Source organism: Falco peregrinus, chromosome 13 (genome assembly GCF_023634155.1).
Source record: "Falco peregrinus isolate bFalPer1 chromosome 13, bFalPer1.pri, whole genome shotgun sequence".
NCBI classification, from domain to species: Eukaryota; Metazoa; Chordata; class Aves; order Falconiformes; family Falconidae; genus Falco; species Falco peregrinus.
In genome coordinates this window covers 3,494,739-3,781,211 of record NC_073733.1, presented here as the reverse complement: position 1 = coordinate 3,781,211, position 286,473 = coordinate 3,494,739, and the positions used below count along the sequence as shown (strand labels likewise).

The 286,473-nt window shown below is 44.9% G+C and overlaps 4 protein-coding genes and 1 long non-coding RNA gene across 6 annotated transcripts in view; 3 read left to right on the top strand and 2 right to left on the bottom strand.

Annotated features, from left to right (window-relative positions):
* Positions 1-1,086: 1,086 nt before the first annotated feature.
* On the bottom strand, positions 1,087-18,354 carry LOC101912605 (uracil phosphoribosyltransferase homolog). The gene is made up of 7 exons (XM_055818365.1): positions 18,009-18,354; positions 12,454-12,496; positions 6,370-6,439; positions 4,146-4,208; positions 3,228-3,389; positions 2,363-2,461; positions 1,087-1,514 (listed from the first exon to the last, which is right to left on the bottom strand). The coding sequence occupies exons 1-7, from the start codon at positions 18,281-18,283 to the stop codon at positions 1,408-1,410; spliced, it is 819 nt and encodes a 272-aa protein (XP_055674340.1). The 5' UTR covers positions 18,284-18,354; the 3' UTR covers positions 1,087-1,407.
* Positions 18,355-22,461: 4,107 nt separating this feature from the next.
* LOC129785606 (uncharacterized) lies at positions 22,462-24,916 on the bottom strand. The gene is made up of 2 exons (XR_008749742.1): positions 24,748-24,916; positions 22,462-22,801 (listed from the first exon to the last, which is right to left on the bottom strand). It is a non-coding gene; the product is annotated as an uncharacterized LOC129785606 (long non-coding RNA).
* Positions 24,917-33,077: 8,161 nt separating this feature from the next.
* ABCB7 (ATP binding cassette subfamily B member 7) lies at positions 33,078-75,235 on the top strand. Of its 2 annotated transcripts, XM_055818064.1 has the most exons (16): positions 33,080-33,260; positions 40,892-40,969; positions 42,494-42,580; positions 49,026-49,145; positions 57,295-57,427; positions 57,866-58,134; positions 59,351-59,439; positions 59,523-59,610; positions 60,699-60,873; positions 62,312-62,469; positions 63,039-63,202; positions 63,370-63,499; positions 64,054-64,225; positions 69,566-69,669; positions 71,274-71,381; positions 74,166-75,235. In XM_055818064.1, exons 1-16 carry the CDS (start codon positions 33,102-33,104, stop codon positions 74,382-74,384), a joined length of 2,253 nt encoding a protein of 750 aa, XP_055674039.1. In that variant the 5' UTR covers positions 33,080-33,101; the 3' UTR covers positions 74,385-75,235. The 2 variants fall into 2 exon arrangements, with proteins under 2 accessions (XP_055674040.1, XP_055674039.1); XM_055818065.1 differs by lacking the exons at positions 69,566-69,669; positions 71,274-71,381; positions 74,166-75,235 and adding an exon at positions 66,212-66,384 and having other exon boundaries at positions 33,078-33,260.
* Positions 75,236-95,113: 19,878 nt separating this feature from the next.
* On the top strand, positions 95,114-268,239 carry NEXMIF (neurite extension and migration factor). Its single transcript, XM_055818247.1, has 5 exons — positions 95,114-95,240; positions 209,751-209,885; positions 252,014-252,138; positions 255,907-260,203; positions 260,933-268,239. The coding sequence occupies exons 3-5, from the start codon at positions 252,063-252,065 to the stop codon at positions 261,162-261,164; spliced, it is 4,605 nt and encodes a 1,534-aa protein (XP_055674222.1). The 5' UTR covers positions 95,114-95,240; positions 209,751-209,885; positions 252,014-252,062; the 3' UTR covers positions 261,165-268,239.
* Positions 268,240-283,073: 14,834 nt separating this feature from the next.
* The window catches only part of LOC129785613 (uracil phosphoribosyltransferase homolog), a 7,097-nt gene continuing 3,697 nt past the window's right edge, over positions 283,074-286,473 (top strand). Inside the window, exons 1-2 of the mRNA XM_055818407.1 lie at positions 283,074-283,329; positions 286,053-286,100. Of these exons, the coding sequence (XP_055674382.1) occupies positions 283,212-283,329; positions 286,053-286,100 (166 nt within the window). The 5' untranslated portion in view covers positions 283,074-283,211. The remainder of the gene's footprint in view (positions 283,330-286,052; positions 286,101-286,473) is intronic.

Here is a 286,473-nt window from a genome sequence, read left to right as displayed (position 1 = left end):
GTACGTTCTGCTTTGTCATTTTCTATTACGGTTTATACTAGGAAGCCTGCACGGTTTATACTGTACCGCAGGCAAGGACTGCATTAAAACCATTTTTGGCTAATTTGTTATACTTGTGAATGGTTATTTCCTGACTTAGCCTATGCTCAGGCTAAACATTCTCCCTCTGGAAGACTTACACAACTGCAATTAATTGAAATTACTGCTTGGAGTGGGGAAGGTGCTTTATCTGTGTCAGAAAAGGATTCACTAAACACTGCCCCTTCTCTTACACGGTACCGGCTGGGCAGCCCCAGCCTTTGCGTTCCATTCACGCGACAAGAGGCATGAGCCACTCTAGTTGTGACGACATGCAGTAATTCGGCCCTTTTTAGAATATAGATGTATTTAAAAAATTGTAAGACGATGTTATTTTCATATATATTTTCCCGAAGTTACAGTAAGGTAAGGAACTAGCTAGTTTAAGTATTGGATATTCCATACTCGGTGCCAGGGGGTTTAAAGCCAAAGAAAGAATTTGGCTGCAGATTTGTGTTTCATGTGATCGATGCAATTACTGCACTGAGTGTTTGAAAGGGTGCTAAGCCTCGAGGGCTGTATTTGTCTTTTGACTTTAAACCCCCTTGCTCTGCAAACAAAGCCAGAAACGGAGTTCCAACTTTTTGCCACAGCTTCCCTTTCTTTAAAGGGCTAGCGATACAGTTTCAGCCACACAAGGTTTAAGAGACAGACCTCGGGTACGCTGCGTGTACAATTCTGTAGACGGCGCTGCTCCCACCCTCGCTGCCCGCCAGCTTGCCAGGCAAGGCGCACGGCAGTAGGAACCTGCTTTATTCAGTACCACCGAGCAAGGCATCTGTGGACATTTTACTATTTGAAAATGATCCATACAGAGCAAAATTCAGAGAGCTGTATCTTTAATTCTTGGCCACCATCCAAAGACTGAGAATTCTGCCAGAAATTCAGTGTGGCTGCTAAGAATGACATCAAATTCCAAGTGCACCCACGTTTTGGAAGCATTAGGAGTGGCTGTACCAGCTGGCCTGGAGTGACACAAACATTACCACTAGAAATTAAGTACACACCTTTGTGATTTAGTTGTTTTATTTTGCTCTTGCAAGCAGCCACAGGACAGGCTATAGAAGAATAAATAAATTAAAGCAGAATGTGTAGCAATTTATACAACCCCAACATTGAGATGCCTGACTTCGTCATGACAGAGTGCTTTCTTACTGTACCTGAGCCAGTGTCCAGGCAGTAACTGACCAGGACCGATCTAAGTCAGGTATTTACCCCTTTGGCCAAAAAAATTTTTAAACATGCCCTCAACCAACTTGACAAAAATAAAACGTAGAAAAAAAACCCTCTTGTGACATCATACAGTCAAATTCATTTGTTCCGAGTCTGTCAGTCTGTTCCAAAATACTTCTGTCCAAAGTGTGTTGGTGCAACAGGATGAACTTCTGTAGTTAAAATGGTGATCTCTGGGAATTCCTGGATGATGGATTTGGCACCTTTAGAGAGAGGGCAGAGGCAATAATGACAACAGCACTGCAGCTGTATTTCAGCACATGTTAAATCACGATTAGCAGAACACAGCAGGTAAGTCAGGCTCGCTTCTTCCATCTCCGCTTCATCTTTCTGCCTTGGCTGACTGTCTATGAGGAGAAAACCTCCTGAATTTAGCGGACTGCTTTTTTGGATTTTTTTACTTGGATTTTTCTTTCCTTTACCATACACGTGTACTCCCATCGCCACAGTGTTACAGACTGCCCGTCCAGTTGACTTTTTTGATAGATTTCTGCCATGGCCAATTTTAAAAACAACACGCAAGACCTGTTCTACTTCACAGAAACAGATGTTCCTCCTTTGGATCCCCATCACAAGTCAAGGTCCTGAACACGCAGACAGGGCAGTCCTGTAGCTTCGTGTACCTCGCTCCTTACAGAACTGCTGCTCTGGGTGGGCGCCAAGCCAATACCACTCGCAGGCTGCTACAGTCCAGAGCAGCAGCAGGACTGCCATTGCTTGGTGAGCTGCCAAAGCATTTTGTGTACCTGGCAGTGGTGAAAATTCCTGCTTCTAGGAATACGTAACCACTTATAGTTTTGCCGTTAGCTGTAACAGGCCTTTTCCTTTCTGCTAGCCCGCTGCCTGTGCTGAACGTGTTGCTGTTCGCTCTCTTACAATTCAGCCAAAAATAAAAGAAGAAAAAACCTCCTCTGAGCAAAGTGCTGCTGCTGTCCGTATCTGCAAAGGAACAGCTCTTCACCGCTGTCTGAAGCGTGTGACTAACGTCTCCCTTCCCCATTAAAGGTACGTGTGCTCGCTCTGCTGCCCTCCTCGCTCCCCTGCAACTTACCGTGAGGTGTGGAGAACAGGCTTAGCAGGATAATGACACTTGGTTGTACGCCATGTTCTACAAGAACTTTGACAGCCTCAATGACAGTATTACCAGTACCTAAAAGGGGAAAAAGCGAGATTTTTATTTCTCTTTTCCCTGGTGGAAGAACTTGTCCTAGGCCATCCAAAAATATCCGTGTTAACACTGGGGTGTGGCCGAATGATGATATTGTCCTTTCCCACTGGAAAACTATCACCTCTGCATGTCTTAATTGTAGAAAACTTTGGTCTCCTGCTGAAGGAACTTCATCTCTACTCTGAAACGGCCAACTCTGCCAGGTTTCAAGCACTGAAGTCGGTGGATTTTATTAAAGCCCTGAGGCAAGAAAGCTCATCTAAAATAGTAAAATAGCAATTAAGAGCTCTATGTGTAGAACCAGAATTAAATCATCGACTGAAAAAGTTACTTCACCCTGACAAACTCCTTACAACATTTACCAGATATTTTTTTTTTTGGTAGTATTAACTAAAGTAATTTACTTCTAGGATTACAGTATTAATCCAAAAATGTCTTTTAATAGCATGAGAAAGATACTGTTTGAGTCTTTTCTCATGGCAAAACTTTAAAAATTAAATGTGTATCATGTCTTAATGTTTCTACCTTTCTCACAAACGCAGGCATGCCCAAATGATTTGCTCCGCATTCGTGCTGGTGCAGGCTGACTAGTATGTATTCTGGCACAGCCCGATAAATTCCCTGCTATGTCACCTAAACCAAGCAGAAAACTTAATCCAAGCCCCCGAAATTTGGAAGTTTGCCTTTACACTGAGCACACTTGCTGTTCGGATGAATCTAGCTGTACATAATGAGGAAAGGCACTTACTTAGTATTGGGTACATAAGAAGAACCTTTCTCCTGTAGATGTCTGGTGGAAACTTAGCGTAGTACACTTTGGCTCTTTGAGTCTCCTCATCGCTCTGTATCAGGATTTTTCCTATGCGGATTGATCTACAGCAGTCTCGTAAACCTTGTTCCATTGCCTCTCCTCAAAATGAGCAGCAAAAAAACCCCCAAGAACAATTGTTACACGCTGAGAAATGGCACAACTGTAACATGCTGCAATTAAATAAGACAGCCCCAATACTGCATTGGTGAAGAGTTCTAAAAAAGGGGATTTTTTTTCTCAGTTCTAAGTGTTAAAAACACCTGAAGTGATTTTCCTTTTTTTCTCTGTTCTGACAGAAAACCGAGTCTCCTTGATGTTACACAGCTCCTGGGCATTGGTGTTTCCACACACCAGTGCTCAGCTCTCAGAGGCAGGAGCTGGAAACGTCAAAACAAACGTCTGGGGTTTGGAGAACGTCTCTGAGCTCTGCCCAGAGACAGGGGGGTGCCAAACGTAGCGCTGGAAGCTGTGGAGCCGCTGGATTTTACATCACAGATACCAAGGTTTGTTCCACAGCACTGGGCAAAACAACAGTGACTCTGCCCCCACCGAGGGCGGCTGGTTTGGAGACCCCTGTGAGCAGAAGTGTTGGCGGCAAACCAGGGGGGGCAGCCGGCCTGGCCTCTGCCCTGCAACGGCCACGTGAAATCTGCTGCGGCTCTTTGTCTCCTCAAAAGTTAATGGAACGTACTACTCGGCATTTGTGGTCAAGGATACCTAAGCAAGAGTAACAACTGGCAGGTTTGGGTAAAGCTCTGCTGCAGAGAACTGTTGTTGCACAGTTTTGTAAGGAAGTTGCTTACAGGTTTCCAAAACGTTTAATTTGTGCCCGTTCAACAACCAGGATCTGCCTACCACTTCTCATTATGCTGACTCCGCAGTTTCCCTTTTCAAATCTGACTCCTTCATACTTGTGTCCTGTGAGAGGAAAGAAACCAAGGCGTCAGTGGCAGTGATTGCTCCCTTCTGCCCCACCTTCATGCCCCTCTGGGGGATGCTGCTCTAAGTGACCTGGGTGTGAATGGACCCCGAATACCCCAGGGACAACAGTGAGCTCCACACCTCGACAGGTGGCATGTACCGGTCTGCACACTGTGTCCTGCAGCCCTCAAACAAGCTGGGGGCTTAGGGCCAAAACTGTAATTGGAAAAGGAGCTGAGCTTCTTCTGCCTTTAGAAATGGTGTCAGACAAGCGGCACAGAAGTGATCCTTTTTTGTAACTCAGGTATTCTGTGGTTATTTTAAACGAAGGACACTATGCAAAGTAACGGTAAATAGTGAGTCCCCTAAGAAGCCAGGTACATGGAGTCCAGTGCTGCAGGTGGAAGAGTTAGAACAAAATAAGATGCTGCAATGCTACTGTCACTGTGTTCTTGGTCACTGAAAAAAAAAAGAAAAGCAGGCAACGGTATGCATATGAGAGAGATTAGTACTGTGAGCTCAGGCCTCTTGTTAATTCAAAGAAAAAGACAGCAAAACAAGAATGTCCCAGTGCCAGTTCTTCAGATCTAACCCCAGAAGCTGGTAACGAGCTTGCCCAGCACCACGGCTGAGAAGAACAGGTGGTGATGTTCCTTACAGGTGTTGCAAGTTCCCCTGCCTGCCTGATAAAAAGTCCAAAGGCTTTCTTAAAGGAGAAAGAATATGGTGTGCCACCGATGTCACAGAGGGGTGTTCTGCTGCTGAGCCCAGAAGAACAGAAATCACCCGTGCTTATGGCATCTTACAAATGCCGGGAGGAAAAGAGCTCAGTATAGGTAAGCAGGAATCCATGCAGAGGCATCCAAGTTCTCCAGGGCACCTGCTACTGGAAAAGCTCAGCTGAGGCCATTTGAGCTCCCGCACTGGGCACAGGTTTTGCTGTGAAAGGCCAAACACGCTGACTGCAGAGCTACAGCACTTTCAGACTAAGGCCATCTACAGCTTGCCTGGGACTAAGGGCAAGAAACGGAGTCCTTTGCTAAGGCGCCGTGTGCTCAGCGAGCAAGGTCTGAGCCTCCCTTTGCCCGCAGCCAGGGCAGTGGCCTACTCCAACTGTAGAGCTTCCAAGTGATGTTACCTGCAGGTGACCTGCCAGTCAAACTGTGTGATGCAGCAAGAAAATGGTCACCAATCTGCCCGTCACCGACTGACCTGGAACAGCCATGACACCACTGCTCACAAAGTAGCTGCTGTTTTATTTAAAAATAAACTCTGTCCCTAAACTCTGTCTGCTTTCAGAATTGAGTGTTCAGTCCAGCTTTTCTCTGACTAAAAGTAAAGACACGTCAATGAGGTACTGCGAGAGGGGACAAGGGTGCAAACATACAAAGCTGCTCTCACCCTGCAAAAACTCAAATGAAGTTCTCGGGGGGAAGAGCACTCACCTGGCCTGTCTTAGTGTGCTGTGGGTTCACTGCGCGTACTTCAGCCGTTCCCAAGAAGCTGCTGATGCACCAAGCAGCCACCTCTCAACACATGCTACCTGACATATCTTTACAGTTAACAGGAGCAAACCAAAATTACTGCAATGGGCTTCCCCTGGTGTCAGCACAGCCACTTTTTCTTTCCCGCTTATCGTCACTCCCAGCTGGCCCCCAGTTGCAAATGGAGATGGATTGAGGCTGGTGTGGCAAAACTGCTTGTGCCAAGTACTTTTTCTGTAATGGGCATGCGTGTTATCAGTTTTAATTCAACATTGCAGCGTGGGGAAGTACACTGATCTTGCACATACACTCAAATTTTCATCACGATTTTGCAAGACCAGTTAAAAACTTTAGGATAATAACAACCCTGACTGTATGTTTTGCTCAATTGTGTTTTACACACCTAGCTTTTTAAGGACTGTTAGGGACCTTAACTTTGTACCCTGAACGTTAAAACTGTTCCAGCCTCAGGCACCAAGCCTGTCAGGGTGCAAAGAGCGCCTGGATGACGCTTAGTCATATGGTTCAGTTTTAGGCAGTCCTGCGAGGAGGAGGGAGTTGGGTTCCTTCCAACTCAAGATCTTCAGTGGTCCTCGTAACAGTTCCATATATTTTTCCATTACTTAAGCTTCCACTTCCAGGCCTGCCTAGGGGAGGAGTGATTTCCCACGTACCTGTTGGAGTGGTCACGGTACATTCTGTGTATGGCAGTTGGTTCAGTCCCTCTTCAACTACAAGTCTGATCTGTAGAACCAGAAAGATCGGTCAGCTTAAAGGGATTTGTTATCTATGGAGATAAGATACTCAGTGTTAGTAGTTACTGCAGGTACTAGGTGAACACCTAACAGCCTGATGGGTCTAAAAGGGTCTCTTTAATAGTAGTTAGGGACTGAATTTAGAGACCTTTTGGGGGTGCTGCCTATGTTTTGTCCACAAAACGAAACTGGGTGCAGGGGGGCGGGTCATTGGCAATCATAAAACTGCCTTTGTTTCGATCTGGCAGGCACAAGCATCACAGACGAATTTTACTTAACAAATGAGTGAAGCACCAATGCAACTTCACCATGCTGACAGAAACCACTAGTGAGAAAAAAGGAATATTCACCCTCTCTCGCTTCCCATCAGCTAGGCTCTGAGGTCTGTTTTCACATCCATATTTCTAAACTCCAGCAAGGCCGCCAGAACAGCCACAGAAGCTGCAGCCATGTACATGCACCACCAAATGCCCAAAGACAAGTCAGTCGATCTAGAAATCTCTTTATCACCTTCTCCTTCTGGCACCTGCCAGCTGTGGTTACTGTGGGATGCTCTGCCAAGCACCTGCGCTTTCACACAGTACAGATGGCCCGTCTCAGCTGGGACCTCTCGGCTGGAGCTGCAGCTGGTCAGCCACGCACCCCTCCAGTGGCCAGCAAACCTCCAGCTCTCCCCTGGTGCTGGCCCTGCACCTGTACTCCAGGCAAGGGTACTGACACGCATTCAGCCGAAGCCAGAATGGTTGCCTATGAAATCATTAGAGATGTAAAATTTCTCTCTGCTAGCAAGCCAAAGATTCACGGGCCAGAACTGCTCAAGCAAAGCTCCTGCCAAGCCACAGATGAAACCTGTTCAGCAAAAGTCACCGTATGATGGCAGAAATGAGGTGATTGCTCCTGGGACTGAGCAAGTCTACTGCTCACTTCAGACATTTCTTAGTTCAGAAACAGGGCAGAACAGACTGGAAGATTTTTTTTCTGTTCTTCCATTCTGCCCTAGTTCCTAACGGTCTCTACTAGGAATTAGAAACAGCCCCTTAAATTGACAATCCCTCTTTGAAGATATTTTTAGAGACTTTAGTATGAGCATTTTTTCCTAGAGTTGGGTTTGTGGCAGCCGTATTTAGAGGTGGTGGTCAGACTAAATCAGGGAAGGGGTCACAGGGTGCAGCTGACATACAACAGGAGCAAAAGACCGAAACAGCAATTCACAGGGTAGTATTTCCACTGTAGCGAAACTGCACATGGGAAACAGGCCCTTCGGAATTGTCGGTCCCCTTTTGCGCTTGACTCGCTGCACGTTTGGTGGCCCCAGGAGCATACATAGAGAAGCCAGCTCTACTACCTTCCTCCTCCTCCTCTTCTTCCTCCTGTCTCTCTGCAAGTAGGGCTTTTGACTCAATCTTTTGGCTCAGTCACTTTAATCCTGAGACTGCAGGCACCAGTGTTCTACTGAAAGACATCTTCTCACATAAACAAGCCAAGAAATCTTTGATTTAATTTTAGGTTTCTGGGACATTCACACAGAAATTTATTTTCTTAAAGCTACTGCATGAAAAAAAGCCAACTTGTGAGCCAGGTTTGGAAGAAACGCTTTTTCTTCTTCCTGCTGTCATGTTGACAGGGTTAGCATCGCTCTACATTATCTGCCACGAGTTTAGAGTAAACCAGTGAAGGTCTATAGTCAAATAATCTCCTTGGTCTTACTACACATACCAACAGTTCATACAGAGGCTGGGAAGGATTCTTCTGTAAACTTGTCAGTGTTGATGCAACATTTATTTTTGCACCACGCTTTCTGCCACCCCCACGCTCAGGGATTATAACTTCCACCTCTTTTCTCTCTGGCCCCGAGAGCCAGCAGCCCTGCTCCTCTCTCACAGAGGTGGTTGCCATGGCTTGGAAGCTAAAACAGGTACTATGGCCCTCACATGAAGCAGGGAAGTAAAGCTTTGGTCCCAAGGTAGAAGAGTTTGACCAGAAATTAGAACCATGAATTAAGGATACCAATAAAAAAATAAAGTCTATTTTTAATCGGGGGAAAGAAAAAAAGCTAAAAGGGATGTTAAATTCTAGCAGGCCTAGTTAAACTGTCAAGGCTTACAGTTATGCTTAAATTTTAGATTAAGCATTTAATGCTGATATCCATAATTATATGTCAGTGTGCTCAATTTATTACAGTTCTATGTTTGAAGATTTACCACAGAGCCTTGGCAGTAAGCAAATCGAAATACTGTTTGCTTCGAACCTTCATTAGTACAAGATCTGTTAGAACTGTTAGCAAAAACAACAGTTAATAGAGGTCCAAGGAGTTTTAGCTAATTACCACATAAACATTTCACGGATATGAAAATGTTAGTGAAATCTACCTTTTCTCAGCCAATTAAGCACATGAATAAAGTCTCCTTACCATGCTCAAATAGCAGGGAAGAAATCAGGTTTGACCAGTTCCTCAGAGTCCATGAACAGAGAAATTTGTACATAGGCAACTACAGAAAGAAGGCTGACAGTACTCTCATTCAGAAGAGGTGCAATCACTAAATAAGGAAACCAGCCTGGGTGCAGTCAGAGGCGGTGGTGCTGTGACCAGACAAAACTGGAAAAACGGGAGCCCTTTTAGAGCCACCCCAAAAGGCATCTGTGATTCTCAGCGGCTGCGTGTTACAACTCTTCCACCTGCCTGCACTTTAAAAAAAGGTGTAGCATTTCCACGCCAAGAAACCAGAATGTAAATAAATTCTGGAGTGACCATTATTATCTTCCCCTGTTTGTGGGAAACCAGTAGTTGTAACTGTATTTTACATGATTGCCACGTGTCACTGAATTTCCAAGACCATAGTAACTCCCAGGGGGATCCCCTAACCCATTCAGTTGTAGCTTTTCTTGGAAGCTGAAGGGAAGGCAGGACAGTGGGGCTGCCAGCCATACTTTGTATCTCTTTGCACCTCAGGATTTCCAACCACTTTTAAAGTATGCATTATCGCCCCCCTGAGAGAGGTAGGTGGGCAGAAAGGTGAAGTGACCTCTTCAGTGTTATGCAGGGAGTTGCTGGTAGGGCTGCAAAAATAATTCCTCAACCTCAGGCCTCCAGGCAAACCACAACATCTACCTTCTGCTGACAAGCACCACTGTACTTGTGAACTGAGGCTGTAGGTCAGTGCTGTGCAAATGACAAACATCTGCCTGACCCCAGCCTGCAAGTCAGGTTTACTTGCTCCTTGCCAAAACTCTAGGCATGGCGTGTCCTCTATGGCTCTGGGAGACAGCTCCTCTTCCTGGTACTCGCCTGGCCTCTTTAGCCCACACCACCACACCACTCAGCTGCTGTGCAGCACCAGCTTAACCTCACAGGGCTGCACCTAGCTTAGTGGGCACCTCCTGCTGAGCAGGCCTTGGGAAAAAAACCAACAGGTGGTCTCAGTAAAAATGCTGTGAGTTTTGTGAGCATCTCACTAGTTCTACAGCAATCCCACAAGGTGACAACAATTAAATGCTTCCACATTGCGTGGGTTCTGCGCAGCACACAGGCAAGGGTTCAGCGCGAGCCTCTTGCACTGACGGGAGTTGTCTGCCGGTGTTTCTCAAATGGGTCTCACTAACGCCGCTCACTACCTGTCCAGCTATCTGCTACCGCAAATTATGATTGATCGTCTTTGGTGTTAGACGCTTACTTCCCACGGCTGCCTCCTTCACAAACACAACACGGGTTGTCTTCATCCTCCTGACTTTAACCCCCACCTTTCAGCACTGGCAGTGGCTTCAACTCCTTGATAACCTTTACCACCTGTCAAGTCCTTTCTCTCACAAGTATCTTTGAATGTTTCTTTTGTGTCATCCCCTTACACATGAAACAAACTGTCAGAAGAAAAAAAACTGTACCACCAGAAATTCATCAGCTTTAGAATCCCTGCCGAAGACCTCTTCCTATGGTGACCTTAGGAGATATTGCCACTGCCAAGCTAGTAGCATGCTTGACTTCGTTCCCATTTTCCTCTCTGCAACAAGATCTATTTTGCTACCCTACAATCCCACGCACGTGTTTCTTCTCTTCACGTACTGCATCTTGCCACCAAGCTCTCTTTGCTAACTGGGTGGGAAACATGGCAAGTCTTAACCATCTTTGCACCCCTCCATGGCTAGTAGAGGCCACGTCCCACACGACATTGTAACTGTTCTTCGCCACACCTAGGAAGAACATACAGAAAATGAGACAGTCCTACATATTGTTCTGCATAAAATTCCTCCTACAAAATGGAAAATGAACTAGCAGGTTCTGCAGCAAACATCCACATGACCAGCAAACAGAGGTGCTTCTGCAAAGAGCTGCTCCCTATCCGTACAAGTGGTGGCCAGCTTGTAGAAGACAGCGGGACAAGGGCCTGAACTCACTGCCTGGAAGCTGCAGTTTTCATTCTAGCAATGAGGAGGGAAAAAAAACATCAGTGCTTCCCTCAGAATGGCACAGGACCTTCAAGTACAGTGAGAAGGTATGTGGGAGAGGTCCTTTGCACTAATTAATGACAGAAAGGTACAGTCAAGACCGCGAAAGGTTTTCCTGTCAGAATAGCCAGTGTTTATCTCTCTTTTGAAAATACCAATTAGGAATAGAGTGCTTCTCTTTAATTCACAGAAGCTGGCAAGAATGAATGCTCCTTAAACAATGCAGCATGATGGGAACCTAATGTAAGGCAAAATGAGAACGTTAAGCCTTTCTGTGAAAGGAGTACTGGTGGGGAAGGGGCCTGTCCCGTGCACTGGCGACCTACACCCTGTAAATGTGTGGCATCACTGGTGTTGACCTTTGTTGGCTTCCTGAATCTTTCTTGCACATTTAAACACGTGAAGAACCTGAAACCACAAAACCCAGGGGGAACGACACACAGTTGAGCTGGTCTTTCACAGGTGGTGGATGTTTCCTGGGCTGTTCTTACTTGTCCGATGAAGTATAAAGGACATGTGTCTATTTAAATGGTATCTGCTGAGAACTGCTGGCACAGAACAAGCTTGGGGCTGTGACTTTCTGCCTGTCCATTATGAAGTACTACTGGCAAAGGCGGCACTCCAGTCACTTGATACACGAGTTATGAGTGATGGGATTGGTTGGCTTGGGCCTTTACTGTTCTTGGTGAATGGCAACGCAAGAAACATCCTCAAGAAGGGAAAAGCAGGGGGGAAAGTGGTAAAGTAACAAAGATTCAAAGTACTGCAGTCACAGTCTTAGGTTGTGGTCCTATCTAAGCCCTGAGCAAGCCTGGATAAGGCACGGATTAAGACTGGGCTCATCGCAGGAAACCTGCCTGCTGGTGCTGGCAACTGAATGGTCTCTGGACTCTGCTAGAGGGGAAAAGACAGACTTTCCTTGCTAATGAATGTGGATTTGCAAACAGCAAACACCCTCATGAATACAAGGAAGTATTATGTGTGGGCGCATTGTGGCTTTCTTTAAGCATGTAATTTAAATGAGATGAATGTTGCATTCCCAACAGTCCTTGTACTGACTTACTAAAATCTGTAAAAAACTTCAAATTGCTTTGTCCCTGCTGGTAACTAACATACAGCTAAAAACAAATTCCCAGTGTGGACGCACCCAGAGCTACTAATCTAATACACAACAAGTGCCAGGAGGCATTTTGTGTACAAGCAATTGTTAACATCTAGACTGTAGAAATTGTGCAGCTCTGTTCACAAGATCAAAAGTACTGTTTCAAAGTAAAACTGAATTATCTGTAGCCTCTATGCATCTGTCTTTAAACAGTTACTCTCTTATTACTACTGCTCTCCATCCTGAAGTAGTTGTGTTTGATAACAACATGGTTTCTGGAACGGTTTGAGATGAAAGCAGCCCGTAACAGAGAACAGAAGTCTCTACACAGAACATTGTCAAACAGCAATTCCCTTTGTATAGAAAAGTTGCTCTCACACCACCATTATTCTGCTATGAAAGACCCGTTTTATGGAAGAGTTACAAAGTACAATACCAAGAAGAAGAAATTCTTTACCTACCAGACGATCAGCAGAAAATACGAAGTCTCCTCTACTGGATTTCCTGAAAAAGGTAATAATTTATATTTTAAATTGGGGAATAATTTTAAGAATATTGATTTAATACAATATTAATTCAAAGACAATATATTCTAAAGGCAGTTCAGAGAAAAGCCTTCTACCATATACAAAATTTAGTCCACAGAGATTCTGCTTCATGGGTTTCCCGCTTGGCAGTGAAGCCTGAGACACAGTGAGCTAACACAGGGGTCTGCCTCTTACTGCTGGCAACATTGCTGCACTGTGCCAGTAGCAATCAAAGCATGAAAAGATAAGGATGATATCCTGTAGGTTTTCCACTGTTCTACCATTCCAGCTGAGTTCCAAAACCCCTCACAAGCTCAGATGTGCACCAGCCTGGTACGCTCCCTACAGCTCTGAGCTCTGCTCTGCCCGTTAAGTCAATCAGAAACCATGGGACAGTGGTAATGCGGTCCCCTAGCCCCGGGACGAATTAACACACCTGGTAAGCAGGATATGTACCCTATCTTATCTGGCATTCACGCACAGGATGACTAGATTGGTGAATTTGAGACTACAGTGAGCAGGGATGCACAAGTATTCCCATGAAAACTCCTCTCTGCCGGCTCAGTACCTTGGGTGCAGCTGTTCGCTCCCGTGGCTGCGTGGCTTTGGGCCCATTCAGGAGACGGAATAAGCTCGCTTCCTTCCGCCACACACTAAGTATGCCACGCTAAAAGCCTGAAATTTAGAAGCAGTTTCTAACACCTCACTTCCCACGTCAAGACCAACTGTCACTACCCAAGAGTAGAACAAACTGCCAGTTAAGGAGCCAACACTTACAGTATGCCAGCCTTAAAAACAGGCAAAGCATCAACCTCATAGGCAGGTACTTTTAAATGAAATGTGCCATTAGTCACAGCAGGCATACGCCCCTCTCGTTTTCAAACCATGATACTCTGGGTTTCTCCTTAAATACCATAAAGAGAGTTTTGCATTTAATCCCCTAGATTCTGCAACATCTCACATGGGTGAAAGTCAGCAGGTTTGTCTGCTTTTTTCCTGGGCAACTGGTAACTTAGCCACGCTAAAAGAAAAGGACTTTTAAAAACAGTGTCAGTCTAATCTAATTTCTTTCTGTGTGCTAATAACCCACTAATAAAAATGGTGTTTGCTTTTATTTCTTCCATCTTTCTGGTAATGACAGGATATTAATAACTTTCTGTGACTCTTGACATTAACCAGAAAGGCGACACTCAAAAATAAAACCCCCAATTTCAAAACCGCAAAAAACAACCCCCAAAACCCTACAATTATACAAACTGGTTTTATTAAGATTTTTGAAGAGATTTGTATTTCCATTGGTGGTGTGTATAAATATTTTTTAAAAAGAGAAGTAGCAAAGTGTGTAGGTGGCACACCTATGTTCTTCCACATTATGGCATGTATGGAAATGTAGCCATTATTTCATGAATGAGTGGTAAGACAAACCCAACAATGCCAGGACTGTGGGTTTGACTGCAGTGACACACGTTTAGAGTGAGTACCATGAGTTATTAATACAGATACTAGATTAATACTAGAATACTAGGTTTTAAATTAACTACTGCACTTGCAGAGAGACATAGATGGTTTTTATGCACAGTTCACTGAACACCCTTAGGCAGTTACGCCTGGTTTTTTGAGGGGAGAACAACAGAAAACAATGGTGCATAAAAATGAAAGACAAATACTAGTAATGCTGAATATGACAGACCTCTTGTACACCAGCAGCGGGAAAGCTGTGACCAGATTTCAAGCCCCACATCATATGAGAACTGCTAGGGGCCAGAAAAAAAGGCTTATGTGAAAACACCATTAACTGTTCACCTTAAATACCAGATAGAACTATCGAAAGTAACGATCAATGGCAGACTAGAAACTTTTTCAGCTGCTCAATCAAGTAACAAGACAGCATCTAACAAACCAAGGTGTTAAAACTTGACTTGTAGCACAACACAAACATGTTAAACAATATAAATGTTTTATTTTGTTTCTGAAAGTATGTGAGTATGGCTGATGTACAGTTAAAAGTCATGTGCATGTCTTAAAGAGATGAGAAGAAATGTTTTTGGGGAATGTACTGTAGTACAAGCTAGCTGCTTTCTTCCTGCTTTAGCACCTGGTAATAGTTACAACCACCGATGTATGGCTGTAGGCTATGTGGGTTGTGGTCTGACCCGCTGTAGTAATTCCTGTTTCTCTCGTTACCTTACAGAAGAACTTCTTGACAGACACCCAGGGCACTGTGAAGCCAAAAAAAAAGCTGCTTCCCTAAACAGAATTTGTAAAAGGCCTTTATAAGAAAGCTTAAGGCACTGGACAAACTGTTGCCATGAAGGGGAAATGATGAGACACAATAACCTTTTAAAATTTACATTTAAATAATCAGGTCTGTTGTTAAATGAGGAGTTAAAATGACACTACCAATGTAAGCTAATGAATTTACTTCTACAGAGACCAGACCTCTACATTACAAATAACTGCAGCACTCATTTAAGCCTCCAGATCCCTGGTTCTAATCTGTGCAGGCCAGAAATTACTTTGAGATCATACGCTCCCTAGAAAGAAGCTGTAACTGTTCGTAAACATGCAATACTTAAATGCATCCCAGTAGAGGACTCAAAATTTATACCCAACATAGAGTGTAAAAGCCAACTACCCGCCCGTTAAGCATTTGCTAGACAGAAAAGTGAACAAGCCAGTGAAAAAATGAGCAAACCCGCACACACTCAAGTTGAGGTGATCTATCCATCTCCCCAATTCTGGCACACAGACGTAGTTCTTGTTAACTTCAATGAAGCAGAAGAAATACCTGGTCATTTCAGTCTACCAGATGGACATTACTGATTCAGCCAGCTGTCTCTGAACCCAACACAGGACAGGATGACCAGCCACATGAAGTCTTCTATTGCAATTTAAAGGCTGCGATTTATTTCTCTGAAGCCTCTCAGAAACAAGAAAAGAGCTTTCTGCTTTCCTGAGCAGCTCACACCGTGGACAAAATGGAGTCCCTGAGGTCTTCTGCACCTGGCCTGACCATCTTTAGTTCCATGCAGCATGCCTGATTCTACCTTGCATTGCACTGGGAGTATCTATCCCTTACTTCACAGTAATATTCCTAAACTGACTGTTTTTTCCTACTTTTGTTCTGTTTCTCTCCCCGTAGTAGCTTGCATTTTAATATCTGCCCTTTTCAGGTGATCACTGTACCTGGAACATCCATTTCCTACAGCATTAAGTAATGCAAATATCCTCGTGTTAAGACAGCTCTTAGCCATTTGTTTGGGTTTTTTTCAATCCAGAAAGATCAAGTACAAGGTATCTAGCTGCCCCACAGATGATACAAGTTCTTCCTCTTCACCACGCAGTGTATGTGAATGCACCCTTTTGTCAGTTTAAGTCAGATTTTTTGACCGATGGCTCCTCTTTGCAGTGCAGCTTCTTATTCACAAATAGGGTACTTCTGAGGAGTCTCTTTTAGCACTTGGTTTAATACTGCAGTGGTCATAAAGTCGTCTTAATGCAGACTGCACCTGCCCAGGGAAAGGTTACTGCAACAGTTTCTAACCAGTGCGGAAGAAATCCTCTCAAACTGACCACATTTTAGCATCATTCTGAATGACAGGCACTAAAATAGGCCAGTCTGAGGCCTGTTTGCTGAGATGCAGCTGACTTCCTGGGACAGAGCATAAAAATAACATTTCCCTACTTTCCTAACATACAAAGCCTACACCTGCCTTTCTGAGCAGACTGTTGTCCCATTTTCCTCGCTGGCTGGGAAGGGAGCTTGCACAGGACAGTTCCATCTCCACTGCCAGGGCAGCGCCATGCTCAGAATCAAGCACGGTTTGCCATCACTGCAGCTGTTATGAGTAATTCATATTTACAAGCCTTAGTCTATACTTCTCCTAACCAAAGTATTGTGCAATGAAGCTGATGCAATTCCGGAAAAAAAAACTCTTTACAGTTAAAATATCAGCTGCTGGCTTCTGGATAAGCTCACTATAACCAGAAATTTATTAGATGTATTTGCAAGAGTTCAAAACCTACTTACAACAAAACAGGAATAAAAACCCTAGCTGGGTGCAGTAACCACATTGCTAGTATTTGCCTAGGTATCAAAACTATATGCTGTTTCCTTTTCACTAACCTCAAAACCTTTTCTAGGCCATCACCAAGCCTAGTTTGTATTTTCTCTCTCTCTCTCTGCTTAGCCAACTTACAACTTCCCTTTCTGCTCTGCAGGAAGGCTGCCAGGTAGATGTTCTCACCTGCAGAGATTTTTTGTGTGGTCTTGCCACAACTGCCCTCCTCATAACGAGACTGCGCTACCTCTGTGTGCTCCCACCTGCAATGAGTTTTTGTTTTTCCACAATGCTTTGAAGACTAAAAACAATATAAATTAGTTTAAGGTAACAAGGCTTATGTCAGCTAATGAAGTTAATGCAAGTATTGGCTTTGAGAGACAGTGATTAGTTTTGCATAATGATGTGTTAGTGTTATTAGCTGCAAAGCACCCAAGAACCAGGAAATACAAAAATGTGGCCTAGGCAGATGGACAGACAGGAAACAAAGGGAAGAACTGTGTCCCCGCCGTGTGTTAGTTGTTGTAGATGTTAGAGTGTGCTGCAGGAAAAAAAGGTTTTGTTCAGAACCTGACCCTTCTATTACTAAACTTGATTTTGCACCTCTGTGTCTGCTGGTGGTTCTTGCACCAAAGCAGGCAAATTTGGCCTTTAATAGATGGCTGCTACCTACGTCTGTCATATGTTGCCTGCTAAATTTAAGGCAGCACAACAGTAATCGTGTCAGCACTAATGTTGTGGGAATCTTGCACACACTTATTTGATGTGGGGCTCGTAAACTGGGCTGTGCCCATGCGGCATGCCCATGGGCATGTGCCACATGCGGCAAGCTCCCTGCCAGCATGGTGGCCACCAGCACCCACAGGAGCGAGAGGGCCACCCCCATCCTGCGCGCACCATCCCTGCAGTGGGAGCAGAGGCAGCTCCTGCCGGGACACTCGGCTACGGCTCCCTCGAGGTTTCGCCGCTCATGCACGGTGTTGATGATGATGATGTGGCAAGCCAGCTCCTGAGATCCGCGAAACCTCCCATCAGGGCGCGTAAAAAGCCCGGTAAGAGCCGCCGACCGCGTGCCTTTGTCCGCACCGGCCCCGAGGCGGAGCTCCGGGGCGGGGCCGGGCCGCTGAGGCGCGGGGCGGGCGGCCCCGCCACCCCTCCCCGGCCCCCCCCCGCCGGCCGCGCGTCAGCAGCAATGGCCGCAGGCGGCGGCGCTGGCGTTCGGCCCGGCTCGGCAGCACCCCGAGCCCCGCGGCCCGCCCGCCGCCCCCGGGCTCCGCGGGGAACACCCGCCCGGCGGGCTGGGCCGTGCCGGCAGGCGGCAGTGCGGCCGGGGCCGCGGCTCCCTGAGAGAGGGGGGCCGGGCCGCCGCTCCCCTCACGCTGCCCGCTGCTCCCCCTCGGGCTGCCCCGCGGCCCGCCCCGCGCTCACTTGTCCCTGATGATGGTCTGCAGCTCCCGCAGCTGGTCGTTCATCGGCAGCAGCTTCAGCTGCGGCCCCAGCGGCGGCGCGGCGCCCTCCCCCGCGGGGATCGCCGCCGCCACCCCGTTGCTGCTGCTACTGCTGCTGTCCGGGCTGGGGCAGCCGCTGTCCTGGCCGGGCTCCGCGAAGCGGATCAGGCGGGAGCCGCCGGGCGCCGTGCCCGCCGCCTGCTCCTCCGGCGGCCGCGGGCCGAGCCGCTGGTTCTGGCAGGGCATCGCCTCCATGCGCCGGGGCGCGCCCCCGCCCGCCGCCGCCACGCGCCGGCCCCGCTGCGCCGCCGCCGGGGGGCGGGCAGCGCGCCGGGCCGCCCTCGCCCGATTGGCCGCCGGTGCCGCCACTCAAAGGCGCGGCGGGAGCGCAAGCGAAGGAGGTGGGCGGGGCGCTCCTGGTGACGTCGCGTCCCCGCCGCCTGCCCGCGCTTCGCGCCTCTTCGCGCGCCGCCTCAGGGGCTCCCGTCAGGGCCGCGCCTTGGCTCTCCCCCGTCGCCTCGGGCTCTCCAGCACGTTTCCCTCAGAGCCGCCCTATCCTGCAGGGCCCTACTCAAACAGGAGCCGAACGCCGCCTCTCCCCACACACTGTATGGCCCAGATGTTCTGCTGTAGGCTTGTTGGCTGTATTTCTTGTTGGGATTTTTGGTTTGTTTTAGGGGGACATTTCAAGGTATGAGGAACTATAATACACATCAGCTTAGCGCAGGTTCACATTCTGAATATGTACTTGTGAATTTCTCCTGGCTATAAATGCTTCGTTGCCACACTTGGGTGTGTGCAGACACATGCATGGCCCAGCCCTGCAGTGCAGGCTCTTGGCCGCGTGATACGTGTCCAGTATTTCCACTGCCTCAAGCTCTCTGGACATGCGCAGCACCGAATACCCTGTGTGTGGGTAAACGAACCCTGAATTGTGGTGTTGCAGTAGTTGACTTGGCTCTAATGCCTCTCTAATGGAGACTGGCAAAATCACTCGGCAAACGTGTACTGCTAAACCTCACGGTACCGCGCTGAGGCAACTGCACCGTTACACTCTTGCCTTCCTTCAACAGGGAGAGAAGAGCAGGTCCCACGCGACCAGCGACAGAACCGCTTACCTACTTCCAGCAAGACCCTAAACCTGAAGACGGAAACACGCATTTGAGCATTCAGGTCATACTGCCTTTAGGACAGAGCCGCGCAATTTTTTTGTCTAATACAGTCTTAAAATTCTGCATCAAGCACCAGCCGCATAAGAAATAAACCCATTCCTCTCATGAAATACAAAGAGCAATGTCTAGTGTTCTGATGGAATATTGAAAATGACGTTCTGTCATTCATCTGGCACTGAGAAACCGTATCAGCGGACGGGTGGAGAGGAGGCGATTAATTTTGAAAAAGGAATTAGAAGTGCTAAATGCTAGCAGCTTAGTCTACAGATAACTGAGGGGTGACAATACCCCGTGCCGTAAACATTTAAGAAGGGCAAGAAATTACTAATGCTGATAGAAGGAAGGAGTACTGGAAGCAATGGGATCAGATGAAGTACAGGAAAGCTACAGATAAATACCTGGCGAATAATTGTCATCATGGCCATGTGAGCGAGAGTAGTATTTGATGGAAAATTTTATAATTAGCAATTTTAATATGCCATTATCATGAACTGAGAAAAAAACCAGCTTTAGAATTTCCATTTTCTGTGCTAATGCATATGGGGTTATTTTTTCCTACACTTTGAAGGCCAAAAAGGTACTTAATATATTTGATACTAGTATTTTCCCTGCACATTTTGCCTTTACCTGCTCTTCCTTCTTCAATAACTCCCTGGTGCTGCTGCGTTTATTTCCTCCCCCTACTATCTCAGTATTTTCTCCAGTTCCCATCTTCTTTCCTTCCCTCTCTCTCTCTCTCCTTTTGATCCCAGTTTATTTACACAGTACCAGATTATTGATACCTGTATGCATCAGTGCACAAACTGCGAGGGAGATGCAGAGAGGGGAAGAGGCCATAGACCTACAGTGGCCAGGAACAGGACTGCCCCTTCTCTCAAAGTGACCTAGCCAGGAGAACAAAGCTCGTGCTATAGACACAGAAAGCTAACAGACGCGTTTTATAAACTTACACTGTTTAAAAAAGTAGTGTGGGACAAAAAAAAGAAAGAAAAACAAAATCTGTTTCTCAGCAGATGTAGCTGTAGAAGAATCTCCTTGGAGACAGACAGAAATCAATGCATGCTTCAGAGCTGGCACTCAGAGAAGATGACAGTAGCAGCTCAGCAGAAGAAGTAGAAGTTCTGGAAATGGGAATAACTCGCCACAGAGGAGAGCTGTGAATAGAATCCTAAAATACATCTAATCTGGACTTTTTCCACACCGTCGTCCAAAGCACCATAAAATACTATGCTGCCAATTCTAAAATACTAAATTATTAAATGCTAAATTATTGTGGCATACTAATATTGTGTTAATCAGAGGGGTGCACGTGGGTATAATTTGTTGTACAGCCACCAGTCCTTGCAGGAGCTGTGTAGTCACCAACTAGGTCTTGCGAAGAAGGTCAGTGTGCTGAAAGATAGCACGTTATGTCCTAACATCTCTCAGTATCCCTGATGGCAAAACAAAGATTAAAAAATGAAGACACCCCTGGCATATGGGGTGTTGGCATGAAGGCTAATTTGCTCATGTTTTCTCAACACTTTGAAAGCATCATCTGCCTAATAAAAGATATTGGATTGGGTACTTAATTTTTTCCTGTAAGAACCATACATTAGGGTGTAGTGTAGAAGCACAGAAATTTTAGTGTGGAGGTATTACATACCTCATAAAATCAAGGCATTTCAGAGGCAATAAACTGGTATTAATTTACTCTATTTACTTCAAAATAGATGAATAGGGGAAAATGTAGTCAGAATGGACAAAAAAAATTACATTTGCAGATGGATGTGAACTGTGAAATATAGGGCAGAATGAAAGTATGAACTGCAATAAACCAAGAGGTTTTATAAAAAGCTATAAAAATTGATTCAAATTATTCCCATAGGCGTATTAATTCAGGCCTTTTGAAGCATCAGTTTTTATCGCAGAATCCTCAAAGCCAAGGTTGATATTGTTCCTTATAAGCCCATTCTTATCCTGAATATGTTTGATTATGATTGCATTTAATCCTAATCAAGAAATAGTAACAAGCCATATACTTATTTATAGTCTGGTAAGAAGTAGAGTTGGCAACTTATGTGCTTACATGAAACCAGCTTCACTGCGTGTCCAAGTGGAGGGAGCATTGCTAACAGGTAGTAGGTATGTTGCTCATAGGTTTGTGAAAGCACCCTGCTGAAGTCCCAGAAGAACTGTTAAGAAATCCCATTTATCACATGGATAGAAGATGGATCGAAGCTAAAAAAAAAATAATCTAAAGATAGGGTTGGAGTACACTCAGCCCTTCAAGGGGAATGTTAAAATGAGGTATGAATTCAGTTACAAATCCCAGGAAATTCTTGGAAGGGAAAGGTCTGAATAAAAAGTTGGGGGCAGCCTGGATATGTGTGTCCTAACTCACGATGATGAAAGGAAAATCAAAATGAGTTTCATTTCTGGATCTTAGCCACAAAACTATGATATGGTCTGTCAGCTGGGGCAGAATAATCTCAGGGCTGACCTAAAGCACAGCTAGGTATAGGCATGTCTTTAATATACTGCTTCATGCCTGCCTCTAAATATAGTAACTGTGTTGTTAACATATGAACTTCCATATGTTGTTTCTCCTGTCATTCGTACCTTCTATCTTGCACGAGGAATGGCTTCAAGGTATTTGGTAGACACTAAGACAGTTCCCTGGTGTGGGCATGGTATGATGGGTACTCAAGGTCTTCCTGCTGTATTTTGCACTGCCTGGTGTGGCTTCCAGTTTTTACAAGCAGCTAAAAAGACCGGGCATATCTCTACTAAGCTTCACCAGACAGTTTTGGAGCTAGTAATAGGTGGTGATATGGAAGAGGTATCTTTCTGTGGTTAAATTAGGTGGAAGCTCATTAGCATTCAGCAAGGCAGTGGAGATAGTGCCTGCATGCTGAGGGGTCCCAGCAAGTTTTTAACAATTGACAGCTAGTGAAACAGCAGAGGGTGTAAATCTTACTTACAAATAGGTTGGTTTAGTATGTGTATATAAGGAATTATTGCACTAAAAATGAGTAAACTTTGTCTGCACTATGCACTTTTTGTACTGTACTAAGAAATGATGTTCAGAGGTAAAAGGCAATACTGAAGAAAATGTTTAGATGCTTTTTTGTTGTTATTTTTGCCTGTAGCACAAATGGATTTGTCTTCCTATCTTTTCTGAACTGTCCCCGTCTCTGTGTTACCTTGCTTACCTTACGATAATATATTTTCTTCTCCTCAGGGGACTAGAAGTATTGACGTAAAATACAAAGCAGAAAGTTAAAAGTCTGACATATTGATGTTTATTACTGGCCATGCAGCATCAGCTAATTAACAGCTTGAACTGTAGAAGTTTCAGCACTTGGTTAAAAACAAGCATCCAGAGAACACAAACCCATTTCTGCAGCTGCTGCAAAGGCTGAGGCAGCTGCTGTCCTGGCCAGGCTCCGGGCAGCAGATGAGCCAGGAGCCACTGCCAGCTGCCCGTCCTGCGACCGTGGGCCTGGCAGAGCATCGCCTCCATGTGTCCCCACCCTGGCCGCCATCTTACAAAGAACGTGACCGCCACAAAGAGAAGGAAAAGGACGTGAAATTTGGAACGTCTGTTAGTCAGCTCACCCTGGAAGGAAAAGCACCACAGAACAAGTGACAGGAGCAAATAAAAGCTGGAAATTCTTTGTTCCTAGAGAGAAGAAAGATATCCTCTAAAAATCCTATCTGGAGTTCTCAAACTGGTATACACAAGAGTCACAGCTCACTATAAAGTGCAAGAAGAGACAAAGAAATGATCGGGTACATTTCCCCTCCAGGAACCCCAGCAGAAAGAGGGGGGTCTCACGACTAGCTTTCTGTGCGTAACAGAGCCAGTACAGTCCCAGCTTCCCACAAGAAACATGCCCACGGGGAAATAAGCAGACGCGCTCTTGAAGCCGTGTTTACGTTCTGCCGAGTTTCCTGTGCATACATTAAACCCTGCACCTCCTGCAGTATAAGTCACGCCCAGAAAACCCAGCCTGCATAGCTACAGCAACCAGGTAGCGTTAGAACTGAGCCAGGTGGTTTGGGAAAGTCTAAAAGCCAAGCGGGACCTTACAAGCAGAAGCAGCCCTTGCTCCTTGCTACAGTAGAAGAGTCAAGTGCCAGAGGTCCTCGTACGCGTACATCTACAGAGAGGCTGTGGGGGCCTCAGAGTAAAATACCACATCTCGGCCTTTGCTCATCCCATATAAGCAGCCACAGAGCTCAAGTCTCTGCACCTTTCTTAGCACAAGCGACAATTCCCACGCGTGCCCCACGAGCATCTCGGGAGGCATTTTAGTGATTAGCCATTAAACCGACAGATCTTTAATAAATTAATGCACAGCAAAGTTAAGTTACTTAAACACAGTCAGAGTCAAGCAGCAGAGGGGACATAAACAAATTAGTGACAAAAGGCCAGCCTCTTACTGGGACTGTCAGTTGGCATTGCTTGCATATGAGTGGTAACCGATAACGGAGTAAGAAGCATCCTTTATTTCAGTCTGCTTTTAAATTGAGAAAGGAGTCATACGAGGATTTGAAAATGAGCAAGGATTTTTGACCTTTTCTTTTTTCTTTTCAGTAAATATGTACAGATCAGTGCCAGGGTGTTACACTTTGATACCAAAGAGAAGAGAGCAGATAATCTTCAAGGAATTGTGATTTTGGAAACCATCAGTTACAGTAAACGTTAGGGTAGCAACCCCAGGGTCTGCAATCTGTGCTTTCTCTTCTTTGCTTGCCCTCCTTAAGTGCGAGAGACCTGATACTTAAGACACCAATACAGATAAACGTGAAAAAAAAGTATGCCTGGGCAGTTCAGGAAGCAACATAAAAGAAAACCACCCACCCACAATTAATGATTTCCTGTAATATGACTGAAATACGTAGGAGGAGTTCTTGGAACCACTTTAAAAGCATCAAATGTTGACAGCTAAGAATGTCTACTTAGAAGACAATTATTTCCATAATCAGTAGAAGATTGGGGTATTTTTTTAAGCACAAAAGAGATAGGGCCAGGCAACAGCAGCTGTATTTGGAGTTGGGAAGATTAACCACATTTACGTCCAAGAGCCTAACCTAACTCAAACGGTGTTTATCCCTTTGTAACACCTCTAGTTTCAGTGGCATGAATCATAATATATCCTAATGTGTATTAAAGAACCACCAGAACATTGTTGTGAACAGCATCCTGAGCTGTCTTTCAGTGAAGTGTGTCTTCCTTTGGATAACATTTGAGTTTTCTAGACTAAGTAACTTCTGGCAGTTTTCCAGAAATTCTGAGATACATACATGCAAGAACAGGGAAAGGATATAACTTCTTTGCTAGAAGCTAACTCTGCAATTTGAAATTCCTGAAGTCGGTTTGCTTCTCGCTTTGTACATTTCAGACATATAAACGGAGTTACACGCAAAATAAGGCACAGGAAAATACCTTACGGAAGAAATGCAGACCCTCCACTGACCAAAAGCAAAAAAAGTAACAAGAGTGACTAAACCCCACGAGACTCACAGGATATGCAGAAGTAACCAGATTTCACAACTTACTGTCCAATACTTAATGAAATACTTGAAGACTGTTGCAGCAATATACAAGCAATACAACAAAGAATAGGCTAAGAACAGTAGAAAGAATTTGTAGTTAGAAAATCCAATGCAGTTATTCACCCTAGAGAACAAAAGCAAAGTTGAAATCAGGATGTGTAAAGCACACGGTTGCAACACAAGGGGTACTAAAATTTGGGGTGGGATGGGGTGTGTGGTTTATTCAGCCCCTTGATTACACAACACAGTTTCATCAATAAATAGCTCCCCTTAGTGGCCCGAATGCAATATGACTACAGCCTCTTTGCTTTTCACTTGAAGACTCCTTGTAAAAGTAAAAGGACAGTTCATAGTTTTGGAATCTGTTTTGAAGTTGGTACCACTGGTAAATTTTTAAAGGATTTAATATTTTTGGAAAATACCAGAAGTAAAGGTCTGGAATTTCTTTTTAAAAAGTCAAAATTATAATTTATTTTAACCTGCCTAGGTTAACCAGTTAATTTACACTAGGTGGCATGCTTTCTAGGAACTGATACACTTCCAAGTGTGGGAACTGGAAACGCTTCAGGGCCCCAAAGAGCAGAAATGTGACTGCTGGTGCTGCCCCATGGGAGCACGCGCCGGTGCCTGCAGCAGGAGCAGAGGTACTTGGGTACCTTCCTGTGTAAAAAGACACGGGAAGGGCCAGCCCCTTCACATCACTTCATGGTGACTCTACTCACTTCAGTGAAGAACTGTCCAGTAACTTACATGGCACAGACGGAACAATGGTGACAGTGATCTGCTGCGACGGAGAGACGGGACACAGCCTGATGCAAGCAAATGTCAATTATTGTATAGATACACAGGTATATATACTTTCAGAAGTCGCGCGTTTAAACAGATTGGTTCTTTTGAGCTAAGCATTGCATACTAAGCAATCCCTGATTGGTGGTTAACTACCATCAATCAACAGCAAGGTGTTATCTTTCCTTGGCGCCATCCGTCCCCCACTCCCCTATGCTCTGTCAGCATGACTCGTCATGTTAATTGGTGTCTAGACAAGCTCGAGCACATTCCCCTCAGCTAAATGATTGCCACACGTGGTCCTAGTTTCCAGCCCGCTCCTGCAGCGATCGGGTTTTATTAGCAGGCATCTATCACAGAATCGAATACCTGAAATGAAAGACACATTAATACCAAAAATTGAAAGGTGTTCTTTTTTCACACGTTAGTTAAGATTCCACTCACTTCCCAACTATTCACGCTCTTTCCTCTATCACTTCAAAAGAGGAGTGCATTTGCAGCTGATTTTTGCTGCCAGGTCACAATCAGATAAGCAAGGCTCATAATTCTTCTGGAGACTCGCAGGTGCGGGGAACAATCCTCACTGCAAAGCACACAACCAGCTTAAAAGCGATAAACCACAAGTGTACACTTCCCTCTGGCCTCCACATTTACTCAGACTTTACAAGCATTCCATGTTGGTAATTGCCTGGACAGCAGGTCTCTCCTTCAGAATGCTCTGGCTTGTCTGACAGACATGAACAGGGCAGAGCCTCCAGTATTAACACCGATTTCTTTCAAGCTTTGAAAGAGGCACCGTACGCATATAATCACCAAACAAGGTCCAGAAATCTTTTCACAGAATTATGCCCTGCATCTCTAAGCTAGATCCATTCTAAGTAGAAACAACTACGGATTTTGTCATTCTATTACTATTAGACAATAGTCATTTGCATATAATATAATATATATAATTTTATATTATGTGCAATTTATTTGCAATTAAGATAAAATATAAAATAAAAAAGCAGACAACATAAGTAGGCTTTTGAACTGCAGATATTGCTTCTCAAAGGCAGCACCTGGCACTCCACTGGAGATGAGCAGAAGTGTTCAAGGTTTTTTGTTTTCCCAAGCATAAAACCCGAGAGAAAAGGCATTGGCATTACTTGTACAAGAGTTACTCCGTGCACGCAGTGGCGTTAGGAATGCCCTGTTGATCGGCAGTATCGTCTGGATTGCCAGCATATGCTACTTTAGCGTGCTTGGTTAGCTTTAGAGGAACAAAGCTCTCTGCTTAGCTGACCTCCATTCCCTGTTCTTGTGTACACCGGCAACTTCCTGGCGATTTCGGCGAGAATTTGCCTCTGTACCTCTGGCCTTTCTTCATTTTTGTGAAGGGTCCCAGAGACGTGGCTGCACTCCTGCATCCTTGAGCCCCAGGTGGGGACACAGTCAGATGGATGAATATGAGATTGAACGGGGAGGTGGGGTTGCCTCCCTGGGTGGAAGGCTCCTGCATTTCTGCACTTTCACTCTTTTAAGCCCCATCTAATTATGCAACTTAACTACTTTGAGAACAACAGTTTTGCTGAATATGCAACAGTCTCGTCATCGATTTTGATGTGGGGAGACAGAAGGAAAAAGCTGTTTTAAAGTTCAAGCGTTTCTACAGGGCTTGACTGATGGAAAAGACAGAGCCCTCTCTGGTCTATCTGAAGTCAAATGCCATTTTCTCATGTGTCTTGGATGTCCCCAAGTCTACTGGAGCAGAAAGGTATAAATCTTGGCTCTTTTCCTACCCATTTTTCTTCAGGACTATAGCTGATTGTTAACTACAAGGTGATTTAAAGAACGTAGTCAAAATTTCTTAGTAACTGAGTATCCTTTATTGACAGCACTGGATGCACGGGGGATCTTTCCGTCTAACATGCATGTCTAAAGTAACTAATTATCTTATATTTATACAATGAATATTCAATTAATGCCTATACATATTCATTACCTAACCCCGCCTACTCTCCCTTCGTATGTTAATCAGCTTATCAGTCCTTTGCCCTTGTGCAAATTCCTCCAAGAATTGTGGGCAGGGGTCTTTGGGACGTGGGCGGTGGTCTCTGGGAGGAAGGCCCGTAGGTCTTCCTCATGGTGTACTTTTCACCTTTTGCCTTGTATGTGATGGTCTTGCAAGTTTGCAGTGTTCTTATCGGTCTGAGCTAATTTATGTCCTTGTCGACCATCTGTTTCTTCTGCTTGTTTCTTTTAGTCGCTCCCTCTAGATAACTTATAAACAGGCCCCTTGTTAGAGAAAGTTAAAGAAAGAGAAACAGACTCCTTCTTTCATCAGTTATTTCATTAATTATTTCTTTCAGACTATGGTTACATGACCTAATTACTGTACCTACAATCTTTGAGTAAATGTAAGTTTTTAGCCTTGGTACAGGGCTGTATGGAGGATTTCATAGCAGCTTTTGTTGTGCAACTACTAGTTACATTAGAATATATTTCTTATATTCATTATAACTACAAGGTTTATTCTATCCTAAAGTGAATTCATACAATATCAAAGGAAGGCAGCTTCATTAACGTGCATTAGCCAATGACTTTCCTATTACCACTGCTGTCTTCAGTCAAAGAATCATTTATGAAAAACAAGGGCAGAGGGAACAACATGCGTTGGCAGCTTTAAGATTATAGGCCCAAAGTTTTATACCCTCTGTCTTACATTTTTACGTTAAAGTATCACGAAATATTACCATGATTTTCATTATTATTTGTGGCACTAAATACTGCGGCACACAGTGCCAGATGGCTGATATTCAGAATGAAAATAATGCAAGGCCAGTCTTAGGAAGACTCAGTAAGAATATAACAGCATGCATTCTACAACCAATACAACACTGGGCAAAACCACAAAATTCCAGGAGAGACCGAGATCAAATAACCAAAATACATAACACATTGCTGGTATTTAAGGTGACTTGTGGCTGTCATGTGAGAGGTTAAACAGCCTTTTTCAGTGGCGCGCATTTTGGTTAGGATTTTAGAGGCATTCTAGTTAGGATTTTAGATAGTTTTATAGCCCTGTGTTACCTGTAATTGAACTAGCTGATATGATACATTTTAAATAATATGTAAAGCAGGTAACAATATGTTCATACAACATTTAACCTGTTTGCCTTAACAAAATATACAACAAGTCTTGTTTAGGGTTAAGGTGGACAAAACCATGCTTTTTAAAGAAGAAAATCAGAATGCCAATTTTGTAACATAATCAAACATTTAAAAAATAGAGCTCAGATGCTATTTAATTGATACAAGGTGTAATTCATACTGCACTTCAAATGTATGTGTAGCTGCTCTGTTCTTAAATGTAAGGTTTGAGTATTAATAGTTCATATTTTTCTAGAAATAAGTACAACAGTCCCCATCTCCAAATGAGTACTGTGCCTTTTGGCACATATTCTACTTGCCCAAACTAATTTTATTTCTCTGAGTGAGGGGTTCTTTTCCACCCCACAGTCTTGTCCTGTCTTCCCATTTTTAATTTCCTTGCATTCATTTCTTCCCATTAATTTTCCCACTTTCTTCATATACTATGGTGAAGCATTTGCCTCCTTGTGCTCATACCCTTCCAGTACTGTTGTTTATAAATTATGATTGCGTATTGCTACTTTTCTTTATCCCCTAGCCTGACTCCCAAATTCATTTTGATTTCAACAGCTCTGGGGGCACTTTCATTTAGTCTGATTCCTGCCACAAATGGAATTGTCAAGGTTTGCCATACAAAATACAGGTTTCAGTCTTGCCTGGCATACTGATTATCTGGCATTCAGTGTTGATGCTTTCCATTTTATAGAAATGTATAATATGTTATATATCTTAGATGTATAAATAGTCTTTTTGAAATTGTACTCTGCTTTTTTACAGCTGGAAGAAGTAAGTATTTGCCACGATGTGTAAAGTTCATTATGAATTTATAATCATATTAAACACCTTTAATGAGAAAGAACTTAAAAACTTTAATAAACTCTAAATAAGGTCTTATTTTGCCTACATGCAGCAGGGCTTATATTTCTTCTGCTGAGCTGCTTACTGTTAAGTTTATCTCATGACCACTTCAGAGCTTGCGTTGATTTCTGTCTGTCTCCCAGCAAATCCTCTGCTTCTACAGCTAAATCTGCTGAGAAACAGATTTTATTTGTTTTTCTTTCTTTTTTTTTTGTCCCACACTACTTTAAACAGTGTAAATTTACAAAACGCATCTGTTAGCTTTCTGTGTCTATAGCATGAGCTTTGTTCTCCTGGCTAGGTCACTTTGAGAGAAGGGGCAGTCCTGTTCCTGGCCACTGTAGGTCTATGGCCTCTTCCTCTCTCTGCATCTCCCTCGCAGTTTGTGCACTGATGCATACAGGTATCAATAATCTGGTACTATGTAAATAAACTGGGATCAAAAGGAGAGAGAGAAAGAGAGAGGGAAGGAAAGAAGATGGGAACTGGAGAAAATACTGAAATAGTAGGGGGAGGAAATAAACGCAGCAGCACCAGGGAGTTATTGAAGAAGGAAGAGCAGGTAAAGGCAAAATGTGCAGGGAAAATACTAGTATCAAATATATTAAGTACCTTTTTGGCCTTCAAAGTGTAGGAAAAAATAACCCCATATGCATTAGCACAGAAAATGGAAATTCTAAAGCTGGTTTTTTTCTCAGTTCATGATAATGGCATATTAAAATTGCTAATTATAAAATTTTCCATCAAATACCACACAGCCACTTGATACTGTGAGCATATGCATATATGTGTAATGGCAGATTCTTCAGTGCAGATCATTTTCTCGTGTCTTAGGCACTCTAGTTGTAAATATCCTGAATGAGGGGATACCAATGTTAGAAACGATAACAATTAAAACAATTTTATTTTGGGTTCAATCAATTCAGGTTGAGAAACAATAAGCAAAAACAGCACCGGGTGCACGGAGAACTCAATTAGTTCCACCACACGCACACCTGAGTCCTAAAAGCAGTGTCTTTTATCCCCGGATCTTGACCAATCTCCTCTCACTGGATGTCCGTCCCGCTCTTTCCCCATTGGGTCGTTAGGGTTCTCCTGTTGGCTCTCCTTTGGCGCGCTTTTTTCAAATCTCAAGGCCTTTGTCTCCTTCCGCGGGCCTTCCCTGCCTGGTTTTGCTTTCCTTATCTCCTTCAGCTTCAGCGGGTTTTTCTAAGCAGCGATTGCCTCAGGGGAAGGGGAAGCCATCACATTGTCTCAAAGGAGAACCACAGGCACCCACTCACCACAACTGCGATACAGGTCCCAGATTTACATAGGGTACAACCATTACACTTATCACAGTACATTCTATTTTTGACATGAATCATGACTGCGTTTATCACACCAACTCTCTCTCACATGGCCATGATGACAATTATTCGCCAGGTATTTATCTGTAGCTTTCCTGTACTTCATCTGATCCCATTGCTTCCAGTACTCCTTCCTTCTATCAGCATTAGTAATTTCTCGCCCTTCTTAAATGTTTACGGCACGGGGTATTGTCACCCCTCAGTTATCTGTAGACTAAGCTGCTAGCATTTAGCACTTCTAATTCCTTTTTCAAAATTAATCGCCTCCTCTCCACCCGTCCGCTGATACGGTTTCTCAGTGCCAGATGAATGACAGAACGTCATTTTCAATATTCCATCAGAACACTAGACATTGCTCTTTGTATTTCATGAGAGGAATGGGTTTATTTCTTATGCGGTTGGTGCTTGATGCAGAATTTTAAGACTGTATTAGACAAAAAAATTGCGCGGCTCTGTCCTAAAGGCAGTATGACCTGAATGCTCAAATGCGTGTTTCCGTCTTCAGGTTTAGGGTCTTGCTGGAAGTAGGTAAGCGGTTCTGTCGCTGGTCGCGTGGGACCTGCTCTTCTCTCCCTGTTGAAGGAAGGCAAGAGTGTAACGGTGCAGTTGCCTCAGCGCGGTACCGTGAGGTTTAGCAGTACACGTTTGCCGAGTGATTTTGCCAGTCTCCATTAGAGAGGCATTAGAGCCAAGTCAACTACTGCAACACCACAATTCAGGGTTCGTTTACCCACACACAGGGTATTCGGTGCTGCGCATGTCCAGAGAGCTTGAGGCAGTGGAAATACTGGACACGTATCACGTGGCCAAGAGCCTGCGCTGCAGGTCAGACCGATCCAGAACACACTGTATCTGCACGTATGGAGGCTCCTCAGCAGTGCATGTGGAAGCATTGCAGAAACATTTTAGATCCCTTGAAAGATGCTGCAGTTCTGGCCAGCCTCTCTGTGCATGCTATCCCAGCCAGTCACAATTACCACATCCTGCCTGGTCAAACTTCCATGTTGACACGGGCGTACCACAGCAGCAGATCTATGGAAGCTGTATGCCTAGAATGTGTGTTTATCTTTCTGAACGATGCCACCGGGCGGCACTGTTCAGACCAAGCTCTGCCAGATGCAATTAGGATGAAGAATTAGATTAGTGACAGAGAAATGTCGCCTCTGTCGTTTAAAGTGAATCCTGGTCAGAAGCAAAGTTGCATATCAAAGTGCAGGGTAGAGAAAACCTGTCTCATTAAAAATCAGCTTTAAGCCAATTGTCCTCTTCCTTTCTGTCTGTCTGTCTGTCTCTCTCCCCAGCAAATGAGCTTACAACTCGCCCTCAAGGCGAGAGCATCAGCAGTCAAGCTCTGGTAGCTTTGAAGAAATCTTTATGTGATTAAAAATGCCACACAGAGTTACAGCTTCCTCTCGGCTCTGCGTTCCAATCAGATGGGAGTATATAGGCCATTATAAATGTAATCCATGGCGTATCTCTATCTTCCTAAACGGGGTTGGTTAATTAGGTACCATACTACTGCTGCGTTACGCTGGTCGTAGAGGAGCCACGGCTGAGCTGAGGGCTGTGCTGGCCGACGGCGGCTCGCAGCCAAGCCCCGGGCAGGGTGCAGAATGCAGCATTAGGTGTGCGGAGCCATGCCCTGTGCCATCTGGGCACAGCTTCGCTCCGGCGCTGCGGGCCGAGGCCTGCGCCCCAGCCCAGGGCACCGGCAGGGACCCGCGCCCGCTCGGGCTCTGCGCCGGCAGCCACCCCGGGGTCCAGCCGCCCGTGGGGAAGGCGAGAGCACTAACGGCACCTTGGGAGAGCGCCCGACTGAGCAACACAGACTGTATGCCGAAGTGCCGCCATGTTCATGGCGCCGCTGCCCTGTGTGAGCGGCGCTGGCAGTTCGTGGTTTGGGATGCGGGCCCCCCTGTTTCACCACCCCGATTTCTCCACATTACCGGTACCGCCGGAGCGAGAACCGCCCCGAGGAGGTGCCGGCTCGGGAGCGCCAGAGGCCGCGGCCTAGCCGTACCGGGAGGCGGCCGCCCCTCAGCGCGGCGGGGCAGGACGGGGGCAGCCCCCGCGCCCTCCCGCCACACCGGGCGGCCCCGGCGGGCGGTGTTGCCATGGCGACGCGCCCCGCCCTCTCCTCCGCGCGGCCGGGCCGGGAGCGCGGTCCCGCCCCGCCGCTCCTCCCAGCGGGTCCGCCGGCGTCCCACAATCCTCTGCTCCGCCCCGCGCAAGATGGCGCTGCTGGGGGCTCCGCGCAGCCTGGCGGCAGCCGGGTCCCTCAAGCGGCGGCTGCTGGCCTTCGCCCTGCTGCGGCCTCCGGCGGCCGCCGCCGCCTGCGCGCACGGCTGGCTGGCGGGGAGCGGGCGGCAGCGGGCCCCGGGAAGCGGCCAGGTGCGTGGGGACGCCGGCCCGGCAAGGGCAGGGCGGCGGAGGGCGCCGGGGGCGGGCGGTGAGGGGCTGAGGAGGGGCGTCGGGCCCCGCTGCTGCCCCTGGAGCCCTGCGGGGCGGCCTGCGCCGTCCGTACCTCGCCCGGCTGTCGGGGCCCGGGGGCTGCCGGGGCCGACCCCGGTGGTCGGGCCGGGCGGGGGAGCCCCCGCAGAGCAGCTGAGGGAGCCCCCGCAGAGCGGCCGGGGGGCCGTGGCGCGGCTCGCCTCATGCAGCCTTCCTGGAGGGACCCCGGGCGGCTGCAGGCCGGAGCTGCCCCCCTTGTGCCGTGTTCGGGGCACCGTCCCTCCGCCTGCGCCGCCTCCGATCAGCTGTCCGTGGGCCAGCGTTACAGAAATGCCTTCGCACGGGCGCTGAACATTGTGTAGAGGATAACTTATGCTGACAGCTAATTTTGCCGTTATGTAGGGAAAAGAAATGGGAATTTGAATTCTTTCTGTCAGCAGTGGAAGGCTGTAACACGTTCCAGTGAATGATTTTTTTGTTACAAGTAAAGAATTGAGTACGTGTCTCAAATTGAGTAAGTCTAGCCTTTGACAATACTTATGCATTTTTCAGAGTGAATGAAGGAAGTGTGTCTCAAAGATTGAGCCGGATGAACTTCCCATAAACTCCCAGATGGTTATTATTACTGTGTGATAATAACCTTTTTTGGTTTCTTCTTTTTTCCCCTCCAGAGTACCACTGTTTGTGACTAGTTTTCATTGTCATCCGCCTTGATTAGTTGCCCCTGACAGACAGAATTCTGTCATAGACTGCGGTCAGGTTCATGTTACTCACTGGGTTAGATGGGATGAGCAGGACTGAAGCAGTCCAGTTTGGGGGTTTTAGTTTTGAAACCTGTGCAAGACAAGAAGCTGGGAGTTGAAGGTGACACAGATAAAGTATTTCTCCCATGTGTTTGGAGACATTGAAATACATCAGGCTACTCAGTATTGTCCGATGTTCCTGGAAACATATTTCAGATGTTAGTGAGTAAGCAACAATGTTATCATGGTGATGTATAGACGTATTAATTATAGTCCTGTTTTCCTTTTGAATGTTTTTATTATCATCCTTGCTGATAAGTTTTAATTGCCACATGTTGCTAAGCACCAGATTTTCTGAACTAGAAAGCTGAGGCGATGTCTGTAGTATATATATGCGCTCGTCTCTTTGGCCTTTTAGTTTCTAGGCACATCTGTGTTAGAAAGTGGACAATTATGCATTTCTTTTTTTACAGTCTGGTGATACAGCTTGATGCAGAAGTGAAGCAAAAATGTATTTGAATGAAAATTAGAATTCATTAAATGCACGAGCAAGATCTTAGGTTTTGTTATATAAAAACTTTGTACCACATTATGACAAATGGGCAACATGTTTTATGTGTGTTGTGCAAATGTCATTTATTATTATCTGGCAGGAGGCTCAAGCTTACTGTTCTGGAGTTTTTGGTTGTAATGTCCTTTAAAATGTTGGGACTAGTTCACATGATATTTTTTTTTTTAACATGTCATTAAATTTGCTGACAGGAAAAATGCACTGTCTGGTGATTTGAGTTTCCGTTTTGCTCCCCCCCCCCCCCCCCTTGATTTTTCAGCTAGGTCAAGAAATATTGTGCCGACATTAACAGAAGTGACTGTCAGCAGTTGGCTAGACACTTCAGCAGGCTGTATTTCAGAGTGACTAGCCACTGATATTTTTTTTTTTTATAAATTAGGCAGTTCAGCATTTAAAAAATCTTTTGGAAGCGGGTATGTGCATCCTGTTTTAGTTTGTTGTTTAGTTATTGTGCTATGTTTATACACTAATGAGGACTCTTAAATATTTTTAGTGGGCTTATTCTGAAAGTTTTTATAGATACTAAAAAATCAAAGAAATACACCTGGGTTTGCATTTAAAACAAATTTGTTTGCTGCAGTCCTAAGCAGTGTGCTTCACAGTCATCTGGGAATAAGGTTTAATGAAAGTAGTGTTTTATAGCACGTGTTCTCGTGAAAGCCTCCAGGCTACTGTGTGATGACACATCTTAGTATATATTCTTTTAGCACATGAAAAAGCTCTTAGGTTACCTTTATATTCTAGGTATCAAATATGGGTTAGATTTTGCACTAGGTTGTTGAATATAAGCAAAGGCAGTAAATGTGAAATAAATACCCATGATCCAGCCTGTTAATCTCACGTGGAATGGGAGACTGGTGGGACCCAAACACTTGTGAAATCCAGATAGTTGGCTTTACTGGCATGTCTTCCCCAAAGTGTTCCTAAATGGTAAGGGCCTCCCTGGGAGGGCGCACCTCAGGTGACATTGTTATACCAGCAGCATGGTGCTTCTTACTGCTGTAGTAAAATTATTTTTGTGAGTAAAATCAACTGTACAAGCACAGTTCAGCTTTTATTGCTGTAACTACGCAAATAGCAGAGGCTTGCGGCAGCGTAGCTGTGTCGTTCAGGAGCTCTGCCTTGTACAGCTCAGGCTGGTAAACACTATAGCCGCAGCTTAACTTGTGGGAAAAAGTGTGATTAAAGGAAGGAAAAGCTCTGGTGAAATACGACCATAACAGCAAAGTTACCAACCATTCTTTTTGAAAAAGGTCATTTCAAACACTTGCCTGTCATCCTTCCACTCTGCTTTGTATCCATGCAGTACTTGATCCCCCTGTCTTCATTGTCTCATGTTGGCTGTAAGTTTTTTTTTTTTAAGCTTGGAATTGTTAAATTGTCTTATAATACAGTGTATGTATTTTCTATGGCAGTTAGTACAATGAGATTCAAATATAGTAGAGTTGTTTAGGTACTGTTGCATTACAGATCTATTTTTTCCCCTCACGCTTACATTTTTCGTTTTTCACTGGTTTTGATTAGAATCTTGCTTTTCTGAGTAACAAGACATGTAACATTTATATCCTGGAAAGGAAAATAGCTAAATTTATGGAGGGGAAAAACAGGTGCCGTAAATATTGCAGAACTGTGATCAGATGCCATTTATTGATATTGAGATCAGTTTGCATTTCCGTAAGTGTCGCTCCTTCAGTTTACCCTCCTGTGGTTGGAGTAGGCAGGGGTTCGTTATGTCAGAACTCATATTTTGAATTTAGGATCTCTGCTGGGTAGTGATAGAAAGAATTGGCAAGTTGGATGTGGCCTGCTTGTTGAACTCTGAAAAGTAACCAAGCAAAGACTATTTTTTTTTTCTAGGAAGCTTAGGGTTTTTTTGTAGAACAGTTTGCCCGCATCCAAAATAAAAGCAATGGCAAATTCTATTCGATCTACAACTTAAATGGAAGGAAAATAGCATTTGACTGAAAAGGTCCAACAGCTTTTAACTAACGATAATTATTTTACTAGGTTCCGTATAAGCTAAGAAATACACTGAGGGGTTTCTTTCAGAGAGGGTGTTGGCAGTGGTAGAAAGCGGGGCTTTGTAAAATGCTGCAAGTGTAATGGTAAAAAATACTTTTTTCTTTTTTCCCCTTGCATTATCTTGCCCTTCCAGCTGCCACATGACGTGATAAAGAGCATGTTCTTCTGCATAATTTAATAATATCCCTTTCTCTGGAAGTGGTTGTAAAAGAAATTTCAGGTATTTTCATTAAATGTATTTCTATTTTGCCTTTCTTTTCTTTTTTACCTGAAGCTTGGACCGTTCTGTGAAATTATACTGATGTTTATTGTCCAAGGCATCATTTCACATGTCTGCGTGCATTGCTAAATTCTCTTCTCTAGATTTTGATGGTGTAGTTGAACAGCTTGATGCATGGGAACTGTTAATCAACAGTCACCGTTAGTCAACAGTCTTCACTGACAGATATATGCTTTGTAACGGAGTATTTGAAATTCCTTGAATTTTCAAAATTCCATTATAGAGGAAGCATTACTGCTGAGCAGATCAGCAGTCCCATGTGTCTGTCTATAAAAATGGACATCTAATAATACTGAAAAATGTTGCAAGGGAGGTTATATAATGAAGTAGAACAGATGGAACTATGGGAATTTGATCTGAAAGTAATTTGGGAAATACAGGGGGGGCACAGGGTAAGCAACACTCCCTGTAGCAGTGGTGCTGTGGTACACTGGGGTGTCTGCTGTGATGCTGTGTGGGTTTTCTCCTCTGCCATTGAGACGTGTTGTACCAAAACAAGCCAAACGTGAGGGTATGTTAGTAAGATGTTACGGGGAAGACTCCTTAAGGTATCTATTTGTTAACCTTCTTGGTTTCATTTGCTCTGTACGCATTCATCTATGTGTACAGAGCAATTGCACATTGGCCGTTGTTATATGTAACTCCAGTGAAGTTTGTATTGTTCATATTGGTGACAGTTTATATTTATAGCAGAATATTTTCACCTTTTCTCTGATCTTCCTCTGCTCTTTCCTATTAATCTTTTCTTGCCTTGCAAACTAAGCAAAATTAACACTGGGACTGGAATACTTCACAGGTACTTGGACCCCACCTTCAGTTATCTTTTCTGTTACGGTTATTTTTTAAAAAAACACAAAATCATCCCCATTAGGTTAGTGCAGTATGTCTGGAATGGTACATAATATATTCCAGAGAGAAGCTTCTAAGTGTGGATTTGACCTTGCGCAAATGTGTTTAATCCCTGTTGTTTGTTTGCATTTATAGTATTTAAACTACCACCAACAGTCATGACACTTTAGCAATATGACTTTTATGTGCAATCAGTACTAGACATCTGTTTCATCCTTTAGAGTATATAGAATCATATCCAAAAATACATTAAAAGAACATAATGGTGCAGAGTCAGGCATTCAGAAGTTTGGAAATGCCAGAATTAAAGTTCCCTGCATAATTTCTTAAACTGAGAAATAAGCAGGACTTGCTCCTGCTCCTTTAAAGCAATAACCTGCTACTTTTATGTGTTGCAGAGAAGGTTCAAGTATGCCTTTCCTTTGTAGTCTTAAATCTCTTGGGAAAGAGTTGTAATGAGGGAAAGTGGAGTCCCAAGTCTGCCCGCAGGAATTGCAGAGAGTGACAGCGTAAGCTTCAGTCGGACTCATTTGGGCATTTTTGTTAATAATACTGTGATGGCTGGAGGATTTATCAGTGAAATAAATTGTTCACCTTGTTTAATTCTTTATTTCTTTGCTGAGACTTGGGTTTTAGCAGGAGCCTAGGAGAGGACTGAAACCTCCAGTCTTCCAGGCTAAAGACTGGAAATAAGAACAGGTTTTCTTATTTTTTATAAGAAAAAATCTTTTCTTATAAAAATCTTTTCTTTTTTATATCTTTTCATCTTTTTGCTGTATTCATCTCTTAACCCTATGACAGTTCATAGCTTCAGTCAAGCAGGTAGTCTAATGCAGCGATTGAGACCGGGTTTGCTGGTGTTTCAATAGAAGTTGTTCTTTTGATGGTGTTTGTCTCCTGTGTCAGGCAGAAGAGAGCTCTGCCAGCTCTGGGGTCAAAGGATATGAATTATTAGTAAAATATTTTTACCATGTCCTATGAGTACATTCTAGAAAAACAGTAACTAGTTTCTTTCTGATAGCTGTTGGAGCATCAGTTGTGTACTCCCATGTGCTAGGAATATACAACAACAACAGCAAAATGCATTCAGAGTTGAATACCTGGATTTCAGTTCTTACAGTACTCAAGATTTTTTTTTTTCTTGCAAGGCCAAGCAGGAGAGAATGGCACTGCTCACGAGAGGTTCCAGCTGTGTTGTCTTAAGAGAAGCCAAAGTATAGTTGTGAGTAGTGGTTCATCAGCTCCTAAACTTCACTTTGGCATGGTGTCTTAACAGTCTTTTATTGGCATGATGTGTTTAAGGAAGTATAAATGCTGGCGTAAATATGCTGAGCGTTTCAATATACTGACTGCACTCTAGGCTGTATGAGACAGGAACTCAATCTCATTGGTATGAATGTAGGACTTGCTGGTATTAAGCCTCTCACCCTGGATCTTGTCTCTGCTATAAATTCTACATTGTCATCATATAATCCCTACTTCTGAATGGCCTGTGACTGGTGAAGCAGGTAGAGTTGTATTGATGTAACTGCCTTTGTGGAATTAAAGAACACTGCTGCCTTTCGTATTGGTGGTACAATTTAATTTGGTGTTGGGTTCTAGACACTTCCCAGGTGCCACGGTAGTAGTTACTGCTAGGAGTGCTTACTCCTCCTCTTGCATGTTGATGTTATCCAAAATAACCATGCCTTTGTAATGATTACATTAATTTACAGTAACCTGGGATGTGCTGAGGCATCTTGAAGTCTTTCTCTTTTTCCCTTGTATTTTCTGTTTATCTCACTGTTTATAAGGAGAGCATATTAGTTTAGACGGAATCCTCTGTGCTGACGTGAAACTGTGAAGTTATGAGTGTATCTACAATGGAGTGCCTTATAAATGGAGCTCTTTAATTTAACCCAGGTCTTGGAAGCATCAGGATAGTTCACCCGGGCCAGTTAGCTTTACAAAGTGCAAAATGTATAATTGTAATGTTTGCTGGTTTCTGTGTGTCATGTCATATAATGGAAATGTTTGCAATAAGCAGGTCCCATGTGGTGACTTGTGGGGGAATGATCTTCATTTTCTTAAAAATGACTAAATCACAACTTGCAGTATGTGTCTTAAGAGCAAAGGAACATTCAAAGCAAGGTATAAAATATACGACAGCATGGCTGTTTGTCAAGGTTTAAAATACCCTTTCTTATGATCAGGTTTGGCTTTTTTTTTCCCTTTTTGGCATTTGTCCTTTGCCGTGGGCTGATGAGCAGTGCTTTCACTAGTTTGCTCTGTGGTAGTGATTTTTATATAATGTGAGGTGTATGGTTAATATTGCAACAGAGCAGTAAAAGATTTAATATTGAATGTGTCAGAGATGATGTGGCACCATTTTTGCTAACCAAAAGGGAGGTCCCTGTTTTGCCACTGGGGAAGCACTGCCAGCTAGTCCATCTAATAAGGAAAATAAATGGTCCTTTGAAACTCTTATGGAAAATTAATTTCTTTCAATGTAACATGTAAAGCATGCTACAGTTGGTGCCTAGCAGTGTATCTATGAAAAGATGCACTGATGGAGATGTGGATAGTGGGTATCTTGTGTCCTGCCTACCTAAAACTTGTAGTCAGCCATGCTCTGATTTCTGATAGTGCCAGTGCTTCCCAGTTGGGACACGTAGCTTTGATTAGCCTCGTGGTCTGTGAGACGAGCATGGCATGAGCTGAGCTAAGAGGAATTGAATACGGCAGAACCTATAAGCATAAGAATAACATTTCCTAATGAAAAATAGAGCGAAAGAATATTTGAAAGAAGTCAGAAGACAACCTGGGAGAAAATTAAATGAGAGAAAAGGGAAAACTTTGGGCTTTCGTGGTACAAGAGAAACAAAGTCTGATGGGAGTGGGGATTCAGGGAGGGGAAAGAGTCACTGTCACTCAGCAGTTTTAATAGTTGAGTGTAATTTATTTTACAGCTGCTCCCCACCAGTTTTTCCGTGGTCAGTTGTTAAAAATCAAAACCTTGTTTTCATGTTATGCTTGTTTACATAAACTAGATGAATATTTGCTGTATGTGAAGTACATGTTCTGCATGACTCCATTTTTACTTCCCCTCCACGTTTTTATTCTGTAGATTCCGCCAGTCTGCAAGCAAAGATCATGGCACAGTCTGCGAGGGGATTATTCAAGGCCGTTTTTAGAGGCTTCAGAGGTAGGTATAAATTTTTTTTCTTCCTACTTGCAGGTCAGAGGAAATTCAAGCCCTTGGAGCATCTTACAGTTTAATCTGCTGTTTAAAAGCTTCAGACTATTGCACACTCCTCAAGAAGTCTTTTTGAATCTCTAGAAATGAATAATAATACAGTAACTTAGAAGAGTTCTTAAAAATGTAGGTTTTGTGTGTTGACACTTAGATTCATGTTGTCAGGCATAGAAGATACCAATGCATAGAAAGCTGTGAGTTTTCCTTGAGTATGTAGGGCTTTATTACTTCAAAATTCTGCTTAGGTTGTGGAATATCAAGAAACAGTGAAAATTTATTCTCATCATTCTGAGTGCCAGGATGTCAGGCGCTTACTCATATGAGGTCTGCTTGCCTTAACACTAATGTAAACATAAGGAAGATGCAATTTATACTGTTCATGGAATAATTATGACACATTTCAAAGTTACACACTTTGCTTGAATGAAGCTAGGAAATGTATTTGTCTTGTTTTTTGAGCGTTTTTGTTATTAGAATCAGAACCAACTTAAGCAGCTAAAATGTTTTGAGAGTCCTTGGAACTTCAAAGCATGAAATCTACTTAGATTGGGGTTTATAATGTTTTTCTTTAATATATGAAAAGTGAAATTCTGCTTTAGGAAACCCTGAGGTGCGCTATCAAACCATATCATAAAACAGGATTCCTAAAGGGCTTTTGCATGGCTTGAACCCAGAAATTGTCAACATGTAGCAAATCTTTTAAACAAAATGCAGACTGTTTTTGAAAAGCTTTAACATGTCCATTGTTTGTGGTAGGCACTTTGAAATTGAACTTGGAGAAACACCTAGTGGTAGTGAGTTACTATTTTTTAGTATATCTGCGTGCATTAATACAGAAATTTTATCTGTATGTATTTAGCAGGGAATCTTGGCCATGTGCTAAGAGAAGTGAGCATTTTTTGTAAAAAAAGCAGGATCTTTTCCTAACTGCACCTGTATATGGATTGCAGCAGGGGCTCTCAAATGGGTTAACTTTTACCTGTTGTACGGTGCCACTAGGCCATTCTCATCCTGATAGGAAAAAGTGTGAAGCGTATTTATCTCTTTATTTTGCCCCCAAGTGAAGTTACTCTTTACATACATGGAAAGAGTATTGCTGATTAAATGTGTTGCACTCTATATATTAATGTGCTTGAGTATGGTTATCCTCCAAAACTTTAATTTCTTTTCTATGTTCTGCAGTCCATTTTTCAGTTCTTAGGTATCCTTTTAACTAAAATATACAAGGCTTTGTTTACCTCCTGGCTACTTGGAACATGCTCTTTACTATACTGCTGGATTTATAGTCCCTTTCTTAATATTGTTTCCTTAAGCAAGGCAAGGTTTTTAGAGAGAGGCAGTATCTTTTATTAAAGCAAGCCAATACAGTTGGAGAATGAGGGAGGGAAAACAGACCAGTAGTTCTTCTTTCTGTTGGCTTTCACATGCTTGTTTCCTGAGGCTCTTGCAAATTGACTTTTCATTTTCACACAGATCCTCCCGAGGTGGCGACTGATAGAAAAGAGAATGTGTTGGCATGGTCATGCAGGTGGAGGGCTTCACACAGATCCAAAGGAAGGGGTAAAAAATTGCTTAATTACTATTGCTTCTATTGCTTTTTAAATAAAAACTGTGAGCAACTTTCCCCACCCCCCAAAAAAACTCCAAAGCTGATGACCCCAAGCAACAACTTGTCAAAAACTGTATTGGTAGGTATGTGAATACTGTAGTGGAGTAGATACTGTTTTAATCACACAATAACAACTGTGCTGAAGTGTTTCAGTTGTTTATTAAAAATGCAGTCTTGGTGTCACACACTCCTTTGAAATTGGCCTGCATTATAGTGGATTTTTTTCATTGAAAGTATGTTCCATTGTAATCTATTGTATTTGTTATTCTTGTTTGTGACTAATATATCCCTGTGACTTGACATTCAGGATATTAGAAAGCAGCTTGTGGATACAAGTTAGTGCATCAGTTGGTAAAATGGCACTTGAAGCAGAGAAGGGGAGAAGTAATTAAACTGCATGTATTTTTAGTTGGATTTAATGTTAATTGATATATTTTTGACTCTATTTATGTTCAGGAAGCACATCTTAAAATAATTATGATAGGTATGTAAGGAGAAGTAGTATCTTTTATTAGACCAAGTGATTACAGTTAGAAGACAAGGGAAGCTTTTGGTTGAAACAACACAGTATAAACTTGCATGATTAAATTTGCAGAATCAGAGCACCTGAGTTTATTAAGTTTAATTTGCTCACTTCCTTTGCAAACTTACTTCTGATGCTTTGTGTATTTGCAGAATGATTGTGTGTGATGGTTATAACTTGTCCAATCTTGGCTGGGGTTTTCCTAAAACTAGTGAAGACCACGTTGATGACAAATTGAAATTTCAGTGCAGAATTCAGGTCTTTCTGGGCTGGTTTGCTCAACTGTTCTGATGAGGTCTTTCCTTACAGCCTCATTTGTCAAGAAACTGAGGCGTTAAAGCTAGGATTTCCTCTTAAATTTTGATCTGAGTTGTCCCTTCCTTGAATCCAAACCTGTTGGTGCTACAGGCAGAAGTCAGGAGACATGCTACCAAAATTTGTGCTTTGGTAGTAAGAGGGAATTTCATAACCTAAAGTACATGCAGCTTGTTTTAACAAACATCTGTGATCTTTTCTGTGTAAGGCACAGGGGGAAATCAGCAGTATTACTGGCTCTGCATGTAGCATTAACTTTAGGCTGATTTTTAAGGCCCTAATTGCAACAGGTATAGGCTCTTTCAAGGATTTCCTAGGCAAAACAGATGTTACAGCTAGCAGACTATCCTTCTTTTGTGTTTAGCCGAATCATATATGTTATGGAATGTAATTATTATGGGTTGTATTTCTCCTGTGAATGAGAGGGTATTATCTCCTGTATTGTCACTTTGGTGATTATGCATCTGTTGGGCTAAAATATTTGTGGGGTTTTTTTCCTGTTAGAATTTCTGTTTGCGTGGGTATGTTGATCAGCTGAATGTTTCCTGCTTGCTGTCCTAACTTCATTTTTCATAACTCCAGGTAAAAGGTTTTTTTGCTTATACATAGTACGAACTCACCCTCATATGATTCAGTTGCAAACCCATGTCACAGACTCAGCTTTACAACTGACCTATCTTCAAAAATACCATGAGGGGCTGTTTATTCTTTCTTTAAAAAGCTATTTCCTGAAATGCAGACATTTTTCAGCTGAAACTTCTTGCATGTCATGGGCAACTTCCAGGGCAAACCTATTTAATCGTTACAGGTATTACATGTTTAAACATCATATTTTCTTTGGAGTTACTACTTTTCAAAGGTCCACAGTTTGGCAACATTCAAAAATCTAAATTTTACAGTTTTCTCCGGTCAGAAAGGAAATGGAATGGAAGGTTCTATTTACCAAAACACTAGTAATGTTAAGGAATGGTGGATGTTCCTTAACATCAAAACTCACTGGGAATATGTTAGCCAGAAATTTTGATGCCAGTGAGTATATTTCAGTCTGCTAGGCAGTGTACATATTCCAGTGGCATTCTCTGTTCACCCAGTACTTGCAGCTATTCCTGTACAAGCCAATCCCCTGACTTTTTTACTCCAAGAAGTGGAGCTATAATGTAGTTAATATAGGACACAGTCAGTTAGGCTGTTGTCTAACTAAACAAATCTCAGCTGTTAGGGGTTATCCAGGAGATAGCAGAAAGAACTAGCTGTAAAAGAGGTGAAATGAGTGAAGAGTGGAAAAAAAAAAGTGTAAAATTGTGTGCAAAAGCCAAGAGGTTCTTAGCAAAAATAGAAGGAAGGAAATAGGATGTTACAAGTGCATTTCTTGTGCTTGTGTGTACATACACTTGTATTTGGTGCATAAAAGTACTGGCACCCAATTTACATGAGAATTCTTTTCCCCTAGGATTGTGCTTTCAGGAAAACTGCAGGTGATATACGTCAGCTATATTACACCTTTCTCTCTTCCAGAATTTTTTTGACAGCCCAGCCTGTTCATTCTGGAAACTGACTTTGGCGCTAACGTTTTAAATTGCCCTGTTTATAGCAGATTCAGGGGATAGAGAACTAAATACTAAGGGTAAACACAGAATATGAAGGGCATGGTTCCTTCATTTCACAAGTAACTAGAAGAGAAGCTTACACAACTGTTTTTTCTACGAAATAATTTTTACTTGCATCAGTGACTGATGTGCTGAATGCTGAAACTGAAAACAGTATTGTTCTTTACCACCTTTGGGTTTTTTGTGTGTGTTAGTCTTTTGTACACAGAATAGACGGAAATAAAAACTGTGGCCCGACTTGTTACTAAGCAGACATATATTACTTCCTTATGGAAAGACCGATAGTCATGATGGAGCCCTGATAATTAGCCTTCTCCTACCACTATTTCACTCAGTTGCTATTTAGTTTGCTAGCCATTGTTTGCCTTCTGTGGAGGGATGGATAGTACAAAGACAGAAGACAAAGTACTTTTTTTTTTTCTCAAAGTTTGGAAGGAAAACTCAGGCCTTCATCTGACATTTATTTAAGCTGATAAGGCAACTGAGAAGAATCCTAACTCCTTCCTCACCTTGGTGTTTTGCTATATGAGGATGTTCAGTTAGTCAGCTAGTGTGAGGTGATCTAGCTGGAAAATAACGTGTCTAACTGGTGGGAGCTCCCCCTCCCTTCCCAAACCACTGCAGCTGCTTCGCTCACAGCAAGCTGTATATTGTGGACTGAAACAGTCTGAATTCCTCATGCTGTAAAAAAAGAAGTAAGTTCTGTTCTCAGCCGTTCTTCATCTCATGCTACTGAATTTGTGGGTTTATCTGACCCTCTTTAGTGAGATGAAACCCTGCAACAAACACTGAAGAGTTTTCTGCCAGTTTCATAAATGGAATCAGTTCATCACGGTGTTTCGTCAGCTCCAGAGGTGCTGTGAGAAATGGGCTGGGACTGTGCAATTGAGTGCTGCAAAGAAGGGAAGAAGCAGGGGAGGAAGCAAGCTGTTAGTGGTTTAGAAAATAACCTCATGCAGATGCAGGACAGCTTGTGCTAGTACAATAAAGAGGATGATACAGCTTTGCGAGTGAGTACACAGGGAGCCAGAACTGGGTCTTTTTTTCTTCATCAGCAATGACAGCTTAAATGCAAGTCAAACTACTGTTTTCTTCCATCAGGCTTCTGATAGCTCATCATCCTGGCACAGGCTTTATCCATAAAGTCACAGGGTCAGCCCAGTGAATGCTTGCCATACTCAATAATCTTGGAGATTGTGGAGAGAAATGATGGCTCTCTTTATTTCCCCTTTTTAGGTATTTTAAAAGGTCCAGAACCTAGATGGGATGGGTGGAGGGGACAGGAAGATGGTCAATGCTCATTCCTTTGCAAATAGTCTTCACTATTTGGTTGTGTGTTTTAAAAACATGCTGCATTCAAATAGAAGAAAATACTTTTCTTGTTGGCTCCCTGGTATATTAGATTTATAATACTCCTTCCATTCCTTCCATTTCTGTAGAAATAGGCCTTGGAAGAAAATATAAAACATTGCTGCCATTTAAAAGGTGGTAAAATAAATGCATCTCTTAACCTTTTTATATACCACAGAGAATCAAAAAAGGCCTGAGTCCGTTAAACAGATGGCTCATTTTAATTCTTAATGTTGCCACTTGCATATTTAAACCATTTTCAACTCGTGTTTCTGTACAACAGTAACATTTATTTCATGGTAAACTTTGATGTAATATGTGTGCATTTTGCATCTCCTTTGATTTTTCTTCTTGTTCCTTTGCAAGGCCTTTGGCAAAGGACTGGCTGCCTTCTGACTTTTTTTCTGAACGGATTTACTTCTGTCACCATTCTAAGCCATGAAGAAAAGGAAATAGATGCCTTGTTTGCAGCCTGTGTATTTCATTCTTTTTAATAGCTTTTCTGTGCGAAGTCTGACTAGCCAATAGCAACATATAATTAGAACTGCTCTGGTTGCACTTTTGTGTTAATGTGATAACTCTTTTTTTCAACTTCCTTTTAACCTGTAAGTGGTGATCAAAGGTATTTTCCAAATGTTTGAACTGCTGTTTATGCATATCCTTGGCCCAAATGGAAAGATTCACGTATATGCTGCAGCAGATACCTCCATCTCCTGAATGGGTAGGACACAATAGATAGTTTTGCATCCTCTCTTCACTTAGAAATATTCCGTATATCCATATTTTAAAAGTTGTTTGAAATCTGCTTATGCAATGTAATGCTCCAATACATATGCAATTGTTGACAAAGTGCAGTATCTCTTACTCTTTGGTTTTCTTTGAAGCTATGACTAGAAACACTGAGATGAATTTTCTGGTTCTTTTAAAAGCTTACATTTATAGGATTGCTTTCCCTGGTTGCCTCAGCAATCTTACCTTTTAACAGAACTTCACTTTCTTGCTCATTCACACTGGACCTTTAACAGAGAATTTCTATTCTAGTTAGTTTTATCCTTGAAGTCGAGGAGGAAGCATTTTAAGTACACAATCTAGTGAGGGAAACATTACAATATACTGTAAAACTCCCTCTTTCTACTGACTTATGTAATGAAGAGTCATCTTTAAAAGGTGTGGACTAACACTTTGTTCATGTCTGCCCCCCGCCCCTACCAAATATCGCCTGAAATGAGGAGATTAGCTGCTACTTGCTGCCCTCCCTTCAGCTTTAGATAACCTTCACATCTTTCAAGTTAACCCCAGGGTAGCCACACAGTAAAATGACTTATTGATACTTGTGCTGTATGTTACTGCGTAACATAACTGCTGATATTCTTGATTGGGTAGAATGGTTTAGACTTCAGACAATGTATTTGGCTTGGGAGTTCAGTGAGTATCTCAAGTCTGTATGTCAAGTGTGATACAGACATCTATCCATCTGGAAAATAACCTGTATTTCTGTAAAATGTACAACAACCAAAACCACCACCACCACCACCAAAAATCCTTCTGTTTCCCAAGAAGACTTGTTAACAGAACTGTGGCCTTATTTAGAGCAGAATTTGAGGTTTGGAGAAGGAGAACCTATTTGAAGAATTCATTAAAAAATGGGTGTATCAGTTAAGCTAATGTGTGGCCATATGCATCTTCTGCCTCATGAAGCCTGATTACCCAACTCTTAAATTCTCTTAAAGGGCCATTCTCTTAAATGACATTGGAAGCTGAGTTAAGGCCACTATAATAGTTTTATTGCTAGTAGTCATAACTTCTTTGGGCACCCACTGAAGGACTAGTCTTTGGATTCCTGAAAACATGCCCTAAAAGTCATGGGCAGTATTTCTTGCTTCCCTGCAAAGTTTGTAAGATGACCAAAATCTGTGAAAGTGATTGTTGGAAATGCTTAAGTTTGTAGTAATGCAACAAAGTCAGCTGAGCTGAAATTTGTATTTGGTTCAATTTATGTATCAGCATGTGTGTTCAGTTTCAGAGTGAGTTGCTATAATTCTAGTGATTTTTTTTTTAAATAGTGTATTCTATTGTCACTCACTGAATGTTCTCCAGACTACTTATGTTTATTGTAGACCTTTCAAATTTCCTCTTTGCCTTATTTTTTGTTACTTCATTTTTGCATTTTCCCTCCCATTGTTTCTGTGCTGTGTTAAAACAGCTTCCAAAGAAGAAATACTAAGCCCTTGCATTTTGTACAGAAATCCTGAGAAGATAAAAAAGAAGGATCCGTTTATTTGTTCTGTGAAGTTTTCAGCTCTGGTGCATTGTGGCTTTCTCTCTGCTCCATTTACAGCAGCTATACTTGCACTGTTGAGTACATGTGGGTTACGAACAAGTCATCTGTTTTTTAACAGCATGTTGTGGATGTAAACCTAAAAACTTATAACTTGAAATTTTAATATGCAGTCCTAGTCTCAAACATTGTGAAGTGTGTGTTGCCTATCAAATAAAATACTGAAGTGATTCAAATGTATAAAAGCCATTCCTATTTATACTGTTATTTTGCTTCCTGGGGTCTTTTCATAATGTGATGCCTTTGTTTGTTCTTTCCAATAGCTGAAAGAGATAGATGCCAAAAAGATTATCAGAGCAATGTTGTCTTATGTGTGGCCCAAAGACAGACCAGACCTGCGAGCCAGAGTAGCCATATCCCTGGGGTTTTTAGCGAGTGCAAAGGTAAGAACAGATTCTTTATTGTACTGTTAGTTACTTTTCATTTGGAGTGCATACAAGTACTAAAGTTCTTTTTTATTATTTAAGGGCTTTATAATCTTAAGATGTCTTTCCTGTATAAGGAGCATATAGCATTAGAAATAATAGCTTGGATTTTTTAATGGGGTATGTATGCATGTGAGATGCATCTGTGTGGTTTGGGAGATGATGGTGACTGCCAGAATTTTTGTTTCCATTGCTCACATTAGTTTAGTCCAGGATTTTCCAATGCCAATTAATCATTTACATCATAAGTTATGGGAAATGTGAGTTAAAGGTTGCTTATGGATCTTCTCTTCTTGTGTGATGCTGCATCTGTCCAACAGGATTTCTTCAAGGCTGTGTGCCCATTGTGAACTCTGAACTTGAGCAGTGTGGTGGTATCTACTCACAGCTCTTGCTGTGCTATGGGAAGGGGGATTTGAACTCCAGTCTTCTCTTAATATTTCTGTGTGAGATGATGGTGTAATTTCTGTTGTTTCAGGGACTCCTCTGGTATCCTAATGTGAAAGAAGCTGTATAACTTATTTTTTTATATCAAACCATGCTTTCATTCAAATGATTTTTCTTTTGGTTATGAAATAGAGGGTTGCTCTTACCTTTACTTCATTATGTGAAAGGATCTCTCATTCTTGCCTGCAACAACATTAGTATTTATTCATTTGAAACAGGCATGCAAAAGCTTTCTGCAGACTTATAGAGGATATAATTCAAATTTAGTGCAAATCTTGTAGAAATAGTTCAGAAGAGCAAATACTAGCTTTGCGCAAAAAGCTTTTGCTTTTGGGAAAAAAAATTGATTGCAAAACATTGGAAGTAAATTTTGTAAATATCATTGACATGTCTCAACTGGTTGCTTCTAAGTATGGCACTTTTTACCAAACATAAAGCTAATATTAGTATCTTGCTGGGATAAGCTAAAGTAGGTACTACTTAGCAGTGAGTTTTAGCACTTAAGCTACTTGTACTAGCAACTTCTTAACATTCAGCAACATTGCCATGTTATGAAAAGAAAAAAGAAACAAATTTCAGCTATGTAGGTGTTAAAAGAAGAGTACTTGGAAAAGTGCTCATTTGTTTGAGCTGAAGAGGAAAGGCCTTTTGGTCTGCAGCTCTTTCTCATGAGCAATCTATCAGGTGCTAGCTGGTCCTGCCTTCAATAGATATTTTGGTTTGCCCTGCTGTTCAGGACTTTGCTGATAGTGCAGGTGACGACATACAGAATATGGCATGTCCGTACAAGTAAACATCCACCCTTGTTGTATGCCTGTGTGAAACAGACAGGAATGCCTTCCATCACACTTTAAAACTATCTGCTCAGAATGCAGATGCATGGAGTGTTTTGCCTTGTATATTGTGCACTTGCTGTCGTAAGAATATTTAGCTGGCTATATAGAATCACAGACTCGTTTAGGTTGGAAAAGACCTTTAAGATCGAGTCCAGCCGTTAACCCAGCACTGCCAAGGCCACCACGAAACAATGTCCCTAAGTGCCACATCAACACGTCTTTTAATGCCTCCAGGGATGATGATTCCACTGTTTCCCTGGGCAGCCTGTCCCAGTGCTTGGCCACCCTTACGGTGAAGACATTTTTCCCAGTATCCCATCTAAACTTTCCCTGGCGCAACTCGAGGCCATTTACTCTTGTCCCATGGCTTGTTCCTTGGGAGAAGAGACCAAGCCCCACCTCACTACACCCCCCTTTCAGGTAGTTTTAGAAAGCTATGCTTGGGTGGTTGAGGTTTGGTGATGTAAATTAAGCAGATGTATATGAAAATTCTTCAACTCACTTTCCTTTTAAAGCCCCTTAGTAGTAGTGCTAATAATCTGAAGGCAATTTTTAAATAAATTTTTTGTATTTTTTGATTTCTCCCTCTGGCTCTTCACTTCCCTAATTTGTAGGGTTATATAAATATGATGGAGAATATGAATCCAGAATCTAATCCTGCATATGGCAGCATTGTACCTTGCTGTTAGGTAATCTGTCAGTGTTTCAGGCAGCTTTCTGGGATGTAGTGAAAACAAAATTGATGTCCAGGATGCCTGACTCTTTTGAAAAAGCTCTGTGTTTGGTATAATACAGAGCTATTATATTTCTACTGGGAGATAGAGATGCTTCCCCTGGCAGAAAAACAGACACTTAATTCCTGTTTGGGGAAGTAACTGGATGTCTCTTAAGTGTTCTCTTAAATTTCCTACTTCAGATTCTGTTCAAGGTGGCCTGGAAGCCCTGATGTCCAAAGCAGATTCCCAAAAGCAGAGCAGAAAACCTGTTGAGCTTTGCCCAACCACAGAATTGTTTTGTGAGAATGCTTGTTTTGGCAAACAAGGATTTAATTGGGAAAACACATAGCAAGTTCTCTACAGAATATATAACTGACTGGAGTGAAAAAAAATTCATGGATGTCTTCTGGCTATCCTTTGCTAATGTTCTTTGCTTTGTTCTGTTTCTGTCGTAACAAAGCTGTGTTAGAGCTCAAACATTTTTGAATAACTGCAATTTAACAGGTTACCCATCGTCACCTGAGCTACGTCTAATCTTCTTTTGTGGGGTAAATTTTCTTAAATTGCTTCATGCTTTGCATGTGCTAAGTATGCATGTAGTTAGTGTGGTGTAACTGACGTGCAATGGTTTGTTATAGAGCTGTAGTAAGTTTGTCAGATCTTTCAGCCCTGAACATCTGCTTTTCTTTCAGAGCAAACTAAAGGTCACTTAGTCCTAGAGAAAATGAAAGACAAATTAGTTTACCTGTAGCTTGCCTGGACCATGTATAATCCTGTGTAGTTCCCTCATTATCCCATTTGGGAGCCCTTTGTTCTGATTGCTTGTGAGGTTAATTACAGTGTACTTGGTAGACCACACAAGCGGTTATTTAAAGTTACTTTGCTATGCAGTTGTGTCAGCACAAGAATGCCAGCCTATCTTTCTCCTCACTGCAGTCCTGGCCTGTTTCCTTTGTTCACTATGAACTTGTCTGCATCTGAAGGATTTACATCCTTATTATGGATTTTGTCTAAAGGCTGCTTATCCTTAGGGGTTTTACCAGAGAACTATGCGATCAGGATGCTTGCTGCTAGTTACCTTTCCCGATAAGAAATACTTTTGTTAGGCTTTTGACCAATTGCTTCAGAGTTTGGTGAGGTTTTATATCACTGTATTTATAAAGCAAAGTTTCCAGTTAGAAGAAAAGATCCAGATGGTGACTCTTTCAGAGTCTGTAGGCTTGCTTCAGTCTTATTGTAAGAAAACTCCAGAGGAATCATAAAGGAGAGGTAGGTTATGAAATCCTCAGCCACAGGAAGAAAATAAGGAGTTCACACCCATTTGTATTGGGCCTCCTTACCCACAAAACACAAAAAAGCTGGAAGTCATACTTCCTTCTCCTGCTGCTTGAGAAATAATTTGCCTCTTTAAATCTTCTGGTTCAGTAAAATTCAATTTCAAAACAAAAACCAGTTTGTGTGCAGCCTGTTTTTGAAGAGCCTGCAGTTACAATCTGTCTTGACTCCTTTTGTGGGGCCCAGTTGCCTGTCATTGAACAAATTATTGTGATTTTTTTGTTCCTTTTTGTCTACACATAACTGCTAGTAGTATTGTTAGCCTTCAAAGTGAGCTGTTTGTATGGCTTTTTATGACTTGGAGCTGACAGGATGGAGTCTGCTCTAGGGCTAGTAAGGTCTTTTTTTCCTTGGAAGATTTGTTGTATTATGACATGCTTTAAATTTTTACCTTAAATATTTATAGCTTATCTAGACGTGTGCGATCTGAAAGATGCAACAGGAAGACAGGTGAGAGGAGTACGCAAGGCATTATCTGTGTTTTCAGACACACAGATTAGCCTGCTCAGGTTCTACATATTTGTTTTTTTTCTTTTTCCACATTCCCTCTCCTATTTTTTTTGTCTTTTCTACCAGGGTACATATAGTAAAAGGCTTCTTTAGTTTTTGGTTTCTTCCTTTTTTCTTCTGTGGCGCAAGAAGAAAAAGTGCTCGGGTTTCTGAGAAGCTGGATTAAACATACGAATATGTCAAAATTGCTTGTCACCTCTGTCAGCCTGTAATGGTTTTTGGCCTCTTGGTCACAGAGCAAGCATGTGTTATTCATGAGCCAGAGAAGTCTTTTTCAGACTATCTGTATTTCCGCTGACTGCTAGTTCTGGTAGTTTCAGGAGAAGAAATTGTTTGGCTAAGGAGGCAAGGCACAAGTGCAAATTTAGTCCACATGCGAAGATAATAATTATCTATCTGATCAGTTAAGTATGAATGTATGACTTTGAGCACTTTTTGTGGGCTTAGATGCAGTTAGATAATGACGATAAACCTTAAGAAACTGTTAGCTTTTTGAGAAGTTTCAGGTGAAAAGTATTTTTAGATATTTTTTTTTATTATTCTTTTTTCTCTTAGTGGAAAAAGTACATTTCAGGTCATCATTAAATTTGAAGAAGGCGTGAAGCCAGTTGCTTCTTCCCTCTTTTGGACCATGTTTCGTACCTCCTTTAGCAGCCTTACCTCCAAAAGGAATGGAGTTTTCTGTTTATATTTCCACAAATGGGGTTGATGTGTACGTTTATATTGGTCCAGAGATGAATTCAGTCATCTTCATGTCAACGTTTCTCATTGAATTATTGACAGAAGAAGAGTTCACTGTAGGCCAGTTTTATCTTGTTGGGGCTCTGCCTGTCACTAATTCATCATCTTTATTAAACAAGAAATACTGGGAAGAGCAAAATGAAAGATAAGACTGTTTGCCTTAAAAGTAGTGGAGTCCCACAGGGGAATAGAGATGATGATGCATTGTCAGCTTTGAACAGTGCAATCATTTAAAAAAATGTTTAAACTCATTTAAGCATGATGCATTACAGTATAACGTGCTGTTAAATGTGGGGAATTGAGTTGGGATGACTTCATGGGGGCTGTATTTGCTTTCCAATCAATTCAGGCAAGGATAAGCTTTTAATTCAAAATTATAAATAGAAAACTAACAAATTCATATTAAAAAGGATCTTTTTAATGGGAATTGTTATCAAGCTTTCAGGTGTTAGGAGAAGGAGGGAAACCCGTATAGATACATTGCATAAGACAAGTTTTTTGTATGGTAGCTTTTCAAAGTGTGCCTAGGTGTGCTTAAAGCTTTTTTTTCTGTGCCAGCAAATCTAGGCTGCGAAAGAGATAGCTGTGAGTTTATGCAGGAGGCTGAAATTTTGTTTCTGTTAATGTGAACGTGATCTCATTGACTTAACAAATTGAGTAGGAAAGGCCTGTTTCTAATAATGGCCTCTCATCTCTCTTGCTATAAACTTTGTAAGATTAACCTTTTTTTTTTTTTTTTTAATTACTGGCAAGCAGACTGTCTTGATTGCTAATGAAATTTAATACCATGCTGCCTTGTCCTTATTCAAGCTTTACCCTCCAGGAGTCAGAACAACTATAACCTGAGACCAGGCTTTAAATTTCATTTAAAACTCTATTGGGTAGAATTATATTGATGTAAAAGAAGACATTTCTGCAAAATTGTAGGCTGTTACCGGTTAAATTAATTGCAAGTGGAGAACTGCAGTTTAAAGAATATCCCTCTTTTCTTTAAATGGACTTTAAAATACATCTGTAGTTCCATTTCGAAACTACCTGTAGTGTAGCATAGTCTACTGAAGAGTAAAATCCCTGCAGAGGGATTTGTGAGAGTCTGCAGCAAATCAAGACAACCTGCGTTACAATACTCTTATTTTCTACTGAGTAGTCTCTCCTAGGAAAACCTACACTTTGTCATGTTGGTCATCACTGAAACACACACGGTAGTATATTCATCTTTATTAAGAACAGAATGCCACCCAAAAATTGAGTTTCAGTAACTCTGAAGGAAAAGTAGGGGTTTTTTTTTGATTATACTGGGGAAGGGAGGGGAGGGATTTGAATTTCAGTATTGTAAAGATTCAAAATCTCTGTTAATGCTTTCTCAGTTCTCTGTGGGGCTTTATGCTTAAGGTTTAAGCATGTAATGGCAGTAACCTGTTCGTCTGCTGTGTATAATTGAAGTTATCAGACGTTATTGTATACTGCTGCTTTGATGGTATTTGTTGGCTTTCTGCAGATAATGCTAACCTGGGGTCTTTTTTTTTTTTAATGGAGACTTCCACAATTCCTGTCTATTAAAAGGGGAGCTGTTGCCCAACGGCTCTCAGGCTTGCTCTAGGCAGATTTCAGAAGAATGTATTTGAAGTAGGACCTCATCTTTCAGCCGTTTTCTTTTTTTCAGTCACAAACTAACTAGTAATAATCTCACTTCGATGCTCTCAGATCTCATCTGTCTCCTCTGAGGAGGTGTCTGTATTATACTGTATTGACAGTTTGGTAGTTGTCTTCCCCCCCCCCCCCCCGCCCCGCTCAGTATATTTCATAGGGGAGACAGGAGGGAAGAGAAGAAGGATTCCTTCCTCATTTGCATTTAAAACTTTTGCCTAAACAATGTTTAAAAGAAATAAACAGAACAGATTCAAAAAATTAACTTAAAACTTTTTCTTTAATCCTACAGTTAAAAGAAATATTTTCAAAACTCTGGTTTCCCCGCTTTGTGGAGCACCTGTCTTCCACTACCTACAGTAATTTGTAACACTGGGAGTGTTTGCTGCTGGAACGGTTACTGCAATTACTAAAAGCCTGTGATCCAGCCTGAATTTGGGCTGAAGTTATGAAAGACTTTACCACTTCTTTTCACTTGAGACCTAGTTTTATCCAGTTAATTTACAGTTTTTCACTGGGTTTTCAGCTTTAACAGATGTCCCTAAATACAATTGAGATCTGAGCGGGTATACAAAACATTTGGTGGAGAGAGCTGAAGTATCTTTGTCAATCTGTTTTGGCTTTTTGTTTCTTCTCATGTAAAATAATTTGTCCTCTACCAACCATTTTTTTTCGGAATATCAAACCCCCCCCCCCCCCCCCCCCCTCAACTTTAAGCAGTCAGTTTGCTGTAAAGTGTTTTAACATCTGCCACGATTATAAGATTGAACTGCTAAAAACTTGCGTAGCTTATTTTCAAATCTTCAGTTAGAAGTGGTTTGAATTAATGAATTCTATTAATTGTGTTAAGTTTGACAGTAGATTTTTTTCTTGTTGGTACAAATGAGTGATATAAAAATGGAACATGCACAAGACTTGAGAATTTTGTTTTCTGTAAGATTTTCAGTATTTTCTCATGCTACAATTGTGCAAATAAAAAATCCTAAAATTGGTCTATCTACATATCTGGCTTTATTGCTTTTCACATGTAATGGAGACACTACTGTTCGAGAAGATGCATTTAGGTTTTGGTGTTCTTACAAAAATACCCAGTGACGTACTATATGTTAGGTTGTGGGTATGACTTCGGTATTTTGTTTGAAAGCACATAGTGTTAAAGTGATTTGTAGTTTCTTGTAGACTGTATGGAAAGTCCTTTGTGCTGCTGTGCCGAATGCTAGGGTTAAGGTTGATACTAAGTTAATGTCTATAGTGATGTTGCAAATAGAAAGCATTATTTAAATACTAAGGCAGTATTAACAGTCAGAAGAGACAAAGGATAGGTTTAACTTTTTTTCTTTGACTTCACTGGAGCTTTAGTATATTTATATATAAATATTTAGTATATTTATATTTAGTTCAATACATCTCTATTGAACTGGCGTTAGCAATATGGGAGTGAGTTGGTCTTTTCTAGTAGTGTTTTTTCATGCTGAATATTGCCAGTATCACAAAGAACAAACAACCTGTAATGACGATATAATTTAGTAGCATTGTGGGTATGCGTCATGCAGTGTCTGCCACTTGATTCATTTCCTAGTCTTGCCATTGCTGTACTGAGTGCTCAGCCTCATTTTAAGTGCCTTTGCAGTGTACAATTTGTTTAGGATAGAAACTGATATTTAAAAGGAGCTCATGAGAGAGACAAACTAACCCTGCAGTCCCAGGAGTAAAGACTTAATAGTATGGTGAATACTGTGCTTGAAATCAAGAGCCATCTCACCTGCTCTAAGTGGTTAAGAACTAAATATAACAGTAGAGCAATTTCAGAAAAAGTAGTCATGCTACATAGATGTTTTAATGCGTATGGACTAATTGGTGTTCTTATGCTTTTAGGCCATGAATATATTGGTTCCTTTCATGTTTAAATATGCAGTAGACAGCCTCAACCAGGTATCTGGAAACATACTCAGCCTCAGTGATGCACCAAATACAGTGGCAACTCTGGCAACTGCTGTTCTCATTGGCTGTAAGTGGTATTCCCAAATCCATTGACAAGCGTTGATGTTCTTCCCTAAGGGAGTAGGATAGCAGCGCTGACCTGTGCGCTGCTGAGTGTCCTGCTTGGTTGTTTCATTGTGACTTCTGTGTTGGTGTCTGTTTCCAATGTTCTGGCACCTTGCTTCTGGTATTCCAATTAAAAAATGAAATAATGCTTACAGCAGCGATTCTTGATTATAAATCCTACCCATTCTTAAAACCAGCTGCAAAAGAAACTTCTATAATGTATGTGCAATGGTTTATAAATGAAAAATAGCATAAAGTTTTGGACCAATTAAGTTTAAATTAGTTTTCAGCTAAAAATGTTGAAAACCATATATATAAAGAATGAGTCTAATTTCATGCATGGAGGGAAGTTGGAAATATAACTATTTTCATTTTGTAAACTTTTTCATCTTTTTTTTAGATGGTATCTCAAGAGCTGGGGCAGCGTTATTTAATGAAGCTAGAAATGCAGTATTTGGGAAAGTAGCTCAAAATTCAATCCGAAGGATAGCAAAGAATGTTTTTCTGCACCTTCATAACCTGGATTTGGCCTTCCATCTAAGCAGGCAAACAGGAGCTCTGTCAAAAACCATCGATAGAGGAACAAGAGGCATCAGTTTTGTTCTTAGTGCTTTAGTATTTAACCTGGGACCTACAATGTTTGAAGTGGCCCTAGTCAGTGGAATTCTGGTAAGTGGTGTTTATTCCTGAGTCGGAGTTGTCTTATTTGGGAATAATACATGGATTTTCTTCTACCAAAGTCTACTGAGTATTAATAATAATAATTGAATTTGCAGGGTGGTTTTGGAAGCAACTACTGTAAAGGAGAAAAATCTGTAATTTTCAAATAATAGTTAAATTGGCTTATTTGAAATTATTTTCACATTTAACGCCTGTCTTCAGCTGGTAGTACTTATGTGGACAGTTTCTAATGGTTTTCTTCAGAATTGTTGAAAAAATAAAATCAGAAAAGTAAACTGCATACAAGTGTCAAATATATCAGGGTAAATACTGAGGAAACAGAATATAAATCTCCAGGAATGTTGTGTCTTGTTGTGTTGAGGGTAGAGGGAGTGATTATTAGCTCTCTTTCTAAATAAATCTAGTCTTTTCTTATCTAGAACTTAAAGATGAAAATTATCTTTTGGAAAATAGGCTTCTCCTTCTTGCAGGTTTTAAGCTGAAAAAGCTCAATTTTAAACTTTTCTTCTAAGAATCACACTTACTGTCTTTGAAATCAGGATCTTGGGATATTTATATGCTAAAATCTAGATCTCCATTATGTAGCTTAGACTGAATTAAAAGCAAGAACCTTGTTTTCTTTACTCCCCTTCTTTTTAGAAGGACTTAATGAAATTTAAGTGTGTCAGTATGAGTTAAAACCCCTGTTGATACTGGGTTAAATTTTATAACTGTTGGAAGTTGCAGATCAGGCTGGCTGTCAGCCAACCTGCCATGATGCTTTAATTTTTCTTAGGACTTTCCTCTTCTGGTGTACCCTGAAGTAGAGAAAATACTTCATAAATTGTTTTGCAAGGCCATTTATTTCTTCTTCCGCAGTCTTCAGCTTTCTTTCAAAATCCACCCAAAAAGCATGTAAACAAATACTTATTTCTGGGAACGGCACAAACATTAGCAGCATTTCTGTTTTATAATGGCAAAAATAACTTTCCATTATTATGTTATACACTAGCTCTTGATAAAAATGCTGGAGGAGATAACCTAGACCCTTCTTACTGCTTTCCTTTTCAGTTTAAGCCTGTATTTAGTTTTAAGCTTTTTCAGAGTAGGGAGTGTGTTGGGAGGGACCTTCAGAGTTCTTATCCTGGGCTAAGCTATCATAATTTTGTGGTGACAGTGAAGTTTTGAAAATTATTGTGACTTTCTTTTCTTTTAAATATTCTAGTATTACAAATGTGGTGCAGAGTTTGCTTTAGTAACTCTGGGGACACTAGGAGCCTATGCAGCATTCACAATAGGAGTTACACAGTGGAGGTAAGGCGTGCCCTCAGATTCATCAGGGTGCTTAGTGTTGCCTCAGCCTGAACTCTTGACTGTATAAAACCTTCATTTTACAGGACTAAGTTTCGAATAGAAATGAACAAAGCAGATAATGATGCGGGTAATGCTGCAATTGACTCGCTACTAAATTATGAGACCGTGAAGGTAAGACCAATCTTTACTACTAGGCTCTTTGTCTTTCTTACATCAGCCTAGGGAAAGTGAGTCATAAGATTCATCTTTTATAGGGCTACATATTTGGAGCAATAGCATATTTTTAAAACATTATTCATTTGACAAGTACATCATGATCCTAATGGAGTAGCATGAAACTTGTTAGCAGGGCTTGGAAAAATGTATTCGCTCATGAAGAGTGAGAAGCTTCATGACTGAATCCCTTTGGCCATCAGTTTCTGCAGCATGTAAACTCAGAGTCTTGAAGAAACTTCTCTTGTTTGCAGAATTGCCTTCTGAATGTCAGCCTGCCCCACGTTGTCTTCTCAAATGACCATGTGTACTGTTTTCATTACCTACCGCTGTTTGTAGCACTCCATTGCAATGTTCACATGAAAGAAAAGGTGTCTATTGGTTCTTCAACTGCTGCTGTTGGAAAAACCCTGTGGACAGCTTTGAAATTGTCCAAGCTTGTGCTTATTTTATGCTGCTTTTAACTGGAGAGCTAGAACTGGAAAGATAAGCAGTGGAGTTATTTGTGAAGAAGCACCCAGAAGTAGACGTTGTGTGGGCAGTACCGTGCTATCTGGGCTGGTGGCCGGTGTCCCTGCCCATGGCGGGGGGTTGGAACTAGGTGGTCTTTAAGGTCCCTTCCAACCCACACCATTCCATGAATCTATGATTCAAAAGAATTTGCCATCACAGTAACAAGGACGTTCTAGTATGTAGAGGATGGTAACTTTTCCTTCTTTTTAGTATCTAGTGGCAGCTGGTGTTTGGTTTTGACGTTAATCGAGCAGAAGTTCTGCAAGACAGACACCTGGTGTTACTAGAATACGAGTATGGTAGGGGTCTCTGTATTATCTCCTTTCCAGTGCAGAATGTCCTGGGGTTTAGCTCATGATTTCTGTCCTCACACACTAGTCTTTTTACGTTCTTTTCTCTTCAGTTGTTAAAAGTGTTGAAGAGGGGTTGTGTGTATCTGTGCATGTAGTATGTTTATACTGAATTTTATAAGGAGTTAAGTATGCAGTCTAGTATGTTTGAGGTCACATTCATTATTTTTGTGTATATCCTAGTATTTCAATAATGAAAAATATGAAGCCCAGCGGTATGACGAATTCTTGAAGATATATGAAAATGCCTCCCTGAAGACTACCTCTACTTTAGCTCTCCTGAATTTTGGACAGAGTGCTATATTTAGCATTGGATTAACGGCCATTATGGTGCTTGCCAGCCAGGGCATTGTTGCAGGTAACTCTTCTGTTTATAAGCTAAAAATTACTGCCTTTTACCTTAATTCATCCATAATAAAGGTGTTCATTTTAATTAACTTAGAGTTGACGTGATAGTTCATTTTGAGTTTTTGCTTGAGAGTTTTGAGTATTGCTACTTCTTGAAGTATTACTAATTCCATCATATATATATATCAGTATCTAGTATGATTGTATTAGAAACATATTAAAAGTTTTGCAGGTAGAAAATGATCCTAAGAAAATGTAACTTCAGGAAGTTTCTGTTGAAGGATTATGAAAGACACATAAAATACAAATACTTCTGTGGACCTTCTACAGAGATCCTTTCTTTTTACCCTTCTTCCTTTTCATGTTGGCAAAATTCAGAACTTTTCCCGAATGTGTATATACCAGTGTGCTTTGTCTCCAGTAGTTTTATTACCACTGTCCTTTACTTTCCATAGATTAAAAAGGGCACGCTATTAAAGGAATAATTTCAATTTGTTAGAATTTTTTGTCTAATTTACTACATAAAGTAAAACCTGCTTGTTTAGGAAGACAGTACAAGTTTCAAATACAGTAGATCAATGCAGTATTGGGATGGGGCTCAGCTAAAGCAGTGTGCTTTTAGGGTAAAAATAATGGTGCTTTAAACACTATTAGCATCCAGATGTGTTTGAAGGGTAGACCTTTATATCATGCTGGCTGTCTTGCATCTGCTCTGCTCTTTTTAGGGGATGCCAGGCTAGGGAAGAGTGAGACTGTGAATGAATAAGTCAGTAGGTGCAGTTTATGGCTGTCCTTAAGAAAAATTAGAATAGCCTTTTAGCAGGCTGGTAGAAATATATCTTTAAATCATCTTTCTGGACCTGTTTCAGCTGAACTGACCTGGCACTTACCTGTAGCTAGAGTGTTCATCCTGAGTTTTCTCTTGATCAGGGTATTTGATATTAAGCTGCCCAGAGGTTCTCACTATGTTTTAGCAGCTCTGTTGTATATAGTATAAAAGTCTTCTCTCTTGTTCGTAACAAATTCTGTCATTTGGATTTGTCTGTAATTTTGCTTAAGATTGTCTTTCCTGATTCTTGTTTTCGTATATTAGCTCCTCCTCTTCTAACTTATTTAGGCCCCTTTATGTTTCTCACTGTGGAGTTTACAGCTTTACAATATGATGTTTTCTGTGAATTTCTTGATATGCTGCTTGTCTTATTTTCCAGGTGCTTTTGTGTCCTTAAGTGAAATCCACACAAACATTGCCATTTGTTTCAGGCACCTTCCTATATAAATTCTGATCTTCTGGGAATGCATTTTGTTTACTATTTAAACATCTGGTTTTAGAAATGGGATAAAAGAAACTAGACTTGATTGACTTGGTTATTTTTTTAAAATCTTTTGGTACTTCCTAACAAGACAACCCTTCAAGTCTCCTTATTCTCTCACATCCATTTTGTCTTAAGGCAGCCTTTCTGTTGGAGATCTAGTAATGGTGAATGGATTGCTGTTCCAGCTTTCTCTTCCCCTAAACTTCCTGGGAACAGTATACAGAGAGACAAGACAAGCACTAATAGATATGAATACCTTGTTTACACTTCTCAGTGTAGATACCAAAATTAAAGTAAGTAGTAGCTTATTTTCCTAAAGTATCTGGGTATTTAATAGGGCTGTTTTCTGGCAATGCCATCATTTCGCCTGTTTATTACCTTCCAGGTTTAATTTCTATTCAAGAAAGAGATGTTGTGTAAGGATGCTGTTCTGCCTCCTCTTTAAGTGCAGTTAGTGCAACAGCAGCTGCTTTTTTCTTGCAGAACATTTTAGTGACAGCGAAAGCTTCGTGGAAGCTGTGTTTGTATTGAGACTTTTTTTATTTTGTATTCATGCCTTGTGGTTGAATTTTTATCTGTAACTAATGATGCAGAATTTATCAGTGCAAAAGAAGTTGTGAAGCAGTGTTTACAGCAGAAGTTCTAACCTCTTTTGGGGAAAAGGAGGAACAAACCACCTCTTTTTGGTGAAAAGAGGGAACAAACCAATTTCACTTGTGTGAAGGTTTATAATTATTTTCAGCATATCCAAGCTGGAGTGTCTGTTCGCCTTTTACTGAGCTGGGAAATGGACTGTTCAGCTTGTTGAACTGCTTGAGATACTTTCTGGGCAGCATATAAAGTGGCACTCTTCTTTTAATAGGACAAAGAGCTGGCACCACCCCTGCAGATCACACCACAGACTGCTGCCATCACCTTTGATAATGTGCATTTTGAATACCTTGAGGGGCAGAAAGTCCTTGCTGGAGTGTCTTTTGAAGTCCCTGCAGGAAAGAAAGTGGCCATTGTAGGAGGTAGTGGGTCAGGGTGGGTAAATGGACTAAATACACCAATCGATGTAGAATTTTGTTTCTTAAATGTGTGTTCTTGTGTTTTGCTTTTTATTATTATTGTTTGTGACATCAGTTCTGTTTTAGCAATTGTAAATAGCAGACCAGCGATGTAACATTACCTTCAATTCTTTTCAATTTCAGGAAAAGCACAATTGTGAGATTATTATTTCGTTTCTATGAACCTCAGAAAGGAAACATTTATGTTGCTGGACAGAACATACAAGACGTCAGTTTGGAAAGTCTGAGAAAGGCAATAGGAGTTGTACCTCAGGTATACAGTGTTTCATTCCCCCCAAATAGTCCATCCTAATAGTAATTCTCAGTATTCTAACACTGTGGTTCAATGAAGGCCAATCCTAATGCAGCAGTATTGACACTGTGGTTCAATGAAGGCCAATCCTAATGCAGTGTTATTGTGTAGCTCCTTTGAAAGTTGCCATGCTGCTGCCTTTTTTTCTTTCTTTTTGTTTTTTTCTTCCCTGGGAAATATTTTTATGTGCATCATCATATAGATCCAATTTCTGAAAAGTGTTTAAGCCTCTTCATGAGAAACTGCCTCCAGCTTTAAGTGATTTAGCTTTATAGTCGATTGCCACCCGTAATGAGTTAGCAAAATGGTAAAAGTATGTGTGACACATATTTAGGACACAAAATGTATTAATCCCATTTTTGGGAAAAGAAATTTCCCCAAATACTTTCACCTTCAGGCTTTATAGAAGAATATAAGCTATTCTGTATTCATTTCTTTCATGGACTGGGGACAGTGACAGTTTTTAAACTATTGTTCGTGGATTCTTGTTTAAAATATTCTTTCTGTAAATGTAGGATGCTGTTCTATTCCATAATACCATCTATTACAATCTGCTCTATGGCAATACCGGTGCAACGCCAGAAGAGGTGTATGCAGTAGCAAAGTTGGCAGGAATCCACGATGCTATTCTTCGAATGCCAAATGGTTACAACACTCAGGTTGGTGAACGAGGACTCAAGCTCTCAGGTAGGATCTTAAGCACACAAGTTTTTTGTATCCCTTTTGCTACCTCAAAGTTCAGTGCATAGTTTATTCCTCAGTCAGACTTGCTTTTAGCTTATTTGCAGTATAACATAATTGTAAGGCTAAATTTTAATACAAAGATCTGTAGTTTATGGCAACTGTAGTCTGCAAGTTATTTAAAGGAATGTATTTTCAGGGGATAGTGTTAAATGAGTTGATAGGTAAGCATGTAGGTGCATCTAAATGAAAATGATCTTTCTCGTAATCTATTTGGGTAGTGTGATGTGTGTGAATAGGATTGGGAACTTCATGTATGTGTGCTTTGCATGTAGGATGTGATAGGCTTATATATATATATGCATAGACCTTCCAAATTTGTGTTCTTAAATCTAAATTTCAAAGAGCCAAAAGTTAGGTTGTGTTTTGGTTTTGCTTTTGATAGTGAGTAAGGCAGCGTATGTTGTAGTATAGTCATTTTGGACCCTGTTTGTAGTGAAAGGGTGTTCAAATCTTACATGTTTCTTAACCGTTAATTGTGTAAGAAACAATGTGAAAATGGTGTCTGCGTATCTGCAAGCTACAGATTTAAATCATACAACCTTGGTACTGAAACAAAAAAAAGCATGAGTTTAGGTTCTCAAAGTCCCTTTGTATTTGAGTATGCACTTTTTAAAATAGCATAACTGTTCTATACTAGAAAGATCATACCATGGCATTAGCCAGGCTTTGCTAGTCATGCTAGCCTTTCGGGCCACTCTTACAAAAAATCACTTTACTCCTTCTCTACAGCTGTCTGTAATACTAAAATTACAAACACTTGTTCCTAGGGAGGATGTTTGAAAGCAAACATTCTTCCTGAGGTGAAGTTATAATGTAAGATGAGAATGTAAATCATATCCCATATCCTTTTTCTGGTTTTTGGGGGGACATAGGATTTTAAAAATACAGGGTTTAAGTATAACTTTTTCGGTAGTAGCTAGATTCCACTGGAATGCTTTCAATCTCAAATCCCTTAGGTTGAAGTTGCTTTGAGACAAAACTAATAGTGATGTCCGTCACATAAATGTAAGACTTAATAAATGTCTGTTGAATGAAACAAAAATGAAATCATTGTTTTGGTTGAAGGGTGTATGATTCTTATTACTAGGTTATTTTATATACAGTTTAAGTAAGTCTTTATCTTCTTATAGCTCTTAATTTTTTAATAGGTATTTGATGCAAGATAAAATGAGATAGTTATTCCATGAGGTTTTCCCCATTTAATTCACTGATGGGTTTGGTTCCCCTCCTTGGTGGATACGATGAGAAGCAGAAGTTGCATTTCCAAAGTTCGTTAAAACAATCTCCTATTGTCTTGTTTTAAAAAAGCAAAACACTATATAGTTTTGCTTAAAATTGCTAGCCCATATGAGCAGTGGTGGGGCACAGTTTTTCATATTGGTTTGGTATCTTTTCCTGATACAATCTTAAGGTGTTTAGGTAAGTGTGAGGTCATTTAAAATGTTTGAAAGGGTTTTGACAAAGTAGACGGCGTAATGCTGAACTGCAGTACATACACAGCTACCGCTCTGCCTGAGGAGAGGCCGTATCACTGTGGTGACATGTAGGATGTGTCTTCTAAACAACTTCTCCTGAATACTGGGCCTTACCGTGTGGCAGAGCTTAATTGTCTTCCCCTCTGACACAGCGTACAAGACACATTTTTGGGTAGACCAAAGAGCAGGTCAGCTGTTTCCATTTGCATGTGGAGTGGTAGAGGGCAGACAGCTCTGCTCTGTTGGGTAGGAGGTATGGCCCTACTGGGGAGAGAGACTTACCTCGGCGAGTTTGGAAACTTCAGGGTTCTGAGGGTGCTGGCGAAAGGTACCGAGATGTGTGACTCATTGGGGGCTGTGGGGGGTCCAGAGGCAGGAGCACAGAAGTGTGGTCGGGCAGAGCTGCTGCCTGTTGCAAAGACAGCAAGCTAACGTGGTGTTTCTTACTATGCAGCTGCTGAAGTCAGGAGTCCTGGTCTCTTTGAAACAGAGGATCAGAGGTTACATTCTGTATCCAGAATGTATGTGCAGGAGAAAGCGTACACGTTTGCAAAAGGGCAATACAGAAAAATTGGAAGAGAAATAAAATATGTGAAGCACAAATCTGGGTGAGTGATAGAAGATATAAAATAGGTACTGGCAGAACTGTAGAGAACCATGATAATGAATAAAGATTTCTCTTGTGCTGCCTGTCTCCCCAAACTAGTAATTTCTAGGAAGAGGGTTTGACTAACAATAGGTTTGAAATGTCTTGGCGTTTATAGAAGCATAGAATGGTTTGGGTTGGAAGGAACCTTCTAAATATCATCTAGACCAACCCCATGCTGTGAACAGGGGCGTCTTTCACAAGATCAGGTTGCTCAAAGCCTTAGCCTTATGTTGAAGTTTAGATTAGATTTTAGGAAAAATTTCTTCACCAAAAGGGTTGTCAAGCACTGGAACAGGCTGCCCAGGGAAGTGGTGGAGTCACCATCCCTGGAAGTACTGAAAATGAGGGATGTGGTTTAGTGGTGCCCTTGGCAGTGCTGGGTTAACAGTTGGACTTGATGATCTTAAAGGTCTTTTCCAACCTAAATGATTCTACGAGTCCACGTCCCATTCTAAATCTGGAAAAGTGTGTGCAGGCATGTTGGAGTTTCCTTCAGACCTCGAGACTCCTTTAATGGAGCCTTTCTGAAAATGGGTTATACCTTTATTCCATCCTTTATTTTGTGCTACCACTGTGATGGTCATAAGCACCCATCTAACCATGTTTGACAGAAGTGGTGTTTAGAAAGCAAAGGGAAGTGTGTCTTTTTCCCGTCTTGTTTGTATTTAAAGTTCTTCTTTTCAACAAATTGGATGAGTATCGGCAAAGAACAGTAATAAACAAGCTTCAGTAATGTTTGCAATCAGGGTACAGGAGTCTTAGGCTAATGCTCTCAGAAATGTCTGCTCATCTTGGGCTTCCTGGGATTGCGCATTGAGTTGATCTTACATGCAGTTGTGTGCTCGGCTGTTGGGGAGCTAGATGCTGTGTGCTTTTGCTTGCCAGTGCCAGTTTGTGGGTTTAGGTTGGAATGTGGAGCTAATGTGTCCGCTGCATCCCGTGTGCTTTTGTTAGATCAATATTTTCATTGGTCATGAGAGTTGTAATGGCCAGAAATGGTTTAGTTGTTTAATGGATTGGAGATGTCAGATGCGTGTCTTTTGAGTTACTTCAGTAGCTCTGTAAAAACAAGGCATCTGTTACTTCGAATCTCTGTAGTTTTCTAAATAGTAGTATGGCTCCCTAAATTGTTTGAAAGGTGTATACTAGATTAATTTCCGAATCTGTTTAATATCTTGTTTGAATAAGTTCATGTCTGAGAAGAAACAAAGTCCTGACTTGTTTTGTCTTTTTCAAATAATATTTTGTGGGAGAAATAGGGGGAGCGAAAACTCTATGCATTTAAGTGGTCCTCTTTGAAATCCACTGGTTATATGTGCGTGGTGGAAAAACAAGGTTTTCAGGACCACTGATGTGGTGGGTGTCTCAGTGAAAGGCACAATGACAACTTAATACGGGTCCCAGATGTGTGAAATGTGGTAGTAATGTGTGGGGCCAGTAAAGGCTGCAGTCTTAATTTGGGGGCATGGTTCTGTGAACAGTTAAATCTGATTGCAACAAATTACTAGTTTAAAAAAGAAAAAGTAAATTGGATTCTGCCTGTATGCAAAAATTTGCTATGTTATGGATTCCTTTCTTCTAGTAAATTAACAGTTTACTACTTTGAGGACTGACATTAGAAAACGGTATGTTAGAAGTGCTGTCTTGATACTTTAAAATTGGTGGATTTTTTTTTTTTTTAATAATTGGCAAGAACCTTAATACACAGAAGACTCTGTAGTGACAGTACGGTAGCATGGATAACAAGCCTCGCTACCTGAGTTTCTCTCCCCTTGTGTGGTGGGAGAATTGAAATGGTGAAGTAAGCATTTAGTGCAGTTCTTACTGGTCTTGGAGACTGATTCATCACGAGTAAATAATGAAAACCAAGTTGTGTTGGCTTTATCAAGTGGAATCCATTTCAGTGTCGATGTGTAGTAAGCAGAGCTGTAACAGCCCGAGCCTCTGACTTTGTGAATGAAACAGTTAACATGCTGCTGCTCTGAATGTGAATGGGGAAGAGCATGAAACAAGTCAATATGCTACAAATGTAAGGAAAGACCTTGGATGTTGTTATTGTAGTATGTCTTTCAAACATGGATATTGTCAAGCTGTGAGTTTTGAACATGCTTTACAGGAGAGAGAGGGAGAGTGCATTAAAATAGACTGAGTAAATTGTACAATTCTAATTGCTACTGAGTTCTGCCAAAGACAGTTTAAATTTTAAACTGCAGCATTATTATCAGCCTTTTAAATGGTTTATTAAAGCATGTTCTCTCCTGATAGGAATGGAACATTAACAAGAATATAATTATATTAAATGGAATGTTTTGAAGCCTTGAATAAAACAAAGGAGGGCAAGTGCACAAATGTGAAATGTTTGCATTGCATACCAAATGTTTAGCAGATTTTAAGTTGTCAAATGCACCTGTTTTCCTGTCTGTAAATGTTGACCAAAGTTATTCTTGAGTAGATATTGGCTATAAGAATTGTGAAGGGAAGAAACTAGTCTGAAACTTGGTTACATCAGAAACCAACATACAGTAGCTTGCATAATGAAGGTGGTATTCAGTACCATATTAATTGTGATCTTTACTGAAATTTGCTGGTTAAGGCTCTTTTGGGTACGGATACTTTTAAGTCTGGGCCATTACAGAATGGAAAGTTAGATGAATTTCAAGGAGGGACTGAAAGAAGAAATATGTGCACAAGGTGCATGAAATCAAATACAGCAGGCGTGGACAGAGCATTGTTTATTTGTGGGAGAAAGCAGGATGTCTGTATGCAAAGTTACTGTACAGGGCATAGCTTAGAGCAGGTAAATGTACTCCAGGGAGCATGAGCTCAGAGTGAGTTACCATACATCATCATTACTTACCTGTAGGAGGCTCTTGCCTTGCAGCATATACAAAATAGTTCTCTGTCCTTTTCTAAAAAGATAATCTTGAATTGCTTTAGATTTACCAGGGAGCAGGAACCTGTGTGATTTTTTTATATAACATGTACAGACCTTTATCAGTAGCAACCATGATGTGTATTTAAAAAAACAAAACAAAACCAACCAACCAAAGCCCCACAACCCCCAAAACAGTTACGTCTGCTGTTTAATTTAGAATATCATGATTGTAATATCATCTTTTTTTTTTTTCCTCCCCCTTCCCCCACCCCCCCCCCATTTAGGAGGAGAAAAGCAAAGAGTCGCAATTGCTAGAGCAATGTTAAAGGAGCCACTTATTTTTCTTTATGATGAAGCCACGTCATCTTTAGATTCAATTACAGAAGAGGTAAATTGGGATAACAAAATATAAAACTTAAGTGGTGTAATGATTTGATTCTGATGTTTTTTCCTTGTTCTTTTCCTCTCGGAAAGAATTCTGAGCTATCGTGGGTTTTCCTGGTATTATTATTATTAAGAGATTCTATGTCTAAGCCCTTTTTCTAAAGGCCAGAGCAGAGCTAGTGAGTCTGTCTGCCTCGAGACATAGTTAAGAATATCAGCTCTGTCTCTGGGCATATTTTCTGTTTTACACTCTGGAGGTCCCATTCACCATTAAACATTCATCTCTTGAAACTGTTGCAAATACCTCATGCGGCCATGAAGTGTGAAGCTTTCCAATCCACTTTAAAAGGTGTTTAGGTGACATCTAGCATTCCTTAAAGATGTCTTATAAATAATTGTGACATAACGCAGAACAGAAAACCTCTTGTTTATTGTGCAGCATCTTTCTGAGATGCAAATCAGGTAGGTGTAACCTGCAGCGCTGGTATTAATTTGTATTCATTTCACAGGAAGGGCTGTGAAACATCAGAGCGTTGTGACATAGATGTCATGACACTACCACAGTCACTGCATCAGGCTTCATAACTACGTCTGTGCTTAAACACAAAACTCTCAGCACCAGCAGTAATTTCACAAACTAATGTCATGAAAAACTAGAGCTCGAGCTATGTTTATGTTCACTTATGCAGATTATTGAGCAAATTTATTGACCTGTAATCACTAAATTACTTTCATTTTCCAGATACAAAGAAATCAGAGTACAAACTGTACATCTATATAGTACAGCATTTAAATATAGTACAGTTTCCCCATTAGACCAGAAATGTTCATAACACACGCAGTTCTACAGGACACTACTTGGATTTTTTCTCTTTTGTTTTGCTGTGTTTATTATCATAAGTATTTATATGTATTTATAATCATAAGGAAAGCTGACAGTTTCAGCAGAACTGCACTTTAAAGACAGCAAATGAAAATGAGTCCTTTCCACAAAAGTATGTGCGGTAATAGAAATGTTTTCTGACAAAGGCAAGTGGTTTTCAAGGAAAATAATCGCAGTGAGAACATAAATTTCCAGTTAGTGCTGCTTGCATCTGAATGCAGTTTGGGAAGGTGGAAGAGTACTCACAAAGGAAACGGTGGATAGATAATTCCCAGGATTGCTTTATGTTCCACGTTGGCATGATGTTGAGGAGGATTTTTTCTTTAACTTTCATTGATTGCAAAGTAGTGTTATTGTGACGATTTATTGTTTTCACGTGCCTTTATTGCTCTTTATGTTGCTTTTGTAGCATGGCTGCATGGGGAACTTTTTCCTGAAATCAAGTAATACTTCTCTTCCTTTGTCCCTTGGGTTATCTGCATTTTTCTGTGAATGCAAGCTTTTTCTTGTAGTTTGAGGACTTTATCAGAGGCACAGGTATTTCATGCTCGGGATTCTTCTGTTTCTTCTGTAGGTACTCGTAGCTCTTTCTTATTGTGATGCTATAGCAGTACTGGAGATGCTTCTCAAAACTTACAGTAAATTGCATATTTCCAGACAGTATTTTATTTCTCTTTGTACCACCTAGGAGTGTGCAAGAGTTTGTCTCTGTTTTAATTTTGCAGAATATTCTCAGTGCCATGAAGGACATGGTGAAACACCGAACATCAGTTTTCATTGCTCACAGGTTGTCAACAGTAGTTGATGCGGATGAAATTATTGTGCTGGATCAGGTGAGATGATCACCCTGTGATGTGTAATTTTCACATAATGTCAGCGTTTGTTTTAGAGAGTCTGTGCGTCCATTTTGAAATATCCTCCCACCGAACTACTGAAAGTTCTTTCTTTGGAAATGAGCCTTGTTAGAAAATTCTGGCCCAAGCTTTGCTTTTTATATATTTCTTATTGCAACTAACAGTTTATCAGCTGCAGAAACTTGCATGTGTGACTCTCTTGTATGTTGTATTTTTACCTCATTTGCATAGTTTATTTAATTGCATGTTCTTTATATGTATTATTGCAAATTTCACTTGATGCTCTGGGACTGGCTTAATGTTGCATGTTTTTAATTTAATTTATTATGTGCTTCTGTCAGGTTAGGTTTCCTAACGTGTTCCCCTAATTTATGCTTCATTACCATTACTCAGTGAATGTCTATTTTTTTCACATACATTCACTGGGGTTTTTTTCTTTCAATGGAAAGAGAGAGGACAGCATGTTCTGTTTCCATGCAGATAAAACTGTTGTAGGATTGTTCAGTCTCGTTATATAATAAATCTGAACACCATTCTCTATTGTACCTGTGGAAGAGTGTGATTCCTTTTCTGTATGCTTCTCTTGTAAGGGGGTTGGGGGGGTGGGGGGGGGGGGGGAAGAAAAAGAAAGAAAGTTTCAGCATTTAATTTACTAATACCACTACTCAGCTGTTTATCTCACATTCAGTCTGTCCTAAGTCCATTTTCTTCTCTATTACACGTATCTGGCTAGAGATACAAAATAAACAAATGTCCTTATTAAACTTTGTAGTTACTCTTTTAACCGATGATGCTGGAAATGTAGTGCTATAATCTGCTGATAATAGATGTTAAATTTATCTCTGCATTCATTTTTTTTCAGTTGCTATTTATATGCTTGTGATCATAGGTGTATTTAGTGACTAAAATATGCATCTCTAAAAGAAAATAAATTACTCCTACAGTACATTAAATGATTTCATGGGGAATTAGAACAAAATCTTAGGGTGATGTTCATGACTGTCTGTGCTATACAAATCTCAGCTTCACATGAATTTCAAAATGAAGTAGTGGAATAAATCACTCATGCTGCTCTGTGGCATTTTTATTTGGTTTTGATCTGCTTGTTTTTTCATCTTTTCCTTGAAAAATCATTTCCTAAGGTGTATCCTTTATGTAACTGCACATTAAAACATCTTGCAAATGTTTTTTAACATGTTACAAGGCAATCTGCGACTTTTTGTTTCTGATGCAAGTTTTCACAGCTTACTAAGAGTGTGTTTTGTGTTACACTGTAGCTGTTAAATTAAAAATAAAAGCACAACCTAAAACTGCAAAACAGCTAGGGTGCTCACTTACATGAATGATGTTAGTGTAATAAAGATTGTGAATGAGTGAGGCAGTGTGGTGCATCACTTTTAGTGCCCGACTGCTTCGTGAGGCATCATTGATGTTTGCTCAGCAAAAAGTTGCCTCTTGTCATCCCAGTTTGATTGATGAGCGCTGTGTTAGCAACCAGATAAATAAGGCTGGTAGTGGAGATGAGACAAGGTGATTGTGACTGGGTTTGCTTAGCAATGGAAATAGGGCATTGCAATTTCAGCACCTTTGCCTGGGTAACGTCAGAATAATTCCTGAGTGAGTAAGCAAACACTGTATTGATGATATTGATCCTAATGCTGTGAAGCTGAACAGAGAAGTTAAGTTTTTGACGATCGTGCGAGAGTTAATAAAAAAAAGGCTGTAATTCAAAAGCACGGTCTTTATAACAATGAACTCGCTAAATTAACCACTTAAAGTTTTTAAGTAAATTCTGCAGTTACGTTGGTCAAGTGTGTGTTCAGATTCCACCAGCATGACTAGTAATAGAAGTGACAAGACCCAATTTTTTTCCCAGCATGTTCATCAGCAGCTGTCACAAGGAGGTAGATTTAATTGTAGATCAGAATTTAGAACTAATACAAAATCCATGTAGTCATCCGTACAATGCTGTCTTTTCCCAAAGGAAAGAATAGCTGGAGAATGAATACATTATTTTGATTTTAAATCAGCGAATGTAAATGTGTATTTCAAAGTAGAAAGATGAGTCTGTTTTTTTGAAGAATAGTGTTGTTTCACTGTCGGTAGGATTTGAGTTCTCCTCTCCAACTCTTCCTTCCCGTTTCCACAATGATAGTCAATAAATCATCTTTGCTCTTGAGAATAGCACAGATGAACTGAACTGCTCACTCGATTTTCATGACGGCAATTGCAGTGACACAAGTTACTGAGTACTCATCTAAAAGCACAATTTACCCTAATTGTTTTTAGGATTTGATTTTAAACGTGTTTGCTTATCTAGCACAAGTCCCTCTCTTTATGCCTTTACTTTTCTGTGTGTGTGTTACCAAGCAAAGACAAATACGTGTTAGTTTTGGTACACTCATGTGACTTTTGCAGTAGTAGTTTAACACCTTGCTGCTCATACAGAGGCCTGTGTTTACTTTAAATAGCTCTTCCAGTTCATGCATGTTTGTGGGCTTTAAGTTTTGTGCACGTGGACAAAAGGCATCCGTGTTCCCATTTACGTAAGCTCGAGGAAAAACCCAGCTCCTTGTTTTCGCCTTGCATCGTGGCAGCAATTCAGTGCGCAGCACACATGCAACCTTTCATTGGCGTCCCAAGCTCCTTCTCATTAATAACTGCTGTGATCTATTCTGTAAAACTGTGCCCCATATCTTGGCAGCATTTATATCCCTAAAATCTAGTGATACCCATTACTGACTTACTCCCCTTCTTTTACAGGGCAAAGTTGTGGAGCGCGGTAGACACGCAGACCTCCTGGCAAGTCCTAACAATCTCTATTATGAAATGTGGCATACACAGAGCAGCAAAGTGCTAAATAGTCATAACGATCCACACTGGGAAGAGAAAAATAATCGGATGTCCAAAGAGGAGGAAAGAAAGAAACTAGAAGAAGAAATTATCAATAGTGTGAAAGGCTGTGGAAACTGTTCATGCTAAGTATGAGCCTGGATTCATCTTGTATAATAGGGTAAAAATGCACAAGATTACAATGAGGTGCAGCTCTTGTTTTTAAGTCAACGTTCAAAAACTTTCCTGGGTTTTTCAGTTTTAGGGTTTTACAGTTTCTCAGAGGGACATAATTTCAACCAAAGGAGTTCTATTTTTACATCTTTAGATATCTCTGATATTCAATGGTACCTGCAAGAGCTGAGCTTTTTCAGAAACTTTAAGAGTGTAACTTACGGCACTTTTTAGGCATTGGTAAATTCTTTGGGTAGTTGCTTGAGGTGGATTATTGAATTGTAAACAGATTTGTCCTGGATTTACAATATGTCTCATAATGGTTGATAAATATGTCATGTTTTAATTGTAATTGGGCTAATTTAAACTCATTTGCTAGTGAGGAAGATGCAATTTAATTTCTTCAGTGGTGTTCTGATTTAAAGTGTTCTTCCTTGCAAAGAATAAGAAAAGCCTCTGCAAAATATTAGAGGCTTGGAGTAGCAAACTAAATATTGGGATTATCCATCTCACCCTTCACAAACACCTTTCACACTGGACTATCAGGAAGTGTATTGGTATTATTCTAAAAGAAAACTAACAGCATTTTTAAGAGCTGGCAAAAATCTGGAATTGGCAAAATAGTGTGACTTCACAGAAGACATACGAAATGTTGTATGTAAATACGAAGAATTGGAAGTTTCCCTTAAATGAAAAACTCTATAGAGTTCAGGATTCTGTGTCCCCAACATCTGCTGCAGTAGTCAAAGCAGAATGCAGTCATTTTTTCTGTTTCAGTCATGGTCTTAGGGAGCAATTAAGATTCAATAAAGACTTCCATAAATTTCTATTATGTCATTAATGCATGAGAAAATGACCTGCATAATGCTGAAAATGTTGCTATAATAATCTCCTCATTTCAGTAGTTAAAATTTCTTCAGTGTCAAGAAACCTCAGTCTTTGCAGGGCAGTGCAGCAGGTGTATTGGGTTTGTGTGACAAGGTTTTGGTAGTGGCGGGGGAGGGAGGGGCTTCTGTGAGAATGGGGAAAGCGGCCAGAAGCTTCCCCCATGTCCGACAGAGCCCACGCCGGCCGGCTCTGCGATGGCCCCGCTGCTGGCCGAGGCCAAGCCCATCAGCGACGGTGGGAGCCTCTGGGGGAACATCTTAAAGAAGGGGGGAAGCCCCTGTGCAACAGCGGCGGAGAGGAGCGAGGCCATGCGAGAGCAGCAGCGCTGCAGCACCCGGGGCAGGGCAGGGCAGGGGGGCTCCAGGCACGGAGCAGAGACCCCCCACAGCCCCTGGGCAGCCCCGGCGGGGCAGGCTGTGCCCCCAGCCCCCGGGGGAGCAGCCCCCCCCCCCCCGCAGCCCGGGAGCCCCCCCGGGGCAGGGGGTGCCCGCAGGGGGCTGTGACCCGCGGGCAGCGGCACTGGGGCAGCTCCTGGCAGGAGGGGGGGGGGGGCAGGGCTGGGGCCGGGCTGGGGACCCCACGGGGACCCCCTGGTGCCGGCTGGGCCTGGGGGGCTGCGCCCGTGGGGGGACCCAGGCTGGGGCAGTGTGGGGAGACCTGCGGCCCCTGGGAAGGAATCGGGTCGGGGCAGTTCGTGGGGGGCTGTCTGCCGTGGGGGGACCCCGGCTGGGGCAGGGCAGGGTGTGAGGAGGAAGCAGCGGCAGAGCCAGCGTGTGATGGACGGACCCCAGCCCCATTCCCCAGCCCCTGCACTGCTGGGGGGAGGAGGGAGGGAAACCGGGAGTGAAGTTGAGCCTGGGAAGAAGGAACAAGTGGGGCAACACATTTAAGATTTGGTCTTATTTCTCATTACCTTACTCTGACTTCTAACTGGCAATCAATTAAATTAATTTCCCTGTATCTAGTCTGTTTTGCCCTGACAGTAACTGGTGCTGCTCTCCCTGCCCTTATCTCCACCCAGGAGCTGTTCGTTACATTTCCTCCCCTGCCCAGCAGTGATGGAGCGGCTGGGTGGGCGCCGGGCACACAGCCAAGGTCAGCCCGCCACTGCAGGGTTGTATTTTTAGGCCTCTTCAGAGAAATTTACCGTTACCTATTTATCACTAGTTACTTTGGAAAATTCTTCATGTTGAATTTAAAAATAAAATTTCTTCTCTTGGATATTGAAAAATAACTTTTTTCCTGGGGAATTACGCCAGTATAATTACACTGATGTAATTACGTTTATAAATCAGATGCAAGTTTTCTCAGTGTGGGCACTAGTGAAGTACTGGATTTGGTGCTTCTGGAAATTTAGTTGCAAGTAGTGTTTGTTTATTTGTGTTATACCTTCCCCTGCAGCTAAATATAGGAACGGTAACTTAAAGGGAGTGAACCTTTGCTGTATTCTCGGCTACTTGCTCATTTTCTCTCTATTAAAATGATGGGTGAAAAAAACCAACCTGGCATCAATCTCCAGTTAAAAATTATTTTAAAAGTATTTCGAATGCAAGGACTTTTATTTTCATCCTTGCAGCGCAGAAGCAAAGTGAAGCTTTGTTAATGTAGTGGCAGTTCAGAATACTAGCTTACAATCTTCCTTTTATTTTCACTAATTGTCTCCTTTTTTAGTTTCTGACAGCAGTAAGGTTGACTATAAAGGTGCAGTTATCTCTGAGCTGCAACAGTTAGAAAAGGTTTATTAAAAAAATCTTTTTATGAGGCATCTCCCTTTGCTGTATCGTGGCTAATAAAAAAACCAAACAATGTGTCATCCCTCCCCACCCTACAAGAGCTGGTGATTGGAATGAAATAATTTGTCTACCGTTGCACCCAGCAGATAATGTGTGAAGGCTGTAAATAGTAATATTTCAATCCTGAAGATTTTTTTTTTTCCTTTGGTACAAGTGTTAGAAATGTCACTGGTCATCTGAAAGATGGAGGAAAAGAGTGCTGGCGTTTTTCCTCAATGAACAGTCCCATTTGTAGGGCTTAGACATCCTCAGAAGCGTCTAAGAGAGCGCAGGAGCTAGCGTTAGCTTTTAAATGGCTGAAACCAAATTTTAATGCCAAACTTGATTGCGTTTTGGAAGGAAAGTTTTCAGATGAACGCTGATGTGTATTGTCACTGGGGATGGGCTTTGCAAGTACTCCAAGAGCTGAGCCTTACGGGTTTGGAATGAGGGCTGTTTTCAGATGGTAAATACCAGAATTGATCGACATTTGTTTAAATCCATCCAGGGTTTGCTATAGGTGTAAAGCCGTTAGGACCCCGCCGTGGGGGTAGGTGCCAGTCAGGGTGCTGAGCTGTGTCCGACCTTAAGGACACGGAATGAGCAAGGGCATTTCCTCCTAAGGGAGCCGGTCATAGAATACTTGGTTTAAAGAATTGCCGTGGGTTTCTGGGGACGGCTGAGAACATGCTGTGCCATGGAGTTGCTAGATCAGCATCCCTGTCTTGTTTGTGGCTTCATTTGAAGGAATTCTCTGTATGCTTGCCTGTCTGCTTCCGAGGCAGGTTACAAAAGTACACTTCACCATCGTAAATTCAGCAGCTACACACAAGAATGCAGACAAGAAAAAAAAAAAAAAAAAGAGGCGGCATCTGTACTAATGAGAGCAAAGAGGTTTTTCTCCCCTCGTTACCTTCCCAAATAAAATGGGAAAAACTTCCTATAAAAGCAGAAAACATAGTTGCATGGCTGAGGAGTTGCAGGCGAGCAGGTTCCCCGGCTGCCACAGCTGCGCACAGCTCCGTCGGAGGCAAGAACAAAATGCTGAACATTACGTTCTGCTTGTGGGTGGGCATCTCGGAGAAGCAGTAGCAATAATTGGTGATTCTGTTGTCTGCCAGAAAGTAAAACTTGGGCACGCTTTGATTATTTTTTTTAAATATTTTTCTTTCTAATTTTTATTCATATGCTCTGACTCTGAAGTGTCACCGTTTGAAGCAAATATTTAAAGTGCTGAATGGGAGAGGCATGGCTTTGGCGAGTCTCCCTGTAGTGCACTGACAATATATATGGCGTCTCTTTAAAAAGCTTTACAGTTTCTTAGAGGAAAAGGAATTTATTTCGGAGCTCTTTCAGAGCCTCTGTGGGTCTTGGTAATTCTGCTCTTCTGTAATCTGGAACATCACTTTTCTAAAGAGCAGCTTTTCATATGCCGGACTTTCAGTTGGTTCTTTTTCAAAATTAAAGTCATTTACTACCATTATAAAATCTTTTTGTCTGCAATTTTGGAGTAGAAAAGGCCGTTTAATTTTTTTCCCCTTTCATTCTCTGTTTTTAAAGGAAATGTGTTTGTGGGAAAAAGATGTTAGAAAGGGGCTCTTCTTGCAGTGCATAGTCATCTATTAACTATAAACTTACAGAATTTAATTATAATCCCCATGTAAAAACCTACTAGGCACAGCGTACAATGACACGAGATGCAAAATTTTGGCTATTCTAGCCTGCAAGTTAGAAAACTTAATTAGTGGTTGGTGGGGGGGTGGTTTTGCTTTTCACAAATGGATATTCGTAATTGCTACTGGCAGATGATCCCTCAGTTTCTCGCAGCAGTTCTGTTCCATGGGTTAGGAGTTACCTACATCTCGTAACGCTGAGATTTTAAATCGTGTTCAAGTTTCTTTTCAGAATGGAAATATAAAATTTACATTGTACAGTAAGGCTGTAGATGTTGAAAAACAACAAAAGAAGCTAGTTTAAGGTCATATTGTGTAAACATTCTGCTGGAAGACTTCTTACCCTGACTCCTGTGCTTTGTCTGTGTATAGATAATTATTATTAAATAAAGGATTTATCTTTGTGAATAGAAATGGGTATCCTGTCAAAATGGCTCTCCCACCTTTGCTGCAATTTCCAGAGGAAACAGTCACTGGTGTGGAATATGAATAGCGGTGGTGTTAATAACAGCGATGGGTGTGTGGCTCTTCCCCTCAGCGAGGGAAGCTTTGAATTGGCCTTTTTAGTAAAAGCAGTTGTTTGCCATGCTTGGTAATGACAGTGAAGCTGATAACAATTGCAGGGGGGGGGATGAGTTAGCATGAGGCAACCAAATTCCAGATGATCGATCGGAAAGGCAAGTTCATATAGTGCACCTGAATTCTGTTCCCACGCAGCTTTTATAGCCCCTTAATTTTTTGGTGTATGGAGCTACAAAAACATGTGAAGAGCACTCATGTTAGATGCGTCATGCTGATGAGAGTGAAAATTCTTGTTAAAAGCTTGGCTGTTTCTTACTTTAAAATGCTGTGGGTTTATAAATGTAAACTCTTAACTTGTGAACAACAGGTTTGTTTTAAGGAATTGCTTGAGCCCTGGATATAACGTTGCGTGTACTTGCTAACTGTGTTTCTTTTTTGTGCAGCTGTAACTCTAGCTCCTCATTATCAAATGAGAAGGCAGGAAATGCGGGAGTTTGGAGTTACAGGTCATTTTGATAGTTCATCTAATGTACTTGCACCATATTGATCTGAGCCGCAATAGCCACTGCTCCTGCCGTCACTGCCTCAGAGTGAACGTCCCTGAGCCCCGCGTGGTCTAGCAGAACGCGCTGTACGTCCGGAACGAATGAATGGCGGATCCCGGTGCAGGCTGGGTGTTTTTCAAGTGTGACTGGATGAACTTCCAGCTGGTGTTTCTAAAGGTTCATTTGCTCTATCTTTAAATCTCGTAACGATGCTGTGCGGGAGTACTCCATCAATGTATACTGACAAAAAAAGTCATTAGTTTTTCAGAGGAAAGAGCCATAATGGGAGTATGTTTGGGGTTTGTCTTCATGTATACATATAACTTGTGTTAGTGCTAATTTGAGTTGCATGTGTACATCAAGGAAAACAGTAATTACAAATCCAGCGTTTTACAATCCTCACATAAATTAGGAATCATTTTGAGGTTACCATGCTTGTTTAACACCCTATCTGTGTACGAACAATGCAGAAGTGACAATTTAGTATTCTATCGATTATCTGCTCCTTCCCATTGAAAAAATTCCAATTGCTTATTTTGGTTAGTTGAGCACCTAAACAGCCATCCCTCTTGTTAGTCCTGGCGGCTGCTGGAAACCGGTAGCACTGGGATGCACAGAGAACGGACCTGGCGGCAGGCAGGTGCTTGCCTGACTGCATGCTGGAGAGTTTATGTTCCTTGGAAGGAGCCAGGGCATTTTTCTAAATGAATAATTTCATTTTTTTTAAAGTGGTGTGATGTGGCAGTACTGTGCTGTATAGCTGTCTTCTTAACGGGACGGTGATGTCATTGATAACATGGCGAGGGAGGTAAATTGGAGACGGAGACGCGCAAGCCTCCTGTAGGACGGGTACTCTAGAATTCAGCTCCTCCATGGCTTTAATGTGTACATCTGGTTTCTTTATAAGAAAATCCTTCAGTGGTTAGTCCCTGAAAAATACCTTTTACATTCTTGCTCCATGACTTTTGATGGGTTTCTGCAGATGATGTGCCCAAACGCAGGGAAAAGACGTGAGCTTTGTGCAGCCTGGAGAACCAGCGAAGCCTTGGGAGACCAGCACTCGGAGCAGGGTCTGCAGGCTGGGCTGGCTCCGTCCCCGGCTCCCTCTGGGTGCTGCCAGGGCCCGGCAGTGGCACCTGCAGTAAGAAACACTCTTCTACATGGCTGGCCACACAGAGCACCGGCCCAGTGCCTAGAGGCGTTGCTGTATGGTGGTGTCTGTGTATATATATATGTATTTATAAAAAAATACGAGGGGAAGTATTGCTGTGTGTTGCCCTGTGGATGCTTCAGAAAAGAGCCTCCAAGGTGCACGGTGCACGCCGCGAGGTGCTCACCTAGCTGCACCCTGGGCCAGCCCCGTTACGGTCCTCTTTATGTGATACCGGCAAGCTGCACGCTAGGCTAACGGTAGCTTCCGAAATAGGCTTTAAGGCATGTGCTGTGAGAGTAAATGATGATTAACTTTCTTTTGAGTCACCAGGCAGTGGTGAAAGTAGAGCTGACAGAATATGGTTTGTGTGCGTAATGAAATCGAGGGGCTGCGATGTCGTCGTGGCCATAGCCACCTCGGTGAGGCTGTGCAGCATCTCTCTCGGGTGAGGAGTGTCAATTGTTCGAAGTTGCACAGTGGATTTATTAATATGAAAAAAAGAGGAAAAATGCATTTTTACTAGTGTTTTAGGGCAGAATTTAAAACAGCATCCCCAAAGCTGAAAGAGTAAACGTGACAGCTCCCCCACATTCCATTTCCAGTTTTCAACGCTTTGTAGCCCTTTATAAATTTGTCAAGTAAAGCATTTATGCCACACCAACTTAAAATGTGTCTTGTAAATCTCTCAGCCTTATCCTGGAGAGGAGAGAGGGGAAGGGAGAAAAGATATTCCCCCTCCCTTATGGAAAGGAAGAAACAGGCTGAAACACAATGTATCAGCTTCTGTTGCACCCTGGAATGCATTGTAAAGTGTTCCCTGCCGATTGCACTGGCCTTGGGCGTACACTGGCAGGTGTTTAGGAAAGTGCAGGTTGAAAAGATGAAAAGTTTCCATTTTACACTAGTTAGAGAAAATGGAATGCAAAGGTCAGTCTGTAATTGGGAGTGAACATTTCAAGTACAGTTGGTGCATGAATTATGAAATGGTCTATGGAGCTTTTAGAAAATAGAAATACGTGTTCATGTATTTTTACACAGCTGTAAAAAAAATATCTTTATTTCTTCAGTGATTTGCAAAACTTCCTGCCTTTTGAAGAACACAGATAAAAGATTGAGCTTATTTACAATTAAAACCAGGGAATGTTTTCTGGGAATAACAGTGTTTGCAGAGTTTGTGAAAGGTGGAGTGACATCGCTTGTTGATGCTGTTACTTGTTATGTGACTCGAGTAATGTAGGAGATGTAGCAGGATACAAGGGAGGGGGAAGAGCACAAGGCAGAAGTGTTTTGGGCTGGAGTTGTTACCTCTGCCTTGTGCAAACTGCATGTTGGTTTGCTTCAAAGGCTGTGTAAGGGTTGTGCTGGTAACGTGTACTGTGTTCATACCTGGGATTGTAAGACCTCACCAAATAAACAGGCACCAGGTGAAGGCTTATGACACTCCTGTGGTCCCTCTTGGAAGGAAGGTCCGAGGAGCAGTGCATTAAACGTTAGGAAGTTAAGTAAATGACTAAAATGCTAAGTAGTAACATACTGCCACAGATACAGGGAAGCCCACGTGTGGAGTAGATCGATGTCGTGTGTTTGCCAGCTTTCCCACAGGTTGTGTTGCACGTATCACAGATACCTCTGGCGTTAACAAAAGAAGGATTTTGGCAGATTCTGGATTCAACCATTAAAATGTCTGCGCCTCCATGCGTATATAAAGTTGGATGTGTGTATCTGGGAATTGTTTAAAGAGGAGACTGGGAAGAATATGAATAACCAGTAACCTGAAAAATTGTGTGGTGGAACCACCTGAAGTTTCTCTTTGAGGAGGGTGTGGAGGGAATCGATGAATGTTCGGTGGTGTGTGATGTGTCTGGACCATGGAGAGACTGTAATGGGTGGTACTGAAAATGTTGTTTGTCTGAGCAGACAGCGTTTCCCGTTTTGGGGATAAAAATCAGTTAAATGGCGTCAAGTTGTGCAACGCAGTGAGTTTGGTGGGTTTTTTAATCAGCATTTTACAGTATTTAAATCTCAGAGGAAGAGAAATTCAGAGAGGTGAACTTGGGTTAGTGGTGGGAAGGAAGATTTTTCTAAATTCAGTCCCTTAACTGCAAACTTTGCACGCTGACCTTGGCCTCGCACAGCAGCGGCTGCTTGCAGTTTCCCTTGCAGCTTTGCCTGCAAGCTGATCACCACTCCTTGAACATCATCTTCCCGTGCTCTGCTGCCTCTTCTTCCTCCCCTGTCCCCATACCTGGGCAATACATATTCTCCCTAAAATAATTGCGGGCCCTTGGCCTGCCTTTGGAGCTCGCCTGTGGCGGCTGCTTTGTGAAGCGCTGCTTGGGGAGCTCTGCCACGGCATCTGCCTCTTCCAGTTTGGGCAGGCGAGTAGCCTGAAATACGAGGCAGCTGATAACAGCCTTCTCCGTTCTGCCTTTTGTCCACTGTGGGTTATGTATTATTCGAGTTCTACAGGCATCTGATTTTCAGCAGCATCTCTGTGTGTGACCATGTTATGTGGCAGCGCCTCCGAAATGGTCAGATAGGGCTTTGCAGAGACTGGTACGTGCACGCAGTTCTCGCAGTGTGGAAAGGATGATTTTGAATGTCATGTCCACTGAAAATTAGTGTTTACCAGAACCCTTTATTTCTGCTTAGTGCTGCTGCAATGAGCACGCCTCTCCGTTGAAATGTCTGCTTGGGTACCGCTGTAATACATGGAGGCAGTTGAACTCAGCCCCCACGAGCCTCATGCTTTCTTATCAGTCCCCTGGAATTGTTAATGTTGGAAATCTCCAGCTGACCACAGAAACCCCCCTTCACCAAATGCAGAACTGCCCAGCTAAAATTCCACCTCCCGAATCCCAGCGTGGGCAGGATGCGGCTGTCGCTAAACGAGCGGTTGGGTGTACGTGCTGGCAGCATGTGGAACGTTGGAATGGATTTTTTGAAAAGCGGTTGCTGGTGCCTGAGCTGTGCTCCCAGCAAAACTGGTGGCTGGAATTTCCACCAGGTATTAGATTCTCAAGTCACATAATAATTTGTACCAAAAAGCGGCTGTAAGTTACTTAAAGAATTCTGAGACTTCCTTCTGTGCATTTTGTGTCATCGCTTTGTCCATTGATCATCGTAATTCCGTCAGCCGTAGCGGGGTACTGCCGTGGTGCCATGGCTCTCGGCCACCATCGGGAAGGTGTTTGTCGGCACAGCAGCCTGGGATGCATGCCCTGTGTACAGCGTGCGCTGGAGGGCTGTGTTTAAAACCCTCTCTGTCTTCTTGTAGGAGATGTGGATGTAATTCACAAGAGAGTAACACGCTCAGCTCCTAATTCATACAGATAAAGCCATCATGCCACACTATCAAGCCCTGAGTACATATATACATACTAAATATAAACACAGAGACCACAGTTAATAAAAGGAGGAACAGAAAACAGCTGAAGGTGGACTGCAATATCGAAAAGATTACCTAGTATAAATAGCATAGGAGTAATTGACAGCAAGCCAAATGCAAATAACGCCGTGAGTCATGGAATCATAGGCTGGTTTGGCTTGGAAGGGACCTTGAAAGATCATCTAGTTCCAGCCCCTCTGCCACCACAGGTTGGAAAACAAAAGGGAAATAGAGAAAACTACTTTTCAGAGTACGAACAGCTCCGGAGGCTACAGAAAGCGTTTTCTGTTGATTATTTTTGTGAGGTTTGTTTTGTTTTAATTTCAGACCCAAAACTTTCTAGCTATTTTTTAATCTACTGGAACGTAGTCAGGTTCTAGCAAATAAATGTTCAAGTGACAAATGCTGCAAAATGGCTATGTTTTTTATACTTGGGTATTAAAGTCTCTGTGGAAATTCATTCGGTGGAAATATAAGCTCATGTCTGATGGCAGTCTTGAATTTAGACCAAAGCTGCTTTACTGACATCTGAGCTGTCCTGTGGAGATCCTGTTCTAACTAGCAAACCGTACAGACTTTCACAGGCCATAAATTCCACGGAGTACATCTCTTAAGTACTTTGCTCAAAGAAATGTTAAGCTCTTTTACTAAATCTGCAAATTATAGCTATTTGACAACTTTGACTTTACAGTCTGACAGCTCACGTCATCAGTCAGAACGTGATGAGCAGAGCAAGAGGCTGCGTTGCTCGCTGGTGACTTGCAGGAATCTTGTAGTAACAATCAGCTCAAAAACGGTGGAAAGCTGTGACAATCTGGAAACTGTAACATCTGTTAAACACACCCGGATTTATTCCTATTGACTGTGGTGAGATGCAAGTGGTATTTTGTGGAAATGGGGTGGCTGCATTCCAAAGTGGGAGCCCAAAGCCTTCCTCGAGGACCCGTGCTGTCCTTTGGGTGAATGTCTATGTAAATGGCCACGGCACACTTGAGCCGGATTACAAAGAAGTTACTCAACAGATTGTTTCTCTCTGACTGCAGGAGGTAATGAAGTGAAAACAGTTAGCCTATGAGCTGTGCAGGGAGCAGGAGGAGGCGAGAGGAGCCCGAGGAAGGCCTTGCTGCTGAGTGCTTTGCCGTGACCAGACCTGCCTGCATGGGAGGCGAGCGTGGACTAATGGCTTCATGGTTCAAAGCAACTCGGTGACAATGTAAAATGAAATGGGCAGGGTTAGAAGAGGTGTAACCTCACAGGTGTGCGTATGTCATCTAAGTGTAGGAGACCTTGAACGTGCAAGGTGTGGAGGTGTGATCAGTCGAGTAGAAGAGCTGTGTCTTTCTACAAGAAGAGATTCCTCGCTAGATTAGTTTGTTAGGCCCTGTGACTGAAGTATATGGTTACTCACAGTGGAGCAAAGTTTCCCCTAGGATATATTGTGCAGGCAACATCTACCTGTTTTAATACACAACTTGCCCTAAAGTTCTCCTTACTGAACCTGCTGTAAGGCCTGTTGGAGTGACGGCCCAGAAACTGAAGACAGCGGCAGTTTACCGGGTCGTGGCAATGTGGCCAACATCTCAGCCAGTTCGCTGCTTTAAAATGGGTGAGAAAAGAACATGGCCATAGCAAAAAAGGTCCTTGCCAGTCACCCAGCTGTTGGCCACACAGTTTTTGAATCGCAGGTGGTACAACAGAGGTGGGCAAAGCTGTGGGTACGGTAAGGATGTGTGAGGGGAAGCCCTTGGCGCTGAGCACCTCTTGCTGTTCAACCAGATGTTTGCCTAGAACTGAAGGAAAGCTGTGATCGCCCTGGTGAAGCTGACGTAGGTTTCTTTACCCATTGAGTAAATCCATAGACAAAGAAAATGAACTAATTATTTTTAAAAAGACCCACCTAGGTGATAAAATTTAACTTCCCATTCTTTCCAAGAGCTGCTCTGGTAGTTTGTCGTTCTTCCCAAGGGCTCCGTGCCTCTTCCCCAGCCTTGGGGCAGGTTGGGGCAGAGCATCTCTGACCCTACCGGTGGGTGACTGTGAAGCTGCTCCCTGGTGCAGACTGGGTCGGTGTGGATGTGGCCATCTGTTCTGAAAGCGTCAGAAGTACTACGGCTCTGTACGGGTGAGCTGAAGCACCTCCGAAGGGTTCTGGAGTGGAGCCCAGTGTGCCGCCGAGGTGTAAGAACGATACAATCTACACAGCAGCTAGGGCTAGTTAGGGAAAAGTTTGATGTGAGCAGAGGGTTACCTAAACCCTGGTGGTTTTGTCCACGGAAAAGTGAGCGTTGCATGCCTGGGAGGTGCGTACGTGAGTCTCTGAACCTTTCTGTGCGCGTTGCCTCAAGTGCAAAGTTGACACCTGTGGTCAAGGCCCATCGGTCATGCACATTGACACTGTCTTTCTGAAGAGAAGCGGGAACAACATAAGAAAATGATCACACAACTGAGAATACATATTTGTCCTATAAAGGAAGCTCTCTCAGACCTTCCAGATGCCTAGGCATCCGTCTAGATTAATGTCTGTGGATCTCAAAATCTTGGACTGTCGTCACAAAAGGCACTATAAAAAGGTTGGGACTGGGAGACCTTACTGTAAGACCTATGGATAATTGCCTGGCTCCCTTATGCCGTATGAAGGAAGGATACTTCACATGGGCACTGCAATTACCTACTACACAAATGGAAAATGAAATTGCAACTTTGTGTGCAATTGTCAAGACGACACCCAAACTACAGGCTATCTAGCAGAACTGCAGCCCTCTTCTCTGGAAGAAAAACTTGCATTATTCTTTCTGGAAACAATAGATTTGAAGACGTTCATCTTTTTAAATGTGGCCTTTCAAGGTGTCCTCTGAAAGACGATGATCTGCTAAGTGTTTGCACCGGTTTCTGCAGCTTTCAATCTGACAGACAGAGAAGTCTCATCACCTGCAGACCTCCCAGGGCTTTAGTGTGAAGCTGAAATTCAGATTGAGTTTAAACAGAGACTGAGCTGACGAGCAGATACAGGGCTTAAATACAGGTGATGCGATGCCTTAGAGAATGAATGGAGTGGTCCTCTGCTCTTAGGATGGACTCTGAACAAGTGGGTTTTTCCCCTTTTTGACTATTCTTAATCAAACTGAGGGCAAGAAGGAGAAAAAGTGAGCACACAGCACTGCACTCCCTGGAGGGGGAGTTTGTAGGTTACGGTGGAGACTGAGGAGGTGGCCCTGTCTTCTTGCAGTTGGAGACAAGAGGAAAAGCGTATCTGTCAATGCATCTTCTGGAAGGTAAAAATAAATAAATAAATCGCAGAGAGATTATGAATTACAAATTAAAAAAAAAAAATAAAATAAAGAAGCACCTCGGTTGTAGTCACTCACCATAAAAAAAGTCCTTTAATTTTAACTTTAGTCTGAATTTTGGGGAAGATGATGACGATGCAAGAAGTATATTTTATCTGTACTTAGAGTCATGTTTCTTTGTGGGTTTGATAGTAAATATTTTGCCTTAAGAAAGCAGCTAAATTGGTTTGCACAGGTGTAAAGCTTTTCTTTTATTAATATTTAAATAAATGGGGCACTGTCACAGAATTGCAATTTAGTATTTTTTTTAATCAGTCTTCGTTGAATTGGAAAGTGTTTATTCCATTAGGAGGCTATAAAAAAAAAGATTTATCCTTAAAATAAATTAATAAAAATCTCTTATGAAAAAGCTGAAATTAAGTGGAATGTTTCCAGAAAAATCATGTGTTATTATGATTTTTTTCTAAAATGTGTGTAAAATAGTCCTGTCTTCCAAAAAGATGCTTGAAGTTGTTTGGATAGAGTTGGCATCTGCCAGAGTAGAGTCACACGTAAGATAACATGATTGACCATTTTTGGCATAGGATGGTCTAAATTGGCTCATCTGTTGGCTGTCAGTCTCTTCTGAATTAGATCCAACTCTTTGTAGGCACGTTTCCATCTGGTTAAGTTTAGGACTCAAGCTGTTTATATATTTAAAAAAAAAAAAAAAAAAAAAGGAAAAGAAAAAACAGTATTTTGTACCAATAACAATCTCTGGAAAAAGATTTTTGCTTATGTTCCTAATGCATTTCAAAACCATTTGGTTTTCTTTACTGGTCAAAATAACCTTTTAAAGAGTGAAAGAAGATGTGCCCATGTATTATGTTAAGACCCTTGAAACATGCAAATAAAATGGAAAGAAATTAAAATTTTTATACATACATATTTAAATATATGTATATATGCATGCATATAATTCTATAATATGCTATTCTTACAAATTGGAAAACCAGATTTTAAGTCTGCTAATATTTTAACCCTGTGCATTAGGAAAGTAGGATGAATGCATGCTATTACATTCTCATTGAGTCTTCCTAAGACTGGCCTTGCATTATTTTTATTCTGAATATCAGCCATCTGGCACTGTGTTCCACAGTATTTAGTGCCACAAATAATAATGAAAAACATGGTAATATTTCATGATACTTTAACGTAAAAATGTAAGACAGAGGGTATAAAGCTTTGGGCCTATAATCTTAAAGCTGCCAAAGCATGTTGTTCCCTCTGCCCTTGTTTTCCATAAATGATTCTTTGATTGGAGACAGCAGTGGTAATAGGAAAGTCATTGGCTAATGCACGTTAATGAAGCTGCCTTCCTTGTAGTTAACGATCAGCTACAGTCCTGAAGAAAAATGGGTAGGAAAAGAGCCAAGATTTATACCTTTCTGCTCCAGTAGACTTGGGGACATCCAAGACACATGAGAAAATGGCATTTGACTTCAGATAGACCGGAGAGGGCTCTGTCTTTTCCATCAGTCAAGCCCTGTAGAAACGCTTGAACTTTAAAACAGCTTTTTCCTTCTGTCTCCCCACATCAAAATCGATGACGAGACTGTTGCATATTCAGCAAAACTGTTGTTCTCAAAGTAGTTAAGTTGCATAATTAGATGGGGCTTAAAGGAGGTGAGGGCTGAACCGCAGTGATTCTGCAGGCTGATGCAGAGGTGAATCTCAAGCTGACTCCTGAACTTAGCAGCGTCCAGTGCTTCAGGAAAATAGTCTAAGGACGTTTAGGTTCAAAGGAAGCGAGCCTTTCCGTCAACACTCATTTCAAAGAACACTTCTGCTGGCAAGATGAATTTACCTTTGCGTATTTCTCGAGGGTTGGATTCATTTCTGAAGAGTGGCCAAGCAGCAACTGGGATGGCAAGACCCACATGGCCATGTTACGCCGCTGCCCTGCCTGCATTAAAACCAACCCTGTTCATCAGCGCTGCTCCCTGTAACCCCTGCTCGCTACTGGAGCGTCCGCTACACTTGAAGCAAGAGCATAGAGCAGAAGGTGCCTGCAGGCACAAGGAGCTTCATGTTTCCTGAGGAAATGCAATAATTTATTAACACCCTGTAAGTAACAGCTCCATCACCAGTAAACAGGACTGGGCTTTCTTCTGTTTTCCTGCTGACCACCCCAAACAGACAGCAGCATAACGTGAAGGATGGCAATGCTAAACCAGCTTTGCATGTCCACCTGTTACCGCGGAGTCCTCACAGCTCCTTTGGCTCTGCTGTCCCCACCCAGGGGTTTAGGTGCCGGCCAGCTTGGGCAGAGGAGCAGCTGGGTTTGGACCGTGGGCTGTCCAGAGCCACCGACTGCATCTCTGCAGTTCCCCAGTCAGTGCCCGCAGCAGAGGTGACTGACCTCATCTGGGTGGTCACTGGATTTACTGCACGTGGGGGGATCAAATCTGTAATGAATCTGCAGGGGGTCTGAGTCTTCCCAGGCGCGTGCTGGACCAAGGGTCAATGCCTGAGCAGTGCATTAGGTGTGCGCAGGCAGCGTGGGGCTCACTGCACCTGTGCTGAAATTCTGTGCAGAAGTGCAGGAGCCTTCCACCCAGGGAGGCAACCCCACCTCCCCATCCAATCTCACATTCATCCATCCGACTGTGTCCCCACCTGGGGCTCAAGGACACGGGAGTGCAGCCGGGGCTCCGGGACCCTGATGCGGAGGCGGTGGGGGGTTCAGCCGGGGAGCAGCTGTGCTGCTGCACTGGGTGCGTGGCCTCCGAAGCTGCCTTCATGATCTCCATCCCTCTTTCCTTCCCCTCAGCTTTCTACTTTGACGTTCCCTGATCCTTTTGCCTTCTCCAGGTTTTGTTCTAACCTGTACTCTGGCACACTGCAAATACACCAGACTGTTCATGGGCCTTTTTTGTTGTTGCTTGGTGTTCCTTTTTTTTTCTTCTTCTTCTTCTTCTTCTTTTTTTTTTTTTGCTCCTCCCCCCTGTTAATCCAGTAGCCTCCCCTGAAGTGGCCAAGGCTGTTAGTCCTGCCAGGGAAATGAGAGAACACAGAGCCTTCTGTCCGCAGAGCATTCCTCTTGGCCGAGGCACAAATGTGTGCTTTTATTTCCTCCTGTTCAGAAGCCACCAATAATGAGGTGTTTGGCCAGGGAAACATGGTGAGACAAATGCACAATTTAAACAAAGATTTACAATTTGAAGTTGAAATGTTGGGAGGAAGGTGGGGGGAAATGGAGAAATAGATCGGGACTGATCTGGGGGATCAGAGCCTGACAGCAGCACAGCTGTAATGTAGTGGGCCATGGGAGCCTCACAGGCTGTGAACCTGCCAGAACATTCTGACTCGGATTTAGCCATGTGAAGGGGTTGCAAGGGAAGGTTGGGTTGTTTTGGGTGGAGGGGCCTAACCGTGGAGCAAGGAGCAGATCAGGGAATGGAGATGCCTGGGAAACTAACCTGGGACCCTCCTCGCCTTCCTTCCTTCCTTCTGTCGCCCTGTCAGGCACACTGGGAATGTGTCTCGCCCAGAGAGGTCACCAGCAGCCTTGAGTTTGTGCTGCATGTTCCAGAACCATCACCGGCAGGGCAAAGGGAAGGTACAGACCAAATGGCCGCACTGTTCCTCCGCTCCCCTTGGAGAGCGCGCGGTGGGGGGGGGATGCAGGACAGGAGTGTTGAGGGAGCCTTTCTGCAGCCACTGGGGTTCCTAACGAACAACAGCTCCGGGTTTCCATGCGGTTTTGACCAGGCTTTAAGGCTTGCCAGGCACGACAGACAGGAAAGGAGAAATTCCGTATGTGACCGTTAGCGATTCCAGCGTTGGTTCTCCTTCAGGAATTGCCTCAGCCTCAGTAAGAATGAATCACTGTTTGCAGGCTCAGCATTATTTCCCGCAGCACACGGTTCTGAATCGCACTTCAGGGCCTGGGGAGGAGGGAGGGAGGAGGCAGGGTGAGTCCCTCGCCCACCTGAACCAGAGCCCCCCGCCACATCGAGTGCCTCCTGCTCTGACCGTTACCCCGGTCTGCTTCAGACGTTGATCCTGAAAGGCGGGCGGACCGGGGCAAGAAATCCTCTCCGGCCCTTTGCGGTAGTGTGGGATAAGGAGGGTGATGTCTCCTGTTGTCCTGGTGCCTTTTGCTTTGGGTTTTTAAGGTTCGTAACATCTGGGCAGCTTTCTGCTTGAACGACTGTTTTCCAGGCTTACTCAAGAGTCTCGGGTCAGAGATCTTTGAAAACCACATTCACGTCGTGCTCGTGCCATGGGCAAACTGGAATCCCCCCACAAACCTCGGCCTTTGTCTCTGGTACTGCTCAGCAGAGGGGCTGCCTGCGTCGGGCTGCACCAGGTGAGGGGTTTAGCCCTTACTGTGTATGCCTCAGCAAGGCTCCCATGTGTCAGGAAAAGAAGGAAGGATCAGGAAATAGGCGCTTGGAGAACTGGAAACCACCGTGGCCTATTGCCATGATCCGGGTTCTGCTATTTCAGACCCTGTTTCCTGCTTCCGAGGCAGACAAGCAGGCATAGGCTCCCGGCGTACGGATGTGTCGAGGCGCACGGATTTTGTGTGAAGACAGCTGGGAGGATGGGACAGATGTAAATGTCTGATCTGCTCCGTCTTACAGGTTGTAGTGAATGATTACGATGCACGTTGCAGCTGCACTGTATTGGGGAGGTCAGGAGGGCAGCGAGGGTGCGCGGCAGGGCAGAGCGAGGTGCTGGCTGGCATCACAATCGCTCCTCGCTCGCGGTTGTGTTGATCTCCTCCTGCCAAAAGGAGTTTTCTTAGCACCTTGTTCTCGCACCTGTGAGTCTCTTTTCTTTGACAGTCTGGAAAATTAATACCCAGCCAAGGTGGGTAGCTGCGCTTCCATCATGTCAATGCACTTTTTGCATCTGTTTGTGGCACTACATAAAAAGATCACAGTGCACAGACTATTAATTTTTAAGATTGCCCAACATGCTGCACAGAATTTTATGCTGCTGATCGATTAGTATTGTGGTAGTTTTGTAACTGAAGTACCTTAAATGAGTAGCGTGTGGGTAAGTGAAACTAAAGGTGCTATATCGTATCATAGCTACAAGGATAATCTTTGAGCCTTATGTTTGTGTTCTCTCTAAAAGATAGCATTTAAATAAATACTTGGGTTGTCGTCTTCTAAACTGGATCCAGGTGCAAGGCTTATTTAATTGAATGTATCTTTTCCTCTCCACGACAGCTCTCCCCATGCTTACGTCTAATCTGATCTGTGTGATTATATTCCGCTGATTGCTGTAGCTGCCAGTCTCCCTGCACACAGCACCGCTGCCGTCTCCTTCCCAAAGGCATCAGGACGAGTTGGGTAGGTCTGACAAACTTGGTGTCAGTGCCCCGGTGCTTCTAGTCGTGTAATTCCCACTCGCCGCGGGGTGTGGCGAGGTCCCTTTGCAGAGGAGCCTCCAGATTTGGTGGTGTGCCTTTGGTGGTGGTTTTGAAAGGAAGAGCCTGTATGGGAGCGTGCTGCGGGCAGAGGGATGGAGGGCAAAACCTCCCCTGAGTTCATGAAATTTTGAAAGCGGTTAACGAACACCATCCAAATGTGTTTATTTTACTGAGCGCTGCCTGGTGCACTATCGCCACCTCACTTGACCCCCAATTAATTACTCATAATACTTGAATCTTTCTGTCAAGAAAACGGTGTGTGTGCACAAACCACAACACAACGTTGTGGTGAAGATCACGAATGCGCAGAGGTCTGGGAACTAAATGGTGTGATTTCCACGGCAAGTGGCGATGGTGGAGAGGACAACCATAGCAGGATAGGACCGGGAGGTGGTACCATTGTGGCAGCGACTCGCTCCGTGGCCTTAGTTGAGTCCCTTAACTGCTTGCCTCTGCTTCTGCAGCGGGGCAGAACACTTCAACGATGTGCCCTGCTGCTGCAGTGAGAATGAATTATTTATTCGCACGTGATGTGTGGCATATCTCGGCTACCACCGTTAACAAAGAACAAATGAGATTAGTTGCTTATTTTGCAATACTGGAAGTTGATGTAGAACGCATTCCGAATGCAGAGCGCGTTACATGAGTTGCCGGACGCAATTCCCGTTTTATTACTGCATATACACATGGGGCTCTCCGGCGCTGGGAGAACAAGGGCTAAAGCGCTCGATACTTTAGAATTTTAGTTACACTATTACCTAACGAACTTTTTAGACTGTGTTGTGTTGGCTAGGATGAGGAACTGATAGGATTTTGTGTAAGCTCAAGTGGTAACGTAAGAGTAGGACCCTCTCTTAGATTTATCACCGTGAATTTAATTAAACCGAAAGGCTATTCCTCATCTTGCTTTCCTTCGGCGCGGTTACACTGCGGGTGCCTGGCGTGCCTTCTGTTTGCTGCACAATTCCGCGGACTCAGGAGCTGCCCCGCTGACACTTCCCGCTGGCCCGCGGGTGCGGGTGCCACGGTGCGGCGGGGCCGCCCTGCCCGGGGTCCTGCGCGCAGCGGAGGGGTGCCCGGCTGCAGCCCGTCCCCCGCCTCGCCCGCTCCCTCGCCCCCTGCTCGGCAGGAGGCAGCGCCGGGTGCGTCCCTGTCTCTCCCCGGTGCCCGGCACCGCGGCGGGCCCTGGGCACCGTGAGGCGAGGCGGGCGAGGCGGCCGCGGCCCCTCACAGACACCTGACGGTAAGGCGCAGCGCTAGTAACGCGCCGTGGAGCCCGCGGGGGGCCGCGGCCCCTGCCCGCGCCCCAGCCCCCGTTCGCTCCTGGCACCGGCCGCGCTTGGCGGGGTTAAGCCGTGCGGCCCGGGAGGCGGTTCCAGCGCGGTGCGCGGGGTGGGGGCCGGCAGCCCCGCCGCCCCATCGCAGCCCGGCCGCCTCGCCCTCCTGCCGGCGCCCATCTTCCCCCGCCCCCGCCCGGGAGAGCTGCCCCGCGGCTGCCCCTCCTCCGGGCCGGGGTGCGGGGCCGGGAGCTGCCCCGGGCCGGCGGCAGGTGAGGCCACCCCGCCCCGCTCCGCCCCGCGGGGTCCGGGCCCGCGGCCGCGCGCCCTTTATGCCCGGTGGCGGCGCGGCGCGCTCCCGCGGCGGGACACACGGACACACACGCACACACGCGCGCGGGCGGGCGCCGGTCCCGCGGCTGAGGGAACAATGGCAGCGGCCCGGCACCTCCTCAGTGGGCACGGCCGGCCGGGGTGGGGGCGGCGGCGGCGGGGAGGGAGCGGCCGCGGCGGCGGCGGCGGCGGCGGCGGCGAGGCGGGAGCCGCCCCCCGCCCCCCAGTCCCTCCGCAGGGAGCGCGGGGCCGGTGCGCGCCGCGGGGGGCCCGGCCGTGAGGCGCCGCGGCTGCGGGCCGGGAGCGCTGGCTCCGCCGGGGGCCCTGCGGCGGCGGGGGAGGGGCGGGGGCCGGCGCGCGCGGGGGGAGGGGCGGGGGCCGGCGCGCGCGGGGCGGGCGGGCGGGCGGGGGGGGGGGGGGGGGCGGGCGCGTCCACCTGCGCGCGCCGGGGCCCCGGGCGCATGGAGCAGCGCTGAGGCGCCGCAGCCGCCGACTCCGCCGGGCGGGCGGGGGGACCCGCCGGCCCCGCGCGGCCGCCTCCCTTCCCTCGCGGGCCCGGCGCTGAGGTGAGTCCCGCCGCGGCGGCGCTTCCCCCCCCGCCCCCGCACACACCGCGGCGGGGGGGGCGCGGCGTGAGGCGATGAGGAGGCTGAGGAGGCCGGGGCGGGGGGTGCTGGCGATGCCGGCCTGCGCGGCGGCGCGGCGGCCTGCGGGGAAGTTGCGCGGCGGCGGAAGGAGCGGAGCGGCCGGTGTGTGTGGTGTGAGGGGGGGGGGGCGGCGGCCTCGGCCCGGCAAGTTGCCGCCTCACCCCCCCGGCCCCCGCTCCGTGTCCCCCCGGGCAGGTGCCGCGCTGGGTGGGGGCGCCGCCCCACCGGGCCCTGGGGGCAGCGCGGCCCCCCCGGCCCCCAGCGGGGCTCCCCCCCCCCCCTCACGGCGGGGTTTATTTACAGCGAGGGGGGCGGGGGGTGCAGGCACTTCAGCCTCGGCCAGAACAAAAAAAAAAAAAAAAGAGGGGGGGGGGATGGGATTTTTTAAAAAAAATATTAAAAAAAATCCCCTACCCTGGAAGTAACTGTCATTCCGCGTATTAAACTAGAAAACTGGCTAATCAAATAAAACTGGCTCATTGTCTGAAACTCTATCCCAGCGAAAAATGCGGCTGTGAATATAATTAACCATCTGTCTGGCGAGCGGCGGCGAATCGGGCTCGTGCGGGTTTTATTCCGGGCTCTTTAATTCCCGCACCGCTCGCGCGGCCGTGCAGCGGCGGCAATGTGTTTTGCTTACTAAGTGTAGGATGTGACCTGTGTGTGTGTGTGTGCGCGGAGGATGCTCAGCCGGGGGGGGGGGGAAGATAATGAAATCCTCGCCTCCGAGATGAACCGTGCTGCTGGCGAGCCGTGCGGCTGGTGATGGATTAACCCAAACAAGCTGATGGGACTGGCGGTGGAAGGGAAGGTGACGTGCTTTCTCTCGGTGATGCTCCCCCGCGTTCCGCCTCCCGCTCGGAACGGGCGCAGGATGGGTGCGTATTTGGGGAATCCATGGGTGGGTGTCATGGGTGGATGCGTGCGGCCGGAGAGCAGCGGCGCGCCTGTGCGAGCCAGGGCCTGAACGAGCCTCTTGCGTGAAAACAAAACGGCTCCGTGGCTCTTAAACCTTCCCGGAGGTTTTTCCTCCGCGTTTGCTCGGCCCTTCGGCCGGGTTCGCCCCAAACCCCCGCGCAACCACCAACATCCTGGTACTCGGCGGTGCCTTCTCGTGCTGGAGGTACCTGCTGTTAGCGCTGAGCAGCCTGGTAATGCAGTAACCACAGTGCCCACACCAAAGGGTCTGCTGGAAAGTGAATTGTGCCTGTGCCTGCACACACGCTCCTGCTTGTTGTTTTTTCTTTTTTATTATTATTATTATTTATTTTATTACTTTAGGTATGGCAAGGATACAGAAACTAAAAAAAAAATAACAGCAGGGCTCAAGCAGGTAGGACGCAATTTAAACTCACTTCAGCTAATACCCCGTGCAAGGCTGGGTTTGTTAAGGTATGTGAACTGTGCATAAGGCAGCAGTCGTTAGTGAATCACTTCTTAAAAACAAATACTTGACAAAAGAACCAGACCTGCTAAATGGATAACAATTATGTAAGCCCATAGTAGGTTTTGATGTATGTCAAGTCTGTTAAATAAATCAACCTGTTCAGTGAATAAATCTGCTATGCACCAATGCTTTTTTTTTTTTTTTTTAAGAGAATAAACCTGGCTGTGTATTTAAGATGTTTCTACTGAGCATGTGAGTGTTGCAGCCAAGCCCCGTAGCTGCCAGTGACACAAGACAAATCCATGGGGAGGGTGGGGTGCAGGAGCATGGGGAGAGAGGGGGCACACCAGATAATAAGACGGATATTAAAAATACACAAAGATGTGCATAAGGATTCCTAGTGATAAAATTCTCGCTGATCCATGTCTTGATGGAGTATTTGCTTTGCAGCGGCAATGGCCCATACAAAGCTACATTGATTTAGCTTTCTCTGTTCACGATGGCAGTTCTGGTGAATAATTATTTTCCCAAAAGCCCTAACCAAGGGAAGAAAGAGAGTCCCTGCTTGGCCTACACAGTAGTACAGTATCTTTGAAAGCGCGTATCCGGCTGCAAATAAAGAGAGCCAGTTCAAGTGTTACTACACTCAGCAGAAATAAAAGAAAGGCAGAAAAGGGGAGCAACCGGCCGGCTTCCCTGTGTGCCTTGTCCCCCTTTCCCTCTCTGCACCTCACCCGGCGCTTTGCTTTGGGGGGTGGGGAGGGGGGATTTTTGTGATTTTGTTTTTCCTTTTCTGTGTTTGCTGTCGCTTTTTGGAGGCGAGGCTCTGGCAGCCCACTTAAACATTGAGTTCTGAACGATGAGGAGCCCCTTTTCGATAAAAAGGGGGGGGAGGGGAAGAAAAGAGGGGAAAAAAAAAAAAGGGAAAAGATTGTGGCCAGTGGGTTTTAACTTCTGTAGCTGGTACAAGGCAGTGTGTCTGCGTGGGGTAGCACTTTGATGGTGTCCTCTTTTGAAGTGGTTACGCCTCGTGGATGTTTTTGTGATCGATCACACGCGTATCTTTTTCCTGCCTCTGGAAAGAAATGTATGAAAAGACTTAAATGTGCTTGCAGGACCAATAAGGGCACAGGTGAGGCTTGGGGAGCAAGTGTTCCCAGACAAAGGCATCTGACTTGGTTGGCATCCCAGGTGTAGGACGCAACCATCATACAAGGCGCAGCAGCACTTCTCGAGACAGTAAGGCTTTTCCTTCGTAGCCACAGCAATAAGAAGCCAACTGTGCTGATTTCCCAAGCACAACAGCAAACCCTCCCCTTAAAGTTTATGCCCTGTCGCAAACAAAAAGCAACATTAGGAAATAATCTTCTCCTTGGGCAGAATCCAGGGAGGAGAGCCGTGGGTGCTCCAGACCTTGCCCTAGCCCTTGTGTGTGGGCTGTGCAGATGCTGCTGTAGTTGTTTGTGTTTGGCCCTGAGAGGGGTGGGTAGTCTGAACGTTAAACACAGCAAAATTGCTATTACTTCTCAGTAATGACAATTTTTGGTCTGTGAGGGGATTTAAAAAAAAATATTTTGAGAATTGGGAGCAAAATAATTTCTATATAATCCACCTGTTATGTTCAAAGTCCTGTATTTTCACCTGGGAGAGGATTGCACTTTTTTATTTTTATGCTAGATCTTTGTGTACTTTTAGCCTCGCTTGAGTTAGCTTTATAATCATTACCTAAGTATACAGTCAGGTGCTTGACGAGCCTGATTTTGTGGAAGCTGCCAGCAGTGAGTAAATGAGCCATGTGGCATAAAACCGAGCGAACCATGTTTTGTTGGTACCTTGCTCTTCACTACGTCCATCTAGTTAGTCATACGCACCTGTGGGTTTACCTGTGTGGGGGTCCGGGCCATTCTGGCAGGGGGACCTGCCTGATTTATTAACCTCTATGTGGTGCGAGAGGCTTGGTGGGATCTCAGCCCTTTGATTTTTGGGCTCCTGGGTGCTGTTACAATGAAATGTTTGCAATAATTACCGTGTGTTACCTTGTTGCGTGGAAAGCCCTGAAGTTATTACAGTTGCTGAAGATGATTAACTCGGTTTAAGCATCCAGGCGTTGGGCGTGGGTTTTGCCTGAAGGGTGCACGAACTGAGGATAAGCTGTCCCACTGCTAGTGCCACAGTATTGGTACCATCGGTTCCCTGATTGTGGACATGAGGAAAAAGTGGGAGTATTTGGTAATGCTCAACTGAGGCGAAGTTTGCAGGAGGAGCTGTTGGTTCTGCAGATCGGTGTTGAACCCAGCTGCATGGCTTATCCTTAGCAAAGTCATCTTACGAACAGCAAGAGAAGGTGGCTTTAGTTCAGTAGTGCTTTGGACAGCAAGGTTGTAGTGCTGGGTAGATTTGTTTGCAGTTCGGGGGAGTAGCATGTAATCTGTGTAATACTGCTTTTGTGTGCCTCTATTGCAAATTGATGTCTGGGAAATGACATGTAGCAAAGGCTCTAGACCAGCAGGTCTCTGATATTTTTGTAGCAATGTCTTTTTATTCAAAGCAGGTGTCATGGAGATCTTTCATCCCAGGATTTCTTTCATCCCTGGCATTTGTTAGCTTGTGTTAAAACTTTAAATCTCGAGAATTTCTTCTGTACAGAAGGTGTTCTTATATTGCTTTTGCATGGGCTGAGCCGGATCATTATGCAGTCTCCAAACAGTGCTACGTATGAGCTGGATCTGTGTCTGCATTGCTACGTCAGCTCTGCAAATAATACAGGGATGTAACCCAGTGCCCTCCGGTCGCAGGAGAGGTCCGTGCTGGCTGTGTTGCTGGACACTGCAGAGAGATCTGGGAGCAGGCAGCTGTGGTAGGTGTTGTCCCTGAGCGAAGTTTTCTTCTGACCCTTAAGTATTCAGAAGGTGACTCATGCCCAGCGAGCATATCTGAGCTCATATTTGTAGTCTTGTTCGGATTTAACAAAGCTCTGGAAATGCTTTTTACTAGAAGATGCCTGATTTGCTTAATTTATCCAAGCTCTTGCCTTGATAGTCTCCCACAATAGAAAAATCTGCTGGCTAATTGTTTCCTTTCACTGATCCTGTATTTCCTTCTTTTGTTTTGTTTGTGCCGTATCTTCAGAATATGGGTGGATGCGTCACTAGAAGTTTCTGATCAATCTTCTTGTCTAGGTGTACTGCTGTTGCCCCTTGGGAGGGTAGGACCATAGTACGCTGGACCGAAAGGGCTGGCATTGCTTCTGCTTGGACCCCACTTGATTCATTTACCAAATCAGTTTTAAACACCTTTCTGAATTGTCGTTATCATTACTGTGATCGTTGTCTCTGCAAATCGCTGTCGTTATCCTCAGGCATGAGACTAAGAGTATCTCTGTCTTAGGAGTCTGGGAGAGCTTGAGGCTGCACTTCAGGATGTCACCTTGCACAGCACAATGCCAGTCTTCAGTGTGTCACTGAAGCTGGCAGGAACAGCAGAGGTTGTGTGTTTGGCCGAGATGCTGATTAGGGTTATTGCCAATTTATCGGCGTTCTCACCTTGCTTATGTAGAGCTTCTGTTGCACAGAATGCTGCCTCGTGCATGGGTTGCCAGTTGGTGTCGTGAAGGTCATCCATACTGCGTTGTGATGTTCACTGCTGTTGTCTGAAGCTGTTACTGAGACAGTTTGAGAGCAGAGTGTCAGTATTTCTGAAATAAATCAAAATAGTTGGTGCAATTTCTACTTCCCCTCTCCCCTGGCGTGAGGAGCTTCTCAAACACTAAAACCCAAGCATTGTCACTGTACTTCTCCTGGCTTGTCAAATGTGGTGAGAAGATACCTGATGCTATGAGGCTGTCGCATTTTTGAGGGCATTCGAGTGGAGGTTATTGGAAAAATTTGCTCCTGTGAACCTTGTAGGATGTGGCTGGGCTTGCAGGAGTGCCAGGACGTGGCTTGGACTGCAGGGCACTGCTCAGCGTGGAGCACTGCCTGGTTGTTCCATTGCCTCCCCGAGAGCCGGGCTGCTCGGAGGGCTAGCGCACAAACTGCCGGCTCCTTTGCAATCCCATTCTGGGTAAGATATCTGCCATGCTCGAGAGTTGCCTTTGGAGCTGCGTGCTTAGGAAAAAAAATCAAATTCCTTTCCTCCCATTTTGAAGGGTTTTGATTGTGAATTACAGCACAGAAGAACCAAATGTAGGAGAGAAAAGCTCTGTGGAAGGATTTTGTTTCCAGTACAATGTCCCAATGAATGACTTGTCTTTGATGGAGAATCTGAAGCCTTATGAGGGGCCTGTTTATTGGCATTAATTATTTTTTATTAGTTACAGCATCCATAGTCCGTTGGCAGTAGAAGAGCCCAAAGTAAGAATATTAAATCTTCAGAAGTTTTTCAAAGCTTGCATTTTTCATAAGAAGCTTGTGAAGCTTCAAATCTAAAGCTTCCAAAGCCTTTTTTTTTAATTCTTCAGAAGTGCCACTGAAGCTCTTTTTTTAATTTTTAGTATTTTAGCTGAAACTCTTAAGTTTTTTACATAAAAAAAATTACATTTTTTTCCCATCCATTGCATTGGCCCCAATTTTCAGGTCTCTCGCTGGGTCAGCTGGATCCTCCGCAAGCATCAACTGTACTCTGTAGACCAGGTGTTGTACCCTTTGCTACCAATGTACCAACATTTTTCCCCTCTGATTAGGGTTTTACTCTGTGGCTGGTGGCAGGCTGAAGCACTTGCCAACATGAAAGGTGCGTTTGTTTGCAACCGGCCAGTTAGGACAATACTTGACCTTCACAGTTGTTGAATAACTTCAGAGAAATACTTAACTGCTTCACAGAAACAAGGGTTGTGGGTGGGAGTTTAACAAGTACAAAGCGAATCAGGTGTCCGTTTGGCCAGCTAGCAGCACTTTTTCCCCTTTTTCCCTGTAGCCTGCGAGGTCATGTTTTAATACTCTGAATATGAATTTAAGGTCCATGGCAGTATTTTGGTGGCATGCTTGGTCTTATTTCATATCGTTTCAGGGAACAGAGCAATTAGTACTCTTGGCCTTCTCTGAACCTTGAGGGTAAAAATGAAAATTGCCTTTTTTCAGGGTGGTTGCTGTTCTCGTTTGTGTGAAGAACACTGTTGGGGAGTGGGATTATTTTAGCTACAAGAAGTTGTGATGCGGTATTTTTTTAAAAATGTTTTGCTTACATGACATGAACAGGTTTACTTCATTGATAGCTGTGCCTTTAATGTGGAGAGATGGGTAGAATTTTCGGGAAGATCAGAAGGGAAAGTCTGCTGCTGACCACAATTTTTCAGCTCATATTAAAGCAAACAAGCAAACCCCTATCTTCTTGACACCGCTGGCTCTGTAGGGAGCAACACACAATAATTTCCCATGGTTTGTTTATGTCTGTATCTAAGGTAATCCACTATATCAAAATCACCTGTCCATGTAGTGGCTTGTCTTAGATGCTTTGTGTATGTGATATATGAATTTTGAAGTACGTGGAGCAGACATTGCCAGCTTGTGCAGAAGTACAGCAGATTGTGGCACAAGCAGGATGGCTAATGTGTAATACTGTAATTCAGGACCATTACTAGCCCACGGTGCCCACGAGTTTATCTGAAGCAGAGGAGCCATGTGGCGTTAACCCAGCCAGGCATGGCAAGTGCGGAGAAACTCGTCAGCTGAAACCTCCTGCAGAAAAAATAATTTGTCCTAACCCAGTAACCTTCACTTACTTAATTGTCTTATTTGTCTGGTTAGCTTATCATCTGATGGAGAGTTTGTACTGCAGTAGAAACAGTCTTGTTTATCGTGCCTGTTTCTTTCTTTAATTCATGCTAATTACTTGCCTGCTTCTTTCTGGGTTTGAACTGGGCCTGTCTTCATGTCAGCTGTTGTAAATCCCAGCCTTGCTGAATGTGAACGGGAGGCTGAGCAATCCACGATATTTCCAAGAAGTCTCTGATCTGAAAGGGTGGAATTTTTGATCAGCTTGATTGTTCAGTCTCAGAATTGATTGCTGTATTAGGCAACACAAAGTTATGATTTGGGGTTTTACCTTCAGGTCATAGTTTGTGTCTGTATACAGAGTTCCCCCTCCTTCTGTAGAGGGTTGTTTGAAGACCTGGCACTTAATGATCAACAGGGTGTAGCGCTTATTTTACCCTTCTGAAGCATTTCTGGTTTTGGAGTAGAGATGGATATTGGTTATGATGCAGAGCTGAACGTAGAGTTAGTTTGTGACTGATGTGTTGGCCATTATATGGTTACTGGTGTATGGAATTACCGATTCTGATTCATGTGTTAAGCAAACCCTGGTATCCCAGTCCCTCTCTCAGTTTTTTTCCCTGTTAACTACATCCTTCTTTCCTCCCTTGTTTATGGCTTTTACCCCTCTATGTGCAACCTGCCAGCACGTGTGCTGGATTCCCTCACTGCAAATACTAGGAGGCATTGAAGACTTCCTAAAGGTCACTTCAGGGTGAATTCAGAAGCTTCTTGGGTTAACTGTTCAGCTGCTTCAGGTAGTCTGTCACTGGTCTGGCGGGGAAGTTCTGCAAAGTGAGCGGCTTGAGACTGTGAGGAAGAACCCAAGTGCAGGCTTCACCTTGGGGCGTTCAATGCCAGCAGAAGAGCCAAGAGTAGGAATGGAGGAAAATGACCCCTAGGAAGGCATAGGTGGTGATGCTGGAGTGACATAGTAAGTGTGACATTTCAGTGTCAACGATGGGGAAAAGAAGAAAATGCTGCTTAAATTGTTCTTCAAAGTTTTTTGCCCATGTGGTTGCTCTTCATCAGCGTTGCGATTGGTATGTTTGTGGAGTCCAAATGTCGTATCAGGAATGGTAAATGATTGTGTGGTGCCTTAAACTTCATGTGAAAGCATAGGGGTTATTCTCCCTGTTACAACTTGCAATGAACATAAAATATATAAAATCTGAGCTGACAGTATCATCTTATGAGTTCTCACCCTGCGTTCTGTGGGCTGATGTTGAAACCAAAGGGGGTTAAGGATACACAGTATCTTATTCTGCTGTTGGGTTAGGCCTGGGTGTTTGCTGATGAGGCCGTGTTAAGTCACACCTATATTTGCAAGTGTCAGTAAATGAAGAGTCAAGGTGAAAACTTGATGTGTAGCTCACTGTTTCATCAGTACTTTCATTATTTTGTCAATACCCTCAGTACCCCTTCCCCATGTGTCTATGGGTAAAGCAATACCCTGTGGTCATGGCTCCTGAACTTGGTCTTTGGCTGTTTGAATAATTTCTTTCTGGGGCAACACAGGCTGCTTAAATAACAAGAGGGTAGTGGAGGGGTTGGAATGAACATTTCCAGACCTGATGGTGGTTATGCAGGGTGCATCTCATAGTCCTTTGCTGTCAAATGCTTTCACACACTTCTCTGTCTCTCCTTGAACAACTTATGTGTGTTGCATGGTAATGGAAGTCAAAAGAATTTGTTTGATGTTATTTATTCAAATCTGGAAAGGATGGTTGTGCAAAGACCAAAGAAAAATGGTTTTAGTCTGACAAATGCCAAGGGTTTTTGTTTTGTTTGTAAAGCCCAAACAAACCCTTTGGGATCCTTGGCTGGGTATATAATAGCATGAAATACACCATTTCTTTCATTCTGCTTCCTAAAAATCTAATTCTTTATGCATTTAAAGTGGGAGTTGAGGCAAACCCAGAGTTTAGCTCTGTTGACCTATATTTATGAAAAGAGAAGTCTTGCTAAGTGTTGCAAGAAAATATATAGTGCTGCTTGTATACTCTGATGAAATGTGCATACATACTAAAAACACTTGGAACTTCTGCATCTTCTTACGGAAGGTTTAAGCCCTTTCCAGCCAGATTCAGTCCATTTGTGCTGTTCATAGCATGTATATTCAGACTTCCCATTAATAGCCATGGAACATCAATGAAGAGGGGCAGCAGAACAGAGTTTAGAATAAGCAAGGAAGAGAGGTAGTACTGAAAACTTCCTGCATCTCAAGGTTTAAAGGTGAACTTTTTTTCCTGTGGGTTTTGGTGGTTGGTTTTTATTTTCAGTTCAGCCCAAGCTTTATAAAGTGCAGTTTAATGGTTATCACGCTCCTTATTGCATAACTGTGGCACAGATGTTATTTTTTGTAATGTTGCCTGACATATTTAAAAGGGAAAGGGAGGAAGGGAATTTATACTCTTTGGAGATGAATACATGGAGCCTATTAGTCTTAAAAAAGTGTGAAGAGCTTGTTAGAGCCAAGCTGGCACATCTCTGAAAGGCTGATCTGTGGAGTGGAGCTCTTCAGATAAAGAATGAATGTTGTATCTCCTGGAGTTTGTTGTATGTGTTACCAGATAGCCTAAAATCAGAACTCGGTGGAGTACTTGTGAGCTTAATGTTTAGGCACATGCTTAAACGTGTTTGTGGAACTGAGACCAAATCCAAACGTATATTTATTATTTTAACGTGTTGTCCAAAGTTAAAGTGTGCAGGTTAATTGGCAATTATGCTTAAAGTTAGGGACATGAAGATGAAATACATCACTCAGCATAGGTAGTACTGAGTGTTTAAGTGTTTATATTACTGAGGCTGAAAACAAAACCTTTACAGTTCCTTTCTGAGGAAGGTTTGGCTGAGGAAATACAGTTAGAAATACACTGGGTTTCAGCAGAAGGAAAAAATTACATGCAGGCCTGGTGGAATAGGCATGAGAACATTAAGTCATCTCCGTTTGGCATTTCTAACAACATTAGAAGTTTTAAAATACTAGAAACACAAATAAGTAGCGATGCAAATGGTAAATGCTATATTTGTATTTATTTATGTATAATAACAAAATGCTTGGTGTTTCAGATCAGCACAGTGTGCCTTGATTCACAAAGTATTTGTTTTATAAATACTGGATAAAATGCACAACCCACCTCTCCCTGCTGTACAGAGGAGCTAACCAGCTCACGGAGAAATTAATGACCTGCTAGAAATGCAGTCGTGAAATGAACCCAAGAATCTTGACTTTCCAGCCCTCGTTTGTGCGTGTGTGCAGGCTAATGGGGTAATTGTGATAAATTGATAAGGGGGGGAAAGGGGGAAATGACACCTACTGTCGTCGAGCGTCTTTTTGAACTCTTGGATTAAAGATAATTCAAATGATTAATTTAAAAAAAAAAAAAAAAAAGGTGAACAGTTATAAAAACAAACAGGAGGAAGCCTGAGAGTGTTTTTCACTTGTTTCTGCCTAGGGCAAAATATTTAGGTTTGATTTTTATTTTGCTTTTGTTCTCCCCTTTGCCCTTTCCACCTGCTGGATTACCTACCACAGGAAATAATGAATTAGGCAAAATAAATCCTAAATTATAGTTGTAGAAGGCAGGAGCTGCTGTGTGAGTGTAGGATTATGCACAAGCTCAGGTGTGAATTTTATGGCATTTCTTGTGCCTGGCATTTTCTTCAGCAAGAAGGTGGGGGGGGCGTGACTTGGTGCCTCAGCTCCCACAGCCAGGCTTTCGAGGTCTTTTATCCTTACAGCTGTGTTGGCACTGGCTGTTGATGTTCCCATCCTGCATGGGAGAGGGCATCTCGCCCACCTGCCTCACTCCAACGAAGGCAAGGCTTCCTTGGCTGGCAGGTGGACAGAGCTCCTCCAGGGTCTGGGAATTTTCTCCCTTTCTAGTGTCCAGTGACACCTGTGCAATGTGTTTAAGCATGTGGTGCTCTGAAAACTTCCTCTTCTGGCTAAAAAAGAAATGGATGGAAAATATTAGTCTAAAGTAGAAGGTTCGTGCTGATGCAAGCTGTGTTTACTTTTGAAAATTCAGTTTATTAAACTCAAGGCTGCAGAACTCCAGGGATCAGTGATGCTGTCTGAACATCACCTTGCGCGCCGCACAAGCAATTTTTCAAAATTACTTTTTTAATTAAAAGTTGTATCGGTTTAATGCGAGTTAAAGGAAAGTTCACAGGCTTAGTGTTGTCTGAAACATGCTGCAGATTTGGGAAAAAACCTTTTCCTGCCTTTTTAAGCTCATCCAAAATAGTGAATATGCATGCAGAGAGAGGGGAATCTCCTTCTGGGCTTTACGTCTGAGGGATTGCAGGGTAAAGGTATTTATTGATTATCAGTCGAGCTCCGCTTCTGTTACCCTTGAAAGGAGCTGCACAGAAGCTGAATCGGAATATGAACATAAGGAAAACAAGGAGGACTTGAGGTACAGCAGAGGAAAGTCAATACAGAGCTTATTTAAATGTCAGCTGCCTGGAAGAGCTCTGCTCAAAAGCTGTAAGGAGAGATTAGGTGTAAGACATAATGCATGAGTGTGTAAGGAAGGGTGGAAAGATTGCTGAGCAAGTCAGGTGCTGTGGGGAATGCGTGCAAAAGGAATATATTAAGGAGGAGGAAGGAAGAAGAAACTGCTGACTGAAAATTACATCTGACAATTAGTTTTGAGCAACTAATTGGAGAAGCACATGGCTTTTGGACATGGGAAGGCTGCGATCGTAGTTGGTGGGCAATCTGATCCATTTTAACAGCATTATTCATCAACATGGTTGACAGGGATAAACGACACTCATTACAAATTCATTTACTACATCTATGTATTGTATTTATTTTCTGAATGTAGGTGCAGAGTAGAGTGTCTCTGTAAGCACAGGACTTCCTGGAATTTGAATCATATTGGCTAAATAAAGTCATTAGTCCAGAGCTGTAATTGCGTGACATTTGTCAATGTAAGTGGATTTACATTCAGGCAGAGTTTAGGCCAAAAAAATCACTGTTGTGTAGATGAATAGCCTTATTCTGAATTTCATGGCCATTTTTATTTTGGAAAGTTAGCCACTAATTATATGTTGAAATAAGTAGTAGTTGTATTACAGTTGTGGCTGAAATAAAATTAGGATAAGCACTCTTGTACAAGAAGCAGTATCAGAGTCAGCCTCCAAAATTTACACCCAAACCAAGTTACACGTAGGCATTGTTGGTGGGGTAAGGAAAACACTGAAGCTGTTTCACTTGTGGAGAGGGCCCGTACCCTTCTGGTCCATGCGGCCCATGGCTAACAGGTGCTTCTGCTTCAGGCATTGGTGCCGAGCTCCATCGTAGCAGTACGTTTGAGTGATGCTTTCTGCTGTCGCTGGGGGGTTAGGAGTCTGATGGTGGCAAGTGATAACCTCATCTTAGTTTTTCAGCCCCCCTTGGCTGCATAACAGCAGTGTGGTACACCACGTCATGAAGTCCTCTGCGTGTAGGCAGGACTGGGGCAAGAAAGATGGGATGCACCCCACTGCGCTGTAGCCCACTGCACCCCAGTCAGGTTTGGTTTTTGTTTTTTGGGGTTTTTTTTTGTCAACTCTTGCCTAATTTTGAATGGAATTCGATGTCTTTATCTTCAGGGAAGTGAGCTCCTTGTGCATATGATAACTAAAAGACCTAACAAGTCTTCCAGATCAAGGCTGTAGCTGGCAGCCTTGCTTCCTTGGCACAGCATAACTTTCTAGTCCTGATCCACTCTGTTGAAAAAACTGTGTCTTGGAACAAGTGCTTGCTCAGGACAGTAGGACCCCAAACATCAGAACAAAGGACAGCTGCAAAACACAAAACCTGCTGGTTTGGGTGTTTCTTTGCCTTTGCCATCTAGCATAAACATGTACCTACATGTATGCTGGTATTTGTATTCTTATCAGTCATATGTTATGGTCTTCTTGTGCCACGCTGACTGCAAACATGTATTTGTTAAAAAACATCACAGCCTTTGCACGTGCTTCTGTCCCGCAGAGGGGATGAGAGAACAAACAACATATGATGAGCATTATTGGCGTTGTTAAATGCTCTTCTGGGCTGAACAACTCATTTACACCAGAAGGTAAAAAACTTTATTGTTTAGGAGGGAAGATGGCCAAGCAGACTGAGCTGGGCAGGCAAGTATTTAACAAGTAGACAGAATATGAACCTATGCTCTGGAGCAGTTGGGCTTACGTTACTGTCTCCCTCTCTAGTGTTAACTTTTATTTTCCAAAACAGATTATGACAGTAGAACAGTTGACAAGGGAAGTAGGTTTACATTTGAAATGCACAGGAGGTATCACTGAGTGGTCTGAGCGCACAAGCTAACTGTGTTCCAGCCCTAGCACCAACATTGACTTCTCTTGGCCATATGAAAGTGCCATCATTTTTCTGTCCTGCTTGCCCCGCTTGTTAAATGGGCAAATTAATATGGATTCCCTGGAGTGTTGTGAAAATTAGTTAAGGTTTGAAAAGTGTGTTGAAGAAGTCTTTCAGTGCTGATCGTTATTACAACTACTGCTTTAAAAACACTTTTCTATTTCTTTTAGCAAAAGTATTTCCTCTTCTGCTGGAGTTTACTGCTCACATTTTTTTGTGTATCTTGTGTGTGGTATCTCTAGGCTCTTTCAGTATACATGCTTTTTTGTAAAACAGTATATTTTATCCTGTGTTTGAGAATTCAGATTTTCAGTATGTATGTTATTACACCAAATGCGAATAGGAGGCAAAAAGCCTTATGCTGATGGAACTTCATGGTTGCTGCTTTCCTGGCTGAGCCGTGTCTGTGGGTCATGTATGCATTGACACATATTTGCAATGATACTCCATCACATCTATTTAAAGAAGGTGTTTAGAGCAGGAGGCATCCTTACAGCTTTTACAATGTCAGCTATATCTTTAGGGAAAGCTGAGAAGCAGACAGGCTAAAAGGAGTATAGGGGGATGGACCTGGAGACGTGAGATGAGATCCTGAGAGAGAAATACAGCCCTTATCTCCAGTGCTGAGACAAGGCGGTGACCGCAGGTGTGTTCCTTAAGGACAAATAGCTCCAATGCAACTGCAGGCTGATCCAAAAGGTTTGACAGCTGTAGGACTCTCCCACATGAAACAGGCCCTGCATGTTTCAAATTGCATATTAAGTGCTGAAAAAATAAGTCAACCTTTCAAAGTTTGGCCTGTAAAACTTTCTTCCCTTTTATATGTCATAGAGGAGCTATCATGCTTAATTAAAAGGTTCGTGAAGATTTCTATTCCAGTAAAAGGTGGAGAGATCTTTCTGCAGATTACTTTTGGCCAGGACTGGTTTCTTGTCAAAAAATTACCTCTTTTAGCCGTTTCTTCAGAAAGCGCCTGGGGAGCCAGTTGAACCTAAACCAAGAGGGGGTAGAGTTAAGAACAACACTTTCTGTAGCGTTTAAACTAGACATTTCTTGGAGGGGATCCTTCCAACTGTTGATCTAGGTTGGCTGTAGGTGGTATTGAAATCCTTGGATGTGACTGGAAGTTGGATTGAAGATGAAGGGAGAGAACAAGGAGATAAGTATTGGGAGGAGACAAAAATTTACTCTTGCAGGGCAAGAGAACACTGTACTTTCTCCCTTACAACACTCATCTAAAATGCCTGTGTTACTTTCCCCTCGTGGACTTCTGTTCTCTTTCACTTGCCTTTCTCTTCAGTACCAAAAGCCGCGTCCCCTGAAGTTTCTCTTGCTTCTGGTGTCTGATTCACACAGAGAATGAGATGAAACAAGGCAAACTTGGTTCTAATAGCTCTCTTCTAATTCTGCTGCATAATGGAGATGAGCAGTACTTACATAACAATATCCTGGGATGTTAATAGATTTAATAACCCAGAAAGGTGGGAAGAAGTTCTGAATTACCTATAAAATGGCATCTAACTAATGAAGTTTACGGGAAGCACATCTCTTTGAAGAAGAGTCAGATGGTAGGTGCAAGACTTCTGCATATGCTCAGAAGAGAAAACAAAATGAAGCTGCCTGTCCTAATCGGAATAAATCTTCCTTTAAAAATAATTTCTAAGGTGCTGTTGGATTATGTCAGGGCTTCCAGATAAACACTTGTAAAAATGTAAACAACACAGACTTCTTCAGATTTAATTTTTTTCTTCCAAGTGTAGATACGTACCAGTCTTGGGGATTATGGCTCTGTATGTGCCCAATGAAAACAATCAGTTCATTAATGCTGTTTTGTTAGACCTTGCCCCCCTCTTGCCATGGTGATAAGGGACCTTAATTAGATCCCAGAACAAATGCTAGAGAGCTTGACAAAAAGGAGAGACATGGGGAGGGGGTGGAGAAATACTAAGATGTTGTTAGCAGATATATGCAGAGTGCTGTATCCTGCAGAGGAGAGACTGTGTTTTATTGAAAACATTGGTTTTCTTTCCCGAGAATAGAGCATGTGCTGGTAGGCTGTAAGCATCTGCAGACAGTATGTAGAATTGGTATTGGCAGCTTTATGTATGTCAGATCATGCTTCTAGGTGTGGGCACCTGTCCATCTGCCAAGGAGACCGAACGGGGAAAGCACTGCCGATGGAGTGGTAGTCACGAATTAGAAATGTATTCTTGAATCTATTCTGGATGCTGGTGATGTTCCCTGATGGGAAGTGGCCAAATCATTGGGTTGATTCATATGTTCATATGTTAAGAAAAAACGTCTGTGTGGGGAGGGCTGGAAAGGGAGGGGAAGGATAAGAATCCTGAGGATTTTCATGAATACCACCGGCAGAGAGCGTGTAAATGAAAGCGGGGGGAATTATGATGCTAAACAATGAAAAGGAAGGTTGGCAAATAATGTTAGCTTGAAAAGGGGAGAGCGGTTTTCTGTAAGGAGCAAATCACCATGTGAATTCAAAAAAGCAAGCATGCAGAAACACAGGCATTAAAAACTATGTTACAGTTTTTAGTAAGAAATGTTAGGTTCTTCTGTTTGTTTTCTGATTACTGGGTGCTCGGGTTACACCTTCAAAACTTCCTGGGCTGTCACCCAAGATAGAACATTAACTTCGGGTTGGAATCTCAGCTTTTTATTGACTGTGTTGTCAGTTTGAATTTGGAAGGCTGTGGCTATCAGCTCTCCTACCTTTGCCTCTGGTCTTAAATCTATGTGCTTCCTGTAATTCCTATGTACTTCATAATTATTCTTCACTTAAAATTATGTTTCAATAAACTAAAATAAGATTATCATCTTGAGTCTCTCATAGGATGGTCAATTTCTAGGTCATAAGATAGTTGTTCTCTGAGCAACTAATTTAATAAATTTACTGGGTTTGAATTTATTTTTTATTTTCGTGTCAGATTTTCTGGATCGTAACCTGCACATCTTGGTGCACAGGTGAAGGTGTTTCAAGTAAAATTGATTGCATTACAAAATGACACATAAGAGGCAACCCTGGGACAGCTGAAAGTCTGGAACTGGATATCTGCCTAACCGAATATTTTAGAAACTTTTAAGAAAGAACAAGGCATAATTCCCATATTTTTAAAAACATGCCTCTGAAGAGCATGCATCAAAACTGCCAACATGCTGGTAAACATATTAAAGAGCAAATCCAGACACCTGTGGACCTACGTATCATTTAAACACATTGTAGTAGGTACTAAAGTAATAGTGTGAGAGGCAACTGTAATCTGTGAGTGAATGCAAAACTGTTCATCAGCCTTGATATGTGAGAGTAGCCTTTGTATAATCTTTGGGTGCTGAACTGAATGCATTTTGGTGAAGCAACAGGAGCAAGACTTTGTCTTATTCATGGTCCAAAGAAAGCATTTGACTGGCTTGGGTAGTGCTGCTTAACAGGCAGACTTGAATTTACACTCATTAGGGGGAAAAAAGAGTATTTGATGTTTGCTAGGTGCATGATTTCTTGTTCTTTCACTATGTCTATGTGTTTCCAATACTCCTATTCTGGATTTTCGTTCAAGGTTAACAAAATCTACATAGTTCTTGCTGTCCTTCAAAGCCCTTGATTTCTTTTCTAATTTACATAGAGAACATGGTGGCCATAGATATATCCAGGACTCTCCCAATATTAGTTGCTGTTTTGCAAGAACAGGAAAAAAGGCTTCTTATTGGAACTGAACGGAAACTGAGGCTGTTCGGTTTTCCGTTTTTTCCTTCGCAGGCTGAGAGTAACTGGTATAAGCTGAAACAAGTCATAATTGAGACAGCAGTAGGGTTATGGAGACAATTTCATGAACACAGTGGAAAGGTGTTTCAGATAAATACATATAAGGTGACTGTAGTTTAAGTAACATTAATAAAATCGATATAAATGAGGGGGAGGATACTTGAATTTTCAAGTGGATGAGTTGGAGTGAGGATGGGTGAGCAGCGGTACCACCGCCTGCCACTTGATGGGAGTTCAGTATAAACCAGCAGCAGGTTTTCCTGCTCCATAAACCCGTGGTCCACAAAATTATTGTCTGATAAAATTACTGCAGAAAAGAAACCATAACCTCATGCTTTTACGGATTATAACATTGTTAGTAGTAAATAATACCATTAAAATCAGCACTTTTCTGACAGATGCTTCAGGAACAGTGAATATGAGTGTCTGCTCATCTTCGGGAGTCTGGTTCCTACAGAATTTAATGGAAGGTCTCAGCGGGTCTGGAGCTGTTGTAGAAGTGACGGCTGGTGAAGTATGAGTGTGATGAAACCAGAACAGCACATTTGGAAGTGGTCTTTATTGTTTTTAAAGCTGCATGGATTGCTTCCATGTAGTACATAGTTGAACATCTTGTCGTTCTGGGGAAAAAAGGCAGGCAGAGGACAAGCCAAGTACATAATTTAATATTAAGTTGAACTCAGTTATGCTCTGTAGTTTGAAAGGAATAAAATGAATGTTTCCATCTTCATTGTTAATCCATTGTAATTTAGTAAAGTTCGTGCATTATAATGTAATATTTTGGTTTTCTTTCCATTTCAGACCTGCTTTATAAATACAAAGGAAACATACAGTGTCAGAAGAAATGCAGAAATGGGGGATGAGTGCACCCTGGAAATACACATTATTCATGTGATTTGTGTATGGTGTACACTTACAGGAGTGACACTCACAGTTGTCAGGGAAAGCTTCACTGTATGCTAAAACCTTCCTTTGAAAAGATCTCTTCTATCATGACTTTTGTTATTTCACAGAATCCAGAGTTCAGCTGCTTTGAAATCACTCGCCCCCTTAGCTGGGCAGTGGGTGGCAGGACCCCCACGGGCAGGCTGGTGGCGTGTGCTGGTGGCTGAACGCATGGGAAGAGGTCATCGAGTCACTGACAGGCTTTAGTTGCAGTTGCTTTTGGACTGCTGGCAGGCTCCCATTGGAGCAGGAAAAGCACATGCAAGGTATTAAATACTGTAATTAGATGATCTAGAGGATTTAGTCCTAAATCATGATTTATTTTTGTTGTTTTTAAGCTGCTGTTCTTACTGGTTGTGTGTGTTTCTTATTCAAGAAGTTTTATGCTTGGCTTTTGCTATGTCGAAATGTTATAGAAGAGTTTTTACAATTACTACTTGAAGCTCAGATTTTGGGTTAAAACTCAAACCTTTGCAGATTCCCACCAGTGGATGTTTTGTTTGTGTGCAGACAAGACATAGAGAACAAACTGGAAATGCCAAAATGAAAAGTGCTCTCCCCCGCGGCAACAGCTTTGCAGACAAGGACCGCAGCAGCACGCGGAAGGTGTAGTGGCTTACTGAAGACACCTTTGGCTGAATGAGTTAAGCTGATGAAACCTCTCATTAATCCTTACTCTGGTTTCCACCTACCTCAGTCGATTATGAAGATGAGATGTTACTGGTGACTTTTATGAAGCTGTGTGTGTAAACAGTATATATTATGAAAACAATAAAGACCTCATTTGTAGGTCTGACTGCAAAGCTGGGAGAGCCCTGCTTGAGCCAGTTCTCTTCTGTGGTTTCCCTGTTACCTCCCACAACAGTGCTCCAGGAGGTAAGTCTCTCCTACATAAAAAGTACCAGTTTTGCAGGGTAACAATATGAGACATTAAGGAGATATGATTTTTTTTTTTTTTTTTTAGCTCAAAGCAGTTGTCAGTTATCTTTTCTGTAGATAGCTGGCTTAGTGTACAAGTTTCGTGGTAGGTAAGTAGTTTGATGAAGGGTGGCTCCTCCTCCACTGCCTTCTGGTTGCCGTGAATAGTGCGGTTTAGTTACAGGGGTGCACTGTTATCTATCGCACAAGAATAGGCTGTGTTTGTGTAGCTGCTGTCAAACCAGTGCAACCGCATCCATGCTGAGCGCTTGGTAGGGTGGTGAGACTGCAAAAGCAGTGTACTAGTGGTGTAGCCACGCCAGTAAAGATGTGTGTGGAGAAAGTCCTTGGTGGCCTGGCACCTGCTCTTACAGTTTCTTCTGAGCTGATTATTAAAGCCTTACATTAAAAAATGAAACCCTAATTAAGGATTAAGTGGGTTGAGCAATGTATTTGCAGCAAGTCTATTCAAGGTCTTGATTTGACACCTCAGGTGCATTCTCTCGAGAGTCTCAAAACGTATCTGAAGTATGTCCAGGAACATGACTGTAAGAGAAGGAATCAAGGGCATATGGAAATGATACACAGCTCATTTAATACTGGATTGGCAATTCTAATCAAGAGTTAGAAGTTGCTTGTTGGATGTATGCATCTGACCCAGAGGGTTGGGGTTTGGGCGCAGGTGCTGGGTTTCTGGTGAGTGCAGCCCTGGGACGTGGGGGCCTGCTGTGAGGTTGCAGCTAATGTTTGTGTCAGGGTGGGAGGAATGACCTGCTCATCTGCAGCTGTACTGCTATTCCTTTCTTCTTTCCATCCCTCCTGGGCAGAAGGATAATCCAGCCAAAAAAAAATTGGGTGATAGGCTGTGCTGGAAGGGAGAGCCGGAGATGCAGGGGGCATCACACCAAGATGTGAACTCCAAGAAATACAGCTCTAGTCTGGGATGCTCTTTGGTGATGGTGATCGTGGTGTAGGTTTAGGCATCTGGCAAGTCAAGTGTTGCACAAGCAGCAGTGCTAACTTTTAAGGAGAAGCGAAGCTAGCGATTGGGATTATCAAAGACTTATTGCAAAGCTTGGTAAGCACAGGTCCAGCTCAGAGGTTTGTCCCATTACCGGAGGAGTGTGGGTATCAGTTCGGAGCTGGATGATCACGCTGGCCTGTAAAGGTCCTGGCAGGAAAGCTTGGGCACTGCCTGTCTGTTTGATTTGTCTCCCTGGCTTCCTCTGCCTGGTATCCTTTGCGTTTCTGGCATGGAGCCTGTCTCTCAAACTGCAGACGGTAACAGGGAGCAGGGATGCATGAGCTGGCGAGGTGCTGGAAGTGACCACGTGCTGGCAGCCACTGGGGCTGAGGAGCCGAGCAAAGTCGTTCACACAGAGCTCTTGCAGGATGGTTTTACTGCTTGCAATACCTTTTTGCAGAATACAGTAGCCTGTAGTGTTGGCGTACCATAAAATTCATTACGGTCTGGCTCTTTCATTATACAACTATCCTGAGTTTGTCATTGGTTTAAGGAAATAGTGCAGTCAAACCAGTAAGTGCACACAAACATTCAAGAAATTACATTAGCAACCCAAAAGTGATGGTATGGAAGGGAGAAGGAGAGAATAAAAAGATAAGGCTTTGTAAAAAGCTTGATTGTAAGCTATTTATAAGCAGATGTTTGGAGATTAAGTTTTTTCTTTGTATTCTCTGGGAAGTTTCTAGTTTACTCTTGCTTCTCAGTTAATGACAAAATAACAATAGAACTTCCAAGTCTGTTACGAACTGTGCACTTTGCTTCATAAAAATTCTTTTTGCAGTATGTAGAAATTTAACATGGAAACATCACATGTCTTTGTAATTGTGCACAAGTGCTAAATACTCTTGGTATCCGTCAATTTTAACCAGTTTCTCTGCAACAGCAGTGGCTGTGGCCCTGTTATGTACTAGCAATGTTCTTTAACAAATCTTTTAATCCTTTTTTCACAGAAGGTAAAACTGAGAGGGGGAAGCTAATGGCCCAGTTGAGTAAAAGTGCTGTAGGTGCTCAGCTCCCAAGGTTGTCAGTGAGGGCAATTAGAATCAGGCTGCAGAGGTTAGTTAATCTAGCAAAAAGACGCTCATGTGCTTGGATCAAGTCATGTAATTCAACCAGGTTCCCTATACAGCTGCTCAGAGATTAACTTGTTCCTTGGAATGAGACCTGGTGGATGTTCATCCATGAATTAACGTTGAGGTGATTCTGTGTATTGTATTTTCTGTGGTCTGGGAAAACCTGAAGCAGTGGTGGCTTTAAGAACCACTGCGAACTGGTTTGTCCGGTCCATTTAAAATTGCATGTATGCTTACAACTTCCTTAACATCTCCTGCAGTTGTGTGCCAGCTTTTGAGCTCACTGATCCGTGCAACTAACGGGGGCTCCTGGTGGCTTTGTAGCTCTCCCATCTGTGGTTGCACTCAATGGGTGTAGGTGATGTAGCCAACCGGCTGAACACCGACATGTCCAGAAAGCACCAAGGAAACCTGGCTGGTGCTTGAGCCGAGGATTGCGGGAGCATCTCAAGAGTAAATGCATTACTCTTGGTCATTAATCAAGGCTGGGTTTCCTCTACGTGATGAAAGCTAATTAGGACTTGCCAAAAAAATATGCATTTTAAACGGCCTAGTTGAACTGTTGAACAGTTTAATTTAGCTGTAACTAAGGTCTAAAGTGTTGATTATTGTTGTCCAAGTGGGAGAAGTTGTTTCTGGTACGTAGTGGTCAGTGGTATTTCTGGGAAATGCATAGTTACTTTGCAGCTCGCCCCATGAGCCAGCAGCATGAAAAAGAATGAGAATCCCGCTTTTGCTAACTTGGATGTAACAGAGATCAATCATCCTTATCCCCAAGTTCACTGGCTGAATTTGACTCAAGCCTTTCCCCTCTTCCTAAACTCCCCATTATCATTTTAAGTATGTGTATTCAGTATTCTTGATGTCTGTCCTAAAGCTGCATAGCATTTCTGTAAAATATAAAATACCTTGTGACACTTGCCATTTCTTTCTGCATGTACGACCTCTGGAATAACTCCAAAGCTCTGCAAAAGAATGAGGTTTTCAGTAATGGCTACAGGCATTAAGGGCACAAATACCATTGAGTATCAGTGGGATTTATGCTCCTAAGTTGCTGTAAGTGCTTTTGAAAGTCACGTCCAAAATGTGTCATTAAGAACAAGATACGCTGCTAATGTTTTTTAAAGCAGATGTGTGGTATAAATGAACAATAAAATGTAAGGTGCTTTATAATGTTATTCTTGTGGAAGAATTGTTAAATACATAATTATTACAAACAGCTGAATTTTGGAGAGCTTTCTTGTCAGGATTGCAGTTTGGTATGTTGATATTCATCCAGCTCTAGAGAGAAACGAAGGGACTGAGATTTCAGGGCAGAACTCCTTTATTCCGTTGTTAATCAAGAAGAAATTTCTATATATTCCTACTGAGACAAGAAAATATCCCCAGTTTCCAAGAAATGTTCTAGTACACTGATTGTTAAATGTAAATGAGACCCTGTCATTAAAATCCATAGATTCACAGTGCTAAATGACAAATTGCAGTTACCACATCGCTTAATACACCATTCTTTTATTTTAATATCTTGAAAGTTTGTTACTGCTCAGCAGTGTCTGTGAAGTTTTCTGCTGGTTTCGGCTAGTGGCTTTCTCTCATCTCCAGTGGCCGTTCGTTTTCCACTGACCCCTGAATCTCCTGAATGTGGGAGACGGGCTGTTACTCTGTGAACAGATTCCTCCTGGTTTTCTTCCTACAGGACCCAAACTCTCTGGGTTTTGATGTGCCACATGTTCTAAAAATGCACCATTTTGCCTGCCTTCCTCTACTGGTGCCTGATTGCATTTCAGTGTTGTATACCTATTAATTAGATTTGAGTTTCTGAATTCTCTTTCTGAAGAGGTGGTTATTCCTTTGGGAATCGACTCCAGCGTTTTGCCTGTGCCCAAGCTGCTAGCCCATCGAATCGCTGCGGCACACCTATTAGCAATTGTAGTTATGTATTTAAACACACTTCACATAAGTAATTTTGTGTCCTGTAGCCAAAGGACTAATTCTGCTTCGTTGAAGCTTCAGAAACATATATGTATTTAGAACTTGGCTAAAACTTCCCTTTAGCTACTCAGTGACGATGCTTCCCTAAGGTCAGGCTGTTCTAAGTGTGCAAATAAAGGCGTTTCAACATAAGAAAATTTCAAACCAAGTTTTCCCATCTGCCTTCGTCCCCCTTTTTTTGAGCCTATCTTTGGTGGCAGCTGCCCCCCGTTCCAGCTGAGGGGGCTTGTTTTGTGTGAACAGGCTGGTTGGGCTCCTTTGCATCCTTGAATGCAAAAGGCCTGTCATAAACAAATTGCTCAGGTCTCTGCTTTTTTTAAAAGTCATCACACAGAGCAAAAGAGTGGGCCGGCTGGCTGCAGTGTCGCTGCAGAGGGAAACATGGACCAGCTCTGGGCTCAGTCAGTGTGCTGGAATGGGTGAATCAAAATGAAGCGGGTGGATTTACAGAGGACGCGGTTTACAGTTGCTGTTTGGTTTTTTTATTTGTAGTGGAGCTGATTACAAGCAGGTAATTGTCAAAAGTAAGGAAAGTCTTTGAAGAATTTTTTCCTTGTGCTGAGCTTTGTGTGGCATTGCTGTGCTTTGCAAGTTCCGTGTCCCCTCTGAAACGCTCATTATTGACCGCTGCAGGGTGTGGAAGGCAAAAAGCCCTTGCCTGGCTTATCCAGCGCGGTTCGGCAGGGCAGCTGAACTGGCTGTGGCCTGGCATTTCTGCCCGGCGTGTGTAACTGTAATTCCATTTTTTGAGCCCCAGCATCCTACCTGACAGCTCGCGCGTCCTCCTGCCATCGTGCTAATTGCTTGGCATTCCCTGGGTTTTAGTGCATGGTGTTCACGTGCAGCGATCTCCCTTTTCACAGGTGGGTTTAACACATACGCCCGGTTGGAGGGGGAATTTTTTATTTATTTGTTTTTCCTAGCCTAAGTTAGGTTTAAAATGTGAAGCCATTAAATGATAAAAGCAACACATGTGCCTGTAGAGGTCAATTTAACTGGTACAACAGCACAAAAATACACAAAGGACCTATGTAACAAAACCTAATCGGCTTTAGCTTGAGGGTTACCAGAACCCACATCTTTCAGATTGCTGCTATCAGTTACATTTCTACAGTTCAGCACTATTTATTTATTGCAATTGAAGCACAATATTTGTACCTATTAGCCTTTGAGTTTATTTTTTAGCTCCCTCCCTATAAAGCAAGATGCAGCATTATTATTTATCTGTTCTTGGGGCTAAACACTGTGAATGTTATTCATGTCCGTGTTTATTAACAAAGAAGGAAGAGGGAGAGGGTTTAGCTTGTTTGGTTTGCTTGACTTGTATCAAAGATAACTTTCTAAGAAAGAGAGAGCTTTCAATAAGTATTTAAAATTGCATAATGAAAAGGTTCTGGAAATAATTATAAAAATCAGACTGAAATCACTTTGAGAATTGTTGAGGGTTTTATTTTTTTACATTTAAATTGGCAATGAAGTGTAATGAAGACAGTCAGAAATAACCCCTGACGCCCACGCAGGGTATATATAGAGATTGTATTTACTCTGCTGTGCAAGCATCTACTGCAAGATGGCACATTAAAATGTGAACAAAACAGCACATCCACGCTCCTGGATGCCGCAGTGCTGTTACAATCTGATAAACAGTTTGAGTGTGGAGTGCATGCTGTGTGCATGTATTATCTCTCTGTTACGTTCTGCGTTCTGGCATTTAGCGTCCACTCTCTTTGTCTCCACGAAACGCTGCAGCCGCTCAGGACTGCGGTTCAGCATGGGGGGGGATGTTCTCAGGCTGTCCTCCTTCCTCTCCGAGGGCAATTTTGCAACTGTTAGCCAAACCCAGCTGGTTTGCTCAGGAATGCTGTAACTTCTAAACTTTCCATGTTTTTGTATTTTACTTTGCCGTGTGTGAACACACGCCGGTTCATAGGTGACAGTTCAAAGGAACCCTGTTGTCAGGCTGATTTGCAGCTGGGTTGATGATCTTTAGGCTGTGATGGGTGTCTGGCAGGGCAGGGCATCTAAAATTAACCTGGCTCTTGCAGGGCATTGGTTCACTCTTCAGCAGCAATACTCCAGTGGCACATTTATTTTCTTTTAGATTTAAGCTTTTTCTTCCCCACTACAAAATTGTTTCCAGTCCTTGTAGATATTTATATGACCTTCAATGTGTAATCTCTTAATTCATTTAGTACTGAATATGCAGCATATTGAGACATGAGCTTTAGAGAGTCATCTCAGAAGCCATGTTAACTCTAAAAATCAAATGCATCAAATGTGGGAAGAAAAGCCCAATTGTAAGTTATCAACCTCTTCTACACCACACCCCCCAGCTCCTTCACCTCAAGAAATGCCATATTGCCTATATTTATATGTGATAATTTAGCATGAAAAGCATTTTGAACACCCTGGAATGAACGTTTTGACATTCAAGTGGATGTTTGCTTTCACGTTTTCCATATTTCTGTATTTCTCTGTGAGAAATGCATTACAGAATTTTTGTATCTGAAGTTATCAAAAAATGTTTTAAATGCTGGCAATTCATTCTCAGCTAATGATTTCAGCATGGGTTACGCTGGCTGAGAAGTACAGCTAGAGAATGAAATTGGAGTTGGAGCTGATTATTTTCTGGTCCGCCTTCCCTTTCCCCCTCCCCATTACTCGCTGATGTTGAGAGAGACCTGGTAGAAGGATTTGGGGGTTGTTCTAGTTGGGTGATTTTGGTTTGGTTTTGGGTGCTGTGGTGGGGTTGGGTTTTGGCTTGGTGGTTGTTTTTTTTTGGTTTTTTTGGGGGGTTTTGGTTGTTTGGTTTTTTTTTTTTTTTGGACAAGGAAAGAATCAGCTTTTTGGTCAGCAAAAATATACCATTTATCTAGTGTGCACGTGGCTTTTAGGATGCAATCCTGTGACCTCCCTTTTCATGTGTTCTTGTGCTAATTAAAAGGCGTGTTCCTTAGAAATGTAGGTATGGTAAAGGGAAAGAAAAAAATGTGTGGCTAGTTGTTGGCAACAGCCACTGTTTGCAAAGGGATGTCATCACCTTCAAAATTTGTTGTTTGTAAGAACGCTTTTTTACCTCCCAGTGTTGCGAGTAGCATTTAAAATAAGCAATACTGAGAAAAGATCATCAGAGTTCTTGTATTTTTCCAGGCTATTTTTGTGAAGATATCGGTACAAGTACATTCAAAGAGTTTTTTCTATTTTGTATAGATTTTTCACATAGCTGCAGTAGAGAACAAACATTCCATACTGGAAAAAAATATTATTTGTAAATTCTTAGGGGGAAACTGGGACAGACAAGCTATGTAAATTAACTTCCAAGTCCTGTAGATAGTAATAGATTTTAAAAGGTGATTGGCCTTTTATTTTATTATCTTGTCCAGATACTGTCAAGCAGTATAAACAATAAAATTAAATTATTATATTCTTTATGTAGTTTTCATTGATAATGAATTCTTGATGTGGAAATTCTTGAAGAGATAAGTTCACAATAGCTCAGGTGTACGCTGTGATGCTATTACATGTTATTTACTAATTCTGATTTGTGCTTTTGTTCTCCTATTATTTTTTTTCTTCAGGATATTTTTGTCTGCATTTATTAGTGCAATAGTGAAATTAGTGCAATAGTGAATTTTCCCTTGCAGAAAAATACAGTGGGCAAGAAGTAATGTTAAGTCTACCACATACCTAGAAACTTGCTTTGTAGCTGTAAAATGAGTCACTTTACGGTGACAGTCCTGTCCTACAGAGTGATGTGGGGACTCTGTCCTGCCTGGGCAGAGTGACATGCTTGCCAGGGTTAGCATGTCATAAGGGACATGCAGATAAGGGAACCCAAGGGATGGCCAGGCACTGTATCTGTAGCAAGTGGAGGTTTGCAACCATAAAGATTTCTAGATTTACCTTGACTTACAAATGTAATAAAAGTGCATCTGCCTTGCCTTCGTTGGCATCTAATCTGGGTTTGGTTGCAACATACTAGATACCATCTGGGGAGTGGGGAACAAACCAGAACAGGACATCCCCAGTGCTATCTTCAGGTCCAGTTTTGCACCCTCTGAGAGTGCTGCAATCTTTCACGCAGGCTGAAGTGTTGTGACTGCCCGTTTCCAGTCGTTCCTCAAAGTTTTTATGGTTCTGTTGCCCTGCCCCCCCTGAGGTGGAGAAACAGAGGCCAGGGGAGGTGACACCAAGGATGATGCAACTCTGGCAGTAAGGTGCTGGGGTGGGTGGCAAAGCCTGGGGAGAGCCCTGGTCCCCCCACCAGCTCCAACTCTCCTCCCCACCTTTGCCTTCCCTCCTGATGGGGCTCAGGTAAAGCTGCTGCGGTGGGGTGAGGTCTGCTGGATTTACACCATATATCTCCATTGGACTCCATTTCTTCAGAGAAGGCAGGGAAATTCAGCAGCCAAGGTGGATTTCAATCCCCGGCTCCCCTCTGTGTTGTTGCAAGCGTTTGCAGAACATATGGTATGTAAGAATCACCCTTTTCTCCGTGAGATCCCAGCAAATTCTCAGCATATCAGGGTGAGATACTTTTAGAGTGTCTATTAACTCTTTAATCGCTGAATTTCCATCCTGGAGCATTGCACGGAAACATATGGTTCACCCCCCACCCGGTGTTGTGGTTGTTTTTTTATGTGGCAGCTTTTTTTTCTGTTTTGTTTTGTGTGTGTGGTTGTGGTTTTTTGTTTGGATTTTTTTTTGTTGTGTTGTTTGGTTTTTAGTTGGTTGGGTGGGTTTGTTTTTTTTTTTTCCCCTGAGCAAGGCAGAAAGAAAATACTTGATACCACCTCTGATTCTTGGTTGTGTGGCCTTTTGGGTATGACATTATTTTATCTTTGCTATACTTTTGCCTACATTTTGAATGACAAGCCCCTCAAATGGTGAATTAAGTGCAGGCCAGACTCTGCCCTTTCTGCATGCATTGGAGGGGTTTTCTAACCCATCACTAATGCTACCTGTCTGATTTTGAACAGTATTTTACTCGCTCGCCTCCACCTTCCCTCTACCTCTCAAAACAAAGTTTCACTTCTGTTTTTTTATTCTTGGAGATATTGCACTGAGCATAAATATTTCATGTTATATTTGCATGTCTTCCTTACCACTGGACTGCTATACTTAATAAATAAACAGATAGAAAAAAAGTTGCTACAGTTGCTTCTTGCACAGAACTCAAATTTTAAGGGCTAATGTAAATGCAGGTCTTTTCAATTTGAATCTGATTTAAAAAAAAAAAATCACCAAGACAGCGTTGATTACATGAAAATGGTGAAATTAAAGCCTGTTCTGAAGAGCATGAAATGGCATATAATCTGCACAATAAATAGGTTTTTTGAAATGTTCCCGTACCTTGAAAATATTCACTAGACATGTTTATGAACACTTGGGGTCTTTCTTATTTGTTTGAAGTCACTTCTTAGAGTGTCTCCCACCCTACAAACACATACGGGATCAGCTATCAACAACTGGAAGGCTTAATCTCATTTTTGTTTTTACATAGGCATTAAGACCTGTGTATTGTTAATATTTTTGTTTGTTTTGGAAGGTCATGTGAAGTAGATCCCAAAGTAGATCTAGGGCTTTGGGTTTCTAATGCTGTGTTTCAGGTTAGAACAGACATCCAAAACAGCAATAAGCAAGTTTGTAATCATATGGAATTATAGTAGTGAGTGTCGTTGAGTATCTTGTTGATGGTACATCTATCACAACAATTAAATGCTGTGGTTTAATTTTGTTTTTGACCTTCCTGCCAAAATAATCTTGGGTCTAGTTTTCAAAAGTTCATGGTCTTCTTGTCATCTTTTTTCAGTTTTGTTTATTTCTGCAAAAGTGTTCTACTGTTTATTATTCCAAGATAATGTTACTATATTCCAAAACTGTTTGAACTGGTGGGATTTGTCACATCTAAACCTGTGGCATGTGCATTGAGTTAAACATGCTGCTGGTACGCATAGGTCCGGTCCTTTTAATTGGAAAGAGGATGGGGCTGGCCTTTGCCAATGAGGATTTTTGCCCCTTTCCTGGTGGTTACAGAACAGGCAGTAGTGCAGCAGGGTGCTCAGGAACTCTTTCTTTTCCAGATTTTTGCCTTGACAGGGCTTTTTGAATAAGGCTATGGTGTTTATGTTAACTCAACATATATAAAAATAGTTTTTGCATCCCATTAGTGGTGGTGGTTCGGTGGTTGTGGGTTTTGGGGTTTTTTTTTCTGAACTACTGAAGAAAAAGATAATGCTGCCAACTGTCGTGGAGATGAGCTAGGTAGATAGTATATTTGTAATGTTCTTTTCCCTCCCCCGGCCTTCCTTTCAAAAGAGCTTTAGCATCGCTGGAGTCTGCAGCTCATTCTTAAGGATAAATTTACCTGAGACTGAGATGCAGTTCCCTCTGAGGTGGATCAAAGTGGTTGTTACAGCTCGACTCAGCACTGAGGCCGAGGAGCGCAACCTGCGGTCGAAATTACGGAAAGCGCTGCAGACATGGATGGGGCGATGCGCCTGCGGGACGGCATTTGGCCAGGTCCCACAAGCATGGCAGGGTGTGTGAGGGGCATCTGCTCTGCCGTCCTTGTGTAACTGCACTTCCAAAACCCTTCCCTTGGCAGACCCACCTGTGCCAGGTTCGTGGCCCTTGGCACAGCATCGCCAACTGAATTTCATCAGGCATGCGAAACTAAAGCTCACTAAAAAACTAAAAATTGCCCTAACTCTGGAGCACCTTGCTAATGCTTCTGAGGCTGCATGAAGTAGTACTTTTTAAAAGCCTGTTTTGTGGGTTTTGGTATAATCTTTGTATGGTGGAGGTGTTTTACACTCTGCAACCTTCCTGCGCCGCAGACTGCGGCTGTGGCTGGAGGAGCCGTGGTCCGGACAGATGGAACGGTGGCCATGCCTGAGCGCGCCTGCCCTTCCTCCCTTACACTGCTCCCAGTGTCAGTGTCGGCATTCAAGTGATAATCTTGCCTCATTTTCACTGACTAATAATGGTGATTAACCTTTTCAATTTTGACATTAGAGATGATAAATCAAGCGTATTGGTATTGCGTCTGCAATGGTAAAAGTTTTTAAAGGATAACAAAATGGGGGCTAAAAATACAGCACGGGCAGTATCTGCTGCCCATCGTCTTGTAAATCAGTGCTAATTACTGTGCAGTTGGGAAAATTTTAAGACGTGTGCTTCCTTGCACTCGCTGCGCGCAAGCCTGGAGTCCATATGCAGAAACAAGAAGTGATTTTGGTAATCTGTTTATAGCGTCGGACCTGTTGCTATTTTCAGATCTCTGCCCCCCTGCTTTCAGTTTGTCGAAGGAACAAATCCTCTGAGGATGGGAGCTCCTACGGGGTAAGGCAGCGAGGGTGGCAGTGGTGATGAGGAGAAGAGAAATCCAGTCTTGTCTCCTCTCCTCCATTGCTGTGCCAGATGGGACTTCCAGACCGGCACATGGTGGCTTTCTATTCCTGGCGCCGTTCGGGGATGACGGTGCAGTGCCTCTCCCGCGGGACACACGAGGCGCCGTTTACATGGTCGTCCCTCTGTATCAGAGAGCAAAGGGCTAATGTGCGCACTTTCTGCTGTTCCTGAAATGTAGATTTGTGAAGATCATCAGCTGGAACTGTGGGGTGTTTAGCATTTTGCTTTCTGGCACTGCCACCGGATCACGAATAGAAATGTGTAGCCATCAAAAGTGGCAGCTAGGAAAACAAGTTGTCACTGCTAGGCCGAATGCAGGCATCTCGTGGTCCCTTTGTGTGCTCTCCTGCTTCCCATCACATCCCTGCTCCTCCCCGAGAACCTGCCCAGATGATAACATGCCGGCTGCTCGACGTGCGACAGGTATCGTTTGCTTGGGTTTAATTTGCCATGGTGCATCGGAGTGCTGGTAGTCACATGATAGCTGGAGACCTAACTGTGGGTTCGTTCTTGGAGATATTGTTAATTAAATTTTTTATGAAGGAGCTGAGGCACACCAGCAGTGATCTCCTTTCAAGCAGAAATGTAGCAGGCAGTTCCCAAAGAGACCTCATCTGCTCTCTTCTCTATGAAAATCAATTAGTGTTATGAATGTGTGATAGCTTCTTAAAAAAATCTGTCATGATGGAGAAGTCTTTACACCTTAGAATAGTAAAGGGAAGGATGTCTTTTTTGCTCCTCCTCCCTTCCCTTTTCCCTCCCCTGCTCTGGCTGCTGAGCCTGGCTGTGGGCGTCCACTTGAACTTTCATTTTGTTCAGATTCTTCAAATTATTTTAGAATTTTTTTTTTAAAGGAAAACCAAGTGCAGCGTTGTTCTGCTTCATAAGGACAGTTTGCAGATTAAGAATTCTGTGCTTTGATACCTATTACTTTATCAACATCCCCACGTATGGTATTTCTCGGGCAAATTCTTGTTTCATGTTTACCAAGTAGCACTTTTTATTTAGTGAGTGACCCAAGGTACAGATGTGATATTATCCGTGATTTTGTAATGGGGCAGCCATTTGTGCTTCTGCTTAAATGTTTTTTTTAATTCTCTCTCTCTTTCTGCAGTGTAAACACCGTCTCATTGTTGACTGTGTGTTTGTTTTTTAAACTTCCTATCCAAGCTTAAATGCCGATTTTATTTTTTCCCCACACCTTGTTTCTGCCTAAGCAGAGCTACACACTAAAGAAGAAAAATATCATACTTATATGCTGAAATGCTTAATAGCTATGTAGCAGTTATAGACAAAAGATCATTTTCTCAGCATGACAGTGTTACTAGAGTAAATTACTTCAACCAATTGAAAAAGGTGATGTTTTCACTATATATTTTTGCCTAAGCCTTTGTTTTCCATTGTTGCTGATACAATATTTGACACCTAGAATATGCTTTCAGGAGATTTTTCTAAACAAAGTGTATTAAAAAAGAAAATTAGGTATTAATCTGTGAAAATATAAAAGTTGCTTTTGAAACCACCTTTCCAAAAACATGCAAATCAGAGAGTAGCAATTTTCCTTTTTACCTGGGATACTGAAATTTTACCACCGCTGTTCTACCTTCTCGTCACTCTTTTGTTCGCTCTGTCACAGAAGTGACTTTCACCCATGCAAAATGTATGATTGCACAGGCTTTGACCTTTACAAAAAACGCACTGTTGTTCCCTTCCAATCAGTCCCTACGAAATCAGCACAAATATTAGCAACCTTGGCTCTCCTGGTTCAGTTCTTAAACACAAGGCCGTTATCACTGAGGGCGAAGGGTAAACCCACCTGCTCCCCACCTCCAGAAGTACTGGCGTCCCAGGTAAACCCCAAATATTCTTAGGCCTGTAGTTGCCTTGCTGAGACCTCTTGTAGAAAGAGAGGACGAGGAAATTAGTTTTGAATTTATCATTTACACAGTTAATCTCCATCACCAGCATCCAGCCCACGGATCTGTGGAGGACTGTTGCTCCGGGGGTGGACAGCTTCCCAAACAAGAGACCGCGAGCCACGGATGTGCGGGCTCTGACAGCGTCCTCGTTTCAGCTGTTAGTGAAGTACCGAGAGTACTCTGGGTGCTTTGGGAATTTGTGGTCCACATGGATTTATAAGGAAAAAGGGTTGTTTTGGGATGCAGGCAAAAAGCAGGTGTTGCTTTGTTCTGGGGCAGCGAGGAGCAGTGCTGGGGAGGAAGAAGCTGGGATCACCGGCTATCCCTCTTACTCTTCTTGTCTTCACTCCAGGTTTGTTCTTCTTTTCCTCTGGCTTGTACCTAGTTTTCTTCATTTTTCTTTCCTAAATCTTTAACTTCCCAGCTATGCCCATCAATAAAATCATAGGACTAGATAGTTGTTTCTGGCCAGCTCACTGGAGGTGCTGTTCTGGTGCTTTTTCACTCCTAATGTCTGTTTAGACTCCAAGCTAATTTGACAAGGACTACAAACTGCTTTTTGCATATAATTTTGCACCGTGGTATCCTGCTATTGTTTGGTCTTTAGGCACTGCCACAGATAAGTGTATAGGAACTCCTGAAGTTTAATCCAGTTTAGATTCTTCCCCCCTCCCTGCCCCCCCCTTAAGAATTTTGGAGGTGCTTGAACACCTTGCTGCAGGTGATTGGGTTCCAAGGAAGGTATTCCTTAGCCTTTCCTTATAGCTTCTCGTCTGCAAAAAAGAGGTAAATAATTCAGGCATAAGTTAAAGAAATATTGTGAGGATAAATTGCTATTTGAAAAATGTTTCTGGGAGCTTTAGCTACATGGGACCTTCCTGTTCACAAAACTCTGGACTCAGGAAAATCATTCTGTATGTATGTATGCATTTTGTGATTTATTTAGCAAACACTTTTAAGCCTGTGCTTCCATGCTGCAGTGAGCCAGAGTCTGGGGCAGCAAGCTGGGGATGACTGTGTTTTATTTCCAGGTGATGGAAAAGATCTCTGCTTCTTTTGTGTTTTCTGCGGTTGAGAATGTGTCACCTTTTAGTGTGAGAGGTGCCATCAGCGTTGCACCAGGCAGAAAAAAGCAGGTATAAGCCACCGAATTTAAAGAGTAGAAGTGAGTTTCCAAAGGAATCTTTTGTGGGAAGTAATAATTTCCTGTTCTTACAATAATCCTTCCCCTCTGAATTTCATTTTGGAGTCTGCCCTGGGCCTGTCAGTCTTCTGGCTTCAGCAAAGGCCTTCTGCTATTTCATTGCTGGTACCTCAGCCTCCCTGATGCTGTTAGCCAGGTGGCACTGCACCGCGCTCTCTGTAGCTGCTGGTGGCAATTTGAAGCATTTCAGATACAACTTTGTACAGTGTACAAACCAAACTGGTGGAGGAGGATCTAATTTTCAGTTCTTGCATAGTTTTTAAACATTACATTGAAGTAGAGTATTAATGATCCAGTGGCTGTTGCACACCAGGTTATAATCCATTTCAAAGTCCTACAGGCTACTGAATTTTGTATGTAGCCAGGTTGAGCAGATCTTTAATTGAGCTCACAGGAAAAAAAGAAGAGCATGGAGCAGCTTTCAGAGGGTAGCTTTATTTGGAGCTTTGTGTCTGTGGAAAATAGAAACCCTGTTAGCACCCTCATCTTTCTGGTGGTATAGTAACTTAACAGGATATGTCTTAGACCAAGCAGTAGGCAAAGAAAGGTGTTTGCAAAACCTGGTGTGATACTTAGTTTTACCTCTTCCTGAGGTTTATCTTTAACTGTATTTATTTTTGTGTGGAGGAAACAGTCAAGTCAAAATATGCAAGAAGTGTTTGTGCTCTGCAGGCTCCTCTGCAGCAGGAGTGCGTATATGGATATGTTACCAAGTTCCTGTGGTTAGCTGCTTGGATGATGATAAAATATATCCTTTCTCTTATGCACAGTTGCATCATTTGAGATTGCTGGAGTTACTACTTGCCTACAGGCTTGGAAATTGTCTTAGGGAGCAGAAGGCAAGGCGGGAGTCTTTCAGTGTGCTGTCAACAGTCCATGCCCTGGAATTCATTTATCACTAGCTCGGACCTGTTGCATTTACCTTGTTCAGAAGAAGTTGACAACAGGACCTTCGCTGTTCAGTCTGTTACGCATCTTACTGATGCCAGACATGTTTCAGGAAATTAGTAATACCTGGCTTTCTTTATCCTTAAAAAACAAACAAAAGCCTTCTTACCCAAAAAGGCCTTCAACACCTGCATTAAAAGAATATATTTTGCAAAGGGGATCTCTCAGAAATCCTTCAGTAGTACAGTTTATATGGTAATGGCTTAAACAACCCAGTATTTTGTTGATTATGTGTGTCCCTTCCCTTTGGGTAGCGTTCAGTAAGTGGTTAGGGGTTTATACCTAGCCACTGAGCTCATCATGAATAATCCAGACCATCGCCTGAACGATCCAGATCCTCCTTGTATTTCTGTCTACTCACTGCACACCAGCCATCTTGTTTACAAAACTCGGGTATTTCAGTAAAAGGAGTGTAAATCCAAATCTGCCCTGCCAACACTGCCGACAGGACTTGTTACCAAATCAGGCAGAGATTGACAAGACTTTTCCCGTTTGTTTTGCATCACTTGCTGCTTCCCATCAAACCAGCGAGCTGAAGGAGGCAGGGGTCCTGGAGGAAAAGAAGTATGTGATCTCTTAAAGACTGAATAGCAGTGTGTGTACACAGGGGACAGCACCGCATTGCACAAGTGGTCTCTGCTTAGATGCTGTCACATGTGGAGTCTTTAAACTTGGACTTTTTTTTCCATGGAATTCTTCAGGGTTTTAGAAAAGGGGGAAAAAAACCTGCTATCTTGTGGAGCTCTGTGCTAGACAGCAAAAAAGACGCTGTGTTTTAATAAGAAGCTGTTCCCTTTCTTCTTTACCTCATAGAGTATGCTCATCTCGTGTTGATTGAGCTGTAACTCTCCTGGGCACCTTTGCAAATACTGTCTTGTTTCATGGGAATTTTTCTGCACTTCCTCTCGTCCCCATCTGCTCACCTTCTACGTGATGTAGGTGTAGGAAATGGTGCCTACCCCAGGGGCCGACCCGCTTGGGCCACAAACTATCTTGTGAGCACAAGGCATGATGTGTCTTCAGAGATACGATCCACAGAGCGAGAGAGGTATTAATGTTCTGTTATTTTGCAAAATCTCAAGGGTAGGACATGCTGTTTTGTATTTTGGAAAACTCAGGCTTTCCAGTGTAAAGGTGTACACCGTGATTTCTGAGATGTAAATGTTCACAAGATAGCTGGCTTTCAAAATGAGCTTGGATCATAACTTCAGGCTAATGAAACCTTTCCATCCCCCTCCCCACCCCAGGCACTTGGGCTCCTTCCAGCCTCCAGAGGAGCTTGGCTGCTCTGCTCTCAGCCCGTCGTGCATTCAGGGCACCTTAGGTGAGGGGGGAGTGATTTGGTGAATACTGCTCTTGTAAATCCCATCGCTAGTCCCTTGCCGAGGTTTGTGGATGCATAGGAGAACGGATTAGGAAATAAAAGAGCGCTGGTGAAAATAGCTGTGGCATGATGGAAGCCGCTCATTTTGCTGACACGCAGGATGCTTAAAAACAAAGGGTAGTCCACCCAAGTTTCAAGCATTGCCATGTAATCTTTTCACCATTGAACTGAATTGCTCCTGTAGTCTCTAATGGGAGTTGTGTGGCTAACTCCCCTGCACTGGGCTTTCATGAGCGAGCAGGGGTTAATATTAAAGCAGAACATGCTGCTTTAGAAATGGGGAAAAGTAGATGCAAATTACTGTGAATGCTAATTGTTTCTATTTGAAAATTCTTGTAGTGTTTTTCTGAAAACACTTCCATTAAGTAAGCATTAGGTGGATAGCTGAACCGTTTGCAGAAAATCTCCTCGGTCATGTGTGGAGGGGCACAGTCATGTAAGATGAAAAATGCATATGGAGCCGTCTGGTCTGTGATATACTCTTCTTCCGGAGCTTGTAGCGCTGTGTGTCACACACAGAGAGATTAGAGTGGGCTTCAGATGTTTGTGTAAAAAGAGGGAACGGTTTCCTAAAAGGATGGGGGGAGTCAGAAATCCTGCTGTGGGGAGATAGCATTGGGGTGTCTGTTGCTCTAGGGCAGAGCACGGGTAGGGAAATAAGTCTCCTGTTTATACGAGACACGGGCAGGTACCCCTACCTGAGGAAGCCTTCCCAGTGACTGCTACTGGCTTTGTAGGCATCACTGAGACTTTCTGTGCAACAAAGGCCTGATCCCACTTTGTTAAGTAAATGAGGATCTCCTCATTGATAGCAAAAAACAAGGGTGCTGGCCCTAAGAAATGAGCCATGGTGCTGCAAGCTCTCAGAATCAGTCATCCAGGTGGGCAGTAGGGTCATCAGCGGTGAAAATAGCTCTGCCAGTCCCCGAATGTTGGGCTGTAATTGGGTCAGAAGTCGGGCCCCATCAAATTAACTGGGAGCTGCCACAGCATCTTCATGCTGCCGGGCCCCCTCTCTTCCCTCCTACGTGTGCTCAGGTGAATCCGGTAATTAGATTGAAAGGGAAGTGGGGTAGATGCTTCTGTGTCATGCTTCAGACTTTTCATCTGGATTGAGCCTTGGCAGCTGTGCTGAACATATGAAAGGTAAGAGGGCAGCTGGCAAGGTTTGCTGTGACAGAGTGGGAGGAATAAAACCATGCCTGCCTTCCCTCCCCGAGCTCTGCTGCCGCCTGCGAGGCGGTGCCCGTGCACGCATGTGTGCACGTACGCGCATGGGTGTGTGCACATATGTGCATGGGTGTGCGCCTCTGCTCACCTGCCAGCACGTGCAAATGCCCCAGCGGTGCTTTTCCTGCCAAACCCCATGTTACCATGTTTGAGAGGCAAGACAAGCGGTGCTGTGCTTTAAAAGGCAGACTTCAGGGGAGCGTCAGGAGCAGAGACATCCAAGGATCAGTCGCTCTTTGCTTTAGCATGCCTCTAATGCGGTGCGGGTTGTTGCAGATTGCAGTTTCAGGGCTTCCTGGTCCTGAGGCTCTGAAGGAGGGTGTTTCAGCTTTGGCCTTGTTCACACAAGTAAAGCTGGCAAAATGAAAGGGGGATTTGAATGCAGCTGTGTGTTTGCCTTCAGCTACATTGTTATTTGGAGATGGCCTGGGGTTTTTTTCCTACTGCTTGAATGTGGCAAAGGGAGAGAAGTTTCCCACCTGGAAGAGGGCGAGGGTGAACAGGAGCTTCAGCGCTGGTGCCCGACTTGTACCTCGGTGGTCGGCTGCTCGATGGCGATGGTGCAGTCTCTTTGGTGTCTGTAGTTAAATTACCTGCTACCGTACATTTCGTACACTGGTTAGCTTAAACCATAAGCAAATATTTTATCTAAAGCAAGAATTTTACAATCAATAACTTTTTATTTGATCCCCGGGTTCTTTAATCTCCCTGCCATAGTCTCAGATTAAATACACGAGAATTGGGTTTCAGGACTGGTGGTTTTGCTCGTATTTATCCTTTTGTTTGTGTTGACAGATAATCCCATTACTGCTCTTCTTAGTAGTTTGTTGACTGTGATTGCTTTTATTACAGATGTCTCGTTTTAAAACTCCTAAGCCTACCTGAGCGCTTGATTATACCTTTGGCGCTGAACACCTACCCACCCTCCCAAGGAGTGGACGCAACAATGATGAATATTCTTGGCTTTAATACTTTTAAAGAAGAAAAAGAAAAAAGCTTGCAGTTATGTGGTTTCAGGGAAATACTTGCTTTGACTTCAGAGGGTTTCAAATCTATTACAAATTGGCTACAAAATGGTCTGAGCTCCTGGCAGCGTGTCCATGTAGTGAACTGTGCCGTGTCCTGGGCATCAAGGGGTGTAACCCAGAGCATAAAATGGTGAAAAAGGGCTCTGGCCTGTTGGGCTGCCTCTCCTTGCCTCTGCAAGGATGAATTTTGGACAAGTCATGTTAGCTCACTGCCTTAGCTTTGCAGTTTGTAAAATGGAGCTAATGATGCCATCCTCCCCAGTCCTGCCGTGTGTCTGGACTGACAGATGAAAAGCACTGGCTGAGGAGCTGGGCATTATTTTTATCAATGAGCTGTGCATGTGAATATGGCTCATGCCGAGTTCAGTAGATGCTGAGATCTCTTGATCTCTGGAAGCAGACCCTTTAACTGAACAACCTTCATGCGGTTCTGGGATTTGACATCATATTAGCCTGAGAAAATAGTAGATCGTATTGCCTGGAGAGGGGTGTATCTCCCAGGTAACTGAGCTGCTCCAGCTTGCCATTTCTGGTTCTTTCTCACCCTGCTCCTCCCTGCCCTCTTTTGCTCTCCTTGGCATCAATCGTGTGTCATTCCCAGACATGTTTTATTTTGGCCGTGGTGGTTTTAATTCTGGACATTGGAAATATGCAAATTGTGTTTGGTCAGCTAATGCTTTGAATTATTCCTGCAAGGGGACCGGTTGTGAAGAAAACCAGTTACTGCAGCCAAACTGGACCCCAGCAGCCTGTGGCCACCACGCTGCAGCGCCGCTTCGCTCCGGGCAGCCGTAGCAGCATGAATTACCCTGGGGATGGCTGCTGGGAGCTGCCACCCATTCCTCCAGGGCAAGGAGGTGGCTGTCCCTCCATCCCTCCCTCCAGTGGGGTTGGGACCCAAGTGCTCAGCTTTGGGTCCTTCAGCAGGACGTGAGTCTGCACCAGTTTTTTGCTCTGCCACAAAGGCTGGGGAGAGATGACGGCTGCCCTGCACAGCTGGCAAGCCGTATTTGGCTTGTGCAGCCGTGATGGTAGGGAACCTCTGTAACGTCAGTGTGAGTATATAAATGTGCCCTGCGGGATTGCAGCAGGCACCTGCCTCTTAATTAAATTAGATTAAAATGAGGAAAAAAATGTTTTCAGTTCAAGTTTGCACATACAGGTCAGTGAAAGGCGAGTTACTAGCTCTATGGCTAAATCCTCACATGACTAAATATCGGGGACTATTGAAATGTGTATCTGAAGAGTTTCCCTCAGCACAAAGTGAACTGGGTGGTGTTTGTGTTGTGTGGATGGGCAGGTGATGAAGCAGTGTGCCTAATCTTGCAAACCTTTCATCCACGTGGCACAACAGAGTTTGAGCTGTAGTACTGTCATACGCTGTGAGCCTATAAAAATAGAGCTTTAAACAGTATAAAAAAATCCAAGATGTTGCTTTTACATGAGTTGTAAAGCTTCCTAAGCTGTAAAAGCCCAAAAGATGGTTTGTCTGCAGATGGATCCATCGACCGTGTGTTGTCCCAGCTTAAACACATCTCCTGTAGGAGGGGAATGGGTCCTGGACAAGCTTTTGCAGAGCTCAACCTGGCTGAGCATGTGCTCCGAGGCCACATGGCTGAGCCAGGTGGGGGAGGGCAGGTGGACCCCAGTGGGCAGAGGTGCCCACTGCCTGCAGAACACCTATTTGTGTGAATCTTTGTCCTTCCCCAATGTTTTCCCACTGTTTGAAACTGTAGAGGTGCTTGAAAGGGTTGGGTAAGTTTGTATGAAGTGTTCAGGTGCTGAAAACCTTTATTTGGCTGGTGCAGTGCCTGGGAGAGCCATGCGGAAGGCGGGCTGTGTTTCACCTACCTTCTGCCCTCCTGAGCTGTGAAGGTGCCCAGAAGCCTTTCGGGACCAGCCATGGTGGTGTGCTATGGGCAGGTTCCTGCTCCAGCGGCCTCTGGGCTCGGGATCTGAGACACGGGATAAGGAAAGGGAGAGAAGGGAAAAGGGAGTGGAGTTACTTAAATGGCTCTTAGCTGACTTGGTTTTCTGATAGGTTAAATTTTATATTTTTTTAATGTAATAATTTGATGTTTTCTTGCTTCATTCCTTTGGATAATTTAACGTAAGGTTTCAGAGATTGGGTTTTCAGGAGGATTTATAAAAAAGAGAAAGTGATGGCAACACAGACCGTTGGCAAGAGGTGTCACCTAAGGAAATATAGCTATTATTTTGCAACAGAAATTAAGCAGCATTTTGTATTGTAGCTCTCACCAGAACACTTTTTGTTCTGTCATTGACACCATTCCTGAGTTTTTCACAGAAACCTTTTTAATGAATTTTTCTATACTGCTTTTATTAAGCATGGAAGAGATGGGATTTTTGTGGAAAGCCTGTTAGCAGACAGGTGAAGATGGTGCTTTGGGGGGCATGGAGTGGGCTGGGATAGATGAGGTATGGTAGGAGGTAATCTTTTTTCTTCGTGAAGAAGAACATGTGCACGTTACGGTATTGGTTTTTTTGACACACAGAGGAACTTGGATTATCAATCTTGTCCAAAGGTGGCCTGTTAACCATTGCCACTGTATTTATTTCTCTATCTACCAGTGTATTTATCTGGAGCTTACCTAACAAAAATGTGACGTTTCAAACACAATTGAGAGTGATTGCTTAAGCAAAAAAAAATCATGGTCCTGTGTTTCATCTTAGCCCCATTTGCAAGTCAGCCCTAGCACAACATAAAGTAGAAAAAGCATTGCTATTATGATGAGCCATAAGCTCTGCTGGAGGAGAGCCCACAAGCCGTACTGCTTCTGCTTGCACCACTGTTGTCAAGAGGTCCTTCTGCACAGGAAGAAACGTTTTGATTTTGTGTTACGTTTTTGTTTGTTTGGGTTTTTTTTCCCCTGACCTGATCCATTGTTGAAAAGCTGGGCAAATTTTTGCAGTGTAGTGTTTGCTCCTTTAGGTGAAGATGCTGGATAACATATTGAGAGAATGTCACCAACTTGTTGATGGTAAAGTCTTCGGCAACTGGCATTTATTACCCTCCCTCGTGCCTGTGTGCTGCAAGGTAGGGATCATTGATTTTATTATGCTCAGAGGCCACCTAACTTTCAGCCATGTGTTGAAGGGCCTGCTGACACCAGCTAAGTCCCAGTGCTACCCGCAGCTGTGGTGGGCTCTGTTGAGCTGGAGCTTGCTTTGCAGCTCATGCCCTTTTCCCTGATCCCGGGGCTGAAGATGTGAGGGGGTATGGCCGATCTGCTGGGCGGTACTGCTAGCCGGGATTCAACCAAAGCTGCTTAAATTGAGACCCCAGCTGTGAGGTGGCTGGGGTGCCAGTTCTGCTCAGGTCTTTGTGAGCATGTGTCACGTCAAAGAAACTCCGTTTATTGTATCTGTGCTACAGCCCCCAGGATGGAGACAGCCAAGCTGGACTGGCTATCCAGCATCCTTGTATAGCCTTGAGCCCAAGGAAGGCATCCTTCCACAGCCTTGCTGTTGTCCAGGACAAGCACGCCCTTTGCTAGCAGGCTTTGTGTCTCTACTCGGGTCTCTGTTGACTGGGAATGACTTCAAGCATGCTAGATAGAGCCTCCAAAATGTATAGTGATCAGGGCTTTGCTCTTGGGAAGAGGCAGACTGCTCTCCACCTGGCAGTTGAGGGGCTGGGGTGGCTGTCTCTGGCAGTCAGACCTCACGCTGCTTTGCGCTTGCGTAAGGGGGTGGAAGAGACATCTTGGAGAAAGTCTTTCCCTTGGGAACTGGGGGCAAGTACGAGTACCTGAAGTCTGATGATATGATTGTGTTAAAAAGCTTGGAAATGCCAATCTTTGGCCTGTCTCTGAGTGGGAGGGCACACATCTCAGTCGGTGTCTTGTGGGTCCGAAACTGCAGCTGAAAAAGACAAAAAAAAGCATTTATATGAATGGGAGGTGAGGATGGGAAGAAAGATGTGCTAGGCTTTTGACTTAGCTTCTCTCAACAAGCATAAACCCACTCAGACATCAAAACTCCTTTCACCTCTCAGGAATGTTATCAGGAGTTGGGGGGCCTTAGGAGATAGTGTAGACAGTGACTTATTTAGATTAAAAAAATAAATAATTCTGATTTTTATTTTTAACCACTGTAACCATTCGTTAACTGCTGCAGTTCCTTAAGGAGGTGAATGTCGCCACGCTGATAGGTTCCCAGTGCCTTGCCAGGGTACCCAGGTTTTTCCTTCTGTTCCTGGAGGGCATTCACATGTAACCATGGGGAAGGTGGGAGAAAAAACTAGATCAAAAAGTGTTTGTGACAGCACAAAAACTTGGCAGGGAGATTTGGGTCAAATGTAGGATCTGAAAAAAATCTTTAAAAAAACTTTAAAAAAACTTTTGGTGGGACATCAGTCACGGACAGATGTCCCCTTCCCTTACACTTCTCCACAGCCTGTGGTGCTCTGTGTGCAGTGCGGGGTGATGCCCTGTGCTGTGCTTTGGCTGCTTCATGCTAGGAACAATGCTCAGCTGGAGGGAATTGCTCCCCAGGTGCAGAGGCCAGCAGTCCCACGCTGGCTCCAAAAGCCTTTCACATGGCTGTTGCTGCCGGGAGCAACCCCAGGAGGAAACTTGCTCCAGGTGGGACCATGCAAGCAGTGCTGGGCAGGAACGCCGCAAGGCAGGCATCCCACCATGGCTGTTGGTGGCTGCAGTTCCCCAGGTGCCTGCAGCCAACCTGTGCCACTGCTCCCCCTCCCCAAAGCACCACATTTTAGCATGGGTGTAGTTCTCCAGTCCTGTGTTGTGCCTTGGCCTGTTTTCCATGTTTCTCGTGTTTGACTACTGTCACATGTTGCTGTGATGATGGTGCAGGTGCTGTAGAGAACACTTCCATATCTGCTTGTTAGAACTGTGGTTTTGGGGTTTTTTTAATGGACTACTGCAGAAAGAGCATATTTATATATTTTTAGTTGATCATATTGCATGTTGCTTCTTTTGAACTAGGCACACTTAACATACTCTTTCTTTAAAATAGGGAGCAGCAATCAGTTTTGCATAATTTCTAAATTCTCTGGACACAAATCACTTAAAAAAACCCAACAAACCCACAACCAGAAAAAAACAAACAACAAAACCACCAAAAGGCCTACTATAAAAGTAAAATGGCAAATTGAGATGCTAGACTAGAAAAGTATTCAGAATAATTGGGGATTATCCTTTAATTTCTTGAATTGAGGAAGAACTAAATCTTTTTCTTTTTGTGCAAACTCTGGATTTCACCCATGATGATGATTGCTAGGACTGGGGATTAGATGCCGAGAATTTATTTTAAAAACTTGACTACGGTACCTGTGGCACCAGTGTACATGGCACTGTATGAAATCACGGAAAGGCCAGCGGGAGCTGCTTTTGATGCTGGTTGGGAAGTCACAAGGAGGGTTCAGATGGTAGAAGTTATCAGGAAGGTTTGGACTCCTTTGGGTGGGAGTTATCATAAACTGGCCTTGGGAAATGCTGTGGAGTAGCAGGTTCTCAGAAATGAATTTAAACTTTTTTTTTTGTTATTATTTTTTTTTCCTGCTGAAATTTTGTGTATTGTGCAAGCACAAGACGGTTTTGAGAAGCCAAGAATGGCCTGTTTGGTGAACAGCCACTGATGAAAACTGAGGTTACTTTTAATTTCTTGTACCATAAGTATTTCGTGTATTTTTCATCCTTAATAGCATTCTGGCTCGTTATAGGAATTAAGCGCTCTGAGTTAAAATAACAAGTCTGCACTATGCTTTGCTGGGTTTTAAATCAAAATGGCATTCTTTTTTCGTGAGCCCATAATCCTTTCTTTTATACAGTTTGATGCTAGCCAGCTCTTGCTTCCTGAGGCAGAACCATTAGATATCAAAAATATAATTGCTCTCTATGTGAGTGCTCCTTTGTAGCCCATCCCTTTCATGTTTTGAGGCTGCAGCACTTTTATTTCTTTAAAAATATTCTATTAAGTTCTTCTGAATTGTGTATCCCAGCCTCTGCAGGTAAGAGGTCAGTGCCTTGTTGGGATACAGCGGAGAAGTGGAGGTTCATGGTTAGGATTTGCTTTCTGGTGTGGCAGTTCAGCTGGAGGTAGCGAAATCCAGAGACAGGCGAGTATAATTATCCCATCAATGCCAGTTGGGAGTTAATTAATCTATAGTTCCCCACCTGGCATCCAAAGTGGAAACTGTTTATGGTGAGGGAGAGAATAGTAATGGCTTATCTTGCACTTGCTCGAGTGTGAGAGGTTTGGAATACACAGATGTTGAAATGTATACGTCACGTTCATTAATGTATTACAGAAGCATTGCTTTGCCTCTTTCTGCACCTAAATATGCGGAGGTGTCTTATTTGTATGGACAGGTGTTTTCAAACCCCAGGGTGTCTTTTTTTTCTTTTTTTCTTCCCCCTCCCCCCCTTGCTTCTTTCCAGTCTGTCTCTGTAATTAAAAGCACTGCAGAGACCTGCAAAGTACACCCCCCCGCCCATTCTTCTGTCCCCTGGGGATCGCGGTGTCGGTGGATGAGGAGAGACAGAAGAGGGAAGGGTGTAGGAAGTTCAGCTGACCTGTTCTGGGGACCAGCAATTGCTCTTCTCTTTCTGCAGGTTAGAATTATAAAAGCCCAAATACATAGACATTTCCTTTAATAATACAAACCCGTTTTCTCTAGTCTGCCAGAATTCAGAGCGTCTGGTGGTTTCCATGGAGAAGTATATTTCTTACAAGGCCCAGCTATTTTTGCAGACTATTTTGTAATGTGTTTGAACTTGCAGTCTTGTGCCATTTCTGTTCTCCTGCTCCCTGAGCAGTGCAGGGAAATACTGCCAAATTCCCGGTAAGCTCTGGGGAAGGAGCAGGCCAGGGACCTGTATCCTGATGGTTTTGAGGGTCAAGACGCTGTCTTTGTGCTGTCCCCCGGTTTTATCATATTCTGAAGGAGAGTCCCTGCACGGGTGGGAGAGGTGAGGCTTCTCCTGCTTTGCACCACCAGAAGGATGCCGCCAAGACCCCATGAAGCGCTGCTTTGGAAAAGGTAATTTTGCTGCTGCTGTAAAGTTGAATGGCTTGTTCTGCGTTTTACATGGGCTGAGTTTAGGCTGTTTTTTAACTGACAGCTAGGCTTTCTCCAATTTTGTAAAAATTTATAAAGTTTTGTCTAACAAATGCCATTTCTTCTTCATTAATTGTCTAATTAGAACTTAAACTGCACTACTGGTGTACAGCTTCTTTACTGCTTTCTTTGCGTGGCTGCAAGAAGAGAAACCTCAGAAAGACGTGACTAGACAACATAGTCTTTTTGGAGCTTGTCTTCTATTGCTTCAGTGTTGTCCACTACAAGTTTAATTACTGCGTGAGAAATACTTTTCTCAAGTGGAGCCAAAATCTAGGATTTAAGCCAAAGTAAATTAACAGTTCTCAGAAAACCTGGAGTCCCAAAGCCAAGAATTTCAAGGCTTTTAGGCATCTCTCTGTTATTGGCAGGCATCTCGTGATGTCATGTGGTAGAACAAATGGACACCAAAAAGCTGAAGTCAATGTTGTGCCAGTTTAGCAGGGAAGATTAAAACCAATTTAATTTTGGGAGGCCAAACTGGAAATAATGATTATACACAGAAACGGTGGGGTTATTTCATAAGCCATATCCATTCTTTTCTATTAGTGGCAGGTTTCCAAGCCTTATTCTTGGTTTCCTAAATTTGCACTCTAGTTTTTCTCTCTTTATTTTGGGGGCAGAGGGACAACTTATTTGTGAAGTTGTATTTGACTAATTGTATTTCCAAATGTGTTAAATGCAGTATTCTCTCTTTTTTTTTTTCCCATAAATTGCCATACTGCTCAGTCCAAACATTGAATTTTGTATAAAATAACTGGCATTCAGGAACTAAGCAGGAAAGTTCTCCTGGTTGAATGAGAAGGGTTGACATGTGTGTTTTCTTTTGAAGAAAATTCATGATGCTTAATGTTACCTTGTGTGTGCAGTCAGGGGGGTTGTGTATGTCTAATTCAGCACGGAGCAGGTAATAAGAATTCCTCTTTGTGTCTGATTCTTGCCGTACACAAAGCCCTCAGAAAGGGGGTTCTGGTGCTGCTCAGGCTGTGACAGTCACTTTCTCTAAGGTGGCCAGATCGGGTCCTGCAGAGCTGCTAACTTGGATGTTGTTGGGTGTTGGGAAAGCAAGAGATCTGGTTTCGACATATTTAGGTGCCCGTGAGAGCCATTGGGAGCTGCATGGGTCTTGTTGCTGTTACGCTGGTAATCTTTGTGAAGGGGCAAGTGCAGCAGCACTGGGAGCTCCCCACTGTTGGCTCCACGGTGGGCTGGCACCCACCTTGACTTGAGCCAACTCCTCCTCACTGGCCACAGCCTCACCTACAGTGCAGCCCAAGGGGTGTGTGGAGCTTCTCTAGCACCGCTGCGCATCCTTTCCTCCTCCCCAGCATCTCCTGTGTCTGATCAGCTGTCACCTGCCACAGCTTTGCTGCCTAATACTTGCATTGTGTTCTGTGCTAAAGATATACTGTGACTAAAAATGCTTCAGAGGTTATACACATCCGCTGTGCCTAGTTGTCATCAGACGGTAGTAGAGGCGCCGAGGCTGGTTAGCGTGTTTCCCTGCAACGGCCCGCGTGCCGGGCAGGGACCCTGCCTATGTTCCATTGGTATTGTGGTGCGAGTCGCACAGCCACTGCACAGCTGGCTGTGCTTCTCCTTCTGTCCTTGCTCTGTGTGGTGATGCGTTCCCGGGGGGTGTGTGTGTGTGTGCATGTGTGGTCTTGTAATAATAGTAATTTAAGAAAAAGGGGAATTCTGTCTCTAAATTTGTTTGTTGAAGTCTCTGTCCAGTTTCAGCGTTCAAGGAAGGAAGTGCTGAAAGCAAAGCGAGTCCTGCTGTGTTGACCTTGTCCCCTGAGCGCAGGGAGGGAGTCACCCAGCACGTGGATGGGATGGTAGTATCCCATACCAGCCCCCTCCCCGGGCTGGCAGAGGCTCCAGGTCTTGCCATCTGGGAAAGGCTGCGGTGCTGTTCAACTCCTCCACCGGCAGCATCCCTGCTGCCATCCCCGACATGTGCATGGACATCAGAGCTGCACAGTTCACTGCAGCTGGTGGGCAAAGGGTGTAGTGTGCCGAAAGTGAGGAGGCACTGTGCAATAATGGAACAAAGAGAGCAGGTGGCTTTGTGCTTGGTCAAGACTAAGAAGGAAAACATTTGCTCTATTATTTTTTTTCTTAAATATTCAATATGTGTACATGTGTTGTCACAAAATGCCTTTGCTCATGTTGAAAAGCAAGATGGACTGAGAAGAGTCCCCATAAAGTGAACATGTGTGCCTGTATATATAGATATACATATACCTGATAACATGAAAGATGCTGCTGAAGGAGTTTTCTGGGTGTAGCTGTGACAGAATCCGCAGAGAAAAGAGAAATTATGTATTACAACCAATGTGACTGACTGAATTCCTTGTTTTGATGTTTACTGTGGGTGTCAAGGATGTATAAATGCAAACAGCACATTCATGAATTATTTTGGGTTGCTAGTAGGTTTCTGAAGAAAATAATTTGTAATGAGCTTTATTTATGCACTAGAAATAAAGATGGGATTAGGAGAATATTGAACTGTAAATGCACTGGTGATTTTTGGCTTTTGTGCATAGCATAGAGAATCTCATCATCTATCTCTGCTCTCATCTTGAATATGCAGAGCTGGCTGTGCCTTTTATGCAGCAGCTATTTTAGTTTGCAGCAGTCTGGCCTTGAGTCTGTAAGGCGTGCTCGTTGCAGAGTAGGCAACATACCTCCCTGGGCCTCTCCCCGTGGTCCTGCCACTGGCTCTGAAGCTTTGCCGTGCTTTGTTAGCATACTGTGACCCAGATAGTTCCTCTTCTGCCTTTGTTGGTGCTCAGCTCTCTAACTAACGTTCTGGTCACATGGCCTGATTTACTTCCTTCTGGGCAGCGGAGGTGGTCGTGCAGTGGTTTTACTCCCCAGCTTCTTCAAGGCTGGAAGAGTTCTTGCAGGTGAGGGCAGCTGGCGGGTGTGAGGGCTGGGCTGCAGGATGTGTCGAGCCAGAAGCTGCTGAGGCAACTCCAACACCAGAAGTCTGTTTTGGCAGGAGGAGGAGATGCTGCACCTGGAGACTTTGCTTCCAGGTCTCCTGCTGAGATTACAGTGCTGTGAAGATCCAGCAGTGACTTGCGAAGGCTACTTTGGGTCTTTTGCTTGCCACGTCGTTTGAAGGATACGGTTTGTAGACAAACTGAAAGGCTCACGTGCGGTGTAAGGGACAGTCTTGACGGATGTAAAGAACACCTCTATCTGAGGTGACTTACCATACGAAAAAAATGAAAATATGCTTTAGTAGCTCTAGACTAGTGTGCATCCACCCATTACGTGTGGCCAGTGTTTGTGCAGGGCGTGGGCTAATTTGCTGAAATTCAGGATGTACACAGGTCCCCATATTGACAATTCCTTGTTTTGCTGTGGAGGAGGGATGCATCAGATCATTTTTGGAGTCGTGTTGGATTAGGAAATTTGCTCTTCGCTGTTGCATTTTCACAGAGCTGCTGAACATCCTTCAGTGATCAATATATTGGTGCCATAGCTTACATAGTGTTGAGAGCACTTACAGCCACAATCTCAATTTCACACAGGTGCAGACAGCAAATATTTTTTCTTAGCAATTTCAAGCTGATACACTTAAAATGAATGCAGGTACATTTTTTTCATCCCCCTGTTTATATGCACCTTGTGTACTGTCTTTGGGAGTGCTGGGGTCAGTGGCAAGCCATGTGTTTTGGGCTGACCCGTTGTATTGCTCGACATGATCTGAAGCAGTTGTGTTCATACAAATCAGGGTCACTGAGGAAGCAGCTTCTTAAATTACCCATACCCTTGACCACTGAGTGTGAGGTGTTTTCAATGAATCTGATTCAGGAGGTTTGGTGTTGGTTTCTCTTGGCTGGAGTTCTTTCTTCCTAGTTCCAGTACTACTGGCGACATTCTTAGAGCAGCATGGATGTTGGTGGTGGTTTGTTTGGGGTTTTTTATGAGCTAATTCTTTAGCCTGAAGGTCTGCTTCATCTTATTTAGCCTTTTAGATTTTGCAAAACAGCCTTGCCCCCTTGTTGGGCTGCCTGGAACTGTACTTTCACTTTAATTTAGTCACCTTGAAAGGGGACTGCCAAAAACAAAGGCAGGATTCAGTGATACGGATCAGCTTACACCAAATCAGCATTGTTGCCTGAGAATATCTCTTGCAGTGAGAGAAGCTTGAAACCTGCAGGGTGTCTTTTTATGAAAAAAGCAAAATATATACTTATTTGTATGCATAGACCACCTAGGGGAGTTTCTTTTGAATTTTGCACTGTTTTAAACACTCATTGATGTGAGTGCTTATTGCAGAAGCAAGGACAAATAAGATGTACAGTAGCTGAAGGGCCATTTTTGTCTGGAGGTGCACAGGAGCGGAGTAAACAAGATTCATTAGAATAAGAGGAAGGAGAAATAACTGCGGGGACATGTCACCTGCCAGCGCAGTGGTCCAGGACCTTGGAAGTCAGAGCAACGTTGCCTTACACCTGTTAATAGATGACAAATCTGCTTCTGTAAAGTGCTTCCTGAGCTACGTAGAATAGAGACTGCATATGGGGGGTAAGTATGAGATGAGTTTATAAATACTTGTGTATTTCTTTATTAGATTAATATCTGATAGTTTCTCTGTCTTCCTTCCACTCATTGATGTCCAGCTCTAGGATGTTACTCGCTAATCCTTTCACAGGCAGCTAATAACAATTTCTTCTAGGCTTGACTAACTTTGCTGTTGGACGGGCAGGGCAGGGCACAGTTGCCTGCGACAGTGTCTCATGGGGTTGACTTGGGGTGGGGGAATTGCTGTTTCTTTGTGATGTTCGCAAGAACACCCAAAACATGATCAGAACTGAGGAAAATATTTAAACTCGGACTGCTGATATGTTTTATTGCAGAGAAAGTATGTACTTTACAGCTTCCGTGCAGAGCTTTGGGTCTCCAATTGCACAGGGTAAGAATATAATTGTTTAACTGAAGTCTCATAAAGAGTTGAATTGGAGCTACAAGAATTTCTGAAGAAGAGGTATGCAGTGTAACTTCAAGAACCAAATGGAAGGTACCTGTGGTCCTTTTAGGACCTACTAGAGCATTGGGCCACTTAATTTTATTTTCTCCGTGCTAGTGCAGTCAAATGTAAAACTTGGGCAGAACTTTTTGTCTCAAAGGCTTGCAGGGCGCTGTAGGATTTCTGTGTCCAGCACACCGAATTAGAGCTGACTCTAGAGCGGATTGTAAGAAGCTTTTAAGACTTGAGCGGTAGCTCAAAAGTCATTTGATATACTCAAAAGCAGCAGGAGGAAATATTAGTTCAGCAAATTATGGCCACTAATGTGGTGTGAAAAGGTCACTCTGTAACCCACCCAAATCTAACAGCACTGCTTAACAGCTTGGCAGGGATACTGCCAAGGTAACCGGAAGGTTTTGGTGAAATTTATGAATAGCCCTTAAAAAAATATTGTAAGAGTTGAGAGTTGCTGTGTGCCTAGATATCCTCCCTAACCATGTGTTTGAACTTAGAGTTTTATTATTTTTCAGCACAGATTTCTGCTACTGAGTTTAAGAGCAGCTGTAAGCTTTACCCGCAGGTGGAAACCCTCCTTCCCTACACCCTCCTCTCTTCACAATTCATTCAGAGCCTCAGATTTGAAACACTTTGTTTCTTCTTAAAGATGATTGAGAGCAGTGCTGCCATGGTGTGGGATGGTTTTGCTTTAACGCTGAGGGGGAGGCTTGTAGGCTGGGTATATCTTTATATCAGCTACCAGTCAGTGTTGGCAGAACTTGCTTCCAAGCATTATTTCAGGCTGTTCTTCACCCCCTTCCTGCCCTTTCTCAGGGTGCCTGTAGGGGTGGTGGCCCAGCAACCATTAACTCAGGCCACTTAGCCAGGGTAGGTCCCGGGTCAGCATTCCTTGCCCTGAAGCTTTCTGGAGAGGAAGGTGAAACCTTGTAGGCAGCAGCTGTTGACTCAGAGTATCTGCGGGCATGTGGGACCACCAGGATGGAGATGTGCTGCAGCAAGGATGAGCTGCTTCTGTGGCTATCAGATGCTTTAGACGATGGTTCTTTGAATTGTTGTGAAAGGTTTGATTGTTTTTGTTGTTTTTTAAATGGCCTCAATCACCGTGGTTTGTAGAATTGATTCCTTGTTGCCTTTTCCCCAGAAGGCACCATTACACGTGAATAGACCTTTCAAATTCAGCTCCATTGAAAATAATGGAATTAGTCTGTGCTGTTGTTCCCATTAAGGAAATCAATCTTGTTTTGAAAACCCCTGTGCTTTTGAGAAGAGCAGAACTTGACAGAAGGATCTACCTTTCTGCTAGGCAGAATTCCCCTGGAGACATCTGCTTGTGGTGGGCATCCCTTGATGTTTGCTTTCCTGTTTGGGGGAGATTTGCTGTGATTTTGAAACTGGCATTTCCTTGAGTAGTTTTAAGCTGCTGCTTGTGTTAGTTTTTAATGTTGATCTCTTTCCACTACTCCTTTATCTTTTATGACATTTATGTCAGGTCATGGACAAATAGTTATGTACTCCATGGTTTTATTTTTGGTACTGCTATCCTCACTGAGCATAACTATCAGGCTGTATTTCAAAATTGTCTCCTGCTTTTCCTCTGCCAGAACTGTTAAATGCTCCTCTCTGTTCATTCAGAAGAGCTTATTACTGCTGTTGGGTCTTTGATGGCCTGTTTCCAGAGCTTCTTAGCCCTTTTAGAGCCAACTCTTTGCTTTCCTTTGTCGGGCACTGAGCTGCTGGGATGCCCTTGGTGATCTGTTGACTGGAGGCTGTGGATCCATGGATTTCTTCTTGACAGTCCTGAGTAATGCAATATTGTGTTGGCGGCTTTGCTTTTCTTATTTCCCTAGCTGTTCTGCTGTATTTTTATATATAAAAAATATACATATATAAAATAAACAAGGAAGTTTCTGCAGAAAATAAATCATTGTTGAGAGAGGGCAAAATGACACTAAATTGGCAGCTTTACAGAAGGTATGATGCCTTTGATTGATTAGTTGTCAAAGAAATGTAATGTACTAAACATGATGAAGATTAAGGATGTTTAAGATGGTTAAAATTCAAGTTGCATAAATGTTTGGTGTTAGGTTTAGAGCCTCTTCCAGAATTTTAATTTTGAAAATGCAAAGTATTTGTTTTGTGCTGTTCCTTAGGAGCCCTCTAGATGTTTTTGAAAATGTGAGTTCTTAAAAACAAAACAAAACAAAACCAAAAAACAAACAAAACCCAGTCTGAAAGTGTTTACTGTTCACAGTTTATGAATTGGGTAGAGAGACATTATTTTTTTTGTGATTAATAGTGAGCTTCTGAGATGCATTAGACACTATTTACAGAAACTGAGCACCAGAAATAATAGTAGCATTATCCCAAACCTCGTCATTACTCTCAGGGTCCGATTTTACATTGTATCTAATGTTCAAGAAATAATAGCAGCGTATTTTTCAGCAAATGATTATTTAGGTATTTAGATAGATACATGTGCAGCACGAGAAAATACTAGTTAAACTAAAAAATGCTTTTTGAGAGGACTAGGAATGATTTATTTTTTTTAACCCTTTTCTGTTCCTTTTGTAACCACACCCTCCTCTGCCACTGTCTCATTCCTCCTTTTCTTCTAGGAGGCAGGAGTTCACAGGAACAAATACCTGGGCTTTGTACAGAACCCTGCCGGAGTCCTCAGAGCTCTGCATAAGTAACATTTCAGAGCCTTTCGTTGTTCTTATTCTCCCTGGGTGGGGTGGAGTGGCGGGTATGCCTGGTTTGGCCTCCATCGCTCCACTTCCCCTCTTTCCAGCTGCTAATAAAACCTAGTTTACTTAACGAAGCAGAGCAGAAGGGAGCCTGCAGCCACCCTGAGAGGTTGCTCGGTTCCCTCTGAGGTCCTGCCCGTTTGCATGCTGCAGGGAGCCCTCAGGTGTACAGCTCCAGGAAAACACAGACTTAATTAAGATATTATTATTAAGCACTCCTTACTTGGCCTGGGTGATGCACACTGCATGAACACAGAGCACCTTCTTGGCCCCTCTCTGCCCTTCCATGAGGCATGACTCGCTCCCCTCCGCTTTTCTGGCCAATTCTCTTCTTGCCAGTTGTCTTCCTAGCAAGAGCCCTCCTTGAGCTGGCACAGTCAGCTTCCATTGCTCCTTTCCTAAATACTAAAATGAACATCTTGCTGTCTCTCCTGGGGAGACTTCTCTCCATATCTGCCCAGATACTGCAGTATCCTTCTTGGTCACCTCCTTTGCTGTGATGCTGAAGAGGCCCCAAACCTGCCAGCTGTTAAGCTGGTGACAAATGACTGTCATATTGACCAGCATAGCCTGCTTGCTTCTATTCCCCTCTCCCCTAAGCCGTGATACAAGGCTGGACTGAGCACTGTTTGAAATCATCTCTCTGTTCTGTGCTTGCACAGCACCCGTAGCTGGGACTTTTGCAGTCATCACCGCCACAAGCTGCACTTCCAGAGAAGACAAAGGAACGTGTTTTCAGTCATGTTGGCAGATGATAGGGGCCTTCAGGCTTGTCTGACCATGGTAATTTGTCAAAACCTGCAACCTCAGCTGAGTCTTTTGAAAGCTGCCCTGTGTTGGTGAAGGTGAGGTAAAAGCCCTTGTTTTCTTTGCAAAGACAAACCGAGAAGTTTTAGGATAGAGTTTTGTTGTTAGGCCCTGTCAATGCAACAGGTTTTTGTGTCATCCATGGGCACTCCTTGCTGTGAAAACGCACAAGGTGAACTTTAAATTTGCATTACTCTAGCTGTATTTTGGTGTTCTCCTCGGAGTGTGAAGGGGACTGAGGCTTTATCTGCAAAACACCCAGCAGCCCCATCTCGGGTACTTCATGTGCTGCAAACCTTACGCACAGGGACTGCATGGAGAAGGTAACCCTGAAGGAGCAGGTTGGCTGGGGGTGGAGGAGCCTGTCCATGGGTCCTGCTCCCAGCAGCGCCTCTGACTGCCCTGAATCCAACTCAGTTTTCTCTGTCCTCTTTTTTCCATATTTTGCCTTTAAAGATTTTTGGATGTTGATAATCTCTTTAGCTTGTGCAGTGGACGCTAGGCGACACCAAAGCCCTGCCACACTACCGCAGCGTGTTCTCCCCATGTGGTCAGCTGTAGCGATGGCCTTTCACCACTGTGCTGGGGCAGAATGAGCGGACTTCTGCATCAGCTGCTGCCTCGGCATGCAGTTCGTAGGCAGTCTTTCCCACTGTGTTGGAAGTGGCATTAGGACAATGAAAAGCTCATAGAATCATGGAATATCTTGAGTAGTAAGGTACCCATAAGGATCATCAAGTCCAACTACCTGCTCCTTGCAGGAATAGCTTACCTCAGAGAGGAAAAATCTGGTTTATCCAGTGCTGTTTCATACTTAGAGGTCATGCTGAACACAAGGCACTTCATGAACAAGACATGCCCCATTCCAACGGTAGATAACTGTGGACCATCTGTATGTCCAAACATTGCCTTTATTCAATATATAATGCTGAAATTTCAGGTCCTTGTGAAGAGGAAGGGGGCTTCATGACTTGCAAGCAGAGCAGACTTGAGATGAAAGTCACCAAACTACGATAAATGGGGAGCTCCAAGGTATTTTTAGAACTGCATTGTAGAGTATGTCAGCTCTTTAAACTGATCTCAGTAATGAATAATTAAAGTATAAAATATAAGAACAGTAAATATTTCATTAAAATACTAAATAGAAACTACAAAATGTGTTGAAGACAAAGCATGTTTTTTTTGTTTTCTTTCTCTCTGCCGCCCCCCCCCCCCCCCCCTTCTTTTCCCTTCTCTTTATCTCCTCCTATGTGGAGAACCTTGGTCTGGGCAGAAAGAAGCAGAGGGATGGTCACCCATCAAACCACTGTCAGAATTAGAAATTCCTCTTTACTTATTAACCACTCTCTTCTGAATCATCCTTCATAGATTAACTTGTGGGTACAGTGATTCAGGTGATACCGCATCTATTCCTTTCCTGGAAATGGTTGCGGACCATTTAAGCACAAGAGGCTGGGAAGCTTCATAGCTCTCCTGTTGAGAAGAAAACATGTGTTCAAGCTCAGTCAGAAGTACTAGGTCAGTAGTAGTTAATCACTGGCTAAAACACATGAATATATGGAATTGCATTGTTTATTTGCAGTTAAAATTAATAAAACCTTCACAGAAATGGCTGATTAAGAAACTGAATGGTAATGGATAGTAAATAAAAAAAATGAAGCAAGTCCGTAGAGTAATTTTTTATTTTTTTTAATGTAAGATTTTTTTTTAAATGTAAGATTATTTAGGATCTCTATAGTTAGAAGTCAAATTAGGTATTGGTTGAGGCTCTGTTTATTAATCAAGACTAGTAATTACAAAGCAGTGTTCATTTCTAAGAGGTATTCAAGCAATCCTTGCTAAAGCCCAGCAAGAATGAATAGATAATATGTATAACCGGTAGACGGAGAATGAGCATTCAAGGTTGATGAAGATCTAATTTCCATTTAAAAATGAAACCAAATCTAATCTGAGGAATTAGAAGCAATAAGAATGATGTGTTAAAGGATATTTATAGGCAGTGCTGATCTTTCTGCACTGAAGTCTCCCAGGCCCCCAGGTCAGGGGGACGTGCTTCATACCTCATCAGATGATGGCAGAAGCAGATCTGAAGTCACTGCTGACACGGACTCTCTGTCCATGACAGCCTCACCTGTGAAGCAGCCTTCTCTGACCACTGATTTTCTTATATCCAGACAAAAGACACTAAGTGATTACATAGCCTTGCTCTGCCATCCCTCCCAAGGATCAGTGTGCGTAGCGCGACCGGGGCCAGGTTTCCACAAGACCAAAATCCTGAGATTGTTTCCAGTATTTTTTCCTCATGATTGTATGGAGTGTTGACCAAAGTAATTGACTGATTATTGCTTGGTTAGTTACCGTGGCTCTGATATCAGAGGTCACTCAGGATTAAATTTAATAAAAGACTTGCTGCTACAGCATCATATTTTTAAGTGCTTAGATCTCTGAATGGGACCCCATAATCTGAGTTTAACACAGAGTGTGTAGAAGAGTTTAACACTGGACAGAGCAATAATAATAATGATGATGATGATAATGATAATGATAATACTACTAATAATAGTGCTGCAATGGAACCAACAGACCTGAATGGGAATGTGAGTCCTGTTGGTCTCTGACTGCTTGGGTCTGAAAGCCATTCTAGGCATTAAGTCCCACTCTATATTCAACCTCTTAACCTGAGCGCTTAAGTTGCTCTTTCAGAGAAGTCACAAGAGAGTTCTGAATATTGGCTGATGCTTGTCAAGCATTTGAAGATTAAATATGCTGTGTGTGAACAAGTTTTTGCTTTTCTTGTATTGAACTTGGATACCAAGGTGATGAGCATGGTATAAGTATCTTGAGAGAGAAATGCTGAGCATAGTCATTTTTACTGATCTCAAGAGCTAAAAGACCTTTCTACAATTTTCTGCTTTTTTTGGTGTCTGATTACTCATTTATGTCCATATAATAGTGCAGTTATCTTTTCAACAGAAGAATTGGGAGGAGGAGATTATCATTTTAATAAAACTGTAATTCCTGGAATAATAGTTAAGTTCTTCCAGTTATCTAGGTTAAGGTGAAAACAATTAATGGATAGCTTTGGGTGGGATGAACACATTGCATATGTTTTGGGCACTTGTTGGCTCTGCAGGAACAGTGGTTTACAGGCTAATTCTTTGTTTTATTTATGATAAGCCTCTGCTTAGAAGACCTTTTACAGTTTTGGGGGTGGTTGTAGTTTTGGTTTTGTTTTTTAAAAGCTGACATTATTAAAAAAACACCACCCAAATGGTTTAAAAATAATGGGCCTTTATCCTTGAGATAAGCTTTTTTGAAATGTGATTTTCCCCCCCTCCCCCCCAAACAACCCCCCCTAATAATAAAGGATTTCAGCTTTCAGATAGCACTGGTATGATTTAATTTACCACTTGCTATCATTATCTGAGTCACTCTTAGGGAAAAAAATACGGAGAGTACTAATGTTAGATACACTGCAGGAAGACTGATACTTCTGTGGCGCTCTATGATAGCGGTATCATGAAGGGTTTGTTCCTGATATGTTAAGAACATATAAGCCGTTTCAATTTATTCAATTTAAGGTATGTGAACAGTCCTATGGTTATTAGTCCTTTTGCTAATTTTTTATTCTCTTTTTCTTAACTGTCACTTTCTCTGAAGTGTGAACCAGTTTTGGAAACGTTTTGAACTGGCCTGATTAAATGGTCTTTCCTTTATGAATTCTTTTGATTAGCTGAAATGCAGTATTACAAAGCTATTCCCACTCTGCCATGAGAAATGGTCAGGATTGGATTGCCTGTGAACAGTTTGGTGATGTGGCCCCACGTGGGATGGAAATACACACTTATTAAGGAGGTTCCCATTAAGCATCTTACAAATACCGATGAGTAGTTTGATGCTACTCATAGAGACACTTTTGTCTTGTGCTGGGCGAGCATTCGTCAAGCAGCTGTGCTCGAATTCCTTTCAACACAGTTGTGTCTCAGCTCTGCCCGAGGCAAGCAGATGATGCTCCACAGCCTGACAAGGCCCTGTCCCAGAGGGATGGACTTGGGTGAGTGAACTGACAGAGGTTCTAGTTCACGAAATGGGCTGGAATTAGTAATTCTGGTAGCAGGAGTGTGAAAAGAGTTATAGTACATGGGGTTACATCAGGCTGGCGGCCAGTCACCAGTGGTGTTCCCCAGGGCTCAATTTTAGGGCCAGTGCTCTTTAACGTTTTTATAAATGATCTGGACACAGGAACTGAATGTACATTGAGTAAGTTTGCCAATGATACTAAAATAGGGGGGGCTGCAGACCCCCTCGAGGGTAGAGGGGCCTACGGGGAGATCTGGATAGACCAGAGAGCTGTGCAATCACCAACCGTATGGAATTTAACAAGAGCAAGTGCCGGATTCTCCACCTGGGATGGGCTGATCCTGGGTACATGGACAAACTGGGGGATGAGAGGCTGGAGAACAGCCCCGCGGAAAGAGGCCTGGGGGTCTGGGCTGGCGGCAAGCTGGCCTGGGGTCAGGCGTGCCCTGGCAGCCCAAAGGGCTGCGGTGCCCTGGGCTGCGTCAGGCGCCGCACAGTAGCCGGCCGGGGGGCGACTGTCCTGCTGCTCCGCGCTGGCGCGGCCCCGCGGCTCTGTGGGCAGCTTTGGGTGCCTCGGTGCGGGGGAACATCCAGCTCCGGGAGTGTGTCCGGAGGGGGCGGCCAGGAGGGTGGACGGGCCTGGGGGCAAGGGGCAGCTGGCTTGTGCAGCTTGGAGAACAGGCCCAGGGGCACCCCCATGGCCCAGCCCCCCCCCCCATGGCCCAGGGGCTCCCTCACGGCCCAGGGGCTCCTCATGGCCCAAGGGTGCCCTTATGGCCCAGGGCCCCCCCAAATGGCCCGGGGATGCCCTCACGGCCCAGGGGCTCCCTCACGGCCCAGGGGCACCCGCATCACAGCCTACACCTTCCTCACAGGAGGCAGCGGGGCGGGAGGTGCTGCTGTCTGGTGACCAGCGATAGGACACGAGGAAATGGAGTGAAGCTGCGCCAGGGAAGTTCAGAGTGGCCATTAGGAAAAGGTTCTTCACTGAGAGGATGGTTGGAGCAGGGAGTTGGACTTGATGGCCCTTACAGCTTGGGCTACTCCGTGGTTCTGTAAATACATTATTCCTTTTTCCTTGGAAAAAGAGGAGGGGCCGCCCTGCTGAGCAAGTGCTTGTCCCTTCAGAGCTGGCTCCAGAAGGAGCAATGCATTTTCAGGGTTTTGTTTTGTTTTGTGGTGGTATTTTTTTTTTTTTGGTATGTGCTCAAAATATTTAAATGTTGCACGTGGGGAAAAAACCCAACCCCCCAAAAAAACACAATTAAAACATTAATTATTAGTGCTGAGAGTATTTTGAGTCATTTTTGTATTCAATAGACTGTAATTAAATACTCAGTGAACACAAAATTAGGTCATATATTATGTAAATAGGATGAGACATCCACTAGCTCTAGCAACAAATGCTTTGGAGTCCTTAAGGGTACAATTCACGATTGGACTCTTGGAGCCTAATTGGTTCTGTCTGACCCTGATTTCCTTCTCTGTCACATGCCCACCTGAGCACAGAGCAAATACCAAGGAGGGCGAGGGGTGAGACCGATGGTAGGTCACCTGCTGCCTCCAGCCGTGGCCAGCGCAGCCTTCCCCTTGCCTGATGTTCTCAGCCAGTTTGAGATGAGTTCTCCATGGGGGAAGACTTTCTCCTTGCCCTGAGTAGTCCTCTCTTCCCTGCTGTGGTCCAGCCATGTGACTTGAGTGCATCTTTAGACGCAAGCAGAATGAATTTAGGTATATTAATAAATAAATAAATAAATAGATGCTTATCCATTGTTCTGAGTAAGGCTTGGAACACTCGGCACTGCCTGGGATCATGCCCTCTATTCTCTTAACATGACACTTGATAACTTCTGGTTTAGCATTCATAATTACAAATGCCAAACCTGATTTTTCTCCCTTTGAGGATAGTGGGAGCAGTAACAGGTCCATTATTATTAGTCAGAACAATTATGTAGCTCTTAGAGAAAGGGGGAGGGGGGGTGGATATCAAGCTGTTGGATTCTGTTTTCTTGTGACAGGGACTTGCCTGCTGCAGGTGCATGATGTGTGAAGCAGCATTTCATGGCAGTCTGAAGTTGCTTCATCTTCATGTCCCCCACTCCTTGTGGTCTTTGTTCCCATCTCCAGAAGTGGCTCTTGAGGAGCACCACCATCCTCCCCCGTTCCTTTCTCCCCAGCTCTCCAAGTTCACCTTTCTAAATCCAGACAGGAGCCTCTGCGTGTACAGGCCCGTGGAGAAGAACAAGAGTGCGTTAGGAGGTGCTGGTGGCTGAACGGGGAAACAAGAAGGAAAAATTGCAGGTAGCTATCTTCCTAACCTTTCCTGGTCCTCCACCACCTGCTTGTTTCCCATTCTACCCTATTTTGTTTCCTAGTGAAAGAGGCTGCAATTCAGGGCTGACTAGGGGATGATGCATCAAATACTCTGAGTCCTTCAGGTATTAGTTTTCTAGAGCGTGTGGTTCGGTGCTGCTTGTATTCTTCATATGATGGAAGAAAAAGATTTTAGTCCATTATATTTTGAGTTTTTAAGAGAGATTATGTCTTCTGTAGCCTCCCTCCTCTTTCTGTGCCCCCTCACGCCAACCAAAGCACCTTTATTTTACAGAATTTCTTTCCTCAGCCCACAACTGATTCCTCATAGATCCCTGACAAAAAGCAGGGTAGGTTTAAATCAATAAGAAGAGATCAGCCTTGTTGTTGGGAGCGAGGGTAATCCATGGGGAGGCATAGTGGGAACTGCGCTGCTCCCTAACCCTAATGTGAGGGATCAGAATTAGTCTGTGAAAGGGAAATCAATGAATGTATTACTGTAAGGGAGATGGTGCGTGGTTTTTATACCTAGGCAGCTTTTTTCCTAATTCACCGTGACATAGGAAGAAACTTGCCTGTGTGAGGTCTGGTCTGTGCATCTTGAAGTGACATGTCTGGAGTCACAGAGGAAGGACTGCAGCGCTGGGGCTCTCGGCCCTGAGCATGCACTGGGAAGCGGGCTTGCAGCATCAGGCACATCTCTCACCTCTCATAGCTCTGAATGGCAAATGATACAGTTGCCTCCCTTGGTTTTCCTTGCCATTATTACCTCTGGAATTGGGACATAACACCTGGCGTGTGCAGTCCAGTATTTAGAAGTGAAAATCTTATTTATCTGGCTCAGCTACATAAGCTTATATGGACCTTTAAGGTTGACTGATGTTTTGCAAAGGTGGGCAACTTCTAGGAGCTGGTGGGTGTGATCCTGGGGATGGGATGTGGTTTCCTGTTTGCTTTCGGTAATAATAACTGCTGGGGAAAAACGAATCAGGCTGGACACACTGAGGACCAGATATTTCACTTTCAAACTTCCTTATAGCTGGGTGGGTCAGGCTTGACTGCTTTCAGCTTCCTACCGTCAGGAGGCATGGATTTGGCTTATCAAGCAGTGCTGGGCTTGCTAAGTGGTTGGCAGACATTATAGAAAAGCGAGATGCTATTCATGCTGCAGTGGATAAGAAGCTGGAAAGCATTGGTTTAAGATTGCAAGAGGCTGAGAGGAAAATTGAAGTCATGGAGATAACGATCATTGGACCTAATGCTACTCTTGCTGAGAATGCCAAAGGCCAGGTTGTAAGGCGCGCACAAGTCCAGTTGATGATCTGGAAAATAAGTGCAGATTGAGTATTATCATCTTGGTGGGAGAATGTTGTGAATATATTGACAGAGAAGCAGAGATTCACACGTTTGTTGCAGGGTGCTGGTCAAGCTGCATAAATGCGAGGTGAAATTTTTGAAGAGATGCTTCAGTATGTTGTAAGGTCATCATGTCACTGAAGTATCAAGCTACCAAGCAGGGACTTCCTGGGGCAATAAAACAGTGAATATTACTAAATGTAACTTTAAACTGGTCCATATGTTGCAAATCCAGAAAGAAAACTTAAAGCTTTTTCGCTGTTGGGGGATCGTTCAGTCTAAAAATCTCAGGAGGTGATTTTAATGCTCTGTGACTTCTGTGTGTCATTTGGATTTCATTTTTTCTCATATATCCCCCCACCAAAAAAAAAGTTTAGATTTGGTCTCACTGAAAAGCATAGAGGATGCTCTGCGTTCTTATTGCCAACAGGTTATCCTTTAATAAAACACTTATATATAGGCAGAGAGAGAAATCTGGACTGTAGTTGGTGCCATGGGCCTACATTTTTTTCTTTCTCTTTTTTGAAGAGAGTGAGATTTTAGGTTAAACGGTTCTTACCAAAGACATTATGCAACAATGGGTAGTGAATAGATAACATCTTCTCAGATGTACGCACAATCAGATTTTGTCCTCCAGCAATGGAGATTTTGTGTGCAGCTGCTGACAGAAGATTTTATTTGCCTGACAAAGGCCTATGTGGACAGAAATTTTTCCCCATTGACAAGAGTGGTCTTCAGCACATTTTTGGACTGCTCTCCTTTGGAATTGTTCCTTCTTGAAGGTCCACTAATTTCCCCCAACCCATTAAACATCCCCTATTAAAAAAAAAAAATAATTATGTTATATATAATATAAAAATTAACATCCTGACCTTTTCTTCCGTGTTTCTGCAGTTCCCTTGAGCCACTTTCCTCTCCCTGGGACACCAGTAATGTGTCCCACTGCCCTGGGCTGGGAGGGACGTGGGAGGACAGGTGTGGTGGTGGGGTGGTGTCCATTTGCGGTTGTATGATTGTTTGGGCAGGGGTATAAAAAGGGGTCAGTGGATTAATCATTCATTTTTCTGCATTATGTTTTTTGTGCCAGATCTGTTGTTTGCCCCGACACTGGTCCTTCCTTGTGGAAGTGTTGTGGATATCGCTGTCTGGCATGTCTGCGCAGGGTTAATTTCTGTGAGAGCAAGGAATTGCTTCCCCTTCTCTTTTTGAGGAGGCAGTTAGGCACAATGAAAGCAGGTGGTGTTAATCGGTCCCGTTGTCACTGATTACTTGGGATTTCAAACTTCGTTTTCCTAATACAAGAATGGTTGGATGCTGGAAGTTTTCCTTTGGCCTGGAGCTTTCCATAGTAAAAGAGAATTTGGAAACCAAGGGTTATACTCTAGCCAAAGGGTAATTTAAGGTAATGCAAAGTCTGACCATTTAGAAGATTTAAACCTTTCCTGATGCAAGCTGCTCTTACTTTTTACTTTTCCCTGAAATTCCCACAAAGTGGATGGAGTTTATTGCTCATGTGGGGGTCTGGTCCCTGCAACACCTCTGTGTCCACAATCTAGGACCAGTTGGGGGGGTGGAGGTCTTGTGTCAGAGTAATGCTTCTCTGTTTACTCCAGCATGGAAAGCAGTCAGCAGTGTCTCTGTGCTGTTATTTATTAATAGTTGTATTGTGGTCATGCTGTGGTACATTAGGCACTGTACAAGTGTGCAGTGAAAGGGGTGCATGGGCGGCTGGACCAACTCCTCTCCTGGCCCAGGAGATGCTTTGGACCACAGAAATGTCAGTGATATTTTTCATGAGCTGGTTGGTGAGACCCTCACTGCTTTTTGTGGACTCAAGCTTGGCCATGTGGGGAACCAGGCAGCCTGGCAAAACAGCCAGGAGATGGGGGAGAACAGAGGAGAACAAGGAAACAGGGCAATTATCTCAGAAAGGACAAAACGTTTGTTGTGCTAAAAATACACAGCCACACTGCTGATACTACGTTCCACGCAATGGCACTGAGCTATTTCAGGATGATGAATGGGAGGGGCACCGATACAGATCTGCTTGGAGACGTATGGTGGCCAAAAGCGTGGTGAGAGTCCGTGGAGAACAGTGGACATGGTGAGCATCTGCAAGGTGGGGTCTCACCTGCGCTCCTTTCCCCCAGGGAGCCAGCCTTGCCTGCCTGGGGTGTGATTTCAGCAGTGGGTAGTCACCCTGGTTTTTGAGGGGCTGGGTGGATGTTGTTCTGCCCGGGAAATGTGAAAAGAGAGTTCAAGGACATGCAGTTCAGAGGTGCACATCATCCTGTATGTGTGGGATGCTGTGAACTCCTTGGCAGGCATCTACCGAGAGCCTATAAATTCAAAAGAGGCGTGTAGCGTGCGAGGGCTGAGCTGGTAGGCTGGTGTCCAGCCTCTGAGTATTTTTTGTTTCTGAGCAGCTGTTTGCAGGACCAAAGGGGAAGCGGGGGGAACGTACCATGTGCTACCCACCTCCTGGCCTGCACTGTATTGTCTGCTTCAAAAGCTTTGCTCGCCAGCAAAATTTCCTATCTTTTGACTACATGTAATTTTTGGTTTAACTCCTGTACTTTTGTGTGCCATACCAACAAGCGCAGGTAGAAATACATTTCTATGTGCTGCTTAAAATGTAGATCTTTTGGATTACCTGTGGCATTGCTTAGGAAATTTCCGTGCTTTGTTGTATTGCACATGCTCCTAATACATTTACAAGCAAGCCACACACTGGGACAAAACTAGGTCACTGGTAGACTCCTTACTGGACAGATGTTTAATTTTTGTAATTCACCCCCTATATTAGCGACATAACTGCGATTTTAAGGGTAGACAAATCTTGCTGACCATAGCGAATTTTTATTGTGCCTCCATCAGAAGGTTGAATTTTGGAGGCACAAAATGAGAGGGTTTTCGTACATGGGAGAAAGCGGGGTATTTTGTCTTTGACTCTCAGTGGGAGGTCACAGCCTTTTGTGCTGGCAGCTCTCAAACCAGCACAAACTGGGGTGATTAGCTCCCTTTTCTAATGAGTACACAAAGCTGATTGTGAATGAGCCAGTGGGTTCATTGTGCAACCTTGGCCTGCGTTTAATCCTTTATGCGAGACCCCCTTTTACACAGGGGCAGCAATTGGAATCCAATTTACACCAGGCTCGCCATTAAATCTCCTTATGCTGGCGATACTACTAATCAATGAAATTGAAATTCAATTGCCGTTAGGAGTCTCTTCCCTTCAGTTGTGCCGCTCTTTCAGCTACGCGGCGCGTTTTAAGAGAGATGAAGCCCTTAAGTGGGAAACACTTTGTCTTCCTAATACAAGAATAAACAATGTCTCGCTTCTTGGCAAAACACATCCGAAGTACTGTGTAACAAGCAGGAGAGATCTTAAAAGTCCATCAAGAGACGTTATGGTAATTTTGCAAGAACGACCACCTTGCTTTTAGTGAGAGTTATCTAAATATGAAGATAAAAGGAAGAAGAAAGGGAGCTTGACGTGTAGAGAGACACATGAAAGGTTTCAGGAGAGGCTTTCTGTGCTGCACAGGGATATTAGCAGTTGAGTTTTCTGGCAAGCACCTTAATAGCAAGAAGAGTTTCTTCCTGTCTGGTTTTCACTTTAACAAGCAGGACTTGTTAAATCAGTTTTGGGGTGCATCAGAGATCAGTAAATGACAAAGAGGAGAATTCATATGTATCACTTGTTTTCTTTTCAAGGAACATTGTGAATGCTGATGAATCAGCCCTTCCCAGCAACCTTGGGAACTGTGAAATTATAGTTGAAGAAACTTCCCCATGTTGCAATTGAGGAACTGAGACACAGAAAGAATTTTTTAGGAGTACCAGTGTTTGGGCACCCACATGTGATGAGGAGGAATGATTTCAGAAGCACTGAATGCCCGTCCTCTGGAAAGCAAGCAAGCTGAAATACCTCACCTGGGGGAGTCATAAATGGGAATGCCACAAGTCATGGCTCACTCTCGGCTTTTGAAAGTCAGCGTGCTTTGTGCCTTGAAACCGCTTGGGTCAGGAGTTGCTCAGTTCTCATCCCCATCTATTACTCTTGCTGCCTGCAACCCCTTGAAATATTCATTCCACCTTTTATTCGTCAGTGCTGTTTAATACCCCAGGCATAACGATGATCTGGAACATTTGTATTCTGTTACAGTCATTGTTGTGGGATTATCTAGAAAGCTGACACTAGGCTGGAAATTAATGAGTATATATTCCCATTGTAACCAGTATGCCAGGTGTATTTATTTTAAAAAATCATGAAGTAGCCTCCCCAAAATCAGGTGATACTTTTTACACAATTAACTGAGTTTGCTTTTTATTTTTCACCTGGTTTCTGACCTGTTGGGATGCACGTTGGTTGATTTTCCAATCTTTCATTTGCAGCTGTCAGAATTGGCAATTTGGCTTGGGGGGATGGGTGGGGAGGGAAGGTATTTTTTTAATACAGCCCAAGGAATTTATGAACAGAAGTGTGAAGATGAATACTACAGAACTCATGGTAAAAATTACAGGTACAACCATGGCTGCTAAACTGAAAGAGTTTAGCCATTGTTTGTACTTGCACAGTGTTCTGCCTTGGTTTTGCTGTGAAAACGTGGCACTACAGAACCATGCAGGTGATCTTACATTTATGGGTCTTCTGTCCTGAGGAACCTGAAACTCAAGCTGAGATGACTTCAAGGCCTCCCAGGACAGTCTGAGGGCTGTTGGGTTAGACAGTGTAGAACCATACATCATTTAGGTTGGAAAAGACCCTTTTAAGATCATCAAGTCCCAGTGTAAACCTAACACTGCCAAATCCAGCACTAAACCGTGTCCCTCGGCACCATGTCTACAGTGTTGGTCGGAAGAGGAGGCATTGGGAAGCACAGAATTACTGAATTTCAATTATTTTTTTAACCTGGCAGTTTCAAATTATGGATGCATCTGAGAATACAGAAACTTTTCCTAGCTAGGTACGGAGGAGACTGCCCATCTTCTGAGCTGAATATGCACTTTTGGAGGGTGGTGCTTTGGGGTTGCCAGACTGGTAGATTGTGTTGGTATGTTTAGGTACCACCTTGGTTTGGTTATATATTAGTGACCTTTTCTCTCTGATCTCATCCTCTGTGCTGTCCAGATTGAGTTGTTGCACAGTTTTCTGAACAAGGCTAAGCTAAAAGGCCAGGGAGAAGTTACAGCTGGTACAAAATGTAGCTGCCTGCCTGTTTGATGGCCATTGCTGCAGGGAATGCATTTGACTTGATCTTCAGTGGTTCACTCCACATAAAAATAATAATAAAAAAAACCCAACCAAACCAAACCCCCACAATTATTACTTTAAGCTGCTGCTCTCATTTCAGAGATGCAGGCTGTTCTTCCATGAGCCACTGAGGAAGATGGGTTTTACCTGTAATGTGATTAATGCAAGGTAATCATTACATAGGTAACAGCCACAAGCTTTAAACCACTGGGCTTTTTCAGTGGGCAAAGTCTTGGCTTTGCAATTGATTCAGTCAGGAAAAGTCTGGTTGACCTTTCAGGCAAAGCTGATCTGCTAGCCTTTAAGGTGAGGGTATTTTAGGTTTGTTTGTTGGTGGTTTTTTTCCTATTTTGTACAAATGCAGCAGTCTCACTTAAGGACAAATGCCCTTAAGTGTGCAACTGAGCCTGTTTAATAAGTTAAACATTTTGGGGCGTTTGGTTTTGTGACCTCCTTTTCTGTGAGCAAGTTGAACTCCCATCATTTTGCAGGGAGCATTAGGACATTGATCTTATTTGGCAGAAAATAAATGGATGTTTGTGTTATGATGCCTATTCAAGTACTTTCTTCTATGTATCTGCAGGATGCTCTGCCCTGAAATCAGATCTCGCCTGACTGATACATTTTAAGCAGGATCATTCTGACTCTTTCACAACTTTCAAGTGTAAATGTGTTAATGTTTTGCCCAGCACATTACTTCTAACAGGCTGAACTTTCATTGTGTTTTCGCAGTTTGGGTTTATGTTAAATTTGAGGCTTTCATAGTTATTTAATTCTTCATAATTTTTGATGCCCTGGAAGGCTCATGAGTGCCCCAAGACTGCAAAGGAAAAGACAAACACCCAGCCTCCCTGGCTTTGTTTTCTAAAGATCTTCCTTTTTTCTCCCCAACCTCCAAGCCCCCAAATCTGAGCCCCAGGGGAAAATCGGAAGTTGCTTCCTCAAACCTGTCAACTCTTATGCTTTCAGGATGAGCCTAATGATGTTGAGCCCTATATGATTCTTTCACACTTGTCTACTTCAATCTCACACCGCAAGACAAGTAGTGGCTGTGCGGAGGGAGGGATGAAAGTCCTGCTACGGTAGAAATCTGCAAAATGTACGCACTGGGTGTGAAGGAAATTTGGGATCAGATGCAAATCCTGTGTGTAGCATAGCTGGTTGTTTTTTTGGGGTTTTTTCCCTTGCAGTTTAATATGATTTTTGTCTTGATGTGTAGGAAATCAAATCAGGTTTTGGAGGGACGCAGGGAGGGATAAGAGTGGAGAATTATGCTGAGTGTTTCCCATCTGCCTGATGTTATGTAGGTGGGAGTAAATAGCAGGATTTGACTGTGGAAGGAAGGGAATTAGTGCTGAAATTGAGTACATAGGTGGCTACAAGCCTGATGTTTCAGTGATTGACCCTCTCTGCCTTTTTTAACCAATTATGAGACCACTTGTCCTAGGGACATTTTGTGCCTGGAGGCTCCATATAAAAATAGTGGGGTTGCATTACCAGACTAATACAGGTCTCTCTGTAACAGCTGCATGTGGCCCACAGTGCTCCCTGTGCTTTTTCTCATTGAAAGTGGGTAAGAAATGTTCTCAGGCTAAATTTTGGGAGCAACCAGTGTGCAGCATTACTGGACTGCCCAGACTCCGTAGAGTGAAGTCATCGCTTTTTTCTCTGTGTTTGCTTTTCAGCTGAATCTGTGAGTGGTTTCCTCTACTTCTATTTTCTGGTGAGTCACAGAGGAACAGAAACAGGCTAAACACAGATGGAAATGAGGCTGGCTGCCTCAGTTTCTCTCCAGAGTGCACTCTTTGCAGATAGCATTTGGAAAATCATGTGTAGGTGCTACAAACACACAAAGTCATGTAGAGACGGGGCTTGCTTGCCCCTTTGCTGTTAGATTGATTTTACACACCAATGAAATGTAGATCAGATTTATGCCGTGTGTGAACAGTGTGACTGCCTCTTTTGTAACTATTAGCCATCATCCTTTTGCTCCCTGTGGGTATTTACAAGCTAATTTTGTACAGGGCTCTGGTTTTGGTATGCCAGAGCGGTATCTGAAGCCACGTAGATAAGTGCTGAGCATCTGTTACTCTACAAGAGTAAGTATGTCAGATGTAGTGATGGAGATCCCTCCCCTGCGCAGGATGCAGATGGAGGGTGCACATGTGCTGAGGGACCGTCACCGCTCTGGAGGGGCAACTGGTGAATGAAGTGGGTGGAAAGAAACAGGATGGGAAGACAGAAAAGAGCGATGGGGTATTATATGTCTTGTTAAAGGTTTTACTGCTGTATCTTTACTTTTTCAGTTCTAAACAGATCTGGGGTTCTTTTTAACTTATAACTTTTTTGTAATGGGGTCCCCTGTCCAAAACCTGGATCCTTGAGGTTCTGTTGAATTTGAACCTTTTGGCATACACACGCAGCTGCAGCACACCAGGTACTCTGACTTTGTGTTTTTTTGTTGGGTTGTGTTTTTTGTGGGTTTTTTTTTGAGATTATTTTGCCAGCAAAGGCTGATGTTAGACTGTGGGTAGTTAAAAAGTGAATTCAAGCAGCCCGTTGTGGGGAACCTGAGAAAGTGCTGTCTCCAGCCAGGTTCTCAGTGAATGCTGGCCCTTGCCCAATGGTCAGACGGGTGATTTACTGTGTGCTTTTCCCCATTGCTATGCAGCAGGCCAGAACTGTTGCGTGGAATCTTTTTTATTTATTTTAGTTTTTTTTTAAAACCTCTTTTACTGAGATTTGTGAGCTTTCTTTGTGGTTTGCCAAATGACCAGCGTTAAAAATGACAGTCTTTGGCTGTAGGTCTAAAGGTTGTGATAACGAATCAGAATTCCAGCATCAGAAATTGGGCTTTGTAAGAGGTAGACATATAAATCAAGGCTGAGCTGATTAAATGTGCTCTTTTGTGAGGCTCTGTGGTGGGGCTAATGGTGTTCACCTTCTTGGCTGAAGTTCCTGAGAGGTCAGGGTGTATCGGCAATGAAGGAGGAAAACATGTACTCGGGAACGATGCTAAAGTATGATTTGTCATCTGTGGGGGTAAAGTGATATAATGAAAACCACGGGCAATGCAGGATGGATGATACCTGTGACCCTTGCTGGGCCACAGATGGCCTCCTGGCCAGATGACCACTCTCCTGGCTGAAATCAGGAGCAGCAAGTCCTCAAGTCAGAGGCCTTTGCGTTCAAGACTGACTTCTTGAGATATTTTACAGGCGTACTGCAGGTCCGAACCGATGCTGTTTCTGCAGGCAGCTGCAATCTGATGGTGGGGCACACCGTGATGCACAGCCTGGTCAGTTGGGTTGGGTTGTGCCGGTGTCCGCAGGAGGAGAAGCCTGGTGGACTGACTGGCTGTAGAGGTATGTGTGGTGTGGATCTGACACCAGTTGTCACCCTCCGGCGTGACCTGGCGTGGCTGTGACCTACTGTCAGAGATGGCACCCGCTCTCCTCCAGGTTTCTCCCCAGGGGCTGCTCAGCACGACGGCTCTGCCTTCAGGGCTTCAGACTGACACCTTGCTGCAGCAGACACTTCAGCTGCAACTTGGCTAAACACAAGGTTTACGAGTACTTTTGAGTCAAAATGCATGTCAGTCGTTCTTTTTTGTCTCTGTTTCCCCATTTCTTCTAGCAGTTGCTCTTCAGGCGATGAAAACTGCAAGTGTTCTTCATTCCAAAATACTGTTTCCAGTTGGACAATGAGAACCGAACGAGTCGCTGCTTCCTCTTGTAGCTGAGAGACCTCCTTAAGAGACACATCAGGCATGTATTTATGAAAACAGGGTGGAAGCAGCGTAAGGTGTTTAGAAATGTTTGCAATCACATGCTGTCTTGAAGACTTCCTAAAAGCTTCCCCAGGGGCAGTTCTCCCCAGCCAGGGCTGTGTCATTACCCTGGGTGGTGGTGAGGCACCCGGGAGGCATTTGGAGATGCACGTGACTCCCAGTTCTCTACGTGTTAAAACAATATTGTGTTAGCACATACCTACACCGGTGACTGTGCTTTTAATGAATATGCACTATGCTGAACATAAAATCGAGATAAATCCCCTAGGGACGTTTTCTTTTTTGACTGCTCCAAAATCCTGTTCAAGCGCATTCAAGTTAGTCATCCAACATCTGCTTGTTTTTCGTTCCTATCAGTATTCATTCAGAGGTAAACTTCTGGGGGTAACCTTTGCCAGCACTTCCCTAAATACTCGGTAATATACAGGGAGCACAGGAGAGTGCTCAGATGTTTTTAATATAATCCAATGACAGCAGAATGCAGCTGCCACCTGCAGACCAGTGTTTGCAGGGTGACATTTGGGCCATGCCTAAAAGGTTCTCTCTGAACCCTAAAAAATGGGTTCACTGGTTATTTTTTATCATTATTATTTTAATTTTAATTTTTCCTCTTAATCCTTCATCTGCAGCAGCTTGATTTTGGGGTTGGTGGCACCGGAGGAAGGGAAGGTCGGTAAGGAAAGAGGGTTGGACGTGGCTGGCGCGGGAGCTGTCGGATGCTGCAGTGGAGCTGGGCATGGGGGGCAGTGCCTTGATGCCAGCCTTGCTCGGGAGCATCTTCTGTGAGGCTCAGTGCAGCAGCCATGAGAAAAAAGCTGGCTCTGTCACTATGACCATCATTTACTCTTCCTTCCACACCTTTGCTTGTTCGGGTATCTTTTTTGAGAATTCAGCTTAAGCTGCGGACTTCCTTGCTTCATTAAGACAGTTATCCCTGTTTGCCCTAGTTAGTCACTGTAAACGAGCTGTTGCATTTGATGATAACCCTGTACTAATCTACTACTTCTTTTAATTATATTAGAGTCACAACACATAAATGTTCTGCTTGGATAGATAGCCCTTCCATCCTGCTATGCTTTTTTGAAGCCTGATTTGTAGCCTTTCGTTTCTGTCCCAGCACAGCACACACACACAGCCCACTCCCCCCCCCCCCCCCCCCCCCCCCCCGGGATTTGAAAGGACAGGTTTTTGTTGTCACAAATTTGGCAAGTTTTAGTGTGGAGAACAAGGAGATGCAGCAGGCTAGGTGGAAGGGAACACATGGGTGCTTTTTTGCCTTTTTTTTTTTTTTTGGCCCATTGTTTCCAACTAGTGTGTCTTTTCTTTAGGTGATGGTATACATTTATTTTTTTTAAAAGGGAAAAATATCTCCAAATAGTGGAGACATTCAGTGTAAAAAAAAAAAAAAAATCATTTTGCTTTGTTTGTCGATATGTTGTTGTTGGTTTTTTATTTTTAACTTTTGGGTTTTTTCACTAGTTGGGTTATTCGGTGACAAACTCAGCATACCAATTGCTGTAGCAGAAGGCTCTGGTGCTGGAGCAGTGCTTGCAGTGCTGTAGTGCTGTAGATCACTTGTAAAGGTGGCAAAATACGGCCAGAGTGGTTTCCTCTGTTGCACCCTGACATCTCTGTGTTTGGTGCCTGTTCCCCCTTCGATCCCAGGCAGAGTCTGACAGCAGAGAAGCCAGGTTATAACAATTCAAGCAGCAACAAAGTGAGCACCTCTGTTTTCAGTTGATGCCCAGTAGCCATTGGTCTAACTTTTAACAGCGGGTGCGGTTTGCCCTGTGTTTCAGTAGTAGTTACCTTGAAATTAGTTCCTATTATGTTTGTTCTTAGTCCTTTGTTCTTGGTCACCACTATGTAATTTTTTTTTTTTTATTTTCTTTCCCCCACTGCAAATTAAACACAAGACATTGTGGTGGGTTGCAATCTTTGCGGTCTCAAGGGATTAATTCTGCAATTTCCAGCCTGATGTTCTTTTGTCCTGGAATGAAAATGGTCATCTTAGGTAATGGCTATTTTTATACAACCATTTGTTCACTGAGAACTGGGTTGAGACCTCCAGTAGCATATCATTGACTGCTAAACAGCCATCGTGCAGCTCAGATCACCTATGGACTTGGCTATGCCATTGTCAGAGATGGAAAAGCTGGTTAAAAAAATGACCTCATATGGTCTTACTAACCCCGTTCAAGGCCCCTCACTTTCAACTCTTTTTTTTTTTTTTTTTTTTTTTTTTTTTTTGTAATAGTATGACTCAGGAAACCTTAATTTTAGGTGACAGGTAGAAATATCAGCATACAAATAATAATAAAAAATCACCTTTGTTGATTTCTGTTGCGAAAAACCAGAAAAATGTAAAATATTGCTGCAGTATCTTGTGGTTAGCTTGAAGGACCACAGTGCTTGGGTGCGTACAGATGTCAGTTTGGGGAGGTGATGACAGCAGCTGGATGATTTCCCTCCTCCAGCAGCATATTTTCTCTAGGAGGGCATGGCATCAGGTGTTCAGATGCAGCTCTGGGGAAGTAATGCTTGAATTGCATGCGTGTAGACTTAGGCTTGGATGGGGTACACTTTGGAGCCAGTGCAAACAGCCGAGGTGATGTGACCCTGCAGCGCTCCTGGCTGGGGGTGCCTTGTTCCTGCCGGTCCAGAGCCTTTGTAAGTCAGCACTGCCCCCTAAAAAAGCCCCTTGAAGAATCTGAAGATGCTTCTGCATCTTATTTTCCTAAAACCCCACCTCTTCCCAACCGTGTGGCTCTGGCCAGGCCCGCCAGTGGGGTGGGACAGCTGGGGACAAGGTGCCGGTGAGAGTTGCCAGCGCTGTGCCGACGCTTTGGCCGTGCCACCTTCCTCTGCTGGGGCAGGAACCGGGGCTGGGGTGCTTCCTTAACAGAAAGGGAAATTGCACATTTTTGAGTGTTCAAAATGCTTCCCAAGCATTTTTGCGGTTAATTCCCAACTCTGGGGTATTGTCTTTACCTTCGAGAAAAGAAAACTGAGGCAAAGATACTCACTGGGCATCAGAGGCTCATTTAGAGTCCTGATGGTTCACTGTGCAATCCATTTGGTGGGCCAAGTTCCTTCTAAACTAAACTGTTAAAAAGCTAATAGTGATAATACTAAGATCAAAATGCAGAGCAAGAAACTATCCATACGGTTTTTAGTCCGCCTAGAGAGGAGACACATACAATTATTTCTGAGGAATTATTTTATTTAGTCAACACTATTAAATAAATACTATTGACAAGTTTTCAAGGCCTCTATTTTTTTATTTTTTAAATAAACCCAGCAAACCGTTTGGACATTGCGTTAGTGCTGAATTGGCCTGTGGATCACTATGCTCTGAAGTTTGTATTAATCAGCACTCCGCAGTCAGTGTATTGTTGCTTCATTAACCTACTTGTTTTTAAGTATCTGTAAATCACAAAGAGGAGAAGTCATGCTGCTAGCTGAGAAAGCAGCCCTGTTTGTAGCATGTCCCCTCTCTGAATCACATCTCTGGTTAGCACTTAGGGTTTTTTTTCTTTTTATTCGTTTTCCTTACCTGTGAAATTTGTGTTGTAGCCTAGAAGGGTATTTCAGATGTGTATATCCAAAATTGCAAGTGCTGTTGCTTTTAACATCCAGGCTCCCTGGGGATATTTGGTTCTGGAATACATCTTTTCTCCAAGTGTTTTTTCACTGCTCACAATGTCACAGCTAAGGTCTTGGTGTTCAGTAGGTAGATTTTATTTGTCAGTACGCTGTGTCTTCCTAAAGAGACAGAGTATCACAATAAAAATTATTTATTTGGTTTTTTAAGTGAATCATTACAGGAGTTATTAAAGGACACTAATAAATGTTACTAATCGAGAGATCATTACAGGGTCTGCAGGAGGAGAGGGGGCTAGTATCAGGTTGTGCAATCTAGCAGTGATTATGTGTTAATATTTCTTGGGCTGACGGTGATGTTGTTCAGCGGTCATGTCCTGTACTTCTGGAGAAGACTTCAAGGGGCTGGGAAGGAAGAAGAAAGGGAGGGTTATTCTTGCTGTTGATACTGAGGTTTGTACATTGATGACTGCAAGTCAGTGACTAACTCCTTTAGTGGCAGAATGGACCCGATAGTCGTCATTGTCACCATCATTTTTAACGTGTCTCACTTTCATGTGGTGGCACCCAACCACCTCTTTGGACCATTAGTGTGGAGAGGACGTGGGGGGTCAGCTGGTGCCCCTTGCCCAGGCCCGTGTTGGACACCCAGATCGGGCGTTAGGAGTAAGCAACTCATGAGCTGCTTTTGTTTTCCCATTATTTCTTGGAGTCGCGATGTCAAGCTAATGGGGAGAAGTGGATGTTTTCTGTTCTGTAGCCTCTATCAAGTACTCTGTTGGTGTCTGGCTTTTGTTGTTGTTGTCAGTACAAGTGCTGTTGAAAACTCTATTGTTTAAACTTTGGCAACTCAGATTTAGGGTGTAAGGCACCTACATGCAATTGAACCCATAACATGACTCATGTTGGTAATTCATAATTGCAGGCACTGAGTGTGCAACTTGCTTTCCTTTGGAACACAGTCTATTATGCAACATGAGCTGACGAGTACAATTTTTAACATTTTCTCTGACTATACATAAGCATCAGCTCTGAAATTTGGAGAGCTTTCTAATTGAATGATATTCTCTTGGAGAATCAAATACATGTTAACAACTTTTTAAAAAAAATATAACAAAGAATAATTGAACTTCAATAGTATCTGATTACATTTGGTGTGAGTTTCAAAAATCAATTTTTCTTAACAGATTTAAATTGCAATTGCATTTCTATATTTGTATTTTTGTGCCTTGTGTCAAGTACCACATGACTATTGGCACTGCGGCGCCTGACTTCTGGATGAAGGACTTACAAGTACACCAAGTAAATACGGATGGTTTCAGTAAAGCGCCAGCCAAGTACAGTCATCATTTTTGTTTTTGTTTACCAGCCTGTCCTACCTGTTGAGAAATGGAACATAATCTGTAAACATACACTTTGGGTTTTGAAGTAATCTTCCCCAATCTCCTAAAGCACGTAAAGCTTTCTCTAGATTAATATTTACACCAAATTGTTTAAATGAGTATGATTTTTCTAGCATGAAATTTTTAAAATTAATTTATCAGTGTCTTGCCTCATGCTGCTAAAAGAGACGAAAGGGAATCTGCCTCTTGTATTTAGCTTTATTTTACAGTAATATTTTTTCTATTTGTGTGAATAAATGCTGATCTCACTTCATCACCATTTTTAGATGTTCTGCAATGCTGAACACAGAATACGAGTTGTCCTTTTTAGAAATAGCCCTCAAAACACTCCATACTCATAAGCGACTGTTCTAACCTGTTTGTACAGCTGGGTGAACGGATGCACCCAGAGCTTTTAGCTTGCCCTAGTTGAGCAAAAGTTGCCGAGCCCTGGCAGTGTGGACATATTTTGTGAACTCAGAGAGGAGCACAAGTGCTAGATGAGGATCCAGAAGATGGACCTGGCTCCCTCGAGGCAGATTCCGCTGCTGTGAGTGTAGACTGGACTGTTGCTTCTTCCCTGCCAATGTTACCCGTTGTAGGCTACATGAGCATGGTGATGCTAACACGTTACTGGACACGATGGGAAACTGAGCCCTGGCTTGTGTCCTCATCTGCTGGGATGTCCTCCTTGCCCCGCTTTGCCTTGGGTGAGATCTTGTCTTCCTGGGCATGCACATGTGTCTTCCCCAGCCACGTGAGCTGCAGGGAGGAGGGAGAGGTGTTTTGAAAACATGAATTGAGGCTTTGAAAACATGAATTTTCTGAGTTCCTGGGTGCGTTTTGTTTGGATGAGAACGAGGGAGAGCTTCATTTATGCTTTTTTAAAGAATGACCCCAGCACAGGAGTCCATTCTGGTTTAATGGCCCCGCTTTCTGAGTGCCCTGGATCAAACCACATGTTGCTGAGCCCCAAAGAAAGCCCTGAAGTAGCTGGGGGGGGTTGTGCACTGGCAAAGTGATACATTTATAAAATGTTCATTAACTTGAGGTTAATGCCTCAGAGGGGTTTTGACATTTTATATGTTGCATTTTGTCGTTGCTACTTAAACAAGCAGCATCCCCTGCACCCCAAACCCTGTTGAACTGGGGACAAAATGCACTTGATGCTTGGGCTGTTTAGCCTGGACTGCTTACGTGGAGATGCTGTCGGCTCCTCTGCAGCACCACCAGCCCTTCCGAGGCAAACGGAAAACCCTGCGCCGTGGATGTGCGTGAAGCTGCAAGGCACTGGGGCTTCTTTTGATATATCTGCTTTCAGAAGGCATATGCACTGATTCATCAAAAAGGTGACAGCTCATCATTAGCCAGCCTGGTCACATATGTTACGGTGGTGAATGATGTTTGATCAAGTGAAGCCCAAGGTAAGACATGAAGAAACACATTGTAAAGCATGCTTTGTTAATGCAAAACATAGAGGTGGCTCCCTGGAATCTAATGCAAACATCTAATAGCTCCTATTTTATCCTCATCTCATGAAATGTGCTAAGCTTAAGTGGAAGCAGCTGCCTCCTGCACAGAGAAAGGGAGGCAGACCCCCCTCTCCACCCACCCCCAGCCCCTGCACGTTCAGTTAGCTGCTGTTTTGCCTCGGAGTGCTGCATTATGACCACTCCTACTGTCAGAGACATTAGTAAATATGCAGTACAGTAATGAATTTGTAAATAGAGAGTGGGGCTAACGAGTGTCCTCAGCTCAGGAATGCAGTGGGTATATATTAAGCCAGGTGTATGGGGGGAGGGGAAAAAAAAAAAAAAAGCATCTCTAGGCTGGATTTTATAATTAGGGCACATGGTGTAACTCTTTTGTTTTGCAGAAGCCAGCTTTATTAATTGACGTAGAAGGTTGCTGTGTGCTATTCATTGTTTGATTAAAATGCCTGTATAAATAATTAGACCTCTTCTGTTTGTTTTATTTTTTGCACTCAGTTTACATTTTCATACAGAATAAAAATGAATTAGCAAATGCATTTATTTTCCAAATTTCTTTTAACCCATAGCTGTTCTCCCCTGGTCACCGGCTGCTGCAGTAGCGACATGACCTTTGTGCCATGCTATTTCAGACCTCAGGAACTCCGTTCTCTTTGGAGAAGCTGCGATCCTCCTCCCTCCTTTGTGTGTGTGCTGCGGGGGGCTGCGGGAGGGTGGGCTCAGAATCCCTCCAGAAAACAAAAATAAATGTGTATATTCAGTCGCTCCTAGAAACATCAGGTCAGCTCTGTATCTGGTGGTATTTTGCTGAAGAGAGGAGGCTTCAGGCAGATGTGAATTTGCTTCTGTCTACTCTCAGGGCTGTGGAAGTGCGTGAAAATGCTGCTGTTTTGTGCAGCAGCTGGAGAAGCCGCTGCATGTCTAGGACTGGGATTGTAAAGGACCCTTTTGAAAGTGCCAGGAGCTGTGTTATTGTTCCACCAGGGACTGCCTTTCTGTGTTAATATATGAAGAATCTGCCTATCTGCAGTGCCTGTGGGGCAGGCTGTAAGGCAGTAGGAAAATCTTTATCCTAGGATGTTGTGATGGAGTTGCAAAGCGATACAGTTAATTTCTGCGCATCATTTGTTTTTTCCCCAAGAAAACTGTTGAGGGGCAATGCAGAACTTGCTCATTGTTATTCCCTTGTTGCTCCCTGGACTGTGGCGGGCAGCTATGGTCTCCCCCCCTGCTCCTCCAGAGCCCAGGGAAGCCAGAGGCTGTGGTGAGCATGGTGGGGAGATGGCTCACGCGATGCATTTCCACATCCTCAGAAGTGCTCTCCTCTTGGCGGCGTTTGCAAAGCGGCCTGAGAAGGGGAGTGGCGACTTACAAATGTTCTTGGTGACCTGAGGTCTGAAAACTCACATCCTGAACCTTGATCTCCTGTTTGTTTGTTTGCCTATTTGTGAAGACAAAGATAAGCAGAAAATTGATGTAGACTCCTGGCTCGTTAAGCATACCTGGCATGGTTGTGTGTGGCTGAGGCATCACACCCAAGGTGATCTCTGCACAAAGAGCAGTGCAGGTAGAAAGTGAGGAGAAATTGGTTTTTCACTCGGTGTGGTACCTCTCCCATCTCTCCCTGGCCTGCAGGTCGCATGAACTGTCCCCTGGTGTAGGAAGAAGGTGTCAAAGGAGCTTTTCTTGGGCAGGACGCGGAAGGTCCTCCCTCCTGGCAGGGCTCAGCCAGGAGCACATGTTTCCTGAAGTTTTTTCAGGCATGGATTGATTGGTGAGCACGGTTTACCAGCAGCTGCAACAACAACAAGAGAGAGAGAGAGAGAGCTCACTCTGTGCGGCTGATCCCCAGGGAGAAGTGGAGAATTGTCGCCGTAGTAAGAGAGACTTGGGAGTAAGTATCTCTCCCTTGAAATGAAGAAGCAGGGGTGTCTGGCTAAGGGAAGGATATAAAACCCTACTGCTCATCTCTTCGCTCTCCAGCCAGGCTTTGGCGCATCCTGCGTTGGTACCTTCTCGCCTTGTTGGTAATTGTGGTGGCATCTCTGTGATTGCTCCCATACAAAGGACGTAACAGAGCCAGAGCCTCCTGCCTGGAGGTCTGCAGCGCTGGCGACACTCGTATGACAGTGAGTCACTTTGCAATCGCGCCGCTGTGATTTACACCCTTGTTCTGTGCCCTGGCTGTGTGTGGGGAGCAGGTTGATTTGTGGCTGGAGCGGTCACTGGCTCAGTACAACGCATTCGTTGCCAATATCTTTTTCTTACCTTTCATCATCCTTTGCAGTCCTTCTCATCATCCTCCTTGCCTCATCCACCCTTCTCTGGTTTGTTTTGTCCTCTGCGCTGTGGGACATGGTCTGATGCGAACGCAACCATGGCTAGCAGCCCTGTGACTGCCCTTGGGAGAGGGGACGGCTCAGTCCGGCCAGCGAGGGTGGATTTCAACCAAAACCAGAGCCGCTTGCGTTCTAGCTGAGGTTTGCTATCTGCTGCTAGTTCACTTGCCGGTGTCGTAGAACTGTAGTATGCGCTCAAAAAAATCGCAGAAACAGAGACTCAGAGCGTTGGCTGAGCTTTGCACATCTCTCCCGTGCTTCAGGAGATACCGCAGTATTTTCTCCCTTCCTCATTGCTAAAAAGTTGTGTTTCTTTGCTTGAATGTGCTCATTGCATAATAAGTCCTTGGAGGAGTCTGTTAGTGAGGTGTTAGTCAGGCTGTGAGCTGCAGAGAGCTGAGGTGCCCAGTGAGGCTCGGGGGGATTGCTGGGTCCAGGCTGCTGGGAGCCAGGGTTAGGAGCTGGCTTCACACTGGTGGGGAAGACTGGCAAAATTTGAACCATTATTTAATTCTGGATGGTTTTAATTTGCAATATTATTCTAGTAAAGCTATGATTTGGAGCAAAGATAGTATTTTTTTTCCCCCAGCCTGAATGCTACATCCTCTATTTATTCCTTTTGCTTTTACTGCCAAACACAAGTAGTCAATGGGTGGAATTTTTTGCGAGAAATTCAGACTTTTCAATTTTAAAAAAAGTTGAGAATACAGCATAAAGACTGTGCGTCAGTGAGCAAGTTGTAATGCACACAGCCAAATCGGAATGATCCCACCCTCACTTTTTCTTGTTGTCTACATAAAACCAGCCGTAGGAAGCCAGCCCAGCAGACGGTCTCTAGCACGGGCTAGCTGAAGTGCTCACAAGGTGTGTATGTCATGCCCGGTGTGATTGTTTCAGGGCATATCTACTGGCTGGAAGGACTGGAAACTTGGGCATCTGTGTCTGCCTCCTGGTTCTGCTGTCTCGTACTCTTCGGAAGATTACTTAATGCCCATCCACAAAATGAAGTGAGTTGTAATTGTCTGATCTGGGGGTTGAAGGTTTAAAGTCATGTCTGGCATGCTTTAACGTACTCGTGCTCAAAGGTTTCTAGAAATATGGTCTATGGTATGTACCAGGTGCATGTCTGTTGTCATAAATATGAATACTTTGCGTAATATTGCACATGATGAATAATGTATTAAGGTTTCACTGTGTATGTTGCTATTTCCAAAAAAACTTCCCAAATCAATAATTTTGATGGCAAAAACTTTCTTGTTTGGGCTCTTGCTGAGAGACCTGGAAAGTTTGAGTAAAACAAGTTGAATAGCAAGGAAACATGTATCTGTTTTAAAAGAAAAAAAAATTAATATTTTTTGCAGGGGTTTTAAGAAGTCTAAAGTACAAAACTTGAAACTGTTCAAATCGTTATTTTCACTTCAGAATGACTTTCAGTTTACTTTGTCCTCTAAGCAATGGAAAATTTGCTGTTGCGCAGTCGTGTGGCACTAGGTTTCAGTCCACTGGAGTACATAGGGTATTCCCCCTTTTTTAGACCAGATTACACTTTTCCTGCCTTTATGTCTGAAAATATTATGATTTGTTATTGCGGAAAAATGAGGCAATGGAGGCTTGCTGCGTTAGAGGTAGGGCATGAGTATTTTTAATCCCAGTGGAAGCTGCAGCACAGCAGAGTTGTGTAGAGTTTGGCTTTTCTTTATTAAAAAAAAAAAATCCTTATTTCTTTAAGTAAGTTTTACATGAAGTGTTCCTTGTCTGTCGTTGCCCTCATGACAGTAACTTGCCCGCGTTGTCCATGTAAACATCTAACAAGGATTTAAGCTGCTGCCTAATGCTTCCCCTCTCTTCGTGGCGTGCATGGCTCCAGTTTGTGCTGGTGCTGTAGGTGCCCACAAACAAATATTTCAAGTGGTGTCCTAGCATGATGCGAATAATTGAGGAAGAAGTCCGGGGAATTGAACAATGTGTTTCCATCCTGTTCTGTGTTGCTTTTAGAAGCTTCAGAGGCTGCCACCGTACAGAGCTTTTTTTTCTGTGCTCTCTAATCCAATCCATTCACATTAGAGAGGGCAAACCCCAGAGAAGTTCAAACCCAGAGCTGCACCGTACAGCTTGGAGCCGTCTCTAATACATACAGCATACGTCTGATAGATGGCAGATCTCTGGGCTGGGCATGTGTGATGCAGCTCAGCGGGAAATTGTAGGGGAAAGAGTTTGAGTTGGTTGGAAAGATGCTTGTTAATTTTATACCTTGTCATTTCAGACACGGTTCTGTGATAGTCTTTATGATCTTTAGCCATGCATTAATCTTGGCTCTGCTGAGTTTCACACCACTGCTCTTCCACCATTATTGTGCAAGGTTTCTGTGCATTCCAATTGGAAATAAATTTCTTTATTACACATTCTTTGACCTTGGCATGTTTGTAACCCTTGCGATTGTTAGAGGGGAAAAATGAGGACTTCTGGGAATAATTGCCTTGTTTGTTCTTTATCTCTGAAGCATTGATACCTGCAGTTCTGTGCTGAGATAATTAAATCTTGGAATCACAATCGCACTGAGAGAATCTCTCTGTTTCTGCAGGCGTTTTATTTTTTCTGTAGGTATAAAAGTGCATTTTCCATTTGCAAACTCTCTGCAGTGACTTTTGGAAAACGGCTATGCTGAATGTCCAGCTGGAACTGCTTCGCTTTGAGATAGGAGTTCTGTGAAAGAGATGCTCAAGTCACCTTTAAAAATCATATGAAAGCGTGTGCATGAGAGAGTATGGAATCAGGTGGTGCTTCTTGGTATCCATAGCGAAAACAATTTTAGAAACCACTCCTCTCATAAATACTGCATTTTTGGGATAGCTTTTCTTATATTCTCTATTGCCAAGTGCATTGGCATGAAAGCAGCTTCCCTCAAAAATTAATCCATGCCTGCTGTCTTTTGCCAATGGGGTGACAAGTGCTGTTGTAAGCAGAGCTGGTGAAACTCTGTGAGAAATTTAAGGAAAAAATTATTAAGAACTCAACAAGAAAACATTCAGATATTTTGAAAAAAATTGATCAGACAAAATAGCTTCTTCCCATGGCAGCCATTGGATCCAAGTGGCTGTGCAACCACAGCTTCGCGCTCCTCCTGCTGCATGCCGGATTGCTCTGCCTGGAGAGCATCCTTGCACGGCTCTGCTTCTCTTTTGTGGCTTTGCTGGCAATCTCCTCGAGCAGGAGAGAGGAGCTGCTAGCTGGAGTCACCTTCCTCCTATTTGAACTTGCACAAAGGTTTGTTTGGTTTTTTTTAAAAAAAAAAATTTTGTCCCCAGTGTAAGAGTTGGTTTACATAGGAGCCAGTACGTTAGGTTTTTTTAAAAAATGTGTTTTCTCTCCTCTCTCCCTAAGGATGCAGTAGGATATTCTTTCAGTGTAACCGAAGTAATTTCAACATCTTGTTTTCTAGCACCTACAATTTGTACAGAGAAACTCAGTTGTGCTGTGCAGAATATCTAGAAAAAGAAAATAAAAACGGGAAGAGTCTTGTTAGCAGCTGTGGTAGACTTGTTGTACTTGTTGTCAGGATGTAGACCGTGTTCGTGTGGAGGCACGAGCCTGTCGTGGGTGAGAAGCCAGCCTCGGGAGACAAGGGCTTGCTGGTTGTGGATGTGGTGCCATCCACAGTCTGACTGAAAAGCAGGGACCCTTCTGCAACGGGGTAAACAGAGTCAGGTAGAGCATCATCGAGGGATGCCTGTCTGCTTTGCGGGTACCTGTGCTGAAAGTGCAGCAGAGGTCACAGAAACTCACTGCAAAGTCCTCCCTTGCACAGACAGAGGGTCTTGTAGTATCCTGAAATAATGCTGGGAGGAAGCATGTACATAATTTGTAACAGTGAGATGCCTTTTTCAGCTCAGGAACATCTCAGGTGTAACCTTTGTGACAGTGGAGGTGAAGCATTAGGCAGGAGGGCTGTCCAGGGAGGCTATGGGAAGTATGAGGCATGGCTGGACATCGCTGCGGAGATGCCTCTGGAGTAAGGATATGTCCCTGGGAGAGAGGGGGAGGGCTGTGCTGTAGCATCAGTAGCAGATGTAGCCCCAGAGTGTGCTGGGGGCTCCAGATGGGAGCTCTGCGTTGGTGAAGAGGGGAATAAGACTTTGGGGTCATGTCACCCTTGAACTTCATTCTGGGTCCAACATGGGAGGAAATTAAAGCCTTTGCAGAGACTAATTTGACACACGCACGGCAGCAGAAAGCGCGGTGGGGCAGAGTACCTTGCAGAAAAGTGTGAGCAAGATGTATTTCTGTTTGCTTTCCTGGAGACTGCTAAAATCCCGTCTGGTGAAGATATCTCATTACAAATCTAGAGGTCTGAAGGCGTTGTTGTGCTGAAGGCTCTTCCAAATTAGCTCAGCTGAAAGAACCTGCCCAGACTTTAGGCCTGGAGGAAAAGTCAGGGAGCCGCAGTGCTAATTGCATTGCTTACCTGCGTGGTGCTGGCTGCAGACACTGATGCAGTTTAACCGGGCTCATCTAACCCACAACCCCCCCCAGCTCAGGATAGCAACCTCTTAAGTGTGATCATCTCATGTGGTGTTACCTTCCCAGCAAAGGCAATACAGATCTGTTCTCATCTCAGCATTAAGTTCACATTAGCCGAAGGATTAATGGAGGAATACGCTCCCCGAAGGCTCCCAAGGTTTTCCTGCCGACCGCAGCAGTTGGTTCTTGCTGGCTGTCTTTGTTGGGTGATGCTTCAGTAGGATTTCCATGGTTTTAGCTGCAAATTAGCACACTGTATCATAAAATAGCTGCCCAAATCCTGTTCTTTTTCACAAGGACTTTCTTCTTTGTTGTCCTGTTCTCTCTCCTGTGTATATTGAGTTTCCAATGATGCTCTGCAGGCTGCGTTTGGGGGCAGTCCTCCAGACAGGCATGCTGCAGGGAGCTCCAAGCTAGGGTTTCCAGTTGGCCATTCTGTATCGGGTACTAAATGCTTTCCTCTGGGAAGCTTTCACAGCTTTGCATCCGTGGTGATTGACATATCTGTGTCTGCTTCATTGCAACTTCTGGGCCACGCTTTCCAGAGGAGAACACTGTTCCCCTTAAATCTGAAGGTGTGAAACAAGCTGCTTGGCTCAGGCTTGCTGTAAATCTGGCCTCTGCGAGCAACAAACACTGACATTTTCACATTGTAAAAAGCTTGCCATCCCTCCTCGTAGTGCTTTGGGGAGGGAAGAATTGATTAAAGTTTGTGTCCTTGTTGTGAGCTACCAGAGGGACTGCAGCATTCGAGCTGCTGAAGGTGGACACAGGACTGCTGTGGTGGTGTGAGGCTGGGAGGAATCCTATGGAGAAAAAGGCAATTCCACGGAAAACTGCAGAAGGACCTAAAATCTATTTGATCCTATTCCTCTGCCTGAGTAAATAGGCTATCAGGAGCTGGAGACACTCACTGCCAGCTTTGCAGTCGGGTGCTAGAAGGGAGCCATGGTGTTTGCTGAAGGATGTTCAACCCTCCCTTTGTCATGGTAATGAGGCAGTGCCTGGGCAGCACTCACTGCCAGCCACTGCAGTGCCTTTCTCTTCTCATTCAGCCTGTTTGGAGAAAGAGGGAGAGAGGGAGGCCGCTGAACGTGCAGTTGACCCAGTCTGAAGCACATCAATAAGCTATAAACACTGCCTTGTGTGGGTGGCCAGGAGAGAGCTGTTAGGTGGACCTGTCTTGCAGATTTTTCTTCTTTTACAGTTTAACCTTTTGTTGAAGATCCTACAGATAGAAAAGAGGGAAATTAAATCGCTTAGAGAGAAATAACAAGGTGTCTTCTGGTGCGGGACTGGCCGTATGGGGACCACACGCTCCGCATCTGTCTGCGGCTTGGCTCAGTCCGGGACTCCAGTTCTTACGTTTGCAGGTTGGATGAGGAAGCGGTGCCTGCCATCCTTTAGGAAGCAGTGATATATATCTCATGGTATAGCTGCTCTTGACTGCAGAAATGCACACCAAGGACAGCCTGGCAGTGCAATTTGCTGATGGAAGGGTATTGCCTAGAGAACTGCTGCTGGAGCAGAGAGGGGAGGATTACAGCAGGCTTTCTTGGTGTGCATCTTCCTATCAAGTTGGGTGTTTTGCTTCTGTTTTCTTTTTTTCCCCTGCCTGGCACTCTGAAAGACTGTTATTTAAAGGGAATTCCATGGTTTAGTCCTTCAGATAACAACCTGTGAGATGGGGCACAGCTACGAAGTGTCGGTCTGACTTCAATGACAGTCATTAAAAAGGTGCTGTAGGCTTGCATCTGGCTTAATGTAATTTTTTAATTATCTTTTTTCAATATAACATTGACTTAAGTTACTTGGTATACTGTGTGGTAAGTAGAAGAGGAGCAATGTGTTAGTATTGAACGTTTCCTGGTACAAAGGCTTAATCTGACCCAGCAAGATCTCCTTGGGCAAAGCCTGATTGACTTGAAGACAGTGTTTGCTTGAGAAAGGTTTGTGGCGCTGGCAGGGAGGTGTGAGAGCAGTTTAGGTTATTTACAGCAGCATCAGTTAGACACAGTGATAAATGGCTGAAATGCATCCGCTGTCATTACCTCTTCATGCACGTGGTCTGATGCAGGGTTTTTTTCCCCCTTTCGGCTGCCTTTGCAGCGTTCATAACCATTCGAGACCCACTGCGGTTTTGGGATGCCAGGATTTGGTCCTTTAGTTCTGATCTGGTTTAGGGGAGCCATGCATATAGATCTTTCCTTTTTTTTTTATTATTTATTTTAATTTTATTTAAATTGGTTCACGTCCTTACAAGGTACTTATCTGAAAGTCCATGGATGGATGTTGTATCTGTATATAAAATAAGAGGGGAAGCAGACATCAGGGATCAGAAATAGAAGCTCCCAGCCCCACTGCCTGTTGGTGTGTGGTTATCCGAGCTGTACATTTATTAAGAATTTGTCCAGCCTAGTCTGGTTCTCTTGCACTGGCACATTTACCACATCCCTTGAGATTAACTGTGCATCCTAATAGGGCAAGAAGATTTTCATCTTAAGTTTTCTTCTTTAGTAATTTTATTCCATTCTTCCTCCTAATAGCCCCCCGTGCTGTTTTTTCTGCTTGATGTTTACACCTTTCAAAAACATATAGATATATATCTTGTCCTACTAAGCTATGCTTGTGCTTAGAGCTGGACGTATTCAAATCTTTTGATCTTTCCTTAGAATTTTTTCCCTTCAAACCCTTAAACATTTTTGTTGTTTTCTTTGTACTCTGTTCAATTTGTCAATGTCTTTCTGGTAATGAGGTGTCCAGAAGTGAATACATTATTCCATTTATGGATTAATTACATCTGTAGAGAGAGAGGACTGTAACATCCTGCTATGTGATACATGTTTCTGTGTTTTCTGTCTCTGGAACTAAACTGTCTTTTTAGCTGCTGCATCCTTCTGCAGTTCCATCTAGAGCTGCTTGCCCTCTGCCTTCCCAGGGCCCTCTTCGGATGGATGCCTTCCCAATGTCTCCTTCTCAGAGTATGGCTGGGTTTTGGTGATAGATCTCTTCAGAAACAGCTGTATTTTTTTCCAAGCAGAAAAATCTTCGTATGATTTTTCCATCTTCTTTCAGATCTGGCAGGTTTGGGAGGGCCTCCTGCAGAGGACAGAGAAATTTCTTCTTTGAATGATGTTGACAAGGTGTTCCTGAGAGAAGATGGGCACCTTTCTTGGTTTAAGATGTCCCAGTCAATCAAAGCAATATCTTCTTTGTATGTATTTATTTTTCCTGTCAAGTCCTGCAATGCATTTCAGGGCATAGTAGGTGAAATTTAATAAACCGTATTCTTTCCTCTTCCAGATTGTTAACAAAGCTGTTCAGATTAAATCTAACACAGAACCATGTGATACCTTCCTTGGCAGTTTCCTCCAACTCCTTTGTTTTCAGTTGGCCTCGAGTCTTGCAGGTGCTACATCCTAATCCCTCCTAAAGTAGGGAGAATTGAGGCTGCTCAGATTTCTGCAGAACTATTGCGTTTAATTTCAGGACTGACTCTCAAAAATGCTACTGTAATCCACATGGCATTTCCTTTCTTCTTTTCATTAAATAAATAATATGTGCTAACAAACCAACTGTGCATAACAAGAGGTGTTCTCTCTGCAAATCTGTACTTCTTGCAGCTTGCTGAGCTGCTATCTGCCACAGATACTTTTTTCTTAATTTTTTTCCCATTCTTTTGCTAGGAATAGAAGTTAATTGCATCCATCAGTGTAAGTAATTTCCAGAATTAGGTGTTAGATTTATGTTTTGAAGGAATTTGCTAAATTTCCCTTTTAAAAAATAATTCTTCACAAATAACAACACTTGATTTCTTTAGTTAATTGCACAGATTGAGTGATTTGGCACACGTCTGCATTTTCCACATACTCCCTTTTTCTCTCCTTCGGTGGTAGCTATATTTATAAACTCGCCATCACTCTCTGATAGCACAGGCATCTTTCTTAATTTACTTTTGAAGACAAATTTAATAAAGGAATTCCCCTTCTTAGCCATATTTGAATCATTCTTTTTATCTTTTATTAATTCCCCTACTTCTTAACCAGGTTTTCATTTGTATGTTTATAAATAAGTCCTCCCTCATTCCTTAATCCTTTTGTCTAGCATTAACTCTTACTGTATTTTACTGTTGCCATTTAATTGACTCTGTAGGAATTAAATGTTCATGTGGCACTTGCTTGTTTGTCCTCATCCTTGTTCACAGTAATATTCTTCTTAGTACTGCAGGCCTTATGAAGAATATTGAATACTTAAATGCTAAGGGTTTGAGGGGTGTGTGTCTCTGCTTGTAGGGGTTTTGGGTTGTGGAGGGGGTTATTTTGTTCTGGTTTTGTTTTAGTAATGTTATGTTAATTGTGGTATTCTTCTGAAGTTGCCAACTGGCACATTTTCAGCACAGGTGGAAGTTTTGGAATCCCTTTCATTGTCTTTATGAGGGATGCTGGAGGTGCCTGACCTGGAAAGCCACTGAGAAAGCCTTACAGAAATGGAGCAGAAGTTTCCTCTATGGCCTTACATTAAGAAGGAAGCAAATAGCCTGGTTTACCCAAACTGGCATAGTTTGTGGCCACTGGTCCCAGATTGTAGTAAGCCTGTGATGAAAAGATAAGATACAGTTGAACTCCCTAACAGCTGTAATGCAGAATTATATCCTGGATAAATTCAGGCTAACTTGGAACTGTCCTTACTCACTTAAACTCCTCTGCAATGGATTGGTCTGGGATTTTTTTTTTTACTTCTCCTTATTTTTCTATCCACCTTTTGATTTGCAGCGAGAGTGCTACAGCCTCTCTCAGTTGATTTTTCAGTGATGATAACTCAACACAATAATTTAGTCAACCTGATCTTCCCTGTTGAATTTCAGCTTATTGGCATTATAATTAATTTTGACATATAACACCACCCCTCCAACTTTCACTCCCAAATCTATTAATGTGTAATGATGAAAAGTATGCTCTATGCATAATGTTGTTTGGGAGTTACAGGTCTTACATCCTTGTTGTCTGAGAGTAAAAGCGTATTAATGCTCTAACTCCTGCTAGCTGTAGCTTGCTGATGCCTGAAAACGAGCTGAAGTTTCTTGGTTCGTGGTGACAACTTATCTTAGTCTAAACCAGGAAGTCAGTGATGTATTCTATTAAAACTTGAGCTCAAGTATTGCAGTTCGGAGTCTTTTCACTGTACTTTGTTAATTATAAAAGACTGGACTGCATTACATCACATCCAGCCCCAGTGCCTCATAGCATTTATAGAACTGCAGTTTCTTTTGCTCGGTTTTCATTGATTTATGAGATTTTATGAAGGCCAGCCATGGTAAAAAACCCCTCCCCTTAAAAAAAACCCCCTGTGTGCATTTGTTACAAAGGCCATTAGCGATTACATCACTGGCATGTAGTTAGATTTCATTTTCCTTCTGTACTTAGTAAAACTCCAGAATAAATGCCCATGAGGAATTAAGCTATAAAGACTCTGGCGGAGGAAGTACGTTAAAAGCAATTAGCAGAAATTTAACAAAGTAGATGAAAATCAAATCTCGACGCTCTCAGAATTTCCGACCTGGTGCTCTGTGGTCCCGGTGGTGATGTTTCCAGGAGGAAACGTGAGGTGCTGGGGAAGGGGGAACTGCGCTGCCGACAGCACACAGGGCTTAATCCTGGCTCCTGTGTGTTGGGAGCAGGCACGTCCTGAAGCCTCAGGACCGGCAGAAATGCTGGGAAATGCACGCTTTCACAGCCAAGTGTCTTTTTGGGTTTTTTATGGTTTGGTTTGGGTTTTTTTTGGGGGTGTGTGTGTTTGGTTTTTTATGTTTGTTTGGTTTTTTTATGTTACTGCCATGACTGTGTTTGATGGAGATGCCAACTCCTGACTATCTCTAATTTTGGGATTCGGGTTTTTTTTTGTTTCCCTCCCCCCTCTCCTTTTTTTCTTATTAAAGGCAAAGGAAAATGGGCAGATTGTCCTGCCTGGGGAGCAAAACGGAACAGCTGGTGTGGTTTTAGATCAGAAGGGGTGAAAGCCAGAGTAAATGAGTGCTTGGAGATGGAGAGCGAGCAAACATTTAGGGTGAAACCTGTTTCACTTTATTCCACAAACAAAATGGAAGCATTAGCAAAAGTGGAGTTTGTGATCCACTGAGGATTGGAGTGATGGGCTTAATGCTTTTCAAGTTCCCAAGTAGAGTGTGCCCTGTTCCTGGCGTGCAAAAGAAGTATCGCTCCAGCTTCGATGGTCTCTGAAAAACGGTGAGGTGGAGGACACTCTTGTTATTTCTTCTAACAGCAATATAATATAACCCATCTATTGTTAGCAGCAGATACTGAACTGGAACACTCTTCGAAAGGAAACTGAGAATGAAAAGGACCAAGATGCAGCAAAATGCTTTAACTTTGTGAAGTTTGGTGTGCCAGTGCCTGACCGGCCCTGCGAAGGAGGATGGGGAGCTGCAGTGGGGGCTGTGCATCCTCTGCAAACCCGGGGGAGCCCTGGGGAAGGGATGGCTGGTAAGCAAACCCTGCCAGCTGAGCAGGGACCCGCACGGGGTGCGCCCTCTCCCATCTGCTGCCTGGAAAGGCCAGGCTGCAGGAGACGTGGGGGCTGGGGGCTGCAGCAGAAGGTGGGACTTGGGTCACTGGTGAGGAGGGACTCACCTGAGATGAGGGAGAGACGAGTCAGGGTCTCTGCTGGTGAGATTGGTCTGAGCGAGGGTTACGTCCCGTCCCCACTCCAATGGGTCCACTCAGCGTTAGTGATGGGCCGAGTTCTGTCAATTCATGACAGCTCTGAGGAAGATTGAGACCCTTGGATGGTTGTAGAGCTCCTACTCCCCAAATATCAGTGGGGAGCTGGGCACCAGGCTGCCCTGGACATGTATAGCGGTGTGGCACTAAGGTCATTTTAAGAAGCAACTAGTAGGAGGAGAAAAGAGTTGTGGAGGCAAGGGGATGACTTTGCACAGCTTTGGAGCTTGAGCAGTCGTGGTTCATGGTCATCCGTCCTTGCTATGACCACACACGGGGTGGGTGCCGCTGCACCGTCTGCCGTGCTGGGAGCCCGCTCCAGCTGCAGGGCACCCCAGCAGGGCAGGAGCAGCAGACATGAGCTGCCAAAAATGTATTTGAACAGTGCAGCAAGGCTGGTAAGTCTGGCCAAATCGGGGAGGGCTTCCAGGTGGGGTGAAGGAATGGGCAAAGCTGGGCTTATCCCTAGCACTCAAACAAATGCAAAAGATCAGAAACAGATCAAATTTAAAGCAGGTCAGCTGTTGCATGCTGGCCTTTGGCAGATGCCAGGAAGCGCAGGGTTTAGTAGTGTAGCCTTGTTCACAACACACCATCTTCCTCCTTGTCTCTGTGCTTGGGGCCAGCTGAGGCATGGAGTCCTCTCCAGGTGCCACCCCTTGTGCTCAGAACCTGCTGCCAGTGTCCCCTGGTGGGGAGGCGGGGGGGGGGGAACCGCTGCGCTTCCCGCATGGCCTCCGCTGTAAACATCAGTGGGGATGCACCTGCCTATCTTCCCCATTTCTGCCATGAATCCTCAAAACTCCCGCCTTCCTCCCCTGATTTTCCTGGATTGCAGGGAGGATTGGAGCAGGGAAGTGAATTCTTCACCTTATCTGTAGCTGGGCACAAAATCTTGTTATGATATGTTAATCAAGTTGTCAAGTGCGCTCTCAGGCAGCTACGTGGGTTTTTTACCTTCTGCTAACCTGAAGGGGATGGTCATTGTAAATGCCTTCTTGCCCCAAAGCTCTTTATCATAATATCAATTAATTTTAAAGCTTGATTCCTTACATTGATAGATAATAAAGAGCTGGCCAGCCTTAAATAACAAACTTCTCCATCTTCTTCCTCACATCTAGGCTGGTTATTGAAGCAGCTCAGTGGCTTATTCCTGTTTTATTTGAGAACACGTGGGCTCAAGGGGAAGGTAAATGTTGCCCGGGATCTTGGGTTATGCAGTGTGCGGCTGCTGGAGCTGCAAAGAAACCAGCAAGCATTGGCGAGGCCTGCACCATGTGTATTTGTGTGGCAAGGTTTTGGTAGCGGGGAAGCTACAGGGGGGGCTTGTGAGAAGCTGCCAGAAGCTTCCCCCGTGTCCGACAGAGCCCACGCCGGCCGGCTCTGCGATGGCCCCGCCGCTGGCCGAGGCCGAGCCCATCAGCGACGGTGGGAGCCTCTGGGGGAACATCTTAAAGAAGGGGGGAAGCCCCTGCGCAACAGCGGCGGAGAGGAGCGAGGCCATGCGAGAGCAGCAGCGCTGCAGCACCCGGGGCAGGGCAGGGGGGCTCCAGGCACGGAGCAGAGACCCCCCACAGCCCGTGGGCAGCCCCGGCGGGGCAGGCTGTGCCCCCAGCCCCCGGGGGAGCAGCCCCCCCCCCCCCGCAGCCCGGGAGCCCCCCCGGGGCAGGGGGTGCCCGCAGGGGGCTGTGACCCGCGGGCAGCAGCGCTGGGGCAGCTCCTGGCAGGAGGGGGGGGGGGCAGGGCTGGGGCCGGGCTGGGGACCCCACGGGGACCCCCTGGTGCCGGCTGGGCCTGGGGGGCTGCGCCCGTGGGGGGACCCAGGCTGGGGCAGTGTGGGGAGACCTGCGGCCCCTGGGAAGGAATCGGGTCGGGGCAGTTCGTGGGGGGCTGTCTGCCGTGGGGGGACCCCGGCTGGGGCAGGGCAGGGTGTGAGGAGGAAGCAGCGGCAGAGCCAGCGTGTGATGGACGGACCCCAGCCCCATTCCCCAGCCCCTGCACTGCTGGGGGGAGGAGGGAGGGAAACCGGGAGTGAAGTTGAGCCTGGGAAGAAGGAACAAGTGGGGCAACACATTTAAGATTTGGTCTTATTTCTCATTACCTTACTCTGACTTCTAACTGGCAATCAATTAAATTAATTTCCCTGTATCTAGTCTGTTTTGCCCTGACAGTAACTGGTGCTGCTCTCCCTGCCCTTATCTCCACCCAGGAGCTGTTCGTTACATTTCCTCCCCTGCCCAGCAGTGATGGAGCGGCTGGGTGGGCGCCGGGCACACAGCCAAGGTCAGCCCGCCCCAGCCCGCTAGCACTCCTTGCTCTCCCTACAAACTTGGGAACTCAGAAATAATTTTCAATGTGATTCAAAGTTTTCTCTGCAGCTGAGAAATTATTTTCCAAACAGCACCTCCTGGCAGACGTCAGGGTTCTCAGCCTGGCTCGAGCTGCTGCTGCTGCACAGCCTTTCTCCAAAAACTCCATCATTATGCGTATTGTGAATTTAATGTAAAGGTGTCAGGTATCTCTGAAGAGAAATTAAGAGAATGTCAAAGGTAAAACTAAACAAAAGGGCAGACACAAAAAAGCTGTAAATGAGGTGGAAATTGCAGGCAAATAGACAATAGAAGAAAGTTTAAGTAGCAATTTGTTCTCCTTTGCACAAGGAAATGCACTTCATTTAAAAAAAAAAAATCTTTCAGGAAGCTACACTTCTAAATACAGAACTAAATATACCCTGGAAAAACTGAAACTGGTTATTGTGCAGCCCCTCTGAATGTGTGCGCAGGAAAACAAAAGTGAATATTGATTGACAGAGTTAATCTGTTCTTAATAAATGTTTTATTTAAATATTCATTTTTCTCATTTGCATAACTCTCTTGCTGCAGGCCGCCTCGCAGTGCGGTACCGTTTCCCTCGGTCCTCGTCCCTGAGCAGCGGTGGGCCAGGATCTCGGGGGTGTCCTGCTCTGTGGCAGGCAGTGCCTGCCAGAAGGGATCCTTCCCACAAGAGGGGAAGCTGAGAAAGCTGTTGAGTTCTCAGTGGAAGATCATTTTCTCCTTGAAATAATAGCCCACCATTTTTCTTATAACCGTTGGAGATAAAAGCAACAGGACTAAGAACTCGTGAGGTGAGAGCTGCTGCTGTACGTTGAACGTTCTTGACGATGATGATAGAGAGGGAGAGACAGATGCACGTCGAGGCAGCATTTCTCACAGTTTTTCAGGAAAAAAAGGAGGAGAGACTTTTTTTGCTGGCTGTACCAGCGTGATCATGCAATTTCTCTTCCAGTTACTAAATTCTAGAACTGGACCGGAGACCTGGCTGGAGCTGAGGTAGTTCATTTCTGTCCCCTGGTGTCATGCCTGCTGTCTCATGCTCAAAGCATCGAGAGTTAACTCGGCGCCAACAGAAATCCACCTAAACAGGTAATCGGTGTGGCTAAGGTGGTTGCTTTTCCTGCACAGAATTCCTGGATTGGATGAAATGCCCATCAAAACTGCAGCTGTGGGGGATTTGGAGGGTGATACTCATTAAGGGATGATTGTATTTGGGTCAATGCAGATAAGAGAAGAAGGAATGGTTTCTTACTTTCCCCCCTTTTTAATCACTAGCTGAGCCACACAAGTCTGGGTCCCGTACTCCTGGGGACAGGCTCCGGTGGCACATGCCTGCTCACCGGCAGCGCTGGCAAAACTGCTGAGCTTGGGAGACCCATCCCTGCAGAGCCCGGTGGTCTCCTTCCCCAGGGTGCCTGAGCCAGCGAAGCCACCGTGGTGCTGGGACATGCTGCTTTGCCCAGCCGAGGAGAAGAGCGGGTTGTTCTGCCTGGCTCGGGAGGGTGCAGAGCCGGCAGTGCCTGGTGCCTACCTCGGCAGCACGCTGCGTGCAGGCTGCGAGTGCACACCGAAATTCAAGAGTATGTGCTGATGAGTGAAGAACTTCACCCGCTTTGTTTCAGGCGTCTCGGAGTGGTTGTCTCAGATCTGGGCTTGGCCAGGGCCTTTCAGTTTTTGCATCCCGGGGGCACAGCGTGGATCTGATGCTGCCTGCCCACCAATGCCCACGTGCGCTGTTCTCGATATGAATTTCTTTAATCTCACTCTTCTCAATGGGAAATTTGTGACTACTTCCTCTTCTTTGCTCCCAGCTTTATCCCAAAAATTTGTTGGGATAATGTCTGTGACATGAGGGCTTCCTCCCTGCCTTGCATTTCTGTGGCTCCAAACCTCCCTAAATGCGTCCCTGGGACAAGTCCTCATCTTTCCGCAGGGATTTTGAAGAATATATTTTTGTAGAGCTGGGGAATGGTGATAGATGCAAAACGTTTCCGTGTAGCAGCACAGAGATCATCTTGATTTAGGTGAGAAATAAGTAGCGTAAGCAAGGCTAACTTTTGCATTAAAGAGAGCGCCAGGGAAAATGCCAATATCCTCCCTCTAAAAGAAAACAAAATGAAAAAAGAAAAAAAAAAACAAACAACAAACTCTACCTCATCTATGTAAATACATGAGCTTGAATATCCATGATTTCTTGCATGCCTGTGCAAAGCTTCAGGTGCTCTTTAAAGCTCAGATTGCTTTTTCGTATGTGAATTTGTGATATGATTTCTGTACTGCTTGTAAGAAATTATGCGAAATCTTTTTAAAAGATCTAATGAGTCCTGGGTTGTCTGTATCACATAACATCTGCGAACTGCGTGGTATGCATCAGGCCCTGTTAAGTATGTCTGCGTTTTTCTTCAAAAGATGCTATAACCATCAAAGATACTTACTATAAATTAATCTGAATGTGTGGATATTTTTTTCTTTACAGCTATATCTGCATATCCAAGATATTAAAGGGAATGTGTTTTCCTTGAAGGAGGTAGTTTGTATGTGGAGTTCTTAGGACATCTGCAGAGCCCATTTGTTTAATCTCAATTTATCTTATTTTACCCATTTGTGGTTTGTTGTGGGGTTTTTTTCCAAATGAAGTTTAATGCTAAAAGTGATTTGTAGAACTGGAATAATGCAAAGCTGAATCCCGAATGATGATAACTACTTTGAGGAGCAGGGATCTCCTGTTGGCTTTGCCATGAACAGCCCTTCTGCACTGAGCAGGTCAGCTGGCCCATGCCACCTGAGAAGCTGTGGCTAGCCCACAAGCTGCCTTTTCTTCTTCTCCAGATGAACATTCCATCTTGTTTATTGACGTGAGGATAAAGAGCAGATGCATACAGCAAAATACAGCTTATTAAACTGTGGTTTTGATTGGTTAATTACTTTCTCTGCGTTAATAGAGGATCAGGGCTGCGACTGTCGTTTTCAGAATTCAGCAGGTTCTTTTCTGCTGCTGTAGAAGTGAGTCAGTACAGTTCCTGCTTTGATTTACAAAATTGGATTTTAATCTCTTTGAAACCATTATGCTAAATCAATTTTTAACATAGCAGAGCATGGAGGTACAAAGCCCCTCTTGTTCTCTAGTTGCTAACTCTTTGGATGAGTGAGCACCATATAAACAAGACTTAAATGACATCTGTGTGGAAGAGCTTTGCCAGTATGGAAATACAGTTTTGCTCTATTACGACAATTAGCTCCTGTGGTGCGGACAAAGAAAATATAGGTAAAGCTGCGTCCGGTACTAAGAAAACCATCCCTGGGGCATGCAGCACGCGTGCAGGAGAGGTGCAGCCCAAAGCGATGACCGTGCCTGCGTCGGTGGCTCCGAGCAGGATGCAAGAGGACTCCATTGTGGTATTTGGGTTTTTGGGTTCCACCTCTCTCCTTAGCCGAGCTCCAGAGCTGTCAAGGCATCAGATGAATCACCCCTCTGATGTTTTGGATTTCTGGCAACAGTAGCAATTGGGCAATCATCCAAATCCAGCAAGAGCACTGATAGTAATGAATGGGAAGCTCATATGATTTCATACGGAAAGCAGGGCAGGAAGAGTTTCAAGATGACTATGTATGCACACATGCCTGCATTTCTCCTTTATCCTCCTCTTACTTTCCAAAATCCATCCTATCCCGCTATCTAGCTTGTAAATTGGCCTTACTGCAGGCGGGGGAGGCAGCAAAACCCTTATGAAGTACTGTGTGTAGATCCAAGCCCATGGTATTTCAGAGTGCTCAAAACCTCTGAAAATTCAAGGTTTTTTAGACCCATCCTTCTTGCCCAGCACCTGTCTTGAGATGCCAGTTGCACGTCCTGTTTTTGTTTTTACTCTTTTCTGGCTTCTCAAGAAAAAAAGGGGATGCGGCATATTATACTTGACCAAATTCACTTTAGTAAAATGCAAAAGTAAGCACAAAAGTTAATTGCAAAATAACTAGAGTTATGTAGGAAGATAAAGAGAAGATAAATTTCTTACTCCTTGAAAATCTCCTTTAGGGAAAAAAAAAAAAAAAAGTCAGTTGCAAGATTTGGGCAATTTGCTACATAATAAGTCTCGCTGCCTAAAAGCTGAGGATATTAGTTAAACAATGATCCAGAAATGAAATAGTTGTTTAACCCATCACATACAGATTACACCGGTGGAAGGGCGACATTAGCTCTCAGTTGGTACAATGTCAGTGTGCTGTGCCTCTTGTTACGGCGTGAAGGTCTGTGTTGGCTAGAAGCAGAGAGCATAAGCAAGTAAAGCTTGCCTTTGCACTTTCTTTTCTCTGCCTTGCCACTGCAATTAAAAGGGACGTTGCATTAATTTTTCTCCTTGTTAACCCAGGCAGCGCCCTCATCTTGGAGGCTCTTGCGGTGCGTTCAGGGTAGGTGAGAAGAAAGGGCATGGTTTGTGGGACTGGAGGAAGCACAGCAAAGGCTAATGTCAGACGTCAGCATTCAAAACAAGACTAAAGACTTGATTTTCCTGGTGGTGAGGCTGCCAGTTTAACTTTACGGTGTAGTACAGAGACTGTAAAACAAGTACAAGAGTATAAAACTGAAAATATAGTCTTGACTAATGGAAACATAGCGCTCGCTCATATGTGCTTTCCCATAATGTCCTTAAACTGTGCAGCAGTTCCTGCAGAAGATGGTCTCTCCTGTAATGTTGAGTGTCCTCTGCCATGGATTTAGACCAGGTGGAGAAGACTCCTGCCTTTGGGTTTCCATGGGACAAGACCGCAGGGGTCAGGACTCTGCTCCTAATGACCGGGCTGGTGACAGGCGAGCTGGCTTGGACCACTGATGTGGTTCAGCGGTGCCTGAAATACACAGCTTGCTTCCTGAGTGCTGGGATGCTTTTCGTTTAGCTTAGCCTTAAACTAGGGCCTGCCAACTCTTTCCTGCTTGGCTAAGGATATATTTGTCTGTCTGTGTGTGGCAGTGCAGGTGTAACACGGTGTACCGAGCAGTGTGGGGATGTTATCTGGGGAGAGATGCTCACAGCAGGCTAGTCTCCGGGTCCAGCAGCCGCAGCAGCCAGCACACCTGCAAGGAAATAGCGGAGGAGTAAATTTAAGAGAGGTAGTCAGCAGGAGAATGGACAGGGTTGGGCCAAGAGTCTGAGAAGGGATTTTTGTCTTAACAAGTGAAATTTGGGTTCCATCAAACCAAACTGTGGTGATGCTGATGGCATGAGGAGGGTGACAGCAAGTGCGTTTGACTGTCCTGCCTGTAGTGTTGCACCAGTGTTGCACATTTCTGGTTTGGTCTTTATTTCTGATCCACAGGGCTGTCCCTGCCCCTGCACACTTGCTTCCTTTTGAATAGTGCTGCAGCCGAGATCCCAGGGGTTTTTGCTTTGTTAGAAAAAATGGGTTCTGGTCCCCATTTTAGGCCAAACTGGAAACGTCCATGCCCTCGTAACCAGCATTGGTTTAACTTGAGGGTGGTGAGCACATGAATTTGCTAATAATCTGTGATTATTCCATGCCAGTTGTAGCGGATGGCTCCTGTTGCCATTCAGCAAATGAGTTATTAATTATTTTCCTTTATATTGTCTGCCCTTAGGGCCAGATTTCTCAACACCTTTTGGCCTATGTTTGTTAGCTGCGTTGTTCGACACTGATAAGTTCTTTGTGTTCTCCTGTCCTGGTGTAGGTAATAATTGTTAGGCACCCCCCCCAAATGGCTGTTTCTTTTGCGTGGGTGATGGGTTTACCAGGTATGTTGCCGCCGCCGTGTTTTGCAGGCTGTGGGGTGCGCGGTACCCTTTTGATAGGCAGCCTGGTGGCAGCTCTGCAGCATCCCGAGCTGAACCCCAGGGTAAGGCATGGCAGGGGGCTAGCAAAAATGCTCAGGGGGACACGCAGATGGGGGAGAATCACTGGAACCTTGCAGTATTGCTGGTGCTGGAATATAAAAAAAAATATTTGAAAATGCGGCGCTGAACTACTTTGGTATGAGCCAGGATCCCAAAATAACCACCTTTCAGTTGGTAAAATAAATTATAAAAGTCTTTCAGATCCGAATGTAATGGTTGGGCAAATTAATCCATTGTTGTATTGTTATAGTGCTCTAATCATATTTTTATATATCCCAGGAGTTGGAACTAAGAAGCATTTTGCTGTCATTGCAAACACAATAATAAGAATAGTCTTAACAAAGTGACGTGCACTAAGTTGACTTTCTGCAATACATTTCAGCGGAAATTACAGATGCTTTTTACATTTCATTATCATTAAGGTACAAATAACTTTCTTGTATTGAAAACCAGGCCTACTTTATCTGGTTTAATAATTATATTGAGGCTCATTATGGACACCTTGTTTGTAATTCTCGCTTTTCTTATTGAATTCTAAATGCGTTATTACAAAAGTATGTACTTTAACAGATGGAGTATATTATGGCAATGTTTAGTTCCAGTTGATCTTTTCTAAAGAACATGCTGAATGATCTCAGGCTAAATAGAACCAAGTCAAAATCTAGCTCGTTTTTTTTTTACTACTGGCATTTTCCAGGCTGCTTGGAGGGGAGCAGAAACCAAGAAATGCCACTGAACTGAGCAGGGCAGCTGGAAGAGGTGGGATGATGAAGACCTTGTGATGAGGAAGAGGTGTGGAAGCTGCATCACAGGCAGGGGAGACTTTTCCAAGAAAATATCTTAGTTGATGTCAAGGTTGTCTCATTTGCCAGTGGGATATTGCTTTAATGGTGTTCTTTTTTCCTCTCCAGTTTACATAATGAGATCAAGCTAATTAAACCATGTCTAGCTCTGGGAAAAGATCAAAATGTGAGCTCTTTTTATTTCTTTTTATTAAAACCTTCACCCTGTAATGGAAGATTCTGGGAAATACTTCGCTACCAGTGCATCTTGCTCATCCTTGAAAAAATATAGCTCCTCTTTTTTACCAGTACTTCCTTGGTTTTAATTGTTTTTTCTTCTAGTTGATCATGTTTCAGGAACTTGCAAGAAGTGCATGCTTGATATGGTTGGGTAGATTAGGTAGAGGAGTAATAATAAGTAGATGCAGTGAGGTGTTTTATGCAAAAGCCAGCGACAGTAAAACCTACTGAGAAGTGTCTTTTCCTGTGGAGTTGTGGGGTAGTTGCCTAGAGCAGTTTATTTGGTGCACTGTTACACAGAGGTCACTGACCGGTGCCGTGTAGAGGCTCAGGGGTCTCCTTGGACCTGAGAACACTTTCTTACAGCCTCCTTGAATGTGAAGATTTTTTTCCCATGCAATTTTGCTTTCCTAAAAAATAAATAATAAAAAAAAAATTATGGAGGGTAATGAAAATATAGTGATTTTTATTGCAGGTTAAATGCAAATAAGGACTTGTCACACTTCAAGTTTTAAGGGCGAGATGTTGTAACATCTCGTCGCTAGCTGACCGTCACACGCCGGAGGTTGCTGTCTTGCAGGGACTGTGATTCCGCGTCGGCAGTCCAGCCGCTGGCGTTGGCCTGGCGGCTTTTCCCAGCTCTGACGTGAATACCTGTGAGTACGTGTTGGTGGCATCGTTGTCATCTTGGTGTTGTCTGCAGCGATGGCGAGTCTCGATTATGAGAGGCTTTACAGGCTGATATTAAGGCGAGGAGCTATTGCCAATATTAATATATTACTGTATTAGATCATGCTAATTATATTTTAAGCTGAAATGATTTCGGGAGGATTGAGAGGCCGTGAGGGCTCTCCCATGCCTTCTCCCCCTTGCAGAGGAGGCAAGGTTCAAGTATTATTTTCTCTTCCATAGGGGAGGAACAGCTGTGTCAGGGCTGGAAGTAAGTTTAGACTGATTGAGTTGAATTGCAGAGTGCCTTTTAGGTTGCATTCAAATCACAGCAATTTTGCTTCCCTCTGTGACAGAGCAAGGAGCTCTCCACTTTGATCGTTGATGTAGACTTGGAGAGAAGGGAAGGGGGGGGAAGAGAAGGAAAGCTTTTGTTTCAGGCATGTCGTGTTTTCCCCACCTGACAGGGTGTCAGCGGGAGCTGTGCTCTGCCAGCGTTACCCACCCCGCGCCGAGCCCCCGCAGAGGGGGGGGATCGGGGCGTGCAGAGGGACCAGGTTGTGTCTCGTGTACAATATTCCCGGCACCCAGCACTGTGTGGGTAACTGTGCCATCTCCTGATGAATAAATTGGCTCCGTGTGGAAGCAGAGCTTGATCTGAAGCTAGCAGGGTTCAGCACGAGCCTCTCTGCCTTCCTGGGCTTCCAATGAGGCCCTGTGAAGAAACTGTTTTGTGGGTTGGGGTTTGTTTTTTTCCCCCCTGTGTAAGATCTTAAAATATATTAGGGTTAATGAAATCAGTGAAATTGGGAAGCGCTGCCTGTGATGGACAGATGGCCAAAAGCACTTGGAAGTACAAGTGGTTTTGCACCAGAAGGAGTGCTGGGATCTGGCTGATGGATGGCACGTGCCGTGGGCATGGACCGGTGATGCAGGAGGAGGGAGTGCCCTGAGCTCCCGCCCCGCCGGGGCAATGCCGGCTTGCTCCACCTCATTTGCTCTCGCCCCATTGTCATAAATTCCATCCCTTCTTTGCAGACAGGATTTGAGCTCCCACATAAAATTTCTTCTTTGAAACAAACCAGTCCTTGTCATATTTAAACATATATGTGTGCGTCCTTTCCCGGTACAACTTCAGCAGCTAACTGAACGCCACTTAATAATGTTTTTCACTGTATTTCAGTCGTATGAATGTACATGAAAATTACAGTAAAGGCATCATTTTTTTAACAGCTGTGTTTAGTTGAATAACAGATTTAGAAAGTGCAGACTTTAATTAATCTGTGTTTTCTGCTGGGATTTCAGCACCATCTGATTTACTTTTCATGGCTGAAAAGTGTAATTGTAGTTTTTCCCTTTAGCTGCAAGTTTATTCTCCCAAGAAATTGATTTGGTTCTTCTTTTTCTTAAAGCAAACTCAATATCGAACTAATGGTACCTGGTATGCAGTGCACTCGCTTGGACTGCTGTGGGGTGGAGAACAAAAACCTGTCAAATGGCACAGTTTGCTCAGAAAGGCTGCGTTCCCTCCTCCCTGCCTCGCTGTATGTCGCAGCAAGCCAGGCTGCATCAGCCACCCAGCCCCAAAGGTAGGCTTGGAAGGGCTGCGGTTGCAGCAAGCAGTCCGGATGGTGTTCTCTGCTCGAGAGCTGGGGGACGGGTAGTTGACTAGGAGGTAAGGTCTGGCGTTACTGGAGGAACCTCCAAGCAGGAAGGATTTTCCTTATATATAATGTATTTTTTTGTAGTTGGAATTGTGGTAAGAAGACTCTCCCTCTCCGTATTTGCTCTTCATTGTAAAAATATGTTTGTGGGAGAGCGTTGCCCTAACTCTTCAGGTGTTGCTCAGAAAACCTCCGCAGGAGGTGCTGGTGGGTGCCTGGGGTTTAGGCACACCGTGGTGAAGGCGAAGCCATGGGCTGGGGAGCTGGGGCGATAGATTGCGTTTTATCACGCGCTGTCGATCACTCATTACTCCACCTCTGTTGGGATGAACGTGAACGTTGCAAATGTGCAGAGAGCTTTGGTGACTCTTATTTGGCAATTTTCTTTGAAAATCAGCCTGCTGTGGAAACATATCCTTGTCCCAGCCCTACTTCTGCCCTGGGATGGGGCTCCCTAGGTTGAGGGTGCAGACTCGTGCCTGGCACCCAGTGCAGGGTGGTCCAAGTGGCTCAGTCACGGCGTTCCTCTCACTGCCTGGCTGCGCTGGAGGATCTGCACAGTCACGTCCTCACCTGTGAGGTGTGGAGCTGTGCATGAACCAGCCCTTCCGCTGGCTTTCTCATGCAAGAAGAGCTGCTCAGACCCCGCGCTCGCAGTGGTTTGCTTCCAGGAGCACTATTTCTGAGCTGAGGTAGGGGGAAAGGAATTTTTTTTATAAAATAACAGCATTACCTGCATTCTTTGCTGAAGCCTATGTAATTTTAGTTACTGTCAGATGTACTTTCCCCCCATATTTATTTTATTAGGTTGGCATGGGTTTTGATGTCTTAAGGGCTTTGTGTGCAAAGCCCACAACGACTGAAGAGAAGCGATACATTTAGATTCAGAGTGTAATCTTAGGATGGCTGCTAATCTGAATAAGATAAAAAAAAATCTTGATGGGTTTTAAAACTTATTTTAATTAAGGTTTTTCCTTTCATCTCACCAAAGCCCTGAATTAGCTCCTTCATTCTCCCACAAATATGAATAGTCCCCGCTGTGTATAGACACTCTCACACACACAGAGCCTCAGCAGAAGGGCCAAACCCAGATTCAGAAGTATATGTGCCCGAAATGCTGGTGAAATTAAAGCAAGATTTGTGCAAAGTAAAAAAAGGCCAAACTAACCAGCTGCCTGTACAATAAGCTGGAGGGTGCCTAGGTACCCCAGCAGAGTCTTGAGCTCTCCAGCTTTCTATGTTGAAGAGCGTGGGACTGGGATAGCTGCTGTTACCAGCCCGTGGAGCTGTGGATTTGACACAGCAGTTTGCTGCTCTGTAGCAACTCGTTCGTATGTACATTTGTGCCTTTTTTCGATGCTGAGTGCCCCTGGATGGTTTTGCTCTGCTGGTTTTGCTCCATGTGCCTTGCCCCTGGAGGGGTGTGGGAGATGATGCATGGTTGGAGCTGGACACAGCAGGGACTTGGACCCAGGTCTCACTGGCTGGGAGACGATGCTGTGAGCTGCTCTGGGCATCTTGGGTTTGCAAGACATTCCTGGTGAGATTTCTGCTAAAACTGGCATATTCCTGTACAACATTTTGGCCTTGATGAGTTAGTGTTTTTCAACAGGAATTTTTCTGATAGCTTCAGTCTGAAGCTCTCATGGGCTTTCCTTGCCATGCAAGGTTTTTGCTTGGGCATCATTCGATAAACACTGGTGAGGACCCCTGGCTGGAAGGGCAGTTGGGACTGTGGGTCCCATCCATAGCAGGGCAGTGCAGAGTGTATATTCCCTTCCCGTGGGTGCACAAGCTCCGAGAGACAATTTGGAGAGGCTGTTCGGTGGGATGACCCGCTTGCTGCAAAGTTTGGCCTAGGCATGGTGCCAGCCAGAAGCAAGGCTGACAAATAATCGGAAATCAAAGGAGCCACCTGCACGCCACGGGGAGCTGCTCACCGGGTGGTAAGCGAGCTGTGCCAGCGCTCATCGCCGAGCCTTGTTCTGCAGCCCCGCTTCCCAGCGTGCTGGGGGGGCAGCGCAGGAGGGAGTCGCTCCCTCCCTGGCCTCGCCGTGCCCTTGTTAGAGATTTTTAGAGGGATCCGAGGTGAGATTGTGGCTGGACGGATGTGCCAGGGTGCTGCTTCATCGGGGGGAGAGCCATGGGGGGAACATTGAGAGTGATGGGGCTGGGCTGGAGCATCTTTGGGGATGCTGATACTGTGGCAGAGGAGAGGGGACAGCCTTGCCGAACCGAGACTGTCGCTGTGAAATTCCCTCCCTGAATGGGGAGCGCCCCTTTGGCCGCGTGAACCCCATGGGCTGCATTGCCAACAAATAGCCGGGGCGGAAAATTAGGTCTTTTTAAGAGCGTTTTTATCCTCTGCTGGTTGGTAAGAATGGACCCGGCGAGCAGGAGGGAGGGAGGCAGAGGGGTGGCGTGATATGCAGATGCCTGTGTCACATGCACATGCACCGGCTGCACTCCTCTATGTGTTTTCGCCCAGCTTGGAGGCTGGCAGCTCACGCTTCTTCAGAGAGCAGATAGTATTGCTTTCGGAGAGAGCGCACCAATGTGAGATGTGCGTACGCCCGTGTGCGCGTATGTAGTTGCTTGTTTTCTGTGTTGAAGGCAGGCGTGTGAAATCACAGCCCCTAGCTGCCCCGTGGCTGTAACCCCTGGCAGGATCTAGCCCAACGTAGCCAATTGTTGGTCCCATCAGCCTTGATAGGATCTCTTTTAATCAGCTGGCAAAGGAAATTCCCTTGCCAGCCATTCCTCCGAGGGTGTACTGGGGGATCCAGCGGAGGCCTGCCCTCTCCCCCGTGTGCCGGCTGGAAGGGGAGGGAAGCCCATCCACACAGCACCAGCAGAGCACTGAGAAAGAAAACTCATGTTTGCAAAGCCAGGCCAAAACCTGAGGATTTTTATAGCATAAATATGGTACCTATAGTTATTTATGCACCCTCCTCAAAGGCTATTTACACCCTCTCCCTGCTTTTGTGCTGTTGGCTGGAGAATATTCTTATATTAGATGTTTTTAGCAGCATGGGGATGTTCTCCAGCTGTCACCCGACTGCAGGACCATACATTTCCAGTGCTCTTCCTGAAAGAAGAGGGCAATTCGTGGACTGTGACCCCTGTGTTGTTTTTTATTTATCGTAGTGTAAAACACGAAGCTGCCCTTGGAACATGTTATTTTTCACGCTCACGTAAACAGCGGAGACCACGGTCGTGAGCGCAGGGGTGAGGCTGAAGCACTGTAGCGCTCCTGTAATTGGGATAGTTAATGCAGTTTGTCACTTCGGTGCCTGATGAGCAGCGCGATACCTTTGTCTCTTGTTAGAAGGAGATGATGGTGTTCGCAGGGTGGATTTCATTTGCTGCTATCAGAGAAACAAGGTTGTGTTCAGCGGCCGTTGTTAGCGGGCAGCATCCCTGCCCGTGCTGGTGAGGACGCCTGGGCGCTGCCTGGGACGTAGCTGCTGACCGGCACGCTGCCACCGTGCTCCATCTTTGTAACGTGACAGCGAGAGGGCTCTTCTTCCCTGCTACTGAACTGGAGATGATGCTGTTTGATTTCCATCTATCCTGCTTCCATCGTACCAGTGTCATGGCTATGAAAGCCAGGTTTGCATCTCGGATGCCAGGCGTTGCAGTGAAGGGGAGAAGGGGGTGAATATGCCTGATAATAATGACAGCAATCAGTTCATAGAGCTGAAGGAGGTAGCTCGTTGCATCAAGGGCCAGGAGTAAGTTTTTTCCCCATTTCCTGCATTGTGCAGTTGATCAGGAGCAGCGTAAGGTTATTTTATTGTTTCCAGGAGCGCTGGACCCAGCCACCCTGCTGGAGGTCGCATGCTTGGCTTGCTGCATCATTGATCCAGCCTGCTATAGCAAATTCTTTATGCCTTTTAAATGGGGACTTGCACTTAGAAAGCAAACAATCTTAACGTTTCTGAGGCTGAAAGCAGCAAAACTGGTGGCTTTTGTCATTAGGGATGCTGTCTGCGTTGATCACTCCCGCAATAATGTGTGAATCCAAGGGAATGTGCTATCCAACAAAGGGGGTTTGAGAGCAATTTTTATTTTTTTAATTTTTTTTTTAAATGGGGGAAAAGGGAAGGGATTGTAGCTTCCTGCGTGCTGGGGAATTGGGGCTGGCTCCTCCGCAGTGGCTGCAGTTACATGGCACTCCTGTGACTGGGCTGGGGAGCTGAGTGTGGGTTTCCCTCATTCACACCATAAAGTTTCCAGTTCGGTCTATACTGGCCAGCATCAGTGCGCTGAGTTTGTCAGCTACCTTATACAGCAGCTTTGCAGTCATGGCTATTTGCTTATGACAGATAAACAGAAATAACTGCATTGTCTTTAGAAAAACGTCATGTCCCATTAAAATACCGACATCGTGTATGAGATTGGTTTTGTTTTTAGAAATGCTGAAGTAATGGCTTTTTGTGTGAGGCTTTTCCCCGGAGTCGTCTCCGGGAGCACAGAGCATGTTTTAGCTCAGTCTCTTGCATTTGATTTTTGTCTTCCTGCAGTTTTGGTCTCTGTTTTACTGCCCTTTATTGAAAAGGTGGTTTAGCGATCCTGTGCCCGTCATGGTGGGTCATTGCTCCGACTTGTGCAGCAGTTCTGTGGTGCAGGGGCACAGAGATGCTCCCGGGTGGCTCCCGAGCGTCTTCGGTGCTGACAGGGCAGCTTGGACAGGACAGCTTTGATGCCGCTTTCTGAATCGCATAAAATGGGGCAATAATGCTTGCTCCCAGTTAGTGCTTGGAGTTGCCCACCTCCTGTGGTTCAGCTGCTGAAAATTGTAATAATGACGCTATGCTATCACCAGTCAGACGGAGAGTTTTTCTTATCCCGAGCTGAACTTTTCCGAAGTTGCCTGCCAGGTTTCTGTGCTGGGGGCTCCACTCCCGGTGCCCGCAGGGGCAGAGCCATCGGATGCTGCCAGCGGGGGAGGCTCAGGCGTGTGTGCAGTGTTGGTAAATCCTCTGCTTTTCTATTTTCCTTACTATTGTAGTTGTCCCTTTTGCAACGACTACAATGAGAAGGCGACTTTCTTATCATTATTTTTTGCAGAAAGAGCCTTCCGACTCCTCCTGAACCTGCGAATGGATTTTTCAACCTCCAGCCATCCGAGGTGTAAATAAGATAGGAGAGGGGGCTTTGCATGAATCCTATCTTCCTGCCGGCAGCCCACTGTCTGCCTGCTTAGTTTTGCATTTTCCTTCCATAGCATGGATTATGTTTATTATTTTTTTTTAAATGCTCACCAAATCTGTTGCTAATTATTGCCGCCGCCGAGCCGGTGCTGTTGTTTGCGTCGGGAGGTGCAGCCGTTGTGCAGCACGAGGGGCAGGGACCCCCAAATTCCGAACAATCATGATTTACTGTGCAGCTTGGGCAAAGTGCATTTGTTGCCTTGGAAACAAATAGCAGCAGTGAACAACTAAATGAAATTTATGGAATCAACTTCAATAAATCTTGATGATAAATGTGCAAAAACATACACGATTTGATGAAGATCTACAGTATGCAGATGTGAAGGATGATAGTAAGTTATATAACTGCTTCGGCTACAATTTTGGACTGCCATAGTCATGTTCCTATAATCCGGGCTTTTTTGTTGTTTCTGAGGAAGCTGTCTGTTTCTTTTCATAGATACGGCATTTAATTTTAATTTCCAGGGTATCTTTTAGTTTAATTGGCATGCTGGATGATTACAGAGTGTTGTTTTGTCTTTTGCAGATCCTGATTCATATCTAACTTAGGATAAAAATAAAATTGAGAACTGTGGCAATCTAGGGGAGCAAAAAGTGCCATGTCGCACGCCTCCAAGAAGGGTGCAAAATTTCACAAATTAATTAAAGCATTTATGTAGGACATCTCCCTAATTCCGTGTATCAGCCTTTGTGTTTTGCAAGACAGGGACAGGTTAGTGATTTTGTAGTTACAGTCTAGCTCTGCGGCAGATTTTTGTCTCGTGTGGAAAGGTCCCTGTATTTACCTGGGCACAGGGATGGGGTGGTTTTTCTGTATCACAGCAAGTGATATTTTCTGAAATTGATATTTTTTGTTTCTGGTTTGACCTGTGGATCGATAAGGGTTCAGGAATATCAGTGGACTTGTCTGGAGACTATGTTGTAAACCTTTAACACAGCCCTTAATGCAACTTGATGTTTTTCCATTAGTTCCCTTACCTTGTCTTGTTACAGGGTCTTATTTTCACGATTTTCTGTTGGGTCAGGAAGCACAGGGAATCTTTGTTTCTTCCTTTCGTGAGGCGTTGGGCCCCAGCTTCACGCTGCAGCTGCGGTGGGGTAGGTGGCAGCCGGTGGGGGGGTTGCACAGGGCAGTACTGCTCCCTGCCCGTGCCTTCTGCTGCAGCCGTCCCGGCGGTGAATGGAGGGGTCCCACGGCTGGGACCCAAACCCGACCCAGTCTGATGGGCAGGGGGATGGACATTAGCATCTTTAGGAAATTGCCTCCCTATATCTTCAGCCAATTTCTCTGCAGAGGCATCTTTTTCCCTCTGTGCCTCATTAGTGGGTTGGTTTTGATGAATATTGGAGGTCTACCAGATGGACTGGTCATATCTTAAACCTTGGCCCTCCCTTCCCTTCTCTTATAACCCTTTCATCTTCTTGGCTTGCTCCTGGAATAAGAGATTGTTTCTGAGAATAAAGACTTCACGTTAGTGCTGTCCTCAGACTATCAGCAAGTAAAAAAAATAAAGCAAGTTGTAACGCAGGATCCTGCCTCTGCCTTAGCGCGTGGTTTGCTGCTGTTATTTCAGACGCACCCGTTTCTCTTTGTTACTTGGATCTACCCAGATTCAGAGCCAAGCCCTTAAGTTGCTAAGTATCTTCCAGCCCACAAAGTCAGCGCTTCATCATGTCAGCCGTAATATGTTGTACGGATTTAGAAAATCCCTACGCATGTAAAGTATCTAGCCTGCAAATCATCCCAGGTCTGCACGGGTACCGGTGTTAGTGAAGCAGCTTCGCAGAACCCAGCGCTTGCAGAGACCAGCGCGATGCGTTTTCATTGATTTGGTGCTGGGCACACTCGTAACCTTGGCTGGGGTCGAAATTCAAGTTTCCCTTAGAAAACCTGAAGGGCTTCCTCCAGAAGCCCTGTGCATGTGTGATGGTTTCTGAGTGCGCTCTGATGTTTACAGAGCCCTGTAGCTCTTCCCATTAACATACAACTGCATACGACAGGTTGAACTCCATTAGGAGTTAAATTTAGTGACTCTCTAACTTCTTTTTGATATGTTTTTATAATTTCATTGTATTATGACACTTGGTTTTAAATTTGCATGAGTAAATGAGCCTCTCACTAAGTCAGGTAAAAAGATTTTTCACTTATCTACCATGAAATAAGACATTAAAAAAATAGTGAGAGTAGGAAGCAATGTATCCTTGACATATTTAGTTTACATTTTTTTCAACTGTGCTGACTGAACATTTCTAACTATTAATGATACAATAAAGCTGTTTGTACTGCCTTAACAGGCTAAATAATTTCACATTATGAAGACATTTTGTAATTAATTTATAGTATTTTGTGGGAGAACTGTATTTTTGGAAAATGCAAGTTTACATTTAATCACATTCATACCTGAACGGTAAGATGCAGCAAGTGAAAACTGGCCTTTTACGGGTCACCTCAAAATAATACAGTCCATGGGTGCGATTAACACAGCAAACAACCTTAACTGGGCTTCCCATAACTTGTCTATTAAGCTTCCTGCAGGATTACTTAAAAATGCGTGTTGGTCAGTGAAGCGCCTGCAGTCGGTTGAAGGTCAGACCACTTCATCCCTGCCATCATCACAGGGAGTTCCACCAGCTTCTGTTGCACTACCACAGATTTATGGTCTTTTTTATAAATGTATTGGAACATTTATTCAGGATAACCTTGGCAAGACCTGAGCAACTTTGAGATCTGCACTTTGATGGTATTTTTCCCCTCTCCTTTCCTATCCAAGAAGAGGAGAGAGACCATCCAAGGTCCCGCCGCTGGTGGGATTTGGGGCATGTATCTGGGGGAGACCAGCTTGGTGCTGGGACAAGAGCATCCCTTTGTTTCAAATGGGTGAAACGAGGATGAGCAGCAAGGAGGTAGCACCACCACTCGTTTGCTCCTGACCTGGGTTCTGGTGATGAGCTTACGCAGCAAAGCTCCCTCTGTTAATTACCTGGCTTTTTGGCTCTCCCCATCTCTCCTGACATCACCGTTTTTAATCTGTTTGTTATTGATTTTTTTTCTTTCTTTTTCCCCCCTCCGTTTCGTTAATAGTGACAGATGCTTTTAATTAAAAAGAAAAGACAAAACAAATTCCCGAGTAAAACAAAAAGAGAATATTCTAATTTGGTGTGACATTATGAGGCAGAATGGCTCCTGGCATGCAAGGTACGGAAAAGGTCATCTTCCACTGCTACAGCCTTTTGCAACGGTGGAATTAAGTTCAAACTCAGGCTGGTTTTGAAGTCTTAAGTCTCTCCGGGGATTCCTTTCATAACATCTTCGAACTGGATAACACTACAGTAAATGAAATACACTGCACTGGATTAAAGGGTTATTTCCCCTGTGTATCAAGCTGACACAGAATACCAAACCTCAGGTTGCCTCTGAGTTGTCTCTATCTGCTGATACCCTCTGCTTTACATAACAGCTCTCCAAATTTTTGCAGGGAAAGTTTTGCCATTATTTATTCGGCTTCACCGCTTGGTGAATGCGGAACAATTTTATGCAGCAAGGAACCAAAATAAAGCAACTAAACGGGAAGAAATTTAATGGGCTTAAAAATGTGAAGGAAGCAATGCAGGAATGAGCAAAGCTGCCTCTTCAGGTCTATTATGCTGCTCTATAATTTATACCAAAACACAAAATATAGATATCTCTGCATTGCCACTCATATGTTTAGCAGCACAGAGCTTGCAATAACAACAGGGTATGATCCATGCTACTGTGCTTCTTATCTGACTGTACCAAGAGTTAAAATTTGTTAAGGATCATTTGCAATGTGTTTTGTTGTAGAACAAATGTTCATTTTGACTTTGAACTTGGTGTATGCTGTAGCTTGTGCAGATTGCATTTAGCACCGGGTAACCAAACCGCTGCCATCTGCACAGTGCCAGGGACCACCATGGCTGAGCTCCAGAGCACGTCCCTCCTTCTCCGCACTAGGGAAAAGATGCGTGGCTTGAAACACTGGAGCAGCAGCTCCTCCAGCTCCGCAGTGGCTGCCACAGCCTGGGGAGGAGCAGTGGGTGCCAGGTCGGACCCATGGAAGGTGCTGTCTCCTTCCGTCTCCAAACAGCAGATTGCAGCAGGCGTGCATTTAACCTGCTCTGAAACCACAGAAATTGTCTTGGTTCTTCCTTTCCCCCACCAAAACACTGATGAAAGACTGCTCCGAGATCGGGGGGAGCTCTCAGATGCTAACTGTGCAATAACTTTTCTGACAATGAAAACTATTTCTTGCCTCCTCCCATTTTATTTTGTCCAAGGCGGCCCAAGGCTGGCTGGGTCATATGGAAAACTGGAGTTGTCTTGTAAAATGTGTATATAAGATAAAATGCACCATCTATATTCTGGAGACATTTGGATTTGGTAAGAACAGGGCACTGTGCTCCATATATTGGTGCCTACCTCTGGTTTCTGGTCTCTGTATTGAATCTGCCTCCTGCCTCTGTAGCTCAGCATCCTCCCGCAATGGTTTTCTCTGGATGTACTTACGGATACCACTGGAACAACCACCACCCGCTGCTTGCTCCCCTCAACCACGCCCCAAACCCCGCTCCTGACAGGGGCCGGTGTGGGCAGCTGCCCATGCTGCCTGCTTCTCCTGAGGATGGGGGGAGGCTGCGTCACCTCTCCCTGGTCACGCTCGTGCTCTGCTGGGCAAATTAGAAGTTGGAAACATGGGTGGTTTCCATTAGCTTTTGGGATGAGGTGCGGCGTGGCTGGGACCTGCACGCTGACCTTGGGCTCTGTGGAAGCTGTGCAGCAGGAGTTGTGCGTGCTGGCAGGGGTTTCTGCTGGTGTGCTGCTCGAGGAGGTGGCTCTGCAGGCATCAGGTTCCTCTGTTTCCAAGTGTTATTCACATATAACACCCACACACATTAAAAACATGCGGGAAATGATAGTTTTGGGTTTCTGCTGTCCACGAGTAATTAAAATCAATGGCATTTTTAGATTTACCTCTCACTGAGCAATCTGGGAGGAGAAGTAAGGGCAGGGAATTTGCATGTGCTGCTTTTCTGGGTAGGTTGGAGGTACCCGCACGCTCCCGCACTGCAGCCTCTGAGACGGTCTGTGTCTTACCAGGAGGTCTGAAATCTCTCTGGAAAAGCTGGGACATATTGAAAATATGCTCAGAGCTTTAGCACTTCCTCCAGATTATTTCTTCGAGTATTTAAAAATATATTTTATAACACTAAAATAAATGTTAATGAGTCTGCATTGCTTACGGCTAACAATAATATTTCTATTTAAATACAGCAGCCTAGCAAGGCATTCAGTGGTGGAGGGGCTGGGTGAGGAGACCTGGCTTTTTGCTTCTGACTTGGTCCTTGATGTCTTGAGCAGTTTTATTCTCTTGTGCTTTGCTTACCCTGTTCTGCTAAATAGCAATGAAAAGCTTCCTTGCTTTGTTAAAGCGCCTAGGATTTACCAGAGGCCTCTGGGCAAGTGTTAAATACTGAGCTGGTTATGAAAAGTGTTATTTAATATTATGTTTAGACCTCTTCAGTGTTAGCATGTGTTTTTATATACTGTTTGTGGTGACCTTTGTGCTTTTCCAACCAAATAAGGACAGTCTCCTTGACTCGGGGACTATTTTTTTTCCACTACCAGGCACAGCATCTTCTAAATAATTTGGTAAATATGCCGTTTCGGGAATGCTTTCGGTGTCTGTGCTGGGGCTGGCGGTGCTGGAGATGCCAGTTGTGTGCAGAAGGTGGGAGAGTTGTCACAAGAAAAATAATAGCGTGGAAGTCCGTTCCTCTCGTCTTTGTTCTTTTTTTCCATTACTTCCAGCGAAATTCTGTTTTAAGGATCCCAACCTACCACGCGCAATGGGCAGTGATTTGGGGAGGCGAGCGGAGGGGAGGGAGGGACCCACCTGATTGCAGCCTCAAGGAGTCTGCACGGAGCGGGGCACGGAGTCAGCGGGGGGAGAGGTGTAGGTGTAAATGGGATGGCAGGAATTCAACCTTGGCATCATGTCAAAGGCACGGAGCCCTTCTCCGAGCAGCTGCATACCCCGTGACTGCAGGAAGCCAAATGGTTTGTTTGTGTGTTTACATGGATATGTGGGTCTGTGTAGGGGAAAGCCACTTAGCAGAAATCCTGCTATTAAAGCAGATGGTGGGAGATCAGTCTGGTTTTTAGGGGGGTACTTGCTGGTATGGTGACCAAGTTATTAATTCCTTCCTGTGCTAGGAGTCCTTTCAGCGTTACAGGGTATGGGTGAATTGTGTTTTCTGAAACTCTGCGCTCCTTCCATGCTTTCTCAAAAGCAGTTGAGCTGATGTAGTATTTCGGAAAGCAAAGGAGCGTTGGTCAGGTTTGTTGCTGCGGTTCTGCTCCCTGTGCTCCTTCCACACTGCCCTCTGCTCAAGCCCTTTCCAGGTGCTCCCATGTGGTCTGCACCCAGTGCAGCTCTGTGGGCAGCCTGGTTTGGGCAGCTGCCTCGTGCCCTGCCTGCCCTCTTGCGAACCAGTGGAAACCCCTTTGCTGCTACTCAAATGCTTGTTGTTATGCTAGGGTTTTCTCCTTCCATTTTAGAAATTGCTCTTCCCCTCCCCCCCTCCCCCCCCCCCCACCATATTACTGACAGCTGCATTCTCTTTGACAGTTGTGATATTTGTATGTGTGCATAAAAACAGTAGGAAGCATTTATGTAGGTGTCACTAATTTAATTTAATTTAATCTGATATGTATGTATAGAGAGGATGGTTCTGCACTAAAGTGCTTCTCTTTATTTTACAGTCTCCATCGTCATCAAATACAACTCCTTTCATTCTCCTCTTCCATTCACCTACCCAAAGACCAAATCTGGAAATAGTAACCAAAAGAGAAGCCCACGTCATCCACAAAGCAGGGAAAGGTTGAAATAATTTAAGGGTAAGTAATTTTTTTTGCCCTTATTCTAACTTGAAGCTTTGTGTGTAAAGCTACAATAGTAAGTGCAAGGCTGTATAAAGAAGCTGTTAAGCATATACGTAGCTGCTTCATGTGCAAAGTGGAAAAAATGACTGAAATGCTGATTTGGTGATGAAGGAAAGCTATAACGGCACCTTTTGCAGGTGAGAAAATGCCCAGAAGGGCAGCGTGCTGGCAGTTTGGACTGTTGGTACTATTTCTTCTGGCCCTGGTTCAACCTGCACTCCTGCCTGGGTAGAAGCGGTGGATCTGCGCAGGCACGTGGTTCTGGGCTTGGGCTGGGCTGGAAGAGCTTTCCAGTTGAGAAGGAGCTGGGAGTTGGGCGTCTCCGGCTGTTGAAGAGCTCCTTTGTCATTTCCTTCCCCCTTTTCCACTTAAAGCATCACTCAGCGATGGTAGCGAGCTATAGTTGCTGTTTGCGTGGTGCAGGTCGCTTTGGCTCGCTGTGGCTTTCTGCGGCCCCCCCGGCTCTGTGGGCTCCGTGAGCTTTTCCTGGAGAGCAACCTGGCAGTGTCTGCGCCAGGGGGGTCTGAAGGAAAACGCTGATGGGGGCTGGAGGAGGGACAAACCCGAACGGCGGAGTGAGGAGGGCCTCTCGGTGGAATTGTTTGCCTTAAGGCTTTTCTTTTGCTGTGAGGGTGGCAAATAAGATAGGGAGAGATATAAAATCAGCTTTTGTGAAATTCAGAACCCTAGCTGAAGCATTAGTAATCTCCAAATGTTAGGGAATGCATTTTCCCACCCTAGTCCCAGATCTGTGCCTGCATATATTGCATTTCCACACATGTTCTGTTCTTTCATAGATGGACAGGATATGCGTTTGCTTACATTTGAGAACTTAGCTTTAAACATCTGGGTTTTCTGGTTTATTGCTGCCTTTTTTTTTCTTCCCCCCCACCCCACCCCGCCCCGCAATGTTTGTTCATGCAAAATTCATATCTGGGAAGGGCATCTTAAATCCCTGCTTCTGAGTCAAAAAGGGAAAGTATGGAAGTGAAAAGAGAGATTGTATCATTTAAGAAATATGATTCATGAATTAATCCTCGTCTGCTACACCATCTGTGGCATGTGTTTCAATACAAAAATCCTGTTTTTATATCTCTGTAAAAAGCTTTCTTCTTGCTGGCTGCCTGAGTTTTCTGCGGTGCTAATGGGAAATTAGCTTCTTTTGGGGGAGACAATGGTGATTTTTATTTGCAGCCTGGGCAGGGGGCCCCGACCTGTGTCCAAGCTGTAGGTCGGTGAGGGGAGGCAGAGCCTGGTTTTTCAGGGGTGGGGGCAGCTCTCTGTGTAATGCCAGGAGCCTGACTTGCAGGCAAAGCCCATATGCGACTGCTTTCTGCACTGGAAGCATGGCTGGGGCTCCCAGTGCCGTGGCAGGGATGGTGCGGGAGATGGGCAGCCAGGGGCAGCAGTTGCAGGCAGCTGTCTACGTTGTTCTGCATAGGAGTGAAAAAGAAGGGCTTGTTTCTAAAAGTGGACCGGTAGGGTATTTTGTACTTGGTGCTCTGGAAAATAAACAACTGAGGTGGTCCTCATCCTCCGTTTTTCTGCTAATGTTGTTATAATCTCTTTGTAGATACAGAGAAAGGGGGGTTGCCCATCATTGCCTCAAAGAGGAGCTGCTACGCATTGTGCCTTTGTGAGAAATGGGGAATGATGGGGCACTGGTGTTTTTTTGGGGTGACTGGAAAAGGGTCTCCTTTCTCTAAGTTGATTCCTTGAATTGTTCTCCAGGTTTTTACAGGGAACAACTTTCCTTTTGATACATAGTTCTCAGGTTTCTATTCCCTAAGCAGCACACCTGGCTTCTGCTGGAGTCAGACCTGAGGTGTGTGAGCCTGTTCCTCCTTCGCAGACAGGGTCCCCCAGCTGGACAGCACTTCAGCACATGCATCCATCATCGATCCCTTTCCTAAACAGGGACATCTTGCTGCCTGGGATTGCCCCATTGGTTTTCTTTTCTGCTTCACGTAGGACGCTGGTAAAAGCTTGAGCATTTTCCTCTTTACTCTGGAGGAGGATCCCAAGGTGCTGGAGAGGCTGGATGGCCAGGGCCCTTGCCACAGCCTTTTCTGGGCTGGTGTCACTAATGTGCTGTAAGTACAGCTCCGGTGAGCTCCCAGGCACTGATAACGCTGATAGATGGAGGTTATCCAGGAACTCAGTACCGGTGGTGAAATATTGCGGGTTTATTGCCTTTCCATTCATTTTGTTTTCACGCCTTTCTGCCTTCCTGACTCATTGCTGTTCGGCCTCTGCTTGCAATTTCTATTTGCTGTGGTAACACCCACTGGACAGGACCAGAGCGCTGCAAAGCACTGATGCTTGCAACTGCTTTTGGAGCTTTTTATTTTTTTAAATTGAGCATCTAAAGCCAGGACAGGTGACAGAAAGGAAAACGTTAGTGATGCCTTTTGTCAGAAGCGTGAATAAAGTATGAAAATGAAGAAGCAGCAGAAGAAATGCCTCTTGCATTGTGCATGGCAGGCGGGCGTGAGGAGTTGAGCCAAGAATGCCTGCTGCCATCCCCGTGCCCAGCACAGGCTCCGTCCCCAACGGCCTCCCAGCTGAGACCAGCTGCCGAGATGGGGCTGATGCTGGGAGACGCTCTGGCCCATACCCAGGTGCTGAGCCCATTCAGGCTCCTGCATCAACCCTGTTTTCCCTTTCCCCTCCATTATCACAGACCCCTTTCTGCCGGCTCTTTGGGGAATCCTTGGATGTGCTGGTGCTTCACAACATGAGAAGTCAAGTCCACAAGCCCCGAGTACCCCAACCCTACTCTGAGTAGCTGCGTGTTAAGAGAAAAAAAGTCAGCAGTGGTTCAGTGAATTCAGAACTGGAATTAGGCTGAATTACAACCTTTTGCATGGAAAATACTTGTGGGAAGGCAGACCAGAATCGACACCCGGTTTTCAGTCCATCTCACACAGACACAGCTGGTTTTGCTAGTGACTCTGGCTAGTTTCTTCTATGCCTTTACAATATTTTGCAATTTTGTATATTTCTTAATTGCTTCAGTCGTTTCTTAAAATCTGAGTTTCTAAGCTTGTTTGCCATTCTTTGTCCGCTCCATGCTCCAGTCTGGGAAGTAGAGGTTGTTTCCTGGGGTCTGTTCTGCAAACCTCCAGCTGCTCCCTGCCATCCGGCTGCTGCTGGCAGCCACACAGGCAATCACATTGCCACCATCTCCATACAATGGGGGTTACAGACTTTGTACCTTGAGAAGGTCCTATGCTTACTTGTGCAGCCAGCGGTAAAATTTTGCAAAAAAACCCCTTTCAGACCCCGCAGGAGCTCCACTAGTAGAAAAAGAAACGACAAAATCAACAAGCGGTAAAACAAACAATTGCAACCAGAAATGGGAAAAGAGAAGCAGTCCAAGCATTTTGATAAGTGTATTCCATTAGCCATGGTTTTTACTTTTTATTTTAAGCTCTGATTACAATTCGGCAGCTTTTATTTAAAGAAAAAAAAAAAGGTGTTTATGCTTAGCCCTTATTTCCACCGCAGCATGAGTTTGTAAACGAGGGGCTCCGGCAGATCCCCCCTGGCTTCTCCTCCCTCCACAAGGTGCCCCCTCATCAGCGAGGGTCCCCGCTCGTTAGCGGCTGTGGCAGGGAGGGTGACGATGCTCGGTGGCAGAGGACACGTGACAGCAGCCGGTTTCTTGTGGGAAGCTAATGAAGAGATGAGAAGCATCGATTCACCATCTATTTGTTAGGACCCCAGTGAAACAGCTGTTTGTTTCTCATAAACAATTATGCCAAGACGGAAATTGGCTTGTGTCTGTACGTACTTTTTGGATGTGGAAAATTAAGCAGTAATAGCTGGAAAAATAATATGGGCTATGAGATAATAGATGCCTAAGGGATAAAATTAAACAGTATTTTACAACGAAGGAAGAGCTTTTGGCAATAAATGCTTTGCGTTTGACTTCTTTTTGTTTGCCAGAGGACTGATGTTGTTTTGGAGAGGTTGTCCTGGGATGTATTTTCCAAACAGATACAGGAAAACAGTGAAGGTCTTTTTTTTTTTTTTTTTTTTTTTTTTTTTTAATTCCTCCTGAGAAGGATGGTGCCAAGGCTGGGGTACAGCTCACACTGCCTGCGCAGTGGGTGTGTTTGCTGTGACTAGATGTGGACACCGGGGCTTTGAGAAATGCTGCCAGTGCAGGAGCATTTTTGAAAGAAAATGGCTAGTTCTACCAAGCAAATTGGGAACAGGAGATGGGTTAAAGGCCATAGGGAGCCCAAAAAGCTCAGGCAGGGGTGTGTATGTTTGACACCCTGCCAGGGTTTGAGCAGAGTTTGTTATTTGTGACCTGCCTGTGCTGATAGTTGTGTGTCTGCATGTGCTGGTGTTGCTTCTTGGCTGGGTTTGATCTGCTGCAGAAACCCCTTTCTGATCCCGCAGCGGCAGTGGGATTTGGTTCTGTTCTGCTGTCCCTCCACTATGTGCTTTTCCATAACTGCCCCATCAGCACCTTGCCAAGGGGTAGCTGGGAAATGCTGTTTTCTCCATTTCAGGTGGCTCACACCGCCATCTCCTTCAACTTGGGCACGGGGGGGTGCGGAGTCACGCTGGGCAGACGCCTTCATTGCCTCCTGGTGCTGCCAGCAGCCACCCCCACCAGCACAGGGCTTGCTCCCCGCCGCGCATCGCCAGGGCTGCCCGGGCACCGTCACGGCCAACGCTGGGCTCCTCTTCACTATGCACCGTTCAAACAGAGCTGCAAACCCTAATCCCACCTGCCCCGGGACTGATGCAGCAGGTCGAGATCCAAGGTCTTTGGCCCAGGCTTATCCCTACTATCATGTTTTCATTTCACAAACCTTGAGGAAAGTGTCCCCACCATGTGGGAGAATTTCCCCAGCGCACACGGGGCACGGGGGAGAATCCCGAGGTACAAAGTGCCTGCTGTCCCCATTAGCTGAAGTGGGACTCAGGGGTGCTCAGCACCTCTCCAAATGAGGCCAAACTGTCTAGTGCATCGAAAATGAAATCATTAAGTCGCTGTTGCATTAAGACTCTGTTTTTATTCATGGAGTGTAATGTGATTCATTTGCCCTTTTGCTCTCATGTTGAGAAGGCAGTCATCTAGTATGCATCGCTGGCTGCAGGGAGAGCTGTATTTATTTTTTTTTTAAAAAAAATTGTGTGTGTGTGTGAGGGAGCAGACATTTTCATCAAGTGTGGAGCATCCACGGAATTGAGACTTATCTGTTTGCTCAGTGGTCTCAGAGGCCAGTACTTGCTGTGCGCTCGCAGCCCCGTTTGTGGGGGCACTTGGCTCTGCTCACCCATCTCGAAGATGCACAGCAACAATCATTCTTCCTGCTCCAGCCCCACTGGACCCACAACAGGACCCACAACAGCACCCACAACCCCAGGCTTATGGATATGGCACAGGATCTTGCCGATGTGTGGTGGGATGTAGGATGGGACCCTGCTCCAACTGATGAAAAGTGGTGAAGAAGATTGTGGGTCCTTGCAGCTGTGGGTCACTCTTCGCTGTTAACTGTGGCCGAGGAAAATCATTCCTCCTTGGAGTTGAAAGAAGAAACATATTGAGCAAGGGAAGGGTATATAATACAAAAGAACAAAAATAAATGCAATTTTTAAAATGTTAGCATGGGGAGCATTAACTAAGTCACTAATTCCAAAAGAATGATAATGAGTGAGCCAGTTTGAGTCACTACTTCTTGCTGTGGGACATGGTCAGAGCAGTTCAGCTCTGTGTGTTGGACCTCTACCTGCAAAACAAGAAGAAAATCCTTTTCAGACCGGATAGTTATGGCCAGCCCTTTTTAAGCACAAAGCTCTGAACTCTATCTCGCTGTCACATTCCAAGCGGTCATGGCAAACGGCACAGTGACTGTCTCAAAGTCCTCAGGTGACCCTGGATTTCTAATGCTACAGGCTCATAATAAATATAAAAATCAATAAGGCATATTTTAGAAGCCAAAGGCAGGAGGAGAGATAACTCAATGTGTTTCTTTTTTACCTTGTCCTTTTCTTCGCTATTTTTTTTCCTTCCCATCCCCCCTACAGCCTGTAGAGCAGGTCCATGCTAGGAAGGACCAGCTGACCAGAGCAGAGCTCAGCAGCAGAAAACAAGGTCTGAGGCGCAGGCAAGGCTGTTGCACAGGAAGGCACAAGCTGGGCACTTGATTTAATGATTTTCCTACACTTTGTAGGGGAGGCATAAGAAGAATGGGTCAGGTGTGAATAAAGATAAGGAGGAAGGTTTTTCAAAAGAGCTTGGAGCTGGGAGCCACCTGGGAAGGGGAGGGGTTTTGCCTCCAACAACTTGGGTAGACAAAGGAGGAGAGGTGACTTGGAAGCGGGGCGGTAATAATGCTGGCCTTCTCCTCTCTTTGTTTTCAACCAAGAAATGCACAAATCGCTGATATTGCTGAGTGGTTTCCTGCTGCTTTGTGGCTTGATTTGGAGCTGCAGCCGTTCCTAGCTGGGTTCCTGACTTCGCGGCGCAGCAGCACAAAAAAAGCAAAGCTAAGCCTGGCTGATGGATTCCTAATTGTTCCATGCACGGTGCCCGCTGGGAGGACTGCTTCGCCAGCACCTTCACCTTGTGCCATGCTATAGGTCCTGGATGGATTTTGAACACATTAATGCCTTTCGGAGAGTTTTAGAAAGGTCAAAAACAGAAAAGAGGCTCTAACAGCAGTATAGCAACCAGCTGGTTGCATTTGGTTTCATTTTACTGCCATAGTAACACCATGAGCCACAGTGTTAATACCGTACCCACCGAATGCCGTTCCCCCCCTCTTTTTGTCAAGAGACAAGCCCGTAAGAAGGTATTTTCTTCCTGAAGAATTTCTACAAGGCAGTAATAGGCTTTTTGTAGGGGACTGTCCTCATACCCAGAGATGTAAGGTGGGTAATTTACAAGGCAATGTGCAAATGCCAAATTGTTAGGCAGAACTGCTGCTGATTTAGAAGGCAGTTAATGCTATAAATGTGCCAAGTGCCAGTAGAGTGTTTCTACAGATGGAATAACTGGAAATATTGGAGAGATTCCAAAGGTTTAATCAAATTCAACCGGTTTTTTTTTCTTTTTCTTTTTTTTTTTTTTATTTTTCAACTGCAGAATTCTCTGAGGGATGCAAGTTGAAATAGTAGATTATTCCATTGCTTTTAGTACCATGGGGGAGATTTTTGTAGATGAACATAAAGTATGTACTTTCAAGCAAACACATAAGTGGGTATACAGATGAGGGCTAGAGCAGCAATGCTGTGAGCCTGTGCTGGTTGAATTTAGAGGGACCATCTTCTTTAGATATCCTGGCAAGAAGGTCGTCGGAAGCAGACTGATGGGGTTCAGTCAGGCGGCACAAAGGAAGCGAGGGGAAGGGTTTGTGAAGGTGGCAGCAGCAGTGTCACTGGTCCTGCACCACAGTTCTGCTGGACCCATGCAGGTTTTGGTGGGATTCTGGGCATGAGCATCCTTTCCGTGGCTCACTGCGCAGTGCTGGGGCACGCATATGTTTCTGCACAGATGCGCACCTTCCTCTAGTCTTGTTGACAGCCTTTCCAAGGCTTCTTATTTAGCCAGACCATATGTGCTTGGGCATGGAGATAGTGTGATGTGGAAAGAGCATCGCATTATCCTTGGGCTGCAAACACCAGCAGGAGCAATTCAGAGCAAATTTTGTCTGCAAGGAGATCCAGAGCTCTTGAGCTCGCATCATAGGACACGCATAACGATCAAATGCAATTTTTTTGCTCGTTTGTCAAAACCAGGTTCCAGAAAGCCATTTCCCTTTGTTCTATCTCAGAATTAGCACTCTCTGTCCATTCCTTAAATATTCATCCAGAGCATGGATGAAGGCCACCAGGGAGAGGGGGGACATGGTGGTATGTCTCCATGTAAAGCTTTTCTGCTGAAGAGGCGATGTGGGACCAAGTTGGGGAAAGGGTTGGAAATAAGTCTGTGGGGTTTCCCTTGTCATGGGTACAGAAAATGAAGAGCCCGTCCCCATTGCTGGCAACAGGATTTTGTTTCAGGGTGAGGTGGCAGGGCCATGGACCCCTAAGGGTGCAGGCTGCAGGGAAGGACTGTACCAGGAGCGATGCTGTGAAGCGTTGAAGCTTTTATCTTGCTAGGGGTTTTTGCATGACATTCCTTCAACAACATTTTTTTCCTTTTTTTTTTTTTGTTTTTTGTACATGGCCTGATTAGATCCATTAATTGTCATTTATTTATTTTTTGAAAGAGAAGAAGAGTTTCCTGCTTTTTCTGGAGTGTTGGGTATTGATCCCCTCTGCCACTCCAGAGTCGGGGACCATCTCCCTCCCAAGGCATTGCCGTACTCTGCCTACTTTCTGTGCAGACCCCCACGTCGCTCTATGCAGTATTTCTCACTGAATAAATTGCTACAAAGCTATTAGCCTCAATGCCACAGTCTGCTGCTCCTGCTTTCCTGCACCCACCTCCACCCCGCAATTGATCCAGCCTGCTGTCTGTTTGCTGCAGTCAAGGCTGCCTACTGCCGCTGCGCACAAATTGCTTTAAAATTGAATTGTTTAAAAACGTTTTATAAACATTCCCTCCCCTCCGTGATGCTGTCCATTGTGCCAGCTAGAGCTGGGAGCTTTTACGTTTCTTTACCTGGCCAAAGGATGAGGGAAGATTCCTAACTTTTTTCCTGCCTTTTTTTTTTTTTAATTAACATCAATGCAGAAATTAAAAACTACGTGGTTATGGGACTTGAGTCCCTGAAGAAGCTGTTGTCTATGGATCTGTGTCCTAGATTGTGCATCCTGCTCAAACGATGCGCTGGTGTGCCTCAGCCTCTTGCTTGTTCCTGGCTTTGCGGGGGTCAGGGCTCACCCCGTGCTGCGCCACCAGCCTCTGGTGCTGGTGCTGCCGTGGCGTGCAGCACTTGCTGCAGCCTTGTCTCAGGAGGCATCGGGGTGATTGTTTCTCTGTTGACACGGTTGTGGTCTAACTAGATGCGTTTCAGAGATGCAGCCTGCTGCAGTCCTCTTGGAGGTGTTTAACCCGTGTAACATCCCAGGATACTGGCAGGTCGGCAGCAGCGTGAGGCTCATGATGCCTGGGATTTTGGAGCGCATCCCTCTGAAGAACCTGGGGCTTGGAGGAGGGAGATGAGTGCAGCACTCATCTACGCAGAGCTGAGGGAGATACGTGGGTGTGGATGTGAAAGCTGCTGTGGGTGCCTCTTACCTGGGGCTGCCTCATAACCGGGGCTGCCTGTCTGCGGGAGCTGCAGCAGCACGTTTGAGCAAATTACATAGGAGCTCTCTTTGTGTCATAGACAGCCATAGCTGTTTTCTGTGCGGATGCAAAAAAAAAGCTTTTGCAAGAGCTATTGGAAGGTTTGGAAATAAGAAATAATTTTGCAGGTAGTTTTAAGTATCGCCCCGCGAAAGGTGTATTTGTACAAAAGGTGGTATAGTGCTTCCAACAGCTGGTGATGTTCCTTTGTTTCTCATTCCTTATCCATCCCTCCCAAACTCCTCTTCACTCCAAATACACGAGAGCCCTTCTGAAGCAACGTTTATCTCGAGTGCTGCTATATCAGGATTCATTGATCTTGTCATAAGATCACCCACACCAAACGGAAGCTCTGAGGGTGGAAGGGTGACACATGCACTCTGGTCCTCCAGGCCTGTTCTTCGGTGTTGCCAAGAGACTGACTCTGGGGTAGGACTTGGTTGACTTTTACTTGGCAGGATGGCCCATCTCAGAACCTCCCCGCTGTGGAGTGGGCCCAGTTCAACGTGATGATCTGTCTCCAGGAGGCACCAAGGACCCAGCTAAGCAACTAGAATGGATTTGTCCTCAATCTCCTGACACCCTCTTAGCCAGTTTGCAAATTCTTGTGGAAAGCTGCTTGAATTTAGTCTTCTTCTAGGGTTCCTCCTTCCTGCCCTTGCCCAATGGTCCTTGGTCCTGCAGCTTCTGCCTCTGTACCACCCGTTGTGTCTCCTGGCTATGTCTTCCCGACACTTGCAAGCCTGCTCTTGTGTTATGCTGAAAGTGGCTTGAACAGGCTCCTGCAGGACATCTTATGTGCCTACAGACCCTTCTTAAACTCTTCTCCGACATCTGGTCTGCAAGAAGTGACAGTGTAAAAGGACGGCAGATATATCTGGTGTTATGAAGTCTTATCGAGTAAGCCTGTGACCTCATCCTTGAAACCTTTCTGCCTGATCTCACGTCCTTCACCTTTGCTGATGGCAAACGCAATGATGCTGCATCAAACATCAACAGGTTTCTTCTTCGGGAATACCTCTGGGTATGTGGCGTCTAATAACGATAACAATAAGAAGAATTTAATGTGGTTGATGAGTCTTATATTGACAACCCTGAAGTTCATCCAGAGAACTTAACCCAGGTGGTGCAAATTTAGTTACAAATTTTTGTCCAGACAGGACCACCTTTCCCATGGACAGCAGTTTCAGTATCTGCTGAGGTGGTGTCGTGTCTGCTGTACTGTCATGCGGGAGGCTATCGTGCTGCTATCGTGCTGCTGGTGGCTGCGGCAGGCTCAGAACCAGGCTCAGCCATAAACAGTCTATCAGGAAATTTTTGGTTCACTGCTGATCTGGTCCAGATCTGAGCTAAAGGTGAGGCGCTCCTGTCACGTTGCGGTTCCAGCCCTACTTCTCCTCCTCAGCCTCTTTCTTTGCATCTGTTTTCCAATGTTACTACCCCAGCAGTTTGATTTCCTCTCTTCTCCCAAGAATAAGAGAAGTAAGTTTGCACAGACAGCGTTGTGTGTCCGTATGTTACAGTGCTGACCTTGTGTGCCCCAGCGAGATGCCACCCCACATCTACTTAAGTTTGTGTGGTTGCATCGTCCTCCCCTTGCTGGAGAGGAGGTGGTAGGAGGTGCAAGCCGAAAGCCTGAGGGGCCGTCTGAACTTGGGCGAATGGCACGCTCCTTGTGGAGGGGTTTGAAGACAGCATCAATAGGAGGGAGGCGGAATCCCACCCTCCCCTGAAATAAGGTTATAAACCAGAATCTCCTCTTTTGGGGCAAATGCCCTGAAGAACAATGCTCTCCCTCAGGTTTTCCTGTTAGAACTTAATTATTTTTCCCTGACTGCTGAAATGGCCTTTGGTCCAGAGAGAGAAGACAACGTTGCAGTCTGTGTTTGCTTTTTGCCCAGTGCAGCAGCTTCAGACAGTCCTGCCCTGTCTGTGCTTGCGGCCCTCTTCTGAAAGAGGGGAAGGTGGGCCCAGGTCCCTTGGTTGACATAAAGAAGCCCCTGATCATTGCTGTCACCTCTCACACCCCCAGGAATGGCTTTACGGGTCTGGTCCTTCACATCTCCAACGAGGGTCTGTAAATGGTGTGTTTTCTTCAGACAGAACAGAACATTTCCTTCCGAGGAAATACAGAAATACGTAGGAGAATAACTATCTTTTCCAGTCTCCTGATTTTTTTTTTTTTTCTCAACTCATCGTGGTGGTTCCCACTGCCTTGCAGCTGATGAGGATGAGCCCTGGGACACCCCTGGGGCCAAGTCACCCACACGGGACCCGCTTCTGCTAGTGGCTCCCCTCCTTCCCCTGGCACCCCACGCGGTGCTCGTCCTGCCGCTCCTGGCTAGGCAAAGATTTTAGTATTCAGGAAGTTGGGACGTTTGGCTGTCCTTGGTCTAATTAGTTCGTTAAGCACAGGGGAGCTCAGATCACAGTTCAAATGGCTGTAATTGGAGTGAGCTTGAGACAATATGAGAGGATTAAGTAGTAAAATTGTGTCTATTACTTTGGCCAAAAAAAACCCCAACAACTATTAATTTGACTTGAATATTTAATTTTCAGGACGCAAGGGTTAGATATTAATCTGGGCTTGGCAGAGAGTTCATCACTTGTAAGACTGCGCTGAGAGTTCTTCACGTGCTGAGATCAATGCTTGAAGTCAAGCACGTCTTTCTGGAAGTTCTCCTCTGAACAAATAATTGGCCTGAACAAAGAGGTGCCTGGCTAAGATTTAATTGCTCATTATCGTAGGAGGTCCTCTTAAATGATCTTCTAGTCTTAAATCCCATGGATACCTATAAAATTTTGGAGGGAGCTTTTCCCAGAGAGGGGAAACGCAAGTGTCAGCCTTGCATTACCTGGATGAATAGACTCTGCGGGCGCTGAAGGAGATCCAGCCCCGTGTGGGGCTTTGCTGGGGGGCGGCCATGGGAAGCCCTCCCTGAACGAGCGTGGTAGAAATACAGAGACCCAGACAACTAGGGGATTCCAAATAATGCAACCTGGAGTGAAGGCCTTCGCTGTTCTCTCTCTCCCAGCGATAGCTGTTGGAGTCCTGGTATTGCAAGGAGTGGGCTGATGCGGCCGCCGCCCAGCGTGTGTGCGCGGCCCCACCAGCCCCAGCGGGGAAGCCCTAAGCAACATTTCATGCTTTTAGTGACATTGTGCAGGGCATGGCTGAGGGAAAAAATAATTCTTTGCCTGCCTAAGATCAGTAAAGGGGAGTATTTTATCTTTTTTCCTTTCTAACATTGCGTGCCTGCACCTATTCCAATAAGGAAAACCCATGCTAACTGGAACGTTTTAAGGGATTTGTAGTAAATGAGAACAAACATTACCAGGCTGAGAAACTTAAAGGGAATTTGGTCAAAATACTAGTGACAGTTCTAGTCAAAATATCTGAGTTTAGGGACTTCAGGAGTGTTTTTAGTTAGCTTAAACTTGTTGAGCATGGCAAGAATAAAAGGCGGTTGGTGACTGATTTCTGCATTAGCGGAGATGGCAGGGCGATGTGAGGGCACGGGCTGAAGGCAGGGCTGCCCTGCCAGTGCCTTTTATTTTTCCTGTGAAAGGAGCCAGGTTCAAGCACTGCATAGGTAATGAATCAAAAATACATTGTTTTGACCTTTCTCGCTTGCTGTTGCATAGATGTCTGTGACCTGTGTGGGCATGATGAGGAGTCCTATTAGCAGGTCCTGACTGGAACCAGGTCCTTCCCGTGCGAACCAGCCGGCTGCTTTCCGGGAGCACCAAATTGAGCTTTTTCTGCTGCAAGTAGTCATGTTGCACTGGGGGGCATGTGGAGGTACCATGCAGCTGTGGCTGCTTTTTCTGGATGGTTAAAGTGGTTCCTCTACTGGCGTATTTAGGGCTTATAAAGCTTTTGGCTGAGAACACGCTGTACAGAGCAAAGGGATGCAGAAGCACCGTAACGCTGACTCCAAACAACTCTGAAATCTGGGCAGGGGTCGTGTTCACTGGCAGTTTTTCATTCTGGCCTATTTCCTCAGGTCTGCCCTTTTTCTCCTTTAGCCTGAAAGCTTGTGCTTGCTCGGTTCTGGTGCTGGACACCTTTAAATCAACCAGAAAACGATGTGTTGGGCTCACTGGCATTTCATTTCTTTCTTCTGTGCTTGCTTCTTTGCTTGAAGACCCTCAGTAGGCAAGGGGTTAACAGCATCCTCATGGTTCTTCCAGTTACCCCATCAGGACTGTTTAGAAATTAGCTTCTCCCCACTTACAGCACTATAATTAGGATACAGGAGTTGTGGGGAATGATTTCACAAAGTGACTTGGTGTACTCACCCATGCACCCCAGGGAGCCAGGCAATTATGCATACATAATTCTACTCTTTGAATATTTTCTCTTTCTCTGCATAATTTCTCTCTATTCATCTTTCCAGTGTCCTTCTGAGATAAACTTAGAAGTCTCAGCTTTCAGAATTTAAAAAAAGATCCTGTGCCTGCATGTGCGCTATTTGCATTTAAACCAGCAGCCGTTCCCTGGGATGGAGCGGAGGGGTGAGGCCGGGCAGGAGGGCGAGGGAGCCTGCGAGAGGAGGCAGGAGAAGCCCTTCCGTACAATTCCACGTCCACTCTGACTGGCGAACGATGGGAAAGAGGTGGTGAAAGAGTATTGTGTTCCTGAGCTCTGAACGCATTCGTCGTTCAGGCCTTGCGAGGGCAAAGCGGCTGTTTTGCTGGGGCAGGTGCTTTGCAAAGGTTTCGCTGCTCCCTGCAGACATGGTCTGAAACATGGGGCTGTCAGCTCCCACGCGGGGCAGCGAGAGGTCCCCTCGGCGGTTGGCAGCTCTTGCCTCCCTGCCACCATCCTGGGGCCAGAAAACGCGACACCGCGCTCGGTCACCCGTACACAATCACTACTTCAGCCGTACGCTAACAGCGTTATTGCTTGGTGTATTGGGAGGCTTCAGTCACTGCTGCAAAGAGGTGTCGGGGTGTTCTGTAGCGGCTGGCCTAAGGAGCTTTTAATGAGTTTTAAGCAGGAGCCTGAATCCGAGTGCCCTCAGCTTTCCTCACCGGGGACCGTGGTTTGGGGGCTGGGGGGGCGGGCTGGGCGGCGTGCCGAGTCTGTGCCCCCAAAGTATTGCAGAGCTGACCCTTGTAGGTGCCAGCGTATTTTTGTTTCTAACGTCCTGTTTATGCTGTTCTCAGTGAATTTATTGCAGCGTGATAAGCAAAACACAAAGTAACTGCCAGCATATTTCCACTGTCTTCAGAATCGGTTTATCTTTATAAACTTGCTGTTGACATGATGCAATTTCTCCCTGTTGCGGTGTAGCTGTATGGCAGCAAAGTTGTGATAAAAGACAACTTGTTGAAGGGATTCTTTGTCACAATCCTGAATCATCTACAATGCCTTTTTTTCCCGGGTGCCAGAACTGTGCTGGTACTTTGCAATTATACCTACACTTGATGCCTTTTTCTTCTCTTCCCTCCCCACCCCCCCTTTCTCTCAGTGATTCAAGTTCCCTATTGTATCCTCATTCATTCTCTCTTTCTTTTGGTTTCTTTTTCTTCTTCTCCTTTTTCTTATTTTACCTACCACCTTCTCAAGGCACTGAAGCTGTAACTGCTTTACTGTGGTCTAAGGAAAAGCTACTGTTCTGCTTCCCAAAGAAAGCTCATTGTGTGGCGCCATGAAAAAAGGTTTAAACAACATAAGGGAATAAAGGCACCATATTTCTCTGAAAGTTTTTCTTTTCCTTTTTTTTTTTATTTTTTATGTTTTAAGGAATAATACATAAGCTGCTAGGAGAGGGCAGAAATGTCTCCTGCTTCTCTCCAGTCATGCCTGTGAGGCTGTGAGATTCTAAGGAAACCTGCTTTTTACATAGGAGCTTGAAAGCTAGACCACCCCACCTCCAAACCTTTGCTGTTCTCTGCATTACCCTCATAAGCCTAACAAAAAATCCTAAGATTGTTCCCAACCAACACAGAATCAAAGCTTACAAGGCAGTAGTGTAATTACTTGCTTTCTTCTTTGGTACCAGTTTATATCAATCTTATGTAAGACACTCATACTTTCAAAGAGGCCTTTTTAGCAGTGAGAGCTCAGTCATTCCGCTATCAGCAGAGGTACTGGAGGCTGGCATCAGTGCAATTCAGTGACGGGTTTGGGTCCCAGCTGCAGTTCCATGGCGGGGACAGGCCCTGGATGTGCTGCACCCATCGCTGCTGGACCCCTCCCAGCCACCAAGCCCCCTGGTATGCGCTGCACCCACCTGCACCACCTTGCTCCTGTGTACATCCATCCCTTCCTGGTGGGAAAGGCTTGGAGGCAGCATTTTGATTTTTTTATCATCATCATTATTATTCTTTTCCTTGTTGACAGGCTCTCATCCAGCTCTCTGCTGCTGCCCGGGGTGGTACCTAGCAGTCTGCATGTTGCCCAGTTTGGCAGGTGACAATTGTTCGGCACTGGGCTTTCATGCATTGGGCATCTTCATCCACAGCAATCCCCACCAGTGGGACTGTGTGGAAGAGCGATCCTTGTCCTCTGCTAAACGCGTGGCGCTGGGAGGCAAGAAAGGGGGGAAGAGGGAATTCTGCCAGCTCTTCCCATCAACGCACAGCACAGCAATGGCACCACGCTATTTAAATAAAAGGAATTTTAAAATGCTGTTTTCTTTTCGCTAATGATGGAGACCGGTTACTGCTGGTGCTTTGCTGGCCATGGACAGTGAATATCCACCAGTTCCACTTCTGTGTGTTGTTACTTTTCCTGTGGCATCTTTACTGCTCTTATAACTTCATATGATGCTGCGGATTTGCTGCAACTTAAATGCAGAGGAGGGAAGTTCAAACCAAATAGCTATTTTAATTTAAGCTAATAAAAAGGAAGCATTTCTTTTGATCATAGCTATGTAAAACAATGCTTTGCTTAAGCCTGAAGTTGCACTTAAACCTGCTCGTATTTCCCTGTGAACATTTATTCTTATTTCTGTTTGTGCTTTGCTCCCCCAGTAAATAGGCATGGTGCAAAGGTAAGAATGTTTCTGTCTAGCAAAGACACTTTTCTGGAATGAAATGAAAATGTTATTGTTTTGTTTCCAGTAATACCGCAGCCAGTGATCTTCAGTTATTTTAGTAATAACACACAGAAGGGAAGTCACCTTATATATTGGCATCCTTGGGAAATACAGTGAAATAAGTGTCAGCTTTAAAGACAGTAGTCGTCTGGTTTGCAAATTAGGAAATGATGGAGAGTGTGTGGCTTGGTAGTGTTAGGGAGGAAAGCTAACATGGATTTACAGCCATAATGGCAATCCCTCGGTCATCTCTGTTAGCTGCCTGTGAGATACCTCTCTAAATGATCTAAGTGATCTAAACCCCAATAATTAATCTGTGCTTAGAGATGCCATGAAGTGAGCTGAATTTCTCCAATTACTCCTGCTTTTCACAGTGGATTCTTCACCAGGACACTAGAAATGCCCTCACGGAGCCGAAACACCTTCACAATGCATTGGCTCTTTCCAGTGAAAAATAATTTTAGGAAAACAGGCCCGGGCAGCTGGAGCTGGGATGCGTGATGCTACGAGGCAGAGTGCATCCTTCCAGCCATGGCACCCATCGTACTCATCACCCTCTGTCCTCCTGGGGGGGTTGGAGACCTACCCCGCCACCCGAGGGGAAGCTGCAGGGTGCCCGTGGCAGTGGAGGTGCTGGTGTGGCTGGGACGCTGGCGTGGTGGCCGGGCCGGTGGCACGTGTGCGGATCATGTACCCATGCCGCTCTGGCCACGCTTGCCCAGAGTTGCCAATCTGGACTCGAAGAAGTACTTTGGATGCTGCGCCTTGGCAAGCGAGGGCTGGTGACAGATGCTAACTCTTTGTTTTTCCCCAGTATAAATACGTTCGAGCTTTTAGAGGTTGTTATTATTAGCATCATCGTTCAAGTCTTTTCAGGACAAAGTGCCCTCTGCCCACGAGGCACCGTGGGCTGCAGCTTCTCTCTGCCTTCTTACTTGGCTCAACCTGGGATACCGGGCTGCTGGCTTGTTTTGCTGCCTTCAAAACCATTCTCCTCCTGCTTTTGCCCGGCAGTGCAGATTCCCGGCAGCTTGTATGGTTTGATCCGGCAGATGTGTCCCAAGCACACGACACTTTCCAGATGTTTTCTGTTGCAGCGCTGGCACCTGTGTGCCCCACAGGAGACATGACTCTGGCTGCAGCCAGCCCCCCCCCCCCCCGCCCCCAGCCTGCCTAGCAGAGGGGAAGCCTCAGCACGGTTACTGACGTGCCCGCAGACACAGCCTGCCTGCTACAGCTGCCTCCATCTAGCAGATACACAGCCACATGTGGTTGTATGTGGTGTAAATAGTATTTCGTGATACGCTTTCATTATCTGAACTTGCATGACCTATTTCTGCCGTGGTATCTCTCAGCTGGTGGGAGGTAGGAGTGCATTATTTGTTCCATCGACTTGTTTGCTTAACTTTTAACTGGCATAGTATTTAAATAGAGCATCTCCCTGTGCATGCCTTGTCTATCTAGGCATTTGTTCCCGTTGGTGTTACTCTCCTCCTCCTCACATTCCCCTGCCTGTGTTATAGCACCTGTTGCATTTTGCCACAAATTAGACCGTAAAATTTTCACAGCAGCGATAATTTGTGCCTGTGTGGCTCTGAGCACTGCAGAGCTGGATCCTGCCCGGGGTCCGTGGGTACCACGCACGGCAGCAGGGAGGGCGATGGCAGGGATCCAGCGAGGGGAGATGGTTGTGGGCGGCCGTTCTTTTAAGACCAGACAACGTTGTGAAATACCATCAGGAACTTTGAAAAGTGTTGCTTTGATTCCTCAAATACCTTTTAGCCCGGTTCCCTGGCTTGAGCCTTCGTGCTGGCTTCTTGCTTAGATGCTCTTGCCTACGACAGCGGTGAAACCGCTGCTGCTCGGCTGCACGCGTGCGTCTGCCTCCTGACATGTGCTTGTGTTTGGTGTAACGCGGCATGGAAATCCCACTCTGTCACCCAGCGGCAGCACTCTGGTTTTGAAAAACGCAAGGTCAGTGCATGCTAATAGACGTTTAACACTGCAGTCTCTCCTCCTGACAGCAGGCAGTGGTTCTGCTGCAGGGATGGCAAGAAGGGAAGGAGCAAGAGGCAGCATCTCTCCCCTTGGCTCCCTGCTGACTTTGGGGTGTAGAGGGATAAACTGGAGCGTCGAGAATATTGAGAGTGCCGTGCAGGTACCCTTTTACGAGAGAATGGATTAGGGAGCAATTCGCCAGAGAGGGAAATTTGCTTCTCCGACGGCATCGTGTGAAATCTGGACACTGATATCTAGGGTATGCCAAAGGCAGCCACACCAGAGTCCTTTTTTTATCACAATACTCTTTGATTAAGATCATTATAGCAACTGGTAGCAGCACTACTGTTAAGATTGAGTTGGTATTTCTGTCTCATGGGCTGCAGCTCAGTGTTCAAGCTGTCAGCCCAGATGCAATTTTTTTTAAAAAAAAAAGAAAAGTAAAATTGGAAAACAAAAATGGTTTTCATCCATTGAGCCATTTTAGAGCTGTGTTTTTAAAAGTTAGATTTTAACTTGCCGTGGAGTATTTTTGTGGATGATGCACATCTACACGTTATAAAGTTTTCAAGAATATGTGACTCCCAAAAAATCTCCTGTACTTTAGTTTTTCTTTAGCTTGTAGTGTGAGTACATGCTCATGACTGTAAAAGGGACCTTGCGTAGTGAATTGGTAGCAAACACAACTATTATTTGCACGCTATTTTAAGTACAATGTCATTTGCCATCCAAAACCTTTTTTTGTTTCGTTTGAACCTCTGTAAAAAGGAAGAAATAAGACATCTTGTAGCTTTGCATTTCCAAGCAAATCAACATCATTTAATGCAACTGTGACATCACATAGGTAAACCAGAGCAGGAGCCGCAGCAACGGTGAGTGCGCAAGGATGAGCTCAGGGTAAAATACGAACCAACCAGAGAAATGGTAGAAGATAAGGAACATGGCTAATCCTTACATGCTCAGGAATTGTAAGACTGACTTAAATCACACAATTTAAAAAAAATAATTAAATCTTTAATTCTTTTACGTGCGGGTTGTTTTTTGAGCCTCTAGGTCATATTTGATTCATATTTTCAAGTGGTTTTTTTGCAGTCTGATGGGCTAGACGCACGTGTTTGTTTTAGGTGAGACTCTCATGTTATCGCTTGACTCCAGGAGCTCAAGCATTCGGAAAGACACCAGACAGTCAGAGCTGATGACACTGGGTGAGCTGGAAGCACTAAATTTAGATCATTTAAAATCCTTCACTTCTACAGTGCTGCTAGATTGTTAACTGAGGTGAAAAAAAATTGAAGTACTTTGTGAGTTTCAAATTGATAGCATCCTTTTAAATCTTAGCATAAATTCAGTGGCACTTCACCTTCCTCCCACAATCGGTTCTAAAGAGTGAGAGTAACGATGTCATTTTTTTTCCCAAGCTATACAAAGAACACATATCAGGGATATATTAATGAAATATTAGCAAATCAATGCCAGGAAAAGCAACAGTAAGCTAGAAGAGAAATCTGTGCTGGTTGGCAGGGGAGTTACAGCAGTGACCTGACACGACTGAGCCAATTCAACCCAGAGTTCTGGTTGCTATTGAGAGAAAATATTACTTGCTCAGAGAAAGGAGGACGAAAGCCCTTCAGTACGATGGATTTGCACCATCTGTGACACCTGCATTCAGTAATGGGCACAGTGGATAATAGGCAAAGAGATTGTGCAGCAAAACATGCGTCATTTACCTTGGAATAAAGAGGTTTAATTTCTGAAAGGATCTCAGCACATCTTGGAGTAAATGGGAGCTGAGGGCATTTGTCACCTGGCAAACTGAGACACGTAACCGGACTGCTTGCCCCCATGTAAATAAACGTTACTGGGGCTCAGGGTTGCACGTGGAAATCTCCTGCTTGTCCATGGGCTAATGGAGCGTGGCAGATTCCTGGGGGAAACTGGCTGGACGTGGAGCATCAGGGACGAGGTGAAAGGTGGAAGGGTCACCAAAATCACAACTGCGAGGGTTTTTTGCCCAAGGGGACGCTGAAAAAACCTGGATTCCTCCCAGCCCTGGTTTGCATGGCCGTTGTCTGTGCGGTTGAGTGGCAGCTCATCGTCATTCCCTATGCCGAGGTGTAGGTTGAGCCCTGGAGCCCGTGAGTACCCCCTGCACCACCGCCCTTACCCCAGTAGTTGCAGCACCCAGTTCTGTGGGTCGCTTCAGGTAGGAGAGCAAACTTGTTGTCATAGGTTATTTCCTTGATGCAACCCCCTCTATTAAAAAGACCAGGAAATGTTTAATATTCTCAGATTTTAAAGATTTCTTCAGTTGATGTGAATCTTGGGTGTCTTTGCCCTGAGCCATGGTTTTCAGTTACTTCCTCACTTCTTTGGTTTTGGCTATTTTTGCTGCAATACTTGGCAAAAATACCCTGTAACTACACGCACGGTGGTGCGAGCTGTATGTTTTCTAGCACAGGTTTCCATTGTTTCAGACCTCTCTTTCTGGGCACAGTTGTTCTCCTGCACACAAGTGCTTTGCTTTTTCCCATCAGATGGGGTTCAGCTTTGCAGCCAAGGCGGCAGTGCAACCTTTGCTGGGCCCTGGGCTGCGTTTGATTGCAGCATCTTGGTGCCGCAGGATGCCTGGATGCCTGGCATCCCATCCCATGGGATTTCTACAGCTTCCTAAACCTATTACACATAAGTGGGGTCTGTCATTTCTAGCAAGTTATTCCCAGACAAATAGCAGTGGAAATGTTTTATGGACTTAATCACTGAGTGGTTTAATTGCTTCTAAGCTACAGTGCTTAGTTTTTGCTGTGATAAGCCACTCCTCTGTCAAGACCTTTGTGTTTTTCAGGTGGGGGTGAACCCGAAGCAGAAGCCCTAAAACTGTCATCCATCCCATGAAAGCATTTTAAACCAGGGGTGAGCCAGGCTGCAGCTCTCGGGGTGCTTGTCTCACTCTGCTTGCCACTGAAAAAAAACTCTGTTTTCCCACACAGTTTTGCAATACTGACAGACTTGCAAATAAACCTTTTATAACGCAACCTAAGCCCTTTGCAACTCCGCATCCAGGAGCGTGCGAGGGGCTGGCCGGTCCTCACAGCTTCTGTTCTCATTTAGGCTGTGACAGCTTCCACCTCACCGTGCCCAGGGTAAATTGGCTCTTTTTGAAACAACTCACGTTTCTTTGGGTCTAGTTTCAGCTTTGCAACCCTAAGCTTACCGCAGCCCATTTATCAGTTCCTGCTCGGAGATTTTTAGCATGCACCGGGATATCATGTCGGTTTAACAAACAGGCTGAGAGACATGCCGTCCAATACCTCCTCCATTAACCTCTCCAACGTGGCAAGCCAAAAGCCATCACTTTAAATTGCTGCAGGCCTTGTCCTGCTGTGAAAGCAGCCTGTCCCCTGTGCTTTAGATACACTTCGACATGCCAATCCCCATTTTGAAGATCCAGGGTGAAAAACCAGGCTCTGCCTGCTGCATCATTCATGGCCTCACCTCTCCATGGTAATGGACAGGAATCCTCTAAGTGACTTTAAGATGTTGCGCTAATGTCTTTCCCTTAAACAAGAGCCTTGGACACAGCCAGAGGACTAGTTTAAAACTTAATTTATGCATTGCTCTTAAGTTACTTCAGTGGGTTGTTGCTCTTATCTCTTCTGCTAAGACACAGGCTTGTTTTTTCACAATGCCAGTTGATGTTGCTGTCTGCTAGACCACGGGGGACATCATGGACCAGATGGGTCAAGGAGGACACAGACCTGTTGGAGCAAGTCCAGAGGGGGCCATGAAGGCAATCAGAGGGCTGGAGCACCTCTCCCATGAAGACAGGCTGGGAGAGTTGGGGTGGTTCAGCCTGGAGAGGAGAAGGCTCCAGGGAGACCCTGCACAGCCTGCCAGTGCCTGACGGGGGCTGCAGGAAAGCTGGAGGGAGCTTTCACAAGGGCATGTAATGATAGGACAAGGGGCGATGGCTTTAAACTGAAAGAGGGGAGATTTAGATGAGATAGAAGGAAGAAATTCCTCACCGTGAGGGTGGTGAGACACCGGCCCAGGCTGCCCAGAGCAGCTGTGGGTGCCCCATCCCTGGCAGTGTCCAAGGCCAGGCTGGACAGGGCTGGGAGCAGCCTGGGCTGGTGGTGGGTGTCCCTACCCACTGCAGGGGGCTGGAACTAGATGGGCTTTAAGGTCCCTTCCAACCCAAACCAGTCTGGGATTCGGTGATTCTACAATTCTCTTGCATTCTTCCATCAGGAAGATTTCTGCTGATGAAATCAGCAGAAAGCCTGCAGTGACAGCAGCTTGTGTTTGACCGCGTGGTGCTGTGGCAGCACAAGGCTGGGCGCCCAGTGCCTCTGCCCGCTCACCTTTGCTCTTCTGTTTCCCTCCGCGCTGGAGTTCACCAAGCTCCTGTCTTGCAACTGGATTTTCTTCAGCAAAGAGGAGATGCGATGAATTCCTGCTTCGGAACTGTAGGCACTTGTGCAGGTAGAGTTCACTGGAGGTCCTGGCCACAGCAAAGGTTTTGGTTGCTTCCCACCCTGCCCCGGGCAGAGGCTCAGCCTGCCCCCTGCTTTCCTTGCAGCCTCTGTCCCCCCAGCTCCTCCTCCCACTGCTCTCCGGGAGGCAGGATCACTTATTTGCTGCAAACCAAGTCTCTGCACGTCATTTGCTCTAACTGAGATATCTTTGAAAGAATTTCTAGAGACTGTGTTTGTAAGGCATGTTTGGGAGCATTTTTGTTTCCCCACAGCTATTAGTCCTAATGAAATCCTGGGACTTTTTTAGGCAGCCTGTTATCTTTGCAATCCAGAGCTCTGCACTGATTTCCAGGAGTCTAAATCTTCAAAATGAATTTTCTCATTTTGGGATGGACATGGTGTTTCCCTGGCACAGATCCCGGGGGCTCATTTCCTCTGTGCCATAGGAAGAGTTCAGGTACAAAACTCTGGCTCTTCTCCCTGACTGGGAGAAGAAGCATTTACCCAAGTCTTTTTTTTCCTGTGACTTTGGTTTGAAAAGCTTGCTGCGTGGTTTGAGTGTGTCTTGGCTTTCGGCTCTGTTCTCGTGTTGGGTTTATGGTAGTAGGGATTTTTTTATTTCTTTTTTTTATGCACATGTGTCTACCTGCAGCTCTTGAGGTGGTACCAAACCTCTTTCCATCAGCAAATGCATGCGTGGTCTTGAGCCTCCAGTGGAGGTTTCTGGTTTTGTGTGAGGTGCCTGTGGTGGTGTGGAGCTGTTTGCAACGATCGCGCTTTGCGCTGTGTCCCTTGCTGCCCGTTCCTCACGTGACTTAAAAATGAATGTAGAATTGAAGCTACACCATGGAGCTGCTCAGGTCACGGTTGTTACAGGTGAGTCTCAAGAGGTTAAGGGCAGCCTAAGTGAATAATTCGGTATACATATTCCTTAACTCCAAAGATACGCTTTGGTGCATATACATCTAGGACTCTGCTTTGTCTCTCAGTGCTCTCCCTGTCTATTCATTTGATTTAAATGAGTTTAAATAAAACCTGTACAGCACGTTTTACTGGACTTCCATCAAATTGCTCAACAATCACACCACTTATGGTGCACACGAATGTGTCTTTCCACTCTCGAGTGAAAGTAATTTATCAACAAGTGATCCTTGTCCCTGTACCATGGAAAGTCTTTGTGAAATACACTTTTTACAGCAGACTACGATTTCTAGAACACGTTCCTGTGTTACAAATATGCCATATTTCTCTTTTACATGTTAAGATGCAGAAGAATGAAAAGGAAGCATGCAGTTTTGTATAATTTTTGAAGGGGAAAGCTATCCATTGTACAGACCTTCCTTGAAATGAATAGGTCTGCATTAAACGTGTTCTTGAACTTGACGATGGACTTTGATTTAATCTATTGTAAAGGATATTTCACCAGTCTAAGTGAAGTGCATGGAAGGGGAGAACTGAGTGATTTATCCTTCTGTAACGACCTTTGTGTTTGTCAGCCGGCGGGGAGGGTATTGTTCCCTTTCCCTTTTTATCTGTTGTTTTGGATAGTCAGTAATTGGGACACCCTTCAGCATATGGGAGGCAGATTCTTCTTCTTGAAGGTTTTTAATCCACATCTACTGAAGAGCTGTTCCCCCCACACATGCTGATGCCTGTCCCACGCAGGCAGCTGGGATGCAGCACATCCTCTTCCGGAGCAGGATCCTGCCCCTTTGCCTGAGCTCGAGAGCACCCCACAGAACACAAATGCCCATGGCTTGGTTGACCCATGGCAGTGATCAGGACCAGCCTTGGGTGTGTGTCCCTGCTTGGAGTCTGAAGGACGATGTTTGGTTAGTCCAAATGAAACTTTTTTTTTTACATCTTAACTGATGAGCTGGAAAATAACACCCACAGAATGCACTTTTCAAAGCATGCTTCACAGTGTCATCATGTCTCTACGACTGAAGAGCTTTTACCTTGGAGTGGGAGTTGGTGCCCCAAGTTCTCCAGCCACTGGTGAGAGATGCTGAGGTCTCACCCCGCCTGTGCAGAAGGGAGGCAGCCAGCAGTCTTCACTGCAGGGGATGGAAACCTGGTCTTTCCTTGCAGGCTGTTGGGGAACAGAGAAGATGGTGCTCCCTAAGGCTCTTCTGGTTTAGAGCTGGGGGAAGGCAGAGCTGCATGGGGCTGGGGGGCAGGTGCAGGCACCCACGTGCCTGGAGCAGATTGCCACCTTCCCCAGCTTGTCAAAAAGCCCCGTCTCTCCCTATCTCCGGTGAAAGGATTTAGAGACAACTTGGCATAGGAGAAATTTTAAACCATCTCCTTATTCTGCATCTGTCAATGTTTCCTTGGAGGGATACATTATTTTTCAGCTGTATGAGTGGCCTTTTCCAGGTACGGTTGACACTTGTATTTTAAAAATACAGGGCTGCAGCTCTGCACCAGCAAGTGATGTGTGCCGGCAGGCAGGTGGCATCGGGCAGATGTCTGCAGCCTGGGAAAGTCAATACCCACCGCTCGAGCGCAGCTACCGCAAAAACACTCGCTTTTCTGAAAACACGCCCCAGCGCTTAGGAAGCAGAAAGCAGCGCTGAAATACTGAGTGTTATTATTGTTGAATCGGTGCGAGCAGCCATCTGGAATCTGGAACCAGATCACTGCGGAGAGGGAAAAAAACAGGGAGGGTACAGCATCCTGATACGAGCGGGCAAGATGAAGGATCCAGAGCAGGCAACTTCAGCTCAGCATTTCCTGGCTGTTCTCAGTTTTCTGTCTCAGAACTGATGTTATTTTAATATAGTTACATGGCTGGAGTTGCTGTGATTAGCACCGCAATTTGCAGTGCTTTCTTCAAAGTTGCCAATCAATTTGAGCTCAAAATAGACAGGCCCCTGCGTAACCCACGGCTGCCACCCAAAAAAGCACTGAATGGTTTGGAAAGTCCGAATGGGATTCGAGGTGCCAGTACGATGTGCGGGATCCCCAAGCTCCTGCCTTGCGCGCCTTTTAATTGCAGATTGGAGAGCAGGATTGTTAAGCCGTGGCGTTGCCTGGATTGTGTTACATCCCTTGACGATGGCTGTGTCTCCTTGCGCTGCCACGGGACGTGGAGGTCGCATCCTTCCCCACCGCCTGTTTATCCCAGCAGTAGGGCTGGCTGTAGGGTGTAGAAAAGAAGCTACTTGCTCCTCTTATAGATAATAAATGTGCACCCTGGTGATCTACTAACACTTACTCTGAGGAGCGGAAGCAGCTGGGTTTTGTCCAGATCAGGCCAGTCGTGTTGGCAGCGACTGCTGGAGCTACGAGCGCTGCAGGGTACAGATGGCACTGTGCAGCCACCTCAGTGACACCGGTCCTCCCTCATGATGTTTCTACTGCCAAGCCAGAGCCTTGAACGCTTCATTTTCCTTTGTGTTTCCCCTTTTGTCACTGTTTGCTGGGCTCTGTAATGAATGTCAGCCATCGGTCTGTTAGGTGAATGGAGAACTGGGTTTGAGCAGCACTGCGTGCCCATCCATCACTTGCATCCTGCTCTTGAAAATGGAGATGTGCTGCCCCTCGCGCAGCCCTTTGGCCAGGCACACCCCCAGAGGTGGTCCCCCTGTCCATCTCTGCATGCCTTTGGGGGCCGGGGCGGCATGGGCAGGTGACAGAGGGATGGGTGGCATGGGGACACGAGCAACGTGCACCCAAGAGGAAAGCCTCCAGGTGCAGTGTGCGTGTTGCTTTTGCAAAATCCTGGGTCTGTAGTGGTTTCCTGCATCTCTGCAGCAACAGTGGATATCCCCAAGCTCACAGCATTCCCGTAGAAGCCGGATTCCTCCCTCCAAGCCCTTTTAATTCAAGGTGAGGTTGTCGGTCGCCACGGCATGCGCGCTGCTGGAGGGCTGTAATGCTCGGTCGCTGGGCAGAATTTGCTTTATTGGATTGCATGTCATGACTGCTTGTCTTTGAAGAGCGAGCCCTGTTTCCAGCCACGTCGGGATCTGCAGGAAATGCCGACAGATTTGTTTTTATTGCAGATGAGGAGTTATCCATGATCTAGTCTTGGTTTTCCAGGGGAATCGGCATGAAACCATGGATTCAGCCGTCGGTCTCCATTTAGTAGGCTGCTTTCGGTTTTGTTTTGACTTTGTCGGAGTCTCATTCTTAACAGTGTAAGGCAGAAGTTTATCCAGAAATAAGACTGGATGTTGACCAGTTTAAAATGGTTTTTAGCTTTTACCAAAGAGAAGGTGTTTTTTTTTTATTTTTAGCAGTTCCTGTGGTTTCCATCATTGTTACCAATTTAGCCTGGATACTTTGGAAACTACAATAAAGTGTCCTTCAGAGGCTGGGAACACATCGCTGCTGACTTCTGAGAAAGTTTTAAAAAAGACAGATTGTTTACTTTTGAGGAAAAATGGCAAAAATTGTGTTTTGTGGAAAACAAAGTACTTAGCAGGGCTTTGCATTAGGCAAGACAAATCAGCAAGACTTAAAACATACAGCAAAGGCAAGGTTTCCCTCCCCGTTACATCATTCCTTGCCTCACTCATATTGTGAACACAGATTTGGCTACAAATTTTTTATTTTTACTGAAGAATTGATTTCACGGCTGCCCTAAGTGAATAAAGCTGTGATGTATTAACTAATGTCAGGCATAGGATGTTTACCTATTTATCTTTGCTGCGGCATTGCCCGTAGTATTTTTTCCTCTATTCTCCAAGACTCGTTAACGTTGCAGACATAACCGAGGTCCTCCTAATGGAACAATTGCAGCCGTGCAGCTCAATATGCAGAGTAGCACCTCCAGCAAAAGCTGATAAATGCCTTTGTTTATGATTTTTTTTTCTTCCCACTCCGTTTGCATGGAGAAAGAACGGGGAAACATATTGTCTTCCTTTCGGTTTAAAAAAAAAAGTTAACAAAAAGGAAAATAATGGGTGCTGGATGCTGGGTAGTGGGGGAGGCAAGGTGGCTGCGGGACCTGGGGAGCGTGGCCAGGGCAGTGGCCCGCGTGTGGCCAGGTGATGCTCAGCCACTGTGGCTGCAAGGGGGTGCTGAGGCTGGTGCCAGCTGATGAAGGGTCCTCAGTCCCCAGCAGGTCCCCAGTGAGGGTGCTGTGCTGGCGGGGCTGCACATCAGGCAGCTTGGCGTGCTCTGCCGGCCTCGCTGTACCTGAGGCTTGTGAAAGAGGAGCCCAAAGCACCACATGGCTTTTCCTTCCATTCCTGAATTGCAGGAATTCACATCCCAGGAACAGGCGCCGTGTGTGGGGCAAATACCTCAAGTTTCTGACGTGCGTGGCGGTGGAGAGCTGGCTTCCCTGGTGCCGTGCGGCTGCACCGCCGCAGGTCATGCCGTGCCATGGCCGGGCGGGCAGAGCTGCAGGGCGGCAGGTGGGTCTGGGGCGCTCTCCCCAGCTCGGCCCCTCAGCTCTCTCCTCTCGGGCAAATGGCTGCGGCGATTTGTGCCCCCCGTGCCCTGCGAAGCAGCGCCAGGGTCCCCGGCACGGCGGTGAGCCATGCGGTTAGTAATGCGGGGGGAGCCTTTCGGGGGTCCCAGGCTGGCTGATTGGTGTAGCAGGGTTTGAATTCTGCAGTGAATATGACTAATAATCCATGACCTGGCTGTGATTATAGATGAAAGAAAGCTGATGAAGAGACCCTGCAGTGGCACAGAAAGGAATTAGACATTGTCTAAAGCCAGGGCAGTACCGGAGCATTTGGATTTCACATCTGAGATTCACGGGTGAATAATTCAGCACTTGAAAAAATGCTTCAGCCGCAGTGTGACATCTCCACATCTTCTTTCAGTGATATCCAAGACTTTAACTAAACATTGCTTCCCAGGGAGATGGGGCAGCTGTCCAGATATTTTTCCTCTTAAATATCAGCATTCCAGATTGTTACCTGGATACGGATGGGGATTTGGACTGATATCTTAGGAGCTGCAATCTCTCTTAATGCGGGATTTTGCCTTCAGAAATTGCCTTCGGTGTTTGGCGGAACCCAAAATCTTTCCAAGTGAAAATTAAGAGATGTAACTTTACATTTAATTGATGCTTTCGTCTAATCGGGTGAACTGCTACGGCATGCAGAGTCGTGGATGGGGCTGTTTGGGAATTTTAAATAAATGAACCAGTTCTCAAAGGCAAATGTTGGCAGATTTATTAAACATGAATAGGAAAGTGGAGGGAAAGAGGAATGGGTATAAAATGGCCCTGTAAAATGGCTTGCTGTTTTGTAAATGCAGGAGCCCTATAAACTAAACCAGCTGCTGCATTTTACAACTAAATACAGTGCTATTAAATCTCTGTATTTGAATAGTGGGGTATAACGGTCCGAAAGGAGAGTGGTAAAGTGTTCGTACAGCCTTTGCTCTGCTTCTTCCAGCATATACGTTAGGATAAGTCTTTAAATAAATGATCGCTTATTATCCCTCAAATAATGCATCCTTTTTCTGAATCATTAGCTAAAAACGGGTGGTATCTTATAACTGTCATCAGTTCAGACTCCTTATCAGGCCTAATAATTTCTTTTCTCGGTGTGATGAGTGTTGCGATCATTTGCTTTTCCTCCCTACCCTTATTCCTTTTTAGTCAGAAGCATTCGCTCCTTCGGATGCCCATCACAGGACAAGACTGTGAAGCTATTTTACCCGTAAAATTTGATGGTCTAACTGTGTCAGCTATAGGGAGCTGCTCACTCTGCTATGAAAATACGGCTAAGTCAATAGGTACTGTGTAGTTTCTCTAAGTGTAACTCACTTTTAGATCCATCTTGCCTGGCAGACCCAATGCACCGAGGTGGTCTCTGGGAAAAAAACGATGACGACGAAGTATCTCAGAGCTCCTACCCGGTTGTGTAATTCAGCGTTTTGAAAGCAAAAGCAAACGAACAGAAGTAAACCCAGCTTTGTACTCTGGAGCTAAAAGCACAGGCTTTCCTTTCCCCGCACAAGGAATAGGCAGGAATTGCATGAAGTTGGAAGTTTAAAAAGGAAATCATATGGAAGAGCCCATCTGCTATCAATATAGTCATTTTTACGTATATAGAAAGGAAAAATCCTTATAAAACTTCAAGTTGTTCCATGAATATTCAAAGGATCTGGCTAGAAACATGGATGTGATGGCTGAGGGATTTTTGTCTTCCACATCCCTGAGGAACATCACCATTTTGGGGGGGGTCTCTCACCTTTGTCTCTTCTCTAGCGATCTACTTCCCTTAGTTTCTCATAGCCGGCGACGGCCCACGTTAGAGTGCACTGTGTGTGCCGTGGGAGGGGAACTGCAGCAAGGACAGAAAGTGAGTCCTTCTGCATGCAGACATGCCTGCAGGCGTGCAGACAGCCCCTTGGTTCGTAGCTAACAACACGGTGCGTGCTGCCCAGGGTAAGTGCCCCGGGGAGGAGGGTGAGGGGGGGAACAGCCGGGGCAGAGCTCGCCGGGGGACTGGCTTTTGCCGTGGGAGCTTCCCCCGACACAGCTGGGCACCGCAGCCGGCTGGAGCCATCGCTCCCCACCATCAGTGGGTACTGGCCCAGTGGGTACTGGCCCTGCAAGGCTCCTCCAAATGGTTCTTTGCATAAAAGACGGGAGGAGCGAGCCCTTCCTCCCCTTGCTCCAGCTTAATTTCTTCCTGTGCCTAAGCCAAGCACGCAGTTGTTTGGTCTTCCTAGCTGTGCTTTTATGAAAATTAGGTATACTTTAGAAATTAACACTTTTTATCCTGAGTCCATGTTGGCTAATTGCTAATAAGAGACAAACGAGCTTTGCGAAAATTTCCTTTTTCCTATAAAATTTCTAATTTGAAGATATTAGAAAAGAGAAATGTTTACCCCACTAGGGTTACTGCAAATATCCTGATGAGCTTTCATATCATCCTCCAGCACCAGCCAGCTTAATTGCCCTCCTTAGTCCAAACTTTAATATATTACAAATCTGTACAGAAAAAAATCCCTCTCTTCCTTCTTCGTTTTTTAAACCTGGTGGTTAAAAGGGACAAGAAGAGAATATGTCTGATGGGAAGCCTTAATAAGTCAAAAAAAGAGGTAACCATAAAGTTTAGGGCTGAGTCTTTTCTTCAGCGTGCCTCTGTCAAATCCATTTCCTTGTGCTGTTCTCACTCCGTATTAATCTGTATCTTTAACCAAAATTTTACACGCCCTTCTTCAGCTGAGTTATTTGATAATATCCAGTGTGCACGGGACTGTGAAACGTCCCTTTCTTAGTAAGCTGCTGTAATATTAATGCACTTGACCTTGGTGTCTCATATTTCCTGATTAGGTTCACAGGAAGAGTTTGCTAAGCTTTTAAGATACTGTCTTATAGACCTATCCGTAAATACTCCAGCAGAAAGAGAATTTTGGTAATAAGTTCATTTAAATGAAGCAATTCTGCCCATCAAGAAATCTCCATCCCGCACTATTCTTTCATGGCTTTTGTTATTTTAGACTGGACTGATACATAATTAGCTTTGGAGAGGTCCTTGTGTTTTTGTAAGGTTAATACCCCAGTATCACACTGAATTTTCAACCTTTGCAGATTTATGAGGGTTGGAGTTTTTAATCATTCCAGCCTCATTTTCTCAGAAATGCAGGCTCTTAACATTTCTGATTTATCTTAACTTTATATCCGGAGATTGAGTGAAAGCTACATGTTTGGAATACAATTGCTTTTAAGCAGGAAAGGCAAAAAGCCACGTTATGGGCTGTCTTTGGGCATCTTTTCTTCTTCTACCTGTAACAGCTGGCGGGGTGGCCGGCAGAGCATGGGGCAGTGGCAGCAGCGGGGACCATGCTTGCTAATATTAACCCCGTCGAGGCAACACCACATGCTAGCTCTGCTTAACAAAGCAAAAATGTAAATTCTCAACTCCTCTCTAAAGAAAAATGTTTCTGTTGCTCTTTTCCCATTTGGCTTGGCGCGAGGCTTTGCTGTGGTACCTTGAACGTTATTTTTGTAACTATTGCGTGGTGCATTAAGTACCCTCTTCATTTTCTCAGGGGTTTGCCTGCCTGCCATCAATGCTGACCAATCAGGAGTCACACACCCAGCCCAGACAGTGCGTGGCCGTCTGCCAGCGCGATGGCCTGCACTCAGCATTGACATCTATCCATGACGTGAGTCTGTAGGACACAAAGTTGGTACAATCTGTCACCAATACGCTTACTACAGCTCTCTTTGGTCCCGTCCAGTAGGAGGGAGTATTTCCTCCATGCATAATCTAGTTAATCAGAGCCATCAAAACATTTTGGAGCCCTTAAAATTCAGCTGTAAACCAAGGTGGATCTGCTTGCTCCTCAGTCTTTGGGTAAGTGGCAGTAGCTGCTTCCCCATCCCTTGGGGGGTCGTTTAAGGACTTTATCTCCTCCTCCTGCCTGAAGGAGGTTTTTACCTCTCACACAAACTCAAATAGACAGCTGAGAGAAGAGATCCCTTTTAAAGTTGTCCAAAAGTGTCTGTTTTCTTTCCCAAGTGAAACATCTGTTTTCCTTAGTATCTCTTATGAGCAGGGTTGGCAACCTTTTTTAGCTTCTCTTGGGCTCACCTAGTATTTGTTTCAGAGAAGCTGTTTATTTGCTTCACTACTTTGCACAACAGTCAGTTTTCCTCTGATTTCCAGTACTGGGTGATGTTCTGGAACCACTGCTGGTTTTTGAACCCTGGGGCTGGAAGGGCCTCAGTCCTGAGCTGCTGTGGTCTGGCTTTTGGTTTGCTTTTTGGTATATTGCTGATGGTGGTGGCTTGTGTTCTTCAAATTTGTTAATAAGCTTGTTAATGAGCTACTCACTCTCCTGTGGCTTTACAAGCCTTCCATAGCAATTTACTGATTTTTTCTTAGATATTCCTGAAAATCTTTGTATGTATCTTGTGCTGAGAGGCAGTGTAAGGTAGATGTGAGCTATTCCTGAGTATTGGTTATATTTGAGTTCCCATCTACTGAAGTCAGATCTGCTGGAAAAGAATGAGACCTGTTGATTTATGACCCTCATGGAGATATATAGAGTATATCAGGTTCTAACATATGGCCTGTGCCACGGAGAAGTGGGATCAGGGTTCTTCCTCTTTCAGATACATTCAGGTCTTGCTCTTCCAACAAATACCACCTTTTCCTCCTTTCTTTGCAGGCTTGATGTATCAAGAGCTAAGTTTAGGAAATCCCTGAAATCCTCTCTTGCCTTCCTCTCATCCCATCCCAGACAAAGATAACTTCTGCTTCTCTAAATGCGTTAGTAATCCTAATAAGCTGTAAAAAGAAGGAGCTAACCCTGCCTGGATAGCCACTGCAGTTAATTTTCTTCTGAGGTGACCTTTGGTCAGGGTGGACCACAAGTCCTTCGCCAGCAGCCTGCCTGCTAAGACAGGAAGGCTGTATTTAGCTCATAAAATCGCAAGCCTGTCACGGGGAACAAGGTCGTGTCACGGGGAGCAAGGTGGCAGCCGTACCTGTGGCAGTTATCGTTGCCCTTTTTTTTAATAGGCTTGTACCAATGGCTTAATGCTAGGTCTGCTGGTCATCAGTTGTAAAAAACGTCTGTCTTTGGGTCTGTCTTTGGGTAAGGCTATTTATTTATTTATTTATTTATTTATTTATTTTAATAATTACAGAAATGTTTTTACTTTAGGCCATCGCATCTAAACCAAAGCTTGTGTTCTTTTTCATTTTCAGGAGGAGAAAAGCTACCCCTCAGCTTGCCAGTGCTTCTCAAAACTATGCGGCTGGTGACACTAATTATTGCTTAATTTCTTTCCCCACTTATAAAATGAGAGAGGATGACCAAAACGAAACCCAGCGCTTCTTCTTCATAGCCCTCCCTTGCTCTCAATAGCCAGGAAGCCCCTTTATGCTTCTTGACCTCAGAACGGAGTGGCCTCACTGAAGCCCTCGGCAGCCTACCTGGGTGGGCTCCTGCCTTCCCTCGCCCTCGTTATTCCCAGGGTGATACATCCCCAGCCCCACTGTGTAAATTCACCCCACGCTTGGTGAAAAGGGATATTTGTTTCTTCCTTACCCAAGTCATCAACTTTCTAACGGGTCCTCGACTGCGGTCTCTGGGGACGTGGCACTGAGCTGTGCCCATTCAGGACCAGCACCCTTTGCTTTTGGACTCAGACCGTCCCTTTTCCTCCCAGTTTCTCAGTCTCCCTGTTCTCCACGTTACTGCTTGGACTTTTTTTTTTCGCTCCCTCTCACACCCGTAGTGCAATGATTCTTCGCTCTCTTTCCTTGCATTTCAGTACTCTCATCTTTTGGGTTGAGCAGCTATCCTCTCCCTAACCCGGTACAGTACTGTGCTGAAATACGCTGTATTTCAGACGTTCCCTCATGGGTTTCAGCTTCTCAAGGATTTTAATTGCTGCCTTTTTTCCTTTATGATATAGTGCTGCTCTGGATGTGTGAGAATACATTTACAGAGAAAGCTCCTTCTGTATTTTACGTGTGCTTTGTCAGGAAGGCTATAATTTTGTTCACTTCCTTCCTTTTTCCTTAAAGTTGTTTGTGACAGGTCTTGAAATACTTCCACCTTATGTCCTCCAGAGTAAGGTCAGAAACTGTTCTTTATTTTAGAGTCAGCTCTAAAATACTCTGCTCTTCATATCATATCTTGGGGTCTGCTGGAGTTGGGGCTGGGGCTCTGCGATAATTGTTGCATCTGCTTTCAGCTGAGGAAAAAGTGGAGGCTTGCTATGAATATTAACAAGCCATCCATACTTTACACCTTCTGGGAACACACTAGTTCTTAAATTGTTTCTTCTTTTCATGGTTTTTGTGTTCTCTCCATTTTCTCTGCAAGCTCTTTTTTTATCAACTTCATTTTTTTCCCCCAGATTTATTCCTAATTGGAGGCTTTTATCTGTATTTATATTTAGGTTGCCGAACCTATTCTCAGCTAACGTTGACTCTATCAAACCTTACCCTCTGGAAGCATTTCCTAATGAGATTTTCCTGGGAAAATAACTTTGAAACCAGAACCCTTAAGTCCAGCATCCCTTCCATGGGCCTGAAAAGCACTTTATGATGGGCAGAGTGGGAGGCTGGTTTCGCACTGCACCTTTCCTTACAATCTTCACCTTTCCAACCCTGCCAGTTCCAGAAACCTCGTGAACTCGGTGGTTTTTTCTTGTCATGGTGCTGGGCAAAATTCAGAGACCCTTGACCTAAACAAAAATGTCAATTCTGGGGAAAACAGGTTTACTCAGAGAGGTGCTTTTAGAGACTTAGTAGTAAAATACATCCCCATCTGCTGGCAAGTGAAGATTTTTATCGCTTCACCCACCAGTTATCAAATTATAGCAAAAAAACAAGGATCAAATGGAATCCCTGGAATAAAAGGTATTTGGGAATTTCAGAATCTGGTAGGAAAACAGCATCCTTCAGGTCAGTGAAGGCTGGCCCTAGCATCGCTGCAGTGCTGCCGGCGCATGGTGGGATCGCTGCCCCACCACACTTTCTCTGCGGGAAGCTCTCTGTCCTATGTCCTGCCCAGGTTTTGTCAGGGCTAAAAGTAAAAAAAGGGGGGAAAAAAAACAAGGGAAGAAAAAAAAAAGGCAGAAACCTCCTGGATATTCTCCTCTGCACAGGCCTTGCTGCCCCGTCCGGCACAGCGCAGGTGGGTGATGGGGTGGCTGTGCTTTCGAGAGGAGCGGTGCGCCCAAGGGGGCAGCCCAGGGGGCGAGGGGGCAGCTCCGGCTCCTCGGGAGGGCCGTGGTTCTGTTTACAGCCCGTTCCTGGTGGATGCCCCTGTACTCTGTGTTGTGCTTCTGCAGGAGAGGTAATGAAGTCCTGCAAGTGCAGGAGGCGTCGTTAAGAAGAGCACAGCATGTTCAGCATCCATTCGTACCACCGATAGAGCTGAGTTCTTATCTACTATTACTCCCCTGAATGTAAATATCTCGGAGACATTTACATGGTATTTCTTTTTAAGTATATAATGTTTTCATTCAAAAGTATCATAATTCTTAAAAGACCTGTCAGAGGCTCTGACATGTAATTAATTTCTCTAAAGCTCTTTTTTTGAAAGATACAACCGCATATATAGAACACCTGCGCTTATTCACAACTCTGTGGGAAAAAAGCCACATCTCTTTTGCTTTCTTCCCCCACTTCTCCATAAAAAGAATTTCCTCCACTTTGGATACTGCCTCTCCATCTACCCAAATGATCTACAACAAATAAAAGCACTCGGTATGTAAAAGTTGTGTGTAAATAGGAACTGGCACTTGCGTTTTGTCTGGGTGCTAGTGACCTTTTATTTTTTCAGCTCTAAGCTGAAACACTCCTGCAACTTTAATTATGGAACAACCATTGCTAACCCATAATCTAGTCCATCTAATAAAATTTCCCATGTGTGTAGGTGGGCTTTCAGTCGGTGTAGTAGGCTGTTTATTTTTACCTGGTAGATATTTTTTTCTCCTCTGCTTGGAATGAGTGTATTAGGCTTCAACAGTGTAATGCTGGTGCCCAAGCAGTATGAACGAGAAGGTGTTCAGGCAGCTGTGGGTATATATATATGTATATGTCTAAGTGGCCAAGCACTGGATTAGGTGGCAGTCATGGCTAGCTGGCTTGCTTTATCCCCTCAAAGCACTTCCAGGGCATCACTGCAACCATCACTGCTTCTGCTGGAAATGCCGAGAGCCACATCACTGCTGCCTCCCGAGGAAGAGTCTGCAGAGAGTCCTCCGGGGGAAGGAAATCTCTCCTTCCCTGCGCAGAGCACAGCTTCTCCTTGGGCCAGCATCTGAGGAACCAGGGCTCTCCAGCTGGGGAGGCTGAAGGGCATGTCATAGAATCAGAAAATGAATCATAGAATGGTTTGGGTTGGAAGGGACCTTAAAGACCATCCAGTCTCCTGGGTAGGGACACCTTCCCCCGGACCAGGTCACTCAGAGCCCCATCCAGCCTGGCCTTGGGCACTGCCAGGGATGGGGCACCCACAGCTGCTCTGGGCAGCCTGGGCCGGTGTCTCACCACCCCCACGGTTAAGAATTTCTGCCCAATATCTAATCCAAACTGACCCTCTTTCAGTTTAAAGCCGTTCCCCCTTGTCCTGTCACTACAGGTCCTACATGCCCTCTCCCCGTGTGTCCCATGACAGCAGCAAGGTGACGGACCCCTAGCTGGACGCCTTGTAAACACCCACTCAGGGCAGCAGCACGCAATACTTGGGGGGATGATGATGACAGGGGAATGGACATTTTCTGGCTGAGAAAGAAGCAAAGCAACCTGTTGTTTTCTGTGTACAGGACAGGCACCAAGCAGGTGCATTTTTCCCTCGTGGTTGTATAAAATTGGTGGCATTTCCCCTTTTGCTTTTGTAAAATTAACATTAATAGGAACATGCTTAAATCCAAGCTGTACGAAAATGTGCCACTTTTAAGTGAACATAAGGTCCATCGTTTATGTGACGAGATGAATATGGGAACACGTCCAGATGTTTCAGCTTTGTAATTTGGGCATTTCCTCCTCCATTCCAGGTAAATAACTGGCACCCCTCGATTTCATTTCCTATAGGGAGCATTGATTGTCTTGCTGTTGCTTTGCATACCCTGTTGAATTTCTAGAAAAAGCAATAGCCTGGGTTTAATCCCAAGAACTGATGGAGAAAAGTTGTGCCAGCCTCACTGCTGGGAGCAGAGGGAGCTAGTGGGGCCTCAGCTGGAGCGTTGGCTTTCCTCCTCTGGCCGTGTGTGCCTCCACTCCGGCGGCACCAGTGCCCAAAAAAGTGCTCAAGTATCATGTGGGTTCTTAAACCAGAACAAGAAAGTGCTTTGCGTTCCTTGGCCACCGGCGCTGAGGGATGCCTGCTCGCCAGGCAACGGGAAGTTTACAGCGGAGGCTCCATTTCAGGTGCTGTGTTTGTGTTCTTCCAGGCTTGTGCACGCAGTCTAGTCGCTGACAGCTTTTGTTCAACCCCATTAGCACAAGCACTGGGAAAACTGACAGGAACCATGAGGAATGGAGAATTTTGTCAACTGTGATGCTGAAGGTGTTTTTGAGGCATTTGCAGGCTTTCACCTGACATGAGTCATGGGGCTGAAAGGGATTTCTCCAGGTCAACAAGACCTGGTCTCCCGTGTATTGCTATCACAGGCAACTGCATCCTGTCCTTCTGTCCATTAATTTGTCCATCTTGTGCTTAAAACTAGTTGAATTATTGTTTAGCTCCACTGCTTGCTTTCTGTGACTTCTTCCCTTTGATCCCCTTTCTTAGCCAGTGCCTTTCTCTGTCATGCCAGCTGCGATCTTAGCAGACCAGTGCCCTGAAGTACGTGGTGTGTTCAAGAGAAGTCCGCCTGAATTCTTCCCTACGACTGAACCACCTGTGACCACCCTTGAAGCACAGCCTGCCAAGCTGTGCTCTGCCCTCCTCCTCCAAAGACCCGGAGTTCATCTGACTGCACATCTTTGACCATCACCTTCCACACACCATCCTCTTCCTCCATCCATTCCAGCTCCAGTCAAGTTCATAAATGTCAAGCTGGTGACTGATTTTCCTCCTGTCAGTTCTTCATAATAGCGTGACCCCAGTCGTGTATCTTCAGTGGCTTGACGTCCTCTGAAATCCATACTCTCTCCCTTTTATACTTCTGCCCACAGACAGCTCTGAGTTCTGTGCTCTCCTGCTACTCGGTGTATTCTCTGCCTGGCACCTCCATACCCCACACCTCTCTCAGTTTAGTTTTTCTTCTCAGGGACCCAGCTGTTCTCCTCCTCTTTGCTATTCCCAGCCTTCTCTTTCTTCTTGCTCTGCATTGCATCAGGCTCCTTTGTCAGCTCTTTTTTCGGTTGCCAGTGTTTCTCGCTGTCCCTCTTGGGATCTGACCTTTGACAGTCACGCTGCTCCCAAGAGGTCCTCTTGTTCAGCAGGTGTCCGCAAACTTCAGATCATCCATCTCTTTTGCAGTTCAGCTCTCTCTGACCATATGTGACGATCCCTGTCTGAACTCTTCTCAGCTCTTTTCAGCTCGTTCCTAGAGCTCAGCCCTGCTCTCTGCCTTGCTGCGGTTGAGGCACATTGTGGTCTGCGGGCAGAGCCCTTTGTTCTTGCATTGCGTCATCTTCATCGTCTTCTCCAGCCTTTGGGTCGCATCTGCTGGGAAATGTCCCTTCTGCACTTCCCTCCCCCTTACATACATGCCTCCTAAAGAAATAATAATAGGAGGTTAGAAGTCCTACAGGTCTCCCCACCTATAAACTCTTTTCCTGCCTCCATTTGCTTGGCTGCTTGCATGCCCATTGCTCGCTGCCTCAGCCCGCTGCCCAGATGCTCTCCTCAAAGGCTGGCCGGTGAGTATCTGCCAGAGCTAAGGAGCAGAAGCCTCCCTCACCTACCTGTTTGCGAACTGCAGTCAGACCGCCGACTCCACAGGCTGCAAGAGCAAGAAGCAGGCAGGCGGAGAGGCATGCAACCCACGGGTGAGACCCTGCTCCTTCCTCCTCCGGTGGAAATCCCGTCGGGAATAGGATGATGCCTTCTTTAAAATGCTTGGGATCTTCTTGGTGAGCTTGCTAGTGTTTTGTGTCTGCGTTGTTATTTTCTCTCTGGAGATGTTTTGTGCGCTGGAAGTGACAAATTTACATTATTGGAGAATTATTGTTTCTGCTTTTGTCCTATGTTTTATTCATTGGAAGCCGTTACTTTAATATGGCTGTGATGATGTTCCTGGTTGAAAACAGGCCACCTGTGGCATTTTACACCAAATCGCTCTAAACCAGCACACCCAGGCAAAAACCAGGTCAGCAAAGCCGTGCAGAGACGATGCTTGAGCCACGGGTCCGTGCTCGTTGTACTGATAATGACTCGAGTTGCAGGATGAAGCGTTCTGCACAACCCCCCGCAGCTCTCAGCCCTCGCCTGGCGCTGTGGGCTCAGCGCTGAACGGTGACAAGAAGTTCGGTAGAGTCCTGATTTGGCTTATGTACTTAGATAGCTTGAAATGTTGCTGTGATTCTGCTGTGAATATAAATATTATGAAATATTTCAGTGGTGGTCGTACTCCCAAGTCCTTTCTAGGACTGAGGCTGTGGTTTTGTGAGGGAACGTGGCCTGTCCTGTGGGGGACAGCAGGTTCATACCAAACCATAGCCAGCAGTCTCAACTAAATTGAAAATAATTAGAGAAATTAATAGAATAAATTGTGGGTGTAGTCTCTGAATGCTGAAGCCCCTCAGCTGCAGAAAGTCGCAAGCAAGGCGTGATGGCAGGGCCATCAGAGTATGCGGAAATGCTGACTGTAACCTTCCTGTACGTTGAAGGTGAGGGTCCCATCATCCACAGCAAGTGTGCTGAAGTGAGCAGCAGGTTCAGATCCGTACACATGCGTAGCCGAACGTGCCGTCCTCCCACCCTGCCTGCCCATGGCTAATTGAAATGGAGGATCTTTGCACATTTCTCTTCCACCTGGCAAACCACAAGGGCGTGCAGGCACATCTACCAGGTCACAATCTGTTGAAGCTCCTAACTCAGCCTTTCCTTCTCCCAGAGCTTCCTCGGGCAGTGAGCAGTCCCCTCCCCAGAAGGCACGTTGGCCCATGCGTGGGGCCAGTGGTGGTCCTCTGGTCTCCTGAGAAGCCTCTGGCTCTCCTGAGGCTCAAGATATTTCATTAACATTTTTATTAATAGATGGTTTTAAAACTTGATTTATTAATATTTATATCAATTAAGATGTGTTTAATAGGCAGGAGATATTATCAAAGAGGCATGGGGTTGTAGCCTGTTACTGGGAAGCGCAGAGCAGCTTTCACACTTAGGAGTTAATCTTCAAGCTGCATGGAAATAACTCCCAAGGAGGCCTGACCTGTGCTTTGGCATTTCCAGTCGCTCCTGTTGCAACGATGCTTCTGTTGCGACGATGCTTCTGTTGCAACGATGCTTTGGCTGGAGCTGTTGTCAGTGCTGTGGGAGCCCGGGGTGCTGGGGAGGGTGCGGGCGCTGGCAGGGAGGGGTCTTACTGCAGCAAACCGACGTGTGTTTGGAGAGCTTTGAAATACGGATTTGCATCAAAGTAAAACTCTCAGGGTTAGTTAAATATTCCTCTAAATATGCAAAGGATTTGAGTTACTGATGCTTGTTATTCTTATCTTACTCTCGGTGTCACAACATCTTTAAGTTCAGTGAAGGTTTCACTTACTAAGATGGTTGTAAAGATTTCACGTTAATTAAGAGGACTCCACTGCAAATCTGAATATGAATGAAGTTCGGCTGCTGAACCCAGGACAGTGAAGAAGTGGGAAGATCAGACATTGACAAATGTTGATTTAAAAAAAAAAAAAAAAAAAAAAACACATAAAAAACCACCACTAAAACAAAAAAGCACAAAACCCCCACCTAAAACAATGCTTCCATCTAGTACCTGTTCTGTGAAAGAGAAGAAATTGAGTTCAAGTTGTTAGAAGGAAAAAAACTAGACTCTGATTTGAATTTATGGTCAAAGAGGTAAAATTCTGTCCCTGGCGCATTGACGAGGGTTACCCAGTGCCACCCATGCCTGGGGACTCAACTGCATCTCTCCATTGCACCTTCTCCGTCTCCTGAGGCAGGTGGTCATTTTAATGTGGGGCGATCGTCAGTGGGGGAAGGTCTGGGCTTGGTTCTGATCACAGCTTTGTGGCTTCAGAGAAGTACTGTCAAGCCCAGTCAGCCTCCACTGGTGGTCCTGCAGCCAGGATGGAGCTTCACCCAGTGAGGGTGGTGTGAGCAGAGGTAGGTGTCAGGATGAACGAGGCTCCCAAGGGAGGAGCTCTCGTGATGAAGTGTTTTGCATGAAAGATGAGACTAGAGATACTTTTTTCCTCAAAACCTGCTTTTTGGGGGAGTTTTTCATACCTGCCAGCGTGTGGAAGACTGGAGCAGTAGCTGGTGGCTAGGGCGAGCAGCTGTCGCTCAGGGTATCTGCATTTCTCTTCCAACTCCAGTGCAGAGTTGCTGTTACCTGGACTGGGGTGAGTCCTTTCTTCTTCATGTCTCCACTCACCCGTCTGGAGATGATAATGTCCATCTGCCTTTGCAAAGCAGCGGTGGGCGATGCAGAGGGTGCTGCAGGGGTGCAGAGCACTGCTCCGCCTCCCGAAGAAGGACTTTGGGGAAGGAAATGGTGATATATAGCCGTTTAACCTTGCTGAAATACATCGGGCTTGGCTTTTGGAGTAGAAAAGTGAAAATACAATAGCCTAAAGAAATAGTATTTGTCCTCCTAAGCAGGGTAAGGGCAGCATGTGAGGTTGTGCGGGGGTGTTTTATTGTTGTTATTTTTTATTCACGGTTCCATGAGCCGATTCTGGGAATTGTACTGACTGTGGTTATGTTTCTGGAAATGTGCAGGTTGGCCAGATGCAGTGGGGCATGGAGTGAACAGAAAGAGGTTAAATTGATGGATGACCAACAAGAGCAGGATTGTGCCTCAGAAGACCAAGAAACTATCCTGATTAATGGGGTGAAAGAAAATGGTAAGGAACTTAATTACAGTACATGAGGGAGCAGCGACGACTTGCAAGCCAACTTATTTTCCTAATTCCTTTTGTGCATTTAATGTTAGTGGTTCGCAGGTATCCCTGCAATGTGGAGCAGTAGGGTGAATGGGTATTTTCTGCACAGATGTCACTCCAGCTATGAATCTATGCCTTTTTAGGTCTTAACAAGTACTGCTTTTGCCCATGCATATGCATGGTTGGAAATGTTTATGTACACATGCAGTTTGAATTACGGATTTTAGTTTGGTTTCTTAGGGAAAAAAAGTCATACAGGACTACGTAGCCCCTCTGTTGGGAATCTCTCCCTCTCTTCGTGGTTACTTACGAACCCACGAGCCAACCTCAGCTCAGTTTGACTGAAGGTTCCTTAGTCCCTACAAAGTGGGGAAAAACAAGAGACTGGGTAGACAAACAAACCCGGATTAGCACCCAGGGAAAGGGAAGGTCGAACGTGTGAGCTCGTTACTGCCTCTTCTGTGTGGCCCGTCAGCCAGCACGTGGGAGCCCCTGGCCTGTAACACCGCTCCTGGGCGGGCACGGGTGCTGCTGGCCACAGTTCCACTCCCGGTGGCCACTGAGTCAGTCCTGCTCCCAGTGCCATCGGTGGGGAAGGACCAGCCCCTTCCAGCAGCCTGCCCAAAATACCTAACTTTGTCTGTATCTATTTAATCAATGCCATACTTGCAGTAACTAATTAGGAGTAACAGTGCTCTGTTGCCTGATTGAAATAAATATGCCCCAGAGCACTTTCTCAGGTCGTTTGGACTTCAGTCACTAGCCACCGTAAATGCAATGGCAGCCCAGCGCTGAGGCAGAGCTTGACATTTTCATTCTTTGCCATGCTTTTATGTTTTATTTCATGGCTTTTTGCATTTTATATTGGTCTGTAAATCTTGAGAGACAGAGAGATTTATTTATATACAAATTTGACCCTATTAGATATCAAGGAGTTGGTCCCCTGACATCTTGCATGTTCAGACCCTTCTGTCATCTCAAAACAAGGTGCACGGAGACAAATGTTGTTCTTGTTCGTTACCAAAAACCAGGAGCAACTCCAGACACGCAGGTGCCTGCGAGGACCCCACAACATGTGCTGGTGGCAGGTGAAGTGTACGCTCACGCTTGCCCCCGCGATGTAATTATGGAGGTATCTGTCCTTGTCAGCACGTCTCCTTCGTGGCTACACATGGCAAAGCCACAGCTGATGACAGCTGCTGGAGCTGCAGGGAGATTTTCTAGCCGTGGTCCCCTTGTCTAATCAAATAGGCAGTCAAATCAGTGCTTACCTGCTCAGGAAAGACGGGTGATTTCTAGAACCTGCTAAAAATGAAATTTTTCATGAAATTCAGTTAAACAGGGCTTAAAAAGCACTTTAGTTCAACATTGCCATGGGGTTGCTGTTGAATCCAAAGCAGTGAGCCAGCAAGTAGCTCTGATGTCACCACCTCCCTGTCGGTGGCACTGGGGACGGGGCTGATGCTTTTTGCCCCCTCCCACCCTAACTATAAATGGGTGCTGGCTGCTGTGGGTGCAGAGCAGCCATCGGGACCGGCCTCCCTTCGGAGCCCCCTGACAGCACGATGGTTCGGGATTTTTCCGCTCAGCCTGCACATGTGCTTTTGGATGGCTCTTGAGTTAAACTGGGAAAGGTGGTTTTTGCTTCTCCAGCATTTTCTTTTTTAACCGTAGCCTTTTGGAGTATTGTTTACTTTAGAGCATCAATTGAACGTGAGCCTGATTTTAGGATGATACAAGCCCCAGAAAATCAAGTTTTGGCATTTGTTTTTCACAGGAGTTTTCACTTATGCAAGTATAAACCTAAACAAACACCCAGAGACAGTTTATTTTATGTAATAGCATCTCTGCGTATTGAATGCAGCATTTGAGATTGAATTTCAGCTTTCTACCTCCCTCTTTTTTAAGTCTTACAACGTTCACAGACATTCTTCTTTTATCCTCAAATTTTCCATGCTTCCCATCAGCTTCAAGCTGATTTTTATTTTCTTTTACTTCTGCAGTGGAAACCGCACCGGTTACTTTGTTTTGGTGCTTAAGGAAAAAGATACCACCTCTGCATTTCTGATCTAAAAACTGGTGGGAGGGACTCAAAAATCAGCTTATTTATTTATTTATTTATTTTAACCCTTTTTGGAGGGAAGGGAAGCAGCACCGATTTCAAGCAAGTCAGCCTGGTCTCTCCCAAGCCACACGTGCTGGAAGACGTTTACAGGCATTGCACTGCGCTTCTCGTTTGGTTTGTGTAGCGCTTGGAAAGTTGTTTAAAGCCCTTAGAGCGCTGCATGGCCCCGACTGCAGTTTGCTTGGGCTGGCTTAAGGCTTCACCGATGGCTCCATCCCTAAGGCCCTCGTAGCACAAAACTGCCAGGAGCTTTTGGGATGAGATTAGGGGCATTTTGACCTCTTCTAGGTTTTACACCTGGCACGGGCAGGCAGCCCTCCATCACATCCCGCTCCTTTTCCTATTGCCCAGCGGCAGGCAGGAGCCCCGCTCTCCTCGGCAGCCCCGGCGCGGCGGCACGGTGGGTGGGTCGTGGTGCCAATGGTACGTGTGCCTCTGTGAGCCTTCCTGCGCCGGCTGGGCTCGGCTGGCGTAGGTGCGGGAGCGGGTTTGCTCTTCCATCAGTTTTGAATCAAAGCACTTGTTGCAGAGGGTTGCAGCAATCGTGTAGGTGCCAAATCCCTTTGGACGCCCCATTTCTTGCAATAGCCTGTGCTCCAGTTGGGTTTTAAAGCACTTGTCCCTCCTTGGAAAGCCTGCGCTGCTCCTGCGCTTGCGCCCTCCGCCTTCAGTGGAGCCACTGAGAAGGTAAGACGTGAGCAGCGACAAAAGCACCGCGCTCAGCTCTGTGCTGGCAAAGGTCTGTGCCTGGTATGAATGCACATGTTGGTGTATTTTTTTTTTAATACAGAGATAGCGGAGCATGTTCGTGGATGAAAAGACATCATATTTAAATTTCAAGGGTCATATCATCCATTGAGCCAGAAGTCAGATAAAACTGACTTTGTTCTGCCATAAAAGAGTGCGAGGAGTTAAAAATAAAAAATCCTTAGGTTAAAAAAAAATCCTTACATTATTAAAAAGGCATTTTTAGAGATCAGGGAAGAATGGCAAAACCCACAATAATTCTAACAATAATTGCTTTAAACCCTGTGCTGCCTTCTACTTTCCCTTGGCGTGGCCAGTGACAAAAAGACTACTGCGTTTTTAAAAATAGCTGTAACTTTCCAACCCTCCAGCAGTAATGCAGCTCAGGTATGTTTAAGCTGCAGACACTGCAGGGGGGATGCTTTGTTTCTTTAAGAATCTTATTTTTCCATTAATTTTTTCAATGTTAATGGGAACATTTTTATTAGGCTTGTTTTGTTTTATAATAACCTTGTCAGATTTGAAAGGCAGTATCCAGGTAACGGTATGTATATGAGGAGGAAAGAACGGATGGGCTTGGTTTATTTAAACCTACTCGTGTACCTCTTCCAGCTGGCTGCAGGGGGGAGAGTGTTTACCTCTCCCTTCCTTGCACATCACCACATTAATTAGATCCAGAAGGGAAGGATCACGTTCTTGCGGGAAGAGCACCTACCGCTTCCCTAAGGAGCGCTTGGGAAAAGTCACCACTGAAGCCGAGGGAGAAGGGGAGCGGGTGGCGAGCCTCAGCAGAACTGCAAGGGATGTAAACCCTCTTTCTTTCTCTTTTCCTCCCCTCCTTGTCCTTACCCTCACAGAATCGCACGCCCTGGACGGCGATGAGAGGCCTTGCACCGCCGCCGAGGCCGCGGTCACATTCTCAGCCTTGACGTCAGCTCAGAAGGAAAACCACGCGTGCCACCGGGCGCTGCCTCCCCTGACTTCGAAGAAGCCCTGCTTGCTGAGCCCCCCGTCGCCCCTGAGGCTCACGGATGTGCCCGAGCACGCCTCGGATGATTCCTCCGCCCACGCCATCTCCCTCACGTCCTGCGTGACGAAGGGCATGAGCTCCTGGTCACTGCCAGGCGACTGCGAGAAGGCTCCCTTCACCATGATGGAGCCCGGAGGCATGTCGGCGCTGACGGGCGACTGCTTGATGCAGCCGAGCCGGACCTGTCTGGGCTGCTTTATTGAATCAAAGGACGGCATTGATGCAGAGCCAGGAATAAGCTTGAAAGTGGGGGATATAAATAGGGATTATGACACCTGTTCAGTCTCTGATATAGGGATTCACTGCATGAGCACAGGAGAAACCATGAGATATGGGGATCAACTGCTTTCAGACCAGCTTTTAAGCTTCCCTATGCATAAATCGAGGGCAGCGGACAAAAGAGATGCAGAAAAATCTGACAGTGATTCAGAGGACCCCACTCAGAAAAATTATTATGAGGGATTACTATTAGACAAATGCAATGGTGAGGAACCTTTACTAACAAATCCCAACCAGGAATGGGGCTATTTTGAGTCTTTCATTAGTGAAAGTAAAATTGAGCTGCTTGACCTCTGCTCCAAAAATGAGCTTTCTGTAAATCTGTTTTCTGAGGAAGACGTCGATAATTACATGTTCGATGATGACGATTCCACCTTGGGAAGCGATGTCTGCTCTCTGAAAATTAGATACGAATCTTTCCAGGACAACGTGCGGGAGAAGACCACCACCCTACAAGAGGATGCCCAGTTCAACTTCTTCCCCAGCGTGTTTGGCAACTGCACCAAAAGGGACAGCAGGAGCACCCTGAAAAGGGGGCCCGGCGGTGCCACCGACCCTTCTCAATTCAAATCTGAGGAAGGCATCATCTGGGGGGAGGAGGAGGAGGACGGCGAGGAAGAGGACGGTGAGGAGGAGGAGAAAGCTGCCTTAAATAAATCTTGCAACAGCACGGAGATGGTGCAGTACGTGGGCTCCAAGAGGAGCCACTTCTTGGACTCGGTGAATTCCACGGAGGACTCCGGGGAGTTCAGCGACGACAGCACTTGCACAGAGTCCTCCTACGACGTGCTGCGGGACATCAAGGACTGCAGCCGGTACCTGTCCCGGGACCACTCCGGCTCCTTCATTCAGCAGAACTACGGGTTGCGGGCGAAGAGGAAAGTGCGATACAGCGACGACTACCTGTACGATGTGGACTCCATCGAGAACGAGAAGATCCTGGACAAGAAGGAGTGGCTCCCAGACGGGCCCAAGGAGGAGGACGATGACGAGTGGTGCCCCAAGAAGCGGCGAAAAGTCTCTCGCAAGGAGCCCCCCGTTATCATCAAGTACATCATCATTAACAGGTTTAAAGGGGAGAAGCATATGCTGGTGAAGCTCAGCAAAGTGGATGCCAGCGAGACAACTGTTACCCTAAACGAGGAGCTGCTCAGCAAATACAAGAAGCTGGCCCCTCTGAAGGGCTTCTGGCAGGAGAGGCAGCAGAGCCGGCTGGATTTGCTCAGATCGTCTCTCTACCACAAGCAGAATTTCTATCTTAACGGCTCAGATGCTTCATTCCTCCCTCACCCACGGAAGCGAAAATGCAAGCTAGCAAACAGGCACCGGATTCAAAGAATTAAAGCCATCGAGCAATCAGTGAACAAGCTGGGCTCTTGCTCCTCTGATCACAAGCAGCCTTGCAGCAGTAAAGAGGACACGGGCCTGAAAGGGCTGCCGGCGTTAGCCATCGCCACCCCCAGCTGTGCCAACGGATTACACGTACATGACATCACGGGCATCGCCGCTGTGAAATGCAAATCGCAGGAACGGGAGCACAAGGGGACGGAGAGGAAAGTGCTCCGCAGAATCAAATTCAAAAGTGAAGCCAGGTTGAAGTGCAAGAAGATCAAAGCTGCTACCAGTACGGCGGAGGGCTCCCCGGTGCTGGAAAACCAGGACTCTGCGGCGCGTCTGAAGGACGAAAACGTTTCTTGTGCTTCAGACAGCTCCCATCTCCCGGAGTGCCACGAGGATAAGGTTGCTAAAAATTCTCCTTTCCTACCATCCACCTCCTCTTCAGACAAGCCTCTGCCATCTGCTAATATCACCACCAATGTACCCCTGATCCCCGGAGGGTATCTGCAGACGTTGTTAGATGCTTCTGATTTGTCGAGCAACACCGGTATCTCATACTTCGCCCAGCATCCCTCCGAGCAGCAGCAGCACCCGCTCCCCAGCATCGTCCCGGCGGAAAAGCCCTTCCCGGCCCTGCAGCCGGCGCAGAGCTGCGTGCTCTCCCCGCCCTCCGAGTCCGAGCTGCAGCAGTCGCCCGGCCACCTGGAGATGGAGCAGAGCAGCTTCGGTAATATGTGGCCGGCCAGCAAGGCTGCCGGCAGCGACCGCCAGGACTTCCCCGGTGACATGCGGGAGGCGGCCGGGCTGCCGAGCGAGTTCGGCAGCGGTGCCGCGGGTGCAGACGGCCTCCCCGCCTCTGGATACGCTCAAGTCAATCTGAATAGCAGCAAATTGCTCTACCAAAAAAATTACATGCCGGATAGCCAACAAGTGCAGTCTGATGATTCTTATCAGTCATGTCATTTTAATAATGGAGAGGGGCGCTTTCATTTCCAACGAGGTACACTAAGTACAGATGATGGCAGGCTCATTAGTTTTGATTCAGTGGGTTCATTGTCAGTTAGTTCTAGCAATTACAGTTCTTTAAGTTTAAAGTCTTGTGAAAAGGACGGCGAGGATGATATTAATGATGATTTCTTGGCCCACTGCAGTCCCAAGCTAGTGATCCAGCAGAGCATAGATGAAATCACCCCTTTGAAGGAGTCCACGGACCTTTTAGACATTTCCAACTTCACACCTGATAGGTTCCGCCAGTCGTCGCTTTCAGAGATGTCCCCTCCGGACACTCCCAACCTGTCCCCACAGATAGCTGGCTCTGATGCCAAGCCTCTGGGCACCCTAAAGGGCTTTCAGGAGAGCCCCCAGGCCACCCTCAACAGCTCTGAGAAGGTCAAGTGGAACTGTGGGGTCCTGCAGACTGAGGATCAGGCAGATAATGGGTTTGCTTTAAATAATCACCAGTTCCAGTTCCATATGTTCAACGATGAAGATTCTGTCAGCCTTCTCGAAAAGAGTCCATGCTTGTCAACATTTAATGAGCCATCTGGTCAAATTAGCACCAATAGCAAAGTGTCAAAATCGAAGAGGAAAAGTTCATCCAGCAAGAATGTGGTTACAAACCAAAGCTCTTCCCAGAAAGCCACCCGGAAAAAATCACCCAAAACCAACAAAGGAACCGAAAAACCACCAGGGAAAAACTCCAGGCAGGCACCCAAATCTGCCAGGAAAGGGAAAAACACGGCAGGAGTCAACGGCGAGAAGGCTCTGGCCGTTGGCAGCAGGGCGGTCAGCCAGCTGAGCAACACGGCCACGGCCACCAAGGGCCTCCCTGAGGGCGCCCAGCATTGCAGCCCGGCTGGGGTGAAGCTGGGCAAGCACAATGGGCTCTCCGGCGAGTGGGCGCTGGGGAAAGAGGGGGGCGCGGGCTGGTCAGAAGCCAGCCTGGGCAATGCCACCAGCCTCCTGGATGACGACCAGAGGGAATTTGAGGAACCTTCCAACATCCTGTCCAACATTGCGTCGGGAATGGCGGATGTCCAGAGGTTTATGATGGCCTCCATCGAGCCCTTGTGGGGGCCTGTTGGCCACAACAGCGTTCCAGACATATTCCGGTCCCCGGAGTCCAACAGCCTGAAACTGAAAACTCTTAAAATTTTGGCAGGGACATCCCAAGAGTCGAAGAAGAAGGCGAACGGCGGGTCGCCGGCGGCGGCGAAGAACCACAAGTCAAACAACAAGGGCTCAAGCAAAAACAGCAAAGCCGCAACCTGCGACCCTGGTCGCCCCAACTGCTCAACTGGGTACACCACGGACATTCACGCTCCCTTTTTTGATAAAAACTATAGTAACCTGAGCACTTTAGGCAATAACGGACCTACCCATAAAAAACTCTACCGTCATAAATCCAGTTCGAAATCGCTGAGGGATGAGAACTGTAAAATAAAGCGAACGGACCGCGAACAGCCCCACAAGGACCCACCCGTGACAGCTGCTTTTGAGAAACTGAGGTAATGCTGCACCAAACTGGCTGGAATGCCCCTTAACCTCCCTCCCACCTGCTAGGCCCGCTCTTCCTCAGTTTTTCCTTCCTGAAAGCAAAAGTTGCATGAAAAAAAAAAAAAAAAAAAAAAAAGACATTCCCCTTTTACAGTTTTGGTTGGTTTTGGTTTGGGGGTTGGTTTTTTTGTTCGTTTGGGTTTTTTTTATGTGCATGAAAATACTTAATACTTGCAAGCTACCTAAAAGAATGACCAATTTTCTGGCTTGGCTGGGGTTAAAAAAACTAACAAGGCTACTCTTTTCTGCTGTTTGGCTTCTTCAGTTTTTAATTACTTATTTATTGGGGGGAGAAAAAAACAAAACAAAACACGATTACATGCTCTTTTTAATGATTTTGATGAGGAAAGACTTTTTTTTTTGTTTGTTTTGGAACATTTTGTAAAAAATAAACCACAAAAAAAAAAAAAAAAAAAAAAAAAAAAAAGAGGTTATGCATCCAAAAGCCAAGATCTCGAAACTTAAAACGGCTCTTTACTTTGCAAATGAGAACTCGTTCCTAATTGAGCTTCACGTGGCAATTTTGAGTGCTTTCTGGCCCCCTCTGCTGTTTATCTCCTAACCTGCATCATCTAAAGCTGCATCTTCTGTACCCGCCCGCCTTTAGCGCGTACGCTCCGTCGTGGTGACTCCAGACGAGCTAACTAAGATGGCATCAAATGTTTGATTTTTTCCTGCAGGGAATCAGACTCCATTCTTCTTAAAGCAGAAACAACATTTTTGGGTTTTCCTGTATTTGAAGAAGAGACTCCCTTTTCTAGAAAGACGGTTGATGTTTGTTTCTTTTTCTTTTTTTTTCTTTTTTTCTTCTTCTTCTTTTTTTTTTTTTTTTTTTTTATTGGTTGGGGTTTTTTTTTCCCGTCGGTTCCTTTTCGAAATCTGCCTTGTGGTATGTTGAAATGTAAGTGCTGAAATGAAGAGTTTGAAATTGTGGGAATTTTATTATTTGAAAGCAAACCTAATCTGGTATTCTCTGTGAAAGACTGTTTTAAAAGTCATACTGTTGTACAGTAGTTTATGCACTATTACCCACAACAACAAAAAAATTGTGCCAAACTATGAACAAGTGACTGTATTGTATATATTTTTACTTCTCTATCAACATTGGGTTGTGAGTGTTTTTGCAGCTATGCCTTTTGGTTTTACTAGAAACATTCCAGTTGTTAAGTACTAACCACCCCCCTTTGAAAGCACCTGTAACTCACGATGAAAATGATATTGTTCACTTATACAACTTACCAAAAGTTTTATGGACATGACTAAAAGTGTGCCAAATTTACTTACCTCATTTCATGGATTCACCCTGTGGTTTAAAGCTCATAAAGGGAAAAAGAAAAAAGAAAAAAAAAAAGAGGAAAAAAAAAAGGAAAAAAAAGGGGGGAAAAAAAAAGAAAAAAGGAACTTTGAAACCGATGCTGGGAAATGGTAATGTCCTCTCTTTGAAACCATGAGCAGAAAAACTTAATGGTGAAATGTTGAGTTTCATTATAGGAGAGAGTTGAAATGGTGGAGGAGTTCAGAAAACCACTGATGGTAAGTTTGCCAGGAACTCAAGTGTCTGCATCTAGAGACTACAGAACAGCTGCTTTTCAAGTGTCTGTTTTCTTAAAGCAAAACCTGTAGCTGAAGATCATTTGAAATGCAAAGTTACATTGCTAATTCTTTGTATCTCAGTTTTATATATTTTATAAGAACCTGGGATAAATTCTAAAATAGTTATAAAAACAGAACTAATAAGTTTCATACATTTATTGCTATTTACTTTTTCTTTGAGTAGTTTCTTAAACATTTTCGATGCAGAGCCTGTCAAAAGCGCTCTCCTATCATAGCTTTGGTGTTTCCTAAATGTCTAACCTTGCAATGCCAATATAGTTTGAACTTTCAAAAGCAAAGTCATTAGTTTTAAATACAAGTCTGAACCTTTTCTTTCATTCAATTCATAAGATAAGTAAAAAAAAAAAAAAAAAGCGGAGCTATTTGTGATCTCACCAATCAGGGCCAGATCATACATGACTGGACTTTATTAAGACAGCATTAAGTATTACATGCTAAATGTATTCTCAAAAGGCCTTATTTGTAACCCTACTCACCACACCCTCGCCCTCCACGAGAATAACAAACCCAAGAAATATCTATTTTCCTTGTGCAACTGAGAGCCTGTGCATTGCATTTTGCTGCTGATTTCTCATGAAACCTTGATATGCAAGAGCCCTGCTAACTGGGAGCTGTTGGGAGCAGAAGGATGCGAGGCTTGGACATGTTTATGCAATAGAAAATTGTGAGGAAGAGGAGCCTTAATAGCAGTTGGACAGATCACGTTCTCGACATGGTTGTGAGCATAGAGGTGGTGTTTCGCAGAGGGCAGGACTAGACTCGGGTTTCTGTGCAAGCAGGTTTGTTTTTTTTCAGCCCATGCGCAAGGCAAAACAGCAGAATTGTTTTCAGTTAATTTAGCAAAAAAGCAGACTGAACACTTAAATGAAGTGGAGTTGCAGAGTGTCGATTTAGAATCAAAATGTTTTTGGCATTTGCAGAGCTTGAGGTATAGCTTAGGCTCGGCTCTGCAATCCCGGAGAGAACGGCATGGTGATTGCATTGCATTTTATTTAACAGATGAAAGAAGCAACTCTGAAAAAATAGTAAGTCTGAAAACAATCCCGTAAGTTCATTTATTCCATGAAAAAATGAAATGCTGGCATTGCCCAGAGTGAGTTGCTCTGGCTGGGAGCAGACTCTGGGTACCCTGCAGGTTGCTGCAGGTGGGAGCAGGGTGCAGCATCCCACCCTGGCTCTGGCTCCAGGAGGGAGATCCAGAAGCTGCTCAGGGTTTATTTTGGAGAGGAGAGCTGTGCTAGGGCTCCATCCCTGGGTGCCTGGCTTGCTTGCAGCCTCCATGCTCTCCCCTGCTTCCCCAACAGCTGTCTTTTCTGTTCGTAGGGTCATCAGATACTGCAAGCTCCAGTCACCGCCATGGTGTTGGTGTATCCCATTTTTTCTGCATCCCTCCCACATGCTGCAGGATGAGGGGCTGCCAGCTCCCTTCTTTCGGATGTTCAGGCTGCTGCTTCTACAGAGACAGGTCAGGCCCAGGGCTGGTATGCAGCACTGCCCTTCTTTTTGGCCCAGAACCATCGTTTAAAAGCACATTTCAACTGGCCTGCACTGTGCTCATTATGCTTGTTATGAATATGGGACTCGTATAAAATACCTTGTACTGAACCAGATAGCAATATCTATTGCATTCAAGAAGTGTGCAATAGGGCATGAAGATAAGGCATAAAATGTATTGACTATTTTATGTTGGAAATCCATGAATACCCAGCTAGGTGTTTCAGGACAGTATTAATCACAAATACCAGCTGCCTTGTTGCTCTCCCATTCTGTCCTGTTGCTCCGATTTTGCTGCCACCCTCAGTGGTCATCCCATGTTCTCCCCAGAAATCTCTGACTGGGGAGATCTTAAGAGCCCAGATCCCTCACGGTGTGGCACTGGCCCTTGTCTGTGTCTGAAAAAGCAATCTTTCTGCTGATAGACCCCAGAATTTGGAAATTGCCTTGAGCCAGCCATGTCCCTCCTCCCTTTTGATCTTCATAGAGTCATAGAACTGTTTGGGTGGGAAGGGACCTTGAAACGTCATTTAGTCCAAACCCCCTGCAATGAGCAGGGACATCTTCAACTAGTTCAGGTTGCTCAGAGCCCTGCTCAACCTGCCCTTGAACGTTCTCGGGGATGGGGCATCTACCCCCTCTCTGGGCAACCTGCTCCAGTGTTTCACCTCCCTCAGCATAAAAAAATTCTTCCTTAAGTCCTTCTCCACAGGGCTTCTCTCAATCCCTTCATCCCCCAGCCTGGATTGATAACCAGGGGTTCCCTTGACCCAGGTGCAGGACCTTGCACTTGGCCTTGTTGAGCCTCATGAGATTCACATGGGCCCACTTCTCAGGCTTGTCCAGATCCCTCTGGATGGCATCCCATCCCTCAGACGTGTCAACCGCACCGCTCAGCTTGGTGATGTCTGCAAACTTGCCGAGGGTGCTCTTGGTCCCACTGTCTGTGTCATTGATGAAGCTATTAGTGCTGGTCCCACTACGGACCCCTGAGGGACACCACTCATCACTGATCTCCATCTGAACATTGAGCCATTGACCACTACCCTCAGGACATGACCATCTAGCCAATTCCTCATCCACTGAACAGCACATCCATCAAATCCTTATCTTGTCAATTCAGAGAGAAGGATGTTGTGGGAGACCGTGTCAAAGGCCTTACAGAAATCCAGACAGACGACAGCTGTAGCTCTTCTGTTCTCCACTGATGTAGTCACGCCATCATAGAAGGCCCCTGGGTCGGTCAGGCAGACGTGCCCTCGGTGAAGCCGTGCTGGCTGTGGGGAATCACCTCCCTGCCCTCCACGTGCCTTGGCACAGCTTCTAGGAGGATCTGTTCCATGACCTTCCCAGGCACAGCAGTGGCCTGGCGGGTGGGTGGGTCCAGGGGCCTCCTTTCCACCCGCTCTAAAAATGGGTGCAGCGTTTCCCTCCTGCCAGCCACCGGGGACTTCACCTGACTGCCACAACTCTTCAGGTGTCACGGAGAGCGGCTTGGCAGGTACATCAGCCAGTTCCCTCAGGACTCTGGGATGCTTCTTGTCAGGTCCCATAGGCTTATGTATGTTCAGATTCCTCAGGTGGTCACAAATCTGATCTTCTCTTAGCGTGCGAGGGACTCTGCCCCCCCAGTCCCTGTCTTGTGGTCCATCTGCTCCAGAGGTGTGGGAAGAGAGGCTGCCAGTGAAGACAGAGGCAAAAAGGTAGTTGAGTACCTCAGCATTCTCCTCATCCGCTGTTACCAGTTTGCCAGTCGTGTTCATTGTGGGGGTGTGATTTCTTTGACCTTCCTCTTCTGGCTGACATACCTGCAGAAGCCCTTCTTCTTTGTGCCCTTGCCAAGTTCAGCTCCAGCCGCGCCTTGTTGTTCCTGGCACCATCCCTGCACAACCAGGCGATGACCCTGTGCTCTTCCCAGGATACCTGCCCCTGCTTCCACTGCCTCTGCATTTCCTTCCTGCCCTTCAGTTTGACCAGCAGGTCTCAATTCAGCCATGCCAGCCTCTCGCCTTCCTTTCCTGATTTACACCTGGGGACCAAGAGCTCTTGCACTCTATGGAAAGCATCCTTAAAGATCTGCCAGCTCTGATCTGCTCCCTTGTCCCCAAGGGCGGTTTCCCAGGGGGTCCTGTTGACCAACTCCTTGAACAGCTGGAAGTTTACTTCCCTAAAATTCATCTCCCCCTGCCTATCACTACCTCAAGGTTTTCACCCCCTCCCACCTTTGCCTCATTCCTTGCCATGCGAGCTCCCCTTTTCCACTTGCCCTTCTTGTCAGTACCGGTGAATTTCTGTTTTTCACAGCGCTGCTCCCAGCTGTGGGAGCACTGGGACGTCAGTCCCATCCATCCCTGCCCACCATCCGTGCACGCCCGGGGCTCCCCGCATCTCCCTGCCTTGGCTCCCATCTCGGCTCATCCTCTTGCCCAGTCCCACTGCACTTCCAGCCCCTTCTCACATCTTCTGGTTGGGCTCCTGGCTGTTCAGGGCGGCTAATCCAAGCCCCGCAAAAGACTTTTCTTCTGCAGCATCCCTAAAAATGTCTTTTCTACTTTATCTCATTTCACTCCTGCTCTGGTGGTGCTGGTGTCCCACTGGCCACCATATGAGAGGACCCGGTGGCAGCGATGCTGCTCTCCTAAGCCGCGCTGTGCTGGCACACTGTGGTTTGGGCGACTTATAGTTGGTAGTGAAATTAAAAAGCAGAAACCGGCTGCTTGTAAAGAAAGGTCACAAAGTCCATCCGAGAGGACACCACGCAGGGTAGTTCAGCCTGAGCCCCTGGCTCTCCACCCCCAAGCTGGGCACCCATGCCGTCCTGCAGAAGGGCAGGTCTGCCACGGCACGGGGAAGGCACCCATCGCCCTGTGGTGGCTGTGCTGTGCGGAGGGTGTTCTGCAGAAGGAAACCCTACAGTAGCCCACCCCTGGCGGCTGTGGGGTTTCCCGGAGGTACTTGCGTGTAGAGGTTTTGTAATTAGGGAAATATCAGTGATGGGGATTCAAGTAATAGGGTTTTTTTTAAAAAAAAAAAAAAAACTTACCAGGTTTACATCTTGCTTTTCTTTTTTAAGCATAAAAGAGGGGAGGGGGTTGAAAAATGGCTTGAGCGTAATGACTGCTGGACCAGGTTCAGCCAGGTTTCAGGGGGAGGAGGCCAGCAGCAGGCAGGGCTGGCTGCAGCCCGGCGGCCGCTGCTTGGTGAAACCATTACCGCGCAGCTTGCTTTTGTCAACAGTCAGGATTGCTGGGTGGTTTTTTGGTATTATGTGGCTCAAATGAGCCACAAACCAAAATAAAAATGTTTTGAGCATTTTCATCCTTTACCTGCTGGACCATATTCCTCTTTCCTTAAGGTCCCTGTCTAGCAAAGCACCTGGGTGGGAGCTTGCTCCCAGGGGCTCCTGCTCCGCCGGTGCTTTCCTGGATGGCAGCCACCCCTGGCTGTTAAGTCACGAGAAAAACTCCCTTGGTCAGTGTAAGCGAGAAGGATCAGGTGCGTGGACTTCAGCTGGTGCAAGGTCAGGCCCTCGGTCTTACTTTCTCAACTCGGTGTGTTGGACTTTGCCTATGCAGCTCCCAGGGGGTCCAGTGGAAGTTGCATGGTTCAAGCCGCTGACATCTATTTGAGAATGTGCCTCTTTATCTCTTCAGCGCATGAAATAATGCAAAAAAAGAAAAAAAAAAGAAAAAAAAAGAAAAGAAATGAAGTACAATGTCTGTGGTAGAAGCAAGGCTTTTCAAATCTGTTTCTCAGGTAAACAATTGACACTAATGACAGTGGAGTAACAGCCATCTAAGGGAATTGGGATCTAAAGCAGGAGGATGCCCTCCATCGCGCAGGATGCTTGGGTTGCCAGACACGTTTACTGAGCCTTTGAACACTTGGTGCAAAAGGAAACAAGAAATCAGATTGGTATTCACCACTACCCTTCGCTAGATAGACAAACGTCCATTTCAAAAGCACAAAGGGAAGACTTAAATACACAGACTAAACCACACTCACCTACACAAAAGAAAGGTACCAGTTAAACTCCTTTTGTCTCTTACTCCCAGTGGGAAGCAGGGTAGAAATCCAAGGAGCTGCTCTGTTCCGCTGCCCGCGGCGCCGGCCGGGGCGTTTCGACTGCTGCCTCCAGAGATGTGAATGTACTGCTCCTTGAGTTCCCTTCCATAGAACTAGAGGCACCTCGTTAGGAAGTTGCTCCTGTTTTATGGTGCTAAAGAAAACTTTTATCCCCCCCTTGAGCATTTAAGAACTATGAAATGGCCCTTTTTATGAATGTAACATATCCATTTCTGTTCCACATTTTACACTGCAATTTTAACATGTTTGGAAATTATTTGCCTTTTTTCTTTTAGAATAAGCTTTATAAATATTCTGTAGAGTCAATTGAAGTATAATTCTTAAGGATCACTCTAAGACGCCTACAAAATCTTGTATATTTTTAAGTGTGCCAATTTGTAAAATATTTTGTAAGTGTATATTTTTCTTAGAAAAGTGCTGTGAAGTGTTTGTATGTGTGAGGTTTCCCTTTTTTTGCACCTTCGGGTGTTAATAAAAGGATGTATACTTAAAAGTTTCTGGTTTTAAAAACCAAAATACAAAGAAAAAAATTAAACTTTTGTTGGGAATTTTGTAATAAAAAGAAATGTTGTGAAAGAGTGTAGTGATATTGTGTAAAGGAAACTGGAAAATTTGTGAGCGCTTTGCTGTTTTATAGATCCTCTTGTAAATTATTCTTGTAATATTTTGGGTTTTGTTGTTCTTGTTGCAAAGGTTTTAAATATTTGTGACTGACTCTGTATGGTGAAAACGTCATATTGTTAACTTGCTGAGTTTTGTTATATTGTTTATGGAATAAATAAAAAAATTTAAAATCTCATTTTAAGATCATATATGAAGAAGAAATTAAAACTGCCATTTATTGAATATTAGGAATCGTTTCTTTAAACAAATCGCTACTCTAGATGAGGAGCAGTCTGGCTGCCCCCTCCGCGCACACTCCTGGTCCCAGCCTGCGGCTGAATGGGGCCGATGCTCATCACCGCCAGCGCATGAGAGATGGAGCACGGCTGCAGGTGGGAAGAAGCAGGAAGAAGTTCTTTGGGCACTTCTGCTTTAAAAAAGTGTGGCTATTTGGCTATTTTTAATTGAGAAATGAAAACTTCATCTCATCACCGTGGAAGGAGTTGTGAGGGCGCGGTGATGGGGCCGGGCGGTGCAGGCAGGCTGGCTGAGAGGGGGGGCTCCCCCAGCCCCCCAGGCCTGGGTTGGGGGTCCGGCGAGGTCCCAGCAGTGCCTGGAGCACAGTCCCTGGCTGTGAGCAGGTGGGTGCAGTGAAGTGCCCTGCGGTTCTGGGCGCTGCTGTCTTCCCTCTTCATTTTCTCGTGAAAAAGGCTTTAAAAAAATTATTTTTTTAAAAATCCCTACCATTCCTTTCATTAGTGCTTCATGTTGAGAGGACCAGTGGAAGGGCATTACTTCAGTGTCAGGTCTTCCCAAGCCCTGCCAGCAGAAAGCAGGACACGGGCGCCGTGTTCAGCAGCAGATTCCTTGGCAAGGGGGTGGGAAGCGACCCCCAGGAGCAGACCCGGTACCTCTGCAAGCTGCCTGAGTTCACGGGCTGGTTTCAAACGAGTGCTGCCTCCCCACAGTTGTGTCAGACAGGCACAACGGGACACAGGAGTTTGGTGCTTCCCGCCGGTCATGCAGATCCCGACACTGGGAGCCCAGAGCATCGAGCAGGGCGAGCGCTGGAGCAGGACCACGGGACGGGGAAGGCTGTCGGCAGCTCGGCTTTAAGGACCAAACCTCATCTGGCACTGGAGGGTCTGCTCTCTGGTAAGAAAAACATGTAGAGGGGCTGGGCCAAGCCCATGGCCACCAAACCCACCCAGTCTGCCCGCCTACATGGGACTGGTCCCATGACACACAGACTGGGCATAGTTCTAGCTCCTTGGATAAGTCTTGGGGACAATAAGACTTCACAGTAGGTGATTAGATAGGACAAGGGGTAATGCTTTTAAACTAAAAGAGGGTAGATTCAGACTAGATAGAAGCAAGAAGTATTTTACACTGAGGGCAGTGAAGCACTGGAGCATGTTGCCCAGAGAGGGGGTAGATGCCCCATCCTTGGGAACATTCAAAGCCAGGTTGGGCGGGGCTCTGAGCAACCTGGTCTGATTGAAGATGTCCCTGCCCATGGGGTTGGACTAGATGGCCTTTCAAGGGCCCTTCCCACCCAAACCATTCCATCATTCGGTGAACCTGGTGCGCACCCTGTGACATGGCAGCAGTGCGAGGCAGAGGACAGCGAGCAGCACAGCCGCTTTCCCTGTGTGTCCCCGGCCCCGCGGGGAAGGTGCCAGCAGCAGCCCTGCGAGCAAGCAGCCTTGGGGCGAGGGGCAAGCGGGGAGGCTGGTGTTTCTCTGAGCCATAATTGCAGGTTGTTTCCAAAATCGGGGTTATGTTGCTCAAAGACGCACTTTTGAGTTCCTGTTGCAATCTTGTGCTTTCTGCAGCAAGACCAAGACTCGGCTGCCTGCCTGTGCGGCTGCGATGCTAGCGGGTGTGCATTCAGTGTAAGTGGTACCACAATTTGGGGTGGGGAGATGTGTTGGTGCGGCCTCCCCCGCCCAGGGAGGACACCCATCATGGAAGAACAAAAATTACTTTTCCAGTTTCTGACCTCCTTGGTCCCAATGAGATGGCGTTTCTTGGGCAATACCCGATCTGGGGGCTCTTTCACAGCTGGCTCGAAGGCTACGAGCTGGCACAGCTGCCAGCCCCCTTCCCACTCAGAAACAAAGCTCAGTGCCAAAGCCCCGAGCTCAGCGGCTTCTCCAGCTGCAGTCGCTCCTGTGTGGTACAGGCAGTGCCTGTGGTCTCAGGTAACTCCCGTCGATGGTTAAGGTTGTGGTTGAGCAAACCTTGGCTGTTCCTTGCAGGGACTGTCCCATCTCAGGCCCCTCTGCTGTTGTCACGGATGGCGGCTGCTTCCATAGGCCCTTTTTTTTGCTTGCTGCAGCATCTCACCCGCTGAACTCATGGATGCAGAAGCTGCTGAGAACGGGATGGAGCAGCCTGTTCACATCCCCAGTTTTTAACTGCAGTCAAGCAGGCAGTGGCTGTGCAAGTGGAGTGGTGCTGCCCCAGTGCGGGGAGCGGCCGGAGGCTTAGTGCGGGCATCGGGCTAGGGTGGGTGAACACACACGAGGAGTGGTGACACGGCTGGATGAGGGACGCTCAGGGATCAGCCCAGGAGCAGAGGACTGACAATAAACATGTGTTGGTGACTGCCACGGCAGATCTCACTGCCCAGCAGCCAGACTGGTGAAACAGAAATCGATGCTTGGCTGCTGAGCTCCAGCAGTATTTCTGGAGGCACCCAAGGATCTCTCCTTGGCAAAGCCCAAACCAGCTTGCACAGGTTAACGCTGCTGTTCCAGTGACCCCTCCTGCTTTTCATTTGGCCGTTCGCCTGCTTTACTTTGGTAATTAGAGCTGGCAATCCCAGGTGTGGCATGATGGAAGGGACTGTCACAAAGATGCACTGGGAAGTGCTCCCATCCAGGGACTTCCCGGGTCAGTGGTTTATTGCAGAGCTGAGTAAAGCTGTAGATGTCTCTACACATCCATCAGGTGAGCTGCCAAGAACTTCTGCTCAGTGGCTGGAGGGGAAATTCTTCACCTTGGTTTTCCAGACAAGCCCCAGCTCTGGGAGCTGATGCCCTGCTGTTCTGTAGGACAGCATTGCATGAATCCTCCTAATTTCCAATAAAACCCCATCTTCCAGCGTTGTTGGTATAAAACCCACAGCTCTAGAAAAGGTGTTGAAAAAGGGGACCCAAGTAATTTTGGTTCCAGCTGTATTTTTGTAGGAAAGCCCATCAATACAGATGTTTCAATGATTTACTTCTCAAATCCCGGAGGAGCTATTTTTGCTGTGCAGATTCCTCTGAACTTTGAGCAGGATAAATGTAGCAGCCCTGCTACAGCATCCAAGTGGGACCAAAGCTAACCAGAGCTGGGGAGTAAGCTGCAATGTCATTGCCTTGGCAAAGCAAAGTACTAAAAAGACAAACAGTCCAGCTGGGAAGGGTAAATTAGGGTTAAGATAACCTTCCACTTGAATTGCACATTCTTATCTTTGTAGCATTTTAAAGGCAGAGGTGTCATCATGGTATTGCTCCTTTAAAGGGGTACATTCCCACATTTAAAAAATGAAAATACAGTGAAAACTACCCTATAAAATAAGGCACCTGTTAACTGTAAAAAAAAAAAACTGTCTCCATCTTTTACCTAAATAAACCACATCTAATTAACCAGCAGAGCCTTCATATACCTCAGTAATGCTACAGAAGGGGCCCTGTTAAAGTGGGTTTGTGTTTATCTAACGCATTTACATTATATGCACGTATAATTAAAACGCTCCTAACTTCTGGATGAACCATCATCCATCTATGCATACGGCCCAGTGACTTTTCCTTGTGAATGAAAGCAGAGTCAGGTTTTAATTAGGATGTAATTTAATATCACCAGCTTCTCTGTCTTGTCAGCGGGAGCTGCGGTCTCTGGCAGGTGAAGGCAGGCTGGGGACAAACCCGCCCCGGTAATACCTGCCTTTCCTCCGTGGTTCTCGCTTTGGCCTAACTGCCTTCACCGCGTCCTGAAGCAGCGATACAGTTTTGTAACTGATTCCGTAGGATGGGTTAGAACACCTTCACCTGCGCTCGGAAGGATTTTGCGCAGCGGCTTTTCAACCCATTTAGCTGCTTCGCCTGGCTAATGGAAGGAGCAACAGCAAGGGGGTCAGGAGGCAAATAACACCGCACTGCCGAGCAGCCCTCCTGCACACAGCCCACGATGAATTAGATTTGGAATCTAATTCCTACAGCATTTTCCATTATGAGCTTACCTCTGCTTAAAGGCTACTCTGCTGTACCTTGACTCAAAGCCACCTTAATTACCATGCTAATCACCCCAGCAGCTGTGACGCCAGAAGCTCTGCCCTTCCATGCACTGCTTTCTACAGAGAATGCAGTTATTTAAACGCTTGGGAAATGGGATGTATTAATTATTTTTTTTCCTTGCTTTCTCTGCCTCCCCTGCAGCCAGCAGCAAAGCGGTGCGTAGCTGCTGGGGCCAGGAAAGGAGAGAAGTGGAGGTGCCGGTGGGGCACAGACCTGCCCACTTCGCTGTTTGGGCACAGCAAACCTGTGCGCTTAAGTAGGACACGCTTGCAAAGCTCATCCAAACGCAGGTGGGAATTCACCCAAGGCATCCCGGATTTCTGCAGTGGTCCGAACAATGGCATCGAGCCACTTCAACTGACCGATGGCCCGGTGGTCTGTCTGTCTTTCTCACCTCCTTTAATTATGCCATAGGTAAGCCCCGCAGGCTTGGGCACAAGTTCCCGGGGCAGCACCCGGGAAGTGTTCCCGTTCCTGCCGTGACGGGCTCTCCTGCATCCCTGCAGCCTGCTGCCGAGGCTGGGCAGCTCGGCCACGCAGCTCCCCTCCGGCTGCCACCCCAACACCGGGGGCTGCATCCACGGAGAGGAGGTGTCCAGTTCTAGTTCAGCCAGGTTGGATTGTGGTGGTTTTTACCTGATCAGAGCACGGAAGCCGGAGAAGCTGATCAGTTATCCATGAATTGGGTGGAGGTTTTTTTTTTCATTTCGTATTGCCAAAGCTCACAGCCTCCTTTTATTTTGAAGGGTATGGTTTAATGTATTATTATCCAGGGCCTATGCTGAGAGAGGTCAGAGATTCTTTGGGTGCTATTTGCATGGGTTTGGGACTAGAAGGGTCCGTTAGCTGTGGTTACACACATTTTGGGAACTGCATCCGTGCCATTTTCCAGCTGCTGGAGTACTTGCCTGGGCTAAGGGCGGACAAGGGTCTCGTTTGGGTCTCCCTGTTTCCAGGTGGCCAAGCAGAAGGGGTGGGATGGCCCCAGAGGGGACGCATTGGTTGTTCCTGGGCTCGGGGTGGACCCTGATGCTGTGAGCTGCAGTTCAGTATGGGCTGAGCCCTCAGAGGGATGAATTTGATAAACGCCTGATCTGGGAACCTCAGCAACATGAAATCTGAGATACTGCTGCACTACTCAGCACCAAATTGCCTCGGCCATGTCCTGCGGTGTCCATAGGATTGGGCATGAATTTCCTGATGATGACACATTGGGATGGAAGCAGGTAAATTCTACCGTGGCCCTGCTGAAGTCCTCGGACACTCCAGGACATCTTTGACTTACCTTGAATTGGATGGTAAGTGTGTGATGGACGGGAGATTTTCTCCTCCACCTTCTGTGTTCCTGACCGGTAACTAAACTACTGGATTATCTCCCTGTAAATGTGCAAATGGTGTTGAAGCCTGTCGATACCATTGAAGTAATCTCTCATGAACAGCAACAAGTAACTGTGAAGCTGTGACCACTTTCTCCCCATGCTGCAAAGCTGCACTACACACACTGCATGTTGCACGTGGATTTTCATGCACTGGGGAATGGCATGGATTGAATTATATGTAGAAGCTGAGCTGTCACTCTACATTTTCTTGCTTGGTTTTTGCTTTCATATAATCCACCTCTTGCTGCAGAGTACACTGGGGGAAGATTTGCAATATGCTACAACCTAAGAAGCTGGAGTGTGAGAGAAGCAGCGATGGGAAAAATAATCCAACAGCACCTAACTTTGTTTAACTAAGTACCCAGTCAGCTTAGCAAAAATCACTCAAAAAGGGTCAGAAGTGCCAGCCCACTGGGCCCAGGGCTGCGTGCCCATGTAGCATGTAGGGATGGTGTAGATCCAGTCTGAAGGGTCTTGTGCAGAGGGACAGGCACACAACCATCGGGGAGAGGTGCTGCAACCCCCGCTCTGCTGAGCATTTCAGTTCCTACACCCTGCTGGCACCGTGGCTGAACTTCTTGCCTGCCATTTCCAAAAGAAAAAAAGTTGGGGGGCGGGGGGGCGGGGGGGGGGGGGGAGGGGCTGTGGCACCATTTTCTCTCTGCTGTGCCTTTCACCGAGTTGTAATGTTGCATTTCGAGGACTCAAAACTTTTTTTTTTTTTTTTTTTTTTTTCCCAAGCCTGTGCTTATGGGCTGGTGTCTCTGCCTAATGAAACCTTCCCCACTGTGCCACCAGCCCCAACACAGCCTGGCCACCAGCCCCAGGCACGTGTGTCACTGGCCCTCCCGGGTTCATTAGCTGAAATGAGTTAGCACAAGGTGGGAATATTCTCGTAAAATTAGCTCATGCTGAAGCGTTTGCAGGCTGGAGGCCTCTAGAGGGTGTCAGGTAATGAGTTTAAATTGTGGATGTATTTTCCTCTCTTCATGCAAGAAAGTCAATTCAAAAAAACTGGGATTTGCTTTGTGTTGGGTATCGGTAAGTGCTTCTCTTAAATATATTTCAAACCTAGAAATGACAGTGTTTCTGGGAACAAGGAATTAGGAGGCCTGTTGCAGTGCTGTGAGTGCGTCTGTGGGCTTTGCAGCACTCTCTAATCAGCAGCACCCGATGCAAACACAGCCACCCGTGTGCCCGTGCCTGAGGGGATGCAGTGTGAGCCCCTCGTTTCGTCTCCACAAAGTCACAGCCGAACTGTAGACAAAGCTTCATGCTGTACGCATATGCCGGTGGCAGTACACCATCCAAAGCAGGAATCTGGGGTAGGATTAATAAACTGAATTTTTACAGATTTATTCTGTATTAAATGTGTTGCACTTCCAAGCTCTGCCCACTGGAGCGATCATTTCTCAGAAGGTTTTGGGGTGCTCTGGTCTAACACCCACATGCTACCAAGTCAGGCTTTTCTGATTTCATGATGGTTTACTATTCTGTCAAATCGTATGTTTGCTGCAAATGAAATAAGAAGGAAGTCTTGGCCGTTGCAAATCATGGATCCAAAATGAGAGGTTGTTTCAAACGAGCAGTCACGCTCGAAATTTGAAACATGGAAATAATCCTTCCCCCACCCTTCTGCAACGCTAAATTCATTAATATGTGTGTTGCTCCTGGGTACTGGAGTGATGAATCTGGGTGGGCAAATGTGAGGAAACAAATAACCTTGTCTCTGGAGTGGGGTCTGGGTAGCAGGCGGTAAATAACGTCCAAAGTCACACACTGGCCATGAGATTAAAACAAAATACCAAATAGCTGCTCATCAATTGGGCAGTATCCATCCTGGGCGCTAAATGACACTGGGACCTGAAGCAGGAATAGTGCATACCATGGTAATTGCAACTTATAATATTCTTTTAATACCATTTCTGGCAGGAATGATGGATATTCACAATCTTGCTGGCACATTTGACTGCGGGCCAGGTCTAGCAAAGCCCAGTCTGCAGGGAAAGGACCCAGCTGTGGCCTGATGATGTGCCTGTCTCCTTTTTGGCCCAGGACGGAGCTCAACCTGGCTGCTCCCGTCCAGCTGGGTGCTGCCAACCTGAAGCTGGGTAAGTGCCAGACCTGTCTGTGGACTGAAGATAGTCGTGGTGAGGAGATTTGGGGGATCCATCCCCTTTTTCCTTATTCTCTGAAAAACAAAACAGTTTTTCCTCCTTTTGCTTTCCCTTTCTGCTTTCAGCAGCTGCCTGGCTGCTGCGGTGCCAGGAGAAGAGCCAGACCTCCCTGAGTAATGTCCTGCCGTAGCTCTGGCAGCCCCCCCGGCCAAGTGTCAGGTCTCCTTGGATCCTCTTGGAGCAGATCCAAGCTACTGGCACCAGGACTATTGGCAGATTTTCTAGGGGGGAGGAGGAGGTTCAGGTGCACTCAAGGCATCAGGTCTCATCCTGGCCCCAGTTACTGACCAAAGATCCTCAACCCTGAGCTTATTAAAGCTCAGCTTTAAACCCAGCCTAACTTTGCTTTAACAGCAGCCAGCTGATGAATCCCTGCCCTAAAACAAGAGCCATTTCACACCAAAATCAACTATCACCTTCACCCTGTGAGCCTTTGCAGACTCAGCAGTTAAAGTCTTCATTTTGTCCCATTCAGAAACCTGGCAGAAAGCCCAGCCATCGCGCTCAGACCCAGCCCTAGCCCTGCAGCCATCTCCAAAGCCTGTCTCTTCTCCTGCCCCACAAAGACGCCTTGCCCTCGCAGCATGCCAGCTCTGGCGCTTGGCAGGGTAGAGGAGGTCTTCTTTCCATCTCCTACCCTCACACTCCCCCAGAGTCAACACGGAGACCAAACCTGCCCCAGATCTGGGATGTAAGCCCAGCAAGCCATGCAGATCCCAGCAGGCGTCCGAGCCGGGGCTGTCCTTTCTCCAGCCCACGGCCGAGCTGTGAACGCTGCTGCTCTCGCTGCCATGGTCCCGGCACAGCTAATCGCGTTCCACTGGCCTGGCAACGTCACATCCAAATGTTTTTTTACACCTCATAAAATTCCAGGTACAAGCTGTCAGAACAGGCGACGTGTGGTTTATGTTGATAAATGCACACCGGCTTCCCCTGTCAAACTGCTGGGTGTTTTTGTGGGATTACACCTATAGCAGCTTTTGCTTCACAAATATACTTCGAGTTGCAGTGAAAGTACTGGTTCAATAAAGCACTTAAATGCACACTTTATCTTAAGCATGTTGGAGATTATATCCCTCTTTAGCAAAGCATTTAAGTATGTGCTTAATTTAAGGATTTAATTAAGGATTTTAATTGTAGACTTCAGTATGTGCTTACCTGCTTGGCTGAATATGGGTGAGATTACTACATGCTGAAGATTCCTACATAAAATAAATGACTAATTCTGTCTGAATGAAGATGCTCCATTATTCTCACACAATGCAGTTAAAATATAAATAGGAAAAAGGCAAGAGGCAGTTAACAGATTCCTCTAGCTGAAAGTAGCATCCACTACCAAATCTGAGTTGATTAAAATCTAATATTATTAGTTACAACCTCTAAAGTGGCATCACAGATCAATAGAAAGGGGCACCTTAAAAAGGAGCCTGCAGCTCATAAGCTCTAATTATGAAAAAGGAAGGATTCAGACATCCTCTCTCTCTCATTGGAGACAGGGACCTGAAAATGCAAACAGCCATCAAATAATGGGCTGTGGGGCCATTTCTCCAATCATTAGGGGTTTTTAAATGATTTCCTAAAGAAAGAGAGTTGTTGCAATTGCATCGCCAGCTTGTCTTTCGGGCCATTTCCATAACTTTTGAACTCTGTGATAAATTTCACCTAATTAAAAAAAAAAAAAAAGATTCCAAAGATGCCAAGCTCCAACAAATTTCATGCAAACAAGTGACTGGTTTTCTGTTTCTCCACTAGCGTTTGCTGTTACTGGAGAGCTCTCCCCATCCTGCTACTGGGACAGAGGTAGGACTGCTGCTGGCATTTGAAGCTGGATGGTCCCCAGCTTGTTGTGAAACTGAAACTTTGCTCCTGCATTTCCTGCTCCACTGATGTCTTACAAGGCTGTGAAGCTCACAGGCTAACACGTGCCCAGAAGACAGACAGGTCTGCAACATTACCTGAATTATTTGTTAGGATGTTTATTTTATGGCATGCCTGGAAAGTGCGTATGAGTTAAATACACAACAGTGACAGCACTCAGAAGTGCAGGAGTCACTGTGCTTTACTGCTAAAGGCAGCAAAATGCCCTTGTCATTTCTTTGCCTTTTTGTTTGCTCGGGTTTTTTGTCATTTCACTGTCCCTAGTTAAAGTTACATCGTCAGTGATGCGAGGGAAGTCGTGGTAGCTGTCTAGAGGTATTTGGAAGAGATAAACACATGCAAATATGAGAGGAAGAACTGAGCCTCAGGAGGGTTGGAGGAAATTAAGTAAAAGGAATGAGCCTAAATCCTAGCAATCTGAGAAAGATCATTTATCAGTGTCTGGTAGTACTCCTCACCACATCTCCTGAAACAGTAAGAGTTGTTACATCTGTATGCTGCCAGGTCCTGGGTGTAAAGAAGTAACTGGAATGGTCCAGTTCTTCCTCTTCTCTTTCGGTTTCGTTACCTTTCAAGGTGCAAATCTTCCATTTTTCCTGTTTCATGGAATTCACCACCACCCTCAATTCTCACTACTTTCTTACCATCTAAAAACTGATTTCTCAAGCACTCCCCTCCTTCTGCCTGGACTTCTGCATCTGCAAAAGCATCTTTCTGATTTCTTCCAAGAGAAAAGGAACAATATGGGTGTATTGGGTCTGGCTGGGATGGAGTTAATTTTCCCCAGAGCAGCTCTCCTAGTGCTGTGCTGTGCCTTGGTAGCTACAGAGGTGTAGATAACAGACTGCTGTTTTGGCTGCTGCTGAGCAGTGCTGGCACACAGTCAAGGCTGTCTCTCCAAAATTCCTCCCTTATCCCCAGGAGCCAGTGGCACGACCTTGGCAGGGGACATAGCCAGGACAGCTAATCCAGGCTGACCAAAGGGATATTCCATACCCTATGATGGCTGCTCAGCATTAAAAGCCAAGAGAAAGGAGGAGGGCAGGGAGACATTCGTTAGTACATTTGTCTTCCAGAGCAACCGCTATGCGTACTGAAGCCCTCCATCCTGGGAAGTGGCTGGACATTACCTGCTGATGGGAAGCAGAGACTAAATCTTTTGGTTGCCTTTGCTTCTGTACGCAGCCGTCACTTGTACTTTATCAAACTGACTTTATCTTGACCCATGAGGTTTTTTCCACCTTGTTTTCTATCCCCTCCTGCTGAGGAGGGGAGTGACAGAGCAGCTTGGTGGGCACTGGGCATCCAGCCTCAGTCAACCCACCACACTCCTTTTTGGTGCCCAGCGTGGGGCAGGAGACAATGGCAGCGTTGTATTAACCGTGCTATAGCTATAGGAGTTATTAAGTGGCAAGCTTCTGTACGGGTCAGGGAGTTTATTGGCTGCACTGCTTATCTCTTTATTTTGCTGACATTGGGAACATGTTAGCACAAACAATGGCTCTGTGCTTTGCCCTGGCGTTGCTGGCCTTACTGTGCTGGGGGAGCTATCTCGTGGAGAGGATAAAGAGCCTGGATCCCCCACGAAGCAGCACTGCCCCTTCTCTGTGTCTGAAAAAGTGATCCAACTGCTGACTGTCCCCAAAATTCAGAAATGTCCTTGAGCCAACAATTTGCCTCCTCCCTTTTCATCTACTTCTTCCCCTGCCTCAAGGTTTTCACCCCCTCCCACCTTTGCCTCATTCCTTGCCATGCGAGCTCCCCTTTTCCACTTGCCCTTCTTGTCAGTACCGGTGGATTTCTGTTTTTCACAGCGCTGCTCCCAGCTGTGGGAGCACTGGGACGTCAGTCCCATCCATCCCTGCCCACCATCCGTGCACGCCCGGGGCTCCCCGCACCTCCCTGCCTTGGCTCCCATCTCGGCTCATCCTCTTGCCCAGTCCCACTGCACTTCCAGCCCCTTCTCACATCTTCTGGTTGGGCTCCTGGCTGTTCAGGGCGGCTAATCCAAGCCCCGCAAAAGACTTTTCTTCTGCAGCATCCCTAAAAATGTCTTTTCTACTTCATCTTGTTTCACTCCTGCTCTAGAGGCATCCCACTGTGTGCGGTATGACAGGACTGATGTCCATGATGCTGTAACTCTGCTCTCCTAAGCCTCTCTAATGTGCTGTGCATCCACCTCTGTGCTTAAGGACATGGAGGGGTTTTAGTGCCACATGGAATCCTCATATTGCAACAGCAATGTATTTTTGCTGGCAACAGCCAACAAATAAGCAAAGAAGTACGTTACCCATAGCTACTCCTTATGGGCAGAGGAAAAGATGGCTCTGGCTGTGCGAAGGTACCTGAGATGGAGAGCACAGCCTGCCATGGCTTTGTGTGCACAAAAAAGATTGTGGTGTGCTCTGGCCAAGCGGTCCTGCTGGAATGGGATGGCAGGGCTTCATGGTCAGCCCATAATTAGCTGCAGCAACATGCAGTGCAGCGGCTGAACGTGACACTTGGAAATGACTCAAGAATGGGAGACCAGATACTGGGTAAGAACTAATCTCATAAAAACTGGTGGGAAAGCGGAAACTTCTGTTCCTTTAGGCTGTAGTGGTATTCTTCAGGGGAAGCCTGTGTGTTTGCAAGAAAAGCTTAAATCCAGCTCTTCACTGGTGCTTTGCCTTTGCCCTTGCGCTTCCTTCCCTGCAGTGAGTGAGCCCAGTTCAGAGGAAGGGCCAGCATGCTGCCGTCCTGCACGCGGCTCAGGCAGCCCTCACCGAACCAGCTTTAGCCTCCACCAGTGCTGCCGGCTGCTGTGGAAGGGCATAAGTCTAAGTCACCACATGGTATTCTTAGGTCTGCCCTCAGGCTGCAAAAAGCTGAACAGTGAGTGCTAAAATCAAAGTCTTTTTGTATGATACCACAAGGTATCACAAGCCCTGATTGGGTTTTTCTTTTAAACTTTATATATTGAGCCATCTTAAAATGCAGAAGGGGAAGCAATTGTCATCCGGAGGGAGACTAGCAAGCAGATACACCTAGAGGGTACTGATTCAAGAACCTTTCCTGCAAACAACCCACCCAGGGAGATAACCCAGGCAGCCAAAATGACATTGCAGGCTCTTATTGATCCCTGTCTCTGGGGAACAGGAGGACTTAAACAAACACAAGTGAGTTTCTGTGGAATTTTGCATCTTGCATCTCTGCATTTCCTGCATGAAGCATAAGACACACTTGCCTATACCTGCACCTTTTTTTTCTTGACCATCAGAATCCATTTAGAGATCTTCTAGACTGCATGACTTTGCAAGATTAGGCTTCCAGCCTTTTATGAAAATAACAGTAGTGGTGGGTGGCTGTAAAGCTTCAGACAGCTAATCCTCTTGCAAAGAGAATAGTACTTCAGGGATGTGTTCTCTGGAGTGCAAGACGTTTTATAGCTAGGTTGTGTGGCATAAGTGGCTCAAGAATGGTGGCTGTAAACTGGTAAGTGGGATGCGGGTATCAAGGAAAACAGGAAACACAGAGTCACACTGAGCGCTCAGTCGGCGCCGATGTCTGAAATGCAGCACAAGTTACTGCAGCAGCAAACAGCGATCACTTTGCCTATCAAAGTATCACCACTTCAGACAGTCACTCAGCATCCCTGAACAAACCTTCAGATGATAATCTGGAGCAAATAACCTGGGTAATGCTTGACATACCAACCTGCCTATCAGACGCCATGTGTTTCTTATCTTTTTGCATGTTGCACATCTTCTGCTTCTTTGAGAGGAGGGAAAAGAGAAACCTATGGCATTTAAAAAGGGGAAATGGAAAAGATGTCTTCAGATGTGCTACCAAAGCCACGATGACCAGGATCCTTCATGCCTTATACTGTGCAATACAGCGTGATCATGGAAACCCCTATTTGGAGTGCAGGGCTGTGATTGACATAACCCTGTTTCAATGTGCTACCAGTACAGACAGAAGAAAATCTCTGCCAGTTCTGAGCCGTATAAGGTACATGACCTGCAGACGAGTCAATCTAATTTTATTCTGTAGTGAGCACTGGTGCACCTGTATAATGAATAGCACATTATCACGCCCTTTGCTTTACTATCTCAATATAATATATTTAGTCTTCATAGCCTTCGGTACATCATGTTATTTATTCTTTCATCTAATGTATCTGGAGCAACTTGCTAGCAAGATGCAGCCCTATTTATCCTTCTACAGACAACAATTGCAGGAATAAATGTTAAACTAAAGGAAGAAATAAAAAAAATAGCAGCTCTATTCGTGCTATGGTGTGATGCATTTCTTGGCAGTCCCAGAGATTCAACAGTCTGGTATTTATCACAATGAAATGCAGAAATGTCTGATGATTACATGAAGAAAAATAAAGAGACTGAACATAAACTGCAGGCTGATAGATAAGGGCACATTTTTATGGCAGGCAGCTGCTAAAGCGGTGGTACATCAAGTCATCCTCATGCTGCAGCAGAGGAGGAGGGTGCACAGGACAGGGCAGCGAGGGGGGGCAGAGCTGAAACCAGTGATAAACAGGACAGTTTAATACCGAAGAGGAGAATTAGGCAGCCTGCTTAATCACATTATTTAACACCATGAGGATTATTTTTAAGGAATTTATCCCTCCTTCCTCTCCCATTGGATAACGCTGCAAAATGCTGGCTGTGGAGTCTATTTAAGATCTTTCTTTTTGAAACAAGCCACTGACATGCTGTGCAGTCACAGGAGTCTGTCTGGCAGCGCCCGGAGCTGCGTCAGAGATTTAGCATCAACATGAGTCCTTCCAGGACACAGTCTGCCCCTGGCTACGTGGTGGGTCCTGCCCTTGAGGCCCCCGCTGAGTTTGGCCCTGGCTCTGTTTGAAGGCTGGTTCTTGCCATGACCCCTCCACAACATGCCCTGATGCAATGGGGACAAGTTGCACTATTATAGACCTTCTCTATGAAGGGGCTTAACACCCTCAGGGGGTTTGGGGGCTAGAGTGGAGGAGAGTTTCTCTTTTGGAGGGTGGGAAGCTTCCGGTCTCTGTTGGGGTTATGATACCAGGATTATTGAAAAAAAGAGTTGAAGAGTAAGATTTATTACTGAATCTGAAAGGCTCAAGTTGCTCAGAGAGCTCCCGGTGCAAGTGAGACAGTCACTGTACAGCTTTGGTCAAGGTTGCTTAAAGTTAGGGTTAGGATCTGAGAACAGAAATGTACAAATCTCTGATCATTGCTAAGTCTGTAAAGTCTGCTGACCTACGGGAAACACACTGAGATGCAGGTTCATGTTGGTGACGGAGAGCAGCTGCTGTGTTGTCAAGCAAGGAGTGATCACCAGTTTCACTTTTGGGCTATGGTTACAAACCGGGTTAAGATTTCAGTTCAAAAAAGGAAATGTGCTGTCGCCTGGACTGTTTTGGACATCACACAGGCCACGTTCTTGGTTGAAGGATGAAGGATGAAGGAGGAGGATGACATTCATTATTCTGTACAGAGGGAGAGAAGCTCCTGGTTTTTAGCAGTTGCAGCCCAGTGGTGGAAGTCCTCCATTTCCCTGACACAAGCACAGAGCCAAGGTAACACATGATCCTTCTGTTCTGGCTTCATTTCATCCTTTTACAGTATGGCATATTGGATGCAAGATGCAAATGGATTGCACTCTAGAGCTGGCATTTCCTAAGGACAATTCAATAAAAAGATATGGACATGCTGCGTATGATACAGATCTTACATGCTTTGGGGGGTTAACATAGGTAGTAGCATGAGTCTCTGCCTGGCCACCTCTTCTGAGAGATGTTTTCCACATCCTCTGTGCCTCAAATAAAACTCCCAGCCTTTTGGGATCAATAATCTCCTCTTGTGCAGGTGAGGAGATTGCTGAGTTACCCCAGTAGCCTCCTAGGCTGGAGTGCAGACTCAACAGTGCCAAGGGCATCAGAAACAATTAAAGAAAAATGAGAATTGATTTGAAGAATGTAATAATCGCTCATCTAGCTGGGGAAAAAATATTTTATCACTGATGTATTAGAAAGAGTAACATTTACTCTCTGGTAAGTATTATGGCACCCACAGAATTAAGTCTGAAACCTCAAGGACTTGCACCGTAAATTATTTAATTCTAAAGAACAAGAAAACAATAATGTTGCAAATCAATCCAAGAGGCTAAAGGGGGCTAGAAGGGGGCAGAGGAAGCGTTTCTGATTCCAGTCTTGGCCCAAAGTAAGAAGCCAAGTATCTCCCTGGACCCCACACCTGCCTTTCCATAGCAATTCTGCTTCCCAGCATATCCTGCCCAGTTTTTGTAACCACTCTTACAGCCACTCTTGGAAATACACGGCTGTTCGCCCTTTGCAGTTCTCATGTGTCTTGTCCTACTGAGGCAGATGTGCTCACTGCAGGGTCAGCTTAAATGGGGATGGTGATGTCCAGGTACAGAGGATAGAAAACCAAAAATGAGTAACAAAACAAGGTGGTTTTCCAGGAGAAACTGAAAACTGCCATAGCCTGTAAGTCTCTCTCCTTGTGCTTTGGTGGCTGCCCTTGGACAAGCAGTTTTGTCACTCTGTGCTCAGCTTCTCGTGGCTCTAACAAGGGACAAGGAGCTTCATTGATCTTTGTAAAGCATTCAGTAAGCACCACATTTTTCTTTCATGTTCTGGATGCCCCTGCTACAGAACACATACATCAAACCCTGCCTGTAATGGAGTAATTAAACGGCACTGCTAAAGGGATGTCGTAGGATGGGACTGATTACAGCTCACCCAGAAATGTCTTCCCAAGTCCCAGGCCCTTCGACGTGATTCTCCCCTCCCCCCCCCCCCCTTCTCTGAATTTTTTTCTGTATTAATTTCAGCCAGTCCTGGGATTATTTGAAAAAGGGCCTTGGGGGACTTGTTCAAAGGCACTGCCACCACGGACGACTTTGCTTTCTGAACTGAAGCATTTCACTCCTATCTGTCTGGACATATGAGCTGCTCAGCACTGCTTCATTAGGCAAGTTATTTTTAAATTCCCAGAAAGAGCAAAACATTGAGCAAGGAATTAGCATTTGCTGTTGAAACAGCTGCAAGACAGAATAGGCAGAAACCCACTCTGCGTCCCCCCTGCCAGCCCTGTGATTAACCAGACGGCAGTACCCAAAGTCACTGACACGCGCAGGCTGCACATGAGATATTAGAAATCACACCCGAAGACAAGGATTGGTGAGCGACTGTCAAAACTGTATTTTGGATATAAATAAGTGGGTGACCATCAACACTGAATAAGAAAATGTCTTTGAAAGATCTCTCTTATCTCCAACCCCATCCTGTGTTTCCCACATTCCCCCATTTTTCTCTTAAGGACTTTGGCACTTAAAAAACCTCCATTCTGGTTTCTCAACAGCAACGAATGAAAAGATAAAGCCTGCCCAGGCTCCTTGCTTCCCCTAAACAAAAAATAAAACCCAGTGGGCACCCCAATACTTTCAAAATGCCAAGGACAGCACTAAAGCTGACATTACTTGGTTGTATTCTTACTTTGTAACATGTTTAAGTTTCCCAGTGGCTAATATTGCTCTTACAGCACAGAGTTAAAGCAAAAGGCACGGCAAAAAAATGTCAGAGGCACAATTTGGTAGCTGTCTTTTTGCAAATGCTGATTGCCCTGCGGCTTGTGCTGCTCAGGGCAGCTATGGCTCACACTGATAATGTTATGTGGGTAAAAAAAAAGTATTGGAAAGCTGTAGCGCATTAGAGATACGGCTTAAACCTGACAAGGGAGGGGAGATGACTCAGAATGGCCTTTTCAACTAACTGGGAGCACATGTGTATCACAGCTAAGGCAGTGTGCAGCTGTTCGGCTACCTGCGCCTGCCTGCTTCACCTCTTCCCCTCACCCCTGCCTGCAGTTGTAATGTTTCTGTATTTATTCAGAAGAAATCTAGCAGGAGCTGTTCTAATAACCTGCTCCCAATTCCAGCCTAATGAAGGCTGCCGGATTCCTCTGAATTAATTCCTATTCAAACTGGAGTGTTTCCTTTAGAAAAACAAAACAAACCTCATTAAGTATTTCCAGTGATTCTTAAGTGATGGGCACTCTGTCATAGTGGGTGGACTGTTTCAGTGGACAACTTTCCCCACTGCTAAAAATATACAGCAACATATTTTGACGTCCAGTTCCCAAACACTACTCTGCCAGATAAAGAACACTTTAGTGTTAAATTTGCCATGTGCTTTCCTAGAAACTGCATTTAAAATGAAATGCCCCTTAACCTTATATTTCTTAATAAACTGTGTTCCTTGCATGTTTTCTCATGAAGGTGTGTTTTCCAGCCCTCAGGGAAGTCTTCCTGGAGCCCACAACAGAGGTAATAAAACCTCCCTTGTCTTCCTTGGTGTCTCCCGTTTCGGTTCCACGGAAGCATTAGCTTCTCTTGGCAGAGTATCTCATTAGGAGCTCATGTTCAGCTGATTATCCCTCTTCTGAGCCACTGTTTTCCACGACTTTGTCACCCACCCTGTAGTACAGCTGCTGCTCTATTCTTAGGCTGATGATTTTACATCTGGTGGCACTGAAAAACATATTGTTCACTTAAGCCCAGCTCATTAAGTGATCCAGTTTAGGTTTGCTATCAGCGACCTGTTCCTAACTTCTCCACACTTGCAGATCACCAGTAATGATTTTATGTTTTCCTGTAGGTCACTGATGACACACTAAGCAGTGTGGGGTCAAGAACCGAT

Excerpts from the sequence above, each read along its gene's own strand:
- LOC101912605 (XM_055818365.1), bottom strand. The coding sequence starts at position 18,283 with ATGGAGGCGATGCCCTGCCAGAACCAGCGGCTCGGCCCGCGGCCGCCG. Across the intron at positions 6,440-12,453 it reads TATTTTCTGCTGATCGTCTG|ATCAGACTTGTAGTTGAAGA; the intron begins GTAGGTAAAGAA and ends CTGGTTCTACAG. Across the intron at positions 3,390-4,145 it reads AGTCAGCATAATGAGAAGTG|GAGAGGCAATGGAACAAGGT; the intron begins GTAGGCAGATCC and ends GCTCATTTTGAG.
- ABCB7 (XM_055818064.1), top strand. The coding sequence starts at position 33,102 with ATGGCGCTGCTGGGGGCTCCGCGCAGCCTGGCGGCAGCCGGGTCCCTC. Across the intron at positions 58,135-59,350 it reads CCCTAGTCAGTGGAATTCTG|TATTACAAATGTGGTGCAGA; the intron begins GTAAGTGGTGTT and ends TAAATATTCTAG. Across the intron at positions 59,440-59,522 it reads ATAGGAGTTACACAGTGGAG|GACTAAGTTTCGAATAGAAA; the intron begins GTAAGGCGTGCC and ends TTCATTTTACAG.
- NEXMIF (XM_055818247.1), top strand. The coding sequence starts at position 252,063 with ATGGATGACCAACAAGAGCAGGATTGTGCCTCAGAAGACCAAGAAACT. Across the intron at positions 252,139-255,906 it reads TAATGGGGTGAAAGAAAATG|AATCGCACGCCCTGGACGGC; the intron begins GTAAGGAACTTA and ends TTACCCTCACAG. Across the intron at positions 260,204-260,932 it reads GCTGCTTTTGAGAAACTGAG|GGAATCAGACTCCATTCTTC; the intron begins GTAATGCTGCAC and ends TTTTTCCTGCAG.